The 288358-nt window shown below is 24.1% G+C and overlaps 9 protein-coding genes and 1 long non-coding RNA gene across 14 annotated transcripts; 5 read left to right on the top strand and 5 right to left on the bottom strand.

Annotated features, from left to right (window-relative positions):
• Nucleotides 1–106816: 106816 nt before the first annotated feature.
• Nucleotides 106817–110406, bottom strand: LOC129613419 (uncharacterized). The gene is made up of 4 exons (XM_055527486.1): nt 110393–110406; nt 109897–110285; nt 107552–107699; nt 106817–107483 (listed from the first exon to the last, which is right to left on the bottom strand). Exons 1-4 carry the CDS (start codon nt 110404–110406, stop codon nt 107054–107056), a joined length of 981 nt encoding a protein of 326 aa, XP_055383461.1. The 3' UTR covers nt 106817–107053.
• Nucleotides 110407–121987: 11581 nt separating this feature from the next.
• LOC129611046 (tryptophan--tRNA ligase, cytoplasmic) lies at nt 121988–123895 on the bottom strand. The gene is made up of 5 exons (XM_055523965.1): nt 123611–123895; nt 123322–123550; nt 123064–123246; nt 122552–122936; nt 121988–122480 (listed from the first exon to the last, which is right to left on the bottom strand). The coding sequence occupies exons 1-5, from the start codon at nt 123747–123749 to the stop codon at nt 122181–122183; spliced, it is 1236 nt and encodes a 411-aa protein (XP_055379940.1). The 5' UTR covers nt 123750–123895; the 3' UTR covers nt 121988–122180.
• Nucleotides 123896–124966: 1071 nt separating this feature from the next.
• On the top strand, nt 124967–126268 carry LOC129611896 (uncharacterized). 2 transcript variants are annotated; one of them, XR_008697195.1, is made up of 4 exons: nt 124967–125559; nt 125624–125803; nt 125861–126006; nt 126047–126268. It is a non-coding gene; the product is annotated as an uncharacterized LOC129611896 (long non-coding RNA). The 2 variants fall into 2 exon arrangements; XR_008697194.1 differs by having other exon boundaries at nt 124969–125559; nt 126061–126268.
• A 259-nt stretch (nt 126269–126527) lies between these two features.
• On the top strand, nt 126528–128308 carry LOC129611160 (pinin). Its single transcript, XM_055524134.1, has 3 exons — nt 126528–126723; nt 126801–127717; nt 127786–128308. Exons 1-3 carry the CDS (start codon nt 126590–126592, stop codon nt 128073–128075), a joined length of 1341 nt encoding a protein of 446 aa, XP_055380109.1. The 5' UTR covers nt 126528–126589; the 3' UTR covers nt 128076–128308.
• A 4224-nt stretch (nt 128309–132532) lies between these two features.
• On the bottom strand, nt 132533–133320 carry LOC129610974 (thioredoxin-2-like). The gene is made up of 2 exons (XM_055523841.1): nt 133015–133320; nt 132533–132923 (listed from the first exon to the last, which is right to left on the bottom strand). Exons 1-2 carry the CDS (start codon nt 133168–133170, stop codon nt 132756–132758), a joined length of 324 nt encoding a protein of 107 aa, XP_055379816.1. The 5' UTR covers nt 133171–133320; the 3' UTR covers nt 132533–132755.
• Nucleotides 133321–134692: 1372 nt separating this feature from the next.
• Nucleotides 134693–241579, top strand: LOC129610948 (uncharacterized). Of its 3 annotated transcripts, XM_055523807.1 has the most exons (10): nt 203428–203480; nt 205504–205683; nt 229306–230218; nt 230280–234085; nt 234142–234286; nt 234351–236196; nt 236251–236994; nt 237106–237527; nt 237587–238355; nt 238468–241579. In XM_055523807.1, the coding sequence occupies exons 3-10, from the start codon at nt 229418–229420 to the stop codon at nt 239424–239426; spliced, it is 9492 nt and encodes a 3163-aa protein (XP_055379782.1). In that variant the 5' UTR covers nt 203428–203480; nt 205504–205683; nt 229306–229417; the 3' UTR covers nt 239427–241579. The 3 variants fall into 3 exon arrangements, with proteins under 3 accessions (XP_055379773.1, XP_055379782.1, XP_055379764.1); XM_055523798.1 differs by lacking the exons at nt 203428–203480; nt 205504–205683 and adding an exon at nt 134693–134843 and having other exon boundaries at nt 236251–237015; nt 238468–241578; XM_055523789.1 differs by lacking the exon at nt 203428–203480 and having other exon boundaries at nt 236251–237015; nt 238468–241578.
• LOC129610963 (disheveled-associated activator of morphogenesis 1) lies at nt 134981–139692 on the top strand. Of its 2 annotated transcripts, none has more exons than XM_055523819.1 (2): nt 134981–135910; nt 136021–139692. In XM_055523819.1, the coding sequence occupies exon 2, from the start codon at nt 136100–136102 to the stop codon at nt 139472–139474; it is 3375 nt and encodes a 1124-aa protein (XP_055379794.1). In that variant the 5' UTR covers nt 134981–135910; nt 136021–136099; the 3' UTR covers nt 139475–139692. The 2 variants fall into 2 exon arrangements, with proteins under 2 accessions (XP_055379794.1, XP_055379802.1); XM_055523827.1 differs by having other exon boundaries at nt 134981–135914.
• Nucleotides 241580–245368: 3789 nt separating the features above from the next.
• Nucleotides 245369–257567, bottom strand: LOC129609418 (unconventional myosin-Ib). The gene is made up of 21 exons (XM_055521325.1): nt 257442–257567; nt 255146–255323; nt 254974–255089; nt 254844–254914; nt 254483–254784; nt 253378–254400; nt 253257–253320; nt 252956–253033; nt 252803–252897; nt 252591–252738; nt 252422–252523; nt 252107–252330; nt 251777–252030; nt 251583–251719; nt 251105–251511; nt 250896–251045; nt 250179–250510; nt 249991–250126; nt 249776–249928; nt 249020–249147; nt 245369–248953 (listed from the first exon to the last, which is right to left on the bottom strand). Exons 2-21 carry the CDS (start codon nt 255248–255250, stop codon nt 248830–248832), a joined length of 4149 nt encoding a protein of 1382 aa, XP_055377300.1. The 5' UTR covers nt 255251–255323; nt 257442–257567; the 3' UTR covers nt 245369–248829.
• A 1191-nt stretch (nt 257568–258758) lies between these two features.
• On the top strand, nt 258759–259561 carry LOC129609410 (28S ribosomal protein S24, mitochondrial). Its single transcript, XM_055521313.1, has 4 exons — nt 258759–258870; nt 258927–259042; nt 259095–259159; nt 259219–259561. The coding sequence occupies exons 1-4, from the start codon at nt 258844–258846 to the stop codon at nt 259506–259508; spliced, it is 498 nt and encodes a 165-aa protein (XP_055377288.1). The 5' UTR covers nt 258759–258843; the 3' UTR covers nt 259509–259561.
• A 5328-nt stretch (nt 259562–264889) lies between these two features.
• Nucleotides 264890–266808, bottom strand: LOC129609978 (CCR4-NOT transcription complex subunit 6-like). Its single transcript, XM_055522274.1, has 4 exons — nt 266736–266808; nt 266546–266652; nt 266237–266442; nt 264890–266129 (listed from the first exon to the last, which is right to left on the bottom strand). Exons 2-4 carry the CDS (start codon nt 266636–266638, stop codon nt 265352–265354), a joined length of 1077 nt encoding a protein of 358 aa, XP_055378249.1. The 5' UTR covers nt 266639–266652; nt 266736–266808; the 3' UTR covers nt 264890–265351.
• Between the last annotated feature and the right edge of the window lie 21550 nt (nt 266809–288358).

Below are 288358 nucleotides of genomic sequence, written 5' to 3'. Positions count from 1 at the left end.
GAAGTCGGGACAAATATTATAAAAATTGAACAGTGGAAAATAAAATATTGAAATCCGTATTAGGTTGTGTGGTACATAAGTATATTTTTAGTTTCCCGAGAAATTATAAAGAAAATAAATGTGAAAGATTCTAAGAAGCAGAAGAAAGGAACAAATTTTGACAGCAGTTCTCATTTTTTCTTTTCCTTTATGAAAATTTTCCACGTTCTATATATGGCGTGGAATAAAATCTAAATTCTCCTTGTAGATCATTGTTTTTGAATAGTTAAAAATTTTACTGAAGAACGTTTCTATTTTTTGTACACTCAATTGTTACTACACAATAGGCTATTGGTGGTGCACTCTGTATAATATACTGCATACATAAATTTGTTACATTATTCTTTACTTTTTTCCGTCAATTTCGTAACATATTAACGTCCTAAGATGCAATCTTAAAAAATAATTCGTACTTTTGTAAATTTGCGTGATCGATTTTAACGTTTTCGTATTAAAAAAGTACAAAAGAAAAAATAAGGTGTAAATGTTTTAGAAATTTGAGCGAAACGAAATAAAAAAGTCAGGAAAAAAAAAACGAAACCTACGAACAAAAAAAAATCTATAAATTTTAAGACGTGACATTATTCCGCCTATTAGTAAAGGTTGAGATCATTCTGTATGCATGCATTAGTGTTTTTATGTATATGTGTGTATTCAAAAAATTTACTTATAATTTCACAATCAATTTCGCCATCATCTACAGGTTGTCGGATCTGAGCACGTACAAAAATTTTATTCTCATTCCATTCATTTTTGCAGATTCTTTTTTTTTTGAATGTTCCCTTTTGTTTTCAAATTTTTAAGGATATTAAAAGTTTCTATTTAAATTTTTGTTGTAAAATCCAATTATAAAAAATATTTGAAATATTGTAACAATAGAATTTTTCGACACAAAAATACATACGACATGTTTGTATGTGTTCATAGAAAGCGTATAGAAGATTAATCGAAATTTAGATGGACTTGGCGTATAATTACTTTAAATAATATGATTATTAATGTTAAAATGAAGGACCTTCATGATTAGAAAAACCAAAAAAGGAAGAAAAAATTATTTTCTTCTTTACTTTTTTAAGCTCGTTATAAATTAATTAATCTATGAGATGTCCTCCGTTATATCTAATCACTCACTTCCAATTTAGGAAAATAAAAAAAATAAATGCAAGGAAATAATTAATACGCAGGCGGTTCAACAAATAAGTAAAATGGTGAAATACATTTTAATTTATTTAGAATGATGCACTTTTCGAAAGATGTTCTAAAAATTTTTGATCCAGCAAAAATTTTTGATCACAACATGTAAGAAATCTCTTTTGAGCAAGCCAGCTTTTCTTTAAATTCGAAGTTATAATGGTAACGCGCAAATATACGATTGACAATTGGGTATGATTTTGACTATCTCACAATGATGGGTTTTTACGTGACATCACTGATTTTATGTACACTATCATCGTAATCTTAATTTTACGAAAAAATACGCTACTCTTGTTGCCGTTTATTGAATAAAAGTGACACATATAATAATAAAAATATAACCCGATAGCCCATTTTAAAAAAATTATCACCAGGATGGCAAACAACGCGCCAAGAATTTATTACACGACCCTCGTATGGGTATCCATTTGAGAATGTATTCCTAGATTTAATAAAATCATTGTCTTTTTCAAAAAATCGCAAAGGTTTTCAGTTCATTTCAATAACATTTCAAATAAAATTTTATTTCTTATCACCCTGTGTAACAATATGCGTTACATAATAGAATAACAAAATTCATGTAATAATAGAAAAAACAAAAATTATTTTTAGATTAAGAAACATTTCGATTGACAACTGAAAAAAAAATAATCTCACAATGACAGAAAAACAAAATCTCATTTAAACTTTCAAAATGAAGACTTTTTTTAGATTGTGTAGTATAGAGGCTGTCATTAACTGGTCAAATTTAAACACTTATTTAGAATCAAGAAATTGATACGAAAATAAACAAATTTTGTCCAATTTTATTGTCCAAGCCCATTATTTTAAAATGAGAATAAATTATTCATATATGACCTAAAAAGAAGCACTTATACAGCACTAACCGAAAATATTGGACTACATTTAATACATAAAATCATCACCGTTAATTAAAAATAAGTTGTCAAAAATTTTAGAACTTAATTACTTTTCAAGTTTTTAATGAAAATTTCGTTTTGTCATATAAAATTCCTTGAAAAACTTATTAATTTTTAATCATTTTCCTCATCTACATCTTTCCAATTCATCTACCAGTAAAAATTTATTCCGCATTTCGGATTCATCAATTCATATAATAAGTATGTACAGAAAATTAAAGTCGAGTAAAATTTAATTGAATTCTTGTTCTCACAGCATGTAATTTAAAACAAAACGGAAAAAAAAACAAAAAGAAAATAAAAATTTAATTCAATTTCATGGAATATTTGATTATACAAAATTATAAATCAATATTTTATGATAAAACATGGACAACCCATCGTGGACACATTAATAATCAAAGATGAAAACATAAAGGACATGTGGATACATTTCGAATAAAAAAATATTGTTGTTATTCATATAGATTTTATTCGTTTAGGTTGTACTAAAAATAAATCAAGTTATGCAATCAGGAAAATAAAAAAAAACATAATAAATTAAATCTAAAGGACAATAGGAAATGCATATTCATATATGGTACCATGTCCTTTTTATTACACATGTATTATACATGTGTAATAAAAAAACATACACTCATATAAAATATAATGGTATACTATGCATTTCTATTAGGTAGAGTGTGTGACGTTCTGTTCCGTTATTTACAGAAAACTTAGAGAATGGAAAAATATGTGAACGCAATTTTCATTTTTTCTTTGTTGTCAACATTAATGATAAAATTTAATTTTCTCCTTAATAAGAATACTGAGCACATAATTTACACTGCGTATATAATTGCGTTAATTAATTTAAAAAATCTTGACAAATTATGCATAGCTGGTGTTAATAGACTTTAAAAATAAGTTATTTAATTACGTGGTGTGAACAAGAACTACAAGATTTATGTATATTGTAGAACTATGTTAACCATAATGCAAAATTTTTATTACCAATGGGTTTTGTGTTTAATTCGTAAAAAAATCTAACAAAATTAAAAACAATTGGAAAAATTTTAAGAAATAGTTTTATAATGTCCCGGAATTCTAAAAAAAAATGAACTACTCTTCTCATGTATTATCTGATTTCTCGTATTAGGTAAACGTAAATAAGTCAATTATAATTATATTTCGAAATTTGATAAAATATTTTAAATTTTTTTTAACAATTTTTTGAAATTGTTATTCTTTTTGTTCCCGAAGAATAACAATTTCAATAATGACAATCACTGAACGGAAACTAAATTGAATAAAAGAAATATGAATTTAATTTATTAAAATCAACTAAAATTTCCAAATTCAAAATTCAACATCTTTTGTGCAAGAAATACAATATTTTATATTTCTTGCACAAAAGATGTTGAACCGTCCCATCTAGATTTTCCTACAAAATTTAAGCAAATGTTCCTCTTGTCCACCGAACACAAAATTACACAGCGAAATTTTAAAGTAACCATATAAAGACTTATAGGAAACCGTCGTAGAGCGATAATACGAGATCGAGAAAGAATGACAAACAGAGTTATTTTAAATAAAATTCTTTAAAAATCTTTGGCGAGCAAAATTGATCATATAAGAAGTCATAAGAAATGTAGCTTATTAATTTGTAGTTCTGTATACTATTATCAAAAAAGTTTAGCAATTTCGCTACTCTATTTTGGAAAAGGTTTGATGTCTGTTCAGTTGTGTGAACTTTTACTTTCGCTTTCTTAAATTTTTCGTAATTCGAATTCCTATATAATATGGCGAAAATTGCTCAATATTTATCAATACTGGTGTTAATTATGGAAATTTTGCCTTTAGATTATTTCAGTTATAAAGCTTCAACTGTTCAAAAGTTGTATCAAGTGGTGTATAGAAAACCAGCATATCAATTTGAGCTCATTTGAAAATTCTTCACATTTTTTAGGTTTAAGATGTTTTAGAGCGTTAAGTATAGGAAAAATAACTAGTTTAAACTAGAAGCTAGAAAAATATTTTACGATTTATTAAAACAAATTTTATTTTAAATTAATTCATTAAAAGTTTAATTGATTTCTGGTTAATTGCAAATTCTAAAATTTCTTAATCTCAATTTTTTATTTAAAAATTCCAATAAATTTTTCAATTGATTTTTCGTTCGAATTTATTTAATTATACCTGATTTATTTTTTCCTTTACAACTATAACACTATTTTAAGAAATCTAATCCTTAAAAATGAATTCCAAATTTTTTGCTATAGAAAATAAAATTAATCTTAATAAATTTTAAATTTTTCTCTTGAAATTCAAAAATTCTTAAATTAAAATTAATATTTTATTTTTAAAAAAATGCATGAACGTATGCATGTATTTAAACTACTGTTATTACAAAACTAAGTGCATTAGTTAAATGTGTTTCACCACACCTATTAGCAACAGTTCACCATGGTTGCATGTAATATACTTAATTACTTTATTACATGTTAAAGTCATGATGTGCAGTCATGAAACGTACATGAACATATTTTATATACTATAAATTGTGTGTGAACGAATAACATATGAATTTAAAAAAAAAATTCCTCATTCTGAGAAAATTTCAAGCTGAAAAAAAATATTTAATTAAAATTTATACACATTTTTTTCATTCTAAGCGAAGAAAAGAAGAAAAATTGGAAAGAGCAATTTTTTTTTGTTTGTAAGTTAAGGAAAATACCATTTTTATTTCAAGGATTTCAAGGATAATAATTATGTCACGAACTAGCAATAAAAAAAAAAGTTTTTTCTTTTTTTGGTTAGAAGACTTGCTCCTCTCTAATTGTGATTTATTAAGGAGCATCTGTACATGTTCAAACTATTTTCATTTATACACTGTAAAATTTTCATTTTCTTATAGAACTTTTCTCCTTTACAAGATTTTTTTTTGTTAGATGAGAACAAAATAAATAACTTTTGTGTGAGTAAAGAATATTAGAATAAATGAAATTCCAAATTAAAATTTAAAAACAAAATTTAGTTGTAAATTTACCAGACAAAATTTAACGATTCCCGACACTAAAGCCTATAACGAACAAATCAATGACGAACCCATTAAGCTTTTTGAAGATGTCAGAGGTTTTCTCGACTACAGAGAATATTGCCGTTCGACTAAAATTTGAAATATCTATTGAATTAAAAGGCATTTCCACAATATTGTGTAGCCCATCATTAAAAGGATGAGAAAAAATTCCTTAATGTTATTCAAAAAATTCATGCTGTATTAATATCAGATTTTTTATTAAAGAAATTTTAGTCTACCAAATCAATACCAGTTTGTAGAATAAGGGTCACTCTTCCTGTTAAAATGTTGAAACTAAAACTTACATAGTTTTGTTATTAAGCAAATTAATAAATAATATTAATATGAAGAGTATCGAGTTTTTTTTAATAACTGATTAAGAAAAAGTAAAAAATGTTTAGTAAAAATATTGAAAATGTATTTCAATTCGAATATATAACAATTTTAACATCATATCAAATTGCACATGCCTAGGAGAAACCTTAAAATTATCGTTGTATATAAGATTTCTACCTGATGAAATCTTCAAGCTACTAATTCAAGCTACTAATTCAAGCTACAAAACTACTAATTTAAGATCTACTTGCCCTAAATAAATTTCAATTTCCCTTGCTTGACGGAGAACTTTTTTAACTGATGAACAAACAAAGTGAAAATTAATGTGTATTTTTTTTTTTTTCAAAAATATTTCGAAATTTTCTATTTAAAAGTGCTGAAAAAAGTACATTTTACAATTATTTTCCCTGTATTTAAAATGTTACTTTTATTACCGTGTTGTGCCTCTACTAAAATATCAAAAGAATTTGAATTAAGCATTTGACATTTTTTCTGAATGTTTGAAAAATGTTAATGTTTCTTAACGTTTAAAACATCGTCATGATATGTTTAATAACAGTAATTTTATCAATAATACTTTTAAATTTATTTGCAAAAAATATCGACATCACAAAACAAGAAAAACTCTAATGGGTTCCTAATGGGTTAATAAAATGATTCAACATTGAATTTATTTAGGATAACTTTAAACTACATTTTTTTACACAAACCTCATAAATTAAATACCTTTCTTTATAATATCGGCATAAAAGCGAAATATTTAAACAAAAATTAAATAAACAGAGAAAAAAAAATGATTCATGTTTATCATATGAAATTGAAATCTTTATTAAATTTGTATAAGACTTTTATTTTTAAAATTATACCTTAAAAATGGCAAAAATAATTTTATTCCAACTTTGTTTACAAAAAAACAACAATAAAATTTAAAATGAAAACAATATTATGTATATAGAAGCAGCTGCACCAGCACCATCACCAATAGTTTCTTAGCAAAATAATATTTTATTAAATATTTAGACATACATAAATTTTGAATGTTCCTACAACTTTTTTCTTTTAGGTTTTGTAATTTTTATTTGCTTTTCTTTTCCCATTATAATTCTTTTGTAATTTGTTTTTTTTTTCCTTTTTAAGGGTTTGGCAATTTTCCAAGTAAATTTTCCACCTTATGTTGAGAAGCACAAATAAACCTAAGTAATGACGTTTTTTTTTTTTTTCAATTTTATTTTTGCTTTTTCTGAAAAATAAATGCTGCCCTTTTCATTAGCAAAAAATACAAAAAATTTATTATACACTGAAAACAAAAAAAAATTATAATGCAAACGGCAGCTCTTTAAATATGACTCTCCCTTTTTAAACACTTTTGAGAAGAAAACAGCAAAAATAATAACAACAAAATTAATAAAGAATAATAAGAAAAAAAAAAAGGAAATTAAAATTTATTTTTATAATTTAATGTGCATTTATGCAGGTTGAACACATTCATTTAGTTTTCATGTCCACACACATACATGAATACATATTTGCATGCCTATAACATGTACAATAAATACACACATGTGCCATATGCCTTTATTATTATGCATTTTCTCTTTATGTTTTATAAAGCAATAAATAGAAATAGAAAGAGGGAGAGAGTATGAGAGGGGGGAAAAATGAGTCAAATGAAATTTTTCTCGTTTACAATGGCTCGTTGCTTTTTTTTGCCAAGAAACAAATTTTATAAAATATTTCCGCCTTGATTTTGATATTTTGTTATAAATTTTATTCTTTTTGCTTCTTTTATTGTATTTTTTTCTGTTGTTCTTTTTGAAAAAGGTTAAGTTCACCGTAATAAGTTCGATTTTATTATAGTGGTTTAAGCATATTTTCTGGGTTTTCTCTTATGTTCTTTTCATAATAACAAAAAAAAAAAAAAACAACAAGAAAAAGTTTTACATGAGATTTTATTTTTAAAACAAAAAAAAATATTTTTCTTCAAAGAAATCTGTCTACTTAGGATTCTATTTATGCCATTAAAATTGTATTTACATTTTTGTAGTTCACATCCATAATACATAGGGTATAAATCAAAGCCGTGCATAAAATTTGATGCAATAAATTCATTTTAAAATAGGAGAGTAAACCAATTTTATTGTGCATCTAGAAAAATATATAAAAATTTTTTCCTATCTTTTGAAAGGCGTTCCACCTACACAATATCATATTACATGACAGTTTTATAATATTGGTAAGAAAACTAAAGTGATTTTAATAAAATCAAATTTATAAATTGCATACCATTTTAAATACTTCAAAATACACATATGATTTTGCTCTACTGCAGTCCTATTGCTTCAAGTACAAAGCAAATTTATTGGAAAAATATTTTTCTTATTAGAGTTCAGAATGTTTTCTTTTTCATTTTATTTTCTTGTGATAATTAAATTGCTGTATAATTTATTTAGAAAAATCTTGTTTAAAAATTTATCCGCTGTGAAGGCGCCACAGCCTCTCCCAAATAAAAGCAAAAAAAATTATATAAAAAGCTAAGAGTTATAGATCATCGAAGAGTATTTTTTAAGAAAAATTCAAAAAAGTCACTAAAATATTTTATTCAAAATTGAAACTTAAAATTTTTCACTCTTCCACTTATCACAAAATAGTCAACATTTAAAGACCCTCAAAAATATAAATCAAAAATAAGTTTTTTTTTTCCAAAAAACCGTTCAAAGGACAAATGCTTTTAAAGGAACAAGAGTCTAACCTGTACTTGGTACATACCTGTGGTTGGTAGTCGTTATCATATTATTTTTTTTTTTTTTTTTTTTTTTTTTTTTTTTTTTTTTTTTTTTTCCTTATTCACTCCTAGAAGGAGCATAGGGCTAGTGCATGATTTCTCATGCACTAGTTTCATAGCGTCATAGAGTTTAACTAGGTAGGTGACTAACCTGCCGTAGTTTTATTTATATTAATTATTTGAGGTTATTAATATTTACTGTTTATTTTTCTTAGTTTTTTTTTTTTAATATGGAATATTACGAATATTTGAAAATTACTTGTATAATATTTATTAGTATTGTATATTAAGTTATAATAATATTGAATATAATTTTTATAGTGACCTGACCGGGGTTTGAACCCGAGACCCTTCGGTTAAAGGACCGGTGCCATAACCACTGCACCAATGGTCAGTTATCATATTATAATAATTAAAAAAGCGAAACGCACAAACAAACATACAGCATTAGGTTTTTATTAATCTATATCCAAATTAGATCTTTAATTAAAGAATAATGTGGATGAAGTATGAAAATATGAAAGAACAAACGCATTGTATGTGACAATAAAGTAGAGAAATTTTACAAATATCAAATAAACCTATATAGTCTTCGAATTCAAAGACATTTCAATCAAAAATGCTGTATTGAAGCTTTCTTTATATAACAACTAAAATTTCATATTAGAAATGAAAGAAGAACAAAAATGCATCAAAACAAGATTGAAACAATATCGGCTTTTGTTGCAATAAATTTTACATTTGGATACGTGTCTGTTTTTATAGTTGAATATCTCTTTGAAATATTTCTATATTTTTCCGTCAAATATCACCAAGTTGAAAGGTCTAGAAGAGAAAACAACAAGTGCAGAAAATCTAGCTTAAAATAACGATCAATTTGAAGGACCTATTCAACTCTTTAAAATTCTGCTACATATATAATTTTTTTTAATTATAAAAAATACAAGTGCGTAGTCCGTTTTTAAGTAATGTTATTAGTAGAGAGGAGGAAAAAGTGTATTTTGTTTTAAAATCATAATTTTTCCATTAAGATCAAAATTTTAACTATTTAGAAGGAAAAAGAAATTTTATAAATAGGCGGAATGGACTTCTTTTTTTAAAAATTTACTGAAAATTTAAAAAAAAATTATATTGAAATTGTTATAATATTATAAATTTGTATACTAAAAATCATTGAAAGCAAATTTTCTGTTATCTGAACAAATTTTCTGAGGATAATGTCAATACAACTCCAAAAGAATATTTGGTCACATGAAAATTCAAATAATGATATTAAATTTACTCATACAATTTTTTATTTTATAGAAAAATTTCAAAAAAAAAGGAAAGAACCAGAATAAAATGAGGACGACAAAAATTCCCAAAAATTTTTATTGATTTTCTTTTATTATCCTAGTTTTTTTTTTTATATACACACCAATTTGTATGTATATAGACCTGTATGTTAGTGCATGAGTGCACACACTCGTACATACCCATACCCTGGTTTCCACCATATCCTTAAATAGCATTTTTATAGCATTTTTCCTCTTTAATATTTTTATTTTGTTTCTGTTTGTTGCTTTTTTTTTATTTACTCACTTTTTTAATTCACTTGTTTTTTTGTTTTCCACTCTTTAGACGAATGATTTATTCGATAAAAAAAAATTTTAAAGTTTTCAATAGCATGCAAGAAAATCATAATAATTTTGTTGTTTGTTCTTTTTTTCTTAATTTTGGTCCGTTTCGATTTTTATTTGATGACATAAAAATGTTCTTGTTGATAAAAAAAAAATCTTTTTTTTTTTTCATGATAAAAAATTTTAAGTTTTTTTTTCTTGGTTGGAAAGTAAAACACGGAAACAATAAAATTAAAATTTTATTTCCCAATAATAAATTGTCATTGTGATAAAAGTTTACTTTGAAATATTAAAAAAAAAAAAATAAAAAAAAAAAATTTTTATAAATACTCAAAATCCAAATATATTCAATTAAATTATTATTAAAATAATTTTCTTTTTGTTCCTTTTGAAATATTGTTAAAATGTTGGCGCCATTTTTCCGTGGCTTTACATTTTTATTATTTTGTCTACAATTTTAATATAAAAATGTAAAAAAATATGAGAGTTCTTCGTCTGAACATGACCATTTATTAATAAATCTATTGGAATTTTAAATATAAAAAAATGTACGCAATATAAAATTTTTGAATGAAAATTTGCCTAAAAGTATGTAATTTAATATTGTTGTTATGTCGTCATTTTAGATAGTCACGCTGACTGCCCATGCCTTTTGCACTTAATTTGTTGTAGATCATAGATTGAAGATTTTTAAGGGAATCGAAGACGACCTGAAAATATCGATCAGCGACTTTTATCTATTCGATATCCATTTGCGACTTCTTATAGCCTCTCGATGGGCCTGACTATAATATCCCCGTTTCAAATATAAAACTGGAGATATCCCCATGGGAATTGGACAACAATTCCCGAACGCTTAGAAAACACTGCCTAACAATTCCCAAACAAGTGTGACGGCGGAATAATTATTTAGCGAAACATTTTTTCAAAGAAATTCACTATGCTCAAATTAAGATTTAAATGAATACATTACAGGATTAATGTAATGTATTCAGTTAAATACAGTAATTGCAAGTAGAAATGACTCACTTAATTTAAATAGCTGACATCTAAAATTCTCAAAAAATTAATATACAATATAATTCGTTTTAGCAATTAATTCGCAATTAGAGGTCTGAATTACATGCTTAACGTTCAAATTAATAGAATAAGAAATTAAAGGAGCATTTAAATGGTGATTTTTAATGCTCGAGCTTGTATTTTAGGCTGAATTCATAAAAAAATACACCATAATACTGACGCACTAATTTGCTCAATTAAATTCAAATTCAACGCCATGATGCACTGTAATGTAACCCCAATTTTATAATAGCAAAAAAAAAATCAAATGTTTGAAGTTCTCGCACTATAACACAGGAAATATTTCCTTAAAATTCACAATAAAATATTTTTTCAATTCTATTTCAAAACTTTATAAATAGAAAAACAAAATTTGGACTTGATATAAGAAAATTTTTCTCACTTTCTTCATATTTGATTTGTGAAAACGTACTGAAAAAAAGACGGGAAATTTTATTTTTTTTTTGTTTCTATTTCCTGTTGAAATAAAAGTTCTTGAAGCATTCTTTAAAAAAAAATTTTAAATAAACAAAAACACAGTTAAGAAAAACACAGCTTTTACTTATGCAAAAAATTTTCCAACTTGAAACTTTGAAAATTTTCTTTTTTTTTGCTTGTCTTCATTTAATGTGTGTGTGTTTTTCTTCTTGTTTTCTTCTTATGTTAATATTTAACATTCTTTATTAAAATGAAACAAGAAAAAATTTATTTTTGACATGAGCAGCACATAAACGAATGCATTTTTATTTGTTTTGGGATTTGCAATTCATTTTTTTTCACAATTAAACTAATTTTCCCAATTAGCCTAAAATTTGTCATATTGAAAACGAATTTAGGAGTGCATAGTGCTGAAGTTAAGAAGTCGCAATCGGAGTCGGAGTTATACATAGAAATGGGATTTGTAGCAAAAACCAAACCGGATCCGATATAGAATTTGTAATTGAAAAAAGAACCGAAGAATTGTAGTCAAAGTTGCAAGACAATTTTTAAATTATAGCTCTTACGATTAAGATTCCACTATATGTATACAAATAGTATACAATAAGTAAAAGTAATGTAGATACCACATTTTTTGAGGTACAAATGAAGAATAGACTTCGGGACAAAAAATTCACCCAGTACAAATCTTTCATATAAAATTTCCAAAAAATCTTTCATATAAAATTTGATATGAAAATTATACTTGCTTCAGTTATTAATTGTAATGCACTCGAAAAAAAGGCATGGCAAAATATATAATGAAAAGATCTGAAGAAAATGCATGTACTCGTATGTGCGGATGTAACAAATATTTTCACATGTAAACTGACATTCTGATTTCCGTACTTTGTGAATTCTTTTTAATCCAAAAATTCATATTTTAAGGCAAAACAAAATACGTTTGTACACATTGACTTACATTCATGCATACACACATGTATAATAAAGAAGTTTTAGAGAATATTTTTCAAAAATTTAAACCACTTTGACAACAATTGTAATTTAATCTGTGATAATAAAGCAAAACTGCTTAAGTCATAAAATTAGTAAAAAATTAAATTGTAATGAGCTTTTCAAGTTCAATGACTTGAATTAAATTTTGTGTTAATTTGAAAAATTCTTATATAAAATTTGCATTTATAGAATTTATATTTAAGTTTTAATTTATTAAAGCGGTAAGTGGACAAAGGGGTTAACTTACATTTGCATTGTAACACATTTTTTCATTAACAAATTGTAAAACTATTAATTTTTTTGTTACTCATGTCCTATGTACACTGTCAATCTAGTCTTCTATTAAGTTTCTAACTATAAGAGTAATCATAGTTGAAAATATATGAAATTTAATGATGTTCTATCCGAAAAGCTCGATTTTCATCAAAATATTAGTTAATGCCTCTGTCCACTTACCCCTTTAGCGTTTTTTGGACTAATTCGTACTCTATATAACTTTTTGAAATTTTTTCCAAAAGCAGGGTATAAGAGACGATATTCTCTCTTCCGAAGAGACGAAATTTCCAAATCGAACTGCATCAAATTTTACTAGATACAGATTCACATAATTCAAACAATTATAATGTGGCAACAATTGCAAAAAGTCAAATAAGGTAGTTTGTCTTGTAACCACAGACATATGAAAATAATGTTAATTTTTTTTTGTTGTTATATTCCCAAAAACCCAAAAGCTTATGGTTTATTTTTTTTTTATCTTAGCATAATAATGATGAAAATTTGAAAAAAAAAATGTTTTGCTTTTAAGAACATTAAAAGGATTTTTTTTTATTTTACTTTGATATTATAAAAATCAAGATCAAAATCAATATTTAAACTAACTTTTATGGAATATGTTAAATAGTTAAATAGTTTGAACAGAAGAGTTTAAAATAATTTAATATTTTTTATTTAATTTTTTTTTTTTAAGAGCAAATAATGTGAATGAATAAATATAAAAGTTTAATGTTTAAAAAAATGAGTTTAATTAAAAAATTTTTTTTTTAATGAAAAATTAAATAAACACTCAAAATTACTTTAAAATTTTATTTTGAAAACATTAAAATTCTTAAATAAATTTTAAAAAATATTATGTGAAATACGAAAAGACTGATGCATTTGTAAATTAATAATGTGTATAACTTTGTACATTTTGCTGATGACAGTGCTGTTTCAAAATATTGAAACACATAAAAAAGAAAATTAAATAAAATTTAGTAAGAAAATTTTATTAAGATTTTATTTGAAAATTGTTTGGTCTAAACATTATGAGCTGTACGGCATAATCTGAATGATTTTTTTCATATAGTTTTTTAGTTTTCCATGGTAAAGTTTTACATTTTTTGAACAAAAAAATGCAATATTATTTTTTAGTACATGTGTGAAATATTACATATGATCTACTATATATTTCACTAAAAAATGCATATTTTTAGGCTAATTCATTGTTAGAAAATGTCAAAAATGAAGTTTTGCATTATAACTGGTTTGTTCATAAGATGTCCGCGGCTTATTTTCTTAATTTTCTACAGTTCCTTATAAATTTTAAAAGTATAAACTTATAAATTTTAAAAGTATATACTGTTTACGGCTTAAAACACAAATATTCGATTGAATTTATATTAAGAACTTACTCACAAGCTGTTAAGATATTTAAATTGAAGTTATTTAATGGAAACAACAATTAATTCAAAATGACGCCAGACATTATAACATGTACAAAATATGAAAAAATTATTTTGAGAATTTGGTAAAAGAATTTATTTTTTAATTTAAACAAATACAACTACAATTTTTTATCATTATTTACTGTCGACATCACAGTATTGCCTCCTCAAGTTCAAATGAAAATGCTTGATTTACAAGCGGCGACTTGCAAACTATATTTTCAGAACATGATGATGAAAAAAAACTAAATGAATCCCGAAAAGGTTTATTTTAGATTTTCCAGTGTGGAACCCAAATCCATTTCGATCAAGCATGCATACCATAATATTTAAAAATTTATATGAATAACATATTTTGCAGATTACTTTTGCTTTCGTTTTTACATGTTATTTAGCGTTCATTTATCATTAGGCAAAATTTGAAAATGTATCACGATTTGCATCCTTTGAATGTAAATAAATATGCAGATTTTATAAGATGTAATATACGAATAGGAGAAATTCCTTTACGAAGATATGTGAACAGTTACTTAAGTTTTAATCACATACATGTAACACTTACCTATATAGTTTTAACTCCTTAATTTGCCACAATATAAGCACCTATTACAAAATTGGTTAAATGGTAATAAAAAGACTGAAATACGGAATAATGTCCACAATCGGAAAAATCATTTTCAAATTGGTTGTAAAAATAGGGTAAACTTGAATGGAGTTGGCTACAGTAAAATTAACGATTAACTGAATAAGTTTTGAAATTTTAAATTTTCTCTCAATTCTAGTCAATTGCTTTTGATAATAACTTTTCCCCGCACACACAGTATTTTATGTTCAGAATAAAAATACATTTATTTGCTTTAATAAATTACTTTATTTTTTCCCCATTTCATAAACTCCTTGAACACTAGTTTTCATCAATTTCATTTCGAAAAAGAATCAACAAAATGAATTTAAATATTTTATTCAAGGTTTTAGTTTTCAAAATCACTTTGTAATCATATTCAGAATCTAATAAGAGTCTTATAGTGTTCTTTCTTTATTACATATTTCATTTCCCTTTTCTTTTTAAATATAATTTCCTTGTAGCAATAAAAATCAGAAAGTTCTTCAAATTCAAAGAATAATTCATAGCAAAAAAAAATATATTATGAGCGCATATCCTTTCTAAGTTCCTTTTCCCGTTTACAATAAAAAAAAATAGATTATCTCATAATATACAAATATTATTATAGAAAATGTCAACAAAAATTTCCATATGTACACAAAATTTTCACCAAGAAACTTTAACATTTTCCAATTTTTTTTTTAATATGCAAAATATCGATCAAATCAAACATTTTTTTTTCAATTTTAAACTTTAAAATTAAATTAAATATTTACTTGTGTAGAAATCTTTTTCAATAAATCAAATTCAACTTATGATTTTTAATTTGATTAAATTATACAATAATCTTATATAGATATTTGAAAAATAGGTAAAAGTTACAAGTGCTTGTATATTGTATTTTGTACCCTTATACTTACTTAGTTGAATATTAATGGATTTTTTATTGAAAATAATTAAAAATTTTATACAAAGGAAACTATAAAACTTTAAAATATTTTAATAAATTTTTACTAAAACTTTGAAAGTAAATTTTCTAAAAAGAAAACTTTTTTAACAAAACATTCTTTGGGATACTTGTAAATAGATCCTGATGTTCTCATATAGAATAATAACAATAACAAATTTATAGAATTTGACTTTTAAAATAAAATTATTAATTAAAATTTATGCTATGTATGAAAGTTTCTTTTCGCCATTTTATACTTAATTCTTAAAATTTTAGAAGAGTTCATTTTTATTTTATAATATTGGAAAAATTTCATACATAAATTTCTAGCATTCTCAATCTCTTGCATTAAATAAAATAAGAACATGAAGCAATAGTTTAAAATATAATACAAATATTTAAAAAAATTCCAGAATTAAATTTTCCATATCAGAAATAAGGGTATGAGTGTGGGGTTATTAATAATTATAATGCATAATATACAATATTCCAAGTGAGTCCCGTATCCGATTTTTGAGTATTAGCGAACATCAAGTTTTTCTTTCAAATATTTTGTTATTTTTCAAATTAATTTTAAAATATTGTTGAGGGTTAAATAAAATCATGAAAAACAAATTTAAATAATTTAGTTATTGATTGATTTACTAAAGAAAATATTTTCATTTTAAAACGTAGCGAAGAGTTCTGTAACTTCTGTTCGAGGATGCTATAGATAGATAATCGATTCTCTTAGAATTCAGACCTCAATATTGACCACAAAATTTTTATAATATGGCTGTGTATGAATATTAAACAAAATGTCATAGAAAGCTCTAGAAAATGACCACACCTGACTTTTTTGAAAATTGGTCTCTTAAAAACCTCAACCACCTAGAAATTGTCCCAAAGAAACCTTGATATACAAAACATATCAATCATTGTCTTGCATCATGTTCTAGAAATCTAGAAAATATGCATTATAAACATTATGTAGCTAGTTTGATAGCATCTTAAGGTACATTCCATTTAAACATTCTTTTAGCATTTATTAAAAGATAATAAATATATGACCAATCTGTAAATAGCTGGTGGCTAATTTTATAATTGTAATCAAAATATGTTTGTATGGAGTAAATCTATAAAATCCGCCAAATATTTTTTTTATGCCTTCAGCAAAAATGCTTTCTTTTTTTCATTAAAAGTTTGTAATATTGAATAATTTTTTTTTTTAAGAAACAAATGCGTTTCCCTTCTCTCAATTATTTTAATGTAGACACATATTTCTATATTTACACACAATAATCGTATTTAAATTATAGCTTTTAAATTTAATGTTGCCATCATTAAAAAATAATTTGCCATTTCCGATCAAATTCTAGATCCATTTTGAATACAACCTAAATTCTTTTTTTTTTTGGTTTTATATTAAAATAAAAATCAATAAAATTCAAAGGCATTACGTTTTTAGACATAAATAGTTTATCTTGATTTTCTTTTTTTGTATTTTTTAATTATTTTTGAATTCATAATGTGCATATTAGAATCAACAACAAAAGATCCATAATGTAAAGCGGGCAAATAATGCAAAAATTTCTTGTATGATTGAGAAGTGAGTCATTAGAATCATTAGTAAGTCATCATTGAAACTCGCTATTAACATTACTCTGAAATTATTTCAGATATTAGATTATGCAGTTTTCCATTTTTAACACGTTAACAATTCCAAAACTAATTAGAAATAAAACCTACATCAAAAATAATATTATTTTAAGCTGGTAGTTTAAAGCTAATAGAGGTCAATAATGAACAGTTACAAAATTCAATAAGAGGAAGCATTTAATGTAAAATTAAAGAAAGATAGCAAAAGAAGCTAAATAAACTTATTTTCTTATACAAAAAAATTGCATATTTTTTGGCGAAAACTTTTTTTTATTACAAAATTTGTAATTTAATCAAATGTCTTCTACATACTTCCTATTCCATAAGTCTACAACGTTTTCCATAAATTAAAATTGTTACTATATATGCATATAAATTTTAACTAATTCATTCAAATTCGAAATTTCCTTATTTCGAACTAATTTCGAAAATTTAAATTGAAAATGATTGTAAATTATTAAAATTAGATTCATAGCTGGAACTATTTTTTATAATAGCCATTGTTTTAAATAAAACTAGTTTAGTATAAAAGCGTTGACACGCATAAATTAAAGATTATTAATGATTAACTCAGCCCCAATCTGAGAAATGGCTCAATTTTTGTTGAACAGTATAAAATTCTAACATCTTAATTTAAAAACTCGTTAAGATTAAAGTTTTTCTCTTTCCATTTTTCTATGCTTTTCTATCTATGTTCAATTTTCTTGTATTGTTTCTCTTAGTTTCTGAAATTTAATTACTTAAAGGAACTTTTATTTTTGCCTCATTTTTTATTTTATTAAAATAAAAATATATTTATACTTTCCATTAATGTGCCATTTCATTTTTTCAAGTATGCAGACATAATGTAATTGGGTCGTGAAATTTTTTTGTTGAAACTTTTATTCCTTATACATGGTGGACAGGAAAAAACAATCAAATAAAGAATCAAATTAAAAACAAAAAAAAACGTTTTATAGTATTCTTGGAAATTTGCATTTTTTTCAGTGCAGTCGTTGAATTGAGAATTTGAGAAAATTTTTAATTTTGGAGCCATACCAGAAATATTTTTTGATAAAATATGAAATTTTACATTGTTTACTTGTGCTATGAGTATATAATTTTGAGTAGGTTCGAAATTTTCGAATACTGTTTCGGCTCCCTGTATTCATGATATTCTTGCCAGGATAATGGTTCTCAATTTATGAACTCAATGTCTGAAATTCTGCCACTTCATAAGTTAAATGCAGTGAAAATATTTTTATTGGCATATGAGCTGAAAGGCAATACTAGTTATTAAATCTGAGCAATAATAGCAAAAAATAACAGAATCAAAAAAACGCTCGAAAAGAAAATTATGTAAGCATTAAACAAGAAATTTATTTAAGCATAATATTTGACTTTTTTACAAGGATGCTAAAAATATTTTTTGGGTAAGCCCATTAAATAAGAAACTAGCAGGTTCTCACAAATATTATTCAAAATTTTCTTTCACATACATATTTTCTAGATATAGATATATATATACATATAAAAATGCAATTTTTACCCCTAATAAAAATTTTTTTTTATTTTTCTTCATGTCAGCATTAATGTATTTGCATTTATTGAATTCTTATAACATTTTTATGACCAATTATAGTTAAAAATATCAACTATTTATAGTACACCTTATATAACAGTGTGCATGATTTACAATGATTCATAACTAGTTTTGTGTGGGGAAGTCTAATATGCAAATTATACGTGTAAGTATGCATTTATATAGTTTTATGAATGAAAGTAAACTTGATTATGAATCAATAAATTTGCATGTTCTAAATAAATATTTTATTAACATTCACATACACAATACACTTATTGATTTCTCATTTACTCTATACGTATTTATAGATCATATGCATACTAAAAGACACATTTTTTTTTTATTAATAAAAATTTTTTATTCTTAATAAAAATGTGTATATATTTGTATATATAAAATTATAAATTTGAATTTTTTCACAATAAAAATGTGGTTTTAATTTTCTTTATATTCTATTTGTGAATTACATGTTTGTACTTTGATGTTCGAGGATTTATTGTTCATCATTAAAAAGCACTTACAATGATTAAGTAATTCTTAAGAATTATCATTGTTTTAATGGGAACCAATAATATAATATTTGCATATAATATGTTACATAGTGGTTAAGAAAATTTACTATGTGGGTAACTTAAAAATTTATATGAAATTGAAATACTATAGGGCGAAATTTCCAATTTAAAAAAAAATAAGCAATTTAATATTAAAAAATATATCTTTGAACATGCTCGAATACGTCAAAAACACATTTCAAAAAATATTTAAATGATTTCGAAAGCAAAATGTTGTTAATGATTTTATTTATATTAAAAAACGCTTTGCTCTTTTAGCATTAAGCCTTATAAAAATTGCAAAATTTAATGACAGTCAAGGAAAGTTTCACTTGTCACAATTTCTTAAAATGATTTTTAAGGTGTAAATCATTTTTACACCACCATGTAGCAATAATAAAATAAAATTTCAAATAAGTAAATGGCGAAAGGAAAAACTCAGTAAAAAAATCAAAATGCAATTAATGTTATGAAACATATGATTCATACAAAAACTAAAAAGAAAATTAGGCTTAAAATTAACGACTCATCTAGAACCACAATTATTATCAGGAAATTAAAATTTTTAATATACATATATACTTATTAAGTATTCAAAATTTTTTTAAGACTGAAAAGTCGTTTTATAATTTATCTTAATTCTAAATTCGACAATATTGTAATACTCAGTTTCCATTAATTCAACTTGATGGAGTTACTTTCAAAGTTGCTTTATAAGACGAAATATGACAGGTTTTTGCTTGTCACATTTCGTCTTATAAAGCTTTAAGTCGAATTTAGTATTTCTTAATTTTATTAAAATTCGAATATTTCACAGTTTAGTATACATTTCGCCAAAATTTGGTAAATACCTCAATTAGTTCAAATTAAGCGGGAATTTTTCTAATTTCTTCAAAATTTTGTAAACTTCAACTATATTTCTAAATTCGATAATATAAAAAAGAATCTTACTCAATCAAGGAAATAAAGAACTTGTATTTGCAGTAATAAAATAAAAGGTAAAAATAAATACCAAGTTGTTATCATGTTTTGTTTGGTCGACATATACTTTATATTTTGGCAGAAATTCTCGTGAACGTACCTGAAACGAATAAAAAAAAAATTATAAAATATTAAAATGTTCTTTTTTTATTTATTAATTTTTTACATTCTAATTTAATATTTAAAAATAATTTATTTGTTTTGACGATTATAAAAATTTAATTAAAATTTGATTCACTAATTTATTACTTAAATATAAAAGCGCAACATAAGCGGTGCTCTAGAAGTCTTTGATTCTAGAATAGTGTGCAAATAAACAATAATTTAATATGTTGTGTTAAAAAAATAGCCTGTTTAAAAATTTTGAAAAAATTAAATGACATCAAGTCCTTATTTTACCAATTATTTGAATCTAATACCAATGTCGAATACCCCGATGTCTCATAAAGTATCGTGCTTTTGAGATTGATAATATTTTTTGTAAAAATTTTTTGAGATTTTCCTCACAATATTTATTTGATGTTTTAATATTTTATTTAAATTTTATTATCGAATCTAGTTGACATGATCCAAAAATATATAGTCACTTTCGTATTGTAAAAATTGCGTTAACTTAAGCGAAATATCTCTGTCCATATCGTTTATGATGAAGCATTCAGTCAAAGTTCACAAGTTTTCAAATGGTAAAATTATAACTAATGTGACAATATAATTTCAAATTGCAGCACTTAAGCAATGATAACAAATTTTGGGGGCTATTTAAAGGCGATTAAAGAACTGATTTTCTTACAATTTGAAAGCCGGGGATGTTCATATTTTTAATTATTTCCAAATGGACAAAACTGAATTCACTGCAATGCAACGAATATTTGAGTAAGCACTAATTAATATTCCCCAAAAATTGTCGAATACTTGACTTCTGTAATAGCATCTTGCTTAAAAAAGTTCATATGAATTTCAATTTAAATTCAAAAACAAAAATTTTATTTTCTAAATAAAAATGACAATGAAATCAAATACAATTATTATATTAGTAAAATGCTTGTTTTTATAATTATTTTTATATATAATTTTTTTGTACATAATAACAATAATAATAATAAGAAGAAGAAGATATTGATACTATTTGACGTCAATGGATTCAAAAATGATTTTTCTTAAATAACTATATGAGCCAAAAAAAAATTAAATAAAATTAAATAGTAGTATTAAAGGCCCTGACAAATATATACAGCTGCACAAATATACAAACATATAAATGTACACAAGTTCTTACGTTTTCAGTTATAAATTATTTGAAAAACATTTGTAATAAACTAAGTGATTAAGTTATAAAAAAAATATTTAGTTGAATATAAAATTGTCAAAAATAATTTTAAATACAATTGTGTTTGTGTGCTTGTTGTTTTTTCTAAATTAATTTTGTGTGTATACAAACAATATCTAATAAATTAAATCCCCTTAAAAAATTACCTAGGTAAAGAAATATTTTAAAAATTTATATAATAAATAAAATAACAAAAAAACACAAAAAAAATGTTTTGTTTTCATTTGTTGTCGATTTAAGATCACCTGTCACCGAAAATACATCTCACTTGTATAATGACATGTATGTACAGTGTTGTCGGCTACCGTCATCACAGTGTCATTACTAAGATACATTGTTTATAAATAATTTCAAATTATTTAACAGTAAAATTCAAAATTATTTGTGTACATTTAATATTTTTGTTTTTGATAAGCGTTAGAGGAAAATGAAAAAATTACAAATGATTAAGGGCCTTTCTTTACTTTATATATAAAATAATTTTCATGATAAAAGTACTTTAATTTGAAAATTTGACATGACTGAATGTAAAGCTCCATATGTTTTAATTGCAGACTCGAAGAGCTCTGGTGTTCAATAAATTTCATTACAAAGTTTTTCCAGAAAATTGCAAGAAAAAAAAAAAGTAGAAAATGTATAGGAGCAAAAAACAAAGATGCTTTCCTGATAAAATTATATGGAAATTTTACATACTTTAATCCTAAATTTTCTAAGGGTCGTTGAGGTACATATAATATTTATATTTATATACTTATTTAATTTAATTTAAAATCATTTTTTATAAGCAATTAATTCGGTCCAAACAAATTATATGTAAACAAAGACATTTCCAATAATAAAATGCACGAAATTTGATAATCTTGCCAAAAATTTGTTTATTTTGTGATCCAATAACTTGGAAGAGGAAAGTGGTAGAAAAAATTTTATTTTAATAAAATAAATTATCAAGATATTACTAAAACTACTTACTAGCATAGGACATTTTATTTTATTTTTATTTCGATATAACAACATGAAATAAACTACCTATTTTTGTATTTCCGGAACATTAGAATAATGTAAATAAATAGCCATAAAACATATATAAAGTTCTAAAATTTTAGGATAGAAAAAGAAGGTGGGTAAATTGTATTCTAAATATGAATTCGTATACAAAATTTTACCTTTCTACCCTAAAGGATAAGTTTTGTAAACAGAAGTATGGATCACTTGGGTTCACAGAGAGAGTGAAATCCGTCGGAAATGGTGTTAAATATTTTTAGCTTCGTTTATTTGTTTCAAAATGAAATTCTTTTATATGCAAGTTTTGATTTTATAAATTTGTTTAATGATTGCCTTCCGTTTCGATTCTGCTCTTCAAATTTTCATAAATACATAAATAATGTTGCCGTTTACTGTTTTATTCAAAATAATTTTTTTTTGGGAAAAAGAAAATTTAATAAAATATTTTTGTTTTCTTCTTTTTTTTATAAATTAGTTGAAAAACAAAATAAAATAAGAATATTTATGTTTTTATTTTATTTTTATTTCAAATTTGACCTTTGTTGTGGTGCACAGACATATGTATATCTTTTATATTGTGTACAAACATATTCACATATGTATATATGTATATATTAATATATTTTATCTATAATGTTGTACAACAAATATTAAAAAAACACGATTTTTCATTACGTTTAAATCCTCTTCTATTTGAACTTGTAGGAAAAAAAAAATAAAAGTAAAAAATTCACGGGCATCAACATTTTATCAGTGCGCATAAAAACAAAAACAACAATATTGAAAATCTTAGAATTCTCCCCTAAAAAAGAAACCACATGTTTCAACTTCTTTATATTTATTTATTTATAAATATAAAACAACATGTTCAAATTAAAATAAAATTATTTTTATAAAAATAAATTAAAGAAAGCATAAAATATGAAAGAGAATAAAGAAAAGGAAAAATTAGAAGACGAAAAATTCTCTTTTTTTTTTCAGTTTATTTTTGATATCAAAACAAACGCAATAAAATCGACAACGTTTCTTCCAGCGCCTATATAAAAACATTTATTATATAAAGTACATAACATAGAAATTACGAATATTAGAAAATACATTTATGTATGTAACATGTATAGCATTATTATAGTATATTTCACTTATACATACACATATATGTATGCATAATTGAAAATATTGTATAAATTAGAATTAGTTGTGTCATGTATGTTTGAGCTTTAATTTTAGCACATTTACGACAATATTTTGCATAACATAACGAAAATATAACACAACAGAATTTCTTTTTATAAATGAGTGTAAACGTGGGTTTGTTATATTTATGCAATATTTATGTATTATATTTATGTAAAATTGGTAATATTTCGTTTTGTCAAAAACAAAGTTAAACCGTAAACAAATCCAAAACTTAATATCGCAAATGTATTATCAAAAAAATTCGAATTTTCGGAGATGAGAATTCCCTTTAGTGAAAGATATTTTTAATAACATTTTTTATCGTAATTCTCTTTGAAATTAGAAGTCTATTTCCAATTTTTTACGTCAAAAAATCAATGCAAAAATTAGTGTTATGCGAACGTGCATATTAAAGAACGAATACTGGTAATACTTATTGGCAAAATTTTATAACAAGCATTCAGAATTTTTTGAATGCAGAATTTGCTTTTAATAGTGCAAATCAATTGAGGCGCTTACCACATTAGTGGTCTACTTGCAAAAATGACATTTCGAGTCAATTGCAGTTGAAATATATTTAATTTTTAAGGAAATTTTGAAAAGACAGAAACGAACTTATGTCAAAATAGAGTGCAAAAAGGAGTAAATTAAGTATTTTGAAAATATAGAACAATTCTTTAGGTCATTACAGATTTATTGAACATAATAACACATTTTTCCAAAAACGTGATATAGGCCACTAATGTGCTGAGCGCGATATAATTTTTTTTAATTACAATACTCGCTAGCATTATTGTGCTAGCATAGCAGTATTTTAATTAAATTCTGTGTCAAAAAATTCTTTTAAGTTAAATACCATTTCACCGGTACCAGTACACTTTATATGAGATTTGAAACTTTTTGTTTTAGATTATTTTTTCTCGCAACAAATTATTTAATGTTTTTCTATTTTTCCACTTTATTTATATTTGCATTATATATACATATGTACACTTCATATTTATGGTATGTATACATTCTTACACATATACTTTCATATAAACACTGTGCTTATTCGAAAAATAATATAGGAAATTAATAATATTTGTATAGAATTTTTACTCTAAATTTATACACAATATACGTAAATATATTCATTTTTTGGTTTTGCATAAAAAGGATAAAAATATAATGATTTTGTTATGGAAATTTACAATTGAAATAAAAATATAAATATAAATAATTGAAAGAAAACAGTATGTGATTTTATTAATAAAAATATAAAGCTAAAATCATAATATTATGAAAGATTGAAATTATATAAAATACTCAATATTATTGCGCACATGTATGTGTGTGTGTACAATAATAAGAAAACTAATTTTAAAAGTAAAATTGTAATCGTAATTGTAGAAAATAACAAAACTTTTCAATTAACGTATTGATATTTAAGTATGCCTAATTTTTTAATACTTATTGAAACAAGTTTCTACCAGGAACAAGCTTCTATCAAATTCTAAACGGAAGAAGTTTAGCTATTAAACTTCGAATAATTGTGTTCTAACTTAAATCTAATTATGAAGTAGGTTTGAATTATCTCTGCAAAAAAAAAGGAATTTGAAAACAACTGCGGTAACAACCTCAATTTCAACTTAATCAGTGACATTTGATTTTAAAATATTTAAGATATGAGAAAGTAAAATAAAGAGTGTCTGCGAATTTATAAACAAAAATAGTTATTAAAAGGTAGTTAAATTTAATTTGTAATTGCCAGCACGTAATATGGGCAAAATATCGAAGATCTGATGAACAAACAAGACGCACCATCATCCTTATTTCATAGAATTTGATTTTTTTATTTTAAGAAATTCTTTATAATTTTAGCTGCAAGTAAAATCATTTTGTTTCATTTTTTAAGAAGGCCAATTTAATACTTCAGTTTTATTAAAAAGTTAAATAATTTTAAGAGTCAAAATTATTTTCTTATCAGTTTATTAAGATTGTAAAAATTTTATTTAAAAAAATTAAATATAAAATTGTTGTGTAGCAAAGCTAATCAACAGATAGAGAACGATAGCAAAAAATTTTATGTGTGGCACAAATTTTTTCTTAGTCGTCATTGGAACAAAATACTTAAAAATTTTTATTATTTCAACATGATTATCAAATAGAAATAATAAATAAAGCAAAAAAAACTGATGAGGCCAGCACATAGCCAAACACAATGTTGCATACAAGATGCTGATAAAAGTTAAGTTTAGAAAAATTTCAAGCAAATTGTTTGACTATTTTCTATTAAATTATATGAATAAAAATGAGATTTCGATTGCTGGCATTTGGTTTCTTCAGTAAGAAAGATGAATTGGAAAATTTATTTAATATTTATATAAAAATTATCAAAACTATGAAGGTGTAGTTGTACATACTTATAATGTGTCCCGAAAGTTGAGACTTTTTCAAGGCCAAAATAAACTCAAATCTCATCAAAATCCGTAAAGCTTAAATTGAGAAACCCAAGTACTCAGATAGACTCGCCGGCAGCCTGACATCTCTATAAAAATAGTTTATTTATGTTCCTACTGTGGAGACCGTTTCGGTTGAAAATTCGAAATATGAAATATGATGGAATCACTTTCCGTATTAAATGCAATGTGGTCGTTAAAAATGAGCATTTTTATAAATTTCGCAAATTTAATTTAATTGGAAGGAAAATTTCATGATGAGATTTTTCACAAAAAAAAAAAATTAGAATGAAAGAAAACAAATTCATAAGTATCAAATTTTATTTTCTTTTCTTTTTTATTAGATTAGATCACAATTTAAATAAAGCAAAAGTAACCACTTGAAAAAATGGAAAAAAGTTCGTGTCTGCCTTTTAAATTTTACAATAATAAAAATTATAAAAGAAAATTTTATTATGGTTGTAAGGTTGGGCATAATTGTAATAAATAAAAATCGTAACAAGCAGTAATCATTTTTTTAAGGAAATCTTTATTTAAGTAGCATTTTAATTATACGGAAAATTGGAACGAAATTTAGAAAATAACAATAAATTGATTTAATTAAATTAAAATGATTATTAATTGAAATTATAACAAACGTGTTTAAAAAACATATTAAAACTTTGTGTTCGCACATGCCACTCCTTTTCGTAAAATAATTTGTAATTTGCATTTTTTTAAAGAAAAACTAATAAAATATTTTAAAACGTTCAGAAAGCAGGGACCCAAAAAAGGCACAATGGGAAAAAAATGAATTAAACTGAAGTATTTGTGATTTGAATTTAAATTTTGAAGGTTGAAGATGTCTTTATATTTTAGTATAACTACGAAAATATTTCGATCACATGGATATAATTCGATCCTTGGATATAATTTGGCCCTACGAATATATTTCGGTCCTATGCATATATTTCGCTCCTATGTATATATTTGGGTCTTATCAATATAATTCTGTTCTGTGGATATATTTCGATCCCATGAATATATTTTGGTTCTACGGATATAATTCGATCTTTGGATATATTTCGATATTATTTATATATAATTCGTTTCAGCTTTAACTGTTTAATTTTTGCAATTTTGCTACCCAACATTGTAATCTGTAGTTCTAACACTATGAAATATTAAAGGTTGGTTGTTATCAAACATTCAAAGCATTTAGCACTTATTTTTAACTGAGTTACACACAAATTTATGCCGCATTGTTATAATAAAACTCACCCTTGTTCCTGAACCTGATTGTTCAAATATTCCAGCTAAATATTTCGTATCACTTTGAATTTCAATTAAAAATTACAATGTTTTTTTTGTTGCCTTGAATGAATTTTCAAAATCAAACCAAAACGTTAATTCGTTTTCGATTGATTTCACTTCATGAACATTTTTATTATAATCTTGAATAACTCATTTTGTTACCACATTAAAATAAATAGAAAAGAAATCAATATAATTATTAACGGCACGGAACCTCCCACACAAGAAATAAAAAATTTCAGTCACAAGATTAAAATCATGTTGCTAAATTGAAAATATTGGGATCATGTCTGTATCTTAACAAAAACGAAATAAAAAAAAAACTTTCATTCGCTAATAAAACAGCAATAGAAATGCTAATTTTTAGAAAAGATTGAAACACCTTCAAAAACCGCATTAAAGTAATTTTAAAAATAAGAAATTAAAAAAAAAACGGAGAAAAAAGTAATCATTTAATCCGAAAGTGATTTACTAAAATCTTTGTTCCTTCGTTTTTTCTTCATGATTTTTTTTCCTACTTTCAGTAATTTTTCAGTACACGACTTGGGTTTTAATCCGAAAATCAATATAATGAATATCTGTACTGGCTGCTGTTTGTGAGGAAATGAAAGAAAATAATTTAAAATAGATTGCAAATTTTATTTTTAGTTTTTGCGATAATAGTTAAAAATTTAACGGTAAAAATGCTTTTAGAATAAAATTAATGAATTATTCCATTTCACCTAACTATGAAATGGAATAATTCATTTATTATTGTAGCATTAGGACTGACTAAATCAAGACATGATACAACTTGTATCATTTCTTGATTTTAACAGATGAAAATGATTAAAATTATGAAAGAATATTTGTTAAATTGAAAATAATTTCTTGATTCTATTAACCAATATAAGAACTGTTTGGTTAAAACTTACTGGCCTTTCCTAGTACTTATTTAAAACAGTTATAAAGTTAAAAGCAGCGTAAATCTACTCATTTCAAATTCTTGTGTTCAGATAATGCATACTTAAATTCCAATTAACTTGTTACGTTAAATTAGGAACAGCTTTTAAGTACTTTTAGGTACTATATAAAATTAATTCAAATACTACCAGATTCCTTCTTCATTTACATTCCTCCTTCAATAGAACGTGAATTTAAATTGAATATTTTTATTAAGATGTAGAATTTGCAGAGTTGGGACTTGTAGATTTTCGGCGTGAAAGAGTGAAAAATTCAAAAGTTCCTATATAAGTATATTAGAAAATAATCTGGTATATAGAAGATAACTTTTTCCCACCATTATGTAAACACAGGGCAGTTTCATCAGCTAAACAAAAAATAGCTTATCTCATTATGAAACTCAAGATTTCTTAAATCTTACAAAATTTAAGGTTTAGTCTTAATTTCTAATTTTAATAAAATATCAAATAACTCTAATTAAATAAATTTTTATTATTTTATTTTCAATTGAAAATTAGTATTTCAAAAACACAAGATACCATAACTATAACAAAATAGAATCAAGCACATGAAAGCTTTAATGCCACATTTAAATATTACAACACTATGTTTTGACTATATGCTGAAAAAGAGGAGATTACAAATTAATTCGCGTTTAGGTAGGTGAACGTCTAAAATTTTTTTACAGAAATTTTAAAACTTCAAATTTATTTCAGTTAATTTCATGATACCACATCCAAAGCAATCAAAAATACCAAAATTTCAAAGTTACAGTAACACAATATTAAATAACACCATTTCAGCTTTTCAGAGTTTTAATTGCTGAATTGTGTATTAATACCATACCACTGATATAGTAAGGAACATCTATCTATAATCGGTCAAATAAATCCATGGAAAAGATTCAATTGTAAATTAAGTTTTCGTATGAGAAAGTCTGTCACATATGCATACACAGATTACCCGTCAAATAAGAAAAAGAAGGCAATATTCAGCAACTAAAGACACGTCTTCTCATTCAAGAAATCTACAAGTTTTCACCTAATTGTATTTCATTTTTTTACTGACGGAACTTTGCAACATTCATTAAAATTCGAAGGTCAAATTTTCATTTCCCTATAGTGAAAATGACTTTATTTTCAAAATTATTTTTAATTTTGTTTCGTTTTTTTGTTTATTTTTAGCTTTTTAAGCTACTTGTTAATTGTTTAAACACAAAAAAAAAGTATCGTGCATTTAACCAATTAATCACAAAAACGAAATCTGAAACTGAAATAGAAAAACAAAAAAAAAAACGTTGAAGTAAATTTTTAGGAAGTTCTTTATTGTTTTTTTCATGTCTTTTGTTGTATTGTTTGATTGTTCGTCTCTTTATACTTCACCGACGGCGGGTCTTAAATTTCTTCAATCAAAATTCAAAACGCAAAGTTAAAAAAAGCTTTAAATATTTTATGATATTTTGTTATAATGAAAGTAAAAGAACAGAAAACAAAAAATCTGGAACAAAAGCATGTCTTGATTATTAAATATTTTATAGTGGTTTAATTAAAACTGTAAACTAAACAAATTATTCAAACAAAAAAAAATATTGTGGAACTGGAAACTGAGATTTTTTTCATTTAAATCTCCGCTCATTTTAATGAAGCAATAAATTAAATTGGATCTTATATGGGATTTGTAAATGATAGTTAAACATTACAAGAAAAAAGATATTGATTATGTCCAATACTCGTATGAGGATAAGAATTGCTGTTAAAAATTGAAAGTCATTTGTTGTTTAAAACAGGGGTGTATTAAGAATACACGAATAAGATTTGCCAGAATAAGCAATTTTTCAATTAAGAGTACAGGTACACAATTGTAAAATTCAATTTTGTTTTTACATTGCATATGCTCAGGCGCAACATTGTTTATATGCATAATTTAAGCATCAATTTTTGTTTTTACATTTATCAAGGTGTTTTTTTTTTATATTTATGACAACAGAAGCTGCGGAGTTAGTGTCGGAATCAAGGAACATCAATCGAAAGATGGGAACTAAATCTAATTTATTAAAATTCGATTGTAAATTTAAATAATTATAAAATTTAAAAATGATGCTGAAGTTACCAAATTTTTTAATCTAACAGTTCTACTTACGCAATAAGAAACTCATGGTCATTCCTAGTGTATACACATTGATTTTGAAATTTAATTGTGTTATAACACAACTTTATGTACAGGGTCCTTAATGCACTAATCACTTTGTACTTTTAAAAAAGTACTTTTTTTATTAATAATAAAACAGTACTGTTGCAAGATATTATTTGTTAATAAGTAATTTGCCTCTTATGATGCAAGAGAAAGATTTCATATTCTTTTTTAAAACTGTAAAAAGTACTTGGTGCAACAGAGTTTAGAACAAAAAGAATTAATAATACCAGACACTTACTGTTTTAATATAATGTTGAAATAAAAATATAGGAAGTTTTAGCATTGTGACCTATTACAAAAATGACAAAAAATGTTATCATGTCATTAACTTTTTTTTTCTATTCTATCATTAACTTCCGGCATTACATGAAATGCTTATGAGAAATGAATGAACGTTATCAAAAAAAAAAATAATTATTAAGACAAATATTGAAAATGAATATTTTTCCTTTCCTTGTGGTATAACAAAATCATTTTAAAAATAAATTTAAATTAGAAAATTAAATTGTCATCAGTTTGTTATCTGATTTAAATTAATATACAAGTCCAGAATGTATATAATTATTAGAATTTCAGATTTCTCAATTAATTCTAAATTAAACATTTATGAAATATTACAAAATTATTTTATATTCACAACTATTATTATAAAATAGTGTTGAATATTGTTATGATATTCGATTGCATGACAATAATAATTAATTAAGATTAATAAACTGTCTTCTATTTCACTATATTATGATGGTAAGTTCAATAAACTAATTTCAATAGAATCAATAAATTTATTTAATAATGTGAATATAATTTTATTTCATATTGGTTCAGATTTATGTACATATGCACATGTACTTATATTTATCAATAATTTAATAATTTTCTACAATATTATGTATTGTACGTATATATAGATACGATCAACAACATCTTATAATTTTGATATGCACGTCGAATATTAAATCTCATACTTGTTTATACAAATTATTATTATAAATATTCAATTATATTTCCTAGAATTATCTAAATTTTATGATACTCCATTGGAAAAAAAACTATTAAAATACTACACGGAATACGTTCACACTGTTATACTTACGTGCGTGTGTATATAATAGCATTTATAATAAAATTTTCGACTATATAACTTGATAAAAGTAATAATATTATGTGTATGCACATAAAAAAAAAAAATTCTAACGATAAAAGAATAGATGGCTTGAATCATAAAATTTCTATAGTTGAAAAAAAAATAATGTTGTACTTAAGGTCATTAACCAGAATGACTCATTACTTTCACTATATAAAAAAGATTAGGATTTTTTTTTTATTTTATGTTTTACATTTATCGGATTTATAAAAGAAACAATAATTATAATTTTGTGACTTTTAGGACTTCAATGCGTGCAGTTTACATAATAAATAGAGTAAGCAATATGAATGTGTAAATTAAGAATTAAATCAGTCAGATTTAGGGCCTGATTTCAAGATAATGACTCTTGGGAAATATTGAATGGTTAAGAAATGACATTTTACGCCATAATTTCTCTTAAATTGTAACAACAACAATTTAACAGGAAAAATACATTTAAATAATTATTTCCAAAATTAATGATAAAACACTTTATGGAAATTCAGGAAAAATTTGAAATAAACGATCCTCGCACAAACCAAGAGTGCACAAATTCACTTTTCATTTTAGAAAAATAATAATATTTTAGTCAAAAAGCACAGTATTTTTTAATTCCAACTGAGGTTATTTCAACGATTTACTGGGTTGAGCTCATCTGCAGATGAACTAGTGGAGTACATCTTATAGACAACGTAACCAAATTTACAAATACCTACACATTACAAATACAATTTCAAATACTTCTTTAAAACTGCAAATATTATTCTAAAGTCTCATGTTTTATTAAAAAAAGATTATATTATTTCCTGCACTCCAACTTAAAGTATATACGAATATGCAGATGTATGGGTATAAAAGCTGCTTGATTTAATCCCAATATGTCTGTAGAAATAAAGCTCTGTATAAATCAGACCAAACATTTTCAGTCGAAATTGATTTGAGTTTACAGAAAGCATCGGCAAATCTTTGAGAGTTATGGGCAAATTTTTAATATGTGAGTATGAGTATAAGCTACTCAAGTTTCTTACATTACCTACTTATAAGAATAAATGACATTTTCAACTGATTTTATTAATTGTTTTGTTTTGACTAATAATAAATTTGTATGCAATATCTATGTTTAATCTATGATTGAGTTCTTAAAATTATTTTGAAAAAGATTTTTGAATTGTTAATAGTCACAATTGAATATTTGCAAGCAGAAAGATGGGCCGAATTTTGAAGTTGAATAAGCCGCACAGTATCGGCGGCTGTCTTACCATATTTAAAATCTTCTGGAACTTAATTTGATTAATTTGAATACGGAAGCTAGTTTTTTACTTTAAAAAATAAAGAAATGATTTTGTTTGAACAAAATTATTGCAAACGAAATTTAAAATTTCCCTCTGAACTCATTTTTTTCAGTTGTATAGTTAATAATTTTATAAATACTTTTCTGATACTAGTTAAAATATACAATAGCACACAATAATATACTCGTAAATACAACCGAAATATTAATGAGAAGGTTTAATATGTGCAGAAAAACCTTGAAATTTTACAAATGAATCCGTAAATAAGTGGAAAGATGAACTCATAATAAAATTTTAAATTATTTATAGATTTTCACATACTTATTTTATATTAAATTGTCAAAATCAATATTTTACTTTGTTCATATTTCAAAAATTGTAATGTAATATTTCAATCCCAATTGAAATGGGTAAATTTCCTTTGAAAATCTATTATTTTTCTATTTTTAACATTCTTTTATTTTTTTATAAAATTAACTATGGCATAATTTCCAAATATTCATATGAATTTATTTAAAAAGGTTTACATCCAAAATACGGTTTGTTTATGAGTTTGAACGTGTTAATATTAAAAATAAAAAAAAAATTTTTATATTACTAAGCATAAAATTCTAAAAGTTATTTGAAAATATTCAAATTTAGAAAAATTATCATCCTATACTGGAATAAATTTTAAACTTCAATAAATTTGTTCAATTTCCAATAATAAAAATGCACAGCCTCTTACCAATTATTTTGGATCCCAAATATATTACGCGCTTACCATTTTGACATCATTTACTCCGACTCAAATTGTGTCTCAAAATATTTTGTAAAAATTTAATTCACATTTAAAAAATAACTTTGAGTTAGTAAATACAGAACCGAGAGAATCGCTTAAGTTCTTAAACAACCACACATTTTTAAAATTAAAAAAAAATTTGCTTAGTTCTTTCATTTCTAACTTCATTCTACACTTTGTCCCCTATTTATACTTACAGGTGTTAATTATTGTTTTAGAAATATGATAAATTAATGCATTCAATTTTCAATTATTGAAAAGAAAACGGTTCAGAAAACTAAAATATCACGATGAGGAATATGTTAACATGTTAACAGGAGGAGGTACAAGCAAATCAAGGCACGACATCGCTCAAAATAAACTAGAACTTTTTACAATAGGAATAACTACATGTACTTCTTAATACAATCTAATTGGAAAATAAACAGTGAAATCTGGTAAAGAAAGCCGTTAACTTGATGATGATGACATATAATTGACATCTTTTAAACCAATGAAGATGGTTTGACAGATGTCAATTATATGTCATTTTTGTTACTTTTTTTGCCAGTAAAATTTTAGAATTTTTTCTTCTGTTATCATTTACTTTAACCTTTCATTGTAAAACTTTTATGGCAGTAGTATAAACTATTATACAAATGCTATTTAATGCAATAACAAGAATACCTTTTTATTGTTTATTAACAGGCATTCTTCACTTGTAAAAACGTCGCATACAGAATATTTTCAAATTTCACAGTTCATACAAGACAGTGTTATATAAAGGTATTGGACTGTGTGACTGTTTAAAATCAATTGCACATTAAAAGTATTGCAAAATTGGAACTTATTTCTTTTCAATTTCTATTCAATCTGGAATTCACTGTAATATTTATAATTAAATAATTTTTATGAGTACATTGACAAATTTATCCGTATAATATTACAATTCTATAATTACATTATATGGGTTGTATAAATAGTATGTAGGTGCCTATATGTAAAAATAATTTTGATTACATTGGGTACATATCGTATTTAATATTGTTACAGCACATTAATTGACACATTATACTTGCATAAATGGATTACATACATATACTTTTGTATATTTAGTATACATACATGTTATACACATTATTATAACTTTCTAACGCTCATAAACATTTTATAGAAATAGAAAGGTAAGGAAAAAAAGTGACTTAAGTAAATTTTATTATTGACTTTCATATTCTTCTTAATTCCGAGATTGAGGTTGTACGTAATGTATAATAACAGTAACTTTTAATAATAAATTTTTATGGAATGATAAAATTAAATTGGATATTATAGGAGGGTTATTTTTCTCATTTTTATTCCTTTTATTTTTAGATCTGTTGTACATTTTATTATATACCTACAAAGTATAAGACAGTATGAAATAAATACAATTTCCATTAACACAATTGAAAGAAACTATATGGAATTACTTGGAAAACATAATCAAAAATAGCGAATCAGCAATCATTAAGACAACATTTAATATTGAACATATTAAATGAAATGGGATTATTCAAGAAAAAAAGAAAGAAAAAAATATAAAATTAAAATTGAAAACAAAATCTGTAATTGAAAACGTGATATTTTTATATAGAATGGTGTAGATACAACAATTACAAGTTTATTTTAAGCAATATACAAATATTTATTTGTTATACAAATACATTTATACAATATAATAAAAACCTAATTAAAATTAAATGCTTTATAAAAATAGAAAATTATTGAAAACGAAATGGAATTGTTCCCCTAACTAAAATAATAAGGTATGAATTGAATTTTATTCTGCTCTTCTAAAACTTAAAAACTTTTTCCGAAAAATTCATCAGTTAGTTTTGGTAACAACCAAAAATTAATTTCACATTTTCAGTTCAATTTTCGAATCCGATATTTCCAAAAAATTTATGGGTTCCTTGTTTAAACAGCCTGAATTTGAATATTAAATTTCAAGAAAATCGGTTGATTATTTCTCTTTGCATGCGCAAAAATCGACCCGGGATTTATTAGTCGTTCATTAAGCTCATTGAAATGAACCAATGCCTACTGCATTAGATTCAATTAGAATAAAATACAAATGCCAATGACGGTCACAATATTTATTAATTTTTCATGCAATATTAATTAATTCTATATATATACACTTTCGAGAATCGAATGTTTTACCATACTACTTACTATTATTTTTAATAAAAGAAAATGTGAAAATTAAAAAAAGAAAAATAAAGAAATTTGACTCAAACCAATGGTTTGTAAAGTAGCACATTTCTGATTGAACACCTATAAATAAAAACGAATTCACTTAAATAATATTTATTAATATTTCATTAATATGTACAATACAAAACAATTGCATACTTTTCGGAGAAAGAACAAAAAATAAAAAAAACATTATTAGTAGAAACGTTAATATTTTTTTTTGGTAAGACATTTTTTTTTTATAGAAATTTGGAAAAGCTGTAGTTTCGGAAATTGTTATTGTATTTATTTCGTGAAGCGGCAGCTTAAAGAGAGAGAGACAAATAAATTGTTTATCAATGCCTAAAAACAATTATACGTATTAAAGACTTTTACAGTTCACAGTCTAAGAGAAAAAATATTTCAAATATTTGAAAAAACTAGCTGGGATAACGGTTGTTTTCAACAGCCATTCCAATGTTTAACTATGGTACTTCACGGTAAAATCATTAGAATTTCACGGTAATCATGTCACTATTTTCCAGCGTTTGCGGAATTATAAAAATGTTTCTGGTTTCGAAATGATTGTCAGAACAATATAAAAATAATATAAAAATGTTGAAAAAGGATTTTTTTGAGATTTTTAACGATTAAAGAGGGGAAGATAAGAATAAAATTTTCTTCTAGTGAAATAATTCTCTAGTAAAGATCTACATATTGGTGTATAAAATTTCACTTTTCCATTTTAAAAGGGGTAGAAGTTTTTTTAAATAGGCGTACGGACGGATGGGCCGAAAAATAATAATGAGCATATTTTTTTTCAATTTTCTTGCAAAAAACCTAAATAGATCAAACTTATGTAGAAGAAAAGAAAAATTTATTAAGAGATTTAAAAAAAAAATAAGAAACAAAAAGCAAAACAATAAAAAGAAAAAAAAGTTTTTGTCAGATGAAAATTGATTTTTCTGTTTCTATCATACTTTCTTAGTGAATAATGAATAAAAAGATACAAAAAAATTGATGAACAAAAGATAACAAATGATAAAATATGTAAATATGAAATTGAAAAATTGTGACTAAATTGTGATGTACGAACAAAGGTTTCTTTTATTTTTCAATAAAATTTAAGTATTTTTTATGAAAGACTGAAAGTATAGTAGAAAAAAAATCGAGACAATAAACTTCAAAATTACTTTTTATTCAAAGAATTCAAGAAAAATTTATAGAATGTATAGTTGAATATGAAATTATTATAATAAATAAATAATTGTTTATATGTATGAATGTGTATAACAAGTGAATAATAACATTATTTTTGTACCTTCTTCAACACACTTATTAAAAACTTTAAGTTTCCTTGAAAATTATAGGATACTGTCTGTGAATCATTAAAAGAGAATTGAATTAATAGAGATTTTGAAGATTTAAAATAAATTTTAGTACAAAATATTGTATTTAAACAGAATAATCGAAATTTCTACTGAAATTCAAATGATAATTTTAATTTATAACTCACAAAAATCATTGCATTCTGTCAACATACAAAAAAGTTAAAAAATAAGTTAAAACATAGTTTAATATATAAAAAAGTTAAAAAATAACTTTAAATTGGGATTCAGAATTTAGTTAATTAATGTTTTTGCAAAATTTTCAAAATATTTATGGTGTAATTTTTCCGGAACAAAAAATATTTTTTAATGCTGCCATAATAATGTAAATAAAAAATACACTATAATACCCTTAAAGTCATGATTCCCACAGTAATTTTACTGCAATGTGTTATTGATTAGAAACTAGAGCAGTTTTAAAGCGAAGAATATAAACTCTCAAAAAATGTGGCATTATAATTCAAATTTCAAATTTATAATAAATTTGGAAAATTTTCTATAAAATAATTTATATAAAATAGTTGAATATTAAGAAAATAATACAAAAAAACACACAGAAAAACTTATTGAAATGACAATTAAACAGAAATTTTATAAATAAAAAATACTTGATAATTAAATGAATTCAAAAATGTTAAAGAATATTGAACCGAAAAGAATAATAATTAAATAATATAGAAAATTATGTGCTTATTATATGGAATTGTGTTTATTTTAATATTATGTAATTATTATAAAATAAATAAATTGTCATAAACTATTTTTATTTATATTGAATTTAGAAAATTTATTCTATAGAACAATTAATTGAATGTTTTTGAAATAAAAATTATTATTTGGAATGGTTTGTATGGTAGTATGGCTTTAATTTTGAGTATTAAAGTATTATTTATATTTATTATTATCGGCAAATAGATTTTCTTAAAATTTTCTCAATATTTTCCCGGAATTCTTTATAAAGATGAAAAAATTTTGACTTGTTTCGTTCTCAATAAAAAATTTTTAATAAATATAAAGAAATTAATGAAATTCAACTCAAACAATCTTCAAAACTCTAAAAGACTCAAATTCGAAAGATTTTTGATAATCTATAAACATTTTAAATAAATTTGCAATAATTATAAAATACGCCGTTAAGAATATTTAAAATACTTGCAAATTTCATTTGTCAGTTGATGGCCTATGTCAAAATTTAAATTATTTTTCCATTTCCGTCTTAAAAAAGGAATCCCATTTATTTATTGTAATTTTTTTCTTTTTCCAAAAAAAAAAAAAAAATATAAAATAATTAATTGATTCATTATTTTTTTGGTTCTCGCGAATTTTCATTTTAAAAATAATTTGGGATCATAAAGTATTCACTTCAATCTCATACTAGTTGAAATTTTGAGAGGAAAAGTTAAAAAAAATTGAAATAATTAAATTGATTTTTAGAAAATTTTCTTTTCTCTATTTTAATACCAATGCATTGTAAAAATAATATTATTAATTGAAAGTATTTCAGAAAGAGAGCAGAACAAACAAAAATCATTTTAATTTAAATATTAAGAAATATATAAGGAGGCTATCGAAATTTTCGCCAATCACTTAATTTTGTCAAAGAAAAAGGAAAGAAAATAATGAGGAGAACAAAACAAAAAAAATAAACCAATTGAAATTCTCTCGTAAATGTGAGTGAAAATGAAAATATTACAAATATCTACTCTTTAAATGAGTAATTGGTTTTTTTTTCCAGTGACGCATCAAAACTTTTTTTTATATTAAAATTGTTTCAAGGGAGAGAAATCAATTCTTTTTATGTTGAGGGAATATGAAAGCATTTGGCAACTTATAAATACACATCTATGTATGTGTGTACATTTGAATATGCAACCAGAATAGGTTTGTAATCACTAATCAATCACAAATTTCGATTTTTTGGAAAAAGTATTTATATATTCTAGTACCCCTTAAATAAATAATTTTCGAATAATTTTTTATACAAAAGCAGCAAAAAATTCAATATGTGTGTATTTGTAAAAAAAAATTGATTTAAACTCAAAATTTTTATTCATAACTATCAAAAAAAAATAAAAAGTGCAAAAAATTTTGATTTTTTTATGTTGCAAGAGAATTCTTTTATTTGTAAATATTAATTGAATATTAGATCGAATATTGTTTAGAATAAAAGTTTCCATGTCTCCGATCTGAAAATTTTGAAGCTTTGGCATATCTGCGAGCTTGTGCAAACTTTGCATCGGAAATATTCCGATATCGGTAAGTATTCATTACTAAAAAGTTAATGAGTCTAATGATCCGGTGATAGCAAGATGAACCTTACAAATATGTTCATTTGTCTATAAACATGCGAATGTATTTCGACAATACTAAGTTAAAAATTAATTTCATTCTTGATAAAACCAAAAAACATTAAATTTAAATTTCAGAATCTCGACAAAATTGACACGAATCGTTTAAAATTTTAAATAATATAAACTCACTACATGACATCAAGGATCACAATCACACATCACTTTGTGAAATTAAGAATCATGACTTTTAGGGTGACTTTTGTTACAATTCTATTTATCGTTTTTTTTGTATCGTTAAATTCCAAATCAAATTTGAAACATAATTTGCAACAATTTCTTGAAATATGGTCGTTCTCTTTATAGTAATTTGATTGAGCTACGCTTAAAATTATGCTAGGCCTGAATTAAAATTCTTGATATTAAAAATGTTCTCAAATCCTTTTTAATTTAAACATTTTTTTTGGCTTATCATTTTTAGTGTTGTTTATTTTTACATTTTCTATGTGTCCACTTCAGAATATATTACAGAATGTCTTACACTATTTCTCCATTACATATTAATTTTAATCAACTATAGAAAAGGTCAAGGACTCTACTTAGAGTTTATTTTTATCAAGGACTACAGTTTCTTGACTTTTACCATAAATACGCTACTGTATAATTTTTGAAAACCCCATAAGTGTATGTGTACATATACACATACCACGATGCTTATATATTATAATACAATAGATATGCATAATAATAGTAACAAACAACAAAAAAAACCGAATTCCTTAAATGATTGAAATGAACCCTAAAAGGTTTTTTTCTGCTATTTTATTTATTTACTCATTTCTTTTTTTCTTTTTTGGTTTTGTGCTGCTCCAAAAATAAAGGAAACAAAAAAAAAAACAAATTTTAATAAAAAGAGATGGAAAAAAGTCATTAAGAATCTTTGAAGCAGAAATGTACCTTAAAATATTTCAAATTGATTAATGACGGTCGTTAGGATACGAGAAAAAAAATAATAAAGGAATCAAGTAAGCATTTTTTACTCACTTATCTTACAAGATGAAATTATACTGTGTATACTTATTTGTTTTCCACCTATTCACTCATTCAACCAGCACAGATTCGTTCCATCAGTTACGTATACCTATATACACATATACATGCACAAATATTCAATTTTAAGTGAAAAAAGAAGAAAGTTATAAAGTGGCCATTATTTCAAAGTTAAATTGTAATAATTTATTAAAACTTTTGTAATAATCTTTTATTAAAAAGAAATTCATAAACAATTCGACATAAGTCAGTCATACTTGAATTCAAAAGAAAGTTGAATTCAAAAGAAAAATTTCTATATAGAGAAAATATTTATTGAGAAAAGGATATTTTGCAGAATTATTGAGGACGAACGAAATGAGGTTTTTCTAATTAAAATTTCAAAGTTATGGAGCCCTAACCAGTTAAAATAATATTAAACAGCAAAAGGTCTGTTCAGGACTGCCATACAATTGTAATGTAAATGCAATTTCTTTGCGTTTTAACTCCAGATTCATTCCAGATATTGGTACATGCTTTAAGATTTATTTCCAATTTGTTTACCCCATAGTAAACATCACGGTTTTCAAAAAATTAAATTTTGAAAGACGTATTTGGTATTTTTGGAATTATAAACTTGTTGTTGTGTTGGAATTATTTTTGTTTTGGATTTATCAAAATTTTTCTATTAAAATCATATTCTGCTCAAAGTCAACCGTAAATTTCACCAAAATCTTAAATGAGTTCTTTTTAATTATCGTATTAGGCAATAAATATTTTTTTGAAAATGAAATGTTTAAGTCTAAAAATTTAAAGTCAAAAATGTATAGTAAGTCTTGCATATGCAATTTTAAAACTGATTTTATTTTTGTTTTTAACTGAGATGGTAAATAGCAATAAGATTCGTCTCACGAGGAATACATTTCTTATGAACTTACAATTTCTTTTAAAATTTCTAAATTTCAATAAATTTAATCCTTTCGAGCCGGTTGGTATATAGGTTTACCAATAAAGTTCAAACCTCTCTAAAAGTTAAAAATGGTATTGCATTTGGTTTCTCTATTATACCATATCGTTTTCACATGATTCGGCATACTAAATTCTAACGCGAATTTTTTTTATCAAAGCGGTTTGCTTTATATGACGGTGGCTAGATCCTACATGTGAAAAATGTGCTATATACAATACTAGAAGGCCGGATCGAAAGGGTTGACCTATGTTATGGTAGTATACCAAAAAATCTTTATAAATCTATATAAAGATATTAATTTTGTATACTTATTAATTATTAATTAATAAATTAATATTATTAAATTAAATGTAATTAAAGCCAAATTACAAGTTGAAACAAAAATTAAGCGTGTGCCTCCAAAATTTTAACTAATATAACTAACTTAATACTCGTATAACTAATATTTTAACTTAACCTAAATAAATAGTGACAAATTTAAGAAATTTCTTCAATTCTGCTTAAATATGCTTACATACTGAATTTTATGTTTTGCAAAGAAAATTATATAAACATGATTGAAAAGGTATGTAGGGTGTGTAAATAAAATTTCATACTCGCGTCTAATATAAAATAATCACCAGTTAAATAAAACGAAAAGCAAATAAAAAATGCTTAGTATTTTTAAAAAAAATGTCACATTTTGGAACACGTGCCGTACATTTATTAAAATAATTTCAAACTATAAGGGTTTATCCTAACAAGCAATAGCTATAGTCAAAAATCGAAGACCTTTTTTCATAAAGAGGGTCTAAATACAATTTTCCAAGTATGGTCTATTATTCAAATTTCAATGTGATGATGGTTATCTTTGAGAAAATTTTTCTTTATTTTAAAAACAAATCAATTTTTCCTTTATTTTTCTTTTTATTTATTTACCCAATACCTTACTCTTTATAGGTATATTATCTTTAATAATTGTATTACATAATTAGATTACTTTATTGAAAATATCTTGCCAAATATGTCAATAATTTGAATATAAAATTTAATTCTATTTGTGCTTAAATATTAAAAATAACAGCTTTAATATTGTGCACGTTTTACTCTTAAAACTAAGGACTTGAGATAGTTTCATAAAAATTAACTCAAGATTTAAGATGGCGAAATTTGAATATTAGTAAAATTATAAATTAAATTAGAAATTATGCATTATATTTGATTAATAAAATTATGAATTTAAATAATTAGAATTTCAATTGTATAATAATTAAATTCTGAGGATTCAGCTTCAGCAATCTTCAAATTCTAGCTAATATTCAATTGTATAACAAGTTAGTTGATGTATTTTCCAATATTCGTGTTAATCTAATTTGAAATTTGCTTCAATGTTTACATAGTTCTCGAATAAAAATATATTTCGATGATCATAACGGTTTTAATCAAAAAATAAGAAAAACGACTTTATGTTTGGAATATTTTGGCAATACTTTGCCCATGAGACATCCTTATTGCACAAATTTTTTTAAAATTTAATTTTCTAATTGTGAGGACTTTAATAAGCGTTAATTTATATTTTGTTTATTTTCTTATACTTTTTTCATAATTATCATAATTTTTTAGGTCATTTAATAAAAGGCCATAAAATTACACGTTAAACTTTTTACTTTTTATACCTTTAAACGTTACTGTTTAATCCAGGTGTTTCTAATTATGATTTTTTTTTGTTTAACAAAAAAAAATCAAAGTATAGGATTAAGTTAATTAGGCGCTTTAATAAAGGGAAATATTGTACAACAGAATTTAAAAATTTAAAAATATATTAAAATATTTAAAAAAAATACAAAGTGTTTCTTGATATTAGAAATTCAATAAGTTACAAATTTTACCAATTTTTTATGAAAATCAACAAATAGCTGTAGAGTTTTCTTATAATTATTAAATAATACGCAAATCGTACATATATGAATATAAGGGCGGGTTTCCGTATCTCGCTAGTTATTCACCTTCTACTCGCCGAGTGAGAAGAAGGTGAATAACTATCATATATTTGTATAATGTAATTTTCGTTTTAAAAATTCAGTGCTAAATTAGATAGTTCCTTAATTGCACAAGAAATTACTAGTCAAATTAGAAATTCAATCAAAATTGCAGACGATGTTGTAGTCAACTAATTGCTGTCGAACTTTTATTAAATTCCCATTTTAGGCGTTCAAATAAAGAACTGTCAATACACAACACATGTTACCTATAATATAGAAAGTATAACATGTCGTGTATAAAGAAAGAAATTATTAATAAAATTATATTAAACTATAACAAGTGACGTTAATTCCAGCTTTGAACTTGTTATCATTCTTTTCCAAATTAATGCTATGAAATCCAAACTTTCAAATTTTAATTTTAAATATTACAAAAGAAAATATATTTTTTCTTATCCATTTTTTTTATTTTTTTTATTAAAATAAATAAAAAATTATGGACTGTGTACTTTTCAGTAGACCGGAATTACACACAAACAAACATATTGTAGTAGGCATTAAATGAGTTAAAAATAGATTTAATTATAACTTTTACTTTTTCAAACTTTCTTTTTGATAATTTTTATTTTTATTTGTAATTTAAAATTAAACTAAAAATAGAAAGTTCGTAAAATATAGAAATTACGTTGTCTCCAAAATAATTAATAATTTAAAGGCAAAGGACATTTTTATCTATTTTTATAAAAAAATAAAAAACAAACAATTTTTGAACAAACAAACCACAATGAAAGACAACCTTCATTTTTATGTAATTTGTCAATTATATTTTATTTCTGTTCCTATACAGTAAATTAAAATTTCTATGGGGTCTTATCATATGATCGGTGAACTGAATGGCTACGCAAATCAAATGGATTTGGCAAATGTAACATAATTCCGAAAGGAGGTTTTGCAAATTTTTATTTGTAGATTCTTGGCAAGTACACATACTTCAGGTTTTGAAATATATGCAACTTTATACACCATTGAATATACCTTAGTGAAAAGGTAAACTTTTGTATGGGGGAAATGCTGATCAGGTTCCGATATATGAGTCTACATTTAATTTTTACCGTCGTTTTGCCCTTTACCGTTTCTGTATTGACGCTTTTTAAAGACCTTACAATTATAAAATTAAATACTAAATAAAAATTGTGAAATGAGGATGACACTTATGAGAATGACACTCTGCATTAGCTCTATATGTTCCGATTCTCGATCCATATGACTTTAAAAAATTTTTGTTCCATTTTTAAAAGACGTTAAATTTTTAAGCTTTTTCTAATTTTCTAGTTTGGCATCTGCAATCCTCATAAATTAGTTTGAAAAAAATTACAACAACCGTTCAAAATGGTTTCTCCATTCTGCTATGCAAACATTTAAGCTATCACCTTCACCCATAACATTGACTTTCTTTGCTACAGAAAATATGCCACATATGTATGTATGTACATAATTATATGACAACCTTATTCGTATCGTATAAAATATACATTCAATCGCATGCTGTTACTGTCCACTGTTACCGAATTATTATGTATAGTTCTCCTGTTAGTAAATGGTCTTTCACTTATTATATACCACATAACAAGTGAACTCGATTCTTTAAGATTCTTCTCCTCTACCGTAACGTATTTCGGTAAAATATAATTCTTTGCATATTAAAAATTCGAATTGTCCAACCATCAGGAAATACAAGAATAAGGTTAGAAAGGCTAAGGCAAACAACTTTATACTGAAAAGTACCGTATATATCTACATACAATATCTACGGAAACGTTATGCAAGCATGCAAGCAATGAGTAATTCTTCTAACAATTTAAAAGAAAAATTTTGTAATGTAGGTCGTGTCAAATACAATTTGCTCGTAACTTTATAATATTACATTAGAATATTTTATTTTCGACCCTGACCACAATTTTAAATTGGGTGTGCATGTATGTATTTTCATATGTACATGTATCAATACAAAAAATTGGGTTTTCATAATTTTTAAGTAGATTACTTAAAATATTTCTACACATTCTCTTTTTTCCATTATCTCACTTTCCTTCTCTTTCTCTTTATCTCCGGCTCTTGTTATTTTTATGAGTATTTTTATCTATATAGTGTATAGGTATGCACATATGTACATATTATGCATAATGTATTTTATATTTTAAATATTTTCCATTTTTAATAAAAAGTCAAAATCCCAATAAATAATTTACAAAATCAAAAAGAAAAGAAAATTAATTCCTTATCTCTGACAACAGAGAAATTATGAAATAAAATAAAATTCTACAATTTACAACATCCATAACCTATAAAAAAAATATTATTAAAAAGAAAAAACAAATATTATGCGGCTTTTGTAATTCTTTTTATTTACAAGAGAAGAAAACTATACAAAAATTGTTGTTTTCCAATTTATTTCCAATCTAAAAATAAAAAAAAAAATTCTCTCTTTTTAGCACTTTTCCAAAAAAATTTTGAAAAAAAGTGCTTATTAGTTTCACTCTGTCCGTCCGTCAGTCTGTCCGTGTGTCTATTTACAAAACTTCTACACCCTTGAAGATAAAAAGCTGAAACTTTATTTGTACATAGATCTTTACTAGAAACTTATTTTCGTAGAACAAAATTTTTACCTATCTCCCCTCCTCTAGAAGTTATACCCCCCCAAAAACCCTAAAAATGGCCTTTTTTAACTATTTGTTGCAATGAAACCATAAGCATTTTGAAAATTTCGAAAACGCAGAAAGGCAGTTGGTTGCTTCCCCTAGCGCGGTATACTATAGTTAAACTTTAGAAAAACAAAATGGCCGTTCAAATTTACCGTTATCTAAAGTCCTTTTTTTCCAAATTTTTAATTTCGTTTTTCTTCTAAATCCCAGCCTCTAGAAGCTTGAAATTTTACGAGCTTTTAGACATTAATAAATAGTTTAATTCGTTAGAAGAAAATTTTTTTCCATATCAACCCCCTCTCAAGTTATCTCCTCTTGAAATTTGTAAAATTTGAATTTTTGACACCTTATATTTCCGAAACCCTAAGCTTTTTCAAATTTCTATAAACACAAAAGCTAACGGTAAATTCCATGACATTAAAAAATATAATTATTTTTCTTAACTCACACAATTAACTGTTAAAATCGAACATTATGTAAATCCCGCTTTATATTAATTAAATCCTAAATACTTATATGTAATCTAACACAATAATTTTAATAGTGTGATAGGTATACATAGACTGTATTTAAAAGCAGAATTTTCACTTTTGAAGAGAAAAGTGCTACAATACAAACCATTGGTTTGACCCAACTTTATTTATTTTAGTATTATTTAATTTTTTTTTTGTTAGTAAATAAATTGTGGGTGGACCTGATTTATTCAGATTTCAGATCAGTTCTTTTGTTATGCGATTCTCAATATTTAAAATTGTCTTCCTGGTTTACAATACAAAAAAATTTTTCATTATCAGTGGACAATGTTCGGTCTGTTCCTAGCCCACTATATTTAAGTATTACACACTAGTTGAACGCATATAATAAAGTACAAACAGTTATTTTGTTGCAATGTTAAGTTTTTTTTTGTTATTTTTTTTTCAAAATGACAAAATATTTTTATACACAAGTAGCGAGCGAGAAGAGGAATAAAAGAGAACCAATCAATTTTGACATATTTTCTGTCACTTTTATATTTTTACAGTTTTTTTTTGTGTAGGTATAAAAATAAGTAAGCATTTTCTTTATATTTTTTTATATTTTTGCATGCATTGAATTTTTTATTTAAATTTTTTTTGTATTTTTCATTTCATTAGAAAACTTTTACTTTTTTTCTTATTTACTTAAACTTTATATAAAAGGCATTGTTTTTTTTTAATAAAGTCTAGAGGTTTAGTTATGTATTTGGTGAATGTAAGTTTTTTTTTGCCATAACAATAGAATTATAAAATTGCATTTATTATTTTTCAGGTTGGGCCAAACGTACCATAATTGAAATATTTCAAATTGATTTTTTTGTTTTGCATTGGTTTCAAGTACCTGGTGTACACAAACAAAATGATATGAAAATTACATTTTATTAAGTAGATTTTGCAAAAATATAAGGTGTAGAAGCTTAGAGCGATTGAGCAACAATTAACAATTTGGTTATAAAAACTATGATTATGTTATGAAAATTTTTGCCCATAAACTTTTTAAATTAATAATTCGGCATTCGTAAACTGTCAAAGGCGAAATGGATACCGTCCAAGTAACTTAAGTTATCAAATACATAGCTATCTGATTATTGAACAAATTGCGAAATTTTCTATGTTTGGACTATAATTTCGGAACTAAATGAAGAACATTGATCACATTTTTACAGTATTCGAATTTGTAATAAAAATAAAGAACTACAAAAGCCGCACTTCCAAATTTTTGCTTGTAGTCATAGTATTAATAAATAATATTTTTTATTATAATCGAAAAATAAGTATTAATTACTAATTACTAATAGGAGCTATTATATTATAGTTATATTTTATGAATGAATATTGAAAATCCTATACTTACTTAATTCTATAACATAAATTTGATAAATTTTCCTATATAATGTTAATTATGGAAAATAAGAACAATGGAAAAAACACAGATAAAATTTGATATTAAAAGGTGAATTCCCATTTAATGGGAATTTCCCCTTTTTTAATTTTTATCAAAGTAGATGTATAAAATTTCTTCCTAAATTAAATGAAAAACAGTATTGCCAGAATTACATAGAAATCGCTTTTTCAAACATAATCGCATTTCAAACACATCGAAAGTCAATATCAGTCGTTCTTCAGATTATTTCTGTTAAAAGTAAAATACTATTTAATATACTGTGTAGATACGAAAAAATATAAAACGAATAGTAGAGTGTAAGAAAGAGCAAAAGTATATGCCACAATTTTCTAGTTATTATGTGGCAACAGTAAATAATTTCAAATTGTTCTCTTACTCTTATTTCTTTTCTTACTATTAAATTTAATTTTCCTTTACTCCAATTCTCTGTAACTTTAAAAGTTGTGTTTGAATTTCAATCATTTCGATGGATTTGAATTTTTTCGATACTCAACAAAAGAAGGTACCCAATTAGCGGACTGAATGACAATTTATTGTATTTTTACCCTAAAAAAATTGTCAGCTTACAAATTTCGATTTTTTTCAAAATTAAGTATTTAAAAATTATGAAGTTATGATTTCAATTCAACATTTATTTTTATTTGGGCTTCGGCGTGTATATTCCATGCTCATACAAAATATTCAAGCAAAAATTCATGTTTTCCTCTTTCGTACATTTCTATAATAAACCTATAAAATTAGCTAATATTAAAAAGAGAATAGAAAACAGACAAAAAGAGTAAAAAACACAAAAACTAAAAACCGGGAAATGAGTAATTGAAGCAAAGTACGGTTAGGCATGAGACGCGATTTTCTTTTTTTTTTGTTTAGTATTTTTATGTATGTAGGTGGTATACATGTTTTTTTTTTTGTATTTCTTCTTCTGCTCTTTCATTCCCTATATTTTTATATTTGATTTTTATATTCACACACAGAAATTATAGTTGGTACTTTGGTTTCACTTTATTACCAGTTGATTTTAATGACTCATTCAGTGTATTATACCACAATGCACACAATATTGAGTAAAGCTTAAGTTACTATTTTAGACTATTACAGTAGTTATCATAATCGGTTAGTGACTGGTCATTAAAATGGGTATAAAGCAACAAAAAAAAACAAACAAAGATTAATTTATTTTAATGTCCGCAAGGAAAGAAACCTTATTTTTTTTCTTCTATACGCTAACCACAGGTTTTTCAGCTGTTTCTCTTTTTTTTTTTTTGAACCAAGTACATCACATTTTTAGTTGTATTGACTTTATTTAAGCATCTAAATGCTGTGGTAAGCATTAAAATTCATATGAATTAACGTTATTCATAAAAAAAATTATCTATAAAAAGAAATTTGTAAAATAAGAAAAGCAAGAAAATTGTGATTTGCTACATATCGTAAAAAAATTGGAGTTGCCGTTAGCTATAAAAAAAGTTTATTATTATTTTTTTTCTTTTTAATAAATTTTGATTAATTTCGTTATAAATGAGATTTATTGGTTCAAAAAAACTAGTTATTAAATTGAGTAATAGAATTTTGTACAAACGAAAATGAAAATTATTTTTTTTTTGTTTTTATTTCTAAGAAATAGCCCTCTGATGTACTAAATATGAACTGAAATGTGATATATGAGTTGTCAAACTATAAAGCGAATTGTATTGAATAAAAATTTATTTTTGCTTTGTTACCAAAAGCATTTTCAATAAAATTGCAAGTATAACTTTGGTGTTAGGAGACAATATTATTCTTTGGCACTTATTCTTACAGTGCAAAAAGTTTAATTTTAAATACCAAATTCATAAAAAGGAATCTTAAAAAGTTCGCAGCCTAATATGAAAATTGAACAGCTTAAAACCACGCATGTGTTCTTAATTTCTAAGTACAATAAATCAAGAGTCACGTGGTTCAAAATGAAAAATTGAAACAAATTTGCCGAACCACCAAGGTTTCGATTTTATTAACTAAAATGAGCTTCATGCATTTAATTTTTTTGTTAAGAATATATGATTAAATTCGTATTTCAAAATTTTCCTATATAATTATTTATTAATTATTTCAATATTCGTTCGAACTATTTCAATATTCGCACGAACGTTGACGAAATATTACTAGTATAATTACATTTAAAACCTTACAACTAATTTTTCTAAGGTTAAAAAAAAAGACCCGGATCTTGTCGGGGCATCTCATTAGAAATGAGAAATGGGGACATTTGCAGATTCCGTAAAAAGAATGTGGAGATATCAGTACACCTTCTGGGAGATTCTGATGCTTTCGATCATAGTAGAAGGAAAATATTTGGAGTTGCAGTATTCCGGCTCTCATAATGTGCTCGAGTTCATCAGGAGAGTGGTTTTCGAGCGAGTACTATACGTAGTCGCCGTGCACTGTTAACTCAATTGTACAAATCTACAAGGTTTTATTATAATTAATAAAGAATACTTAATTGATAAATTTTTTTTGCGGTTATACTACAGATTCCAGTTCTCTTAAACATTCTATTAAAAAACGTTTATAAACCTCTTTTAGTGTACGTAGATGTGTAAGAGCTTTTTAATAAACCGACAACATTAAAACTCGTTTTCAATATAAAATAAAATAAATAAAATCACTTAAAACAGAGAAAAATACAGAGAAAAAAAAATATTCGAATAAATTTGAGTTTTTTTTTTCTAATTTTAAATGAAATTACTAAGAGTCATGCGATAATTGTGCGAATTTATTATATAATTACGAAGCGCCTAAATGTCTAATTATCAAGGAAATACCAAATAACAAAAATTTCCAAGTTAATTTTACTACAATTACTGTTAGCGTTCAATTGATATAAAAAAAAACTATAAATACTTTTCACATTCAATCAATACAAGGTAAAACAAAAGTTTTAATATTTTACTAAAAATAGATTTTTTTTTTTAAATATGTAATCAAAATATTTTAAAAATGTAATCTAATTGTTATTCAAAATATGTAATTATAGAACAAATTTAGTATGACACGCAAATCAAATTACGAGTATAAACCAGCCATTCTAACTTATAAAATGAAATAAGGTGCTTGAATGCATTTTATATGCAACCTGAGATTTTTTTTCTATATTAAAATATTCATAGTAATTTTTTCTTTGTAAAATTTTTAATTAAATGACATTTTATATACATTGCTACCCTTATCGTATTGATGTTTGCGAATGTGTATTATTATTTTTATTAAATAAATCAATTTGTATCGAATATCTTTTTTGTATATATAACAAATATTTGTTGTACTATTTGATAAGATTGTTGTAGCGCAAGTTGCAATTTTAATTTAATAATAAATTAAAAATATTCATACTTTTGTAGGAAAATTGAAAATTTAGTAGGGAATGAATTTATTGACTTAAAAAAATGGAATAGTTATGTAGCCGAATCATTAGGCATTAAAAAATTAAAACTATATTGCATGGATCTCAGAATTTGCTGGGGCAAAATATCTAAATATATAAGTAAATATATAATTAGGACGAATGTGTTTGATAAAAGGCGTTAAAATTACTTGGTTCATTATGGTAGCTGCCATACAACTTCAAAAGTTATTTGGCTACATCTCAGAAGCTATAAAAGCTGTGATATTGAAATTTCACACAAGCGAATATACTCGTATTAGCCATTGTGCTTGATAAAATTCGTTGAAATTGCTTGGCTCTTTCTGGTAGTTGCCATACAACTTCAGTAGTAGTTTAGATACACTTTGGAAGTAGCATATCTTGCATAATTTAATTTTGCATAAATTAATATGGTAGCTTAAAGTTATAGTCTGTCTCATAGTCAGCTATGACATATTTATTCGTACATAGGATAGCAAATTCGTTGGTAGCAAAGAGTTGACACGGTCAACTCTATTTTTTAATAGAATTAAATTCTAAATGTAAATTTTTATTCAATTTTAAAATTTAATAGTCAAATAAATTCGTTTAGTAAATTTAATTAATTCAAATGAATATTAATTTTTCAATTTAATTCAAAATTACAAACTTAATAAAAATTAATCAAAATATGAATAAATAAAAGTTTTATGAAAATTTTTTATTGTGTACATTTGTAAAAGTTCAATGACTATTATTATTAAAAATAATTTTACAAATTAGTTACAAATTGCTTTCTAATAAATTTGAGCTCTAGACCTTAAAAAATATTCTTCAGATTCATTAATTAATGAAATTCAAAATTTAATTAAAGCAAAAAAACATAAACTTGCTTGCAATGGAATTGAAGAGGTTTTCTTTTTTATTTTTATTGGAAAAAACTTTTTGTTATGACGCGAATAAATAAAAATTAATGAATAATTTTTATAGCGTTCGTTATCAGTAAATTGAGAATTCACTTCATTACTCATTAATAATTTCATTAATTTTTCAAAAAAATTAGAGTTTGATTGTAAAATTTGAGTTTGATGAATACGCAACCTTGACTGTGTATACATATATTTTTTATACTAGTTTGAAGGATCTATTTAGAGAAATGAAATTTTCAAAAAATTGTAAACTGAAAATATTTGACTGTAAATGAATCATGCTAAACAAAAGAATTTAACACAATGTGCAACTAATGAATAAGTATTTAACATTCATGAAATTCAAATGTATAATTAAACATACCACATACTTAAACACCCTTTAACAATGTGCTGTACCACGTGTTTACACATTGTAAATTGCATGACGTGGTTTATTATTGTATATGATGTTTGTCAGTGTATGATATGTGGTAGTGTAAATTAATAATAATACTAATTAGGTTTTATTGTTGACAATGTATACAATTTCAATGCACACTTCATCAGAATTTAATTAATTTTTGAAAAATTGTAAAATAATTAAAGTAAATAATTAATTAAAGATTTTGCAGTTAATCTTACAATTATTTGTGAATAAGTTTTTGGTTTTGTTTAAAAGTATGAACACTAAAAAATAACTGTATTTTTGTGCCAAGAATAACCTTGCCTACTTTTTACTAGTTCTCTATGTATACCTTTGGCAATTATTACTATTGAATGGGCATATTACTATAATTTTTTCCAATATCGTAATTAATGAGCAACGTTATCTTAAAAAGAAGATATTTTATGAAATTAAGAGCAGATAAGAGTTAAATACAGAGCATTTAGTTATTATAATAAAAGGATAAATGAAGTAAGAATAAGTTTTTTAATAAATTGTTAAGAACTCAAACTTACCTTTATAAAATAAAAATAACAATAAATGCGTGAATTTTAAAAGCTATTTAAAGACGGAGCTGACCTATCCTATAGGAAAATGACTAGGTGGGTAGCAATATTAAAATCTAAGTTTTTCTGCTGCTCATTCCATATTGAGTCAATTTAATTTTGCCGTATTACTAATTATACCAGTAAAAAATGAAATTATTAAAAAAGGCACACAACGCGGTTACCTCAATTCTCATTAGTTCTCAATTAATCACATAGGTTCTCATTGCTTTAAGACGCTTTTTAGGTTTTTTGCCAAAATTCAACATACAACTACTATACATAAGTATAATAATTTACTGAATTACTTCAACAAAAATTTCAGTTGCCTTTCTCGCTATTAATTAGCAACCATTTTAAAAGAAAAACTCTCAATTTTTTATATTATCCGCTTTTAATAATGAAAATTTTTATAAGCTTATAATAAAACGAAATTAATAACAAACTAAGTACATAATTTGAATCTAAAAATATGAGGATTATTGCTGTTAATCACTACCAAGAAATAACAGAAAATTTTCATCTTATAAAATATTTTAAAAGAACACTCTGAAAAGTTTATTGAATTATTTTCATTATTAATCTCATTTTCTTAAGAAAATTAATTAGTAAGTCACAAAACTTATTGCACAATTATAAAAATTAAAGTTGCCTAGAAGCCTGCCAAAAATAAGTATACAAAAATTTGCAACAAAGTGTACTACAAAACCAATCAAACTTCATAATGCTTTATTAATATGCTCATTTATTTTCATTAACAAATTAAAATTCACAATTAAAACACAATTTTTTATTAAAAATTTTACCGTAATTTTCCATTACTCATACACTGTATGTGATCCTAATTAATTAGCTATAAAATTTTTAGATAAGTAGATTTAATTCAAATATTCCTTAATTAAATTTTTAATATAAACTTTGAAATTTATATTCCAATTTTATTGGCCTATACTTTTCTTTTTCTAAATAATTACCTTAAGATTTATTTTATAACGAGAATTTTCATTCATTATTCATACTTATTAATTTATTTAATGGTTTTATCCTTGTTTTATCTTTTTATCCTTATAATATATAGTCAAGTGTATACCTTTTTTTAATTTACGATTAAGCATTAAACGAACTTTTTGGCAATAAATGAAAGATAATCCAATTCAAATTATTGATAATTAGTGTATGATTTTATGAGGATGTTTTATGGAAACTGTGTAGATAGTAGAAGAATTTTATTTATCATTTTTCATTTAACTTATTATAAAGACCGGTATTGAAAAGAAAGTTAAAATTGTACCCATTTTCTGAAATGGAAACAACCGAGTAGTTGAAATTTTGCAATTATAAAATTAGAAAATAAACATAGTCTGGAAAAAATAATTTTGCATAATTGTAGGTTAATTCAAGTTTCATGGAAAAATTTTCAAATATACTGGGTTTATTTCTATTTAACTACTGAGGAAAATTATTAAGCGCATATTATTTCTCAGCGTACCCTGTAATGGAACAACTTTTAATTTACAACTAATTTATTTCATTTTGAATGGATTTCTCGAATTATTTCATTGCAATCTTGAAATTTGTGTTAATAATGGTAAACACCTGAAAAGAATTTGTTAAACAACAACATTCTTATTATATGTGCTATCAATAAACCTCTAAATTTAATGGCTCCTTTTCTCCAAATTATAGAAATCGAAGAAACAAATTTACCACTATTAACATTCATAAATTCACAAGAAAATTTTATTTTTTTGCAAATAATGAAATAAAATCTTCTTAATTTTTTTTTATTTCAATATAAGAGGAACGTTATTTTTAATTTATATAGTATTTAACGGTGTTCAGCTTTTTCATTGAAATGCAATTAAGGCCACGTAGAAATTTTTTATTCATTTGAGTATTGAAAATGAGCCACTTACTCAATTTTTTCGTTTCTTTTTTATGAAAATAAAGATGAATGTTTTTTTAAAAAAGGTCTCTAGTATACCTAATTAAAAATTATGAACGAAAACAAAAAATTATAAAAGAAAAGAGATTTGAATGGCTTATTTAAAACAAAAATAAAATTTCATAATGAATTATTGATAAGATTATGGGGGTAAATATAGGTCAAATTGAATATTATTAATATTGGATGCGTTTTTTTAATAAAAAAACACTTATAGAGTGTATAGTGTTCATAGTTCTTAACTATACAATGTTTTATATGAAAATGGGTAGTTGAAATAAATAATTAAACACATTAATTCCGGTAGATGGTTTTATATGACTAATTTATGAAAAAAAAAGATTTAAATCCTTGACATTTTTATGGGTATTTAAAAGTTTGTAACAAAAATGTTAACTGAATTTTGAAAGAATTTACAGCACTTACACTTCGCAAACGTGGCAATCCTCGAAATTAATTTTCAAAAGGAATAAAATGACTTGATTTCTCATATTTATTAATTGAAATATACAATTTCCCGGCAGAATTTTGTTATTTCCATACTAATTGCAAAACACATTTAATGTCTTCTAATTAAGATATAAGAACTCAGCACTCCCTATTATATATTAAACCCACATTCATAATTTAATTACGAAAATAATAAATAATATTTATTCTTCTATTTATGAATTCAATAATAATTTTCTTAAATTAAACAACTTAATTTTAAAATTTTTCTTAAATATTCATAATTTAATTTTCTAAACATTTTATTTAATTTGAAACGAATTTTTTCTAAAACCATATATAAAAATTTATTTATTTAAATTATTGGCTTCTTTCCCATTTATGTAGCTGAATGAATTTTCCCATTATAATAATTAGTAAACATCATTATCTACTCAGGTCTTTTTAAATAATAAAAACTCGGAACAAATTACAAAAAAAAAAAATATTTTTCTCTTTATTTATCTTATACCGTTAATTGTTTAAAATTATGACGTTGCCTTTTTATAACAAAAAATATGATTTTAAGGAAATTTGGTGAAGAAAAAAAAATTTTTCTACTTAGATTTTTCTTTTAGGTTGAAATTTTTATTCAAGAAAATTTTTATACGAAAAACTTTCAATTTATTGCAAAAATTTTTCGAAAAAAAAAAGAAATTTACACAATAAACTAAAACTTTTCACATTTCAAAAAAAAAAAAATTTTTTTTTAAACAATGTTAAAAAAGAAAAAAAAAGGAAACTGAAAAATAAACAGGACTCAAGAAAAAATTAATATTTTATTTTCTTTACTTTTCGGTTTTTGTTCTCGATTTTTTTCTTTGGTGAAAGTTAATAAAATTTTTGCACAAAACGCAAACAATAAAAAAATTGAATCATAAAATTCTTAAAAGCAAACAGAATGCTACAAAAGAATAAACGGGAAGTATTGTGTTTTTTTTTTCTTTTCCTTTTTTCTAATTCTTTTTTCGTATAGTCGCAGTTTTTCCTCTTTGGAAATTTCAAAGCAATTTTCATTTTTAAAATTTTCAATTTTTAACAAAAACAAAATTATTTTTATTGTTTGTATAACAGAAACTCTACTTTAGATTGAAAAGTTCTTAAGATTAAAAATTAAAATTTATTTATCGCACACTTTTGCATTCATTAACCTAAAATTAATTAATTAAATCGCTCTTTCTTACATATTTCGACATAACGTAACAATTTCTAATCGAGTCTTAGTACCATGACCCAGTATTATCTACCCAGTAATTATCTTTTTTACATAAAAGCCAAATCAATGTCACTATTTTTCGATTTTTATATTTTAGTAATGTTACTTCTCGTTGTCGTTATTTCCACTGCTAACATCTTAAATATTGTTACTGGAACGCACTTGATATAGATTGTAATGTACGTTACTTATAAACGAGTCAACACTTAACTGAATAATTTATTAAATGAATAATGGCATAATAAAAGACTTAAGATTAAATTTATGTAAAATGCTAGAATAAACATTGTACACAAACTTTATATTAATGTTTCTTATACTACATTATATAAAAATACAAAAAAAAATATTCTTACTGCGTAATTCTATAAAATACGCATATCTTCTTAGATTATTCGAATATTTCATCCCAACCCTTTTTGTTTTTTTTTTTGTAATAGACTTTGCAATCTATTTCAATTGCCTAATTTTTTCTAAAAAACTTTTTTTTTTTCGAAATATTCTGAAAGGTTCACATATGAAGGATGTTATTGATTTCTTCCTTCGTTTGAAATTTTGTGGAAAGAATATTTGGGAAGTAATATTATCCATAACTGGACAATAGTTTAAAATTAGAACATGATTGAATAGTTTAATTGATTAGCTTTTCTAAAATCAAATAATCAAATGCGCTTATTCTTACCTGATGATCTATTTAGATCATCATGCTTACAGTATAAATTTATTAATGGTGCACAATATGGTTCAGAGGACCTATGACAGTAATGCCTTTAGTTTCGATGCAATAAATTTGATTTTATTTTATACAATTAAAATGTCATTCACAATTAAAATTAAAATTAAAAAAAAAGATTCCAGCTTTCAAATAGGATTTTTGATTTGGCTGATTTTTTAATACGAGTACAATAATTAATCCTAAATAACAAATAATAATTCTAATTTGAACAACTTATTAAATAATTTTTTGAAACTTCACTTCTCTATTAAAATATACATTCATACAACAATAACTTTTGACAGATCTCATAAAACAATAATTTTGAAGTTGAAAAAATTATAGTGTAGCCATACCAAATTCTTAATCATCTATGGATGAATCCGGTATTGCACAGTATTTCATGAAAGTTAAATATTTTACAAACTAAAGAAAATAAGGGAAAAAATTCATGATAAATGAATGTATCACTTTGAAAATTTCAAACATGGTGCCAACCCATCTTCATTAGCAAAAGAGTTATAACCACTTTATCTCTATAAAAACTCCAGTATTATTTTAGTTCCTAGAATTTCCAAAATAATATCCTATAGTTTTCAAATTTAATTCCATTTATCATCATTTCATATACATGTATATATGTACATCTTTTTTTTTTATTTCCTAAATTCTTGTTTGTACCCTTGTTTTTTCTATATTTTCAAAGAGCAAAACAGATGAAGTATTAATGGCCTTCAAAAGAAGTATGTTTAATACCTTAGAAATGTAAAAACATATGTCGCCTAAAATTATTAGTAACACTTAAAGAACTTTGAAAGAAAAAAAAATTATTTGAAAATATGAGTAGAAAAAAAATACAAAGAAATGAAAATCACATTAGGTATAGAAAAATTTTTTGTAACTTCGAAAAATATTGTCCAAATTAGAAAAGAAACATTTTTCATACATACATACATAGAAGAAAGGACTAAAAACACGCAAAGGGATCGAATCAAGAAAGTTATTTTCTTCAGATTATACATGTGTATGTGTGGATGAAATTTATATTTACACATATGAAATGAAAACGCAAAAATCACTGTTTTATAATAGAAATTTACAATCATAACAAACCAAATAATAAAAATAAAAAAATCAGAAATAAAAATAAAAACTCAAAAAGAAAATTTGATGCACAATAAATGGTAGTATGTTGGCAACATTCATTAAAAAGCAAAATAGAAATAAAATTAAAGCGAGAAATGTTTATGAGAGAAAAAAAATTCTAATAGAGAATCAAAACGGAGAAAGAGTAAGAGAATGAATAAAATAGATTTTCTCATATAATCTGTAAAAGTTATTCATAAAAATGTCAAATGAATAAAGCAACAAAAAATGTAAAAGGATGAATAATGGATTTAGGTTTATTCTTGCTTTCTCTTATTTTTTCTATTTTGTTTCTTTTGAACCTTTAAATATACATGTACGTTCCTATGTGTATATGTACCTATATAACAACACATATGGAGAATAAGAGACCTTGATTATGAAAATTAGACCAACCTTACTATTATTATAACACCAACACTTTATAATCACAACATTTATCATATTTCATACACGTTTATTTATAAACATACATACATATATAAAGTATTCGTTCTTATGAGGATTTTCTTACAATTACAAAATTACAATAAAAATATAATAATCAAAAATATAAAGTAAAAAAAAAATATAAGTATAATAATAAAATAAAATAAAATCATAAATAATAACGCAATAATCTGGGACACAAAACATAAAAAAAAGAAAACAATAAATGAGCAACAATAAACAGTGTGATTATAACAGCGTACAGAGCAAAGCTTCATATGTGGCAAGGCAAAGAACAAAATATTAAATGTACTATTGAATGTATATAATAATATGTGAGTAATGATTATGGTAACTGTTATAAAAGATAAGGTAAGGAAATACAAATTGCGCAATATTTATAAATATGTACAATGTATATACACACATTCATACCTAATATTTGTTTGACAATATGTGTAAATGTATATGTACTAAATAAAAAATACTATTCTTCATCTCGTCCTTTATCATTTCTCTTATACTTTTTCGACATTGTAAACGCAAGAAAAAAATGAGTAGAATACTAAATTTCCCATTTCATTTGTAATACATACTCATTATATAAGAGTATATTTGCATAATGAGTATGTATAATTATAATATAAATTTTATTTTCATAGTAAACCTGCCTACGAATAAAATTATAAAAATCTCATTTAATATTTTGTGCAATTTAATATTAATTTTTGTTTTTTACTTAAAATTTTTAGGCAATCACAAATACTTATATAAGTATGTGCAATTTAAAATGGATTTAATACACGAAATATTCGTGGTTAAGTAAGGAGAGACGGAGCGAATATTTAATTAAATATCTGCTTTATATGTTCATTGTCCTTTAATTTGATTTCATTAAAAAATTAGAACCTTAATCTTATACAATTACATAATTTTTCTTAAAAAATATTAATTTTAAAGAATGCTAAAATTTTGCGAAACATTCAATTTAAAATACTGAAATTAATACTTTTAAAGAATGAATTTAGAAAAAAAATTTGAAAGACGATCGCAGGAATCGGTTTAATACTTAAAAGAAAAATCATTTTAAATTTAATTTATTCCAAATCCTCATCTTTCTTTCAGTTTCAAAGAAAAAATACAAGTAAATATAATTGATTTAAAGACACGCACCAGAAGATAGAAGGAGACAAGTGCTTGTGGGTATACCACAAGAAATATGATAAGATAATCGAAGATAATAACAAAAATAATTTTTATATTTAAACTTAAAATGCCTACGACCTTAGACATGACAATATCTACCCTTTGTTTTTTCTTTACACTAATACTTCATTTATTTCTCTTGCTTCTGATACCTTTTTAATCATAATACGACAATTGAAAACAGTTCAGGTGATCCAAAGTAAAAAAAAGAAAAGAGTATAACATGTTGTTCGTTAATGTTAAATTTTTTTCCCTCTTCTGATAAACAAAAAACCTTAACATGTTTTTGGTTAGCCCTTTCAGCAAAAAATAAAAAAAAACGAAAAATTTTTTTTAGGATGGAATAAAAAAGGATGGATTTGTTCCTTTTTTTCTATATTCTTCCTGTTGTTATTAATCAAGTTCTATTCTATAACAGATTAGTGCAAATCACACCTTGATTACACCTTTTTCTTGGAAATATTTTCATTTTGATTTAAATTTTTTTTGCTTATATTTTGCTCGTTATTTCTGTAATTTTAAACAGAATAATATTTCAAGAATACAGTAACGAAATTCTGTAAATTAATCAGATTTAAATGAAATTTTTAAAATATAGAATGATAAATTTTATTATTGATTAAAAAAAAAATATTTAAATCGGTACATAGACTTCGAAATTTCATAAAATTTTAAATATTACAGAAACCATCATTAATTTAATTTAATTTTAAAGGGACTTATTTCATTTAGATACTCAGAATTATCCTTAAGGGATAATTCTGACTATCTAAATGAAATTTAAAATTTGGAATTGAAAATTATACAAAAAATTTTAATGTGATTATTTGAACTCAAAAAACTTTTAAAAAATTTATTTCTGCTTATATAATAAATTTTTAATAAACTTGTATGAATGATGCAATGGATATAGCTTTTAAACCGAATGTAGCCCATTTAAGTATTACAGTTTTTGAACGAATATTTGAATTTTCTATTTGATAAACATCTTGGATAACTTGCGAATTCAACTATATTTTTAAGCTACATATTTATATTCCTTTTGCAGAATAATGAATAGATTTCTATTTTTCAACAAGCAATCAATGTAATTCCTACCATATTTTCGAAGAAGCAATCAACTAATTAATTTAGTGGAAATGTAAAAATTTGTTATACTAAAAATTACTAAAAGATTTGAATCTTGTAGTCCTCTTAGAGCAAATGTTTTACTTATACAAATTTTGATATTTTTTTTTTAAGGACTGTGTAAAATCATAATCGGAACAAAAAATAAAATTAAGAAAATTAGCAAAAAATTCAAAAATTGGGCCCTTTAGCGAACACTTTAATTTTGTATACTTAACTTTTCCATTCGCCCACATCGTTGTATATGTTTCTTTTTCTTTGTTCCCTCTCAGTCTATTTATGTATGTATGATTACATGAACTTCCCAAAATATACTTATCTTTTTATTTTACTTAAAATTAACTTATTGAAAATTTCTATATTAAAAAAACCTAACCTATAAAAATTTTTCCTAACATCAAATTGTATCAGTAGACATACTCCACCCTATATAAATGAACACCACACACCTATATATATGTATAATAATAATATGAAAATTATTTTATTTTTATGCAACAAATACACGCTTATGAATAACTTAGGGGAATATTAAAAAAATCTCAAGTATATAATAATATGTTGATAATGATGATGATGATGATGATGATGGTATTGATTGTAATATTATATATTATAAGAATTTATACAAATATATTAATCTAAGTAACGAAACAACAAAGACAGACGAATATAAAAGAAAAATAGTATCAGAATAAAAAGAAGGAATAACAACTATAAAAAAAAATTCTTCTAAAAATATATCGTTAAAAGGATAATGAAAAAAAGAAGAACGATTTTTCATTTTTTCTATTCAAAATAAATAAGTATATAATAAGTAAATATGTATGTACATATATTCTATTTATTATGTAAAATATGCTTAGTAAAAAACCAAAGTAATCATAGTAGATACAGAGTACAAATTTTCATCATCTTTTTTGAGTACAACAATCAACAATAATTAAAATCAAAGTATTTTTTGCTCTTCTGTCATTATTTTCTTCATTCTCTATTCCCATATTTTTTCTCCTTCTCAAAAGAACATTAGACAAGAGAGAAAAACAGAAAGATTTTTTTTATATTGAGTAAGGACAACACACCACTAAAAAACTTTTACTATGTATTTCTTAAATATTTCTTAAATAGAACAAAAATGTAGCGTTAAATGAGAAAATCGGAACCCTATACGCAAACTGCTCTAAAATTCGGTCCCATGAATTAATTGATTCGATTTTTTCTAATTATTTAAAAATACTGATACAAAAAAAGGTATTATTTCAGAAAATATAAAATTTCCTAATTTTTACTCTTAAATTTCGTATTATTTATTAAGTTACACAAAAAAAATTGCCTACTTTTAGGATACTTTTTAGATAAGTGTGTTCATCTTACTCAAACGAATACTAAATTTGGTAATTATCCTATCTAATAACTACAATTTCAATATCCTTAAGTAATTGTAATTTATTTTTCGTCTTTTGAGTTCTTCGATAACTTTAAGAATAAAGTATTGAGAAAACGACAATTGCAATGAGTATGTATGCATATGGACAAACAAAATCCAAATATATATTTATGTATGCATATTTCTTAATATTCCTTGTATATATTATACTAAATAAAAAACAAAAAAAAATATATAAAAATACATTGAGAGTAAATAAAAGAGACAAAACCAAATGAGAGAAATAATGAAAAACAAAAATAATAACAAAGCATTCAAAATAATTAAACAATATTATATATGGGTAGCGGTGAATATACCGTTACATACACTATTGTCTGTTGCGCTTATTTTGACATTAAATGCGCATGTAGTGTAAAAGAAAAACCTATATACCACAAAACACATATAGATAATAATGTCGTTTTTTCTTCTTGCAGCTCTCAGCATCAAATCAATTTAAACACAACTGAACCGAAAAAAATTCTCTTTTTGTTTATATTTGATTCTTACAATTGATGTGTGCGTATATAGTTTGTATTTGTATAAGTTTTTTTGTTATTTATAAAAGAAAATTTCATTAAGCATTGCTACTAAAGAGGGCGTTTTTTTCGTTTTCTTTTTATTTTTTTATCGCTATTACTCTATTTTTAATATGTCTTTAAGGAAAACATTAGCTGAGATTTTTCTTAATTCTGAGAAAATGAAAAATTATCATTATTTTTATATATGTATGTAAATTTATAGACAAATATGTGAATTTTCTTTAAATATAGAAGGATATTTTGTTTCTACACATTAATTTCCGCTCAAAAAACAAAAAGGACTCTTTTGTTTTGGTTTCTTTTTTTTTTTAAATTATTTTGTGCTATTTATATTTCTGGTGTGCTATTATATTTTATTTAATGAAACTCAACTCTATTTATCAGTAAAGGCGTATAAGAAAGATATATACACAAAATTTGTTATACTTAATATGTATATGTATATAATGTATGTATTTTCGTATTAAGTAATAAATTACTTAAATAAATTGAATAAATGTTATTCACCGTAATAAATTTAAAAAATTGTATAATGTGTGCAAGTACTTGTTTTTACATATTATTGATGTAGCATAAAGCTACACATTGTATCTTTATATTTAATTTTAAAAATATATGTATATTTACAAAATTTCTATACATATACATATATTTACATTTAAGCAAACATACAAACCCAAATATAACATTTTATGTCTAAAAATAAAATATATGTGGGCTCAGATAAGGATAAGTCAAATATGAAAGAAAAAAATTATTTAATACTTATAAAGGCTGAAGGATTTCAAAATACGTCTATGTAGTCGTTTATTTTCTAGGATATATATGAAAGTTAAATGATATACTGTACGAAGAAAGTTAAGAAACCGTCTATCACTCAATTTCAATTCATTAACATATTTTAGTAACAAGAAATATTGAAGGAAAAGTATTTTTTCTTGGAAAATTAAAAAAAAAAATAAAATGTACAGAGAAAATTTTGAAATGCTTTTTAGTCTATATGGATGGATATACTTAGTTATACGAAAATGATTTATTAAATATTTTAATATTTAATAATAAAAACTTTTTACTTAAATTGCATGTAAGCAATTTTGGCATTTGAAGGAAACAGTAAATCACGGCCTTAGTTTCAATAAAAACAAAATTTATGGGGTGGTTAATGTAAAAATCGTTATACTATTCATTTTCTTTTATTAGTACTATGGTTCAATTTAAGACGAACTATTATAAATTTTATTTCTCATGAACAAACATCGCTTTCCTTGCGTCATCTACTGAAATTGAATACATAATCATTGCAGAATTTGTGAAAGATTTTTTATATATTAAAGTCGAGTTTGGTCGAGTTTAATTTCGAAAATTTTGTGTGTAAAAATTATACTGCAATAATGGTTCCTCCATCAGTGATTCTATTCATCACTTCAAGGCCAAAGCACATGAGAAACATATAAATTACTACTTTATGCGAAATTTTATGATTATTCGGTCGACTTGCACAATTTTTGTTTTCCGCAAATATTTTAATTAATTTTTTTATTTACAAAGAAGCTACTCAAATTTTCGCAATTTAATAAATTCTGTAGATTCAATCGTCACGAATATTGGAGGAAGGTGTTAGCTTTTTTCTTTTCATAACCATGTTGAATGAGGATAACAGGTACAATAATAAAAAAGTACGTTGTTTTAAATAACGATAATTAAAAGACAGAAAACTTAAATAAAACTTACATAACAATATTTTCAATAAGAAAGAATAATCTGCATAATCTTATAGTCTGCCCCGACGATTTGAATCCTATTCATATAGATTTGTTATACGTTTATTATAAACACACTTTCTGTATATATACAATTTTAATTAGATTAAGTTGGACTTACCTGAAAAGATAAAAAAGAAAAAAATGTATTAAATCTGCAGATATTTATTTATAAAATAAATTTAATAAATAAAAGCTCAATGACATTTACATATTGCATACTTTTAGGGAATATCAAGTGAAAATAAATAGTTTTTTTTAAACAATTAAATCGACGTGTCGAATGTTGACCAAGCTGATCAGTTCGGTTTTAAGAAAGACGCTTTCACATTATTAATTTTTAACAGTTTTACGTCTCTACATTATTTTGTTCGAAGATACGTGAAATTGCTTGTTTATATCGATCGTCCTTAATCGACATAGAAAACAATTTTGAACGTGTTTATTGAAACGTATATTGAACGTATATATTGAAAATTGATAAGATTGCAAACGAAATATCTGAAAAAGTTGCTTCGTCAACTTGACTACCGAAAAGCAAGTCATGGCCCCCATTAACGTTGATTATCTAAAGTTAAATAAAAAATTATTCCAAGAGTTATATCACTAAAAACCAAGTGAAATTGTTCAAGTTGACACAAATACTGTCACTTTTTATTTTGCAATGAAGAAAGATTAATTTTTCGATTTATACTCACTCATTTCAACTTTAAAAATTGCATTAAATTTTAAACATAAAAAAATTAATACTAAATCTCGTCACATGACAATCAAATCACACGACTTTAGGAATAAAGTGGCCGAAGTCATATGACATTCAAGTGATTCAAGCGATTTATCATATTTTAAGTGACTCTCAAAATTAACCACAAAAATGTTAACAATTGAGTTGTCGATTAAAATGAGAATTTCATGAGAATTTGCAATTTCCCCTTAGTTTTCTTTATTTCGAATTAAATGCATAATTTTAGAAATCAAAACACTTAAAAATTTAGCTTTTCAACAGTAAAAATCAAAGTTTCTTTTCTATAGAACAAGTGTTCGATCATCTACAATGCGAATATGATTTATTAAATAAAAAGTTTTGTAGCAAATTGCCATTATTTTAAAATATTTCTGTAATAAAATAATTTTAATAATCTCTACACATTTGAAAATTCATTTTCGCATAAGATTAATTTTAAATTAAATTATGTTATACTAATAAAACGATTCAATGAACTCAATTATATTAAAAAAAATCATTATTTTTCTTCAAAAAATAATTTGTGTTAATTATTGATTAATAAATATTTTTTAATTATAATGACAAATTATTTTGTATCATATTATAGAAGTAGTCATAATTTTCATATTTTATGATTCGTAAAATTTTTAATAGTTGTGTGCTTCATCTAAAAATTAAATGTGAAACCATATTAAATATTAAAAAAAAAACAAACGCAAAAAGGTGAGTGATTTTAACACATCAAATTTTCATCATGTATGTATGTATATATGTATGTACATATATAAACATATTATGTGAAAAAATAATAATTTAATGAATTTTTTTTAATACCTCATTAAATTCTTAAAATCTCATAAATTTAAAATCTTTTCAAGTATCGTAAAATATTGTTGGAATTTGTGTTGAAAAATAGTGAAACGAGATTTATATATAAATTTTATGATTTATATAGTTGCTAATATTGAGTGACTCATTCACAAGATACCTCAAACGTCAAACTCATTTTCATTAAATATCACAACATCTCAAAAACAATATTTTTGGTACATTATTGGCACCACTACAAAATATGTACCATCACAAAATTTGTGGTAGTACAAAGATTAAAAGTTTATGAGTAAAAATCTGTGTAAAAGAGAAAATAAGTAATTCATAATAGTAACAAGAGTTTCATTTCATTTGTAATAAAATTCCTGATTTAAGAGGAACTCTAATTGAAAATGTTTAATGTTTATGAAAATGGGAATAGCAAAACAATTCTGTTTCTTTACTTTTACAGCAATGACTAAGAGCTACAAATATTTGTTTTATTTCAAATAAAATATCAAAGCGGTGTTGGTGTCTTGGCTTGAATTAAAATGATTAATGAAAACTTATATATGTATTTTTTTTATTGATAATTTAAAATAACAAATTTGATAATTTTTAAATAACTCATTCAAAATTGTAGTATTTTATTACTCACCACTATGCACACTCTTAACAGAAGGCAGTAGTTTAACTTAATTAAGTGAATTGTGTCTTTAGATTTTTTTAATTTTTTTTGGAATAATTTTCATTAAATAATTTTTAAAATTGGAATAATTACTTGTATTATAAAAATTCAGAAGTCTATTAATATTGCTGACCAAAATTGACTTTAAAATTTAGTTGTAAGAGATTCACTTTCGAATGTTAGAATTTACATACCTGGACGTTGGTAGGCTTTCTGCACAATACGAAAAGTAGTTTAATTTTATTTCTATACAAAAAATTTGAGATAATATGAAAAAATGTGTTGCCCCGTACGGTATGCAATTTTCAATAAATTGTGTCACATATAAATAGCATTACGTGTTCAATTATTGATACTTTGAAAATTCAAGGTAATATCATATTCGGTGATTGCTATATTATTTTCCAAGTATTTATAATTATTAATCACCAAAATTAATAACGGATGTTGAGTAATTAATATTTTCTTCATTCTAATTTTGTTATATAATAAATTTGAATTAATTGGTAGGTCGACAATTTTAGAACTTGTTACAGAACGTATTACAGAACTTGTAATAAATGAATTACATATACAAAACAGTTTCAATTAAAGTTGCATACATTTAGGGGTATATAATCTTTTTCATTTACATAATATTATGCACGTAAATGTTAACGCTATTTGTTAAAAATTACCAATCAATATTGTTACTAAACTGATTCAAAATTGTCAATTTTATTTTTAATGTCACCATACAAAATTCGGTCTGGAAGAATATTTAATTTCAGGAATTTTAATCAAAACCAAAACAATTAGAAGATTCTACACACTAACTAAAATTAATAAATTATTTTTAAAACAATCTCTTTTAAAATATCTTAACAATTTTAATTTTTTTTAATTAATTTATCTATAAATTTTGTTATTTAAACAAGAATTTTTTACAATTACAACATAAGGGAAAATTAATTTTCAAACATTAAAAATTAAAGACCAGAAATAATTCTTAAAAGAACTTCTATTTTTGAATTGAAATTCAAATGAAAGAAAAGAAAAAAAAGTAAAAAAAATATTTGATTTTAAAAGATATTTGATATTTTTTTCCACATAAAAAACATAAAAAATTTGAGGCTATCAAAAAAATCAATTTAGTTAATTTTCATATCATTTTTCTCTTTCTACATAAAATCGTCATAAGTCTGTTTAAATAAAAATGAAAAATGGAAGAAAAAAATAAAAATTTTCTTTCCTTGATTACCTTAATTTATTTGAAAACAAAAAAAAATTCTTTGTTTTTGCCTCTACTTTTTTTTTTAGATTATTAGACCGATTCAATTTTCTGATGTTAACCTTCACACCTCTATAAATGCAGATTAAAAAAACATTTACTTTTATTTTCTAAAATATCAAAACAACGAGAACGGCTCCTTTGTATCTTGTTTTTACCTCTTTTCTGTTTCGTTTTTCTTACATTGCTTTGATTTATAGGTTAAATTTTTATCTACGTATGTGTGTGAATGAAACAAAATATGTTTGTAACAATTTAACATAAAAACCTTAATACATATATCATCGAAAGCATTTTAAGACCATAAAGACATTAATTTTTTTTTATTTCTTATTTTTTTGTACGAGTATTTCTTTTAATTTGTGTGTATTTAAAGTAAAGATTTATTATTTGTTATTTGTGCATACATACACGTATGCACATATCAGCATTTTTTATGAGAACATTACTTATTAATAACATTGTAAACATTAGTTATTCTTGTGCGAAATTTCAATACCATATAGCTTCTATAATTTCTGGGATATAGCCAAATAAATTTTTGAGTTGTATGACAGCCACTCACACCAGTACTTCGATCATATCCAATTTAAATAAGGTTCTGGTATTTCCTATAATAAATCATTTATAAACATAAGAAAACCTAGCTCAATTAGTTTCTGAAGTATCGCTGGGACGGACGGACTCAGAATCCGAGAATTCAAAGCTGATCAAAAATATATACTTGAGTGTATATCTCAGAAAATTATTTCTTAGCGTTACAAACGATAAAGCAAACTTATTTTACCCTTCAAATATACCTTAATCTTAGAAAACCACTTAATTAATGAAAAGTAATCCGCAACGCTGCAGTTGGAAAAGTGTGAAAGCTATATTTGTTTAAATTACGAGAAAATAATTTTTTTAAAAATTGGACTTATATCAATTAAAAATAAACAGCCATTTTAAAATTATAACTTTGCAATTCTAGTTTAAATAAAAGCATTTTCAGAAAACTTATTTTGAAATTTTTAGGATAATTAAAAATTAAGTCAAACGTATACATGTAAGAATTCTTACATTTCTTAATAACTTCTTAGCGACCCATATTAGAAATGGAAATTTAAGAAGCAATCTATTATTTTTTTTATTTTCTTTCCGATATTAAGAGAATAATTTGCATTTTCTTCAAAATTAAATAACAAAAGTGCGTTCGAATTTCTTAAATTGAATTTTACTTCATATATGCATTTTGCAATATAAAGGCCATTAATTAAATTTTTTCTAAAAAAATTTTATATTTTTTTCGGTATTTATTCTTTCGTTTCGCAATTCTTCACTTGAAAAGAACACGAAATTAAATTTTAAGTGTAAAAATTATCACATTACGATTAAAACGCTACTCAAATTCGATACTCGATGCACTCATTTTTTTTCTCATTGCCTTAATAATTTTATTCCGTTCTAAATTTTTATTTTCTTGTGTCTGTAAATAAAATGTGTAAATAATCGAATGTTTGTTGAGATGGTTGTTGCTTCTGTAAAAAAATTTCTATACATTGTCCGGTTATTTTTAAAATTGTATCAATTTTTGCGTAAAAATATTTTTCTCTTTGCAATACGTGTTCTAAAAAAATAATCTGATTATTTTTTTTCTCATATTTTTTTCAACCAATTCAACAAAAACGGTATTGCAAAGTCAAAAACACTAGAGAAAAAAAATTTAAAAAGAAATCAATTTTAAATATAGAAAATAAAATCTGATGTGGTCTTTGAATTCACATAATATGCTTAGAATTAGAGAGTCGAGAAATATCAGAGAAAAAAAATAAAAAACAAAACAAAAAGGGGGTTCAACAATAACAACAACATAATGAACGGCGAATGACCTGATTATCTACAAGTTTCAATAATGTGTAACAAATTTAAACCAAAAAAAAAACAACAAAACAAAGATGAAAAGTAGAAAAAAATTTTCAAATTTATATTTTTAAAATATTAGAAATTATGTATGTAATTTGCTTCAAATGAAAATTATTGAGGAGACGTAAATGAAGAGAATAGAGTAAAATAACTGATGATTGACAGTCTAAAATTAGTTACGCGTATCCGTTCATAACAAAACTACATATATAATTGATAATTAGAAAAGTATAAGAGGAAATTGTAAAAAACAAATTAGAGCTTTTAAGGTTATGAACGGTTATACTAGAAAAATTTGTAAACATGTTCTAAATTCCAGCGTTAAAAAAAACGAAATGCCAGTCTACATCATAGAATGACCTAAATTCAACCAACGTTTCTTATAATCGTGTAATTTTGTTTATGAAAAATGTATTTATAAAAATATTTATTGAAATCAATTGAAAAGTTTGTGATTATTTTAAAAGAAAACTTAGAGTAAGGTAAGAGTGAAGTACTACAATGGGAACTCTAAACTACAGTTTCTATATAATAAACACATACTAAATACACACACAAATAATTGATATTGTTGATAACAATAAAACGTTTTTCAATCGTTGCAGATTTTGATATTTACGGGATACAAAACTCGTAATTAACAATACTTAGACCTCATATGAGAATATGGTATTGTTATTTATAAAATTATGAATAGAGATTAGAAAAATTCAAAATAATGTCACAAATTCCAGAGCAGATAGAGAGCATATTCCCTTTAACAGTATTTCGTACTATTATGCGATAGTACTAAATGATTACAATAAAGAGTAATTCTTGCGATGTTTGGTTTTGCGTATTTTTATTTTTAGTAAAATATTTCCAATGTTAATTGCCATTTCAATATGACTACAAGTCAACTATACAAATAATTGATATTTATAACGAATATTAATTAAAAACATATTGAATGAGCGAGTGATTTCAAATTATATGTACTTGTTAATTGAATTCCGAATTCGTGTGAATTGACAACTTTATATTCTTTTCTCCATTATTTACTTTTAAAAGAAAATAGCATCCATACTCAAAAAAACTAATAAATATGTCTTAAACTATGAATAGGTTAATATATTTACCATTTTTCCCAAAAAATTGATATTAAAATATTTCAATATTTCAACACCGTAAGAGCTATACCGTAATAAATATGCAATCCAACCCTTTGGCATTCGAATCAAATTCTTTTACTCTTATCGCTATTGACAAAATAATTTCTTACTAGTATTGTACACAAAATTACGAACATATTTAAATACAAAGCTGTGCAGAGAAAATTCGCAAAAATAAATTTAAAGTAACTAAAAAATTTTCACCTTGACATTCTTTAGAAAAAAAGCAAAAACTTTTGTGAACTTTATTTAACCTTTTTATGACTCGTTCAAAATTTAAACTACGTTTGCAAAAAAAAAAAACACAATAAAAATAATAAAAATTATATTGCGAAAATAATTTTTGAATTTTTGAAATTTATATTTTGGAAATTCTCTTTTTAACATTTTATTGTATTTCAATCAATAATGACATCAAAACCAATCTTTAATATATATGGTAGTACTTAATAATAGTGATCCAAAATGCTTGAATGAGCATATGTAAAGTACTTAACCATGTTTTCTAAAAAAAAAACGAATAGTTTTATATCGCAAGTGGTTTTATAACAATTATTAGCAAAATTTTTGTTAAAATATTCACATTTCACTAATATTATTCAAAGGTCTATTACGTATGAGTGGCATAATTACGACAATTGTACAAAATCACAATACTCTTCTAATTATTTCATAATATTTTTCAAAATTTTACCCAAATTGTAAATTTGTAATTGTATTACTACAATAACATTAATTAAAATTCAAGTTTCACAATTTTTTTCTAGAAACTTAAATTTTTTTTGACCAATTCCTAAAATCTTTTATTAAAAAAAGTAACCTAAATTATGGTTTAAATTTAAGGTTAGTCCTCACAAGAAAACTAAGTGAAGCTGAAATAATCAAAATTGACACTTTCAGACGCTCAGATATCAAAGGATCGAAAATGACTATAGTTGCTATTAAAAGTTTTTTACTGCACTTGACCTAGAACACAAAAACCTAATTCAAAACTAAATCTCAAAAAAATAATAATGAAATATTAAATTTTTTTTAAAAGATATTAATTCTTTTTTACCGATTTTACTGGAATCTTTTACCGATTATTTAGTTTTCAGCATACTTAAATTTTTTTCCATTTAATGCGGAAACTTTCTTTTGCAAAAAAAAGTCGCTTAAGTTGTCTGGATGGCATGGTTACGAGCGCCCACTCATTGATGTTTTGTTCAAGACTAATTTGTATAGGTGAATGCAAATCAGTTGGCAACCATATATTTTTTTTTCAATTTGAAATTGAACTGACCTCATATGCTTTATAAAGTTTGAAGAAACGCAAAACTTCGTTTATTTTAAAATAAAAAAACAAAAAAAGGACAACTTTGTTTTAAATTTTTATTCCAATTGCAATAAATTGAAATTGGCCCCAGCCTATTTTTGGAAAACATTTTATTTTTCGCTTATTTATTGTTATTCGATATTCATTCTTGTATTCTAATATTTTATGAATGCATTTCTTACTGTATTGATAATGAATTACAAATTTTAGTTTCAAAAATAATTTTATATGGCAAGTATAAACTCAATAAAAATTGACTTTTTTTTATCTAATTCGAATTACTAAAGTATTTTCTTTGAAAATAAAAATAAACTTTTATTGCTATGTATTTAAAAAGTTAAAAAAAAAATAATGTATGTAATTTCTGTGAATATCCTTCAAATCGTTTTTAAAGGACATTCATTCTCTTTAACATAAAAAATTTTTTTTTTAATTTTTTTGAAGGTATTTTAAAATGTAAAATATACCGTTATTACCTTAATACCTTTAAACACAATATGTGAATACATACATTATGTATGTATATATATATATATATATATATATATATGTATATTTTGTTGAACATTTATACATACACTAATCAGAAATAATTTCATATTATTTTTTGCGTTTTAATTCAAAAATTTCACCATAAATATGCGTTTATACTATAAAAACATTTTTATTACCATCTTAAATTTTAAATATACTTTTTAAAAAAGTAATTTTATATACATGTGTACTCGTACATGTACATATGTATTTATAATTCTATACTTTTATAAAGGACAAGGACAACCATAAATATTTATAATTTTAGAAATTAAAAAAAAAAAATTAAATGGTATGTAAAATATTATGAATTTTTAGCACAGAGTTATAAAAATTTTCGAATTGTTAGCTCCACCATTTTATGTTAAGAGATCTAAGATATCTATTTGGAAAAAAATGAACCAATGCCAAGTACAAAATTTTGAAAATAAATTGTTTAAATTTTTTTCTGTGTTTCATAAAAAATTTTGTTACTATACACACATACAGACATGTGTATACTTAAAAGATCTAAAAAAAAAAGATTCCCTGTCTTCAAAATTACATTAATATGGAATTACGAGTAATATACAAGTCAGCTTATAAATATCACTGAAATCTTGATAATAGGTTTTTAATGCATAAAATTTTTCAAGTCTAATTTCCATTTCCATACTAAAATTCGATAATTGAGTCAGGTTTCTGCTCAACAAATATTTGGCTAATACAGTTCTTTAATTTATTGATTCAGAAAATAATTAAGTAACGCAGTCTAAATCCAAATTCATTACAGTGAAATCTCTACAAAATGTATACTTAAAATCTCATAAACTTTATTCGCAATACAAAAATTTTACCAGTGGGTTAACCATAAAAATATAAAAATAAAAAACGAATAAATATTGTTGTCAATTATTCGTTAAACAAAGATTTTTCTAATATGAATCATTCATTATTATTTTTATAGGAATTCCACCACATTCGAGTACAAAAAAATTTAGGTTAATACGAGTAAGTACATTATTAATTTACACGATGGAGCATTTATTGTATGAGTTCGAGGCAGTTTCTCGCACTCACCTGAGATGCTTTGTGACCCCGGAAAAGGTCGAGACTTGATGCGGCTGCTGTATACTGCGGTTTGTTAGTGCAGCAGATGGGGTTGGGAATCACATGATGTAAATGGGAGAAGGGTTTAGAGGCCTCTTGCAGAAAGATATTTCTTTAACAAATTTCTTGTAATTTGTATCATCGAGATCTCAACATAATTGATGTAAGTACGGTATATATATTTGAAAAAACCAAAATCTAATTCTAATTTCTTAATGGAAAACCATGAAAAAATGGAATTTCTTTATTTTTCCAGCATATAATTTTCTTTTTAACATCAAAATGTATAAAAGGATATTAATATTTAATGTGAATAGGTCAAGGTTTAATACACAAAAGAAAATTTCTTTTCTCATATTTTTTTCTTTTTTTGAATTATGTCTACTTTTAAAAAATTAAAATTAAAGTACAAGTAAGTACTGTAAAATGAAACAATATCTAATTTCGAGTCTCTAAATATTTATAAGGAAAGTATTTACAAAAGACGAGAATTATATTTACTTTTACTTAATTCTCAAGCTCATTTTTTATGAATAAACCTTACTCATATCCAATACTGAATATTTAATACATTTATTATGATTACAAAAAAAAATTTCTTTGCCTTTATTTTCATAAATGAAGGTTAAGGATTGTTTTTTTTCTTTCTGGTGTTCTTTTAGAGAAATCAAGAAAAAAAATATTTTTTTAAGGTCGGTCGCCTATAACATTTATTAAAAGCTCATTTTTTATTTATTCTATTCAATAATAAGTGATTACCGATTACGGTTTTTTTCTGATTCCAAGTTTTGTTAATTTTATTTTTCTTTTTGTGATTCTATTATTAATTATTATTAATGTTTACCATATTTTCTTCATAATGTGTAAGTATAACAATTTTATTGACTAATTTTAAGTGGCGTAAATAAATCTCGTAGTGGCATAAAATTACTTACCTATAGGTGAGAGTAAAAAGATAATATTGAAACAAAGAATCAACTAGATTAGTTAATATTAGAAATCGCCGAGTATTATGACAATAAAAAGAAATACTTGTTAATGTAATCAAGATTTTCTCGAGAAAATATTGAAATTGCTTGAAATAATTTAAATTATGAAGAAAAATTAATGAAATTTTGAGTCCGAAGAAACGATTTCTTGTACCGCACAAAGTTCGGTTAATAGAACTGAAAGTATTAAATTGCGAAACCTTTGTTTTATAAATTTAAATGTTTTTGATTTTCGTGCTATAAATGTTTTTGATTCTCAAACAGGCTATAAACTTTATTGAAGACTGAGTTCAATTAATATTTTTCCGTAATTAACCCAATTTTGAACTTATTAGCATTGAATTTTTTGGAACTTTGTTACACTTTCTGGTTTTACATTTTGATTATTTATAATTATTTGCATTTAATAGCTCAAATTATTTTAAGATATTGTGAATTTGAAAAAAAAAAATTAGTCTGTGCAAAATTTATTCGTACTTTATGGCAACAAAGCCTATAAGAAGGGCAAAAAATTTCTATTTAAGTGATTTTATGGTTATGAGTACTCTCTAAGTACGAAAAGAGTTTAAAAAAGATGAAATTTTATACAATATAATTGAATAAACGCATAGATTCGTTTAACATTATCTTAAAGTTAAATAACATTGTCTTAAGTTCAAATTTAAATTTACTTATAAGTATATGAAAAAATGGTTATGCAGATAATGTAAAATATTTCTGTTTTAAAAATATTGAATTTTAATTTATTGAGAAATAACATTTTTTTTCAGCAGAATCAAAATTATTTAGCCAATTGTGCAGTTGTATTTTTTCTCTTGAATTAGTTTAATAATACAATTAAACACGCTTATCTCTTAAGAATTTTCGTGTTGTTACATCAATGTTTGATATTTAAATGTTGACTAAAAATTAATTTATTTGACTATACTTGTAATTATACACATTATATAAGTATTTGGTGCATATATTAATTATACTTATACGCAACAATTTAATGAATATATACTTCTCTAAAATCTTACAAAACCTCCTTTTATTTAAAATGCAATTTGTTTCATATTCATTAATATCAAAAGACAATTAAAATCTAATTTATAAATTATAATTTTTAAATAATTAGTATGTGTAATAAATATTCGAGTATACACAAATACTATTTAATTGTACTTCAACTAAATTGAGCCCCTACATACATACTATACGTATATATACTTTATAATTAATTAATTATTAACATCGTAAAATATTTATTTTATAATCAACTTTCATCTTTTTAATCTATGAACACCTATCCTTAAAAAAAGCAAAATAAAAATTTTCTTTATTAATTAAAAAAAATATTAAAAAGAAAGAGTCTCACAATTTTTTCTAAAACAAAGAAGAACAATATAAAAACAAAGCGTAAGTATTATAATTTACTTTCGTACGTACGTACATTAATTAGCAGCAACAACAAACAACAATTGGTCAATTATTGCAATAATACACACCTTTGTAATAAAGGTGTAAATTTATATTATGAACTTTCGTCGACGTACATACATATACATACATATATGTATTTTGTGAGTATACATACATATTTTACAACTAGGTAATGAATAGAGGTAAGTAAAGGTGAAAAACCGATCAATTGAAGAAAAATTATTTATTTTTATTTTTTTCGTTTAGTTTCTCGTTGTTTTTTTCCTTTTATTTTAACCCATTATGACCTGAACTAAAATAATAATAATAAAAAACAAAAACAAAATAAAAAGCAAAAAATAAAAATTAAAAGCTTTTGCAATTTACACTCGTCAATCAATATTTTTACACGTTGCTGTATGAATGTATGCATAGAAATATAACAAAACAAATATTATACACAATATTACATATCTATAGTACAAACCTGTATGAAATATTATTCTACACCTGAGTGTATACATAAATATGTATAACATCGACACCGACTCATTATACTTTTGTACACACGTACAATGTGAATACAGGTATGAAAATGCTTACCTTAACGAAAATTATAAAAACAAATAAACAAACAAAATAGAACGAACACCTTTGTAAACTGGGTTTTTATTTTTTCTTTTAATTTTTTTTCATGTTTTTTAAAAAAAATTATTTTTTTTAGCAGAATATCAAAAAAGAAAGATAAGAAACACTAAAGACGATTAGTCATCTTCACGAGACTCTTGAAAATAAAAAAAAATAAGAATAAGAATAATGGAAAAAGTATGCATATAAAAAAACAACATGTAGAAAAAAAAACTTAAGTCGCAGAATTGAAACTGGACATTTTTAGATAATTAAAAATTAAAAAAAGAAAACAAATTTCAATGGAATTACGTTGGAAAAAAAACTCAATATGGAAAAGAGTTCGCATAAAGAATCGAAATAAAATTGATCGTAAAGTCAAATTACTTATCAAAGAAATAAGGTCCAATAGACTTCAAATTGTAAGAGATACTTAACACAAATAAATTAAATTTCACTAAAATTTGTTTTTATTTGCTGAACAATTGAAGTTTGGGACATAATGTTAATCTCGGGCATATAGAGACAATTTTTAAAATGTTCTTGTGAATCGAAGACAGATTTTCAAAATAAATTCTGACAATTTACATAATGTTATAAATAGTTCTTAACTCATTTGACAAGTAATTCTTTCCTAAGCTTATTCTTAAAACATAGTACACAACATTTGTTAATAAGTATATATTTAAGCACATAAATGTGGTGACACTTGTGACTACGTACATATAGATACTATTTATGTAGTTACAAGGTGCCATCACATTTGTTAATTAATATATTATTTTACGCATTTAATATTTATTTTTCTTTTTATATTCCATTTCGTATGCAACTTAATTTTCAATGCACAATTTATTTAACAATGCAACAAAAATTTACAATATTGACTAGAATGCAAATTAATGGCATGTGTCAAGAACCTTTCAAAAATTATATTATTATATATAGATATCTACAAATGTAACATCATGCATAAACTTAGGTAATTCGATTTACAATATTAATTTTTAAATTCCGTTCTGGTATTAAATATGAAATACTTTCCCGCACGGGGCGAAATAATGTTACACAAACAACATTAATTTAATAAAAAAGCTAAATTTATCAGCTACTACTATTTCTTAAAAAAAAGTTTGAAATTTATAAATATACTTTAATTTTGTATACAAAGATAAGATAAGCTTCAAAAATTTTAGAGATGATTCAAACACTACTTCACATTGCAATTTTGTTTCTTCAATATAATTTCGTCTAAACTATAAGACTAAACAAATTTAAATTATTCATCGGATCATTACTCTTTGTTTTTCAAAAAAAATAATTTTTATTAATCATTCTTTATTATGTCATAATAGTTAGAGAAAAGCTTATATTCAAATTATAAGTTCGTATTTCGAATAATTATGAAATTTTTGAAAATTTTATAGAATATAGTAAACTATATTAAATTAATTTATTATACACTCTGTCAATCTGTATATAGTTAAAGAGTAAATGTTACACAACTGGTTTTGTATAAAAAATGGAAATTCATTCTTAGTGCAATCAATATTCAATAGATCAATAGAGTAAAATTTTCATTTATCCCTACACTACACTACTTGTAACTAATAGTACGAGTACTACCTAGTAACTACTTGCAAATCTACGCAATTTAAAGCGCTTAATTTCACCTTTATTTCATTAGAAGGTGATATTTAAAGTTTTAAAACATGGAAAGCAGTCTAAATTAAGGGCAGATTAAACAACAAATAAACGAGGAAATATTCTTCAATCTTGTTAGATTTTCTATTCATTTTTCTTCAAAAACATTTGGTCCTTTTTTGGCATTTTATGTTCAAAAATTGTATGACAACGAATTTTAACGATCACTGAACTAAAAAAATATGAAAAAAACTTAATTTTATTCACCACTATAAACTTCTTAATTAAAAAATATTGGTAATAAAATTAATATTTATTCATTTTTTGTGACAAAATAAGTTGGAGCGCAAATGCATTAATAATTAATAATAAAGTAACAATTCTCAATAAATGAAACTATAAATAAAAAATTAAGAAGCATTCATTTCCTTTATTTTTTTATTATTTGAATTTACTTGAAAATTTATACTTGAACAGAAATACCAGCAAAAACATCTTGATTTATTTATCATAAAATCGATCTTACTATCTATACATATTAATGAAGACAACATTTCTAAGGTAAAACAAAAATAAAATAAAAAAAAACTTTATCTGAAGATAAAAATCAATTTATCACTTATTCTTTGTTAAATAAAAAATAATTTAACATAAAATTTCATCAAAACTACTTTCAGCTAAGTCAAATATTGCATCGTTTAGTATATCGTGTGTACCAAAACAATGAAAGTGTAAATTTTTTATTTTTGAAAAAAAATTAATGTTTAGATTGCATAATAAATTTTTTTACTAATACAATTGACAAAAACCATTTTTTCAACCGGAATACGGAAAAGGCAACTGAATCAACAACAAACAAAAATTACAGCAAATTTAATCAAACATGTTAGAATACGATCAAACTTCATTGCGCAACAATTAATATTGAATGATAAAGTTTTATTTTTCGATTCAACAAAAAGTGTGCTTGTGTAAATATACCTTCATATTTTATAGAAAGTGAAAAGTTTCGACTAGATTGAACAATAATTATAGGTTTTTATTTATTGATTATCAAACAACAATTTCCAAAATCGATTTTTGCACTTAAAACATTTTTATTATGAATTACAAATTTTATGTTGAATTCCATCCAATTTCAAATTTCTTATGTATTCTCGTTTGATTATGTTAAATTTTTTTTTCTGTGAATTTGTTTTAAACACTTGTCCATAATATTAATTGCTTGAACATATTAAAATATTGTGATTCATCATACGAATATTTTTATGAAATTCGAAACTTTAACAATACTAAATGTATAAGAGCAAACAAAGGAGAAAGAGTTTGTGCGCGTATATTCTTGGCGGAAAAACGGTATGTGTAACCATATGTTAGCAATTTAAAAAAAAGCAAGCATACACACATAAATTGATTCAAATTAATTATGGAATTTTGGAATTTCTGTTTTATTAAATTCATTAATAAAAAAAATAAATATTTATACTTTAAATTAAGAACATTATTTTCTTCAATAGTGGCGTTTCAAGATTCTAATTTAGTGAGTAAGTAGTTTTATACTTAAGATATTTATATGTATGATGAATATCTACATAAAGTTATTAATTTGACCTTGATTAATAAATGTGTAAAATGAAATTAGTATTTAAAATTCCAATTCAGTTACTTGTTAAAGTAAATATATTTACACTTAGTACATGCTTATATTCTTATGTACACTATGAAAAAACAGAAATATTTCAAATATTTCAGATATTTTAGATATTTGGAATTTAATTTAACGCATTTTTAATTCTAAGTGTTGAGTTCATAGTTGTAAATTTTGAAGAATGCTATAAGCAATTAAAAAATATTACGAATAAGATTTTATTTTAAATACACATATTGTTACATACATATATTGTATATACTACATGCATCTATTATTTATTAAGTATTTTACACACAACATAGAAATTTATTAGGTGATTAAATTCAAATCACCTAATAATCTACTGAAGTGGTGGAAAATTAAAAGGCGTGACGAATAAAAAAAGGGGAATTCAAACCACTTTAATGACGGAAACATTTTCGTCTCTACAACATTTAAAGTCGTTCTATTATATTTTATGAAAACAACCATTTTCCAATTTGTTAGCATATTTAAATTGTTAAAGAGTCCTTTTATATCAAAAGTTAACAGTTGGCTGTTGCCCAGACACTAAATATCATTTTTGTGAAGTTACATATTCAAAGTCGCTGGTCTATACGAGTATAAATAAGTAAGCACTATTGCCAATTTGGAACTAATATCGAACGACGTGCCGAATCAAATTATTGAAATCGAATTCACTTCTGTTAGCAAAATAGAAGTGGCAATTTGCTCGATTTTTTATTGAATTACGAACATAATCGGAATACAATTAAATTGATATTGATAGCATTAATATTATTGAAAAACCCTTTAGTTATTCATAAAAATTGAATTAATCAGGTAAAAAAAATTAAGTAGTAGAAAAAATAATCAGGCATCCTATATACTTTATAAACGAGCACGAAATATACATTTTGTAATTAATTATGTAATAAAATTGGTGGAAATTGTTTTGTAATATGAGGAACATCAAAATATCATTCGTTACGTTACGCGTTAACAAAATATTTATTTAAAAATTATATTTTATTATTGAAACACAAGCAAACCCGAATAAGAATAAAAATTAAATAATTAGTTTATTGTTACCAAACGTAATCGAATTTAATAAAAATTAAAAATTACTTACAAACTTCAAAACAATATTCTAGACTTGTATTCATCACAATTTTTTATATATATAGAATAAGGTTAAGTAACCTTAATCTTATCGCATATTAACGTATTTAAATTTTTGTTTTTATAGAACAAAAACAAAATATTCTTTATTTTAAAAATTTTGCGCTATAGCTCAATATATTGAATTATCGCAAGTTGCGGGAACTATATTATGTATGTATAGCAAATAATAAAGAATATTTAAGTAAATTATGTACAGCTAATTATTTTTCCAATCATCGAATTAATTTTATTGATTATACAAATAAATAATTACAAAATGTTATCAGTTTTTTATTTTCCATTCATAATTTCAATTGTATTTTTATACATACATACATATTCCATGTATGTAAGTATGTACGTTTAGGTGTGCTGTGTTAACACCAATCCAATTTGTTGAATATTGTGTTAAGTCGCAATTATTTATTTTTATTTAAAATTTTTAAAATAAATGCGTACTTACTTTTTTTGTATTTTCTTGATAATAACTAGTGATGCTTATTGAAAACGTTATTTGATTTAGAATTTTATTTTTATAAGTACTTTTAAATTGGCAATTGAAAATATAAAAAAAAAATTAGCAAATTATTTTGAAATAAGTAATTTTGTTTTTTTGAAAAAAATGTCAGTTCATGCAGCTATATAACACAAAAGCTGTAAATCCGATAGGATAGAATAATTTTGTAGGCCTATTAATTGAGAAAAAGGTTGCGAACAATACTCTGTACTAATTTTAACAGTTTTGAAACTGTTATGTATGGACAAATCCACAGAATGTTTTCGAGGTGATTTTCTTTAATCCTTAAAAACTACGCACTTAGACTTCGGAGTTCACCCAAAATACAACACCAAAAAAAAAATTCAAATTTTTAAAAATGAAGTGCCACACAGTGAATGAAGTGTCGTAAAGCAAATTTATTTCAAACGTAAACTACCGCAAGAGGAAATGATAGTAGCTGTTTTTCTTATGTTATTATTTGTAGTACTGCCTTAAAATTAAAATACTGTTTAATATTAAATTTTGGATCAAGTTTTAACATTAATTTTTAACTACTTGAAATTTTCATATGCGGCGCAGTTTTACTTTAACGTTGCGATATGAATATAATTAACAATCTTTGCTAAATCCTATGATATACCTTCATACAAGAAGTACCTAAAATTAATTCTAACATTTTGTTGAACTAAATATGTATAAATCTACAGATAAAACATGTTCATAATAATATTTTTAAATTGCTGATTCCAGCATTAGCTTTTTTTTTTTAAATAGTATATATGAAATTTTACTCCTATAATTAATTTTCATATAATTTAAGTACACCATTATTTTCTATAACTATCAACGTATGTTTATAAATTAAATATAATTATAATTAAATCTGATACTGATGTCTTACATTATCTTAACATTTTATTATTTAAATCTTCATTTTAATACATTTAATTACTTATATACAAAATCAGAAAATAGATTTAACATCTATAAAAATTAAATTCCCATTGTTTTAAATTTTTAAAGTAAAAATATGAATAAAAAAAATTATGATTACCTATTAATTATAATTACAAAGACTAGACATCATAACTATGATTAAATTCAAAAGCAACAACGAAAAAATAATTAGTAATTAACATTTTCTCAGATGAAATAGACGTTATCAAAAATAATAGAAATAAAAATTTTTACGACAAAAAACGAAAATAAAAAATAGTTAGTAAATATTAATGTAGCAGCTTCATTCAAGGCTACCCTTGAAATATAAAATGTAAAAAAAAAAATTTTCATTTTTTTTTTCGTATATTGTTTTGTACTCGCTAAGTCGCGTGAATCAATTTTTTTGAACTTTTTTGAATGAAATCACAAAATGTTGTAAAACAAAAAACAGAAATGTTGAATGAACTTAACCAAGCAAGTAGAAAATTCTTGATTTGTAACATATGTACATACATATCATAATAGTCATGTATTACAGGGTGTTACATTTAAATTTATCAAAAATATCAAAAAAAAAATACCCTAGCAAATAAGTATGGAATTTTTAGTTTTGCAACTGTTTGATAACTTATTTGTATTGCATAGGTTTATATTCAAGCGCGCACACATGCAACTGTATGATCGCATGCGAATTAACAATTTTTAATTTGTTACAAACTAATTGCAATTTAGTAATTTCAAATAGTTTAGTAGCTTAAGTGTGCGCGCAAATAAATTGCAATTCAAAACTGTAATTGCAAAACTAAAAATTCTTTACCTTCCAGAGCCCTTAAACCGATCATAAACTAGTAACTTAAAATATATTTTATGCTTATTTTTTTTTACATATCAACAAATATGAATCCGAAAGAATGAACTGGAATCTTAAGGGCCATTTAACTTAAAGAGCTTTTTGAAAAAAAAAATATAAAACATTTTCAATTGCAATCCCATCATTTTGTTCCATATTTTTAAGAATGGAGTTTAGATAAAGAAAAATTTCATACTACCATTCATTAAAGTTCGAAAACGAAACTATAAGATAATTTTGTTTACAACATATTGTAAGTTCTAAATATAATAATACAACATTTACAATAAAACATATTGTAATTTACAATACAACATATTGTAAATTTTTTTCTTTTCAAAAAATACTCTCGGTACCTAGGGACTTTAAATCAAAAAGTTTCAGTTGACAAAAGAGATTTAAACATCAATGAGTTATGTCTATTGTTTGTATTATTTCTGTCTATAAGTTATATAAAAACGGTATCTGTTATACTAAACACTTTTATAGTTTTTCAATTGAAAAACAAAAAGCTAACAAAGAGTTGAACTAATTTTTTCTTGAAAGTTCATTGGTTCATTTGAAGTAGAATGGACTTTTTTTTCTAATTATACTTAAGTAAATGGATAATTTTTTTTACAATTATACATAGTATGTAATTATAATAGTGCAGTATATAAACTAATATTAATACTGTAATCTTTTAAAAAATTTGCATTTAGGTTGAATTGAAAGAGAAAACAAAATATGCGCTTAAAATAAAAGAATGTCAAAAATTTTAATTTTCATACAAAACACATTGGCTCGTGCGAAAGTTGCGATTCAATGAATCCATCTTAATAGATCTTAATCTGTAAGTTCTTAAATTTTTATAAAAATTTTCTTCGAAATATTTTTGCTAATAAGGTATTTGAAATTTAAGTGATTTATTAGAAATTAATAAAGTGATTTAATTGAAAATTTCGCAATTTTTTTTTTGATACAAGAATTTTCACAATTTATAAATCGCTAATAATAAACTTGTCATTTCTCATTCTTGTAACTATCTAAACCTAAAGCTCACAATTTCCCATTTAAGTAAAATAATTAACACCCTGTATATTTTAACAATTTTAATAAATTAATTTTTTGTATTTTTCTTTTCTTTTTCTAACCAATTATAATTAACATACTATCGAAATTAATTTTTTTCAAGTCAGTCTGAATGAAATATTTTCTGTTCTTCTTCATAACATTTATACATAGGTACTTATTTTTTTTTATGCTTACGTACTTCCCTTTTTTACATTTATGGGTATATAGGTAAGTAAAATGTTACGGATTCTTGAATTTAATGAATTTTCTACACGTTTTCTTGAATTAAATTTTGTATTTAATTTAAATTTTTAATTTTTAATTTTTTTTTGTCGTTTTATTTATCTTTTTTTTTTTTTAAAATTATTACTCAGTTTTTTATATTATTTGTTTTAATGCTCTTTGACTTAGTAAATAAAATATAAATTGAAAAGTTTTTACGAATAAATTGAAAACTAATTTGTTAAAAAGAGATAAAAAATTTTTATCATTAATTTACATAAGGTAGATATTAAAAAGAAATAGAATGATTTTTAGAATAGATTGAATCATCTTGTGTTTAGTGTTAGTGAATTTTAAACGATATTTTCCTTCATTCAATGAAAATTATTTTAATATTTATTTAAATTATTTTTTTTAATTGGTATGCAATGAATTTTATTGACTTTAATACTAGATACATAGGTATACAGGTAAGTACTTAAAACGCATTAAATAATTTGTAATTATACACACACACTTATATAGTCAATATATATATATACATATGTATGAATTGTATAATACAGAATTGTTTAGGAAATTATTTGAATATTTTAATTTAATGATAAAAATAAATTAAATAAAATGTGCTGAAAGGAAATAATTTAAATTTTTTTGTGTTTTATTTAATAAATTGCAAATATTTTTAATATGAGTAAGTAATTCATTAAAAATTAACGTTTACAAAGAATTTATAAGTGCATGTGAACGTGAACGTGTATTTAATTAAAAACTGTGGAAATTACACAAATGTGCGTCAATATAGAAAGGATTTTGGTCGAATTTTTAATATTAATTTAAAAATAAATAAACATAAGCCATTTTTGGCATTACAAAGCTGGAATTCTACAATTAAATCATTATATTTAATATTTAATTTAGACAAATATTTAATCTTATTTGTCCCATATAGAATATTATAGCTATTATTGTTAATGACATTAAAGTGTGTAGCATAAACCTATATATACTCATATTTTTAAAAATAATGTTGTTCAATTATTATTCAATTCAAAGCCGCAGTTAAAAATAACAATACAATTCAATAATCCCTTAAAGGGCACATCCCTAAGTATTATTGATTCTTTTCTTAGTATTATAGTTTATAACTATTCGTAATTCTTTGTTAATTACAACTGGTACAAAAATAACCTTATTGAATGAAAATAAAAACAACCCAGCCTTGAATTCTCTGGTCGTTGCACTGCAAAACTATTTAATAAAATTCGTATTTTGATTTAAAAATTACAATTTCCGAAAATATTTGAAACAAGTTATTTAATTATTAATTATTTTATTGAATTTAAGTATTGTAAGTTTTTTTAAATAAAATTACCCATATTTATTAAAAATATTATTAAAAAAATTTCTATGAAATCATGAGTAAGCACAAGCATTTTTTCTCACTAACTATTTACACATTTGCCATAAAATAGTTTTGAATCACAGGTACAAAAAAAACTTTAATTCTAAAAGCGTTGCTTTTCTTTTGTTATGCATAAAAATTTGTTATACGAAAAACTATTTTTATTTAAAATAATTATTTTCTCATTTGAATTTAATAGGTGTTCCCTAATTATTAAAACTTGAGTTAATAAAAAAGAATAATTTAAAAAATAATTTAAATCATTTAAGTAAGTACTTCAAAATTTTTAATTAATTTTTAGTTTTATGAATAAACAAACAACTTTATTTAAAAACTTATTATTCATTCCAACGAAAAATTATATTGTAATAAATATGATAATAAGTACTTACATAAGTTATTACTAAATTTACATTTTAAGGCGCCAATTTCAATCAATCGATTATCGACTTATCGGGTTATATAACAAAAATTGATTGTTCAATATTTTTTGCGTTCAATAATTATAATATATGTAGATGGTTGACTTTGAATGGAAATTTAAAACTTATTTATGATTCAAAATATTTCACGGTCACTCATTTTTTTAACACGTTATTCTAATTCGGTAAATAACATGCTAAACTGACAAAGTCTAGAATTAGCATAAGAAATTTTTATGAAAATTCAGTCATTCTTTTATTTTCATGATTGAATAAATCATAAAATTTTGAAACGCGATTTTCTATAGCGCAGAATATTCAAGTACGCTGCAGTTATTTATTATACAGCGTAGAGTTTTAATAATTAATTTAAATTTTCATTTACTTCTAGATTGTAGATTTGTACAACGGGGGCAACAGCGCACCACGACCACGCATGAGGATCTATTGTGCGCCCCCTCTCCTAGTACACGTTCGGGCCCCACCCTCCTGATGAACTCAAGCAACTTGTGAGGACCGGAAGACGGTAACTCCGCCACCGTTAGAGCAAAGCCCCACAGCACCTCTCCCCTCCTATAAGCAAGAGCATCACATTCCCCCGAAGGTGTACCAAGGCCTCCCCATCCTCCCCACAAAATCTGCAATTATCCTCATTTTTCAGGCCCAACCGACTGAGGTGACCCTAAGTCTCCAGTGACTCGTAAAAATTCCGGTGAGGATTCTCACCTCATTCTTGCCCATCCCTATATTTTTCTTAAATCATTTCTGGTCATAATCTCCCAGGAGCTGCTTGGCTTGCCGAAGCCCCGCAAGACTTCTCCAGCGCACCGACCGCCTTCTTTCTGATTCTTTCCTTAATTCCCAACGGATAGTATGTGGTAACCAATTCCGCAGAACGGCTCCGGCCCAAGAAGAGGTGTGTTTGCCCCCTCTTTGCAAGCGCATCAGCAGCCCCATTTCCTTCCACGTGGCCAGGCACCCAATACAGTGTGACCCGGTTTTTACCTATATATACATCAGAAGCTAATTTTCGTAAAAATACCTATAATTTTAAGAATAATATGGGGTTCGTTTTCTATATAAGTTTTCATTTTCCTTTCTTAATATAAAAATTTTCTTTTAGTTTTCCTGCAATATACATAGATAGATTACAGGTTGGCAGAAATTAATTTGAAAGGAAAGTCACTGTAGCAGTAAGGACTTATTGTGACATCCCGTTTTCCATAGAACACACGTTTAGCATATCAGGTAGTTATAAATTCGTCCATGCCCATTTGTAGCTTGTTACATAATATTAAATTTGCAATTCTTGTAACTCTAGTACAATCTCTGAATTTAATATGAAAAAACAACAAATTATTTATTTATGAATTCATTATACAAGTATGTAATAGTTAATCATTCTTGAGATCTTCCATAATTTCAAAGAAAAATAAGGCTGTAAGAAAAAATTTCTTGGAAAATTTTTAATCGAAAAATATTTTTTATAAAACCCTTTGCTCAATCACTTAATTCAATATTGAATTAAAAGTGAAGACATACAGACAAATACTTATTATTGTAAATAAAATTAAAGAAAACAACAAAAAATAATAAATTCCGATAATATTTTGTATCATCTTTCACACCCAAAACGATTTCATAACAATTTTATGTAATTTATATCAATAAAATTAAATTTGTTACTATTCTCATCAGCGCACATACTATTTTTAAGTAAGTATATTAAAACATTTCAGTAAAAAGTAAGTCACTCAAATTAGTATGAGAACATAGAATAAAATTCTTATACTCTTATAACATAAATTAACCCCTTTCTTATCTCCACCATTGCAAAACCAATCTTTCCCAATTCTAAATTAGTTCAATATAGTAAAGTAATATGGTAATATTATAATGAACAGAACAGGTTCAGAATATCAAAAGTTTCAAAGAAAAATAAAAAATAATAAGCGTAAATATTGAAATACGAGTATCGGTGCATAACAAATAAAATGGTAAAATACGTACTACGATAAAACTATTGCAAAACAAAACTATGAAAAAACGCGAAAAATATAATTATGCGTCTGACATACGCATTTCCTTTGTAAATATAAATATGAATTTTACAGCAAAATTATAAAGAGAGAGAGAGAGAGAGATAAAAGAAAATAAACTGATCAACCCATATATTCTGATGTTATAAAGGAAATCGACGATGAAAAAATGAAAATGAAATATAAAATAATATGAAAATATTTTCAAGTTCTAAAACTATGAGCAGATATACATAGATACATAAATAGAGGTGACAATGTACAGTAATACGTTGTATAAAGAAACCTCCATATAAAAAATTTCGATATAAGCTCTTAAGTTCCTGAAATTTTAAATATCATTGCTTTACTTCAAGTCTTTACAACCTTCTGTAAATTCTCTTATGCTCAGTAAATTAAAATTCTACTTAAGTAATTTGGTTAACGTAGAACTTAATGTGCTTAACCCAAACTCGATAATAGAAACAATGGCAATTTATAGCAAGTGACATTAGACTAATTTTTTGGTATACACTAGTAAACTTCTCAAAAAATTTTAGTTAGCAGTCGATTAAAACACTGAAATAATGATAATAAAAAATTTTTGTAGTCAACAACTTTCGTTTGGCTCTCTTACCGCGAAAAATGCTCGATTATTCAAACATGTTAAATGCTTGCAAATCAACGTTAAGTTGTAATGATTATATTCAAAAGTTCATCTTCATTTTTAAGTGATTCTACTGTACTTCTTCTAATTTATTCTACTGTACTTAAGTCTTTCTATTTATAATATTCTTTAATTTTAATCAAAGAAATCTCCAAATGTCTACAAAGTAAAATTCTAAAAAAATTTTTTTTTTTAAATATAAATCTTGGTAGAGTTTAGTGTTTGTATATTGTAAGCCGGAAGCCGGTAATTGATAAAAATAAACTACAACTAAATTAAGTAAGTAAACCAGTTTCAAAAATTTCATTCGCCTATTTCTCCCATACAAATGTAAATATGTATTTACTTTATATACATAACATATACTTATATACATACGCTCATGCTTATTTATTAAATATGCACACAAATTGGATGGAAATGTTTTAATATACAAATTTTGTATTCTAAGATATAATGTGGAAGATTTTGAAATCTATTACTTACTTTTATATAATATAGATTATATTTATTTTATATAAAAAGTAAATGGAATGTGATCAGCACGTAACCGACTTCTCATAAGGCGCGTACTTCCTAATTTTCTAATATGCTTCCAAAAAAAAATTTAATTTGGCTCTTAGTTGAATTGATTTTCTGGGGCTTTCTAAGATCCACCAGCTGACATGTGATTTTTTTTAACAGTTTTTATTGCTAGACTGAACTTCTGTACATATAATACTCAAAATTTTAAAAACATTTTCTTATAAAAAATTATCAAAATTGTAAAATTCACCCTTATTAAAGGTCTAGTTTGTTACATCCAAAAAGTTATCTATCATATTCCAAAAGCTGACGAAAGCACAGAAGAACAGAAATTTTTGTACCACAAAGTAAAAAAGCTTTTTCTCATCTTATTTTTCAGTAGTTACAAATACACACAATATGTCGAATTTTATCAAAATACATAAAAAACAATGGGGCTACAGAGCCCTGTAGTATTCTACACCATCCAGCTCTGTTTATAAAAAATCCTTAACCGCATGGAATCAAGAAGTGTAAACGATTCCTTCGTGAATAACTTTCTCATTTTTTAACGTATCTTTCCTTAATAAGGTTTTAGATTTTAATCCTCTTTCAGTTTATAGTTAAGAGGATCCTCCAAAAGAGGAGTTATATAATTTAACTGCCTTATGAAAGTACATACACATATATATATATACGTATATAATTTACCATAGATTTTTCTACTTAATAAATGCTAATTGAAAAAGAATTCTCTAAAAATAAAAAATGAACGGAATGATATCACTTATCACTTATCAGGGCTTCTTGTAATTCTCAAGAACAAAACAAAAAATTTTAAAATTATCATTCTATCATAGTAGTGTTAACAAGTAACAAAAAAAAAATTTTACTTTTTTTTTCTGTTTCTTTATTATTTGTTCCATTTTTTATCTAACTCTACCCTATTGCTTAAATATATTATGTATATCGATTTTACTTGTATGTCAATAAATTCTAAAACGAAAAAAAACTCAAATACACCAACTACATATACACACACATACATATATATAAAATATAAATTAGAAAATGACAAGTCAATTAAGAATTATTTCGAAGTCAAGCTAATTGATTTCGAAAAAAAAAATTATAGATATAAAAAATACTTAATAACAAAAATGAATTCGACGATCAAATTATACTTACGTACATACATATACACATGTGTACATACATGAATATGTATATGAATTAATTTACAAGATCACACCTTAATATTAATAAATTTAAAAATATTGTATACATTTTTTTCTGAATAAGTGTACGATAATTTTCTTCGGAATTTAAACACTGAAGTAGTTTAAAAATATTGTATTTTCATACATGAGTATATTTACATGTATAATATATATATGTACTTATAATTCTAATTAACTTAAAGATATATTGGTAACCCTAAATATCTACTTATTTTAAAAATTTCAATTTATTTTTTTAGGCGTAATAGAAAAAATTAAGTTTTTCATCTTTAAGTAAAAGAAAATTTGTAATGGCCTATTAAATAAATACATACATATCAAAATTAATGATCAAGAAAATACGAGTATTGATATTATGTAGCGCCAGGTCAAATTATTGAATAAAAATGGTGCACTTATAAACTTCCCGTTTATTCAAGGAGCCCAGAAATTCCATGCAAAACATTTGGCAAAAATATGTACATAAGTATTTTTCTTATAATAAATATAAGTAATTAGTATAGAGATATAAGCATAAAAGCTTTCAAGCAATTAGTTTTCTGACACTTAACACCACAATGGTAAGGAGATCTTTGAAAAAAAATTTACCTAAAACAGATTTGTAAAAACACTTTGAAATAGCCTTAAAATTCTACAAACCTAAAGCTTGGAAATTCTTAATCCGACTCTGTATACATAAACATGTATCCGCGTATTTCTCTTTTAAAAATAAAATAGTAAAAAATTATTTTAGTAGAAACTTATTATATCATAGGTTTTGAGTATAACAGTTTTACTTTTTATTGATTATATTAATAAACTTTTACTTTTATTTTTGGTTGTTATTAATATAAAATTTGAATATTAAAATGCTTCAGCCTTTACATTTTTAATAATCGATAATAATAATCGATAAGTCGAAATGAACACAATGGACTTACAGTCGTGTATCGTCGAAGCAAAAAAATAAATAAAAAATTTTAAAACAGTGGGGTCTCTTTAACTCGAAATCGCAAGACAAGAACACTAAAATAATTGTACTTATGGAGATTTCCAGTTGAAGAGAAAAATAAAGACTTCCAGTTGAGAGGTTCGAATTGTCGAAGCTCCACTGTATTACGAAGTACACTGAACGAAATTATATCATAATTATAGGTACCTACTTACTCAAATAAAAGTTGACTACTCCGAAAAAATATTGTAGTACACATTTCAATTCGTTCTATTTACAGTATTTTTTTAAATTTATTATTAATTTGATTTTTAAAGGTGTCAATATCAGAAAATAATGTTAAAGGAGTTTCGATTTGTTATACTGTACTCTGCCTATAAAATTCTGTTTGAACCAACTAAGTATTTGGTTACGAAAACATCATTATTCAATATCAAATATAATATGAAATTTTTATATTTTAAACAAAGTGATTTGATCAAAGAACTTTGTCCAAAGAGATTACAAATGATTTTTTTGGAATGTCTTCAATCTTCGAAATTTTTACTTATAGGGCATGTATGATATACATACATATGTACGTTTCTAAAGTTTCAAATATTTAATCAACAAAAATCCTTTAAAAATTTTTTGTATAATTTTTTGCAAAAACTCTACTACTAAGTACTATGATACAAAATGATAAATTACGCAACTTAATATTTTCCCCATTTGTTTCTTTTTTTTTTTGTTTTGTTGTGAAAATATTTAAATTGTTTTAAAATTAAGTGTTTTCCAAAACTATAAATTGTCTCTCTCTCTACTGTAACCTTTTTGTTTCCTGCTTCTTAATTTTTGTTTTTTTTTTTTTTTTCTTTTTCTTCAAACTTAAAACTTTTTTTTTGTGTATACTAAATTGACGTAAAACAAAAAAAAAATGGTTAAAATTAAAAGTCAATGACTTTGAAGAGTTCAATAAAAATGAACCCGTTTTCTAAATATTTATGTATCGAGTTATTTTGATTTTTTCTTGTGTCTTTCTTGTATTTCTTTTTTTTTGTACATTGCTTATAATGTTTTCTTTTAAACTTACATAATTTACAAAAATTTGGTTTTATGTGCTCAAATACATGCTTACATACATTTTATGTCTTTTATCATAGTTTTCTTTTAGCATATTCAAACAATTTAATTTTTATAATGAAATGTGCTTACAAAAGATTGTTCTCGGCTAGTTCAGTGTTAGAAAAAATTACGAGTATTTTTAAGTGGTTAATTATTATTGCATATGTTGCTGAATTAAATATTAAAAGTTTAGCAGCAATTAATTTTTAATAGTTTTAAATTGCATGAAGAATTTAGAATTAAAGTTTAAAGAACATTATATTTTTGATTAAAATCAGTTCCAATTCTATATTATATGCACTATTAGGATCAGAAATAAAAACTTAACTACATAATATATAACTTCTGTTTTGCTTAAAAAAATTGAGGCTTACTTACAACAATTTCAATTAAATTTGGCAAAGATTCATAGTTCGTATTTTATGAATCTTTTCAATTAAAATGTTCTTAAATTATTTTGCCCCATAACGCCGTTAAAACAAAATTATTTCAATAAATTTTTTGGTTATTTTCAGCATAAGGCCAAAATCAATAACTCTGGGTATTGGAAAACTGCGCTTAAAACAAGACCATATTTTTTTTTTATTTATCTAGCAATAAACCATTAAAATTTTATCTATTTATTTATTTTCCTTTTTTTGTGCCCTTTTTATTAATGAAATTTTCATAAATCATAATACTTTGTATAAAATTAAACGAGCTCTTCAAATATGTCTGCTACAATTCACTTCAAGTCAATTTAACTTTCATATTGTGTTGAATTGTAAAATACTTATACGTACAATAAAAAGGATAGATTGTAATACTTATACATAAAAAATAAATAAAAAATTAAAGTAAAATTTGAAATTTAAATATTCAAAACACGTACAAAAGACATGCTTTAAAAGGTCGTCATATAAAATTGGTTATTATAAAAGTGGAAATAATTTCGTAAGCACACGTTCAAGTATTCGTAAACATTAACCCTTTAAGTTAAATTAACCAATAATTTTCGAATCTTTAATTATAGTTTTAGTAGGAACAATTGTCAAAATAAGACTACTTTAATATCTTTTTCTTTTTGGATTCGAAATTCGTTTTTGTAATTTTCTTTAAAGAAATTGCAAATAATTAAATTAATTTCATTTAAGTTCTTATTTTAGGTACTTTTAGGTACTTTTGGTACTTCTTATTTAGTTACATTTTATTATAGCAATTGCATTTAAGTAATATAAAATACATAAGTTGTAATGTACGTTTTCGATAGAAACTTTATTACGTAAAACCTTTATACTACTTCTAATTTCATTCACCATCTTGTAACAACATATTTCGACAGCATCCTAATCATTTAATTTAAAATAAATATTGTTTTTTTGTAAAATGCTGAATTTTATAACCAGATTTAATCAATTAACTTATTTCTAGTTTTTTTTTCCTTCTTGAATTAAAGTTCAAATTCTTAAAATTATTATTTAGCAAAAAAAAAATATATGTAGTATGTAATAAAAAAAAGAAATAATAAATAAAAAGTAATCCAGTTGCTGAATGCTGATATGTATCATTAAGGCGAACGACCGGCCGATGTAAAAATAAATAAATATGCAAAATAAAAATTACACAAAATTTATAAGAAATTTATTACTTTATTTCGCAGTAGACATCATAATATAACACATTTACATACGTATATGTGCAAAATATAAATATAAAAGTCCATATTTATTTATATAAAACATAAAACTTTTCACTACTTACATATATATGAATGGCTCGTAAAAAGTTGTTTGATTAAAAGAAAAATAATACTTGTATAGAAACCCAGAAAATATAAAAGCAAAAAAAATATCATAAATAAATATAGGAGCCGGAAGAAATGGAAAGTGGAATTATTAATAGTCATCCGCTCAATGGAATATCACCAACTTTCAAAGTAAAATATGAATAAACAAAAAAAGAAACGTTAAAATACAACGCACACACACGCAAAAAAAAAGTTATCATTTATCATAATATTATAGAAAAAAAATTGATAGAAATGAGAAAAAAATTTACTTCTACTATGATAGTAAATTGATTTTTGATTTTTTTTTCATTTTAATTTGCTTATGTTAATAATATGAATAAAAATAACTGTTAGGTAAGTAAATATATAGTAAGATTAACTTTCAAAACAGGAGAGATGGTCATGGATTTGAATAAAAATTCATTTATAATATGACAGAATAGCTAGTGTGCATATAAATTAACAATAAAACCGGTATTTTGACATTCGGCAATATTAAGCAAAAGAGAAAATTTGAAAATAAAAGAAAAAAATGTTTAGTTTTATTTGTTTTTTTCTTACTCTTGTACACCGCGCTTTTCATAAACCATCTGCTATTAATTTGACTTTGAAAAATTTTAATTACATACTTCATTTTGATCCCTACTTAAGCGTAACCCTAAATGCGAGAAATATTTGTAATTATTTGGAATATATTTAAAATATGTTGTTCATATTTCAATTCAAAATCAATGTTGTATTTTAAGATGTATGCAAATAAGTTAAAAGAAAATATATATATATATACATATGTGTGTGTATACGTACACTAATTGTCACAGGGGATTAAAAAAAAGCAAAACTGGTTGCTTGTTAAGTAAAATCAGTAAGTTTCAGAATTGGTTGCTTATAAGTAAATCAAATAACGCAGATGGCAAAGTTATTGATCAGAAGATTGTATAGTTAGCACTCGCAAAGAAAAATTTAAATTTAAAAATTATAAATAACTTATATACATATATGTACTCATTTAAATAATAATTTTAAATAATGATCTTTAAAATGATTTTTAGAAGTAATAAAAACGAGACTGATTTGAAAATATTTTTATTTTTCCGAGCAAATATTCAACAATATTCCATTTGCAATACTACACGCAGGTTTCTTTGAAGTGTGGGATTTAAAAATGAAAAATTAAGAATTGGTTTCGATTTGGAGTTCTAAAAATTTCTCAACATTTTATGATATCGATTCAGTAAACTAACTGTATAGATGCTAAATTACATCCAAATTACTTATACTTAGTTATTTTTTAAAATAATCACCTTATTTAATTGTTTTTATTTATAAATATATAAGAGAATAATTACAAAGCATCAATTATATTAAAATTTGATAAGTACTTATTCACATATTTATTAAAAATAGTAATCTTGAATCGAAATTGTTAAACATATCGGCTTATAATATAATCAATTCTCAAATTGTAAGTCTCAAGTAATTACAAAAGCCTTACTTGTAAAAGACGATAAATAAAAATTTTAAATTCAATTTTTATAAATTACTTAGTACTCATGCATTTTTTTTATAATTCTTATACAATCTGGAGTAAGTAAACATGTGCAATTTTCTAATTGTGGGTATACTTACATTAAAATCTATATTAAAATACATTTAATAAATTTGAAATTTCAAAAGAATATTTTATCTTGAAAAAAAAAAATATACTTAATGTTATACTATGTAGATTTTATTAACAAAATAGAAAACAAACAAAATCAACGAATTTTCAGTACTTTATAAGTACACGTATAACAAATACCTGAATACTTGTATAAGATTTTAAAATGTTCAAAAATCAAACTTGACATTAATTTCATAAGACATCAACAATCAATTTATATAATTTAAAATTATACTTACATATATATTTTAATATGAATTCATAATGTACTTTTAATAGTTAAGTATCCTACTTAAAAAAAACTACATATTATAGTAAAAATCTTATTCTTTGCACTTTTTCCGTATCCAAGAATAAAACTGTATGTAAATGTATCCAAATTCTTATATATGTTTATATATAATAAGTAAATAATTGCATAAGTATATGCTTTATAATTTTAATATACTTATATATAGCTCAGGTTGATTTCTATGTAAATATTCTTATTTATGTGTACTCGAATTTATATTTGCCTACTTAGTTGATACTTATATACAAAAAAATATTTAGAATATTATAACTTAATGATGTAATCTTAAAAAATGAGAGATTTATTATTCAATAAAGAAAATTCTAAATTAAATATTTCATTTTGAAAGAAAAAAGTCAGCATAACTAAGAAGTAAGTAATTGGGTTAAGAGGCTAATATAATACACTTGCATAGTTAGTTTTGTAGGCAAGTAATTTTATAAAAAACAAATTGCTTTATTTACTTTATAAGACGATGATAAAACCAGTTTTAGAAAATTAGTCGAAAAAATAGAAACGGGATTTAAGAAATATAACCGTTCCATTTCAATATATTTTATAAATATCCGGTTGCAGTGAAACACTACGAGTAAATGTAATTAAAATCCTGCATGATTCTTTACTAATGTTAAAGTTCTTGATTTTATTAGAAATAGCTCCAACATGCTGTCAAAATTCCAATGCAGTCAAAAGAACAATAATTCAATTTTAATTAGAGCTTAAGTAACTTATATTTAAAGTATGTATGCTTAATTTTCAATAATAATTTCTTAATTTCTGTTTTTTGCAACAGAATGAAATAATATTAATGTTTTTTGAATATGTTTCTAATTTCAAATTTAATTAATAGAAATAACATTGAAACAGGTAATGTTATTACTTATAAGTACTACCAAACGTTTCAAATTGAAACAACATCTAATTTGTTTACTTTAGGAAAATATTTATTTTAAGAATTGAATAGTCAAATAAATGTTTTTTTTTTCTTTTAAATTCTTTTTTATAAGAAAAAATGATTAATTAAATTTTCATTTTCATTTTAAATTTCATAAATGTAAGTAAATATACACTTGAATACTTATTTTAATTTTCTTTCAAAATTTTCAATAACACTTTTGTTTCAAATATTAAAAATTTTAAAATAAAATACCTAAATAGGTATACATACTACATAAATTTCCACAAAAAATATATTTAAAGTAAATATTTACTATTTGTTTATCTAATAAGTAAGTATAACCTTCATAATTTTATCAATTTCTTCTTTGTATGTTCTTAATATTTATGATTTTTTATATAGAAATATCAAATTATAATGGTATAAAATTAAAAGGAGATAAATAAGAAGTTATGTAAGTCGTTATGTATAATCGCTTAATAAATTTAAGAGAAAGTACTTAAATTAAATTAATATAAGCAAGTATAATTTTAACACAATTTACAATTGCACAATATAAAACAAATATAATTAGTGTAATAAGTATTCTTTTAACAATTAAATATTTAAATGATTCTCAATTTAAATGTTAAAGAAAATATTTTTAGTTACTTATAGCTATAAGTATGCAGGTACTCATTTAATAACTATTTTATCAATAATTAACTAATACATACGTACATAATTTAATATGTATATAATTATTTTAATAAAAACAAATTATTTTGAGATTAAATAATTATATTACATTAATATTATTAATGATTTTCCAATAAAGTTTTCTCTATCTGGAAGGAATCCCAAAAATTCTAATTCAAAATTACGATAATAGTAATACACTCAATAATAAAACTTAGTAGGTACTTAAAAAATTATTATTTTATTAAATTGTTATAATATATAATATTTTATTTTATCAATTAAATATTAATTTCTTTATTTATTTTTAGTTATTCATTATACTTATTTCTATTTAGCATAAGTACTTATTTACATATTAAAGTAATTATAAGTTCAAGTACAATATATTCAGTTATTTTACTCCCAGTAAGTATTTTGTAAGTTTATATTTAAGGTAAGTGTAGCTAATACTGACAGTGGCGGTAATACTGACATATATGAGGTTTTTTATAATTATTAAGAGATTTTCTCTATACAACATATATATATTTTTTTATTTCTAGATTAATTCAAATTATCGCAATACTTCCTTTTATTTAGTTTTGAAATAACTCCAAAATATTGAACATAAATCAGTTTTGTTTCCATAGACATAGCAAAAGTGGGTTGCATTGGAGAATTTCTTATACTTTTTGCTTAATTTTTCCGATTTTGTTTTTATTGTTTTTTGACTTATTTGAGGGTTAAAAATATATGTATTTATATTAAATTAAATATTTTGATTATTTTTTATCTTATTTTATAAGTAATTCGAAGTAAAAACGTTAAATAAGTAAGAATTTTAACAAATAATTTCTATCAGTATTAGGAACATCTAAAATTCGACCCTGCTTCTATTATTGACATATGTGTCAGTAATACGTCAAAAATCCGTATTTTTATAAATGCCGTCATTTTTAAAATATTTAAATTTTTATTTTCGTATTTATTTAATTAAAATCAAATTTGAATTTTCTTTCTTATGTCCGAATTCTGACACTAAGAATTTACTACAGGTTCGGAGTATTTTAGCTTTAAAAACTGGTGTCAGTAATACGATGTAAAGAGGGTCAATATTATGAACAAAATTATGTCAGTATAAAGTTTTAATTTTGATATTCATTTTAATTAATTAAAATAATTTCTTTATACTTTAAAATTGTTTAAACTATTTCTGTCGAATGAAAATCGATTACATTTGTGAAAACTTATATCTGACTACGACCTTTTTACCTTTTTAATAGTGATATTCGTCTAACAAATTGTGTGTCAATATTGTATACAATACTGTCAATAAAACAGTACAATTCGCTTTCTAAAAAAATGTTTTGAAATTACTGTAAACGTTAACGTCATAACAAATATCACAACGGAAATGGTTCTCTTTAAATAAGAAAAGGAGTCCTTTTTAATAACCCGAAATGTTGTTCCAAAAATTAAGAATGGGTTGCTCTCGTTACGTACTTAATACATAAATAGTCTTTGTTAAAGCAAAAAGCAGCTTTAGAATAGGCTTATTAGCAGCTTTAGAATATATTGATATGATTTCTTATAATTTCGTGTGATTGGTACATCATATTTTAGGTATTATTTATAAGAATACATCTGTAGCAAATATTACTTATAATACTTTATAAAAAATTATGTAATTTCGAATTAGATTTTCATAAATATCTTTTAAAAATTTTTATTTATTCATTGTTGCATATTAAGACTACTAGCAAAAGTACATTCTACAGTAATAATAAATTCAAATCAGCTGAATTTTACATATTTTTACCTTTAATTCAATAAAAAATATGTTTTTTATTTTTGTTTGAATTATAATATGATAAATTTTTAATTTTTTTTTTAAATAAAATGAAATATCCGTAGAAATCCAAATTATTATTCCATTTTTATTGAATATTATCATTTTAACCATTTTAAACCATTATTCATATATAGAATATGGATTACAGCATATAAAATTACATTGTCAGTATTAAGAACACAAACTGTCAGTAATAGACACAAACATTTGCGGTTATGTCAATATTAGGAACATTTTTTCTTTTCGTCTATAATCGAAAAATTATGAATTAAAAAATATTTTGATTAAATAATTTTATAAAAAACATTATTCTCAATTATCCAAATTATTCAAAAAATTGGAAACACGATCATTTATTGTGTCCCACATATAAAATATGTCACGCCAAAGTTGAATTTGTTGCGAAATATGTCAGTAATAGGGACACTTACCTTATTTTCTTATTTCATTTGCAAATGTCAAAAATTTAAATTTCATAAATCTTAATAATAAATTTTTGTCTAAATTTTTAATCAAAAATGTTTGATTTTTTTAAATTTGGCACAAATTACTTATGCATTTATCTATTATATGTATATTAATTATCAAGAAATAGAATCCCAACCCAAATATACTAATAATATTGTTCAATATGAAAACATGAAGAGACATTTTAAATTTATTTCCCAAAGTATACGCATATTATAATGAAATCGTTTAATTTCTAAATTACATAATGTTGCAATAATAAATTTAAATTTAAACAACAAGTACCTATCTACCTACTTAGATACTTTTAGTTATTACTACGAATTACTTGATATTAAATTAAATATTTTAATAAATTATTATTAATAGTTTTAATAAATTTATTGTATTTTATTAATATTTCAAAATTTCTTAGTAGGTAGGTAATTATAATTGTCTACTCGTATGAAAAAATTCAGTTTGATATTTGCATAAAAGGATTACTTACTTACCTTGGTATACAATTAGGCGGTGTTCTATCGACTTCCCATGCTGCAAAAAGCCGCATCGGTACAGGTTTTGTACCACCACCTGAGCCACCGCTGCCCATTTTATCCATTTTGGTGGATTTTTCAGTCATTTCGCTAGACAGTGGTTTAACCATTCATGCGATTTAAAATTTAACACTTTTCCTTTTAAAAGTTGATTTATTTTTTTTTTTATTAATCACTTTTCACAATTAAATGAGAATATGTTTAAATCTTAATTTAATTTTATACTTAATTTTATTTATATTATGTATTTAAATTTATATTATAATAATATGAATAGCTATTTGTTCACCATATATGTAGGTATAGGTAGATATTTCATACAATTAATGTAGAAAAGAAATTGCTTTAATAAAAACAAATGTCAAAAATATTAAAATTTAAAAAAAAAATAAGTTTGTATTATTGGTTACATTTTTAGTTTTTTTGTTGTTTTTTTCAAAAAAGCTCAACATTTTTCAAAATTGTTCAGACACTTCTTTTAGATGAGGGATAGGTTGCGAATTAATTGAGTATGTACAACTTCTACTTATAAGTGGGTAGCTAGGTATGTATTATATATTTAAGAATGCACAATTATTTTTTTCTTCATTTAATTTAAAGAATATTTTTTTTACCACAAAATACACACAATTTTTGAAGACATTTTTTTACTTATTTTTTTCTTCTTAATTCAAATCGGGATACAAATACATACATACATATATATATGCAACAATGAATGTTAAAGAAAAATTATATTGCTATGTAGGATTAACAAAATAAATTTATAAAAGCTATTAGCAACTCTTATATTCATTTTTGAAACCTTGTATAATAAAACCTTGTTTAATATTTAAGTGATAATATTCTATTAGATTAGAAATTACAAAAAAAAAAAAAAAATAAACAAAAAAAATAAAAAAATATTTTTTCGGCTTTGGGCGCCACCGCCCAGTAGCCAATAAACTTTAATTTTTTTTTCCACAATAATTAAATTTTAATTTTACACTTTTTACTTTTTAAAATTTTGGTATTCTTATTATTTCAATTAATTTAATAAATCTTTAATTATAATTTTCTTTTATAATAAATAAAAAATTTCTTTGTTACAAATTTTATACATTTTATTTTTTTCCTCTTCCTACTTGACTTATCTGTCAAATGGAGAATTTATTCTTTTGCCACAAACATGTATACGCGACACGAGTGATGTTAACTCAACTAAATTCTCTGGGAGAATGAAAAAATTTTAAATTTGAAAAGTTGCTTTCTGCTAAAACAACAATAATCACTAACCAGTCTCTACTCTACCATTTATTCCACTTTCATTTCATTTGGATGTACATAGGAGATATTTTATCAAACAAATTATATTGTATTTATTTTATTCTCTTTTTTTATAGGTAGATAGGTAATTGTACTTGTAAAATTTTCATATAAAAAATGTGGATTAGATCTCTTTTAATTCATATAAAAATTTTTTTTTTAAATTGATGATGAGAGAGTTCACAAGCGCAATCAAATTTCTTATAAAATATGTAAGTATTTATTCTCATTCTTCTTCTTTTCATTTTATATTTATATTAACTAGTTGGTATGTTTAATATGACGGTAGGTATGTACATACATACAGAATTATGTATTAAATGAAAAAATTCCAGCAATTATCAAATCTAAAACAAAAAAAAAAATTAAACGTTTTTAAATTTTGATAAATTTCATAGTATAAAATTCAAAAATTAAATCCACTTAAAATATGCTTTTTTTTGGCACAAGATCTCTTTTCATTGCAAAAACGTCACCATTAAAAAAATCGGTATTCGGTAGTCAAACACTAGACCCCTATACATTTCCTTTTTTGTTTGTTTTTCAATGAACTTGTTAATAAATTTGCACAATAACTTGAAAAAATAATTTAATAACTATGACTGCTTTTAATTTTTAGTTTTTTTATTCATCACTAAAACATGCTTTGTCTAAAAGATGTTTTAAACTTCAGTCAATAAATTTTTTCTTATTAAAATTTTATTTCAATCCAAAATTATGAATGAATAAAATTCTCCTATTACACAAAAACAAAATTTTTTATAGCTGTCAATTATAGTTGCATTTAATAATCGATTCGTTTGAATATCGAGACTCGAATTTTATTCGATCAGGGTTGAAGTTTTATAACGTCAATTAGACCCAATTTACATCATTGAATAATTTCAATTAACAATGATGTCATTTCAAACTTATCCTCCTCAATATAATTAATTCTTTTACAACACTGATGTTGGATAAAATGTGTTTTTTTGTGCTAAAAAGGGGCAAATGATTTGTTTTCACCATAAAAAAATGTAAATTTTGAGAAAATTGAAAACTTACCTCATGCGTATACCTCATTTTTTTTTATGAAATAGAAAATAATAAAAATTGTAAATTATAGTGTTTTTGCTAATGTGTGGAAATGTGTTATATTTATAATAAATTACTTACCATCAAGTTTATTTGCCAAAAAAACTCAAATTCCGTCACAAAATTGCGGTTCAAAACGTAGCAGAAATTAATGGAAAAATTTTTGAAAAGAAATATTAATCTTGTGATTAAGTTAAACTGATTTCAATTAACCACTGGAAGAACCATATCTTCATTCTGAAATTTAGTCCTTATTGAAAATATGCAATATTATCTTTTGAAAAAATTATTACGAGTTTGGGCATTTTCGTTTTTTAGCTGAAATATTGAATTTCATTGAATTCAAAGTTATCAGACCTGAATTTGTTTAATTCAAAAAAAAATCCAAAAAAAATTCTTACAATTACAAGATCTTACATGTTTTATGTCAAAATTAATTTCTGTTTTTCCTTAATTGAAAATGACACACTCACTTTTTTTATAAGTGGTTAGTGACAGTTTTTCCAAATTTGTATTTCTTATAAAAAGTTGAAAGTTTGTAATATTCAACGATAGATGGAAATTTCAATATTTGAAATACATACATGCATGGTTTTAAAATTGAAAAGAAAGTAAAAAGTATCGTTAAAAATAACGTTTTAATAAATAAAATTTATTAAAAAAATAAGAATAAAATGGAAATTCAAGTAAATTAATATGTATAAATAATATGTATATATCTATGTATATAAATTAACATTCGTAAGTGATTTATTAAATCGTCGCTAGGTACACTTTTTTAAAATTACATTATGTACATAGATTTTTTTAATTATTCACATTAAACAAGGTGAAATTTTAATAACACCACTTTACAAATGTTTTACGAATGCATAATTTTACGTTACACAAACCATTGCAATAACAAGATCACATAATAAAATATGATAATAAAATATATGACCGGATCATATATAAGAAATTCAAGATTTAAATGAAAATTGTTTAATTTGGGCAACACTGCTTTTATGGTGACAATTTTTCACAGTTTCCTAGAAGTATAACAAACCAATGTCAATTAGTACTTACCGATTTTCAGCAGGAAAGCTTAAATATTATCCCTACTTAAACTAAAGTAATTCTAAATAATTAATCTATCAAATAAATAACGCCAAGATTAACTGGTTTAGTTTTAGGTATATGAAAGATTTTGCGTACAAAAAGGAAATTGTTTCAGCAATTATTACATAAAATATAATAGTATACATATAGGTAAGCTGAACTCGTTTAAAAATTTTGCTGATTTTCTTAAGCTGACGTTAAAAATTTTAAACTTTGGTTGACAGCAAAAACGTTACGAAACTATTCGTTTCGTAAACTCAAACAATTCAGATTTCGTATAATGTAACGTGTAATATGTAGTCTATACCTACATAGTCGTACAGGCATCCGACTTCTCGCTTCATACTTAAATTAATAATTCACTTAATCAAATAGTTACACAATAAAAGTTATGAATATATTTTTAAATATTTTTTAAATGTATTTTTAATTATAAGTTTTTAAATATATATGTAAATATTAAGGTATATACATTTATACAAATATAAACCGAATTTTAATATAATAACATGTATGTATATTAAATGAAATATGAATTTTTAGAAAAATTTGCAAAATAATTATAGCTAGAATAATGAAATACAAAATTTAAAAGAAATCCTTTGGAATTGCTTTATTTTATATTTACATATTTGAATGTGCGTAAATTTATAAGATTATATCTTTGGTTGGAAGCCGAATATTCCTTGCATATATTTACATTTTAGAGTTATTTACAAAATGTACCAATTCCAACACATTTTGCAAATGACATTCCTTTTTTTTTTGTTTAATGCAAGGCTACTTATCTATTAAAATGTGTTTTATTTTCACTATTAGATTTAATGAAATTTAACATTAATACAATATATATGTCAACTCATATGAATAACATATATATATATATACATTTGTAATTTATGGATAATAATAATAATTATTAAAACTATTATGATATGTTGACCATATACCACTCGTAGAAGGATCGCCAATGCTACTAACAGCTCCACCACTTATACAACTTGAAGTAACTGATGTTAATGTTGTTAAATTTGTTGGAGAAGATGTTGGTACAGTAGTAGGTGTTAATGGTGCAGGATGAACTATTACAGGTTCTAAAACTGAATACGAAGGACTTTGTTTGTTATAGTAAGTACATGGTGTTGTAATATAAGAAGATTCTGCTGATTGACAATGCATTTCTTCACAAGTTTCATTTTCACATATTGTTGTATCATTTAAGGATGCAGTTGTAGAATTTGTACATGTACCATTCTGACAACATTCTGGTTCATTTATTGGGCAATCTAATGTTCTTTGAAGATGTTGAATATAATGTATAGCAATTCTAATAATAAAAATTTCAATTAAATATTTAAAAAAATTAATTAACAAATTTATTTCTTTTTTTTTTACCTTAAACATTCAATTTTTGAATATTTCTTTCCAGATGGTTTTTTCATTGGTAGTCTAGCACGGAGTGCATCAAATGCTTTATTCATATCACGCATTCTTGTTCTCTCTCTGTCACAGGCGGATTTTTTCAAATCTGGATTGATGAAATCTTTCAATTAAATTTCAATTAAAAGCTAATAATATAAAAAAATTCTAGTAATATTTTTTTTTAAGCCCGTTAACCTTTTCAAAATATTTATCTGTTTTTTACCATTATACTTTTTGTAAATTGTTTGCGTAAAATTCGTATAAATTGGAAGGTTTTAATATATGGATTCAGTTTTTGATGAGGCTATATTTTTCGTAATTTAATTTGATTTTTTAACAGAATTATTGTTGAGAAAGGATGGAAGTACTTGTACTTATGAATTATTGCTAAATGCTTATTATTGCACGCACATAAAGTAAGCATATACAAGTAAGTAAAAAACAAAATTCATGATAATTTAAAAAATTTGGTCAAGAATTCAACAATGACTCAATACAATGCATACATAAGTTAGTTTGAGTTTGAAGATTTCCTTTTATTTTTATTATGAAACACTCAAACCAGGAGCAGAAAAAATATGTTCCTTTTCTTAAAAATACTTTATTTTCCTTAAATAACCTTATTTATTTATTAAACTCAGATTATTTTATTAAAAAATTCTTCATAATAATTATTCAATTCATATTTGTTCTTATTAATAATGTACGAAATTTATCAGAAAAATTCGGTATAGTGTCAAACTATAGATTAAAGTCAACACACACTTTTATATAATACAAAGTATTGGATATTTTTTTTGTACTACAAAACTTAACGTATATGTTTAAGACATACAATTTTTTCAAAAGGGTGGTAAAGGGTTTCCAATAAATGAATAGTGTACAATAAATAATATTGTATTAAGAAACTTTTTAAGTGATACAAGCACCATTATATTACTTTTTCTAGCATTACTCTTCAATTTAGTGGTCATTTTTGTATAAGAATTTAAATTTTGAATAGAAGTTATTAAAAACAAATTCAATTGGAATGAAAAATAATGCAAATTTCTAATATAAAATATTTTAGTTACTTTAATTTATAACAATAATAATCTTAAAAATACTTAAATTTTCCTTGATTTATAATCTGAAAAAAATGTGATATTCAAGATTGTTCAAAAATATTTTCAACACTTACGAGTATTTAGAAATCAAACATTTTGTTGAATACACCGTCGGCAAGACATAGAATTTATAAGGAAAAATTTTTCCGAATATTCAAACTTTGCATTGAATTCTTTTAAAACTTCATAATTTTCCTTTTAAATATAGTTAAAATTACTTGTAGTTAAAATTTTAGGTAATTTGAACAGTTATATTTACTAAATTACGTATTCCAACTGCGACAATAGATTATTGAATTCAAACACGTCCTGAATTCAATAATCTATTAATATTCTGACATGGCAAATGAAGTGTGAAATTAAACTTCTTGGGAATATACAACGCAAATCTCATTAAGAAGAATAGATTTCTAAACTCCTACTTTGTATTATTTAAAATGTAAGTGCAAGGACTCAATTAAAACTATAATTAAAATTAATTAATTAGAAATTATAATAAAGATCTAAAGAATATTTTTATGGCATTGCCGTAATTTCCATTTGCGTATTATTGTTTTATTAAATATTTAGAAAAAAAAACTATAATTAGGTTTTATTTTATATGAAATCATAAATCTTTACTTAATATTTTCTTCTATATACTCGTATAAATTACGTAGATGATTGTCAAATAACTTTCTAATATTTAGTAAATCTGGAATAATTAAAAAAGAAACGCAGCACTTGTATAAAGATAAATAAAGAATAGAAACACAATAGTAAATGGCAATAATTTAAAAATAATCTTTTGCCTATACTAAAAATATATCCAAAATTTGTTATTATAAGTGTGGTAAGAATTTGGCATTTAAAAATTGTTTTCCTTTCTGGATCAAATCTATACAAAAGATCTGTTGAACATCAATAACACAATAATGTGAAACATAAGTTTTTAAACTTTCAAAAAATTTGTTTTGATAATACGATATTGGAATTATGTTTTTTATTCCGCATGTTGTACCGATATGTCTGTCTACCAGATGTATTAAGTAATAATTTCCTTTATTTTTAAATTCATTGATTATTTAAAATGATCAACCATTCATTATTATTAAGAGTTATGAACAATAAGAGTCATAACAGATAATAAACATTTGTTATAAGGAAAGGAAAAAGAATGGAAAAGAGTGAATTAGGGTACTCTTAAATAAATCAAAATGTTTAGGTAAATACCTTTTTCTGTTTTTAAAATTTTGTCACGCCACTGATTAACTGTATTATTTGGTATACGAATTATTCTATGCTCTGGAACATCACGATAATAAGCTGTAACTGGTGGTGCTGTTAACAAAGATTGATGCCAATATGATTGTGGATTTGTTTGTGTAGATAATGGTATATGTTGAGATAGATGATGATTAGTTGAAGATTGATTTAATGTTGCAGATGCTAAGGTAAATGCTGGAAGTGGTTGTGGTCTTGACGGTGGAGTACGAAATATATTTTCAGATAAACCATTTGCATTAGTAACATGACCAGCAGTACTATCATTTTGAGAATTTGGTGATGAAGATGATGGTGAACTTATTGATTCAGTTTCTGGTCTAGAATTTCCGCATACACTATTTGAATTATTATTTGTTCCAATATCTAATATTATTTTACTTTCATCACTATTTTCATCATTTTCATCTTGTTGTTGTTGTTGCTGTGATTCTTTATCAAATACTTCTCTTGCTTCATATGGTGAATTCAATAAATAGTAAGATGAATTTTGCATATCTTTTTTAATTTATAAAAAAGAGTTTAATTATTTAAATTAATATAGTTTTTGCATATACTTTTACGCTAATTCAATAAAATAGGAATAAAAAAAATATAAATTCTTATATGTATGAAGGAAAATATGTTGTTGTGTTTGTACTATAGTAATTGGATTTGGAACAAGTGATATACAGCACAAGATTACCATAATTTTTGAAATATTAAAAATGTAAAAATTCATTCAATAATTATTCTACCATTAAAATTTCTACTCCATTTTCTTCGACAATGTTTAACTGCTCTGCACAAAATCTTATATAGTTTTAATATCAAAGAATTACTCCTTGAGTATGCCTAAACTGGATTTCTTATCAAAACCGCACTGATTTTTGAAATTGCCATTTCGCTCTTTCCTTAATTTAAATACACTTGACAAAAAAAATTTTAATAATTTCTCTGATTTAAATGTAGGCTTTCAGTTTTTGTTAAACAAATTATTAAAAAAAATAAATAATTTTGTTTTTTGATTAAGATGTAAGAATACATGAAAGTTAGCATACATTAAGGGTTTTTTTTAACTAAAATAAATATAAGAAATATTGTTCACTTTGAAAATTATTTAAATATTAAAAATTGCTTAAATACAGAAAAACCCTTTAATTTTTTTTTGCTTTTTTTTACATAAATTATCACTTTGACTGATAAATGGTTCATTTGACATGTCAATTAAGTAAATGACCAAATTGTACAGGATTGATGCAGCCTATCCAAAAAACAAAAAAAAATGACGATTTTTTTTGAGACAATTAATATTGGCAGCTTCGAAAAGGGCAATTCTGACATCAGCAATTTACATTTTCGCCATATAGGTCTAATTAACTGAGAGGGAGAGAGAGACGAGCACCATATATTCTGCTCGAGCAGTTCTGCCCAAGACAGATAATTCATTTTAATAACCTTATAATGAATTATAATAAAAATTGTTCAAAATAAAAATTTAACAGCATAAAATTGAGAGAAATATGTGAATAATTAATAATTTTTTTACAGGAGAAAAATCTACCTTGTGAAACATTTACAGGAGAATTTTATCTTGGACAGACCTATTATTAATAGTATTTGTATAAGACAATATTTTTTGTAGACGTCCTAGGTTACCCTACCAGCCCCCAAGAGCTTTAAAACCAGCTTCTAACGACTCTAATTCAATAGAAAACCAGGACCTATCGATCAATAAAAAGTTCAATTCCGGACTTTGAAGAAGCAAGAAAAGTGAACTATAAAGACAAATTCCACTGTAAATATACAAGATACTTAATTATTCAACTATTCGAGTAAATTTTTGTAGATTGAAAAGAAAAAAATTGACTAAAAATCGTTTTTATCCTGTTTTCGGTAATATTTGTATTTCCTTAAACGAAACAGCTGAAACAGTGACAAGTTAGCACTATTTTATCGTAAATAAATTGATTCACGTGATTTAAATTGCACTTAAAAAAACATTATGTACAACAATGTACTTTCGAAAAGTGGAAAACTTTCAAACGTGGCATACACGTATAAAAATGTTTCAATTTTGAAGTTCTTTTTGACAACCTAACATTAATACATCCCAAAAGCGGACAAAAATTTCTTGCTGATCTAAATTATTTTGTCCCATTTATTAATTAAATAATAAACACATTACATTTTGAGTAACATTTTGAGTAATATATATATATATAATTTGTATATATATATATGTATATATATGTAGTTTTTCCTAATTGAAATTTCAACTTAAGGACCCATGCACAAGTTTCAGCTTATAAGTATAGTCGCGGCACTGAGTATTGTGTGTGTTGTTTTTCGAATATCATAACAAGATCTGCTACATAAATCAATTGTATTCACCAGTTAAACCAATTAATTTTTATTATAAGCCCATTAATTATTAGTGAATATATTTAAAAATTATTAAAACTCGACTTGTATTCAAATTTTACATCATGATTTCACATTTTTTAAAAATCAAGTAATTAAAAATATCCTGGTTATAAGTTATAAGCTAAAAATTTTAAATAGCATTCAACAATCTATCATCTAATTTAAAAAAAATTGTTTTCCAATTACTTGAGCCTGATAGGATACTAGATAAAGTTACGGGAATATCCTTAATTTAAATAATCCTTTAATAAAACCTTCATATCAATAGGAAATTTTCGATAATTCTGCAGACATACACTAAATGATAGGGGGTTTTTGGTTATGCACGCTCAAAGTTCTACATTAGAATTAAAATTTCTAAGTTGCAGCGTTAAACAGTATGCAAAAATTTTAGCTAAGCTGTTTTTTTTTGTTTATGCAGTCTACAAATTCTGAAACTTCTAAATAATAAATCGTTCGAAAATAACAGAAATTATGTTGTTTATGAAATTGTACCACAATATTTTTCGAATTCCAATCAATTTTATCTTAGCAAAAGTCAATTAGCAAAATCAGGAAATTTTAACAAAATTTAAAGGAATTTAATGCGGCAGACAAAAAATTTAAACTATAGGTCTGCGCTAGATTTCTAACATTTCTTTGTTACAGATTGAATTTCTGAACGAACTTTATTACAGCCAGTAATTTCCGAACGATCTATATATTTTCAGTGTATGTAGCGTAAATTTTCGAACGTACTACAAGCTAAAACTATTCTAGAACTGAAAACCCTCATAAATCTGCAGACACTGAATATTTTATTTTGCAGAAATGTAATACACTCGAGTAATTCTTCAATATTCAACATTATTACAATAGAAAACTATTATACTCTTTTTGTAATTTTAAGATTTTTGCAGTAGTTACAAGTAATTATAAAAAAAAATCTTAAAAATTCCAATAGAACTTTAATCAAAATTGCAATTTTTTTAAATTTTTTGTCTTGCAGATTTGCAGTTTGGATTTATCGAACGTGCTTTATATAAAGGTCAAACTTAGAAGTTGAATTATCGAAAATCCCCGCATATCACAAATAAAGTTAATCAATTTAATTAAAATTTAAAAACCCTTAATTAAATTTGAATATTAAACTTTAAAATTATTTTACTAAATTAATAGGTCACAATTTTTTTTATAAAATATTTAAATTTTGCAAAATACAAGACCAATTTTTTTAAAAGTGTTCCGTCGGAATTTTAATAGATAAAAAAATTCAAAAAAATTTTCATTACAAAATTCAATTTTACAAAATTTTTTAACCACTCACTTAAAAATTATTGTTCTACTTTATTAATTTTCGCAATTGTTCCTTATTGGATTTGGTATACTTTTTAAAAAACAAAAACTTAAATCCTTTGCACAGCTTTAAAAAACCTTTTCTATGTATTTTTCCCGAAAAGAAACCAATTACTTTAAAACCCTTATTTTTTTATTATTATTTTACTAAAGTCAGAAATATTTTAATGCTTTCAAGTTGAAATCGCGTTCAAAACTGGGACGATCGTTTTATTATTAATTATTATTTTTTTTTTTTTTTATTTTTCTTTTTTTGTTCTTATTATTTTAAATATTGTTCATCGTATACACATATTTGTACATTTTTTTTTACCTGTACTTTACTGTTATTAATGGATCACTTTTATATGTATATATATGTATAATGTAAATGTAGATCATTCCGTTAGAATACAAAGATGATGGAGATGATGGTGATATGGTAGCGGTGGTGGATGGTGCTAATGATTATTGTTATAATAATTGTACTCCACAATAGTACGATGAGTCGCGGCGCGGTGGTGAATATTGCAGCGAAAAAATGAATATTAACATTTAATTAATTAATAAAAATATTATTAATTTTCATATTATATGTATATGTGGATCTATAATATTTGTATGTATGTATATATGATCCCTTAAATATATATGTTATCGTCACCAATATTATCTCAAATTCAATTCATTGGATTGGCTCTTATTATTAGTGTAAAAAAAACAAAAAATAAAAAGAAAAGAAAATTTTTTAAAGGGAATGAAACTTTTTATTTTTTTTTTCTCCATATATTTTCAGAAAACCAATTGCAAACACAAGTGTTAAAACAGACGTTTATTTTTTCGAAATAATTAAATAAAAAAAAAAAAATTATAATTTTAATATCCTCCCTTAGAACAACATAGTCGTCATATTTATGGTTGAAATTATTCTCTTTAGTAGTTGATTTGTTGTCGTCTGTTACGGCTTAAAAAATTTATAGAGTTTTAAAGTCAATTTATCGTCTTATTATTGTTACTGTTATTGTTATTATTTTTTATTTTCAAAATTCTTCATTGGTTTTTATTAATTTTGTTATTTTCTTTAAATTATAGACGGTATAAAGAAGGCAATTACGTTATGATTCTGATTTTTCGTTTTTGCAATTCATAATATCTTAAGAAATATTGTATATGCATAATTATATAAAATGAAGTTGAATTTATAGGATAAATTTGAATAAAATATGAGTTCAATTAAATTTAAAATATTAATTTTGAAAATTAAATGTTTTGTATTAAAACTGAAAAAAAATCATAAATTAACCCTGTTTTATTTCTTACATTTTTATATGAAGCCTAGCTAATAAGAGCAGATAAAATTTTTATAATTCTTAAAAACCAACAAAATTATTGCATACCAGTAGGCTCGCGTTTTAAAATACCTATTAAAATTTTACATGCACCTTTATAATAATACAAAATATGAGAAAATTTCTAATTAAACTGAAATTTCATTGGTTTATTATTTAAATTCTATAATTATTATTTATTTATTTTAACGGTTTTCAAAGAATATGAGCTCAAAAGATAATTATAAACACGATATAATCTTATAAATTCCAAATAATCGGTTTTTTTTAATAACTTACAAAAAAAAACAGGATCATGTGGATTCGGTAATGTTCTAGTGCCTAAGTGCTACAAGTGTAGAACAAAAATCAACTTATTCACAGAAAATTTTATTGGAATTCAGTAGGATTATATTATGGGTCCTGTTTTGAACGTTATTATTTTGTATGGAAATTTGCATATGTTTTTGTACATTGTTTGTTTATATGTAAATTATTTTTGATATCAGTAAAAATTTTAGATACTTTTTATTTATTTTACACATAAAAATTAAAAATATAGCAGTTTTTGCAAAATTTGTAAAACTCTAAAATATATGCGAATTTATAATAACTTATAAGAACAATATTCAAGTCGAGTTTCAGTGAAAATTATTAGAAATGAGAGTTGAATTACAAATGAAAATTGAAATAAACAAATAAATACTTATACCTTTCTTTCTAAAATAAGGAAATTTTATTAGAATAACTAATGAAAATTACTTCATACAACAGCAGAACAGATGGATGACGTTCTGGAATCAAAGAGACGAGTTAAATGAAGAAAAATTAAGAAAAATTTCTTCTCGAACTGGACTCGAGCAGTGACCTACCGTTTTCTAGGCCGACGCTCTACCAAAGCGGTAGAGCTATAGCGCCTAGCTACAGAGGTATGAAGAAATTGCCGACAAATTATTCTTCACGTTAGTTTTTACTGTAATCCACATAAAATTTCATTATTTTGACCTTCAGTTTAATATACAATAAATTTCTATGTATATATATAATATTTCTCACTCCTAGGGAGGATAATGGGCGGTTGCACACCCTCAAATCATTCCCCTATTTTAAAAAGTTGTTATAGGTTTTACTATAAGAAGGTGACTAATCTGTCTAAGCTTTTATCATATAATAAATATTTAAGATAATTGATATTTTATTACTTTGACTTTTGTTGGTGTTCAATATCGAATATTATATGAATTTATCGTAATTACTTTTATATTAATATTTTATTATACAGTATTGTATACACCATTTGCACTCGATATCCTTTAATTGAAGGACCGGTACCATAACCATACTACTCAAAAAATACCATTGATCAGAAAATATATTTATTTAGTGTGATATTATAAAATAAGCTGTAATTTGTTATACGGTCAATATAACTCTCTCTCTCTCTGTTATTATGAATTTCCTATGATAAAATTCTTATAAAACAAATAGAGAAATTTTCAAAGTAATCATTTTATTTACCCTATAGTTTTCAAATATACATTCATTAATTTCATCTTTGTACACCTATTTTTAATCATCTTGTGAGTCCTACCAAATAAAATATGTAATATAAAACGTCGTTATTTTAAAGTCAATTTACTTTCGAATTTGTTTTGTTTTCTTATTTGTAACTATTTTTATTTTCTTTCTTATTATTTTCTTATATAGAATTCATAATTTCTACGGTAAAAATGCGCTACTGTTACAATATTTATTGATTGTTACACATTTGCTATAGTTTACTTTTTTTTACCATTTATTATAAAAATTTATTTTATATGTTTAAGAAAAATGAGTAAATAAAATTTTATACTTAAATATAGTTTGTATATGGAAGGTTTGTAGGTGCATCGACACACATTCACATACACTCATATGTGTGGTACGGGATATTAAAATATTTAATTATATAAATGTTTATTTTAATTTTACTGGAATGAAATTTGATGAATTTCTTCTTAAAAGTCTACAAAGAAAATATTTTTCTCTGTTCTTACATTTTTATTATTCAATTTTAAATTTTATTTAATTTTTAATATAATGAGTAATTTACGACTAAAAAAAAGAAGAGTTGAAAAATATCGGTTGCACGCTCTTGAAATTGCGAATAATATTCTAATATTTTTAAAGTTTTGATTTAATAATTCTTAAATATTTATGAGATTATAACTTGCAAAATATAGAATATAGTTACTATGCTGAGACATTAGTTCTTTTGTATCCTGTGTAACATTTTGCTTTTTGAAATTTTATTTTGTTTGTTATAAAAATTTTCCGAATAAATTTGGGAATTTACAATAATGGATAATTTTATAAAATTTTTCTATACATTCAATGTAACGTGTATAACTTTTAAGGAACCACATTTTATTGAGCATCAATACCCTTGCAGAATTGATCTTGCAGAAAACAGAGCAGAAAAAAGAAATTCTTTCAAAATTATTTATGTATTTACAACTTAATAAAGCTATTATTAATAATTGATGACAAATATTAAGAAAAATATAAAAAAATTTGAAAGAATTTGATATTAAAAGTATTTTAGCTGCGTTAAACAAGATTAAGACGCACTGAGGAACTGCGCACTGAGTTTAGTTTAAGAACTGTAATCTTAAATTTTAATATTAAAAAAATATTTTTGGTTGCTTTTTCTCCTCAATTACTTAATTATTACACTATTATATAATTGAAAAAAAAAAAGAATTAGCTGAAAAACGGAATTTTGTTAATTTTAGATGCGCTGCTAATTCATAATAAAAAAAAATAAAATTGGGTCAAACCAATGGTTTTTAAAGTAGCACTTTTTCCTTTAATAAGTAAAAATACTGCTTTTAAAAATAATCTGTGCACTACATTATTAAAATTACATACTTTCATTCATATATGAATATGAATATATTAAAAAGAATTCATACATTTAGCATAAGATATGTATAAAATTTTTGAAAAAATACAAAAGAAAATTTAAAGAGACGTTAACATAATGCTCAAATTTAGGAGTTAATTGCGTGAGTTAATAAAAATGATTATTTTTTTAATCACATGGCATGAATTGAGATGGGGTAGAGGTGGCAAAAATTTTCTTCTAACAAAATTAATAATTTATAAGTATCTATAACAACTGCCAATCTCAGACTCCAACAACTTGAGGTCTAGAAGAAAAACGATATCAAAAATTTGACAAAAAAACGTGGTTACCATTACCCATTTACGAGTAATGGTAAATTTGTTTTTTTAAAGTTCAAATATGGTAAGCCGCTGTAAAAGAAGCCACCCATTACTTTTTTGGGTTTGCAGAATTTAATTTTTTTTTCTAGTTTTTCTACAATAATTACTTAAAAAATAACTTTTTTAGGACTTTTAGGAGCAATAACTTTTAGAGGGAGGGGAGAGGGGAAATAAATTTTTAGTAAAGATCTATATGTATGTTTCAGCTTTCTATCTTCAAAGGTGTAGATGTTTTGTAAACATCTCCACGGACGGACGTACAGAATGAAACTAATAAGAACTTTTTTTCAAAATTATTTTGGAAAAGTGTTAAAAAGGAGGTAGAAAAAATGTTTATTCTAATAAAAATGAGAAAGTCTTCACTGGTATAACCAATTAACATTTTAAATACTACGGGGCGGGACGGTGCGTTTAGTACTAGTAAAATTATTTGAAAAATTTAACACAACGATTAAGAATAAGAGTTAATTTAAGAAGACTACTTTAATTGGACTAGATTTTTTGAATTTGAGTTTGAAAACAAGGTAGTTAGGTACGTGAATTTAAAGTTCGATTATATATATGTATCAAAATGACAATTTATACTTGATTATATGTGCAAAAGCTTGTATGGTTTTTGGTTCGATCTGCTAAGAACTTAGTTTTGCTTGAATTGGGTTCGGAACTTATTTTTGCTTGGATAAATGATAACAAAACAAAGTTCAATTTTCAATTTCAAAATAGATGGTAACACAACAAAGTTTTTGGTAATATAAAAATTTATTAGATCACAATAATTATTTATCGTAAAATTGTTTCATGGGATAATTTTTAAGTTATAAGATCCATATGAAAAAATTTAATTTTACTTTTCAATTTTTATAAAATAAAAATAATTATGACTAACTATATATTATGTAGCTATGTAATTGATGTTTCATCAGGAAACATAAAATTAAAACAAAAAAATAAACAAAAATTAATAAAATTAAACAAAAGTCCAGACCAGGGATGGGGAACCTTTTCTCTATATAAGGCCAAATTTTAGTCAATGCAAAGTCAATCAGGCCGCAAAGTTTAAAAAAAGTCCAAAGGTTATAAATTTTTGCTTTGTGTAGGTTGATGAAAACAAAATTATGTCAGAATATAAAAAATAACATAAAACAGTTTATTTCATAAATAAAAATAGATAAGTAAGTATGTACATTATTAATAAAATAATATGGTTCATTATTTCAATGACTTTTCTGTGATTGTTTGTTGCTCGATAACAATTTTATATTTGGTTCCAGCCTCGTTTGGCAGCAAAATTTTAACTTTTAAGAAATATAAGAAATAAATTTTTTTAAGGACAAAGGCCACTAAAAAACAGTTAAAAGGCCGCATGCGGCCTTAAGGCCGCAGGTTCCCCATGCCTGGTCCAGACGGATCTTAAACATAATTTTCATCTATTATACATAAACATACAACGCATACAATATACTACACAAACACGCATGCAAATATTACTTTTAATCATCATATTCATCTCTTCAAAACTCTTATTTTCTACTCCACATTTTTGCTTTTGTCCAATCAATCTATCATTTATTAAACAACACTCAACTATTTAACCTTAAAATCTTACCTATTCCATTATTCATTTGTATTGCACATACAAAAAACAAAATAATATAATTTATTTATATAGGTTAGATATGTTTCTACATACATGCTTATGTACATACGTAATAATAATGATAATACTGCACATCTTATATGCTTAAGATATTTCGAATCTAATATAAAAATTATTTAAGAAACTTAAGGAAATTACAATACATTGGTTACATACTTTTGTATGTTGGTTATTTATTTTATGTACTCACGTGTGTATATATGTAAGTATTTAAAATATAAATTTATTTCATATGTACATACCCACTTCATTTATAACAGATACATATATCATACAGTAGCCTATAATAATGATGTTAAACTAATGTTTTAACAAAGCATATAAAATTCATTTATTTCACCTGTAATGAGGAACCTATTATAAAAGGACAACAAAACAGAATCGTTTTAACTACCTAAATAAAAATTTTACAAAAGAAAACAAATAAAAACCGAAGCACAATGCCATCGCGTCGTACCGTAAGGCCAATAATTAATATGTTTATTGAAAAAGAAAAATATAAAATAGAAAAAATAAAAAAGAAAAAAATGAATTTCATACAAATTGTTACCATTTCAGAAAATAGTTTATTGTCGCACATCTTCAACATTAACATTGCTTCCAATGGTTTATTAAAAGTTTACAATTTAATTTTTTAATTTGAAATGATTTTTACGAGAATGTTTTGACCGTCAATATTCCAAAAACGAATGAATTCTCTGTGGGTTTTCTTTGAATTTTCTTCTGTTTACTTCAGTGATTCCCAAAATGGTCTATATAGACCCCCAAGGGTCCATGAAGGTCTATCCAGGGGTCTATCAAATGAAAATGGGAGTCTTCGAAAAGCAAGATTGAATTTATTTTTTGTTTAGTTTTGTTTTTTAAATAAATTTTTTATTTAACTTTCTCATATCATAGGTGTAACTTGCTACAGTTAGAAATTTAAGTCTATCATAGAAAGTAGCAAGGGGTTTATCAAAAATTGAAAAACACGACAAGGGGTCTACGGGAGAGAAAAGTTTGGAGAACTCTGGTTTAATTGAAATTTATAATAAAGCATAAGTGTCCATAGAATGGAAATTTTAAGAATTCGACAAATAAGTATGCCAAATTTTGTTCGATACAAACAAAATTTTTCATCTTCATTTTTTGTTTTCCATCTCAAGTGTTTTCTAAGCTCAAAAATCATATCAATTTGGATTAGAATTAATTTCTGAAACATATTTTGATGACTGCTTATTTAAATTTTGCAATGGAATGCAAAAATAAAGAAAAAAATGTGTCAATCGGTAAGGTGATCAATTTATTTTACTCTTTCTATTTTTCTTTTGCACAAAAATTTATAAAACAAAAATTTTTGCATCTGCGATGGCTTAAATGATAACAAGATATTAAGAAAAAAAGTTTTGAATTCGCCTACAACATTATTAGAAAGGAAAAGTAATGAAATTCATAACCCCAAGAGTTCATAAAAAATATAAGGCGTTTATAACATACATACGTAAATATGTGCATACAAGCTTATACATCTAGAAACACAATTATACTAAACATTTAAAGGTTTCTTTTCATTAAATTTTTTACCTACATACATACAATACATAATGTACTATTTATTGTGTAAGTTATAAGAATTCATTCACATGTTTGCTTTGTAATTTTTTTACGCAACTTATTGGCAAAGAAGTTCAAATTTCCTATTTTTTATAAACCTACATTGAACTATGGTTTTCAAAATAATGTCAGAACAAATGTATGAATGTGTACATACTAATGTGAAAGTTGTGTTATGAAATGATTTCTCAAAAATAAGTTCTCCCAACCTTTAATTTCATAAGTTTTAGAGATATAAGCTTTTAAAAAAATTTCAATTTTCTCTTTGGAGGTCCTTATCGTCATAAATGTCCCTCAAGGTCTTTGTACATATGTCCATCAAGCACTTTTCGACCAGAGGTGATGGAAAAAAAATTTCTTGTCTTTTTGAAGGATATTGCTTTATTAAGTATGAAGGCATTATCTGGAATTAAGTTCAAATTTAAATTATAGATTTTCTTTAGCTTCGCAATTAAAGAAAATAAAAATAACTGAATATTGTTTATTGGATTTTATTATTGCTCATGTTTGTAATAAATTAAATGCCATAATAAATAAGAAACTTTTAGCGTAGCAGTGAAATACTTTGTGTCTTAAGTATATATAAAAAAAATCAATTCAGAGTAAAGGATTTACCAATTAGGAAACTTTTGTCGTTTTTTTTTTCTAAATATTTCAATATTTATGTATTAAGCAGCAAATTGTAATTTTCTTAACACCATGAATTGATCTAGTACATCATCTGTAACTTCTTTTCTACGTTTTTGATGCTCTTCCACGACAGGCGTTAAAATTTCAATGGCTAATTTTTTTATTTCACCAGTTAACATTTCACCTTTTGAATATGCTAATCTCGTTTGTTCTAATTTTTCGTCATCTTCTAAGAAAAATTTTAAAAGTTGATAAGCTACATCAACATCAGGATTTCCTCCTTGAGATCTATGTTCTTCTACTGTAGCTTTACCTCCAGAAAATGCATATTTATTGATCTTAAAGATTTAAAAGAAATTGAAATAATCATTAAAATTACAATCAATTAATAAGTAGTAAAATTACCTACCTTATTTTTTATTTGTTTTGGAGTATCAGTCAGGAATATTGCTGAATTTTGATCACTAGCAGACATTTTTGATTTTGCTCCTTGCAAAGCCGGAAAAAAGGCTGAATGGATTAAAGCTGGTTTTGGGAAGCCTAAACGTGGTGCACAATCTCTAGTCATTCTAAAATACGGATCCTGGTCTATAGCGCATGGAATGAGAACATGAACCTTCTTATTCCCAAAAATGAAAGGGAATGTAGTAGAAAATGCGGGCGCGGCTTGAGCAGCAGGAAAACCAATTTTTCCTATAACATCTGAATCTCCAAAACCAAAAATACCTTTAACTTGATTAAAGGTTACACATTTTTGAATTCGTATTATGTTTTGATACATTTCCGGACATTTTCTAGTTATAAATAAATGTTTAATCACTTTTTTGAATATTTCATAAAAACAAAAATGTATGAATCCTATCTTATACATGAATATGTGTTTCTTATCATATTTAAACAATTTGCTAATTAGAAACGTACCCCATGAAGTCCAAATTAGAAAAAATGAAAGTTTTGTTTAAATCAAATCCCATTGCAATTATATCTTTAGCATTTTCACGAGCTAATTTCATAGCAGCTTCTATTTTCAAATCTTTCCACAAAACTTTTTCATCATCCGTTAACTGGATAACAAGAGGAACGTCGAATGTTTCTTGTAACCATCTAAGATATTACATAAACATAAATACATTAAAATAAAATAAACATAAAATGTCTTTTATAAAAAAAATTACATACTTTGTCATAATGAAAGGAATTAAATGACCCAAATGCAAAGAATCTGATGAGGGACCACGTCCAGTGTATAAGTAAAATGGTTTACCTTGTTCCTTCAATGTGAGAATTGTGTGCATATCTCGATGAGAAAAAAATATGCCACGTCTGATCAGATAATGGGCTTTCTTTCCCGTAATTTTTTCAAAACGCTCTATTAGTTCATTATCAATTTTAGACGACCCAAAGCGCTCTTAAAGTTTCAAAAATTTCAATAAGATTAATGAGATTACACAATAATATCAAATTTTACTTATCAATTTGTCATAATCTACACCAGTATCATTTTGGCTTGTTACATTCCACGGATCTACAAAATCGTCATCCTTTTCATTGTCATTTAAAGTCATGGCATCAACACCTTCAACCACTATATTATCTACCTCAGCCATTTAAGAATATACTTTTTTTATTATGATCTATTCTAAGAAGTAATCTGTGTAAATGAGGCAAAAGCACGTTACACTATTTACTTGCACTTTTATTGTACCTATCACAAGTAAATACCTATGCTACCGTCATTGTAAACACAGGTAGGTAGATATACATATCAAGGTTCTGGCTGTCAAAATTGTTTTCAAAATCGATTCTAATTTAATGCATTTACTTTTTGTAAATAAATAGAGTGCGGCCAAAATGAGTAAATATCGATTTATAAATTCCTTTATAAGAGTAAATTTAAATTGTCCTCTACATATGGTTGTGGATTAATTCTAATATTTTTTATGTGCAACAAGTCTTTCCACGAAATAAAAATATCGCGAAAAAATCAAAAAATATCGTTCAAAAACACGAAAACGTCAGCACTTAACCTAATGAATCTTATCCTGTAACTATTAGAATATTTAGTAAATTATCTTGTGAAACAAAAAATTTAGCAAACGCGACATTATTTAATAACGAAGCTATGGAATATATATAAAAATAAACAATATCGAATCTTTTACATTGTTTACATAATATATATAACACGTTATTAAAAATCCCCCAAAATTTAACCAAACAATTAGCAAGGGTCCCAAAACAAAAATTAAAACAAATGTTTCGCAGAGTAATCATCAGGCATTAAGCCGCATGACTAAACTTCTGTATAAATAAACTTTTGTAAATCAAAAGTTTGTTTATCTATCTTTTTAATTTTCTTCTCAGAATAGTACTTATGCAATAACATTCTATATTGCTACAATATTTACTCCGTTCCATTTCCCTATGCAATATTTTCAGTAATTAATGCTATTATTTAATTTTATTTTGTTAATTATAACTATTTATGAGAATCAATAATATGATTGCCACTTATTCCATTACTTTCTCACGAGTTTTGAACAAATAACCATGGTGGTGACATATTTTCTTTTTGAAAAGTAAACGATGTTAATAGAAAATTTGTTGAACCAAAAAATATTTTTTTTCAATCAGAGACAATCGATCAGAGAAATTAGTTGAATGAATCTTTTATTTATTTTCCATTTTGTTTTTGTTTATTGATTTTGACACTTATGTCAATTATTTGAAATTTATTTAAAATATCCTAAATTTTTTTCTCTTCTTTTATAAATGAAAAGTGATTTGTAATCGTAAAAATGAATTTTAATTATAATATTTGAATTTATTTTATACATAAAAACCAAAAAAATTTATTTATTTACCTACCTTCAATGAGAAAAATAGTTTTAGAAGCCGTAATAAGTGAAAACCAAGAAAAAGAATTCAAAATGTTTAAAAATTCACATATAAGAAATTAAACAATTTTATTAATTACAGCTTTATAATATGAAACCGTTATGCCCAAGTACATATTTAAGAGTACAAATTATTAATTTGTAATGAGCAGCAATAATTCTTCCGAAAGTGAGCCCTGTAATCGAGATAGGTCTACCTACAGAAAAAGATTCTAATAAAAAAATGAAAGTTATAATTTACAATCCACAACAAGTAAAAAGGAGAATTAGAAGAACAGTTCTTCTATTAAAAGAGAAGAAAAATGAGCACTTCTTGAATTAATGAAAGGACAACTAAATTTGGAGAAAACTTAACGAAATACAAAATTAGAAAAATCGAAATATGATAAAAATAGGCGTAAGTTGGTTTTGCTCGTAAAAAAAAAAGACCCAATTTGCCATAAAAATAATAAATCCCATTATAATCACATAGCTATAAAAGCTGTTTCAAAAAGAATTGCAAATGAAATGAAGCTTTAAGGTAAAAGCACTTTTATAATTAATGTTTAAATCATTAGTTTTTTTAAATACTATAATTTTTTAAGGAATTCAATGTAAGATAATTTGAGAGATCATTAAAGATTCTTTTGCTAAAGGAAAAGGATTGCAACAAGAAACATATCTGAGAATTTCAATAATTTTTTCAATGGTGAAAATAACGAATAGCCAATTAAAAAATTTAAAAAATGGAGTGACACCATGCCAGCTTTATTTCAAATAATCTTGTTTGTATTTTCTTGTTATCTAAACTGTTTTTTTTATTTATTAGCTTATTTTGGCAGGATAATGAAGGTGAAGATATTGAAATAGTTGAGTCACTTTTAGAGAATTAGTTAAGTCTGAATGTCAGTAATTGCTGAAATAGTTAATATACCAACAAATAACATTACAAGCAAATATATTAAATATTTACGTAGCAGAATAAATGGTATTTATAATTTAATTTACATATTTAATGACTCATTTAGGTTTGAATTTTAAGAAAGATTTAACTGAGATGAGATCAATATTGCGAAATTGAAAGTAAAGTTACTTTACAATAGTATGCATATAGGCCAATTGATTAAGCTGACCTTAAGTATCCAGTAGACACCAGAGTTGTGTACCCCTTTAGGCTGGGAGGAAACTTGCACATTTTTCATAAAATCAAATAAAAATTTCTGAAAATGTTAATTTCAAAATAAATAACAAAAATCTCAACTTCGGTCTTTAATTTTTTTTTAACAGTAAATGCACTCATTTAATCACTAGGATTTAGATAGGCATATAATTAATACAATAATTTCTGTTTTGAAGTACAATTACAAATTATGTGTATATGTAATTATAAGACACCAAACAAGAAAAAAATAATCATATCCCACTCGAAGGTTACGTATGTATATCGTTTGTCAAATAGCGAGAATCGAATGCGAATAATTTTGACATTTATATGACAAGTATTAAGTTTACAAGTTTGGTTGAAGAATAATCAATTTAAAATATCCTGAAATTGAAATATTAACCAAAGAATGGCTACTGATGTTTTGATTAAATCTTTCGACTCTTTGCAAGAAGATTTAAATAGGGCTAAAAGTAATCTGAAAGGTTTAAACGAGAATATTCGCAGGATAATAGGACGGGAACCTGCAGAAGAAAATTCTAGGTTAGATAATTGAGGCTTTAATCCATAGTAGGAATAGTTTGGGCATCAAGCTTATAATTTTTGATTTTTGTTTTTAGAAATGAACGTAATACGGTGAGGAAACGCAATTTCCCTGAAGTTAATAGAAGAATTGGTAATGTGGAAGTAGAGAGGCCAAGAAATAGAGATTTAAGTCCTCCTGTCAAAATTCGAAGGTCCATAGATGGGAAATCAGTGTTCAGTCGTTTGTCTGGTCATGCATTTCACGATGAAGATAATAACACATTTAAGCCAAGACTATATTCACGTGTCATTAAAGAACTTCCAACTCGCGAAGAAATCGTTGAAGCACAATGTATGGATGAAGAATCACGAGCGAGAAATCGTCGCATGTTTGGTTGTTTATTAGGAACATTGCAAAAATTTTGCCAGGAAGAATCCCGTTTAAAACCAAAAGAAGAAAAGAAAGCAATGGTTGAAAAAAAACTAGAGGAACAAGAAAGAAAAGAGCGTGAAGTTTTGCGAAAAGAACGCCAAATTTTATTTATAGATAGAAAACGGCAACAGCTCGAAATTCGTAAATTAGAATCGAAAATGATTTTAGTTGAAGAATTTCAAATATGGGAAAAAGCAAAACGAAGTTTAATGAGTCACATTAGAACGAAAACAAAACCACCAATATATTTCAAACCTAAAATACTAAATGATAAATCAAAGAAACTATTAAATGAATGCCAATCTGATTTAGAAAAGGAAATTGAAAAGAAAAAAGCGAAATTGAATGAAGAAATTTTACTACTAGATGATCGTTATAGACTAAGAGACGATGAAATTCAATTTATGAAGAGTACTGAAGAAGGTAAGAAGTTACTGGATGGTACAGAAACAAGGTACTATCAGAGATCAGGAGATAAAACTGACTCAAGTGATGAAGATGAATATGATAGTACTTACGAAAGCGATGGGCGCGAAATTGGTTTTGTTAGCAGTGATAGGAAATATTCTAGAAGCGTTGGTAAGTGAAAAGAAAACTAGCAAAAAAATATTCTTATTAATCGATTAAATTTTTATAATTAATTTTAGTTGTTGTTCAAAATAATTATAACAAAAAAAACAATAATTCATATTCAAATAATGAACATCACTATAATAATAATTGTTCAATGGGCAGTGAAAGATCTGAAAATGATGGTCATCTTGAAAATATAGTTAAGGAAGAAAAAGATAATGATACTGATGATGTAAAAATAGAAAATAATACATCAAAAGAAGGCAATATAGGTTACAAAAAAAATGATATTGGATTTAACAATAAAAATAATACTTCTAATTCAATTAAAATAAAAAGGGAGAAAGATCAAAAAAGTGATTGATGAAAACCGTTTAGCTTGAAAGGAGAATATAAATTTAATATTTAAACTTTGATATCGGATTATAAGCTTATCATTTTTCTTTTTTGTTTGTTTTATCTCGTTTTATAAAAAGTTATAAAAATTGGAACTATTATTTCTGCAACGAAGAATTATTTGACCTTGTGATTGATTCCTGAATATAAAATTTGTACTACTTCTCTTCTTTTTAGTTTTGAAACAAATTCCAATATTAATATAATATTATTTCTTTGTATCAAAAAATCGAAATACAAATTCATTATAAAATAAAAGTTATAACTTTATTTAAATTTTAATACATAAACCATTATCCGATAGAAAAACTATGTTTTCTAGATTTACTTTTTAAAAAAAATCATACAAATCCGTATTTTTTGTATATTTTATATTTAAATAACTGTAAATGATGATTATTAGACAATACTGAACAAATTCTTTAGACAACATGCTATATAATACGTAATATTTAGACAACTTAATATTTAGACAACATGCTATATAATACGTACCCACTATTACTCTGTTCATATTCCTCAACGCCATTTACCTCTAGTTAATTACTAATTATATAATTTTACTAATTATATAATTAATTATTTATTTTAATAATCCTCTAGACAATTTTAACTATTAATTGTTTGGTAAAAAACAAAAATATTTTGTTGCGAAATAAAAGATTTTTATTTATTGCAAAATTTTATATAAATTTATTATATATTTTAATACAAGTACATATTTTATTGCATACTTATTTAAAAAAAAAACTTATGTATGTGAAAGATATAGCAAAAGATTTTTGTCATAGCCATAGTCTTTATATTTTTTAATGAAGTCTTTATTATGTAGTTGTTAAGCCCCAGCTTTTCTTAAATTAGAAAGAAACTAAATTAAAAAATTTTTATTAAGGTACTTTTTCTAATTAGAAAAATCAAAAATTGTTTAATCAATTTATTTTACTAATTTTATTTTAGTGATTGGGCCATAATAATTTTTACAATGAATTTGTTAAGCTATTTCATAATATGATCTCTGTTGCAATTTATTTTCCCAGTTATTGAAGCAACTTGTACTTTATAAGCTACATAGGTATTTAATTAAATCTGCTTACGTTTATAAAATTCTTATACACAAATAGAAAAATTTTACATTATAATCTTGTTAAATCAAGTATCAGGTACAGTACTATATACATATTTAAAATTTATTAAATCTTGGAAAAGCTTTACTTACTTATATCGACTTGAAGCTGGTTAATTAGTTAGAATCGTTTTTCAAATTAAAGAGCGATTCTGAACATTCAGGGTCATATAATGGCAATTGTTTTATGGGCATAAAAAATTTTATTTATTTTTATAGAATCATAATAATTAAAACTCTAATTACATATCTACCTAGTAGAATAAGTAAGAAATGTGTTTTCGTTGTTAATTTAATATAACTAGTTTAAAACACTATTCTAAAAAACAAATCTTTGGTAAACTTTTGTGATAATGACGAAATGACTAAATTGAAGGAATCTATTTTTCCGTTAACATGTTAAAATTTTACACGGTATGTAGGCTATTTTAGATCTTACTTTTTCATAATTTCACAAATTTAACATTTACTTAAAATTACACATACTTACCCATCCTAAATACAAAGTAAATGCGAAAAAAATAAAGGATACAGATTTATATTATTAATTGCTTTAAAATACTTATCGTACCTATATCATTCCTAATTAGTAATATTAATTTTGTGTCTTGTGGTCAATATTTATAATTATAAGAATTTTCTTTCCTTTCGTATAGCTATTTTCGTGCCCCCAAGAATAGTAGAATATTAATTTTTCTTTGAATTTAACTACAATCTTGACCTACTTTTTTGATTACAGAAGTTTAACAGGACAAGCCCTTGAATATGTACACATGCATTTGTATATGTACATATATACATAATGTATGCATAATATTATTCATGTTTTAAAAATAATTCAAAAATAAATAGTACACTATTCTATAAAGTCGGATAATTAAAAAATGTTCCTGTACTTAGCTTTTATTTACCAAAGGTTTATTATATAGTCAGGTGCTATACAACCTAACTACTATATAGTCAACTGTATTAGTAATTACAATTCTAACTACTTGCTGGTATTTAGATACACACTCATAATGTGTGTATATATTAAAGTATATAATATTTTAATTTCGATTAATTTTATAATTAAAAAAAAATTATTATTTCTTTGCTACCGCATAAAAGTATCAGTTTTCATTTTTTTTTTTTTATTCTTTACAAATAATAGTGTCTATATTATGATATGTAATATCGGTAGGTACATATATATTATTTTTATTACTATACATTCATAGATTATATTATTATAAACTACCAAAGTTAATGTGCATTAGATAAATAACTGTGTTTGTGTGTAGTTCGGAAAAACAAAACGTTTGAAATATCAAACCAAGTGTTTTGTATATTCGAAAATATACATGTATGTATGTATGTACTTAATTATGGATATTATGACTGCAGTGTAAATATTTAACAAAATCTCAATCATCATTTTAATTGTGGAAAAGCATAAAAAATTTATTTTATTTTACTTTTCTTATCTAATTTTTTTTTGTTTATTCTATTAAATAATTTTCTAAGATAACAGGCATTCTTTAGATGTATGCATATCTAGTAACCATATATGAAATGGGTATGTATAATTAATATCAAATATAAAATTATTATTTTTTATAAAATTATAGGAACTTTATTGCAATTAACAAAATTCCTCAATTATTTTCAATATTAGATAAATAAAAAATTCGCATGTGTACAAATATGTATTTATGTTTTTAATATGAATACCGACTAATTAATATTATGATAACTGTTTACTGTTATAAGGACAAATTATGTACATACATTGGTTCATCCCCTCATAACCTAAAGTACTGTATGTATGTATATATAAATTGTATGTATTATTTCAATGTAAAATAAATACATACGTACATATAACACAATAGTTGACACATCCATACCTATTATGAAATAATTTTGTATCGTCCTTCCTCTTTATAATTATAATAAACGCTTTTAATAAAATTATTTGAATAAAGGTGAAAAATTCATCCAGAATATAGGTAGGGAGCTACATAAGTATATAATTACAAAATAAACATATTTGAATTAATTGCAAAAATTATAAGTAATAAATAAATGAAACTTTTCAAATTTAAGGTGTATTTTTTTTTCTCAAATCAAAAATCTAATTTGAGCTTTTCAATTGATTATTTCAAGAACCGAAAAAAATAACTTCATACATATTTGTATGTATGTATGTATATATTTATATCTTTAAATAAAGTACCTACTTCTTTAATAGGTTCCTACCTACTTGTATACCTACATACATTAAAAGAACCAAACAGGTATTTGATTTTATTAATCAAATTTGTTTACACTTATTGTTACGAGTGCTATCTTAAAATAAATAGTGTATTTATGTGTATTTAGAATAGGTAGGCATATGTCCAGCTGCATGTAGGTAGAGAGAGCTATTTTATTGGTTTTTCATTTGTTTTCACCCCCAAATAATTAAATATTTGGATTTTGATAATATTTGATGTTTTAATATTAACTATTAATAAAATAATAGTTTATTTAAAGTAAACTAGATGATTGTGAAATTTACAAAATGACTGATTATCGAAATTTTTCTAAATTCTTTGAAATTTTCTTACAAAAACAAAGTACTTAGATGATAATGGAATATGTACCTATAATGATGTAATATTACTTTTATTAATTGAATACCAAATAAATATTATGAATGTGGACACATAATTATTGATTCTTATATTGTATTTAAAAACAATATGCTCCCTATGTAATTTGTATATGAGTAAGTAAACAATGACCAGCACATTGTTGAATGATTATGTCATAATAAAAGAACTAAAACAAAAAAAATGAAAAAGAAAAAACATGTTTTTCCCTTAATAATCATTGGCATATTCTGGCAATCATTCTTTCTTTACTTAAATGACCTCCAAATATTTTCTTATAGCATTTGATTCCATTATGCTTTATGCTTCTACATAAAACTAATTAATACATCAAAAAATCCTATATTTAAAAAAAAACCGCCATAAATGCGTCATCAAATGTTAGTAATTTACTTACCTATACCGTGATGAATTTATTAAAACGGGTTTTATTTTTTAAAATAGATACTTACATATTAAATGTAGTTGTAGTGCTTTTCATATTAAATGGATTGCTATTTTTAATAAAATCGATGACTAATATCCCTACCACAAGTAATACAAACAATAATCAAAATATTATACTGTAGTATTTCATGTATTATAAAAATTCGAAATTCGTCACGATATTAAAAAAACCTTTTTGCATTTGCCCCATTTTTCTATGTGTATTAATTAAAAAAACACTTATTTTCGAGGAATAGAAATATTCTCTTTTTTTTATTAATATTTAGCTTTAAACATTTAACTTTTTACTCTATAATCAGCAAAATAATCTTTAAAAAAATTTATAAACTAAAATATTTTTTTTAACTTTACTTTAGGATTCTTTTTCCTTATTCACTTTAAAAGCGACACAGTTAACAAAAAAAAAAAAAAATGGTTATTTACGTGCGATATTGTTTAAAAATTATGCTGTGTGTTTTTCGAAATGCTGTTTAAGATTTTCAGCATTAGCACCAGAAAATCTATCAATTTCTTTTGAATCTTTGAAGAACACAAATGTTGGCATGCTGGAAATTTGATTATCAGCAGCAACTTCTTCACATTCATCAACATCAACTTTTAATACAACGGCCTGCAATTTAGATTACATAATATTTAGTATTTTTCTTTTATAAAAAAACTTGTTTCGTATATTCAATATTAAAAATTTAAATTATTCTTACCTTGCCAGCAAAACTTGTAGCTAATTCTTCAAGAACAGGGGCAATGATTTTACACGGCCCACACCATGTTGCAAAGAAATCTACAACTACTAGTTTATCACCTGCATTTTTAAGTTGTTCGGTAAAATCGTTAGCATCTTTTACGTGGATTGACATATTGAAATTTATTTAGTATATCCTTTTCGAATTTTCAAAAAAAAATATGATTTTTCTCGATTAGCGCAATAGCGATAACTGTAGTTGGAATGTTAAGTGAATCTACTTTATAGTTCAACAATCAAAAGAAAAATGGCGTTTTTATGAAATCATTTCTCGATTAAATAGCAGTATTGCCAAACAATAAACGAATGAGATTCTGATTGGATAATTAATTGATGAGTCAAATATTTTCTAAATAAACGAGCTAATACGTGAAAACATTACACATAACTATGACTCTTTTTTTAATGATGAACTCATGATGACCAACCTGAGATAAATTTTAACTTATGAAAATCAGATGATAAAAGCTGTGTTTATGCTTGTGATATTAGCTTTGTAAAATGGATTATACCATTGCTAAAAAGATAGAAGAAGTGCCACATAATATGTATAAGCAATCACTATTTAAATCACAGATTAGAGATTACATCAAATAAATTTGGTGAAGCTTATAATGTGAAGAGGACTAATACCAATATTAATTCTTGTATCGAAACGTTTTTATGAAATGTGGTTTAATTTAACGTCTAAACGTCTCTGAATTTTTAAAAATAAAAGTGGTGCACCCATACTATATTGTTGTGTGTCTTATTGTAACACTGGAACTGTCAACATGTACACTGTAGTTCATTTCATTGGCCACATTCAGATTTAGTTCTACCATTAATTACAAGTTTTCATTTTCTTGCTAACTTCAACAATTCTTCTTCAAAATGATTTCAGTCAAAAAAGCATTGAAAAAACGGATGTAAAATTTTCAACAAAATTTTAATTGCCAAACGCCCTAACGGATTGTGACTTACAACATAACCGTACATAATAATGAAAAAATATTTTACTCTGAAATATTTTTGTTGTATACATGAAATCATTCTTTGTAACTGACAACCTAATGTGGAAACGAAAAAGTTTAACAATTTGATACAATTAGTATTATAACTAGATGTAAAAAAATATTTAATATTTTTAAAAAATATTTGTTTTTAAATTTTTGTATATAATTGTGTTTTTTAGTTCATTATTTTTTATACTTAAGTAATTAAATTAATATGTGGAAGAAAAAGTTTTTAATATTCATTACACCATTAGAATATAAAAAATAATTATACTCCTCCCTATATTAAAATTTTTAATATGTAAAAAATGTGTCAGTTGAGATTTTGTGCAAACGATGAGCGTAAATTTATATTAAAAATGTGTTAAAGCTTTTTTCAAAGTTGGTAGAAGTGATTAGATTTTTTGTTCTCGAAAAAATTTCGAAAGTCATTTAGAATCATAGTTTTATGACATTACAAATTATGCATTTTGTATTCAATTTTGAATACATAAATTTCGAGGCTCGATTGTGAAAGTCAAAATGATATGAAAAACAAAATATATATTCGAAAAAAATATGTACACAACACGGCAGCCGCACTTGTGCAGTAAAATGATAAAAAATTTCCCATATAATTAGTGTATTTTTGTTCCCCGGGTTGTTTGATAAAGTGTAAAGATTAAGTCGCGAAAATGTAATTCTAAAAGGATTTATTTGTGTTTCTGTAAAAGAATAGAACTCAAAAGAATACAATTGAAAATATTAAATAAATCATTTTTTGAGATTTAAAATACAGTGTTAAAATGACAAGGTATGTTAAATAATTTTTTTCTAAATAAATATGAATGTGATATATGTAAATAAATTCCATTAAAATTGTTTATAAGTACCAAATCTAAAATTCTGTATACATACACAATAATTTCGTAGAGAAAAATCGATCAATTTTCAACCAATCCCAAAAATACCATAAGCATGGCTAGTAGTCTTTCGTTTCTGTTCTGGTGAAAAAATTCAAAAAATAAAAAAAAAATGTTTTTAAAAATGAATATAACAATAAAAGTTTTTGTAAACAAAGTATTTCTATATATAAAATTTTAAAGTTGAAAAAAAAAATAATTATGAGTTAAGAATAAAAAAAGTGATGCAAAAAGTTTTTTATACAAAAACTAGAAACAAAATAAAAAGGTGGTAATTTGTTGAAAAATCGATAACCGGAGACATTTTTCTTTCGAAGAACATATTGACATTTTTGTCTAAGTTCTGTCTAAGTTTTTTGTTAAATTTTTATTTTACTTTTGCATACTTCAACAATTTGTGTGTAAAACTTCACAACGAATAAATATTAAAATAATAAAAATAAACAAAAATTTCCATTTCATTAAATTTTTAATACAAAATCTTCCAAACATACGTGCTGTGAATAAATTACATAAAAATACAGTTTGACCTAGCTGAATTAATCGCTATTAAAGCTATTTTACTGAACTTACTATCAGCAGTAGAGAATCATCAACTTTTTCCATTAGTTGCCCATTCAGTTTAGCCTGAGACTTCAAAGAAGATTGTTAACGAAAATATAAGCGAAGTGCAATTACGGAAGAAATTTTAAAAGAGACGGGGAAATTTTTTTTTATACATAATTTGCTTTTTTTTTTTTTTTTTTTGTTAACATTTTAAATATTCAATGTGGAGACCAAAAGAAATAAAAAATAAATTTACAAGTGAAAAAAAAAAATTAACAGAAAGTCATCAAGTATTCAAGTTTTCTACACTTTCTACAACTATTATTTTCATTTCGTTTATTATTCAGATTCCTGATTAAATGTGCATAACAGACGTTTTGTATATTGCATCTAATACGGATTGACAAAGAAAGTAGGTAATTAAATTGATAAAAATTAAATTAAAAATTTAATGAAAAAAGTGAAAAAACATTTGCTGTTATTTGCTAAGAAGTGTTTTCTTTTATTAATTTTTTTTCTTAGATTTAAACAAAAAATTAAATAAAATTACAAAACAATAAAATATAAAACAGAATAAATAAAAATATATAAAAATAACAAAATGCCTGCATTTCGGGGGAAGCGTGGTTGGTGTGGGTGCTTTCCAAATGACGAACCACTAGAAATATGTGTGGTTGAAGGGGCGTTCACTCTTCAAACATTTACTCCAACCCAACCAATGCCACCTCTTGAAGAATTAGATGCCAAATTTTCTGAATTAGTTGAAGAATTAGATTTAACAGCACCAAATAAAGCGGCAATGCTAAATTTACCACCGCAAAAAAAATGGCAAATATATTGTTCAAGAAAACAGCCAGTCGACACAGTTGATGGTAATTCCCATCCTATAACTGTACCACCAACACCAGAACAATATCTTGAACGTTTGAATGAAATAACAGAACATTTGAGTACAAATCCAGAGGATTCACCGTCACACGATTATAATGTTAAATTAGAAAATTATACCACATTTTTAGATGCACTTAAAACGGCATTACGTACATCAGCTCATAGTTTTGTTTTACGATTCATTGAGATTAAAGGATTACCAGCTTTATTAGAAATGTTAGAAAATATGAATATTCGTGTTATAAATACTTCATTACATACTAGTCTAATTGGCTGCATTAAAGCTCTTATGAATAATTCGACAGGCCGTGCTCATGTTTTATCACATCCTACCGGTATTGACATAATTGCACAATCATTAGCTGCCGATAATATAAAAACAAAAATAGCTGCATTAGAAATTCTTGGGGCTGTATGCTTAGTGCCTGGCGGTCATAAAAAAGTTTTAATAGCGATGCTAAATTTTCAAAAATTTGCTGCTGAAAGAGCAAGATTTCAAGGTATAATAAACGACCTAGATCGTTCAACAGGAGCATACCGCGATGACGTTAATTTAAAAACAGCAATAATGTCATTTATAAACGCAGTATTGAATTACGGACCAGGACAAGAAAATTTAGAATTTCGTTTACATTTACGTTACGAATTTTTAATGCTCGGAATACAGCCAGTTATAGATAAGTTACGTAAACATGAAAATGAGACCTTAGATCGCCATTTGGATTTTTTTGAAATGGTACGCAATGAAGATGAAAGAGAACTTGCAAGAAAATTCGACCAAGAACATGTTGACACCAAAAGTGCTACTGCAATGTTCGACTTATTGCGAAAAAAATTGAGTCATTCGCCAGCATACCCACATTTATTATCATTGTTTCAACATATGCTACTGTTACCATATACAGGTAGATGTAATCAATACTGGCTATTGTTTGATAGAGTTGTACAACAAATAGTTCTTCAAACTGAAACGGAATCACAAAAAAGCTTTAATAACGAAGATAAAGATACAAATAGTAGCAAAGGAAGTAATGATCGTATTCATGATAATGATGTTGAACCTTTACAAATAAATGTTTCTGAGATTGTTAAACTTTTAGTAAAGGAGGAAGAACTTACAGCTGCAAGGGATCGGGCTGAAGAACTTGAACGTGAAAACTCTGAAATATATACAAAATTAACTAAAAAAGAACAGGAACTTGATTTACGTCTGCAAGAAAAGGAAGATTTAGAAACTAGTCTAGCTAGAATGCGTGAACGTTTGGAAAAAGAAAGTAATAACCATTCTCAAACCGCGCAACGTGTTGTAAATGCCGAAATGAAGATTGAAGAACTGCAACATCGCTTAGCAAATGAGCAGCAAGAACGTACTCGTCTTGAGCGCATGGTCACAGAAGGAAATATACCAGATGATCAAAAAGTTGCAGGACTCAAAGGTAACACAATCAATAATACTGAAGTCAAGTCTCCACCGATCCCTCCTCCACCAGCACCAGGCTTGACTTCTTCATTTATAGCTGTTCCTCCACCGCCACCACCATGCCCCAAGGCTCCGCCACCACCAATGTTCACAATGGCTCCGCCAGCAGCTCCCAAAACTGACGCGAAACTAAAAAATGTTCCACAGCCAACTAATCCACTAAAAAGCTTTAATTGGTCAAAATTACCTGACGCTAAAGTACAGGGCACAGTGTGGAGTGAGCTCGACGAATCAAAGTGGTACAATACCATGGAATTAGAGTCGATTGACAAGTTATTTTGTGCTTATCAAAAAAATGTAGTAAACGACGGGTCCGTTGAAGATTTACCATTAGTTGGTAAACAAAGATCTAAAATTCTATCAATAATCGATGGCAGAAGAGCTCAAAATTGTACAATCCTATTGAGTAAATTGAAAATGAGTGATGAAGAAATATGTCGGGCTATATTATCAATGGATGCTGATGAGAAATTACCAATTGATATGGTTGAACAGTTATTAAAATTTACACCTTCGCCAGAAGAAAGAACGCTTCTTGATGAGCATAGCGAAGAAATTGAATCATTAGCACGGGCAGATCGCTTTTTATATGAAATATCAAAAATTCCACATTATGAGCAGCGCTTAAAAAATCTTCATTACAAAAAGAAGTTTATGATAACTGTAAACGACTTAATTCCACGCATTAATTCAGTAATGGAGGCCTCACGTGAAATTGCTAGATCACGAAAATTACGTAAATTGCTGGAACTTGTGTTAGCACTTGGAAATTATATGAATCGTGGTTCACGTGGTAATGCTTCTGGTTTCCGTTTAGCATCTTTAAATCGGTTAGCTGATACCAAATCAAATTTAATTAAAGGAACGACGTTATTACATTATTTAGTTCAAGTAATTGAAAAGAAATTCACAGATTTACTAAAATTAGAAGAAGATTTACCGCATGTTCGTGAAGCATCTAAAGTATCTTTAGGAGAAATGGAAAAAGATATTTCAGTTCTACGTACCGGTTTAGCAGATGTATCACGTGAAATTGAATTCCATAGAAGTGCCGGACCAGCACAACCAGGTGATCGATTTTTACCAGTTATGAGAGAATTTCATGCTCAAGCGTCAGTACGATTTTCTGAATTGGAAGATCAATTTCAAGATATGAAAACACGATTTGACCGAGCTGTACGATTATTTGGAGAAGACGGTTCAGTTGTTCAACCTGAAGAATTCTTTGGTATTTTTGATTCCTTTTTAGTAGCTTTTTATGAAGCAAAACATGATAATGATGCAATAAGAAAACGTCAGGAGGAAGAAGAAAAACGCGCTAAACAAGAAGCTGAACTCAAAAAACGTACAATAGAAAGAAAAAATAAAGAAGGATTAATGTCATCTGTTGCACGAAATTTAGGTTTAAAGAAAGATTCATCCGATAATCATCATAACGAGCGTCATGATGGTAATAAAGGTGAATTCGATGATTTAATATCAGCACTAAGAACTGGTGATGTTTTTGGTGAAGATATGGCTAAATTCAAAAGATCAAGAAAAACTCATGGTAATATACAAAATTCAAATCGTGATGAAAGCAGAGAAAGAACTTCCAGAAAATAAAATATGTATATGTACTTATAATGGAATAATAATTTTAAATTTTAACGCTAGGATAAATTTATTTTAATTTTTTTTATATGCATATTAGTAGTCTAAACAAGAATTTTTTATAATAGAAAACGCCAAGTATTTACCAATAAGATTATTTTTTCAAATCATGTTGTACATCGATAATTCTTAATTTATCATGGTAATCATTTTGTTTTATAGAATTAAAACTGTGCTCGCATTTTTTAAGAATTAAAGTTGTTTTTGAAATTGACTTATGTAATAGAAAACAACACTTTTTTTGTCTTAATAATTTTAATTGAAAGTTTAATTTTTACTTAAATATAATTAAAAAAAAAAGTGCACTGCAAACAAGATACAAGTTTTGTTTTTTATCCAACTTGGAATATTTATCAAAGTTTTTGTTACCATGATATTATTTTGAAAAGAAAAGTGATTGATTTGTGTCGATTATTTAGCAATTTTAAAAAAATTTATAAATTATTGTTCAAAAAGTTTACATTTAAGAAATAAAGTGTTCCATTTATAAATATTATATAAAATATAAATATATAATTTTATATATGCATGTATTTCAAATAGAAAAATAACAAGAAAATAAAATTTAAAATATTTTTTTAAATTGCTAATATCAATGTAGGCATGAAAATAGCCATGGAAAAAATTGCAATTGTGCTATAAAAAGTATCAAATGATTTTAAGAATCAATTAAGTGTTTGAGCTTTACAAAATTTATATTAAAATTATATTATGCAAGTTTATTTTCTAAGTATTGTACTAATTTACATTTTATTAAGAATTTCAATTACCGAGAATATTTTTCAATTGAAAAATTTTTGTATGATTCATTAATTAATGGTAGAAAAAATAATAGACTATTTAATTTTAATTAATAAAGATATTGCATTACCATTTCAAAAATGAATCTACATTCATTTGAATTAAATTAATAAAATTTGTAATAGAGTACTAAGTGCTGCTTAGTAATTCCTTTCATATTTTGATAAGAACTTTTTTTTTAAATTCAATTAATTATTATATTAATTATTTTAAACTAAGGAATTTTGGATTTTAATATTTTACATAGCTAAATATCGAAATTTTGATCACTTTTCTTTTAATTTCTAATTGAAAACAACAAAAAAAAAAAATAATAATTTAAGAAAAAAAATATTCACTAGTCTCTTGAAAATGAAATTTCAAATATTTATATGAAAAACAGAAGCAAATGCATCAAATTTAATTTGAAAAATGTAATAAATATAAAATTATTATTAAGAAAATATTTAACATTTAAAATGAATTTGTTCATTGTTAATTATTTGTTCTGATTTTAAAAAAGAATTTAAATTGCATTTATTAAATATTTTTTATAGTTGTAAGTATATTTTAATATTTTTCATAAATTTTTTTTTTTAAAAGTTCAATAATTTAATAATTTTAATATAAAAAATTGAATATAGTAAAAATTTATTTTAAATAAGTACATGTAAGTACTAATAATCTCAAATTTTTTATTAAATTCATCAATTTTCAAAATCAGATTTCATTGCATATTCAGTATAATTTTAATTATTCATTTAAAGTTTTTTGTGTGTAATTAAATTAAATAAATAAACTGTTTTCAATATATTTTGGATATAATTATTGTCATTTAAATTTCATTTTTAAAATATTTACATTCTGATACATGCATATATATAAGTAATGTTCAAAGCAAAATTCTACAATCATTTTATTAGAAAAAGAAAAGAACAATTTGTATTTTTTGAATAGTATTTTTATATTAAGTATAATTAATTGTAACATTTTTTATAATAGATCGTGATGAACATTATTTAATAAATTTTATTTTTAATATTTTTCTTACCAATTTTTCTTAAACATAGTAAAATAATTAATTTTTATTAATTAAATTTCTATCTTACTATAATTTCAATAACAATTTTCTGTTATTAAAATTTTTTTTTCAATAATTCATGTTTAAATATCCTATGCTTGTATGGGATTATAATAGATCATAGTTATGAATAAATTTTCTAGGAAATTACATAGTAAAAATATTATTAAATGTGAGCTTATATGATAAAATTACAATTTGATACAAAAGAAAAAAAAAAATTAATACAAAAAAAAAAATAATTGTATGAATTTTATAGAAAATTTTCGGAAAAAAACAAATACATATAGAAAAAATTTACATTTTAGGAATTTACATTAGTAATACAAAAAAAAAAAAACAAAAACGAATAGCTATTCAAATAAAAATTTATTTTAATTTTTTGGATATCTCTTACATTTTCTCAATTTAGGTATTAATTAACATTTTCAAAAAAATAGATTTTGTTTGCTTTTTATTATTTTACAATCTTAATGAACTATTCAAAATAATATTTAAAAATTTGTGCTCAATTACATACCTTAATTTCTAATATTTGGTTATTACCAGTAAAATTGCATTTTTAATTGAAAGTTTGACTAAAAATTTTATTTTTAAACTTTTGTTTTCCTATTAAAGAAATTTCTTTTTATGAAATGATGTTTGCTATCAACGACAATGAAAATAAAAGTAAAGTAACAAAAATAATAAAAGACTGTTCAGAAGCTACGATTTTTTCCTTTTTAACTTTATAAACAATTTTTTGATGTGAAATAGATATTAGACGGTTTGATAAAAAAATTACAAATTTTTTGACCAATTTAAATTAAATATTTAATGAAAGTAAATTCAGAAAAATTTTGAAAGACTAAAAAAAAAAAAACAAAAGAGAAACAACAATGAAAAGTAAGAAAATGTTCAAAATTTTTTTTACAATCAACAAAAAATTAATAATTTTAAAAATTGAAAAATAATTATAATAAACGTGTATTTAAAACATAATTTTATAATTTAATACAATATAATTTTAAAATATAAATTTATAATTTAATGAAAATAAAAAATTGTATGCATTTTAAACATATGTGGTAAAAATAAAAAATTACATAATATTTTTTAAGAAAAACGAATGAAACAATTAATTTAGTGGCCATATAATTTTTTGTGTTAAAAATTTAACAATATTGTACAATTTATTTTATAAAAACTTATAATATGCTATAAAAGTATAAAATATATAAGTATAATGTGTTAGTAATTTAATGTACAAAAAGAGAGAACAAGTATATACCAAGAAATTTTTATAACATCTTATTTAAATCCTGTAAATTTTTGTTAAATGAGAAAGTTTTACTTTTTGTTTAATAAAAATTTCTATTTCTATCATAATTTTTTTTTTACTTATTGGTTGATATTAAAAGAAAATCAAATTTAAATTTTCTTAATTTGAATTTATTAGTTTTTAATAATAATAATATTTCCCGGAAATTATTTTTTCTACATAATTGCAGCGTATTAAATGTTACGCTGTGAAAACAACATTTATTTTATTTTTTATTTCTCATTTTTTATAATTATTTCAAATGTAAGAATTTGTTATATTATGTCTTAAGTTGTACTTTATAATTTTTTGTACTATTTTTAATATAGATTCAGATTCACATTATATCTAAATTTCTATTCGTAATATTTAAAATATTTTTTCAAATTGATTTCAGTCATTTCAATATTCTTAAAAAATTTAATAAGTTAAGTGGTGAGAGTTGGATATAATTTCAAAATATTAAATAATCAAATTAAAAATTAAACTTGTTATGTTTTAGATTTGTTGATTCTTCAATACGAAAACTGTTAGGTATAAAATTTGACAACATTTTGCATATCAACTTATTTGTTTTTTTTTTTCTTTAAATTTAAATTATTGTAAATTGATACTTATAGAAAATAATATAGTCTTCACAAGTGAAAATTTGATGAATATTTCACTCTTATAGATATTCTTATATATTCAAAAAAAGAATCTTTTTTGTTTCAAGTATTCAATATTTGTAAATTTATTAATTTGGTTTTCATTTTACTTTTTCGTCTATAATCTCTTATTAATTAAAATTATTTATGAGTGTGCATTTAGTATTTAACAAAAATTCTTATAAAATTTAAGTTAACTTAAAAAAAAATTTTATTCTATTTATAAGCAATATAATTAATTTTAATTAAATTAAAAAAAATTTATAAGAATGTACATGAATTTGTCTGCTTATTTATAATTATATAGCAATGCAAAGCAAAATACAATAAAACAGCATTTAACCATATTTAAAAAAAAACAATTTGTTTATAATATTTTATTTAATATTTATTTATACGAGTATATAGCTGCTTTTAAAATTATAAATTTAAGTATTAAATTATTTAATTTATTTATTTCTCTTATAAAATATATTTATAAAACAATAAATTATTATATAAGAAACTTTCCGTTTTATTTCGAACAATAAATTAAAATAAACAGGGAATAAGAAAAATTGAAGTATAAAACAGATATTTAAATAAAATATTTTAAAAAAAAAAAACAAAAACGTAAAACAAAATAAAAAATGTATTGAGAAAAAATCTGTTAAGTTTAATAATAAATAAAAAAATAATAAAATAAATGATTAAAAGTTTTAAAAAAGAAAAAAATTTTATTAATTGTATTAACAAAACAAACAAAATACAAAAAAATTATATAAAATTTTTTATAATTTTCTTATTTTTTACTAAATTTTATTCAATTGTATTCACTTAACCTATATTCTTTCTTTTTAATTATCATAAATTTAATTATGTATTTTAAACAAAGTTAAACAAAAAAAAAAAAACAAAAGAAAAATTTGAAAAAACAAGAACCTTATATTATACAAATAAATATAATACGTGAAAATAAAAATAAAAAAATAATATTTAAAGTTTGTTTCATTAAATTTTTTGGGTAAGAAAAAAAAAAATTGTAGAATTTATTTGGTCGATTATTTCACTCATGTTTGCAGGCTAAAACTCTGGGTTTTTCGTTTATGCACCCTGTGCTGAAAGTTCTATATTAGAACTAAAATTTCTAAGTCGCAGCGTTAAACGGTATGCCAAAACTTTATCTAAGTTTTTTTTTTGTTTACGCAGTCTACAAATTCTGAAATTTCTAAATAATCAGTCGTTGAAAAATAACAGAAATGACATTGTTTATAAAATTGTATGCCTTCCAATTTGCTGCAAAACAAGTAAATTTTAACAAGAATTGAAGACTTTAAGAAAACTTACATTAATAATCCTTCAATATCTGAATCTGCCATTTTGAAATTTAAAGTTCTTTTTTTTTGAATTTTAAATTTAATTAAAACGATCTATATTTTTAGTGCATGTAGCATGAATTTTCGAACGTACTAAAACTGAATAAACGAAAACCTCCTCCCTTTTTGTTTTCTTTAAACACGTTCTTGTAATTTGGAAGGAAGCATTACAATTTTTAAATTTTGGCATTTTTAATTATTAGTAGTTTTGAAAATGGAGTAGGATTTTCGATAGTTGGTTAGTTGATTATACATAAAGTACGTAAATAAAGGGTATAATCGGAAAGTAATCAAAAAAAAGTTACTGATGCTATGCCGATGTGATGAATTTACCTTACATGATTAAAAATTATTTTGAAATTTTTGAACATTTTATAAATCATATGTTTTTTGGCGTTTATTTTGACAAGGTTTTTATGTAAAAGTATTAAAATTTTTAACAATTGAAAATTCTATCAAAAATTTTTTTTTTTTAATTTCGATTAAGTTTTGGAAATTTTAATAAAATCAAACATTTGGTTTTCATATTTTTTTTTATTCAATTCATTATTTGAAACTAATATTATCAAAAAATAATTAACTTTATTAGATATTGATTTAAAATAATATATTATTTCTCAGTTTCTATATAAAGAACTCTGCATCAATATAAAATTACAAAAAAAATTGATGCACTGCTTCACGTATTGATGTTTTAAGGTGTTGCCGTATATTGATGCATTTTCATACATGATTTCTAGATGATTTTGAATCGATTCTGCATCGTACTTTATTGTTATACTATTATATAAGCAGCTGTACTCCGTAAAATTTATTCTTTATTTTATGTGTATATCGGTGTGATGTAATTTAATTGATGTGACTTGTGTCCATACTTACTTGTCCATATGACTTGTATTTATACCATCCGTCATGCTTCAATTATAAAAATTCAATATTGTAATAGTTCGGTTTTGAATTCTAAATAAACTAAAAATTAAATTACTGAATGGAATTTATATCCCGTGTTACTAGATTATAGAACCTAAGGAATATTTTTAAAATTATATTCAGCATGTTTTCTATTTGTTTCAGCGCTGAAAATATTTCTAAATTTTTGAAATGAAAATATTTAATAAATTAAAATTTTTAAAAATTTCATTAAATTGAACAAAAAAAACCATTTGAGTTCATGTAGAAAATTTAATTTCAAAATGTTATTACTCCACAAAGGACAATTAATAATGCACACCTCAAAAAAAAAAAAAGACAAAAAGAAAAAAAATTCGCGAATTAATTCTGGCAAAATGCCAATTTAAGTATCAGGAGAATAAAATAGAAAACTAAGTAAATTTTAATTTTGAATTTTATTTTGTTGTTAAAAAAATATTGTATTTTAAGGATATTATTTTGTGAGATATAAATTTTAAATATATTATACATATGTATGTATACCGTTAGTACAGATATGTATTACTTGTATATTCATTGAAGAGTATTTAAGAGTAAAAAAAAATAAAAAACAGCAATTAAAAACTTATTTTGTTTTAGAATGAGGTATGCTTTTAGATAAATAGAATGACTTATTTAAGTCATAATTATAAATCACGTACAAATTGTATCAGAATTTTAGATTTGGGTTTATAATAAATTTATAAGTTTGTAAATTTGGGATTTAACAATCAATATAAACCAAATTTTAATTTTATTAAAACAATATTAAATAAAACAATTTCCAAAATTTTATTCAAACTTTTAAGGATTTTTGAATTTTAATGTTAAAATAACAATTTTAAGATGTCATTAATTTTATTATTGCAACCAATTATTTAAATATATAAAAATCATAATAATACTCTTACTCTTCATACTCTTGATATGAAAACTCTTACTCTTCATATGGAAATCTAAAAATAAACAATTCACGTATGTTATCTACATTATCTTGAAATAATTTAAATAATTTTTTTAAAGATCAATTGGTAAAAATATTTCTCATAGAAAACTCAAAATATTTTATACAAGCATACCACCACTTTGAAATTATAATTTAAGGATCAATTTTACCTAAAAGTAGGTATTTTGTTTAAATAGGATCATTATTTTGTCTATGTTTTTATTAGACTTGGCCATAAGCCAACAATAATTTTTAACCTTATTATTTTGAAAGTTTGTTCGTATTTTACAATTTTAAATTTTTTTAAATTGCTTAACTTTTGGGACAATCAATAGTTTTGGTCGCATTTCTGGAAATTCTAATTTCAAACGCTTTTCAAATATTAAAAACGAATATGAAATTAAAAATTCAAAGTAATAAAATTCATAAATCTGTTATACTCGTAACAGGTTACCGAAATTTAATCAAGTAAGGAAAAATGTTTCAGAAATTTTGTTGATAAAAATTTAATTTTCCTTAACTAATAAGAGAAATTTTTGCGGTTTAGAAAAATTTTTAATAAAAACATTGTGTTAAAAAATGTACGTTTTAATATTCTTGTATATTATTTTAAAATATTTGAAATGTTTTATAAATAACTTTACATAATTATTGAAAAAATAAATTATTTTTATGTGTAGCTCAATAATTTGATCCATAATTTTTGGTCCAATCACTCAATATTTTCTAATTTTATAAATTATTGAAAATATTAGCATTGCATATAGAACTACTTATGTTGTTAACTAAGAATATTTTTTCTTAATAACAAAAACACTTGAAAGATTTCTATAAAAAATTTGTTATTCAACAAAAAAAAAAAAAAAAAAATAATAGAAGAAACTGTTAGAAGCAAAATGTTAACCTTAATTTTTCATAAAGTTCATTTGTACCTTATAATAGGATTACCCCAGATTTTTTTTTCTCGATTTCTTTTCTATATACCTTAAAATTTTCATATAGATTTCCACAATTTTTGTTTTTGGTTTATAGCAATCAATATTTGGTAGGTACTCGTATTTCATTTTTTTTTTTGGCAATTTCATAAATAGATAATTAAGGACTAATTTTAATAGGAGTTGTAAGCACGAATGCATATATGTTCTTTACGTGCCAAAAACTTTAAATATAAAAATAAAAATTTTCTACAATATTAAATTTTTATTTATTTAATTTTTATTTATCCCCTTAATTTATGCTAAGAGATAAAATGTTATGTTAGATGCAAACTGCTTAGTTTCGTAAGTGTTGCTTTGCTACACGAATAGTTATTATCTTTGAGGTGTTTAAATTCTAAAAGAAAAAAATAAAACATACTATTAAACAAGTACATTGAAATAAAATTTAAAAAAAAAATATATATGTATGTATATTTAGAATGCATTTGATATTCAAATATAAAAATTCAGAATAAGGACATGGAAAAAATTTAATTTGAATTGTGATTTTTTGATAAAACTTTTCATGTTTTTGCGATTATGGAAATATTTTAAATTTTATAAAATTTCCTTTTTGCATATTTAAGAGATATCGCTTAATAATTTTCCATAATAAATATCTAAAACTTTTAACATATATATAAATACATACAAATATTGATAAATAATTTAAAAAGAAACGAGGTTATAAGGTCAGAATTTTTAATTTGGAAACATTAATGAGAATTTTTATCAGATTTTAAGGTAAAAAATTCTTATTAGATTAAATTATCAATTTTTATGAAATTTTTATGAAATTTTTGTAAAATTTTATTTTTATAAGATAAATTTAGTTTGTCTTACTTATTAGTACTTATTATTAGACAAGTACTTACTTATAGTACTAGTAGACAAGGAGACAAAGAGTCTATGCATAACCTATCGATTTTATTTGTTTATATTGGATTTAACTTACAAGGATAATATGTTGATCATTTTACACGGAATAATAATTGAAATATTAGAAGACTATAATGGTTAGTGCTTAAGATGTAGTTTTGAAAGAACACTAGAAATTATAAATAATGATAAAAAAAAGGTTTTAAAATATTGCAGTTTAAATTGAAATTTCAATAAATGAACATAACTTTAATTTTTTATCCTTATAATTCTGTGCGAAACCATAATTTAATTTTTTTTTTACTTTTTTACTAGAGAATTACTTATGTCCGTTGCGCTTAAAAGTTGTACATTAAATTCCAAAATTAAAATCGCTGCGTTAAACAGTATATAGAAAATTTCGCTATAGGTTTTTTATGTTTAAATACGCATTCTAAAACTTCTGAATAATCAGGAAAAATTTTTAAATTAAAAAAAAAAAGAAAATTTCATGCTGCAGTGAAAAATTTAAAGCAGATGTTTGCGCTACATTTCTAATATTTCTTTATTATAGCAAGTAATTTCCGAACGATCTATATAATTTTATAAGATTTTATAAGTTAGAACTCTTCTAGAACTGAATTGTGGCAAATCCACTTATACTAACAATTGTACTTGTACTAACTTACTTATTTAATAGTATCAAATTAATTACAGCATTATTAAAGATTTAAGACAGATTATTGGGTAGCATTACATACTTATATGAACATAGTATATGCTGTCGAATTCGCTATAAAGCCTATCGAAAATTGCCACATTTTTCTTGCTTCGGTCATGATTTTACGAATATTCAAATAAAAAAAGGCTGTCTGAAGCTGAAGACAGTATTTTGTTTTCTATTACGAAAAAATATTTCTCCATGTATTAGTCCGAATTTATTCCTCTTTAAGCCCATAAAAAATGCAAATAGTTGGAATTTTCTAGTGGAATAAAAATTATATTTCTTGAATTATTGAAATGGAATAATATTTTTAAAAAATATTTCAAGTGTGAAATTTCGATTTGAACCATTTAAAATTATAATTGAATACATTATTAATTTCAATTAAATTTAATAAAATAAAAGAAAACAAAAAAAATATTTTTAATCAACTTCTATTTAATTGAAATTATCACAATATTGATTTGTCCTACATTTTTTTTATTTTAATATGTAAACAACGTAATTATTAATTAAATTTTTTTTTTTAATTTTTAGTTTACACGAGTAGATGTAGTCGATAGAATTTAACTAACCAGCTAAAAATAAGCAAAACCATAAAAATATTAAACGATTTATTTTTTTTTTATAACACATTCGTACATTCATGAATATGTAGTTGTTTTATGATCGGACATCAATTTAAAAAATTTTGTTTTAAACGAAAACTTAGCAAATTATAATTTATTAGCGATACAATTTTTATAAATTTTTGTGCAAGTTTTTTTTCTACTTTTGTAAATTTTTCAAATTTCTTGACATGGTCAAAAAATATTTAACATAATGTTTTGTTTTTTCCTATATCTTAATTTTTTGATTGAATATTAAAGAAATCGAAGTATGGTTATACCATATACCATACTTGATCAAAAAAATTGTGTATGTCCAAAATTAAAATTCAGCTAGAGATTCTGCTGAAAATATAGTTAAATATTAAAAAAAAAAACAAAATTGAAAGAAAGTATTTCTTTGGATATTTTTGACGCCTGTAAGTCTAAAAAACTCATTTAATAATGACTAATGGAATAACATTTTATTAATGAAATCAATATGGAATGGATTGACTATAAAGGAATTAAATTTTATTAGAGTAATTCACGATTTTTTTGTTAAGAAAAAAGTAAAATTTCAGGGGACTTAAAATCAATTGCTCTTTTTGGTTTTCTTTTTTTGGTTTATAGATTTTTGTGTTTATCACGTTTAACAAGTGAAATTTGATTAATAATTATAGATGTTTATGCGTGTATACATACAAGTAAAAGATGTACGTTAAAATGTGAAATTTTTTCATTTCAATTTTTTATTTTTCTAATAATTTGGATTTACGTTATTTAATTTGGAATTTAGTATAAGAATAAAATTAACTATGTACTTTCTAATTACAATGTAAATTGAATTTTTGATTTTGCAAACAAAATACCAAGATTAAAGAGAAAAAAAATGTTGTAAAAAATTTTCGTTTTTCATTTAATTGCAAAAACAGAACCAAACCAAGCTGCTAAGAGAAAACAATAGCGGAACGGAAAAATCATCAATATTTTGCATATAATGTCACACGCCCATGGAAACAGAGGAAGTCAAAAAAAAAAATCACCAATGGCAACATAGGATTTTGGGCTATTTAATCGCCACTCAGTTAAATTCTCGACTGCAATTTCAATTCATTCTATCCCATATCTATATAACAGCCCCATATTTGTATGTATATGTGTGCATTCTATATGAAGTTTCCAAATTAAGAGAGAAATAACTGTTATTCATTAAGTTTAGATTTTTGAGAGAGGAAAATAATTTACAATTTATTTAACACTTTTTGTAACCGTTATACAAATTTATGACAATTTTTTTTGTTAGTCAAATCGATGTTCTGCACTATCAACCATTTGTTCAAAAACGCCATTTGATTTGATTTAAATTTGATTTGTAAAACGGTTGTGAATTTCTTTTGGTGGAAAAAATTGAACACCATTCAATTCTCATTTAATAATAAATCCATAAAGGCAATTTAATGTTTAAACGCTGCTTTATGAAAAGCCATATCTTGTCAATATTCTGTCATTTATGGAAATTATCAAATTTACACAGAAACGGGTAAATAAACTGAAGTTGATTAAAAGTGAAGTTAATGCGACATTTTCATGTTAAATGATTTAGTATTAAATTAAAAAGAAAGTAAATATTTATTATATGTTCCATAATAATTAGAAAACTGTGTTATTTTTTCTATATATGCATAAACCAATATTTTAAAAGTCACTCATAAATATAAGAACAGTCAATGTCATATTACATTAAACGTGTTTATTGTGCTTAAAATAATGAAGAATTAAAAAATATTCTAAATATTTATTCTCTTTTTGATTATTCCAGATAAAAATGATTTAAAAAAAAAATGTAGCTGTAGACTTAATAAATATGTTACTAGAATTTCCGCTTGTAACAATTAAAATAAGTAAAACAATGTTTACCATAGAAGAATAATAAGAAGAAAAGAAATAAGAAGACAAAGAGTTACAGTAATTATTTTCCATTCTCGTGTCTCTTTGCTATATAGAAAGTATTTTCTTCCTTTAATCATTTCTTTGTTTGTTTTGTTGCAGTATGTCATGTGATTTATATAACGACGTACAATCAATCATTGACGAAATTACATGATAGGCCACATACAAATATGTGGTTTTATTTAATTATAAAATGCTACTCATTGAATTCAAGCTAAAAAGTTTTTAATTTAATTATTAAATGAGAAAAATTAATTATATTTTATTTATTTTTTTCATGCAATAAAATTTCATAATTTAGATTTTAAATAACATAGTACACTTGTCTGATAATATTAATTTAATATTATTAGTGGAACTTTTAAGACCCTTTAATCATACAAATTCGTAATTGAGTAAAATTTACTGTTATTCAAATATAAATAATTGATAAATTATTCAGTATACGAATAAAAAATGTTTGCCAATTTTTTGATTGAAATTCAATTAAAATATGCATGTGCACTAGTATGCACATTGATGAATCTAATCAAAACACATAATAATTAATTTTCCGCAATTCTACAGCACTTTTAATGACTAAAATATTAAATATGTAAGTAGAAAATTTGTATTAATTAGTAATTTAATTGAATGATTCAGAAATTTAATTAAAATATATTTAATAGCCAATTTTTTATATGAATGATTTTTAATATTAAACTAAAAAAAAAAATATGGTTTCAGTTTTCAAGAGCACCAATTTTGAATATTAATTTCTGGAAAAATAATGCCATCAATTAAACTGTCATTGATTATACAATAATATGTGTTTGATTGTTGGTTATGAATTAATTGTTAGAGCATTATGTCATTTCTTGGCATCAAAGATGAATTGATTTTTTTCCACATAATGTTCAATAAACCAATGTTTTATTGAACTTTTAATATTATTGAATGAAATTTTGCCAATTTTTCTTTTTTTAGTGAAACATCAATTAATTTAATTATACAATGATTATGTGTAGTTTGTTATGGCTGCATACATAATACAATATTTGTAAAAATTTTGCATATTTTATGGCTCATCTAATTATTTTTTAAAAATTCTAATATTTAATTCCTTAATATTCATCTCAATCATCAAGTTAAACAATATTTTATAAAATTATGTTTTTTATCGAAAAGGTCAAAATATTTCTACAACTTTCTATATGAAATTTTGTAATTATGTACAATATTATTTAAATTAAAAAAATGTTTTATTTTCCAAATAATTTTTAATAACCTTCATTTTAAGGTTTTGGGTATATGAGTTGATAACATATTGAAATCCAAATTCTAAACAAAAAAAAATCTTATTCTAAGAAATTCTGCTCTTAACATGTTAAAAAAAAATTTGGTATCTCATCTTTAATTTCAACCTACACCGCTCTTGTCGTATGTAACAACTTCATACACAATTGCATTTTTCTTTTAAAAATCAACCTGTGTGCAAATTAAAAATACAAAACGAAAACAGAAAAAAAATTTAGGTGAACAAGTTTTTATCTTTATTAACATAACATGTAACAGAACATTATTATAACATTTTTATATAATGTAATACTTTGCATTTGATTTCCTTTCATTACTGATCACAAGTTTTTCTTTATTGGTGGGAATTTCATAAAGAAGAAAAAGAAAATAACTCAATTAACAAGTTTTCCAGCAATTGAAAGTGAAAATATTAAAAAAATTTAAAAAATACAGTAATTTCTCGATCACCAAAACAGTATGAATTGAATTTTTGTAATTTTTTATTTTAGGAACTATTAATTTTTGCAAAAATTACTGTTATCCTATATTCTGTAAAAGAAAATTGTCAAAATTTGCCAAATTAAATATCCAAGATAATTATACGAAAATAGCCGATTTTTAAGTTCATTAAGAGTTTTAAACATTAATTTGAGATTTCGTTTAAAGTATTTGTTACGAGTTTTTTTCAAAGATCCGAATTAGAAGTTTGGGTTTCGTATATGCATATATGTATGTAGATTGGTAGTTTTAAATACACTCTGGTAATTAAAATTCTCATAAAATACTCAAAATTCATGTATGTCATTTTGAGTTTTTATTTTTGTCTCATTACTCGAAATTTTGTAATTTTTATTTTTGTCTCATTACTCGAAGTAAGTCTGTTTTAGAAAGAATTAAGAAATATTATAAAATATTTTACGTCTGTGTCTTAAAAAATTTAATTTTTTTAATTTTTCCTTTTTTGGAATTTTCAAGGACATTCCCATCACATTAACGCACTTTCGGGTATAATGTAATGATAAGAATCTGCTATTTTCTCCTTTTATATTTCATACTTGTTGCAGTACCTTAATTTATTTATATCATGAGTTATAGGAGAAAAATACGAAATTAAGTAAGATCTGATTATATAAGTACATAATATGTAACAGAAAATACATACATATATACGTAGGCATACCTGTTTTAATAAAAATCGAATAAATTGTCGATACAGGTTTTTTTTACATGCGTTATTCAGAAAATTTCCTACATTCAGAGCACATGAACATTGTATAAATTTTTATTTTTTAATTTATTTTTTAGATTTTTTTTTTTCTTTATTATCTAAATATTTATTTTCGTTTTTTTCAAAAACAAAATCGTTTTAGTATCCTTGTAATTATTAATGTACAATGCACTCACCTAAATTATTATATGAAAACTGCCTACGGTTTTATGTTTTTTTTTTTTAAATTTGAAATTTTTAATGTAAATTTCTGCATAAATTTTCATGTATAGGTACTTAATTAAAAATACGTCATAGTTATATAAAAGTTCAACCATATTTCGGCAAATTTGAAATTGAGAATTTTAAGGATTTAATATGTATTATTAAAAATTTTTGGATTTAGCTTATAATAAAAAATTTGTTAAGTTACTTTAATACCTTGTGCTTCCCTTAACATTTTTGATCTTACCTATGCTCTTAGTTAATGTTTACATAACAAAATATACGGTTTATTCTATATCTGATGACAATCGTATACATATGTAAACCTTGTTTGATATCAGGCTTTGTCTAACGGCACGTAATAGAAATTACTCTATTATCATAAGATTTATTGTCAGATTTTTTAAAAGCAATATTGCGATAATTAATTTTGAGCAACGACTAGCTGATTTTCATTATGAGTATAATTTTCATAGCAATTATTGTTAAATTTTGAGGTAAAGTCTTATACAGTTTCATTAGTTATCAGACTTCAACTTATATACTATAGGTCCTCGATTTATGACCACATATGTGTATGAAACATATATAAAAACATATGTACGTATGTATATGACAGATAACTTATTTTATGTCAAATAATTAAAAATATTGTGACAACAAGTTTTGTCTCATAAGATTATTATTTTTTATTTTTCAATATTTTGTTGCATATTGTCAAAACCAATGTACCAAATTGCTTACTCTTTTTATTTCTTTGGTAAAAAGCGTCGTAACAGCAAATAAACGTCGTTGTGCGAATTAATAAATTTTGAAACATAGACGTCGTAACTTCCAAATCGTCGTATATCAGGTACGTCGTAAATTGAGGACCTGGTGTATTAAATATTAGACACATATAAACAGTATCTTATACGTACATTTATATAAAATTTTTTCACAATAAATAAGAAATTTTTAAATATTACTTAATCGGTTTGATTTATTCTGTTCTTATGCTATTAAATTTTAATTACTTGAACAAGATTTTAAATATACTTTCAAATTAGAATCAAATTATTAGCATTTTATTTGAAGGGATTGCACAAATGATTGGAGTTTTACAATAGTATACCTTTGACCGTAGTTTATTAATTATAACAGTAATTAGGTGTGACCAGCCTTCATTGGTTTATTCTACTTCTAACAAAACTACTTTTGTATAAAATTATCTAAAAAGGCTTCAATAATTTACAGTATCTTTGTAATATAGTTGTGCAAATAAATCAGTGAGATAAGATTTTTTCTATTTACTTAACGTTCATCAAATTTTGTATTTATAGTTCTTTTTTTTACATTTCGCTATAAAGTATACGTTATATAGAATATCGAACATTTTTATATTATGCCCATATATACTTAGTTTATCATGAACTCTGATGATAATCCTTTTAATAACTTATTTTGAATAAGTCATTCCATTTTATATGAAAAAAAAGATAAGTTTTATTATTAGTTTTCTGTTATTTTAAGAGTTTTGATTTATTGCTAAATAATTTTATTATTTACATACTCATATTATTCTTTTATAATATATCGCACAGTTAGGAATAGATTGCTATATTTGTTATTGTTTAAAAATTACGAAAAATTTGTAAGAGTTGAATTATTTGCGATACTAATTGAGGAAAGCACATATATCGTTCCGTGTTTTGCGAAACTGAAAATTACCAAGTGTAGTAATGAGAAGGTAGACACCAACCCATATGTGAACATTCGTTCGATTTTTGAATATTCGTATTTGCAACATTTTATTTACATGGGTGTGATTGGTGCAAATAAAAATAAGGGGAAAAATTTTAATGCAGATATTTTATGAATAAAATTTATGAAAAAAAAAAACAAAATGATAATAAGCAATCATAAAACAAATAATTTATTATTAAAAAAAAATATTTTGAGGACACAAAAAAATGTGAAAGGAAAAAGTTGCAATCTAATTTTATGATAAGCATGAATATAAAAAGAGTGAAACTGTGCACAAAATATCGTCAGAATTCAACTGAAAATTCAAAAATAAATTTAAATTTATAAAAATAAATTATGCAATTTAAAAATTTCAAAATGTTATACAAATAATTTTAGAAATTTTTTTAGATATTAAGGTTTTTTGATAGGTAAGAAATTTAAATTATAAATTTAAGTACTTCAGTAATTTCTTTTACACATAAATGCAGTGGCGCCTTCTCGAAACCTTTGTGGCACCTAAAGCAACGCGCAATTTTACAATCGCAGCTCTAAAAAGTAATTTTTTTTTATAGAATAATGGAGATTAAGTGAAAGTTTCAAAAGTTTTTGAAACGAGTTTATATAGGTCTGAAAATATTAATAATTTGAAATATTTTATAAATTTTTAGAAAGGGCTGAAGTTATTTATTTTGTCGGATAATTCTGTTAGAAAATGTACTTTTTGGACTATTTTAGTTAAAATATTTTTAATTTAAATTTATTCCACCACAAATTAATATGACCTAAATATATTGTAGGTATTTGTCTAGTCTGTATTTTAATTTTTAATTTAACATTTAACATAAAAAAAAGTATTGTTAAAGAAAGTACATAATCAAACCTGTACGCTGATGAAATATGAGTGATAAATTTCAATACACACATATATTTGAAAAATTAAGATAAAAATTAAAATTTTTTTGCAGGGAAAAATATACATACACTCAAGGAAAATTTTAATATAAAATTGCAATAACTGAAAGAATAAGTGGAAAACTCTTCAATCTAGTTATTAATTATAAAATTATATAAAAGATTTTTTATTAAAAATGATGTTTGTCAACAAAAACTGTTATCTAAAAAGAATAATGCGTAGGTAAATAATTATTATAATATAAACGAGTATGCTTTACGTGCTAATATTCGTTTCGGAACCTATTAGACTAGTATTTGAAACTGCTTTATACAATATAATTTATGACATTAAACAAAAATTAAAGAGTAAAAGATTCGGAAACAGACTTAATTACATTTAACTTGAATATCTTATATTAGTATATTACAATTTTTAGTTATCAAAGTAATTTATAGGTTGTTTTCTAAAATAATACTGAAAATATTACTTGTACTTTAAATGTACATATTCCATATTGTGTTCAGTTTATTTTTTTACAGTGTATTATTAAAATAAATTAAAAACATGTTCATTTTACTATATGAGATAACAAAAAGATATTTATTTTATGTGAGTACTACTCGTATGTAGTCATTGTTGTATGTATACATATATTTATATACACCCTTGTCTTAATTGAAATTTATATTCTAGAATCTATTTCTATTTCAATATGGAAAATTAAGTGACCTGTACAGTGTACATTTCCCACATTCATATTTAAATGGAAGTACATATACGTATTTGCAAGAATAGTATGCAATTTCAATAATTAAGAATGCAATCTCTTTCCACTAAGGAAATATTATAAGAAAATGTTCTTTCACATACGAGTGAATCTTTAAATTTTTATTGTTGTTGGAAACTTTTTTTTTAATTAAAATATTTTTTTAGTTTTTTAATCATTCTACTATTTTTATATTACATATTTTTAATATTTATTGATTAGAGTTATTATTTGCATAAATTTCTAATATAAATTTGTTTTCAATCATAAAATTTAAGAAATTAATAATATTTTAAATATGAATCCAAAAAATTATGCTTGTAAAAATTCATAAAATTCGAAAATTTGTATGTCATTTGTGAATGATGGTGTATAAATTTTGATTTATACTATTGTAAATTCTCTGATCTGTCATAAAAAAAATTAAATTTGAATAAATTTTATTTTTTATATTTATTAATTTTTTTGCATATAAAAAGTATAATAATATTTAATATTATGTATTTTATATCATAAAAATACGAAATAAAATTTTTTCCAAGAAATGATAGCATATACAGAGTTAGTTACACATATGAGATTAGATTATTAAGTGTTAGGTGATAAAAATTTTCTAAATAATAAAGTATACCACATTACAAATAATGAATCTCTTAATAGTCATTTATTGGTCTTGAATAAATCTTTCTTATAAATTATGACAAAGATTTATTATAAATTTAACACACCTTTTCACATTATTATAATTTGTAAATAATAAAAAGTTTGAATTTATATAAAAAAATTATAAGATTTTTATATCCAATTTGGAAAAGAATAATTATATTTGTTGCAATGGTATAATGAAAGTGTTCCTTCATTTGTAATATTGACGATAGTCTGGCCTTAAAAAAGTATATGGGTATATTAGGAAATTAATTTGACTGTTAACTTAATATTATTTTTAAGCCTTAATTTAATCAAATTGAAGCCTTTTTTTAAGAATTGTTAAAAATAATTACATATGACCGCCTACATATTTTATTTATGACCAACATAGTTTAATCTACAGTAGTTCAATATGGCATATACCGATTTTATTTAATTGTTTTTGATTTTCAGGTCTGTTATGGATATCATATCTCAGCGTAGCGTTGAAATAAATTTTGTTCATTCTTATTGTAAACCATTAATTTTCAATTGATAAATGCCGTATTTTAGCACTTAAAATTACAACTCTAAACGTATTTAAATACACACATATATAAGTACATATATGGAAAGTGGTTTTAATTAACATTAAAATTTTAATTAAAATTTCATTTAATTTTCATATTATTATGACAAAAAATATAAAAAAAAGTGAAATTCTGATTTTTTCTATATAGAAAGAGATTTTATTATGTAAGGTCAATAAAATTTTTAATTTGTACTATTAAATTTGCATATATGTAAGTTTGTATTATGCGAAAAAGAAGGTAAGAACAAAAATAAAAAATTATTCCGTAAGGGAAAATTGTAAATTAAGTAAAACGTATTGCAAAATAAATCTCGTATAGAACTTGATTAATCATTGTTTAGGTTCTAAAATTTTCAAGTGATGACGTTCTAATGTTGATTTCCAAATCCAACACTAGATTTAAGTGTACTTTTATTTTCGATCATATTATTGTCTAAAAAAAGAATTAATTAGAGGCACTAGTATTCTTTAGTCGCGTCACATTCAAAAATAAACCACATTACATTCAGGGTCCATTAAATAATGTTGTGTAAGGAAATTATATAAATTTATATAAGGAAATGCATACATATGTATGTACATTAATTATATTGCCTATAAGACTTAAAAAATAATTTAAATTAATTATGCATTTTAAATTCTTTTTTAAAATTTTCGCTCTTTGAAAGTACCATATACGTCATATTTAACAGTTCGTAGCATCATGTTATTTGTTTAAGGAGTTGTTGCTGGCTGTGTAAGAACTGGCTGTTTCTGTGATTAATTCATTTTAATCAATTTAAAATAAATTTTGCATGTCTTTTTTAAATAATATAACGTCGTTGTTTTCCACGGCCGATTCGGGCTAGCAGCAATTCACAACAAAAAAAATGGGTTAACTCTTTTTAAATTTTTTTATTGTTATAAATAAAAAAAAGTTTTTTAATTGATCGATTTTATTGTTTTTATGAAAAACTCACTAAATTTATCAGCCAAATCTTGCCGTTTTCAGAAAGAAGAAGCAAAAATTTTTTGTTCTGTTTCAATTCCATTCAAGAATGGAACATCTAATACCTGTTGCAACACAAATACTCTCCAACTACGTTAACAAGTTATTAGAGAGTTTTTTCAATGTCAATAATTGCATTATAGAAATATTTTTTATTTTAAATTTTTAAGCCAAGTTTTAGCGACCTACAGACGGGCAAATTAATTAATATCAAAAAAAAAGTTCTTGAAATATAATGAGATAAAAATAATTACTTCATTAAAATGTTTAATGTCATTAAAACTAATAAATTTGTAAACAAATTGCTTTGTGGGTTTTGTGTGTACAAATGATTTAATTTGGTAACAAATAAAAAGTAAACAATTAAAGTTATTTACAATAACATATTTGACCCGATCTACATAGTAATCATTGTATGTATAATTACAATATCAGTTAACAACAATAATATTTGATATTTGTACAAAATATTTATAGTTTATCGGGTGGGTTGAAAAGTAAACAATTAATGTAGGTATACATACAAAAAAAATAAATTTACTTTTGGCGCCAAATAATTTTTTTCCAATCACATTTTACTACAACACAACCGAATATTCACCTTTATATTTTTTTTTATTATTACGATTTATTTTAATTGTTTATTTGTGAATTGTATATTTATATACCTATTTTATAAAATATACTAATTATCAAATTTATTATTAAGTTATTTGATTTTTTTATCGAAAAAAAAGAAATATATACATATATGCTTATATATACATTGAGACGTAACAAACATTGGATGCGTTTTGGGAACGAGGTAATCATTACAAATTTACGTTAACTTTGGAACGGAAATCAAAATTACTTTATGTATTTATATCTACCTATATTATTTATACATATACATAAATTAAATATTAATTTCACTCAGCCCACTAGCCGGATGATATTTGATAAAATTTATAATAATTTTCTTTTAATTTTTCATTTTTTTTAATATAAATATTTTTAGGAAATTAAAAGTTACATAAAATCTTAGTAATCTGTTCAAGTTTATGTTTAAGATTAGATTGATTTATTTCCCTTTGTATTAAAGAACATATTCTTATATTGAACCTAAAAGGGTTTTAATACAGAAAATAAATACCATTTTTTTGAATACCTTCTTTTTGAACAAATGTGTGCCTAGCTAATGCACTTAATCAACTCTCGAAATAAATGAAAAGTATATAAAAGTGAAAAATACAATTTAAGTCTTTCAAAATTTTTAACATTTTTGCTTATTAGGTTTCACTTTGTCTGTCCGTGTACATGTTTACAAAACTTCTACATCTTTGAAGATAGAATCTGAAATTTCATATGCAGATAGATCTTTTTTAGAAAACTTTTTGCGTAGAGAAAAGTTTTACCTATCTCGCCCCCTCTAAAAGTTATAATTCTCCAAAAGCTCAAAAAAACATTTTTTAACTATTTATTTCAGCGAGTTATAAGCACTTTTCAAATTTCAATGGTAGAAAAGTCGTGACTGACTTCTTTTACCATATTTGAACCTTAAAACAAACAACTTACCGCCATTTGTTTTTAAATTTTTTTTTTGTTTTATTTCAAAGGATGCATATATTGCTCATCCTAAAAATATGCAATCGTTGAAATATAAATGAAAGACCCACAGGTATTAAAGTAATTTTAATAATGTTACATATTTTAATTTTAATAAGAAGGGAAAAGTGCTACATTAAAAACCATTAGTTTGACCCAACTTTATTTATTTATCGAAAAATTTTTAATTTTTTAATTTTTATTGTTTTAGATCATTAACTATTCAATATCAAGATATTATTGTAAAAAATGTTATTGAACTTAAAAAGTGTGAGAAAGTAAAGTTTTTTATTTTATATTTTAATGAATTAATTGTCAAGGTGCTTTCAAAATCTACTTATGATAGATTGAATTTTCACATATTTTAATATAAGTTTTAGTTGCTTTTGATCAAATTGTTACTTTCGCTCATAATTACAATTTATTCTGTCCCATATATTTCGCTAACATAATTGAATATTTTGCTAAATTAATAAAACCTTCACTTTTCTTTGGAATAATAATCATAACATATTGCATGCCTGTATGTATGTATACATATACTTAAATGTAAATGTACTTAAATTTTCATTAAAATTTGTGATTTTATTTTTAAACTAAAATTGTAAGGTGACAATTTATTTCTTATATTTTTGAATTAATTAACAATATATGCATTTTTTCAAATTTTCCGACTTGTTTCACATCTGTATAAACTTGAATGTAAAATAAAGGTAGATAGTTATAGGTTGGCCAAGCCTAATAGTGAAATTATTTTCTTAGTTAATTAAATTATTTATATACATACTGTTATATTTTTTATAACAGTAGTACTAACATTAAAATTATAATCGAAAAAGTTGCATTGTTATTTAATTAATAATTAAAGTCATTTTTCAATTAATTTCTAACTAAAATTAATTTGGAAAAATGCTGTGTTCCATGAAAATCATAATACTTAGTCCAAATTTAATTTTTCTTCATTTTTAAAAGTTTTCTATACTTTAAAGATAAAAGTTTAAGAAATCTTGTGTTCAAAACCTTCATTAGTTGGAAATTATAAAAATCAAATCTTTTACGAACTCCGAACGATATTCGTTGTACATAATTATTCTTAGTTTTGTTCAATTTTTTTCTACACAGTGAAAAAAATTGCTTTAAATTCCGCTTCAAATTTTTCTTGTATTTGAGTTTATTTTTTTTATAACTGCATTTTTTGAAAGAATCAGAATGAGCATTTACATTTTTCGAGGCTACAATAATGAGGTTAAAATGTCATACAACATACTTTACTTTAGTATGTTGATTTGTATATTGATTTTTTCCAATCACAGTATTCTTTATAACAAAAGAAATCATTGTCCAAATATAAAAGAAAACAATGAGATTTTTTTTCAATTTCCAAAATCAGGACTAAAACAAGAAATTAAAAAATTTTTATAAAATTTACCCTTGAAAGTTTTGATGCTAATTATTCTCTTGAATGAACTAACAATGCACTGCAAACTACAAAAATCAATACTGAAAGAAAAACCTTCACTTATTTCCAAAAAGTAACTTTTTTTTTATTATATTTTATATTTTTCTTTCTTTTATAACATTTATGACTATGAGGCAAAATATTATAAACTTCTGTAATTATACACAGAAGTCAAATGAATTATGATGATTTTCAATATCAATTAACTATATGAGTTACGAGTTTTATTCAAGCAAATATATCTATATATTTGTATGTATGTATGTATGTACAGTTTATACAACAGATTATATGTATGTATGATATGTGGAATGCATTCATACTTAAAATATTGAAAGTCTTTAAAAATCGATGAGGTTATTAAATGAAATGTTATATCTCACGAGTACACACACATATGCAATATTAAGGAAGAACATTTTATCCTTTGAAATGAAATAACTCTGAATTAATTTCATTTCATACTGTAAATATTTATTTATGTTGTATATGCAATTGCAAATTGTACTATGATGTATGCCGTAAAGTTTTTATTTTTTTAATATACAACATGCATTTATGAAAATAGGTGTGTATGCTTCGCGTACATGCTCTTATACTCTTAGTGATTTGTGTTATGATTGTTTTAATATTTAATTATAAAAGTTTATTTACTTCATTTTACATATATATTTTTTGATACATAAGGACATGTATCAAGAGAATTGAATAACTTTATCATGATTTGAAAAACAGAAATTTTTTCATTAAATTGAGCGAAAAGATGTACTTATGCTATTAGTGTTAATTGGATCAATTAAATAAGGAATTTAAATTAAGAAACAAAGTACTTCAAACTTTAAGATTTGATTTAAATAAATTTTATAGTGCATAAGAAATTGTAGTTTATCTTATGTGCTACATTTCATGTATTTTAAATAAAAGAAAAAATTAAATTGCCGTCCTATAAAACTTTTTAACTCTTTGACGATCAAATGGGAACGATAATTATCATGTCTGAAAGAAATATTGCACATATTGCGCGTGTGAATATTTTTCTGACATATTTAATATGAAATTCAAGAAAATTAATTAATAACTTTAAAAAGATTTGTTAAATCATTTTGATAAATATTTTATTATAGAAGAAAGGAGTTTTAAAAACTTATCGTTTAGAGTCTTTGAATTTTTGCGAAAAATTTATCGTTTTCTTTTAATAGGCACTTTATAAAACTTTTAAATAAAACTGCACTAAAACTACAATGAAAACTTTTATTTAATATTCTCACTTTTCGAACAATTCGCATACATGAGTCGCACATTTCTCTTTAAATAACAAAAAGTAAAAGTTTTCAAATGGATTGAACAAAATATTTATTTTTGAAAGTTCTCCATTTTTAAATTGAAATGTAAAGTTTTTTAATTTCATGTTATTTAGTGTGAAAAAACATAATCTTTTGAAAAATTTTTAAATTCAATTTTTTATTATTGAAAAGCTACTGTATTCGTATATACGGAATTTTCCTTATAAATAATAATTCTTAACAAATATAAATTTAAAACCTTCTCCTCATTATTTTGTAAAGAGTTTTTATATTTATGGATTCGTTTAAATAAAAAGCGTATACTTAAAAATTTATAATAAGTTTAATTTGTTTCGTTTCCTTTTTTTCAATGATGACATAATAAGTCTTAATGAAATGTGTACTTAAATAAATGCAAATGTAATTTTTTTATTTATTATTTTCATTAAAATGATAATAATAAATTTTGTTGAGGTTTGATTTGAATAAGCTGTTTCCTACTTTAAATATAATTTATAATTATATTTAAAGTAGGAAATTTACGAAATAATATAGATTTGTATAAAAAGTATCGTATTGTATAAAATGGAGTCGTGTTTGGAGTGCAATATAAATTAATACCTTTGAGATAATGCACGTAAATGATCGTGCGCGTATATTTATGTGTGATAATTTACTTATTCTTTCGTAATTTGAAATAACATTCTGATTTTTGAACATTCCATTATATTGCTAAATTGAATTATAATATGAATGAACAGGACTATTTTTTGGAATCAAAGATTTTGTATAATTTTTAACATATTTTCAATAAATTCGTGGTAAAGATGGTAAATTCGTAGAAGTCTGAATATTGTAATAGTATACAATATTGTATAAAGAAGTATATTGTATTAAGAATTGTCCAAGATTTCGCATTAAATTGATATGGATAATTTGACTACTTCTATGAAACGATGACTCTGGGCTGCTTCAAATCTACGGGCACATGGTAGCCCAGAATTAAAATGGTGGTAAATATTCAATTAAACAATTGTAGCTGCATTTTATGTTTTTGCGCAATATTAGGTTAAAAAAACTAATTTTGAAAAGACTTAATTTACATTGTAATTTGTCGAACTTCTTCGGTTTTGTCCCTTTTCTTTTGTGGTTCCTCATTAGAAAAATTATTTTAACGCAATTATGTTCTATAAAGGATTAATAAACTGAAAAAAAAAAATCAAAATCAATGCATGCCATGCAACTTATTAAAGACTGAAAGTAAATTTTTTAAAATTTTTTCATTTTGAAAAGACTTTCTTTACATTTTGTATTTTTTTTACCTTTCCGAAATATCAATTGTGGGCAAATCGCATTCATAAATTTTAAATCACAAGTTTTTATAAAATTTTCACAACGCCAAAATTTTTCAGTTTAATTTTTGTATTTCCCCCTAAAAGTATGCAATGATGTTAATGATTTTAGAAGAATAATGTAAATTAACAGAAAATCAATTTCGTTTATTTTAGAAGAGTTTGCTTCTATTCCAATTTATTGGTTTTGATTTTCGTTAAGCATAAACCCATAAATTATATGAATTATGCAAGTTTATTACTAAACAATAACTTTTAAAGAAATAGATTGATATTGTTAATTTCTTTTAATTTTCAAGGTTTCTTAAATTGCATTTTTGCAAATAATTCTTAAATTTTATTTTAATTAGATTATTATATTATAAATGCAATTTAGTAGATCCAAAAGGTTTAGTTTTTAAAGTTATGTGATGCTTAAGTTAAAAGAAAATTCCAAATTAAATTGTAAAAGTAAAAATAGAAAAATGACAAATTTGTTAGTGTTTATTTTATTTTACAAAATGTTAACGAATTTTTATTTGTTTCGTTATATAATCATAATTAAACTTTAGTTACTACTAAATTACATATAAAAATTTTTATTTTATTATTTTGTAATGTATGTAAGTTTTGTACGACACAAAAATCTGGTTTACATTGAACCTGTGTGATTCTAAGACTAGGTAATAAAACCAAATAATTATATTTTTTATTTAAACCAAAAATATTTTAAGAATGTATATATGTACTAATGTATGTGTATATATATAAATATGTATGTTATTTAAATAATAAATGAACAATTATTTAGGTGAAGGTTAACTAGTTGCGCCCAAACACAATAAAAATTACGTTGACAATGTGATTTTTTGGCTCTTTTTTGATACTTACACCGATCCAGCCTTTTAACTTGTTTTTTGAACATATTGGTTTTTTCAGAAACTATTGCATAATTATATAGAATGAGTTTTTGTTAATTCACTTATAAACATACTTCAAAGTTTACTTCAAAGTGTTGATCTTATAGTTGAAATCTTGATTTGAAATTTACATTTAATCCTTAAATTCTTCATCAAAATTAAAGGCTCTCCGGTGCCCAAGCTGAAATTGTTTTCCAAAGTATTTCGAAGTGGAAAAAATTACAAAAGCTGTACTCAAAACAGTGTTTTATATTCCGCAATTCCGCAATATTCCGATTGAAATATTTTTGTTAAATATTTGAGTAGATATTTTCAACTCTCATTTCATTTATAGCAAGTTTTCAAAAGCCTCCTATAGAATATTATAATTATTTTTTTTTATTTTTTTCAATCAGAAAAAAGAGATTTTAATTTTTTGTTTTGAATGTTAAAATATATTAAAAATTTTTCTTTGAGTAATTCGGTACGGGTTTGTAACATTCCACTTGGCAGGCAAGTCGAATGCGTTCGAATTTGCAATCAATTTTTTTTTTCAGATGCATTTTCTTAGCAATTTTAATAACGAATTCTTTTGAAATTTTAACGATAAAATTCGAATAATGCGTAAAATCGACATGCTTAAAAATATTAGTAAAATTTCTTCACAAAAAGAATTTTCCAATACCACTTATGATGTTCATACAAATCTGGAATTTATTTTTGATTTACTCTCTGAGCTTGATTTATTTGGTATCATTCAAAATTATAAATTATATTTGCACATGAATATGTACGTATGTGTTTGTAAAAAGAATTAATCAAGAGAAGTGGGAGAAATTTACATCCCCTTTATTGTCAATTTTACTTGACAAATGTCATAATATTATTTTCTTTTAAATCCTTTTCACAATAATGTTCTAAATTTTAAAAATTAAAAACAAAAATCAATCAACTTGAACTTAATATTTATGAAGTTTTATATGTTTTTCAATAATAAAAAGAAAATATTTATTTAAATATGGTACATATGCATGTACATATGTAAAAGAACATGAAAATTATTATAAAAACACATTTCAAAAGTAAGTTCAGCTGTCCAAATATGCAGACATACATGTGCATGTACAAAACCTACCCACAACTATAACAACATGAAATAAACTTAATAGCTGCCTCAAATACACAAAAAAATTTATTTATTTTATTAAATGTTACTTCAGTAAATGATTGTAATTTTACTTTGCCAGAAAATTTTCTTTCATCAAATTGTTTTGTTTAGGACTTGATATTACGAAATGTTTTCCAGACTGCTTATTTCTTTTCTTTCTCATACCTACTTATGTACATACATAATGCTTCATATTTGAACGTCATTGTAAAAGAAAAAAAAATTCAACCTAGAATTAAAATGTAAATGTATTGAAATTTTTTTGATGTTTTCTGTCATATCTTAAACGACTTGAACTACCAACAACACCTGCTTATATTCGCTTATTACATGTATGAATATTAAATTCTTATGGAATTTCTGTTAGATGATTAGAAACATTCTTATGGGTATTTCAGACTACATATATGAAAGCAAAGATAATAAAAAGTAAAGTAAATTTAATAAAAGTCCATTTACGTTCACATACATTCATTCTTACATATATTACAATAATAATGGCATTTCATATTTTCTCCTCAACTGAACTAAAACGGCAAAAAATGTAGAAATAAAAATTAATATTGAAAATTTTGTTGAACTTAATAACATAAAAAAAACTTCATCTTAATAATTTTTTTTAAGTTAAATATAACAATGAAAATGAAAAATATTGTAATATCGTTCTGTGAATTACCTTTATTAAAAAAAAAATTAAAATGTCATCATTATGGAAATAATCTACGGTTAAAGTTGTAATTATTACCGCCGCCGGTTATAATGTTTGACTTCGGCAGTATTCCGTATTGTAACCAAAACCGACAACTCTGACTATGCAACTAATTCTGACTATGTATCGGGTTCCGTATTATATCTTAAAAAAATTTTGCAATGTTACACGTTCCGAATTGTATAAAATGCGTTTTAAAATGCAGAGAAACACAAATCGGGCATTAACAAGGGTCTAGAAGTTTTTATATAAATTTTGATGATATTACCAGCATGCATTGATATTACCAGCATGCATTGATTTCAAGTTAACTTAACGCTGATTTTTGAACTTTTGAGTTGCATTTTAGCGTAAAAAATTACCCATAAGCTGCTAATTTCGAGTAGGACGACAGTAATATTTATAATTCAATTGAATTGAATTTTCAATTTTAACAGACATGCCAATGTCAAAAAGTCAAAGTCCAACATAAAAAAAATCATAATTTTTAAAATAGACTTTGAGGCTTAAAATAGACATGTTTGATTCTGTATTTTATGTATCTTCGGAATACTAAGCATTCGAAGTTTAGGGAAAACCAAATTTTTCCCTTGTTTTATTTTTCAGTTTTTTTCAGTTAGTTAATTTCTACTTAAAACTTAAACGTTAATTTAGGTTCTCAAACTTTAAAAAAATTTTTATGTTACAAAAGGTATTGTACAAAAACCACAAATATTGTGAGCCATAAATTCAATTAAAACCAAACCAGATGTTGATAAAACTAAAATTAAGTTTATTCTTTAATCAAAAAATTTGAAAAAATACGAATTTCTTAACCAAAAATTTTACAAGTTTCACAAAAGGAACATCAAATTATCTTATGAAATTCACCTAGTTTGTCAAAAATTTATTTATAAATTTTCTTCTTTCAAATCTATGTATAGCATATTTCAAATTAATTGCTTTATTGGATCATCTCTTTAGTTGCATCAACCGTATACTAACTTTAGTTAGTTAGAAATATGTTTAAAATTTATCAATCCCATTAAATTATTTATTAATTAATCATAATATTAATACCATATCATTTATATACTCCATTTTGTTAAAAAAAAAATTTAATTTTCCTATTAAAAAAATTTTTTTTTCTATTAAAATAAATGTAAAAATTTATATGGCTCGCCTTTAAAAATTCGTTTCAGCTGGATAATTTGAATAATTTCAGATGCTAAATGGTGCCTAGATTTCGAAAATATTTTTTTCAAATTTTTAAATTGCACCCAATGTGAGAAAAATGCATTTAAAAATTTCAAACCATATACATAGGTACCTTTTCTTATAAAAACTGGCAAAAATTAAAAACCTATCAAATTCTTTACCAAGAAAAGTTTCGAAAAAAATTTTTGGATTACTAGATTTTTTTTTTGTTTTTCGTAATACAAAATTCTAGTTTTTGTTTTTAAAAATTTCAAATTTTTTAAATTCAATTTTTGTTTTTCAATTAAAAACTTTGTATAAAATTTCGTTTCAATTTTGTTATTTTTTGTTACATTTCAATAAAAACATTAAAATTCAGATTTTTTATCAAAATAACGGTTCTTAAAAATGTCAACTGTTTTTTCGAGTGACTGTTGTCACCAAAAATTAGTGATAGTTGATAATCATAACGCTGAAAATCCTTACCTTCAAGGGTCTTTAAAATCTTGACAAAGAAATAGTTTTTGTGCTACATCTTCTGTAATTTAAAAAAAGTTTTAATGTTTGGAGACATAAATTAAAGCTTAAGCAGCATTCTGTAAAATAAATTTCAAGGTTTTAAAAAATTTCTCACGAAATTATCTAGTTTGAAAAAAATAAAAAAATAAGGGAAAATTTTTATTTTCTTTAAAGTTCAAATGCTTAGTATTCCGAAGGTATACAAAATATAGAATTAAGCAGCATTTCTATTGTACGTCCTTTACTAAGCCTTTCTGAAACTGTTAATTGTTTGAAGATCCTATCTTTTTCAGCATCGAAGTTATAATCAAAAAAACCTGGATAAGTAAAAATTTCGGGAAAATTTGCTAAAATTCCTGGAACTCGGAAACCCTTGAAATTTGGCACATTTGTTGTATAACTTTCAGAATCACTCTGTATATGCTTCTTGTTATCGATTTAGTCAAATTTCCGAAGCAATCTTAATACCAAATATGCAAAACATTTTAATCGACACTTGAACGTACAGTTGGTGTATACAATTTCATTTCTATTTTTTTTTCCTTAGTATCAACTTTTAAATTTTTTTTTCCACATAAATAATTTTTTCTATTCAATTTTCTTAAAAAAAAAATTCATGCATACGTGCATATTATAAAAAATTTATTGATTTCGAATTATGCTTTTCTTTATTACCGACCGTATTGTGTAAACAATAGGTAGGTTATGTGATGGCAACAAATTTTGCATATCGAGTTTTCGGTGGGAACGTACTTCTCCATAGTAGGGAAGTGTAAATAAACTATTTTTAGCAACCTGTCGGTCTGTCGGTCTGTCGGTCTGTCGGTCTGTCCGTCTGTCGGTCTGTGTGTGCACGCGTGTATCTCAAGTTCGGCTGAACCGATTTTGATGAAATTTTATATGTAAGTTTGTTTCCACCATGGCACGGATCGATCAACTTTTGGTATATATCAGGCCTCGGGAACTGCACTTTTTAGCGGGTCTGTTTTACATTTTTGAACATTTTGAAGAAAATATTCAACCGATTTCATTGAAATTTAATATATGAATTCCCCGTATTAAAACAATGAACTTGTAAATTTTTTGGAAAGATCAGGGCTCGAGAACTGATTTGCGGGCCGATTTTACATTTTTCACCATATCCACAGAACAAATTGATGAAATTTCTTGAAATTTGATATTTGAGTTCTGGTTGTTATCGAAACTAACTGGCGAGCATTTCAGGGAATTCGGATAGCACAAAGCGAAACTCTACTAAGAGCCAAATTTACATTTTTCTAAGTATGTTAACTATAAGCTTACTAATGTCCTAAAAATTGGAAAGAATTATTTAACGGACATTTTGATAATATTCTGTAACCCTTTCACTTAACTAGACAGTATACAATGCGGTCGGTTATGTGCTGACCACATCAGATTTTTTTTTTTTTGTGTCTTTTACGAATTTCATAAGAAAAAAAAATAAAAGGAAGGTAAAAGAAGGGAAAATCGCGTTTTATTGATTACAACAACAAATTCCAATGTAATAACTAATTATCATTATTTTGTTTTTCTTTGAATTTTCTTAAAATTTTCCTTCTTGCGGTCGAATGCTTTTCATAGTTACTAAAGATTTTTTGTACTTACAATTTTCATTTGATAAAACTTTATGACTTTTTTTAACAGTTTTATTGTAAATTTTAAAAGAAATGAAAAAGAAATTATATGCTTCAATAACTGCTTTTATAAAGTAGTAAAAACGAACGAAAAAAAAAGTTATAATTTGTCATATAGAAGCATAACTAACTTTTTCGATAATTTTAATGTTGCAATGCTATGGACTTTTTTTTATTTTTTCAACAGTGTCATAAATTTGCTATAAAGGGGGCACATTCGTTTTGATCTTTATCTTTTCCTTATTTAAGAAAAAATCAAATTATTGAAAAATTAAATTAGATAAGTAAATTGCATGCTAACAGACCCAAAACCAAAAGAGTTGATTAATTTTATTTTTTAATATAGGTTAGTTTTACATAAGTTAAAGTCAGCACATATGTAGCTATTTGTTTTCTGCTTTTAAATCGATATAATGGTAGTGTTGATGTTACTTTTCTGTCTTCGTGAAATTTAAAGCTGATCATAGTGTCCATATTGAAAATAAATAGTCAAAAAATAGCAATGTTAAACCATATATCGATGGTAAAGCTATTCTAAGTAGCAAATTTAAAATTTTTGCAGAATTAGGGTTATTAATAATTGCAGTTTTAAAGAAGCGAGTTAGTCAGAATAACGCTACATAATTTGATTTTTATTCTTTGTTTTGTTTTCCAATTAAACTATTTAAATTAATTTTTAACTTGAAATAATTTTTTTTTTCCATAAAATTCGAGTTTTTGCATAAAAGGTCGTGCAATTAGTAGAAAATGGCTAATAGTGTTAAAATTGTTAATACTAACTGATGTCCTTAGCATCTGATGTCCTTTGATCGCTATATCAGCTTTTGTAATGTAAGAAATTCTAAGAAAGCACTTAGCATTATTTTGCTACTTCGACCTAACACTTATAGACACTATTTCGAACACGCCGATCTCGCGAGCTATTACACGTACGGCACTATACAAATCTATACAACACAAAGAGGACCCTTCGAAATTAATATTGGTATAAAAAAACGTATTTTGAATAATTTGTTACTTATTACGTTATTCGTACCTCAGATTCGATATGTACCCATTATGCTTACTTAACGAGTAATTAAATAAATAGATGGTGCTGGGTAATCGTATATAATTTTTTTTTTTTCCTTTTCCACTCCTAAGTAGGAGCATAGACCTAGTGCGTGATATCATAGATTCATGTTCTAGTTTCATTACGTCATAGAGTTTTAACTAGGTAGGTGACTAGCCTGCCGTAGTTCATATTCCCGAATATTTTACTAAATCAAAATTTAAAAAAAATTTGCTTAATAATGGTCCTTTTATGCATTTTATGTTAAAACGATAGATTTAGTATAGAAGTACTTAAACATTTTTACAGTTTTTGAGATTTAATTAAATTGTATTTATTATATCAATTAAACTATTCAGCTATTTATCAAAAAAATCAATAAAATCATAGTTTCATAACCTAATTTTCACCTTTATTTTTAACATCTTCCGGAATATTTGAAAATTAAAATCATAATTACTCTACAATTATTTTTTATAAACCGGGCCATAACTTTGTATGTTATTTTCATACTATACATAAGTATGTCTGCATATATGTATTCACATAAATTATACATGTATTATGTGAATGTGTTAATAATTTTTATAATTAAAAGTAAACCAACACAAAATTGGTTGCGGATAGCGTAAACATATATTTTAATTGCGCTATTTAAAGCAGTGGAATTTTAATTAATGCTAAAGTTTGCACGAATTTCAAAAAAATTAAAAAAAAAGGAAAAACTAAATTATTTTATTAAAAAAAATCCTTTTGCAATTTCTATGAAATCTAATTCCACTAAATTTCAAAGTGTGCATTTCAAATGCATCATGCAATGTAACACTTTTTTTTGTTAAACAAAAATTAAAATTAAAAGTTGAAAATTTTCCGGTTTCAAATGAAAATATTTTTTCATTTAAGTAAACAACAACAAAAAAACCAAAAATAACTTCTTAAGATTATTTTTAAACATTTTTTTTAAATTTTTTGTTTCTATTTTTTTTTTGTTGTTTTTGGGTTCACAAACCGTGATTTAAACTAAAAACAAAAAAATTCAAAAAGTGAGAAGAAAAAAAAACCTGTCGTCATTGTGACGTCACAGCGATCGTTTTACACTTATTTTTTTGTTTCTGTTTTTTTTTTTTTTACATTTCTGTTACAGGTTACGGTGTTATATGTTTACGTTTTTGTTTAGTTTTTGTTTTTGTATTTTATTGTATGTTTTCTACCCATATATACCAGTAATACATTAAACTTAACCATTTGAGATCTTCATAAAAAAAAAGAAAAACTAAAAAACAAAATCAATTTTTATAAATAAAATTTAAAATGAAAGTGTGGTTAATACTTAAGTCAAAAAAGAAAACAAAAAACAAAAAAACTGGTAGGTAACAAAACTTTTTTTCGCATTTTAATTTTTTTTTGTTTTCTTGGTCTTTATTTCATTTTCATCTTATGGACAACAAGTTGGGGGAAAGCAAAAGTCGAAATATTTGAAGACGAATAAAACAAAATTAATATGAATAAAATTAAAAGAAATAAAAATGAAATTAAGAGAGAGAAAAAAATCATTTTAAAAAAAAAATATGAAAAAAATTTTTTTTTTTAATAGAAATCAAAAGTGAAGATAATTTTGTTTTTTCTACTACTGCTGTAGATTTAAGTAATTTCAATATTTTTAATAGATGAATTTAAAATATATAGGGTAAATGTATTACGATTGGACTTCAATTTGAATATATATGATACAATTGCTACATGACTCATATAATTTTCTGGAATATTTCTTCCATTAGTTTTCTAAAGTAATTCTTGAAAGCTGTTCTTTGATGGCCAAGTCAATTTACGTGGCATTAAAAAATATTTAAGAAATTTTTTAAGAGCTCTCTATCATTTTATAATGTCGAGTACAATATTAGATTATGTTATACGGTAAACCTAAAGTGATAATTAAGGCCCTTAATATTATCGGCGAAGCGAATGAAATTTTTGGCGAATATGATTTTTTGGTATTATGATTAGCAAATTATTATGGTATTATGATTGGATTGGTATTATAGTTGTCATTATATTTGGTATTATAATTAGCAAATCACTATAATTATGATTAGCATTTATAGTGATATAATGGAAAAATCTAAACTATCTGTAAAGTAAGTTCATAAAATTCTACAAATTATTGTAAGAAACAATTGACTGTATAATTTTAATTTAAGCGAACCAAAAGCAATTCGAACATTCAAATAAGTTAATGGATAACAATCCCGTAATTGCTAAAGAATTGAAAAATTCAATCCAAACAATGTGTACATATGTGTGATGTTAACCTAATTATTTTCGTTTGGTGATCCAATGTCTTGTGGTAGCAACATTTTGGATCTGACAAATGAAAGCATTCGCCTATCATACTTTAAAATATCATTCGATTCGTTATAGTCCATTCGATTCGCCCAGCCATTCGTTTCGTCGATCATAATAAGGGTATAAAATGAACACGTCAGGACGTGAATTAAAAATTCCAATATAAAAAAATAAGTTTTTAGAACAAAAATGAAAAATAATTAAAAAAAAGTTTCAGCTTATAAAAAATTTTAAACGATATGAACGCGTCTATTTGGTCAGTGTGAAAATTTGTTAAAACTTACGTTTACGGTAAGTTTGGATGTGTTCTGAACATGTTCATTTTTAACATGTAAAGAACACGTCCAAACTTATCGGCAGTGAAGGAATTCTTATTTCTAAAAATTTCTTCAGGTTTATTTTGACCACAATGCACTTATCCATAGATAAATCAATAAATAGGACTTACTTTGTATATTAGATTTCTTCGAAAATCCTTAATTTTCTCTCTTATGTAGTAAGTTTTGAATAAAATTGAAATTATTTACGCTGACTTTAATTGCATACCTTCGTACATATGGATGTGTTGGTATACTTATTTTGAAAGGAATTTAAGAAAATGGTTTGCGCTGTTTATGATCTCAATCCATATTAATTTCGATTAAGAAAATTCGATATTATTTTTAAAATTTACAATTAAATTTTGTGACAAACAAAATATGAAAAGTTCTCATTTTAAAATTACAATGGTCTTAAAAATATTTACATATGTATATTTGGATATGTATATCTATTACTTTTTTTTTCAAAAATGTTTATTAAATTAAAAATATTAATATAATTGTGTTTTAATTTTAGGTAAGCAGTTTTAAATATGAAACAGACCATGAGAAATTACAATGCATATCTTATGATTGAAACGAAGGTAAATACTAAGTTTAAATTTTAGAATTTGGTTTGGGATCTTTGCCCATTTTTTTCAAAATTCAAAAAATATTCGACCGTCAAACATTTGAACTCGTATTGCTAGTTGAAAATCTAGAATTTAAGGTATTCATTTGGGCAACATTTTGCAGTTAAGTTGTCCGAATTTTGAACATTGTCCATTTTTGTATCCAGTTTCCCAGTGAATCAATATAATAGATTAAAATATACGGTTGAATATCGTATAAGCATCTAAAATGATAATTTGAAAAAAAAATTTAAAGCACAAAAAAGTTCAACAACTACAGAAACTTAAAATAAAAATGGAAAGTGAGGGTAACAAAAAATCAAGTGTAAAAAAAAAAAACAAAGCTAAGAATACATTTTCTATCTCTCTCTTATTCCTTCCTTCTTTTTCTTTTATTATTAACAATTTATTAATTTATGTTATTTTTTTCCACTTATTCTCTTTATTTAATCAAAAAAATAAAAATAAAAGAAGGAAAAATATAGGTTCATTTGGTGTATTTAATTTTAATGATTGGTACAAAGAGAAAATTAAAATTTGCGGCTTATTTTAATAGATTATACACTTAAAATCGAGAAAAAGAAAAAAAAAAGAGAAGAAAATTGAAAATAAAAAATACAACTTATTTAAATTTAATTCAATTATATTTTTGGATTATTATGTTTTTGTATTTATTTCTCTTTTCATTTTAACTATATTATTACTGCAGTTCTTTTGTGTAGATAAGTAGAGAAAATTCAAAGGAGTCATACGTACCTATACGTATAATTTTTATTGTTAACAGCTTACCATGGATTAAAATATAAATTTATTTTAGAAAATTTTACATTAAATTTCATGTAACAGTGGACATATACACATGTATTTGAATTTAACGAAATAGTTAAACTCAACTATGGTATAATTAAGTACGGTGAGTTATTAAATATGTAGGTGAAAAGAGGGTTTTGGGTAAGACGAAAGGTCATTTATCTCATCTTATACATAAATTATGTTTATCAATTTAATTATAACCTATAGTATTTGAATAAGAAAGTATGTTTGAAAACTATTAAAAAATTAATAAATTTTATGAAATGTGATTAAAAAAAATTGTTTTTGTGTATTAGGTTGGTTTAAATATAAAAAATTCAAATTGTATAATTATTTTCTTAGTATGTATGTATAGGAAAATGAAAATAATCCGTTACCAAAACCTTTTCTTTTCTCTTTTACTTATGATTCAGGAGAAAACTTCTGATTCATCATGTAGTATTTTTGATTAAAACATTTGATTAGTCGATTTAAAATTGACGTCACGCACGACATTTGTCATTTCCTTTTTGCATTAACTTCAAATAATTTACGATATATGAAGGTATTGCATTACAGTTTAAACTGAACTTTAATTATAAATGTTTCTATATGAAAAAAAAAATCTATTTAATCATGAATTTCTGTTCAAGTGCAAAAATGAACGTTTTACATTACAAAATTAGTTTATTTTTTAGTAAAATTTAGGGTGCTTAAAGATTTTTTTGTTTTTAATATTTTTTTTTACTTGTAGATTTTATTTTTTGTGGTTTTATTCGAAAAATTATATTTTCATTTTTTTTTTTTTATTAAATTTTTTTTTTATACCCGTACGAAAGTGTATTCGAACGGTATTATAAATTTGACTTACCGTTTGCAAGATTCAGAAATATATGTAGACTTAAGTACATATATGATTTTGATCAGCGTCACATTCTAAATCGATTTAAAAATGTCTGTCTGTCTCTCCGTTCGGCCGTCCGTTCTAACGATAACTTCGAAACTAATTGAGCTATGCTCATCAAATTTTCGCAAATGATTTATAATAATAAATGTTGCATTTGAATTGAATGTGACCGAATGTTGCAAAAGTCAATTTTAATAGTAGTTTTGTTATCTTAGAAATTATTGAAATTATGAATAGTATGGAAATTTTGCATACGGTATAATACGGTATAATACGGTTTTTAATGCGAATATATGCACGAAGGGTATTATAAATTCACAACTCCACTTGTAGCGCTTAAAAATAACAGTCTGTAACGCTATAAACATTCTGAATGTAGATACATATATTACCTTACTCAGTGCCGAATTCTGAAACGGTTTAATCATGTCGGTTCGTTTTTAGTGGTAATTACTTAAAAGGCGATAGAGCTAAGATCTATACCAAATTTTGCAAAGAGTTTTTAATGGTAAATACCAGAAACCTATTAAATACGAACTATGTATCTTAAAGTTGATCTAATTAACTCTATTTTTTTTCGTTTTCATTTAATCTATTTTTTTACGTAGATTTTTATCAAAACTTTTTGATTTACTGCTTGTGCACTATTAAAAATTATTTGTTTTTTTATGGTTAAAAAACAAATTTAGTTCGTATTTACTTTAATATTAAAGGGTTTTCGTTATATTTCCAAGAAATTAAAAAAAAGTTGAAACTCTGACTTAATAAATTTCAAATTGTAACATAACATAGTATTCACGTATTTTGAGATTTTTAATGTTGGTACATGTGTACATACATATTATAAATTCAAACTTATGAATAGTAAAATAATTTTTTTTTACTTTCTAATCAATTTTCATTAAATCTTTGTCTTACTTAGTAAAAGGGAAAATGGTTTTTTATTATTTATTAGAAAAATTTTATTTTAAATTACATGTGTGATTAAAATACGATCAACAACTAGTTGGTTATACTATTAAAATTATGAAAGTTGTAAATATTTGTTTCTGTAAAGAAATTGAAAAAACTTAAAGTAATTACAACAACGATTTATAATTTGCAATATTGTAAAAATTGGCCATGATTTTTTCAGTTTAGCTTAAGTCTTTTTATTAAATGCAATGAAAGTAAAATTATAAATAATATATGCATTGGGAATAACAGAAGGATTTTAATTACTATTTTAGTTTATTTAATTTAATCAGTTTAAACATTTAAATTTAAAGAAATTTTTATGTGCCATACTGTACACTCATATTAAGTTTGAAACAAAGTTAAGTTTGCTTTTTTTATTGAAGTTATTGCAAATATAGAATGAAAGTAAAAAATTTGTTTATATAAAACTTGATTATTTTCCTAAGAAAACGCAGTTTTTAACATTAGAACTGTAAGTATTAAGGAGATTCATATATGAAAATAAATGCAAGATTTTTTTTTAGGTGTATGAAAAAAAAACTCTTCTCCGAAGAGAAGAAAATCAGCTTTGATAAAGTGCGTATGTAGCTCACAAAATATATTAGCAAAAATAAAAGTATTTTATTCCGAATAAGAGGGAGTTTTCTTTTCATACCCCTAAAAAAAACAATTTATATTTCGGAAAGATTATCAAACATTGAAGAAATTTTTTCTTCGACTAACAGCAAGACTTCTAAATCTTTGCTGTTCTGTCGTAAAGAACAACATTTTTAAAAAAATTCTATTCAAGTTGTAATTTATTTTTAAACCTTTCCTAAGCTTGACTTGCTATAAACTAAGCTTAAACTGTATTTTAAGAAAATTACCAAAGAATACGAGTATTTAAAAATAGCAAATTAGTGCATTAAAAATTGACAGCACGTAATGTAAAAATGTTAATCCTCTTGTAATTTTAGCTCTATTCAATTTGTTCTTGGTTTCTTAAAAACGATTGCTCATGTAAAACTGATTTTATAATTATGACTAATACGAGTATAGAGTAACGAGTAAATAACGTAAAATGAAGAAAAAATTATTTTCAGAATATTCACATCACTATTAAAATTCTAATTTTTTCTTTCTTAATTTTAATATTTCCTATAATTCCTAAAATAAAAAATTGAATCATTTATTTTTGTTGGAACCCTAATACTCGTAATACTCATTTTTTTGTTTTTAATTAATTTGGCCTCGAGCAGCAGATTATTACTTTCCAAAGAATGTGTGCATAACGAAAATGTATGGTTAAAATAAAAAATCTCAATAACATGTGCTTGTCGACAATATTAATATTTCTCTAAATATAAGAAATGTTTTATGGAGAGACGCTTTTAGCATATAGTTTTTAATTTATTGCCATTTTTTTTTGCAAATGACAAAAAAAAAATTATCAAAAATTACGAGAATCGGATTTTTGTAAGAAATTTCGGAATTTACATTCTTCAGTTCAAATTCAGTTCTGTTATTGAAACATTAATGTACTATTGTGATTTTCTAAAATGAGGTCCATTATTTTAAGAACTACAGTTTTCTTCGCTTAAGTAAAACAATTAAGCATAACATCATTTACCAAATTTATTACAGTTTCACAACAGCAATATTTAATAACCAATTTAGCAATCAATTCTATAATTTATTGGCGCTTATTCTGCGTGTGAATACATGTGTTTGCTATGATTTTTTTAATACGTATAATATGTACTATTTAATATAATTTTGTACAATATACATTCATGTACGTAAAATAATTTTAAGAAAAGGATACGGAAATATTGGAGTTTATTCTGAGAACCGAATAACGAAGAGATGAAAGTTGATATTGTACTAAAGGTTTGGATATTAGAATTATGAAGGCAAATCAATGTTTACAAAAGATTGGTGTCTACTCGTATAATAAAAGTTAAAATAAATATCACTGTTGCTTAGAGATTCTTTCAGAGAAAACTCTATTACCCTGGTTTGCTTCCCTTATTTCGTTTCCTAAAATAAGCCCCGTTCGGCATGAAATTTAAATCCAATGGTTTTTAACATTTAACATTTTCTGTAGAAGCATTCATACTACAAAAATTTATAAACCTGAGGCTTGTTTTTTAGAAAAATAAAATTCGACCCATGACGGAAACATAGCCAAATCATAATAGCTAAGTTATTTACATATATACCTATTAGGTAATTTTGATCGCTCATATAAAGAAGTACAAATAAAATTTCATTGTCGTGTTAGTTCTACCAAGACAAACTGTTGTGATGTTATGGGAAAAAAACAAGACTTTTGAATGTTGAAAATATTGATAAAAAAAACTCAATAATTATGATTCCGAAAAACATTTCACACTAAATAAAAACAAAATCAATTTAAATTTGAAATTTGAACGATATTTAAAAATTTTGTATAACTATATAACAAAAAAATGAACTCTAATTATTTTTATTATTATGAAGTCATAAAATGGTTTTTTTTGATGGTTTTAACTTTTTTGTTTTGTAAATTTATCCTGTTAAGTGGCTTGGCAATATACTGGATTATAATCTTAACATGTACTTGCATAATTATTCATACATACGAGTTTATGAATATTAAACGCTTTTGTGTATAACATAAAGTTTAAATGTATACTACATGTATAACATATAAAATTGAGTTGAAATTATAATAACAAAGGTTATTGTTAAATTTTTTCCCATTTGAAGTAAAGTTCTTTTACAGTTCTTTAAGAAAATAATGGACTCATTTTTACATTAATATATTTTTGAAAACTATCATTATAAATACAATTAAAATTTTTCTACAGCGATTATTTAAAAGAAAAACACATAAAAACTTTATTACTAATTATTAATACAACAAACAGTTGTTTATATTTATTACCAATTCTTATAAGAATTATAACTAATGAAATTTCTTCATACAACTGCAGAACAGATGGATTACGTAATCAAAGGAACGAGTCAAGGAAGAAAAATTTTATTAAAAAATTTTTGCTCCTCGATTTGGACTCGAACGTACCGCTTTCTAGGCCGATACTCTATCAACTCAACTACGGAGGTATGAAGAAATTGCCAGAAAGTGTTTTTCACATTGCTTTGCACTGTAATCTACATAAAAACTAGATAAAAGCAGAAAAATTATCGCCAAACAACTTAAAAATATATTCATATATAGGATTAGAAAAGTTTCCTTGGATTCATTTACGAGAGTTTTTAATTATTGAAATTGTATTAAAAGAGTTTTTCGTACATTTTTTTTATAAGTTTAAATTGATCCTTTAAGACCTCTTGCACGGCTTCCCAAAGGGTACACCTAGTCCACAAAGGCGCATTGTGGTAAGATCCCTTTGTAGCTCAAATTAAATTAATAGAATTTTGTTTAGTCACGAAAGTTAATTCTTAAGAAATTTTATTTATGTATGTACGAAATAGGGTTTTAGGTCTACACCATGCTTTATATTAGAAGTATTTATCAAGTGTATTTTCACCGATAAAAGAAATACCAATGAAATAAGTGTTTATAAGAAAATGACCGATGAATAATAAATTGCATTGTTTTAATATATCGGAAAATTACTGTTTTTAATTTTTCTTCTTGTACCTTTTAAAAGAAAGCCAATAACTTTAACTTATAGTTTGCAGCTCCTTTTAAAATTCAGCATATTGTATGGATAAATTTGAATTAACTATGAGGGTTGAACTCAAACTCAAATAATTTGTCTATATGTTGAATGGTCTCTTAAAATACATTATTCACACACATGTTGACATGTACATATGTATATATGTATGTGTATTATATTACACAATATATAATGTATATATATAATGCATATTGTTCAAAAAATATGCATTTTCCAATAAAGTAATTCATTTTCTTGAATAAAGTTCTTATATACATACATACTCGTATGCAGGGATCTTGAAATTTTTTTTTTCTTTTAATGTGTACGTACAGTCAGCGACATAATTAATCGTACGAATGAAAAAACCTTAATAAAAAACGAAATTAAATAAACTAACCCAATTTTCAAATAGAAACAAAATTAAAACAAATAAATTTATTAATTCAATTGAAATTTTTGCAAAAATTATAAAAAAAATTTAAATTATAACAAAAAACATAAAAAATTCATTTAAAAACGCGACATATTTAATCGTACACATAATTTTAACCAAATTATTTATAATGACTTTCAATTCTAATTCCTTGTTTAGTATTTAGTGTTGCCACCACGTCATTTTTGAACCTCTTGCAATCTATTTGGCTTTGATTCAATTAAAGTTTGTAAATATTTAATTGGTATATTCTCCCATTCTCGTTTAATGGCAGTTTTGAGGGTATCCTTGGAAGTTATCTTGTGTTTGCCAAGTTGATTTTCTAAAAAATTTTAAATGTGCTCTATAGCGTTGTGGTACGGTGATTCTGGAGGGGAATGAAGTTGCTTTGGTACATTAAAGAGAAGCCACTCCTTTACAATACCTGAGGTTCGTTTAGGATCATTCTCCTGTTGAAAAATCCATTCATTTTTATAACACATTTTTCGAGCCGATTCTTTTAAATTACCCTTAAGAATATTTAAATAATGAAATTTATCCATTTTGCAATCAATAAATTCAAGACTTCCAACTCCGTATCAAGATATACATCCTCAAACCATAACATTGCCTCCACCATGTTTTACAGTGGATACTAAATTTTTTGTATTGAGTGCCTCCTCTTGCTTTCTCTAAATTTTAGATGGCCCATCATGTCCAAAAATATTAAATTTACTCTCGTCAGAAAAAATTACCCTTTTCCAATGAGATAAATCTGAATTAATATGACTTTTAGCAAATTCCATTCGCTTTTTCTTATTAGTATCTGATATAAACGGTTTTTTTTTCTTGGAATATTCTTAGGCACGAAAACCACTTCTGTTTAATACTCGTATTCTTTGAATTGTACGACTATAAACATCTTTCTTATAGGTTTCTGAAATTGATTTAGCTATTTTGATACCAGTTAACTTAGGATTTTGCCTTATTTTTTTTTTAAAACTTGTCTTTCTTCACGTTTGTCCAATTTTCTAGGCCTCCCAGTTTTTTTCCTGTATCGAACAGAACCAGTTTTCTTAAAATTTTTAACAGTTGATTTACTCCCTTTTCGAATTTTAGCTATTTCACCCAAAGAAAACCCTTTCCGAGTGGTATTTTATTGCGAGTTCTCTGAACTCAATACTGGATTCTTTATCGTTAACCACATCGAACTAATATTAAATACTGACCATTAAAATTTCTACAAAAATAAACGCATTGCATTCAAAATTGCCTCTAAGAATGATAACAACTCAAAATTTTTATAAAATTCTAAAATTTTCATCAGAAAAATAACCTTAAATTTATCGTACGATTAAATATGTCGCAAAAATAAGTAGGAAAAAAACTAATGTGCAAATTTGAGGATTACTCATTCGCATTTCTCACAATTTTTTGTAGCTGAACACAAACATATATTCAATCAAGTGTTCCTACAAAATTTCTTTTTCGTATACGTTTTAGAAATACAAAATCGGGCGCTTTTATCATGCGTACGATTAATTATGTCGCTCACTGTATGTATGTAAATGATGAAATCATGTGGTAAAGTCATTGTCCTTTATTTTTCTTTTTCATTAAAATGTAATAAAGTATCTAAAGTACTGTACATACTTATATGTATGTGAAAGGAAAGAAAATGACGCAAATATTTTATGTATGTAGTTTTAGTTTAAGCTAGAACAAAAAGAAATATTATTGAACGGTTTATTGACGTTTTCTTATTGAATTTTTCTTCTCTTTTTCATTTTTTATGACTAAAGAAACATAAAAAATTTTCATAAAATCAAAAGAAAAAATATAAACAAATTGTTTTATAGTTTGACATTGCAGAGCAAAACAGTGTAAAATTTTGTATATGAAAATTTTTTTTTTCCATGTTTGTGTTTTTGTAAATTGTTAAATGTTTTTATAATATTCAATGTTTATTCGCTTTTATTGCATAAAAGGTCTTTTAAATTAAAAATCCAATTCTATATTTTATATTTTGCTTTAGTTTTACAGGAGATTTTTGTTTTTGTAGTCATTGCATTTATCATGTAAATATTCATTCAAAATTTATTATGCTCCTAATATTAAAATTTCATTTTAAAATGAATTTCATGTTAAACAAGACAAATTATAAATATTTAAAATATATTTTGCAAATTTAATCAATATTAAATTTAGATGTTATAAGAACAAAAAGCTCCTTAAAAAATTTACCTTCATCCCTTAAATTCAAATATTCTAATATGACGTTTTCTCGAAATGATACATTTACTTTTCTAGAGAGTAGACAATTTTTGTGGCATTGCCATTCATTTTAGTTTCAGCTGTAAGTTAAATTAAAAAATGCGAGTTTAATAATGTATTCCGTGTTTTCGTAAGCTATGGGTCTAGTCCGTAAAATATTAAACGAATTTGTTTCTAATGAAAAAAACCTTAGGTTATCTGAAGTTTTTGCCATAGACTTGTCCTATTGGGTTTATACTTTAACATGTATATTGACATACATTACAAAAAAAGAACACATGTTTTACAAAACAATCAGATAATTGGAAAAATTTTCAAAATAATTAGTTTAATTTTACAAATTTCAAATAATCTCTTTTATTTTTTTTTGTCTTGTAATAAGCGTAAAAACATGCGTTTTATCGGTTTTTGTTGTTCATATACACATGTAAGTATGTATGTATATATACATTTGTTTTCTATAACATAACCTTATTTTTTAAAAAAAAATTTTTAAATTAAGCATAGGTTCAACATAACCCCAATTAATATATCAAATATATAAATGGATTTCTTATGGTCTTTAAGAAGAGAAAGTAAATGTATGATGAAAATAAATGAAAATAAAAACCTAAACAAAAATATATTCAACCTTTAAATTATTAAAAAGTAACACTAAAGTAAAATGAAATGTTAGGTTGTTTCGGGCAACTTTAAGTTTAATATGTTTTTATTTTTTGTGTACACAAGAATTTTTTTTCAATTTTCTGAAAATTATTGATCTATATTTTGATAATTCATTATTTTCTGCGTATGTACGAATACAAAGTTATTTTAATTTAATTTGTTTGATTTTGTGAGAAAATTTCTTTGCCGGCAACAAGTTTGCTGAAAACAATAGTGTCAAATTCATAATTAGGTTGGAAAACAACCTAATTAGTTGAGCGTTTTTGGTACGCTATGCAATGAAGAAATTTGTATATTGTTTCTTGATAGGAATAAAATTAAGTAATGGGAATAGGAATTATTCGTACAAGAAATTGTAACAGTTTGTGCATTAACCATAAATTTACTACTATTTACTAAATTTTGTAATTACTGAGTTTTTTCTGCCACAGTTATTTCTAGTAACACCAAGTAGCTTTTCAAACTTTTTTATTTCCGTGCATAATAAAATATTGTACAGACAAATTTTTAATATCTATGATTTCGGATGTCTATAAATTTACTAAAATAAATGAGAAATAATATTATTAATAAAGTAAATTAATTTTAATATAAAATTTTTCAATTTGTAATTTAAATTTTTGATAATTTTTACCTTGTAGAATTATCAAATGTATAATGCGCATAGGTTGCGTTTCAAGATTTTTTCAAAAATTTCTTAAAATTTATTGAAATTTTAACTCAAATCTACCTAATTATCACTATATACAGTCGAAAAAAATAGTATAGAATAAAAAACTTACATAGAGCAATTTTCACATTATAAACTTTTTATGAAAATACGTCAGTTTTTTTTTCAGATTTTATTATTATAGACGTTGAAATATTCATTTTAATAAATGATATGTAAATTGAAAGCAGCATAAAATGCAATTTAGGTCATCAAACTAAAGGTATATGTACCATATATAAGTATAACAAATACGCATATGAACACAAATGCCACAACAAAAATATACCTATGCATATCATAATATGCATACAAAATTTGTAAACATTAGCACGCTGACGGAATATCTAATGTTTTGACATTCACTTGTTTTATGACTTATTATGAATATCATTTGTAAATGACAAAGAGAAAAACAAAAAGAATATAGAAATTTTACACATAACGAAATTCTTAGCAATGTTATTTGTTTTTATCATATGACAATTGAAATAAAAAGAAAAAACCCAAAACACTTGGTATAGTACCCGTATTGTGTTTTTGTTTTCTAAATATAGGTGACAGTAGTGCGGTGAATAAAGTCTTCATTGAAAGTGATTTGACCAATTAGGATAAAAAAAAAATTTACATTCAATTTGTAATATCCGGATCTTGATTTTATGTTATAGAATATTTATACATTTAGTCAGAATTAAGAATAGCTTTTAACTGATTTAGGAAAAAAAATTATAGTCATAATTATTATTGAATTACAATTAATGAAGTTATGTAATAGATGAAAAATAATGCGAGTTGTTGTATTTTCATTAGATGTAGTGTAAGATGAAAATATGTAACAAATTTTTCTATATGAAAATAATTGAATTATGCAACGAATATTTAGTTAACGGCTAAACAACACGTGAGGCACATCACAATTCCCCTGAAAGTATGCAAATATTTATAAAATATTCTTAGCATTAGTAGCCTTCAAATCGAAATTTATTTCAATTTGTTTTTAATAAAATTTTGTTAACAATTTTTATTTAAATTTCGTTAATCACTACACTTTAAACATTAACAGTTTATTTGCCACGAAATGCTCTTTCTTCTGTTTTAGTTTTCAAATTTCAAATCAATTGCTTTGACATTTTGAAGCTTTGTAAAAGTTTAAAACAGTTATGTCTCGGACCAATATATTTTACAAACAATTAATATGTAAATTTTTAGAAACCAACACTTTATATAGAAAGAAAATGTCAATTTTCAACAGATTAAAACACTATAAATCTAAATTGAAAACCCAGTTTGCTTCAGATTTATTATTTTGAAACAAAAGTGATGAGATGTCGATTCTGCTCTCTATTAACCCACGTTGAAATTATTTATGTTTTTAGAATTAATAACATGGAAAACGAAATTACCAAGAAATTTATCACTGTCCCAACTCACTGAGTAAGGTTATCCATTCTTTTATAAATACAATTTAAGAAATTAATCTTACTTTTAATTATTCAATTTGCCTTGAATTTTACATGTATATGTATTAGAATTTTAACAAATAGACTGTACGTTTTCCCTTTAACAAAATAAAAATATTTAACCCCATTTTCTCGTTTCCCCATAAAACAAAAGTAAAAATATTGCATAATTTTTTTTATATATAGGAAATGAACGCAATCAATTATCTGATGAAACTAATCAATATCTGTGTTTTATGTCAGACAAAAGTAATTGCACTTTTTCTTTGTTTTTCCTCATATACTTAGGGTGTAAAATTGAACTTAAAAACTCCTTCTGGAATTGTTGTTCACAATATAATAATGTGTAAATTTGTGTATATAATATTTTTGGGGTATAATATCCTTTTGAGACATAAAACAAGATTAAGAAATATTTTGAAATATGAACCACAAGAATTCCAGACATTTGAGGTTTGTCATATCGAATGTATATTGTGTGCTAGTCTATACATGATTTAAATCGTAAACTGTTTTATGTGTTATAGAATTTCGAAAATTGGGGGAATAATAATCAATTCACATTTTTATAATATATTTCTTTAAATTAACATGCGTTTTCTTTTAATATGATATATTCCAAAAATATATAGATATATAAAAATGTTAGAATAAAATGAATATAAAAGTTAGAGGCGAAACAGAACATAATTAAGTCTTTTTTTTTTTTGTCATAATATTGATAAATTTACATGTTTTTTATATTATAGTTCAATAGTTTCTGCCAAACTTAATTTTTGTAAACAGATTCAATAAGAAGAACTTTAAAGAGCTTTTCAAAAAATTTTTAACTTAATAACAAAATTATCTGAAAATTTGTCTGAAAAAAATATTTATTTTCAGACAATTCGGAAGAATATTGAGAGCATTGACTTGAGATCCTCACCAGTGCTATAATATGTAGTACGTACTGCATTTAAATTTAACTTAGATTAAGCTTGAATTGTTACATTTAAAAATGAAATTGAACTGATTTATTAAATGTTTCAAGGCAAATATTTAGAATTTATTTAATGTATTACTGAAACTTCCAGCGCAGTAGTCTACGCACAGTTAACACTTACATGATTAGAAAGCTTTAACCGCTAAAAGTATGCAAACATTTTTATAAAATATTGACACGCATAATTCACATTATAATTTAAAAACTGATCTTTAAATTAAAATGCGAATTTCTGTGCCTTCCTCATTTTACTTGATACAGTCGGTAATCATTTACAAGTACGCATGTATGTATATATGTATGCATATATATTTCAGAAAAGTAATTGTACAAATTTACAGTATCTTAAGAGAAAAAACAAAAGAAACAATGAAAAAAACACACAACATTGCAACATATAATGCAGATTAAGTTTTCTTTAATTAATAAAATCACCTGTTTCAAATAATTGATTACCATATAAATTAATCGTGTGTATATGGTTGATAATCAAAGTCAATGTAATCAAAAAAATTCAATTAAAATTGAATAAAATTAAAAATATTTAATCACCTACAGTTCAAAAGCCTCATAAAAACGATATTCTTCTATACATATACATACATATATACATATTTAACAAACATACGATATATACATAGAATATACAGATATAATCCGACAACAGCTCAAGATAATAACGAATTATATCTTAATGATGTGTCTACCTTTCATATATTTACAAATAATGTGAAAAGATCTTATGATTTTTTCGTCAAAGGAAAAAATAATTCAATCATAAATTATTAGTGTTTCACATGTATGGAGTTTACCTATTTTTCATTTTTCTTTGCTTCTTATTTTCCACCTTGATCAGAAATAAAGTAATAAATAAATCATGAAACATGAATTCCAAAAAATTAACATTGTAAAATTTTGAAATAATGAAAATAAAAATATTCATTGTCTATGCCACATACGAGTACAAATGTCAATATACAGGGTGTACAAGTCTCAATGCTAATCCCGAAGTAGGGTGTTAAAATGGGTGACAAAACGAACAAAAAACACTTAGTGATATTATTATTTATGGTCCCTTCATCTCGAGGTATAAGATTTCTAATTTGATTTTTCTCAAAGACATTTGATTTTTACATCATCACTTATAGCTCGGCCAGAACTTTTAGGGTTTATCTCGGGAAGCTTAAAAAATTTTGTTTTTGATCTGAAAATACTTTATTTTAGTTATTTTTTGAATACTTCAACTTCTGGTTTTTCGCCTGAAAGACATGTTATTCCAAAGTTTTTTGCAATACTAGACATCACTTCCACTAAAAAAAAGCGGCATCAACTTATTTTTATGAATAAATGACAATTGAAAATTTATTGGGAACAATTCTTAAGAATTTTGACCTTGGACTTTTATAAATATCTAATAATATCCGAGCCATAAATAAAAATGTAAATATTGTACGGTTTTCAAAAAACCAACTTAGAAAACACAAAAATGTCATTTTGTATTTTCTGTTCATCTTGATCCATTCTATAATTTTGCTTCCAAAATATCATTAAGTCTCAAACACTCTGTACTCATATGCATATATAATTTTAAGACATTAAACGTAAATATTCACATACCGCCATATACTGTGGTGTACGGGTACATGTGCACATGGTAAATAAGTAACATACAGAAAAAAAAATTGATGTTGTGGGTGAGGTTTTTAAAGGTCTTCTTCATATAATTGGAAATGTTATTTTAATAAAGTCTTTTTTTTTCTCTCTCTTTTTTTTTTGATTTTCTGTTAGAAAATGCATCATTATTTTGATTAATTTCCGTAATTAATACATTAACTGCTATTGCGCATGCAATTTTAACTTGATTTTCTCTTTTAAATTATTTTAAATTTAAAACTATTATAAATTTTATTTTACTCAGATGAAGTTATAAAGAAAAATTAATAAAATTTACTTATTGCATAATAATGAAAAATACTACAGATTAACGTATATACATATTATGATATGCAAAATAAATTAAGAAACGAATTCGGAAGTTGTGATTTATAATTGTATGGAAATAATAAAAAAAAAAACAATTAAATTTAAATATGAACCAAAATTTATATTAAGGGTTTAATTATAACATCAAGTGCATTTGCAAATAAAAAAGAGAATCGGTGAAGTGTTACCATTGGTAATGTTATTTTTATATTATTTTTGATTTTAAAGAAATTTGTGCAAAATTAATGTGAAGTTTAATAATTGGTTGTAGTACAACACAATCAACATGTTGTCTCTAAATAAGAATTTTGATTAATAAAAAACAAAATATGTAAATGTAATAAATAAACGAAATGAAACGAGAAATAATTTTAAACATTTACAAAATTATAACACAAGTGATTTGTGATAATTCAGGAATTCGTTTTAGATCTAAATTTCAACTGAATTGTCGAAAATGTCGACACCCAAATATGTATATTGCATAAACAATTAGTCCTAAGGGTATGCAATCACAAATCTTAAATTATTAAGCCTCAATTTGTAATTTGTTTTTCATAAATCTTAAATTATTAAGCTTTAATTTGTAATTAAAACTCACTTAAAATTTAAAATTGTTATGGTTCTGCATATAAAATGTTATGTTAATTTTACAAAAGAATAATAAATTAAAAGCCACACGGATGAATTTATAGCAAAATTGTCTAGTTAACTAAAAACACAAAACTAACTAAAAAATATTGCAATTGAATATAATTGGTAAATTTTAATTATTTGTAAGTTTAGTTTCTCGAATCTTTGTTTTTGACAATTTAAATGAATGCTCTAATAGCTACCAAGGTAAAATCGAATAAATGGTTTGCTATCTCTTCATCGAAAGACTGATGCCTGAACATCCCTTCCAAATTAACATATAATTTGTTTGACATATAATTTGTTTGACCTGGCAGTTATTTGATTTTAGAATGCGATTTGACGTCATTTATTTTTTTGTGTTGACGGATATTTGAAATCTCTTGTTTGGTTCGTCCATCAGGAAGTGAAAGAAGTTTTTGAAAACAATATTGTAAGTACAATTAATAATATTCAGTGTGAAAGGCGCAAAAATTCTTTGAATTTGTCACTGAAACGTAAATAAATTTTAATAACATTTAAAAGAGATTATGTAAAAAATTATTAACATTGGTAAATTTTTTTAATTTACAATTTGTCTATAAGTTTTACATATATAAATTTAAAAATCTGATATTTTAAGATCATCCCTTACTTTAAGAATTTTTCATCTAAGCGTTAACAATAATTTATCTCTGAATATATGTGATAATTTATCAATTTTATTATTTTATGTAGTATTAAAAGTGTAAAGGAGTTGTCATTGTAATTCAATATTACAATTATCGTATAATACACTGATATGTACACATATTGCAATATATTATAAAATTGAATTACATATATAGTACAATTGCAAAAGTAAAGTACTGTTGTATATTAAATTCTAACCGTGTAGTTAATTAAATTTGTTGAAAACATTTCATTAAATCTAATGTTAATTTTTAATATTTATTTCTCATAAATTTTATCAGGTTATTTGTTGAATTTTTTTAATTAAAATATTTAAAAATAAGCATAATAAAATAAATAAAAATAATTTATTTTTCATAAATTTTATCAGGTTATTTGTTGAATTTTTTTAATTAAAATATTTAAAAATAAGCTGAATTAAAAAAAATGCTTCATGTTCAAGGGCCATTAACATATAATACTTTGGGAAATTTTAGCCATAAACTTGAATTTTTTACTTTTCAATATAACATACTTAACTTCTTTTAACTCATTTTAATGATTTTACTATTAATATTTATAGTTCTCCTTGAAATAAACTTATGTAACAACGATAGTTAATTATAGAGTTTTTTTTTAAAGTATGATCGTAAATGTCATGATGGTAAGAAAATGTAATCGTAACTATACGTAAGATTTTACTAAAAATATTAATTTAAACTGCTGTGCGCATTATTTCGTACTTGTTGTTCAATGAAAAATCTATTATCTATGCAATTCATTTGCTTAATTATATACCTGTACATCGCAACAGTTACTAGTATGTATAAATACTCAGTTAGGTTTAATGATAATTTTACTATTGTAATTTTGCCTTTCTCCATTTAAAAATTATTACATTGTTTACTTAACAGATATTTTTCTGTATACAAATAAATAGCAAAAAAAAATTTAAATAGTTATTTTGACTTGATTGATTTGTAAATTACACAGGTCCATTGAGAAAAAAAAAAACGTAAAAAATAAAAATAAAATAAAAAGTAAATAAAAAATTTTGCAATTGAAATTTAACAGCCAAAAACGATATGGCGATAGATTTTAATTTGCACACAGCTATGATGAATGCTTATTGAATTTATTTTTATTTAGACGCCAAACAATTTAGTTTTACTTGCAATACAAACAAACATTTATTCTTTCTTTTTATAGTTATTGGTCATTCAACCGAATTGAAAGACTTTGAAATATTTGCGATTTTTTCTTTTCGATTTTTTTTGTATCTGTCTATGCTCTTTTCGTTGAATTTTACGTAATCAAATACTTTAGTTTTTATTTTTTTTTTTAAATATAATTAAACACATTAAAGAAATAAATGAAAAGTGATGAAAATTGTTTTAAATCAAAAGTATTGGTCCAATTATTTTGCTAGACCAATTGAACAAATAATTTGGTAGTTCAACAATTATACGGCTATGAGATAAAAATTAATTTAGGGCATCGAAATTTTTTAAATATTTCACTGATTACACTATAAATAAATATTCAATTGTCTACTATAGGCGATCGATTTTTATAATCTTAATTGTTTTCTATTTTATTTTTGGAAATCTTCATCATCAAAATCAAGAATTACGTAGAAACATTAACATTTCGTTTTTTTTTTTCTTGTTAAAAATAAAGTCTTAGCACAAATTAATTACATTTGAAATGAAAAAGAAGAAAATCAGCAGTATGAAAAACTCAAGAAAAAAAATATTTTTTTTATCAATTCATGATAAAATTTTTACGATAAACTCTTAATGATATAAAATTAAAATTTTAGTTGAATTACTTTACAATTTCAAATATACATTTGTAGCGGTGAGCTTGATCATTTAAATTTTTAACTTTAAAAAATGGTCATTTAATTTTTTGCAATGCATAGTTTTTATTGATTGTAGAAACATATATGTATGTAAATTATTTTCCAAAAAGAATGTGTGTAATACGCTTTAGACGACATACAACGCTAAGCTTTTAACACTTCCAACTACGATATAGAAGGCTATTTGCGGTACCGGTTGGGAAGAAAACTTGCGCACATTTTAATACAGGATCGCCTTCCATTTGAATACAGGGTGGTTCAAAGAGATATACAGCAAAATATACCATTAGTTAGAGGATCGAAAATGGGTAAAATTTTTAAAATATGTATGAAGTAATTTGAAATCCTTAATATTTAAATACGTAGGTTAGTTTTAATTCTTACATAGCAGAAAATCTAACACAGAAAGAGGATCAGTCTACAAACTACTTCAAATTTCTCACGGAGAAATAATTTGCAATGATGTATATTTACTTTCGAAAAGTACATACAAGCAATGTAAATTGAATTTTTTTGTATATTGGTCGAAACACCTTCGAAATTCTAAATCGAAATTCTAAATTGTTTTCCAATTATTTACTTGGCTCGCTTATCTTTTGGGATTTCTTATGATTTTCTCATTTTATTTGGATAAAAAATACTGACATCTTAAAACTTTCTTTTACACTTTGTGTTTTGATCGCAAGAAAATTTACTTACACGTAAATTATACCATATTATTTTTCGTATATAGTGCACATGTCATTAACCGTTAAGATAACATTAACCGTGCAATTTGTATATTTATTTTTTATTTTTAACTTTGCTTTTATAATATTTTAGATCCTAAGATTTTAAACATACTACCTGACTTCATCTGGTTGGAAAAAAATAATGCAGGAAAAAACTTCAAATTTGACCCTTTGATATCCTTTGCAAATTGAATCTATATTTCCAGTGTTTTTAATTATTTTTCGAAGTCTTACTCTTCATTTTTTGTATTCCACATAATTTGTTAATTTCGCATGGTACTCTCTCTTAGTATACTTTATTTCCCATTTACTCAATTAAAACATTTCATACGACAAACTTTATTAAGGCTAAGGTTTATAAGATTTATATAAAATGTATTCCCAACAATCATTATTAGAATTGTATTAGCCCTGTTAATTCAATCGTTACTTGTTCCAACTGGTTATTTTGATTCTACTTTTCTCTTTTAGAAAAAATTGGTATTTTAGGTTTAAGATTATACTGAATTTGTTTGTGTTAAAAATATGAAGTTTTTATAAAAAGAAATAAATAAAAAATAAATTTATTTTTAAACAAAATTTTCGAAGGTGATTAATAACTGTTATCACGGAAATTAAACTGTTATCACTGTTTTCACGGAATTATTTTAAATGCTTTATAATAATAGAAATTTAAAAATTTGTAAATTTATTGTGTTTAAAGTAAAATGAAAACAATCATTTGTACACGTTTATCTGAAAATATGGCACAATTATGACGTAATCATAAGGAAATCTAGTTTAAAATCTATATACAAGTACATACATATAACTTTTATACAAAAACCCTTTATGCAGCCCATAAAAATTATTTGTCAGAAAAAAAAATTGGTGTTAAGAAATGTAATTAATGTAAACGTTATGAATATTGTAAAGTGTATTACATGTAAGTTTGTATAATTGAAGAATTTCTACGTCAGAGAATTAAAATGGGTCTACAGCTACTCATAACATTTATTTTATTATTTAAAATAAAACAATAAATTTAATTATATTTTATGACTTGTAGGCATCATAATGAAATAAAATGGAAACTAAATTAACAAGAATATTTCGTGCAAACTTTTTACAAAAGTACAAAAGAAGAAAAAGAAAAAGTCATAAAAAAGAAATGTAACAAGTTACATAAATTGAAATCTAACGTAAAATGAGTTTTGTAAAATTTTCGCTCTGTTAAATTTTAAATTTAATTTCTTTTTGGAGAGAGAATGTTTAATAATGTTAGTTGAAAGGTTTTTATATACGTTTGAAAACAAAATAGAAATACAAAGCGTTTTTCATACATTTGGTTATTTATAGAAAATGTTATGTGTAATATATTGTAGCTCAAATATTATGTAAATTCAAAAAAGTTTATCGTAAACTTTACAAATATTTAAATATGCATTCAAAATGATTTAGCAGATATACGTCATTTTGATATACGTATTATGACATTTTTCATCAATAATTCGCTATTATAGCACTTTGACTTTCGCATTGAAAGATGTAGACTGAAATCATTTTGAAATCAAATTTTATTTTAGTGGCGATTTGTTTATTTCTGTAATTATTTTAAGTTTAAATTTTGCTTATTTCAAGGTTTCAAATTTTTTGACCCCTAGAATTTTTTTTTTTAGAATTTTGTCCAGCTGCTTAAATTTTAATTTAAGTCATCAAATATTAAAATATTTTTATGGTAAGGAAGATATAGCACAAAAAGCGTGTCCATGTCAAGATTTTAAAGGCCCTATTTTTCACTATTTTTGATTTTTATTCATTTTAAGCGTTGTAATTATCAACTATCGTTAATTTTGGATAACATCAGTTACTCGAAAAAACAACTGTTGACATTTTTAAGAGCCGTTATTTTGATGAAAATTCTGAATTTTAATATTTTTATTGAAATGTAACAAAAAATAACAAAATTGAAACGAAATTTTATACAAACATTTTAATTGAAAAACAAAAATTGAATTTAAAAAATTTGAAATTTTTGAAAAGAAAAGCTAGAATTTTGTATTACGAAAAACAAAAAAAAATCTAGTAATCAAAAAATTTTTTTCGAAACTTTTCTTGGTAAAGAATTTGATTGGTTTTTAATTTTTGCCAGTTTGTATAAGAAAAGGTACCTATATGGTTTGAAATTTTTAAATGCATTTTTCTCACATTGGGTACAATCTAAAAATTTGAAAAAAATATTTCCGAAATCTAGACGTCATTTAGCACCTGAAATTATTAAAATTATCCAACTGGAGCGAATTTTTAAAGACATGCCATACAAATTTTGACATTTAATTTAATAGAAAAAAATTTTTTTAATAGGAAAATTTAATTTTTTTTTTAACAAAATGGAGTTTGTAAATTATATGGTGCTAACATTACTAAGCTAATAAGAGCTGGTTTTTTGAAAGTGGTATAAGTCCATTTTTTTATTTATCGAGATATTTAAAGTTTTGCATTTGAATCAATTTATAAATATTGACCATAATATCAAATTTTGTTTGTTTTATGTTTAAGCAGAACTCTATTGAAATTGTGGTTGTACCTGTGGAGATAAGGTGTCTATAGCTCATCAAAATCGCCATTAACTTAGTCTTCTAAGTGGACTTAACCACTTTCAAAAAAACCAGCTCAATTATTCAATAAATAATTCAAGGGAATTAATAAATTTTCAACAAATTTTTAAAAAACTAAAATTGATATACGTCTGATGCAACTAAAGGGGTGTTCCAGTAAAGCAATCAATTTGAAATATGCGATTAAATAGAAAAACATCTGAAAGAAGAAAAGCATAAATTTTTTCCCGAATTATGTGAATTTCATAGGAAAATTTGGAGTTTGTTTTGAGAAGTTTGTAAAATTTTAAGATAAAGTAATATTAAATTAAATTTAATTTTAGTTTTATCAACATCTGGTTTGATTTTAATTGAATTGATGGCTCACAATATTTGTGGTTTTTGTGTTATATCTTCTGTACCATAAAAAATTTCCTGGAATTCAGAAACCCTTGAGACTTAGCATCCAATAAGAGTTTTTCAAGAGTTGTAAAATTTTTTTATAATCTTAACGGGGCCCAACTTTTATATTTTCAAAAGGATATGCTGATATAAGTTATATTCAAATATATTTACATAATATTATAAAAAACAATCTTTAAAGTATGAAAAAAAATATTATAGGTTCCCGTTGTTTTTCATATAAAAAATTCATATAAAAAATTAGGCTTAAATTTATTTAATAAAATAACTTCTTTATAAATCAACTCAATTTTAATTATAAACACATCGCATATACTTATAACAGATCGCCACCTTTAAAAATATCTATATGATTTAGATAATCTAGATTTAGAAGAATTTCATTACTTAAAAAGAAAACTTACAAAATTTTTAATAAAAAATCAAATTGAATTATAGAACATATATGAATTTTCTAGAAAATTCCGTTCACATTCATATATTTTTCTTTTATTTAGTTTTTTTCTATAATAAAATAAATTTTCACTTTAAAAATAATCACGTTTAAAGTTTTCCATGTAATATATGTATGTACATATATATATGTGTATGTAACATTGTAGGTGATGTGATGCTTGATGCTATGTAATATGATATGACAAAAACAAAAAAAAAAAAAACAAAAAATACATCAAGTTTACTTAAGAAATCCACTAGAACACGTTCATCACAATGTATTTACATATATATATATACACTTAATGAATATTATGAGTATAATATTTTATCATAAAGGTTATTGTACTCATCTAAACATATATACAAGTATTACATACATAGATTCTTATGTACATACCATATATTATGTAATGAAAGCATTAAATTTATGTAAAATAAAAATAAGAAAAAATTCACAGCTTTCATATTGTATAGTAAAAGGATTTTTTCTATGTATAGAAAGTATGGAAATAAAATATCCTTGATGACATGATGATTTTAGTTTAAGAAATTTAAAAAAATTAAAAAAAGTTTAAGGTTTTACCTAAGATTTTATGATGATTTCGGGTAGAACAAATTTATTTACTTATAAACACCAATTTCCATAATTAAAATATTTTCACGTTTTAAATATACAGTTACATATGTATCTATACGTGTATATTATGTAATAATCAACCTTAAATATCCACAACATTTAAGAATTTCAAATAGAAAAATTCAAATTTAAGTGAAATACACAATTTATTTTTTCAACGCAAATCAAATGAACTTCCTTTGAAAGCGATGTTGACAGATTTTCTTATTAGCTTTTTAACAAGAGATCATAAAAAGCTAATAAGAAAATCTGCTAATAAGAAAAGATCAAAAAAAATAGAAAAGAATAAAATAAAAATAAATCTTGTATGTTTGCAAGTGTTGGTTAAAAAATAATAAAAGAAAAATGCAGGAAGGCATTAAAATTTTATCCTTTCTTTTTTATTTACGTATGTATGTATGTATGTATGTGCAATGTTCCTATGAAAGATTTTCATTTATGCGTTATTTTGAATGAAATTTTTAATTTAGGAGGAAAGAATGAAAGAAAAAATCTTTTCACACTAATTTTGGTACTCAAGTCATTTTTTATGAGGACTTTGTTTTTTAATGATGAAAATTTAACATTTTTGAATAAGAAAAACTAAAATAAAAAAATTGCTTTTTTTATATATATAAAAGCATCCATTGTGCATGCGATGAAAAAACTATCTATAAGGATTTTTTATTACAACGTACACTATTATTATATTTATGTATATATATTTTACATTGTTTGTTGTGTAAAGGATCAACAAATTGAATTTTCAATTTATACATATATGTATAAAAATTTTCCGCCATTATAAAATAATATAAATTTTTTTTTTATAATGAGAAAAAGAATTGCAATACGTGATTTCAAAAATAAAGATACAAAGATAGTTTTGAAAAATTATAGGTTATATGGGTGTGATTATGATGTAGCAATGATTAAATTATGTAATATGCAAATTGTAGGTATATAAAATACAATTACGTAATTTATGAAGATTAAATAATTTATATTTAACAAGGAAATAACATTTTCAATCAAAAAGGTTATGCATAGATGCAGAAAAATTCATTAATTAATTAAAGTAATTGTGTGCATTGTTGTTAGTTACAAAATAAATTTGGCTAGCATTAATTTTAAAATTTATTTAATTCTTCATGCAATTCTTTGTAAAATATTTTGTTTTGTTTATTTTTGAAAAAAGCTGATATAATAAAAATTTGATTTTGTTTTTGAATGAATTCAAAATTTTAGTCGCGGTACATTTAAATTGAGATTTAAATTTGTACCTAAAATGAAATTCAATATAAAATTTTATTTTATTACAATTTCTTTAAATTGAATATAAATTATTATAATATGTAATATATTAATTGATTATAATATAATCAATTAATCAAATTTTTGATAATGCAAAAATTTGTTAACCCAAATAAAATTTTAGTATTTAAACAATTTTCAATGAAAAACGAAATCTTTTAGTTAACTACGAGTACTTAATTGTAATATGTTTATATAGCTCCAAAATGTAATTACACAGTTTCTATTTCCAAAAGAGTCGCTTATATTTCTAAAAATTTCTCAAAAATCGCAAAGCGACTTAAATATTCAAAATATTTTATGTTAATTTTAATTAGAGAAATTAATGTATGTAATTATGCATGGTAATAGTCTGACGACAGACCCCAAAAAGTATGCAATACGTAAAGTATACTATGAATTTCTAACGCTATTTCATAAAATGAGAAAAAAAATTAATTAAGCATCTTGAATAAAGAATTTCAATTCACACAAAATTGCCTAATTTATTCAATCTCTCTTTAGTAAAGACTAAAACTAAAATTTTTAAGAGTTATTTGCTCAAGATTTCTACATGACATTTATATATTCTTCTTTAATTAAGCATATACTCGTATAACAATAACTTAAATAAATATTTTAAAAAATTTATATCGAAAAAACATTTTTAATTTTTCTTAAAAAAAGCTTTTGTTTTTTTTACTAATTTACAAAGCATTGAATGCTATTGATAATTCCGTTCTGAATATTCGTTATTATATCATTGATTAATAAAAGCCGCTCAAATTTTCCAGTCATAACAATAATTTATCACAATCAATTTTAATTCGAGTATTATATGTACAAATGTATATACGCAAATATGTATGTTAACATAATATTTGCACGACAAATTTCTTCTCTACTCATTTAAAAAAAAAATAAATTCTGAAATTTACATAATTTTTCTCAAACATAGTCAACTTCTCTAGTATTTTTGTATTTTTATCACCTTGTGCCTAGCAAGCAATAGCATAGTATTTTTTGTGCAAAGTTTCAAAAATAACAATAAAAAGACAAAAAAAAGAAAACCAATGAAGAATATGAACAAAATGAAGAGACAAAAATCTAAAAAGCATGACAGAAACTAGAGAAGTAACAAAAATGAAAAAAGATACACGGTGAAAGAACGAAAAAAATTTCTTCTCATTTATTTTATGTAAAATGAAAATCACAAAGTAAAGGGGAAGAAGATTGTGCAAAAAAAAATTTTCGAAAAATATTCATTTATGTGTAGAAAACAAAACGAAAAAAAAGAGAAAAAAAATTGCAAAAGCACTTCGATTTTCGAGTCTTGCAAAAAATATAAAGAAGAAAGCTGAAACGAAAAAGAAAAGATAAAAAGCAAACGTACTTACATGTTTTTGATTTCGTATGAGTATTTTTTATATACATACATACGCAATACACATTAAGTATATTGTTGGAAAATATACCGGCTAGAGAAAAAGAGACTCTTTTATATTTGATTTTTTGAGTTACCTTATCTTTTCCTTATGCAATACAAAAATTAACTCAAATTGTCGTAAACGTTTTGTATATTTGTTTGAATATAATCTATGGTCTTATCACAATGAAAAAACTTGTGCTGTCTCAATATAGTGTTGGGAAGCTGGGAAGATAATGAATATAAAATTGTTTTAATGTTATTATTAAAATTGTTGTTATTGTTGAGATTGCCTAATAAAAGTTTTTATAATTTTTTACTAAAATTAAGCATTCTATCATCAACCGAATTTTATTTGAATATTTTCTCATTCCCTTACCAGTTATCACCTAAATAAGTAAAACTTCAATTTGTGACGCCCTTTAGTTGTATAAACTACGACCTTTTCCAAATTTTTATAAAAGCAATAAACTAACGACAAAGACAATACGATCAAAATAATATTATTATCTATTCTAACTAACTTAACCGTCCAAATTAAATGATATATTAACGCATCTCTTAATTTTTTTTTTTGCCTAAATATATGCAATATTTCGATATATTTTTGTATAGTATTGAAATTAGTATTCTACAAATGTTTTTTGTTTAAGGATGTATTCTTTAAATGACCAATTATATTACTTTACAGACCGCTAAAATTTTTTAACATGGTGACTTTTGCATCCAAGCAAATCTTTATATTATTGCTTCAAATTATATCTATGTATGCATATGTCTAAATTCTAATTTAACTTGAAACACTAGTAAATTTTGCAATTGTTTCATTTCTTAATTTTCTAAAAAAAAAATAAATTTTATATGTTATGACAACAATGTTATAATTTATAAAAACTGCATAATTGAATAGGTACAACATTATAATATCTCAAATAAACTCGAACAATGGAGTAAATACTGTGATACTCGAAATAAATTTAAGTAATTTGATACAATATAGTACAAAAAATACGAAAAATTTATGTATGTACTCTTAGTGCTACAATGAACTACATATAACATTTATGATATACATATAATATTATGAACATACAAGTACATATGGCTGTGTGTACGTAATATATACATATGTATGTTTATTCTGAGTAGATAGCAATGAGTGAGTACTTTATATTGTACTTTAACTGTACCATATAATTTTGTATAGTACACGCAATTTATATAATAGTACATACATTCACATTGTATATAAATAAATTTAGTATATAATAGCTGAGTAAAAAATTATTGGAATGGAATTTTAAAAATTGGAATTGAAAAAGAGAGAAAAATAAACAAAAATGAAAAAGATAGGAAAAAATAAAGAAGAAAAAAGTCAACAAAACAACCACTGAGCATTTTTATGATGATTTTTTATAAATAAAGGGGAGCATCGAACATTAAAATGAAAAAAAAAAATTTTTTGTTTTATTATTATTAACTTGAAAAAGGAGAGTTTAACCGTATCCAGCTAAAAAAATAGTAGAATCACTGATTATTATTTTCAGTCAAGTGAGATACAAAACAGTTAAACGCCACGCTCGAATTGGGTCAGACGCGTTCACGTATATCGCGTGCTCTCGACATGCGATTTAAACAATAAGAAAAATTACAAAAACAAAACAAAAAAAAAAATTTTCTTTTTTATATTTTTTCTTTTATGATTTAGAAGACAAATGTGAAAGAAAAAAAAATAAATAAAATTGTAATATTTTCCTTATTATAAAAAATTTAATTTTTTCAGTTTTGTTATATTTTTTCGCGAGTAAAGATGTAAAAAATTCCAAATTTTTGTTTTGTTTTATAGAGGAATCAATCGCATTCGCAATTTGAATTTTCATCAAAAAAAAAGAGGAATATATGAGAAAAATTTTCATTTGTGGAAAAAAAAATCAATACACAAATTTTTGTTATAAAAGTAATTTTTTCATTTAATAATTTTCATTTATAAAAAATTAATATTGTGTTTTAATTTTTTATTAAAATATACGAAAAGTTTGGAAAAAAAAAATTGTTTCATTCTCTAGTTAGAATAATGGTGGATAGTGGTGTAAAAGTGAAATAATTTCTCTATAACAATAACGAGCAACAATAATAATAAAAAAATTGAAGAGAATTAAAATTAATGATCCAAAATTTTCTTAAAAAAAAATTAATTAAATCTCTTAGATATGTACATATATGAAATGTGTGTACACACATTTGAAAATTCTTTGAATTAATTGAATGGTTTTTTTCATATAAATTGAGAAATTCTTTTATTGTTTTAATTTGAATTAAAAAGTGATTCATCCAAACAAGTGTACAATTTATTTTATATTTTTTTTTTCGCTATCTTTGAGTATTAAAAAACATTTTTTAAAAATTCATTTTAAAAGTTCTTTTTACAAATTAAGTAAAAGAGGAAATAAGAATAATAAAAATAATAATATGCAAATTTTATAATGATTGTATTTCTTACACTTTATATTATACACATACGAAGTGTGTCTTAACTCTGTATACATGTGGAATGTTAAATTTTTTTTTTTTAATGAAATTAGAGACAGAAAATATGATAACATTTTATTTTTTTTTATAATATTAAAATAATAAGCATAAGTCAGAAAGGGATTAAATGTGTGTTCTTCTCTTCTTCTTCTTCTTTGATAAAAATTATTATATAAAATAAGAATAGAAGAAGTAAGGTTATTGACTTGTGGGATGGATGATATTTAATAAAAGAATGTGGGCAATAAAATTGACAAAATATTTAATATAAATAAGTTTTTATGAAAATATAAGTATATCGTAAATTTCTACTTATATAAATTTAAAATAATTCAACTATTATATCGACGTTATAATAAAAATTTTAGCCGAAATTATAGTTAGGAAGTTTTTCGTTCTTAAAATTTTTATTAAAATTCATACTTAAGCTCCAATATTAAAGAATTTCTAATTCTAAAGGGTTTCTTCAATAAAATATTAATACGTATGAATGAAAGCATTTATTAAAAATCTGTTTAATATCGATACGTATAACTTTAACCTTCATTCGTTTTTAGAACAAATTATGAATTTGTTTTCAAAATTAAATGTTAATCTCTTTAATAAATCAAATTGTTTATTGGTCAAGGTGGAAGTTTAGATTTTTTTTTTATAAATAAAGAAAACTGTTGTTTTTAAACTGGACGTTCCGGACTATAAGGTCAAAATTTATAATATCTGTCTGATTATATAATATAGTTTAACATTAATAATAACTATAATAACGATATTTACTAGTATATAACAAAGTTATATAATATATTATTAGTTATTACATTACAAGATTTAACAGTTGTAAAGTATTTAATAACCGTACGTTACTGCATTGATTCAACATTTATATACAACGAAAGAATAATAAAATTTTGAAATATTTTATAAATTTTTTGATCGATAAAATCAATTGAAATTTTTGATTTGCATAATTTACAATTAAATAAGATTAAATTTTGTAATTTTATTAATACAATTATGTTATATAGAATTTCAGATTGACTATAGCTATACATAATGCAAATAAAAAAAAATTCAATATATTAAATTCAACTCTATTTCAATCTCTATTCGATTTTACCATATGTATACAGAAAAAAACACATAACATTTACGGTAGTACAAATAATATATGTATATCAATTTAAAAATTTTCAATGTATATAGATTTTATAAAGCATTTTTATATTTTTTTATTTCTTTTAATTTTTTGTTTTTTTTGCTTTATTATAAATATTGTTCTCGTATATAAGATTGTACAAAAAAGGGCAGTGAGTGCGTTTATTGAATATAATATAATAAATTTTTATTATTTATTATTAAGTAATAATATAATGGAAAAAAAATATATATAAATAAATTAATTAATTGTTTATAAGTATATGTTTAATAAAGAAATTGTGATTATATTTTTATAGAAAGAAATCATTTGAAATGGTGAAACAAGTTAAGAATTTGAATTGAAATTATTAAGAAAAAAAAAAACGAATATAATATTTTATATAATAAAAAAGATTAAATATATCGAATATCATCTAGATTCTAAACGAAAAATGAATGGATTAAAATAATATTTTGTATACTGAAAAATTATTAAGGTAAAAATTATTTTTTCTAAATTATTTAAATCTCATAAATTGGGAAGGAAATAAAACTCAATAACCATTGTATAAAAAAAAATTATTCTAAATTTTTAATATGAGGGGGAAAAAAAAGGAAGTTTTTTTTTTGCTTCTGGTTTGACGTTCTATAAAGAATTCTGGAATATGCGCAGAATTCATACATTTCAGTATATTTTTTTTTTTTTCATTATTATTATTGAATAATGTTAACATACATAAGTAATTTCTATAAAAGATATTATTATATTGTATATATGGATAAAAGGTCCATAAGGTTTTTGTTAATGTGGGAGTAAAATTTTGTTTGTATATGTACATACATATAATAAATACACATATGTAATTTAGTATACTTACATATTATTATAATCGGATTCAAAGTTATTATAAAAGGATTTTCAATAGTTTATAATAATCTTTAATAGTGAAAAGTAGTTATTTTGGATAATTTTCTACATAACGTTATATATGTTATATGAAACAAAATTAAAAAAAAAAAGAAAAATTTAATTGCAAATTGTATATATAACTAAAACATTTAAATATTGATCCAAAAACTTTTTTCAATATTACACTTTTTTTTTTTGCAAATTGTTTTTTGTATAAATGCACAATATTATCAGTCAAATTATTATTGAGATTTTTATGTGAATTGCTTCTAATTGCCATAAATATTTTTATGAAAAGGTAACTCTGAACTCTATAGTTAAATATTAATTAAAATTTTAATATAATTATGTAAAAAACAATTCTATACTTGCTTCAAAAAAAAAATATATATTCTAAATTACATACAAAATTTTAAATATGACTATTTTGTTTTTAAAATTAGTGGTAATTGAACGTAATTAATTTATTAAATTTAAATATTTTTAAGAAAAATAATCGAAATTCATAATCAAAATAAAATATAGTTTTTTTTAATATTTAAATATGAAGGTACACTGCAGGTTTATATTTTTCTCCCATTATTTTACCTTCCGTTGATGGATGATGCTCTAATAATATTGATTAAAATCTCTCTAAATACATGCATGTATTATTTATGTGAAAAATATCAATATTAGTATATACCTTCTATGAATATTTATTAATATTAAAATATTTGCTAAATAATCTAATATGAATTAAAATTTATCATATTATTGCACTACTAATTACAACTTGCGTTATAGTAGAGTTAAAATTGAAATGTGAGAATAAAATTGAATAAAAATAATACGAGTCAAAGTAATAGTTTATAAAACAGCACTTTTCCTTTAAACAAGTGAAAATATTTTTAAAAAAAATTTTCTTAAATTACTTTCATTTAAATATCAAATATTTCAAATTATTGCATATATTTAGGATGAGAAAACAAAAATTGAAAGAAAAATTTCGAGAAGCGATTACTTGCTAGAGGATCGAGGTGGGAAAAAATTTCTTAGTGTTTTTTATGAGTGTCTAAAGTTTTAGGCACTAACCGCTTGAAAGAAAAACCGTAATAAAAATTAAAACAAAATTGATTTTTAAGTAACTGTAATTTTAGAGTTAATTTTTTCATTAAAAAAATATACTTTAAAAAATGTTTGGGGCTTCGATATAGAAATACTCAAAAATGGAATGTTTAGGACTTTGAGGGAAAATCTTCTCCTGCAAAAATAAGTTTCTAGTAAAATTGTGTATAAAATTTCACCTTCTTATCTTAAGGGGTGTAGAAGTTTTGCAAAAATACACAGGGACGGACAGAGTGAAACTAATAAATAATTGGTATCGGTATTAAGGGTATATTAAAAAAATGGTTCAAGTACGTAGAGATAGTTTAAATTTTGATAAATTTTTATTAATACTTAGGATACAGATTGTCAATAGTAATATATTTATTGTAAACATACGTATGTATGCTAAGTACCCAGAAAATTATCAAACTAAATATATTTTAATCTTATATCTCTAACGTACTTAAAAATTTTAAGGACATTGAGCTGTGAATTTTTTATATATATTAGGAATACACCTATATATATGTATGCAAATGCATTATATTGAGTTTTGTTATTAAAGTCATAAAATGATTGTACATGGATTTTATGAAAAACTCTGAAATGTAGAATTTCAGTTGAATAAATTTACTAATTTAAGAGAAAATTAATACTTAAGCATATTAGGGTGTTTAGTATTCATATTTCATATATAATGATCATCCTTTTATAGGGGTACGTAATGATCATCATAATGGTATTCATTAAGAGTACTAACTTCATATATGTATTTTGTGTCAAAATTAAAATTTAGGGTTAAAATATAATTTACCAAAAATGTATGCCCTCAACAAGTTGATAAATTCTTATTCATCAAGTATAAACTAATAGATAATACCCTTTATTTGTGTGTAAAATAAAAATCGTTTATCTATAAATAATAATTAATTACGATATTATTTTCAATTTCAAAATATAAAATTATTGTTATACATATATATATTAAACAGGTAATTAAAATTCATTATGATTGAAATTTAGAAAAGCATTATAAGTTTTTTTTATTATCATAGAGTTTGGTGAACATTATTTAAAATTGCTCAGCGTTAGAGAACCTTAAAAATACGTTCCTAATTTTTATGAAGTAAGCACACCCATTGTAATTAATATCATGACCATATTTTAATAATTTGTTTTATTCATTAAAAAAAAATATGTGGATGAAAACAAATATTTGACTGATTATTTTATACCTCGAATAAATTAACCAATGACAGTTTTTCCATTAAGAAATTTGGCACATGATAAAAAAAACTAAAATATAAATTTAAAGTGGTTTTAAAAATTTACGATGTTATCAAATTTCAAGCTGATAACAATTTTTGATAAAATGAAAATTATTGGATTATGTAAATATAAAAAGTAAATAATAAAAATAAATACAAATGAAATGATTCAGTTATAAAATCATTTAAAGTTTTGATTAAACTGACTGATCCGGAAATGACGTGTTCATCATACTTATACTGCAAAAATGTAAAAGAATTTTAAAAAAATTAATTATCATCTTTAAAAAAATTCTGGTAAAATGTGTTAAGTACGTGCAAATAAAATAAGTATGTTCACTTAATTAAATTAGCAATTCGCATAAGGCATAAATGAATTTTTACCCAAAGAAATTTGTTGTAAATATTCAATAATCTTTACTGTGTTCTCTGCGCTTCACCCCTCACAGTAATAAATTATACATATTTCATCATTAATTTAAAATTTCAAAAAAAAAATAAATAAAGGGCTAAATTTTTTCCTTCATACACAGTCTAGCTGTTAATCGTTATCGTAAAAATAAAACAGATCGCTTTATCATTTAACAATTATTTCACTTACATCAGGAAGTGCTTTACTAGTTAATATTTAACGAAATATTTAAAATCAGTTTAAATTCAGTCTGCAGGAAAATTCTTAAGACGAATAATGAGAATTCAAGTTATAGAATACTAATAAGAAAATATTTGCAAAATGCCATTAAATAAATACATGTTAAGTACCACTTCCTCTTGCATTAGTTTGTGTTACGTGTTTGGTCCATCAGAGAATTGCCAAGATTATGCTATATTTGATGCCTCTACTTTATTTTCTTAATTATGGTATGAGAAAAATTCTTGCATGCCGGCCACTTGGAAGCAACCTAAATTTTGAAAGACATAGTTGAGCGTGTAATTGATATTATTCAGATCGAAATTTGCGAAGAATTCTGGTTTACCAATTTGATAAAGATAAGTTTCCAAAGTAATTTACAATATTTTCAATTTCAAGCTAAAGACGATTAATAGTATATTCTTTCTTAAAAGTGTAATCAGACGCCATTGAGAAACATTATTTTCATTATCTCAAAATTCAGTTAAACAATATTTAACTGGTTAAAAATGTAACAAATTTTAAGAGATATTTATTGAAAAATTTCAATAAATTTTAAAAATAATAAAAATACGAAATTAAAAATATTTTTGATTTGCAAATTTATTTTTAACACATGCCAAGAAAACTATATAAATTTAATATGACGCAAAATTTTATTTTTAAAGTAGCGATTTTTAAATAAGCGATAAAGTACTTGTCTTTTCATATAAATTTTTTAATCAAATATTTGAAACACTTTTTATAAGACCTTGACACTGACGAAAATTGAAATTCGCAATAATAAATAATAAAATAAAGTAAAAACATATTAAGTATATAAATAAAAACATATATTATTATTGACGAATTTTGTATATTATTATAAAACATAAAGTGAATTCCTATCAGCCGGCCCCCTCTTCATTAATTCACTAGTATTATTTTCAATAATAAAATTACACGGAAAAAAAGGTTTGTGAGTAATAGAATAAGAGAAAATGTAGTCGTTCTACATAATACTTGTCAAGCTTTAAATATAAATTTAAAAGACTATAAAACAAATTAATTCATTACTTAGTACCTATTAGGAGATAACGTTGTCCTAAAAGTAAAAGTGGTTATATGCAAAAACTAATTTTTTCAGGAATCATAATTAAATATCAGTTGTCAAAAATATTTACACTAATAAAGTTTTCAGGGAAATCTGTCAGCATATTTAGCTTTTGTATCTAGAAGAAATATGTATTTCCATTTTTTTTTTAAATTTCAATATAATCTATTTTATTTTTAAGCCCCCGATATAATAAAAAACAATTATTATTGTTTGGATTATAATAGAAAATATTAGCTACCATGGGTGATCTTTAAAACTTCTAATCAAATAAATATAAGTGATACTCGTATTAATAGATTTATAAATATTCTTAATATTTTTTTCCTAATTTTGTTAAGTATGTTTTATAAACAAATTCTAGTAATAGTTTTCCTCCTATCACATGTGCTCTCATAAAATTCAGTTTCTTCGGATTTGTCTAAAATGTTGAACATTTTTGAGAAAAAAGTATAATAATTATACATCCTTTTTATATTAGAAAAAAATAAAGAAGAAATAAAAATCAACAAAATGGTGTATTTTTGATACTAATTTTAAAATAGATGACCGCATTTTAAAATTTCAATGTTTCATTTGGTAAATTAATTCCGGTATATTCATAAAATAATTTTTTTTTTTTTTTTACTTTCTTTTACAATATTTTATGAATGTTTATATGTATGCATGTATGTATAAATATATGATCAATAAACCTGTTGTGAAAATAAATTTTTATGAAGCAAACAGAAATTACAGTTTAATTGAAATAAAATTTTTATAGCTACATACATAAATACGTACATAATGTATATGAGTTTTAAATTGGCTAAATAATCATTTATTTTTTATACTTAATATACCGTATAGAATATTTTTAATTTAAGCATTTGATAATATTGCATAAGAATATCTTCTATATGCAAATATACTTCAAATAATTTTTTGTGATAATTTTATAATTCAAAATTAAAATGTTTAATAAAAGTACAGTGTTTTTAATGTAATGATTATATGATGCTTTTTAAATTGACAGTAATTAACTGAAAATTTCGGACAGCAATAGAATCAATTGGAAAATTATAAGAATCGAACTTTGACTTACAATTTATCGCAAATTTTATTTTCCTTGGACATTCGACAACATGTTAAATTACTATTGGTTTGCTACTGATGTCAATTACAAATTAGAAAAGTACAATTGAAAAAATGCACCACTTAACACTGTTAACATATGAATTGTACAGTATAATTCAAAAGAGTCTTTCATATCTGAAGATTATACTAAATTTAGTTGTATCCAACTTTAAACTTGGATTATAAATTTCTTGTTTTTTATTACAAAATTAATATTATGTCTTTATTTTAAGCCGAAAAAAAAAATAAAATTTCAATAAAATTCATAATTTTTATCAAAAATTTTAAATAAAAAAAAATTCATATCTGTATACTTAATGAATGTCATAAAATTCCATATAGTTTTTAATTTAAATGCTACATAAACGGTTGTATATAACCCTCTTTATATTATGTATATAATTATATTTTACTGGTTAAAGTATTTTATAACCGTGTGCCATAATAATTGTATACATCCATCTATAAAATAATAAATTTTCAAATTCATCCTCAAATTAAAATATACAATTTCTAATTCAAAACACACATATATAATTATATGTACTATATATACATATGTGTTGAACATATATACACAAATGCAAATTAAATATAAATGAGCTAAAAATGTTCAAAATTACTTTAGATAAGATAACGTTATTTTATTTTAAAATCAAAATGCTCTTAATTGAGATATTGATGTATGCATTTAAAATTTTTTTATGGTTTGACACATTTTATACATACGTATACATACATATATAAATTTCTTTCTATAATATTTTAACACTTGATTAAGATTTTAAAATTAAAAAAGTGTATATAATTCAAAATTTATTCAAAATTTATAATATAATAATATTTTTATTTCTTCTTCTTTCTTCTAATATTTTTATTTCTTCTTAATATTTTTATTTTAATTTTTCTTCTTACTTTGATTCTATCACAGACTAAGCGGACATTTTGTTATAAACAAAATTCTTCTCGGCTTTTGATAATTTTAAATTGAAATTTGAAAAGTTTTACTATTAAATCTATGTAGTGCTTTCAGTCCAGTTTCTATGTACCATATATATAGGTTTCCCTTCTTGTATAATAGTTGCACTGATTATGAATTATTTGGGCTATAAAGATCTATTAAATATTAAATTTGAGTTAGTGAAAATTTGGGAAATTTAAAGTTGTAATGCACACATAATGTGCAAAATGAAATTTTTCTTAAAATCAAATCAATTCGTATGTGTATTTTTAGAAAAATTAAAAAACTTCTTAACAACAATAAAAACTTTGTTTTTAAATTAAATTTTGTTATATGCAATCTATCGCGATTCGGACCTTTAAAACTGTTCCCTTACAAAATTTAATTTAATTTACGCACTTTACTAAAAAAAAAGATGCAAAATCACCCTGTACATATATGTACTAACAATATATTTTAATTTCAATTTAAGTTTTATAATTTTAAACATTATTAAGTATTTCAATATTTCAATCGAAATATTGTTCTCATTTTTATTCTATTTTATAAAGATTTCATAGCATAAACATTTTAAATATAATAGTGTGTAAATATTTCAATAAAAAAAATTACTCATAGCAATAAAATTAAAATAAAAATAAAAAAAGTATCGAAAGAGTGAAATGAGTAGATCGAAAATGCGTTGTTTCTTGTATTTTACGTTAATATAATAAGTGAAAATTAGCCGCCCTGTGGGGGCTATTTTTAAATAAAAAAAAAACACTTACACATTTTGTTTTCTTTAAAAAATGTAAAAGTATTTCCTAAACATTAATTTAATTTTTTATTTATTTAACAAATATGTGTACACATTTAATTTTTTTGTAGACAATAAACATTAATGACATCATGCATTACAGATTTTTCCTATTTTAATTTTTCTTACATTCAATTTATGAAAAATAGAAGAAAATCATTTAATAGGGAATCTTTTAAATAAAAAAATTGCAAAATTTTCTTTTTTAGATTGTCATCACACGTGTTTTTACGATCACTTTTTTTTTTTTTTTTTTAATAAATTTTCCACCAAAAAACAGCACTATATTTTGTGCCTATTTTAAACTTATATAAAAATTTAATATATAGAAAAATAATCTTTAAAGAAAATACTGTGTTATTATAGTGACAAAATATAAATTATTACTTGGAGCATAAATTTCAATTTGAAAATAAATTTTCAAAAATTATTTGATAAAAAAAAATTAGAACATTTCTAATTTAAAATTAAGAAGAAAGAGAAAACATAATTTATAACGCACGTTCATATAAAATGTCTCTATATATACACTTATACATAGCGTTGTATATATAAAAGAATTGTATCTGTCTAGCTGTCTATGTTTTTGACTTCCTTAATTTTTCTTTTATTTCTTTTTTTAATTTGAGAAGGAAAAATAGACAATTTCTTTTTTTTTGTTATAAATATAGAAAAAGTGCCAAAAAAGTTGTAGAGTTGGTATAATAATAAAAAATATTTATATGTATTTATGTATAATCAAATACATAATAATATGTAGGTATATGCCTAGAGAATGACTGTCTTTCGGAATAAATTCTGGGTTCGAATAATTTGAATATATTTTTTCCTTGTAAATATTGTGAATGAAAAATAAATCATAGATCCAACAATTTTCATGTTGTTTAATAAAATTATACAAATTTAAAATAATATTTTTAAAATCATTTGAATTTTGAAATTGAATTTTAAAAAAATTTCATTTATTTTGTAAAGAATAAGGAACAGTAAATTGTAACATACATATTTCAAATAAAACAAACTACAAGTTTAAATAAAACAAGTTCACTAAATTTTAGGTAACCGCTAATTATTTTCTTATTGATACCATCTTGAAGTCACTTACCCTTTTGGAAACAAAAATCCTTAATAATTTTGAGTTATTATTTTTGTTTCCATCTCTTCATACAATTTAACAATATTATAACAATATAATTTAAATATACAAGATACAAGTTCTAAAAGAAAATTTCTCCGCTAATTTTAATTTTTTCTTCTTTCTAATATTTTACACTTACTTATCTTAAATTTTTCATATCTAATCATATTTTATAAAATAGATTACACAGTTTATTGCAAATAAATTGGGAATAACTCATAATAACAAAACATTTCTATTTCTATTAGAAAATATTCTCAGTTTTAAAAAAAAAAATGGGTCAAAACTTATCAAGTATGAAAATTACTGTACTATACATATATTTAGTATGCATTAACATAATGTTACAATACATACTTACACATTATGTAAATATGTATTTCATGTTATATTTATACTAAAATTTTCATAAATTAATGCATACAATTTAATATTGTGTTAAAAATTTTATGAATCTCATTGTACATGAAAAGCAGTACAATTAAATCTTAGAGAAAAGAATTGATCAGATTTATAAATATATTATATACATACATACATACATATAAATAAAACTCATATTTACAATAAGTTTTTTTTTTATTATAAATTACATTAAACCTGTCAGTTTTTAATCTGTAACGGAAATTAAATTAAGAAATTTTTTAATTTTACCATTAACACTTTGACTTTTAAATCATAATTAAGTTCATAGCTTTATAATTACTTTGCATAGAGTAGACAGATAGTTGAGTTAGATAGTTGTATAAAAGTACTTTTTGTACAATAATGCATAACGAGTGAAATTCAAAATGTAAATTAAAAGAGTAAATAATAGTTTTCATTAGAGAACGAACATATTTTGATTATATAAAATGTGAAACTGTTTTTATTACAAGAAATGTAAAATTTTTTTTTTTAATACTTGCCAATTTTCATTTATGAACTGTGTGTTTTTCAACATACATACATATATTAATATTTAATCTACGGTATTGGATACGTTTATATGTACATTTGTTTGATCAGAAACTGTACTGTATAGCTCTTTTAAGTAATAATAATGAGCATATTCTAAAAAAAATAATAATAAATTTTTAATCTTGATTTTTCTGTTCTTTAAAGAGATACGAGTAGAAACGATTTTGTCTTGTTTATAATGAAGAAAAATTTTTTCACATTATGAAAGTAAATGTTCAAAGCAAATAAAGTTGGATTGATGTCAATAGTTTGTAAAGCAGCGCTTTTCCCTTGAAAAAGTGAAAAAATTCTTCTGTTACAAGCAGTTCTGTTCTGTATTTATTTATTGCATATATTTAGGGTGAGACAAAAAAGGGAAAATTTGAAAGAAGCGTTAACATAATGGTTTGATTGGAAATTTAAATTAGTGAATTAAGATAAATAATTATAGTGTTGGTTGACATGGCATTTACCGTTATCTTTTCGCTTTTATAGGTCTTTGGCAAAGTTAACAGTTCCGAAAATATAAAACACCAAAAATTCAAATTTTAAATATTTAGAAAAATAATAAATTGAGAGGAGATCGGGATAGGAAAAAATTTTCTTTTAAAATTTTTTAGAATAGATTATATATTTCACTACAAGAACTACAATTAACCGTTAAAAATAAAAACGATAAAACGTTTTGGATAACCGTAAATTTGTCTTTTTAACATTCAACTATAATATCCCGCTGTAGCGGAGCTGGACAAGACACCGAAAATTGGCATCTGGGATTTAGATAGATTTCTCAGAAGACCTAGGGGCTTAGATAAACCACAAATAATCGTATGCTCAATTATGTACATGTTAAATGGGCTGCGGTGGAGCTGCTGCACCTGCAACGTCAATCAACCAATAAACCATGGCTGTTTTAGGAATTTGAGATCAAGTTTTTACTTAAGATCTATTTGTGTATAAAATTTTAACTTTCTATTTGAAAGCGTGAAGCAGTTCTGTAAACAGACCGGACGGACGGACGAACGGAAAATAATAAACACATTTTTTCAAATTTGGTTTTCTTTAATTTTTTTGTTCATTGTTTAAAACAGTGATTACGATTGTAACGGTAAATTTCCATTTTTATGGTAGATGCATACTTCATTATGATGATATTAGGAAATTATATACAGTACATTCTAATTGCCAAGATCTAAAACTAAAAATGGAATTATAAGTAATTTGTAACCAAATTAAAACACTCTTTATTGTTATTCATTTAATTAATTAATTAATTTTTTTAATTATGAAATTTATTGCCTCAAAAATTTTATTTTTAATTTAAGTAATTTTCCGATAAATATCATTAATTTTTCTTAAATTCTTCATGCACGTGGTTTGACGTTGAAACATTTTATACATATTAGCTAAGTATATAATATATTTTCGTTACATAACACAGCTGAAAAATATTATGCTCTATCATTTAAATTACATAAAATTAAATAATGACCGAAAACAAAGTAAAAAAAAAAGCATTAATCACAATTTGTTGTGTAAAATTTCGTAAATGGGTAGTCAAAGGTCCAATGTAGTAAAATTACAATATTTTAAGTATTGATGAATTTCAATTTTCTTTTTTTCTTGTAATTTTTATTAAATTTAAATATGTATAGATTATTAGCACTTGACATAGTTTTACATGTGCTAAAAACAATACATATACGTACTCGTACATTTATATACTTATGTATATTAAGTTTACATACATTTTATTTTTATATTTTGGTAGATAGCCTAATACTGTCTAAAATATTATATATGGGATACTACCAATCAAAATTGATGATCAACCTGTCAAAACGTCAGTCATTTTACATTAACTAATTTAAATAATAATGCTTTCATCGATGTGTTTGTAATACTACGTAATATCAGTGTGTTGGCATAACGTAAACAAAATTTTGTTTTATTTAATTACCATTATATTTTGGGATTTTCTTATATCGCTACATTTAATACTACACTTGCGTTCGTACAGTATGGGAAAATTGATTTTTTTTCACCATTGTTTTTCAATTTCTTTTTGTACTTTTCATCATGAAAATTTTTAATGTTGGTGTTACAAATTATTACTTTTCATTTTGAAAATGAGTATGGTATATGATTAAATTAAAAATAAGTAATAACTTAGCAGAAAAAATAGAAAATAAATCGAATATTTTAAATGTTGTTTTTAAAAAATTTATGGCTAAACACTTATGTATAAATTTATGGTGCTTTTTTCTGGTAATAAAAATTTCTAATTTTAATTTTCATAAATAAGCTTGAAATTAAATTACAAAATATTAAAACAATTACAATTTATTATAGAGAATATTAAATACTAATTACGAACTGAATTTTCAACCTACGTTACCTGTACATATATAAGTACAAATATTTGCACCCTCAAATATATATACAAACGCTCATCCCAAAATAAGAAAAATTTTAAAATATTTTGCAATTATTAGAAAAAAACCTTAACTAAATTCATATTGCTAGTAATTTTACTGCAATACTTTGAAAAATATCTGTTTTTTTTTTTAATTTACATAATCTACATATTTGTAGTGAGTAGTAATGAAATAGAATTTTCGGATAATTCCCAATAATTTCAAGATTTTTGGTGGAAGATCAAAAGTGGGAATATGGCATAGAGGTTTTCCCTCAATTATACTTCGAATTATTATAATGTTTTTGACGCAAATTTTGTGTTTATATTTTTAACGAAAGCAATTTAATTGTAAACTGCTCATATCTTAATCTATTTTAAATATTAAGCAATTCTAAAAATATTAAAATAAAAATTGACCAAGAATACTTGCAAATCTCAAAAAATTATTAATAAACCAATATTATAAATTTAAAGGAATTAAAAAAACTTCAACATGAGCCCAAAAATCATCAAGTTTTAAAATCTTTATGATTAAGTGAAAAGCATAATTGATGAATTTTTGAAAAAACACAACAGAATTTTTCAAATTTTTAACGATCGTCTTACATACAATAAAGAAGGTTATGTGAGGGCACAAAATTTCATAATAAATTATTTTCAGAGAAATCTCTGTTTATGCAGAAGATTTGTATTTTAAGTTCAACGTTACCGATTTTGAGGAAAATTTTTAGCTTTATAAATATTCTAGTTTACTTTGAAGATGAGACGGTGTTGATCAGTTTTTTGGATATGTGAGGCATCTGGAACTAGATCATTAGTATAGGCCGACTTTTTGCATTTTTTATGTTTCAGTAATTTTTTGAAATTAAGTATGTATTATTAACAAAATTAACATGGAAACATGGCGGAAAATCGGATCATGGAAAATGAACCTTTACTAAGAACCAAAATCACATTTTTCTAGGTACATTAACTATTCTTTCATCTTTTTTCTTTCTATCTTTTTTCTTTCTATCTCTTATAGAATATGAAATAAATATTAATTTTTTAATTTTCATATTTTCATGCAACAATTTAACATAGCGGTCGATTATGTGCTGCTCACATCAGATTTTCTTTCAATAATGTTTAAATTTGTTTTAGCATTGAAAATGAATTACTTGAAAACATTTCTCATTGTCATTTAATTGAAATATTCCATTTTTTTTATAATTAAACATTTAAGATATGTTGGCACAATTTTTGTAGAAAATGCTATTAAAATTATGTTTTGAAAATTTTTAACAAATTTTTAACAATAAGTTTTTTCTTTTTTTAATTTCAATGATTTTTATCTTAATTTCTTTTGTTTCATTATTTTTTGTCTCCTTTACAATTGTAGAACATTCATTGACCTGAATGTTTTCAAATTAAAAATAATAAATATTTTAGACAATAGGAAATGTTTGCACTTTAAAGAATGCAAAATGTCTCGAAGAAAACAATTTCATTTGCACATACATACATATAGGTAATTAATTTACTTGAAAACAAAATTAATATGAATATTTTATATATGTATGTAGTTACGTGCATAATATGTGCTCTAATTGTTTAGTTACATTGACGCATGACGTAAACTTAACGTTAATTATTTTGTCAACTTGTGATGGAATATGGCGTGCATTATGTAGTCACACGTGATGATATTTGTAAAAATGTTATTTTTTATTATGTATATAAAAATGTTAAAAAAAAAAATAAAGTAATCTATGTAAGTAAAAGTCTAATCGAATTGTAAAATTCTAATTTAAAATAATCTGTTATAACAATTATGTACATTTAGGGCCTGTTTATAATTTTAAATATTTTTAACTTCAATAAAATTGAATCGCGACAATATAGAGAAATTCTAAATATGTTCCCTTAAATACATATTAAGGCATTAGCGAAAAACTGCTTCAATGCGGAATCAACATTAAAGGAATTAATTTTTACCAAAGTTGTTGATAACTTTGTAAAAGCATAATAATAATTTACCCTGTAATTTGAAACCGATTCTACACTTACTCTATAGAAGGATTTGAAAACACTACCCCAAACAGTTTCGAACAAATGACAACATAGAGAAAAATAAAGTAGTTGCTTTCAATGCTTTATAAATTGCGTGTAGTGTTTCTAAGATTCGTACGCTTTCTGATCTTCTGGAAATAGTACTGATGGATTCTAAAACTCGTATGCTTTCGAGAATACAAAAAATAGAACCGAAATCGATTATTAATCTTCAATATACTATTAATTTTTCGTGAGAAATTCTAAATGAAAGTTGAAAAAGAAAAATTTGAGAAGCAAAGAGTTTATTCCCAAGAATACATAAATAATATAAAATATTTTATAACACAAACAACATCACCATACAATTAGTAATTAAAGTAGTTTTACTTTGTGATTTCAGCTGTCATTCTTAAGTATACAACTGTATTTGTTACTGTCACTCATTGAAGTTTTGTGTATATGAGTTGAATCTTAAACAAAAAAAATTTAATAATTTGGAAAGAAAATGGTGAAAATGACTCATTGATGTACTCGGAAATGTTAAAAATTATTTAATATACATAAATATTTTTATTTGCTTAAATTGTTTTAAGTACATTTGTATATTTAATATAAATATCTTTGCATGAATTATATACACATACATGTACTGATATTATATATAATAGTATAAGCATTATAAAACTGGCAACATATATTAAATTTAAATTCAATATTAATATAAAGCAGAACTTAAAAAACTGAATGAAAAAAAAAATTACAATTTAATTTTTTGTTTAATATTTTAGTCTCCTAAAATGCTTGAGTCGCCTAGAAATAATAATATCATCATTTATAGTCAATTCAATATGTAATTGCTTATTTATAGATGTAATTTAATATTAAGTTTATATATATATATATATTTTTAATGATAATATTATTATAACCATATTGAATTTTATTCCTCAAAAAGTTATGAATAATTATGGCCAATAATTATTATGCAGAATATTATTGTGTACATATGTATGAATGTATAAGGTCAGAACTCAAAAATGGATTAATATAATTTTTAAGACATATTTGCCATGACTATAATTTTTTTATAACAGAAGACAACTCGTTATCTCCAAATTTTTGTGAAATTTGAATTTCATATACATATATATTTCTTAATGACTGACTTTTATTAAACCTATTTATTTAAATAGTAAAATAACTTATTGCTGTTATTTTCATCATGTAAAATTAATTTTTTCGCTTATAGCGGGTTGCTCGCTTTTCAGCGGCAATATACTCAACACTAATCTTAGTCTTTATACTTAATTCTAGTAGAGTTATATAATAATCGAAATTAATTTAAATAAATTTTGAATTTATAAAAGGAAATCCTATTTCAGTAAATAAATTGAGAAATAATAGAAAAGTTTTAAAATTATTAAAAGTTATGAATCAGACGTCTAGGTATATAAATTTTAAGTATATTTTTCTAAAAATTTTACAAATTCTATATATAAAATCTTAATTTGTATACTAAAATTATAATTGCTTCTATTTCATATTTTTGAAGGCGAGATAAAAATTACCTCCCCTATGATTAAGAATAAAGAAAAAAATTTGAAAATTTTAGATCTTAAATTTGGATAAGAAAACAAAAGACCCAAAAAAAGAACATAACAAAGTCACATTAACAAAATACAAATGCCATAATGCCAAATTTAGAATTTTTAGAATTTGTGAAAAGAAGTTTTTTTTTTTATAGAACATTTTATCTTTCCTAATATGTTATGGATTTTAACATTTTTATAATTTGTCGTTCTTAAGAAATTCTTAAATATTTAAAATTTTCACTTCATTGAAGAATTTTTGTAATGTTTCCTTTATTCTTCTTCTCATACAATTGTTATGTTTCTGAAAAAAAAAAATTGAGTCAAGTACCCCAAAGTTTATAAATGAAAGTATAGAGCTACTTGCACAATATTTTTTACGATACAATGCGACATTATTTTTTATAATTATTCGAAATAAATACTATTATATAAAATTTTAAAGTACTGTAACCCCTCACTTAAAGTAATTTTTTGAACAGTAAATATTAAAAGTTTACAAGAAATGACTCTAATTAAAACCTTACTTTTATGATTTTTAATTTTCTTTTATGATGATGTCTAATTTTCATACGCACGCTTGTTTTGCATACTAATACTTATTTGGTACATTAATGTTTGTGTGATAGTATATTATGAAGTTGAGTTTTTCGTACATAAAATTACGCAATAATATTTATTACATAATAATGTTGTAGGTACTGTACCAATAAAAAAACCCGTACCTACTAGACTAACCTACTAAAAGTAAGGAAGCGTGGCATTAAAAATTTTATATCAAATTTTTTTATATACCAAGGTTAATTATTGGGAATTACTGAACCCTAGACCCCCGAGATACGACCTTTCTGTTACCACAAAATTAAGGTACGAAGCCGAATTGTCGCAAGAGAAGGAAATATGATATATGATAAAAATAATGCTGTTTCCCAATCTACATCTGTTAATTGAAAAATCAAATATAAAATATAAAACCAAATATAAAATCGATAATATAAAAACTATTAATAATGTATAAAGTCTTTTCAAATTGCATTTACAAAGTATTTCTAAAGGCACCTAGGAATTTGTTCATTAAAAATTGTTTCACTTAATATATATTAAATGACTTCTTTAATAGGTTGGGTTTTATTTCGAATAGTCTTATATAAAGAGGTTTCTTAAAAATAGATTTATGTTCTAATGTTCAATAAAAAATAAAAAAAAAATGGAAAATTTTTCAATGTCGTACAAACAAAATTTATGTTGCAAATCGAAAAATTTAAAATTAAAAACTTTAAATTATAATGTGTCGTAACTGAAAATGTTACCTTATATATATAAATGTTATAGTTACTGGTATATTTGTATAGCGTAGTTATTTGAAGGATTACTGTATTTGATTTTTTGTAGAATGGAGTTATTATTGTTACACTTACTATTATAATAATAACTTCTTAGTTATGCATACTTATGTATACATAATTTTATAAAATGGAAAAAAAATTAATGATATAATTTTGAATGTTTCATTCAAATGTTTTTTTGTATAAAATTAAAATAAGTATGTATTAATCTTTTTTTTTTAAATAGAAGAACAAAATAAAGAAAAGAAAAGATCCAATTAGTTTCGATCTAAATAATAATAACAAGAAATTACACAAGTTTTATTATGTTCTCTTTGAAATTGAAATTTTGTATCGTAATTACAACAAGGACTAATACTTAGAATGTTCCACAAAGTGACATTATTGTCTATAGTATTATTATATTAGTTGATTGGGATCGATGATTTTTTACTGAAATTATACAATATCTTGTGTATGATATAAAATTGAGTAGGTACTATAGAACGTATACAATATACAATATAATAGTTAAATGAATCTTTCAAGTTATTTTAATAATAAATAAATATTCAAAAAAGAGTAAACAAAGGAAAAATTATAAAAATTATGTAAAATAAGTATTTGGCAAAATTATAACATTATAATGCTATAATAATTTCTCAATATCCTCTCATGACAATGAAGTGCTTTTTATTCGTTTATAATTATTAAAATGGAGTTCTTTGTAGCAGCATTGTAATTTGTTTTAATTCAAATGAAACGCTCACTAGGTGTCGCTACCATACAACTCTATTGTAAAACTCTAATTTAACGAATTGTTAGGCTTTGAAATCTAAAAAATTTGATTTCGAAATTTTTAAGAATTAGTTACGTGGTTCTAGTTACATTTAGTTATTGAATATAGGAAGAGTCTTGTTTTCTGGAATTAGTGCTCAACTCTAATTTTATAAAAGTGAGATATTAGATAACAAAATTTATTCTACAATTACTAAATTTTCATTAGATTTTCAGAATTTCAGTCGTCTATAGAACAACTTCACATCCCAAAATTTAATCTGTTTTTTTTTTTTATTTATTTTTAATACTTATTTCTTAGTTCTTTAAATAGAAAATTTATATTTAAAGAAAAACACTAAACTTATGTCATGACCCTTCCTACAAAGTTTTTTTAAGAATTAAAATTTTTAATATTTTTCCATTTTTTTATATTTTTTTTTTTAATTTGTTTATTTGAAGTTTATTTTTATAACACACATTTTACGCTAATCTTTAAAAATGTTACGCAGATGTCTTTATAAAAAATGAGAATCAATATTAATTTATATTTATGTTTGTATCTTTGTAATGTATGCGTAGCGTATATGTAAGTAAATTTGTAAAAGAAAAATGTTGAAATTTTTGTTTGTTTTTTTCTATTATGGTTTTTCTTTTGTTTAATCTTTTTTTAAAATATTTGATGCCACTTCTAATTTTACAATCAACAAGATTTAATGGCAGTCTAATCCATTAATACATAATAGAAGGATAAAGAAATTATTATTAAATTCAGGGTCATCTAATTCTAAAATGATTTTTTTAACATGACAAATTAGTGTTTATGCGCCTATAAGCAAAATGATTTTCATATTACAAAATATTTTCTAGTTAGTCAGATGGATTTTTTGGGACCACTTTATTTAGAAAACTTAAAATATTGAGTTTTTTTCTAATTAAAATATCTAGATTTTGATTAAAGGTAAAAAATTAAGAGAAGTAATTTAAATATTTTTTAAATTTTCGTAAAATTATTTTTGATTTTTAAATTGTCGTCATTTTTGTTTGTAATTTACCAAAATCATATACTAAAATGAATTTTATTGTTTTTAAAATTTTAAATTTTATTGCTAAATGTTTAGTTTAATTGTGTTTGGAGAAATATTTAAATAAAACCGAGGGATTATGCGAGCACTAATCAACAAATTAAAAAATTTATGTACGTTATAGCATTAGTATAATTCTAATTCAATTTTATTTGAGTGAATGAAAATGTAAATATAAAACCAACTGTGGTACTTTCACACATTACCATTGTATTACATTGCAGTCTCTAAAGCAAATTTCACAAATTTTAACTCTATATACACATGGTGGACGTTTAAAGCTCATTTTGTGCAGTAACTTGTGTTATAATTGACAAATAGAAAGTAAAACTGGTGTTTCTTCTTCTGTAAAAATATAAAAATTTAATGATTCTGTTTATAATCCGTTAAAAAAACAAATTGCTCAAAAGAGTAGCAGTTAAACCTCAATTCTTTAAGTAAGGCGCTCAAAAAAGTCTTATATATACTGTTTTTAAAACATTTATGCATGGTTATGTCTGAATTTTGCTTTTATGATCAATATAGAGCTAGTCGTAATTGCTATTTGTATTTCGATTGCTCCTCATTTAATTATGAACTTGTTTACTAAATCATAATGACGATAAGTCTTTGAGTTAAGTGGTGATATTTTTTCCTTATTTTTTTTAAATTTCTAAAATCTAAAAACTTGGATTTTTTTTATTATAATTTAATTATAATTTTGATATAAAATTTTATTTAGGTTTTTCTTCTTCCTTAAAAGTTTACTTTTTGGACTTACACTCCTTTGAACGCCCACCATTAAATTAATCACATTTGCACGTACCTTACTTCGTACATATTATAATATATTCTATATGCTATACAAAAAAAAACTATTTTCTATTATGCTATAGAAAACATTTTTTTTTTAAATTATTCGTTTCGTCGTATTTAAGTAAGGTAATCTTTTTTATAATATTATTTTTTTCTTACATTTTAATTTTTATCATACTACAATTTTATTTTGAGATGAAGTTAAAATCTCAATTTTTTTTCAAATAGAATATAGATGGCACTCGTGTATGCACATAAATTTATATGCATCTGTGTGTATGTTTGTATGAAAATACATTTCATATTGTATTAAAATTAAGATGCGTAGGCATAATAAATCAATGAAAACATGTTTAGTTCTACAACATTATATGCTAAAGGCTATATTATTATACTAAATACATACGTATATCTGCATATGTATGTATATAATATAAAATATAATATAAAATAACTAATAAGGCAAAATTATTTATGTATTTTCATGATAATCTAGTTTTCTAAAAACAACATTATATTTTAATTCGCTTATAAAGTGAAATTATGTCAAACTCTTTATTATTACATTCCTTTATTTTTCCCTTCTTTCTACAATATTTATGTAAATGTTGTACTGTGTTCATATACATTCATATACACAAAATCAAATAATACCGATTTTAGATGATAATATTTAAAAGTAATTTTGTTTTATACCGTAGTTTATACATTTACGTACCATAAATCAAAAGAATTTATCTCATGGCATAAATACAAATAAAGAAGAAAATATTTTGATTTTATTTTAAACCAGACAGAACAAAATGATTGAGCGCTTCAAGGTTAGGATTTATTATAATTGTTATACTTACATACTTATAAATAATAAATATAAGCATTAAAAGATGTTTTAATTCTTCTTTTACAAATATGAACGTAGGGTACCTACTTATTTAGATTTAAGTAATTTTTAATAAGAATAAAAATATTCTTTTTAATCTCATTTCGTTTGTTCGTCGATCGCATCATCTTAAAACTTTTATACTCTTTAATTTAGAAAGCTAAAATTGAATACATACATGTATGATAAATTAATCTCATACTTTTTGTAGACCAAAATTTTAATTTACATGCCTGTTCCTCTTTATTTATTTTTTGTTTTTTAATTATATGTCGACCACGTTTTAAAAGTCTCATATTTTAACAACGTATATAATATCGATATCAAATTTTCCTTAAATAATTGGCAAACACAGCAAAATATGCAGCTTATTCCCCTTTACTTAAAAGGCATAAAAGTAACAAATTAATTTATGTGTATTTTTAATGAGCTAATTAGCATTTTAACCCTTATATTATTAGAACCTTTTTTATTTAAATTAAATAATTTAATTTTTAATTTCCTCCAAGTGAAAGGAAAAAAGTTTTTTTTAAATAAATATGCTTGTAAAGTATAGCACATCTTTTAAGGGAAATGTGCTACTTAATAAACCACTCAGTTTATCCGATATTATTTCGTTTGCATTTTGTTATACTGAAATTTATGATATTGATACGATGTAATGTGATCGTTTTATAAGTAAGGATTTTATACAAAATGTTTTGTGACTTATAAAGTCTTAAAACCTTACTAAAAATATACTTTTTTATTCTTGCTTGAGCAAGTAAATTTTATATACTTAAAAGAGTTTCTGTTATGTTTTCTTTATTATTCATATGAATTTATCTTATAAGTATAGATTTCTCTTCTACATTGATCTGTCATCTTAAATGTAAGGGCATCAATAATATTGTTATTATAAACTTTAATTAAAAGGTTTTAAATATGTAGGCCAAAAGAATATTATACAATAAGCATATAGTTGTTTAGTTCGCAATATACATATGTATATATTTATAAGTGTATTTATTTATAGAATTCATAATTAAGATTTTACGCAGGCCTACGTTCATACATTCACTTTGATATTCTTTAATAAAAAAAAATTTTAACCTATAACTAGACAGCACTAATTTTGTTCTTCAATTGAATTGTATTAGTTGTTCTAGTGAGATATAACAAGTGACCTTAATTGCTCATTTCTTATACAATCTATGTATTTCTTAATTATATTTTTTTAATGCATCAATTAAGATGAAGTGGAAACTAAATAAAACAACTTTGGCTTATAAGCTTGGCTCATTGGGAATTTTAAAATAAGTAATAATTTGAAGTGAGGAGAAAAATTTTTGTGATTTCGCCAGAAGTATCCCAATTTCTTTTAATTAAATTAAATGATGATTAATTTTAACAATGCGAATGAGAAAAAATTCTTTTCAATTCAATTCATTCAATTTTTTTTTTTTTTCAAAATTTAAAAATTTTATTTTCTTAATATCGGATAAGTTTTATTCCAATATGAATTGGAACTCTTAATTATTAAGTATTATACACTCGATGTAAAATATGAAAATATTGAAGTGTAAAGTGTACGATATTATAAACCTAAATATCTCCTATATTCTGTAAGGCGTATTTAATACGTGCTTAGAAAAATTGATATACATTTATGTGGTATCACTCTATTAATTTTGGTCCTAAATTATACGAAATAATTATAAGAGTGCAGAGTGTAATTGTGCCGCTAAGGTTTATGGAAAATTTATGAGTTTGAAACTGGTTTATATTTCAAAATATTATAACATTTCTATATATTTAAACTTTGGTTTGCAATAATAGCAATTCTTCATAAAGTATTTTGCAATCTTACAGATTATTTAGTTCATATAATTGTTATATTAATTGGTTTTAGAATTCTAGAGTTTTATATTGAAATAATATCGAAGATTTTTTGGTCAAATCAATTATATTTGTTATTATTTTGCACATTTATATATATTAATTCCAACTGTTCAGATTACTTTTTAAAACTTTTCCTCAATTTCTTTAAACGAACATTTTTTTTTTTATTTTAAATTTCTATTATTCATTTTTGTTTTTATAATTAAACGAAGCGGTAAATATTAATTACATTTATGTGCAAGTATTTACTTATCATGTGATACAAAATGTCTAATTTTCTACATGTTGTTTTTATTTTTTTTAACTGTGTAAGTATTAAATTTTGTTTTGAACTCGCATTTCACAAAAATAAGTTTCGTTATGATTACCAGAGCATAGAGAGAATGCATTGATTTAGCTTGCTTATAAAGATTAACTGCTTTCTTTTTTCTTTGCCCTTTAAAAAACCTTTAATATCGAGTTTATAAAATTAAAGAAAATTGTTAATGTTTTTTGTTCAAACCAAATTATATCTAAGTTCAAGACTAAATAGCTAATTATATAAGTTTTATTAAAAAAAGAAATTTTTCTAACATTTTAATTTTAATAATTTATTAAAAACAAATATATATTACTACCGTTCATTCACAATTGCTCGTTAAAACTGACACTAGTTTGACACAAAACTTAGAGTTGCATGAATGTGTTATTTGCAGTAAACTGTATTGTAATAAAATTTTGCATTAAACACTGTACATCAACTTTAAAAAGAATTGACAATTTTCCGAATCTTTAATTTCCCAAAAATATTTCGTATGTAACTTACGTATTTTACGAGTATCTAAGCAGGTTTTTCGTATAACTACATACACCAATAATATTGTTAGTTTAGACTTTAGATAAAAGCAATTGGAATTAAAAATCGAAATTAAAGTGGAAATTGCATATTTTAAATAAAACTTTTGAATTAAATTTAGGAAATTATTTGTTTTTTTTTTGTAAAACAACACAGTTTGTAAAATTACTTTATGTATTTATTTTATTTAACCATATTTAACATACATATGTAGGTAATTTTTACATAAATTCTAAATATTTTTAAGGAAAACTTCCAAGTGTTTGAGTAAATTTGAAAATTAAGGTTAATAAAGAGAACAAAATCAAGGCAATCAGCTTTGACAAAGTGCGTATGTTACGTTCTCGAATTATATACATAAGCATTACCAAAAATAAAGTGCTCTTTTTCGAATTAAAAAAAAATCTTTTTAAAAAGTCTTTTTTGACAATTCTGACTTAATGTGTAGTAAAATGTGTCGTAATTTGAACCAATTATAAAAATACATATTTATTAATATATTATTATGTTTATATGTATATACGCATTATTTAAAAAAATATTATTTTTTATTTTCAGAATAAATGACCGAGAGACTGTGCAAAAAGTTAAAATAACTTCCAAAAACTAAAATTAAAAATATTAAAATTAAATAAGGCTAGTTTTAAAATACAATTTTTGCTCCTATATTATGGACGTGAGTAGAACAAATTCTGAGAATTTGAATATACAACAAACAGTACGTAGTAGAACTACGAATATCAGTGATATTCGTAGACAATCATCTGATTCACACCATTCAGTTAATTCATCATCAAGTGAAGATCTTGACGATTTATGTATTGACCATGAATTAGTAGATATTGATGAAGTTGTTGCACCAAAAAAACCTCATTTTCTTGATTATGATGCTGTGCCGCCACCAGGTTTTGAAAATGACATAGACTTATCAGTACCTGTTAATAATTTAACACAACAATCTGGAAAAATTAATATAACAACAACAGTCACAGCCACTGGTCGTGTACCATTATTAAAACAAAAATCACATGAATCAAGGGGAGTACAAAATTTTAAGCACCAGAAACAAATGAATTCAAATAATCAAAATGCGATTCCTACAACATCAACCGTTGGAAATATCGAAAACAATGAATCTCAAAACGAAATCGATTATCCAGGTGAATCAGTAAAAGTTGACAAAAAATTTGAAAAAGATGGTGAAATTAGCGATTATGAATTAGCTGCTAGCGGTTATACTAAACGTGATTTGACAACATCTGCAATAACATCTCATCAAAATGTTGATACAGATAAAAATAGCATTAGAGTAACACAAGAAAATAAACCGAAGAAAAAACATTTTCTGGATGAAAATCCAATACCCCCGGATTATATGTTGCCATTTGACAGGGATTTTCAACGCGAGCATAGGAGTTTGGATAGAAATTTTGAAAGACAGAATGAGTATGAAAATATTCAACACATACAGGTATCTGTTATTAACTTAATGCTTTTGTTATATTCATATATAATAATTATTTTTCTTGCAGAGCACATGTGCCCGTTACGAACGAAAGCATTCCTTGGAAAGGGAATCAAATTCAACATCTGGTCGAAGGATTAAAGAGCCTAGTTATTCACTTTCAAGATTTATTGAAAGTGATTTGATACTAGATCAACAAGTAAATCACAGCACTTGGCCTACAATGGACTTAAAAAATACAGTGGAATCATTTAACTATTCTAGTATGCCAAATGACAGCATCCAAAAAAGTTTAGGACCCAAAGTAGAATGTGTTTATTCATTATTATCTATGCTTGGTAATCACGATTCCGTAGAAATGTCTAAAAAGTTTTTTGATTTATCTCGTACACCAGAAACAAGTGCCACATTAAGAAGATCAGGTTGCATACCTTTATTAGTTCAAATGATGCACTCAGATTCTGATGAAGGAGTACGCAAACGTTCAGCAATGGCACTACATAATGTTGTTCATTGTCATCCAGATGATAAGGCTGGACGACGAGAAGCTAAAGTTTTGCGTTTAATTGAACAAATAATGGATTACTGTGCTTTCCTAAAAACATTATTGCAAAGTGGCGGAGAAACTATCGCCGATGACTCTGATCGTCATCCATTGGCGGCTATATCAAGTTTAATGAAAGTTAGTTTTGATGAAGAGCACCGCCACGCCATGTGCCAATTGGGTGCATTACAAGCGATTGCTAGTTTGGTACATTTAGATCATGCTGCACATGGACCCAAACCCGAAGATCAGTGCTGTAATTCTTTGCGCCGTTATGCTTTGATGGCCTTAACAAATTTAACCTTTGGAGATGGTAATAATAAAGCGTTATTGTGTGCAAACAAAGATTTTATGGAAGCGTTGGTGGCGCAATTGGATACCGCCCCAGACGATTTATTACAAGTTACAGCCAGTGTTCTTAGAAATTTATCCTGGCGTGCAGATAATAATATGAAATCAGTTTTAAATGAAATTGGAACTGTTACAGCTTTAGCTAAAGCTGCAATGAAAAATAAAAACGAAAATACTTTAAAAGCTATATTATCAGCTTTATGGAATTTGTCTGCCCATTGCAGCAATAACAAAGCTGAATTTTGTTCAGTTGATGGAGCTTTAGCTTTTTTGGTTGATATGTTAACTTACGAAGGGCCAAGTAAAACTTTGAAAATAATAGAAAATGCGGGTGGAATTTTGAGAAATGTTTCTAGTCATATAGCCGTGCGTGAAGACTATCGTCGAATTTTAAGGCAAAGAAATTGTCTAGGAATCCTTCTGCAACAACTGAAGTCAGAAAGTTTGACAGTCGTAAGTAATGCGTGTGGAACTTTGTGGAATTTATCGGCAAGATGTCCTGAAGATCAGAAATTTTTATGGGATAACGGAGCAGTTCCAATGTTGAGGTCGTTAATTAACTCAAAACACAAAATGATAGCAGAGGGAAGCTCTGCTGCTTTAAAAAATCTATTAAATTTCAGACCAGGAATTTTAAACCATAATTCTTTAGATCCAATAGCTAAATCCATGGGATTAAAGGAATTGCCTACATTAAATGTTAGAAAACAAAAAGCTTTGGAAAGCGAATTAAATCCAAATTTAGCGGAAACGTGTGAAAATATTGATGTTGTAACCCCTCCAAAAGAGAAAAAAGATTTTTTGGATGATCAATCTGTAACAGGAAAACATCCAGTTGTAAGATTAACACGATCTGCGGTGGTTTCAAAAAGTGAATCTAGAGATTCGCTTATGTCTGCTAAGTCTGATTCAATATATGAAAAATTGCGCCGAGGTAGCTCAGCTCCACCACAAAGCACAAATACAAACAGTTTACGGTCTCAAGCTGAATATAATACGGCGGTGAATGCAAAGTCATTAAATGCTTTTAACATGCCAAGACCAGTAAAAAACTCAGTATTTGTGGATGAAGCGCCTATTGACTATAGTGCTAAGTATAATGAAAATATTAGTCATAATAGTTCAAATTCAGACGTACCCGAAAATTCAGAAAATCTTCAGAAGGTTCAAAAAAATGAAACCAATTATTCTACTTATCAAGAAACTGATTTGGATCAACCAACAGATTTTAGTTTAAGATATGCTGAAAACCAGGCAGAATCTGATGAAGAAATAAATAATAAACCTCAAGCAAATCCTGTAAACAGTAATGAAATTATTTTAATACTAGAAGATTCTGTGAAATGTTATCAGACTGAAGACACTCCTTATGTAATTTCGAATGCAGCTTCGATTACCGATTTAAGAAATACTAAACCAGATGAAAATGTTCCAGTCTCCTCAACGAGATCCAAGAAAATTTCGGTTCAAGCGCCAAAAGAACACAATGCAAATCCAACAGTTTATGGATCTGGTTCTTACACACCAGAAAAACCTATCAACTACTGCGAAGAAGGAACTCCTGGGTATTTTAGTAGGTACGAATCTTCCAGCAGTTTGGAAGAATCACCTGCACAGACTAACGGCCCAACAAATACAACAACTCAATATGATAAATCAAAAACAGAACAAGACGAATCTATTCTTGTTAAAAATATGAAAAAACTTGATACAAATCATCCTTCCACACCCCCTAAATTTACTAAACCAAAGCCCACATCTGTGCCTGTATCTAATACTCAATCACCAAAGGCTACACAGGTACAAATCTTAGATGCGCCAGGAAATGTCTCTAAGGCGAACAATTTAATTAATTCTGCTCAAGAAACTCCTTTAATGTTTAGTCGCCGTAGTTCCATGGATTCACTGGTAGAAGAAGAAACTGAACCAATGATTCCAGACGACAAGAGCTCTGTAGTTAGTGACTTTAGTCGTTTAGCAAGCGGTGTGATTTCTCCTTCGGATTTACCAGATTCCCCAACTCAAAGTATGCCACAATCTCCAAGACGGCTTAGCAATCCTGTTCAATTTCCTTCTAACAAACCCGATGCAAATGATGAAAATGAACGTCAAAATGTGCCAAGACAAGATTCTTTACAACCGTTGAGAAGCGTTTTTGAGGATGGTCTTAGCACATTTCAAGTTGAAAATACTCCTGCTCAATTTTCATGTGCAACTAGTTTGAGTAATTTAAGTTTAGATGATGAACCAAAAATTACTACTGATAGTTTAAATAAAGAATTATTATTAATGGTGAATTCTCCAAAAGAAAATACCCCCAGTTCGGAAAATCCTGAAATAATCAAATCATCGCCAAAGTCTTATGGAAGTAAAAGAGAAAGCATTAATATTTCTGAAAATGAGGATGAAGCCGCTAACGATGACGACTTGCTTGCTGCAGCCATTAACAGCGGCATGAATAGAAGTATGACAGCTTCAAAGTCAAAGGTTCAAAATGAGATTTCATCTGCCGTACCAATCAAAGATGTAATTCGATCTTCGTCCATTGAAAATATTTTATCCACGGCATCGAAAGCTGATAACAGCTCAAGTACTTCGGTACGATCGTTGCAGAACAATAAAGATGAAATAGTGCATATGTCAGATATAAGTTCTAATGCTTCTGATGACTGTATGGATCTATTTCAACAATGTATTCGGGAAGGTATGCAAAAATCAAATGCACCCGCTATCGATAAGAATAATAAAATTATGAAACCTGAGCAAAACGTAAATATTTCACCATCAGTTATCGCAAGAATTAATTCTGGTGACCCTATTGGAATGTTACGACGTGGCGGCTTACCTCCGTATATACCGTCAAAGGATGAAATGAATAAATTTCTTGTCGAAGATAGTCCTTGTAATTTCTCTGTTATTTCTGGTTTATCAAATTTAACAGTTGGAAGTGGAAAAGCCGGACCTGCTAATGCTGCAAAGTATTACTATTTTAAAATAATTTGAAATAATTTGTAATTCCAATATTATTATTTAGACTTGATGCTCCTAACCCAAACTTCAAAAAAGAAGTTACTTCTACAGAGCCAGGCAGAGTTACCAACGACAAAAAAAGCATCGCCGACGACTCTTTAAGTTCGATATCTATTGAATCAGAGGATGATTCTAACTTACTAAGTCAGGTAAACAAAATTCTCATTTATTAATAGTTATAGAGGAATTAATTTCTTTTTGTTTTCGCCATAGGCAATCGCTGCTGGATACAACCGGCCAAAATCTAATTTGGGGCAACATAAGCAATCAGGAAATGTAACTCAACCACAACCTATACCTAGAAGCGTAATTAGTAACCAAACTGCTCATTTTGAGCCAACGGATTCATTAAGTTCAGTAGATTCAAGTGATTCAAACGACAATCAAGCAAAGTCGTTATTTGAACAATGTATTCAATCTGGAATGAATAAATCGATTAAAAATAAAAAAGAACGCTCAAAAATAAATCAAACTTTAGCTATTAATACTGTGCCAACTTCACCTAAACGATCTCAATTGCCCACCCTATCGAATATTCAAAAAACACCTTTGCAGATGGATAGAGAAAGACAGCGAGAGAGAGAAAGAAAAGATGAACAGCTTTTGAAAGAATGTATTACGACAGGAATGACAAGCAAAGCTTCAGTAGCACCACAATCAAAACCTAACCAAAACATGCATGGCGTAATTAAGCTCCCAACACGTCATGTTCGTCAAATTATCAATCCTATCGAGCTTAGCCAACGTTTAGTTACTGGTAGTAGTGCAAATAATTTAAGTTCTCAACCACCAGGAAGGCAGCACCAGAGTGCAATAGACGTCCTATTAACTGCTGCAGTTCAGCAGCAATTATTAACACAACAACACCAGCAAAATCAACAATCAAAAAACGGGGAGACTACGTCTGTGGTTGTGTTGGAACAACATCAGAATCACCAACAACTGGACAAAAACAATACTATATTCAAAAGTGCCACCTCCACAGCTCCAGACGTAGTAGCACATCAGCATCCACAATTACTCAACAGCTATCAGCTTCAGTATCACGAAGTGAGAGAATCTCCCGAAGGCACAAGCACAGAAGTAAGAAGTCCAGCCTCAACTCCTGCAGCAATGTCAACTCCACAGGGCCTTCAAACAGTAACTCCAATTGTAACAACAGCAGCAACATCACCAACACCACACAATCGATCACTGTCACCAACAATACCACACATATCACAATTCATCCAGCAGCAAGATCAGTATCAGCTAACAGACTACAACAACATTTCCAACGACAATCATCAGAAAAATACTCACATCGTGGAAAGCACAATAACTGGGTTTAATAACTTTGATCAAAAAATTCAAGGTTTCAACAAAAGTATGATATCTTCCACTGATATTAATATTCTGGAACAGTCAAACGAATTTCCAGCTTTAAAATTGAGCATTGTTGATTCAGTTGAAAACTCTGTTAACGTGGGTGAACCATTTGATATGGAAATTTCAAATGAATTTTTAATTGATAAAATTAATGAAAGTCCAAATAATTCTATATATGATGAATCTGTTTCAACAAACAATATAATTCAAGATAAGCACAAGGATCCTGATCTTATGTTGAAATCTGTTGAGAGATTGACGCAAGAGCTAGTAGCTACTGCGGAGTACTTAAGAAATAACCCAGATTGTGTAGATTTTGATAGTGTTCCTATAAGTCTCTTAGATGATAAGAAAACAAAATCTGAAAGTAATTCCAATTCCAATAATAATACGTGGAACGAGAACACATGCCCCAATGACGTTTCATTTCCTAGTGTAAGTATTACAGCACCTATAATATCTTCTATGAACGAGGATGAAACTACGGTTAGTGATGGCAACATATTGATAAAACCTGTTGAAGAAATTAACGAAATTTTTGAAAAAACACCAACGAATGAGTTTGCACCGCATAATGATTTTAATTCACTCAATTATTACGAGCATAACAATCAAAAACTGCTTCAAGATAACTCACAACCTAATTCTATTGATGCGGAGACATACACCTTAGTTGCTGAATCTGATGAAGGTACTTAATAAAATAAATTATAAAATTTTTCACTATAATACAAATATACTCTAGGTAATAAAACTATTCAAATAAACGACAATGATAGCATTTCAAATGGCATTCAATTTATCGTTGGGGGTGAAGTGAAATTACCTCAAATGACCTTTTCGCGAATGAATCACCTTAGTGTTTCAGGCCCCATGTCCTTGGATACATCATCAACGATGACAAATTCGACAATTATTGCTATGGAGGCAACAAAATTAGCAAATAACCTAATGAGAAATATGATGACTGACAGCGCAACAAGTTTAGATCTAGAAAACATAAGACCGCCGTCATGTATGGAATCTTTAAGTATGTCTGGTTGCTATGAAGTGACTGCCCAAAATGGGAATACTCAACAACTTCAAATTCCACAAAGTCCTCAGTTATCAAGATTGCGGAAAAAATCATTACCTGCTGGTTTAATGGCTCGGCGGGCTTTGGGTTGCAGTACTCACCTTAGTAATGGACATAGCGGAAGTTTAGAAAGTGTAAACTCCAGTTATAATTTGGACAATGTAAAACCACCATCGTTGATGGATGAACTTTTGGATTCAATGATCAGCGTAGCTAGTATCACTTCCGAAATTGTTGATAATAGTCTTGGTACGAATATTACAAATTATGAAACAGCGGTTAGTGATGGAGATGAACAAACAACAACTTTACAAAGCTGTATGGACGGTTTGCCTACGGATTCAAATGATGACTCTACTTTGGGGACACCCATTCCGTCAGATTTTAGTTCAGTGGAATCTACTCCAAGAAAAGGTTTGCGAAATCACCAAAACAGTGAGTTTTAATTAATATCATACCTATGAATGAATTTTCCATTCTGTATATTATTGAATGAATTTTTTTAATTTTAACATTTGTTCGCAGATAGTGGTGTAAAGCGAATGCTTACCCCAAAGCAAAAACGTAAAATGGTAAAAGATAGATTCAAAACATATACCGTTGCCGCAGATTTCGTTCTTAAGGAAAACTTTCAAGAAGATCCCGATACAAAAAAAGAAGCCTTTCACAATGAATTGGCTACAGAAGAAATACTTCAAATAGAGATTGAAGATGGGCAAGATCATAAAATTTCCTCAGTCGATAAAAACGGTCAATTAGTGAAAGATAGCATATTACCACAAAATATTAGAAGAGAAGAAGGGTTCAATAATAGTGTGTCATCTCCAGAACAATCGCCTGCCGAAAGGAGTCCATCCATTAATAAAAAACGTAGAAATTTAGATCCAGATAGATTTAAAACCCGGACGATAACGTATACAACAAGTATTGTCGCCAGTAATGAAGTAGTAAGTTTAACTTTTGGTTCAGCAACTTTCTTCAAATTAAATGATTCATAAAATTTTAGGTGGGAAGAACAAATGAATTTGAGAGTCTTACGTCAACAGAAGATGATTCTGAAGAAATGTCTTCAATAAGAGCTTTAACGAAACAATTCAAATTTATTACTCAACCTGAAAGTATTGATACTAATTTTACAACTTTAAGTCAACGATCTGCAATACCAATTAAGAATGCATATTTACGAATGCGAATGTTGGAAGATGAAACTCGTACGATAACACCTTCTACGATAGGGACATTAACTGCCGAAAGTGATTATAACAGTATGGAATTCGATCAAAACTCTGAAACAGAATCATGTTGCGATCAAAAGAAAAATGGAAATCCAAACCAAACAACAGATGAGGAGGATGAATTATCTCCCAAACGCAAGTCACAAGTTTCAAATCCAACCCTTATTAAAGCGCACATAGTTAAACCAGGAGATAAAGATTCTGGTACAGATTTAAATTTTAGTGAAGATCCATCTACCCCACCTGAGACAGCATCTCAACCTAAAGCAATCAGAGGTAGAAAAAAACCTGCCTATGTCTCCCCTTACAAAAAATCAGTTTTGTCAGCTGCAAATAGTACATCTAGCACAAGAACTACTTCTCCAAAATCTCAAATTGGAAACACTATTGTTCGCGCTAACTTAGCATCAAAAATTCCTGACATTAAAAAAAATATTGCGGTAGCAAAACACAATCCAAAAACAACAACAATCGTAGCGAAAACTCACATATTGTTGAATAAAGCTAACCTAACAAACAAAATAAATGCAATAAAAACAGGTAGGTATTATAAATATTAGGAGAACTGCTTGAAATATTTGAATTTTAAAAACTTTTAACGTTTTATTAAAACAAAAACTTTAATTTTGTAACCTTTTTATTTTAACTATAGGCTTAACGAAACCAGGTTTTACAAGTTCTGGACAAGTTAATAAAAAAATGGTGGCGGAAAAAAATATTTTTAACAAGAAGTTGAATCTTACCAAACAAATAAAAAATGCGGCAACAAAAGAAGCTTCCAATATAGGCGAAAGTGGGTCAGCCACCTCCATGCCTTTGGAACGCCAAGGTACTTTTGTAAAAGATGAACCTTGCAACGAAACGGTCCCGATTGTAGGCTCTTTGCCTACATCTCCAATAAAAACTAGATCGACACTAAATGATTCAAAAACTATTACGAATTGTTCTAATACTAAGCCATCCAATATTCCTAAATCACCAAACAAAGTTGTTTCAACGACAAATAAGGCTCGTCCAATGGTACAGAAGAGCTCTAGCACAACATCCGCAAATATTTTAATAAACGCAAAATCAAATAAAATTGGAGCTGCTTCTTCAAGTCGATTATCTATCACAACATCCAAAGAAGCGACAACAACACAACAACGCAAAAATAGTCTAATAGGGGTTCGAAAATGTCCAAGTGTGCCAACAGTACCGCAACGTTCTAATAGCAATGCATCTTTGCGACCAGCTCCGTCTGTCAGTGGCTTGCGAACAGATATTCCAGCAACACAACCACCATCTAGGTCAAATTCAAATTTAACACCTGGAACCAATAAAATTAGTCAAATTGGTAGCCGTATAGCTGGTATTTGGAAACGAGTTGAAGAAAGTAAAAAAAACAGTGCTCAAGCAAAACAAAATGTTAACTCTAGCACTAAGGCATCTACTCAAGATTTACAACATAAAGCACAAAATAGTACTGGTGTTAGGAAACCACCATCAGGCTCCATTCAACAACCAGGAAAATTAATACGGAGTTCAACATTTGATAATTCTCCTTCTATTGGAACTGGTAGTGGAGCTAATAAAAAATTAGTTGCAACAAAAATTTCACATAAAGTTTAAACAAAAATTTTAATTTAAAAGTAAAAGATATATTATAATATAGCATTTGTAAAATATAGAAAAAAATATAAAATCTCTTAACTTATATTAAATTAGGTACTAGATTTTAGAAAATTCATTTTAGAAGAATAATAAATACTAAATATAGAATCCATTACCATTATTTGGGTAAGCTTTTCGAATGTGTACTTGGTATATGCGAATGATCCTTAAATAATATTCAGATGAATTTTAGAACGAAGGCAATTGGTTGATGTCTTCTATTATATGGAAATAAAAAAAAAAAAAAAAAGATTTTCTAAGACAGTTTTGATATGGATTTTTAAATTATCTCTTAATTCAAAGTTAAAATGTAATACGAAAAATGTTTAATTTTCCACTGAAATATTATTTTAAATAATAAGTGCATTTACAACTTGTTTGATTAAGCAAAATGGCTTGAATATGCTTTTAAATGATTAATAAATCATAAAAATAATTAATTAATATTTTAAAAGCATATGAAAGCAAATTTAAATTTCATTCTAAAATCTTTTGTGTCCTTTTTAACATTTACTCATTCATTTATTCTATTATGTGCCCGTAAATCTTTTTAAGAGAATTTTTTTCAGAACTGTTATTGGTTTCAACAAACTAAATAACATTGTTCTAGCCTAGTGAACACAGTCTATCCGTACTTTAAAAAAAAAAAAAAATTGAAAAGAAAAATTAGAAATAGTAAAACGAAATTAATACCACAATTTACTTATACTAAAATTGAATAAGTCTATTTTGCCTAGTTGCAAAATAGATTATTTATTTAATTAGAAGAAAAATTTCTCTCAAAAATTTAAAAAAATTCAAATTTAAAATACTTTTATTAAATATATTTAAAATTTTTGCATGAAAAAAAAAACAAAGGATTATATTTTAACACACATGCATACATAATATGTATGTAAATTTGAAATTTCAACAAATTTTGATTTAGTTTTTTATTTTTAATGTAATACAAATTCATTAAAATGATTTACTTTTGTTACTTTTTAATTAACATTGAATTTCTTACTAAATCATTCATTATTTCAGATTTTCGGGCACTTAATAAAATAACAAGATAAATTTAAATTTTTCTTTTTTAAAATAAATTTTATTTAAATATCCATATTCAATAAATGTAATGTTTGATTTAAAATTCAAATTATAGAAATATGTAGAAATGAAAAGGTTACCACAATATTTTAAGCTTCCAAAATCGTACTTCATAATTTAAGTTTTTCAATAAAACAAATGATATCACAGGAATGTATGAAATATTAAAATAATTAATTATTCAATGATTAAGTTTATTTAGTATAATGAACAATATTATTAATAGATCATAATTAGTTAGTAAATAATTTTTTTTTTTTTTTTGGTCAAACAATAATATTAATCTTATTAAAAAATTCTTTAATTATATTTACTCTCAAAATATAAATATACTATCTAGTCTTCTCTGCATACAATTCATAAATGAAGAAACGAGAAATTACTAAAAAATAAAAAAAAAAATTGTTTATTATTAAAATTAACAATTAAAGTAAATAAAGTATTTAACCTTTATGGATTTAAAAAATTTTTGGGAAGAATATTAAAATGCATTAGGTATAGTTTCAATTTCATAATCTACAAATATAAATGAATTAAATAAAAATGAAAAAAAAAAAAAAATCAATTAAATTATATTGAATGATTATTACTGTTAAAAAAATATTTTGCGCAAATACACTAAATTGCAAATTTTAAATATTTTTTTTTTCTTGTTTTGTTTTTTTATAGTTTATGAAAATCGCTTTCAAAAAAATTCAGTAAAGCAATAGTTACCATTACACAAACACCAGATATTTAAGCATAATTTAAGATTAATAAATGACTTATGACTGATTTAATTATTATAATTTTGTATTTATGGATTATATTTTGATTTGATCGTGTTAACAATAAGCATAATAAATTAAAATAAATATTAATTAATAAAATACTGTTAATATAATTTGATTTTCCCTTTGAAATTTGAATTGAATTTAATAAAATTTATATTTGAAAATCTTTTAACATAATTATAATTAGTTTGTTGTAATTAATTTAATATGTAATTTTACGTGAATATTTCTTTTTGTGCATAATTTTTTTATTACGTTTAAAAGAAACAAATAAAATTTAAAATAAACGAAGAAAAGTTTTGATTTTTTTGTTTTTTATTAAATTCAATTTGTGAAAATTTTTATTTAACATTGTATTTGTGATATATATCTCAATAAAATGATTATGTAAAAATTAGATTTCTGTTTTTTTTTTTCTTAAATATTAATGATTTCCAGTTTTATTCCTATTAACTATGCAAAAACTTGAAAAATCGATTGATATTTAAATGTATGAATATATTCATTCGTTTTATTATGGAAAGATTTAATAATTCCACAGGATTGACTATAAACCAAAGACTGAGATATAGAAATTTTCTATTTATTCTAGATTATAGAAATTTTCTATTTATTTTTCATAATGACTTTATGATTCAGGATACCAATTACTTATATTTTTTATTAAAAATAATATATTAAAAATTTTACTCTACAGAAATATTATACATAAGTCTTTTCCATCCTGGCCCACGACAAGAAGTACATAACATATAATTTCTAAAGTAATAGTATGAATTAAAAATAGAAATAAAATTATAGTTAAATTTATGAATAAATTAATATTGCATAAAATCCAAATATGTAATTTGTTCTTCTTGTGAACTTTGCACTTATGCTTATGCTTCAATTATTACTGAAAATAATAATATTTTTAATGAAAAAAATCATTTTTTTTTTTAATTCTTTTATTTATTTTTAAAAATACGAATTACTAATTCCATTCATATGTGTATACATATATATATTTCTATTTATGGAATATGTATATAGTACTAATAAATATATAATTATATACAATACATAATATACATATTTATAATTTATGATTCTTTCAATTTAGTTAAATATATTTTATATAATTTTATACTTAACTTTATCAAATTTTTCGAAATTTTTGAAAAATCTCATTAGGTTTCTAAAAATATTTTTTTTTTAATTCATTTTTAAATGTGTTGTTTCTATTTTGTTTTTTTGTTTTTCTTTATTCTATCTTTTATTATGAATGAATTATAACGAAAACTTATATCAATTGCTTCTTTTATATATATATATATTACATTTAAATAAATAAATTTTTCAATATTCTTATATAATTTTTCTTAACATGTAAATCTTCTACCAACTTTAATCATTAGTATTTTGAATTTTGTATATGTGAATTTTTAACAAAATAGAATATTATGTAATTGAGGTTTGCATGATGTGCGAAGGTTATAAACACTTTATTTTAATGAAGTATAAAGCCTAAATAAGTCCATTTTCAATACCAATGTTATTAAGCCATTTATCAGTTTGTAATCAACTTGCTTTTTTTGTTAAATTTTTAAATTTTTTTTTTTTTTGAAACCATTTAATGTGAATGTCATGAATACATGAAAGATTCATTTATTGTTTAAGACATGACATATATAAACATCAAATGTTTTAAATTAAAGTTTCTAAATATATTTTCTCAAGTTCATTACTTGGAGTGATAAGAAATCATTTAAAAATTTTCAAAATAAAATCTATTTTAAATTCGAGATTCTATATTTAAAACACTAATATTGTTTTGAATAAAATTCCAATATTCTGAGTAATTCATCGGTTAGAATATTGATTTTTAATATTTATGGCAGATAAATTCTAATTTATAATTAAATTATCTAATTTTAATTAGACTATTTTCTAAAAAAGAAAAAATAATAAAAAAAAAAAATGATGAATCGTGTTGGTTCTAATTATCTAATTTTTATTAATACGGCCCTATAGATTTAAAAAAAAGAAATTTGAACATCTTTTGTTAGATTTTCCTAACAAATTTTGGATGATTTCTGATTTAAAATCTCAAATTTTTTGGATATTTTGATTTTGATATCAAAATCAAAATTTAAGCTTGCATACAAATAATTTTAATATTGTCGGAAGTACTCAAATTCGTAACAATTTGGTAAATTAAAGAATTAGTGAATTTTTTAGGATTTAAAACGATAATTTATTGAGGCAAGGGAACTGATTTCAATATTTGAACTATACGTATAAATTTCACATATACTTTTATATAGCACTATTAAAATATTTTTTTCTTGATTATTATTTCTATTATTTTTATAATCTCTACAAATATTGACTTTTTTTTTTCAATAAATGCTTTACAACGAATTTTTTGGTCTATATAATTGTTTTTTTTTTTTTTCTCTTCTTTTACGGGTTTTATTTCTAAACAAATACTTTCTTTTTATGTTTTATTTATTTATTTATTTTTCTTTTGCATTTATGTATTTACTAAATATATATATATATATATTTGTTTTAAAGTACCATTATTTTTCATTGAAAATTTTCATAAAATTTATCTAAATATTGTACATTACTCATTAATGTTGTATACATAGATTTCTTTATATTTTAATTTATTATTTTATTTATAATAACATATATATATATATATTTTATATAATTATTTAATATTGTATGTATAAATATAATAATATAATTTTATTTTAAAAATAATGATCATATGCATATTTTATAACATTTTTAAATTTTTTTTTTCATTTTCATTTGATCTGTACTAACAATAATAAATATTTTTTTTATCTTAAAATTTTTCAAATTAAAAATTTTACTAAATTTTTTTTTTCCATATTATAAATATTGAATGCCTATATTGTTTTATATATATTTTTTTTTGTCTTTTTTTAATTCAATTACAATTATTCAATAATTTTATTCTCTTTTCATATTTTATAAGTTTTCTTTTTTCTGATGGCAGTGTGTTACTTTAAATAAAAATTTATTAAATTGTATTTAAGATATTTTGTTAATTAAATTACTTTTTTTTTTTTTTATAAATATATAATTTTACTAATTGAAATTTAGAGTGTAACTTTCTTATTAAAATTTATTGTTTCGTTTTTTTTTTTTTGTTTTGTGAAGTTTTGAATAAACCAAAGCTTTTAATATGGTATAAATATTAATAAGTAATTAAATATTACTTATGTTACGGTATAAATATTTAAGGCCCTTTGTGCTTAATTTTTCCATGTCCATTTAAAAATTTTTCATTTCTGATTTCAATTTGAAAAATTTAAGTATAAATAATTTCTTTCTGCAATATCTCTAAAATTAACTCTAAAATTACTTACTAAAAAAAAATTTAATAACTAAAATTTTTCTGATTCCAAGATATTAAAATTCCTCAAAATTTAGATTTTTAATTTAAAAAAATTATTTTCATTAGTAACCTTCTTAATTAAATCCCATTCAATCGTTTAGATTTAATTACTTAATTAAAGAGAAAACCTTATGTAGACATAAATATTTTTTCAAAAACCTCTAATAAAACTCATATTATTCTAGAACAATCTACATCTTTTAAAAATCGTAAAAATTAAAAAGAAAATAATTTTTTATATAAAAATCTTCAAAAAAAAAAAATTAGTCATATGAAAAATCATGATTTTGAATAACACAGATGACCCTCTTACGCTTATTATATTTAAGTGTTTTTATAAATAAAAAGATATTTCAATTAAAAAATATTAATTTTAAATAAAACTCGATTATATTTAAAAATTATACAATTCGTTGTACCTATAGCACAAAATATATTTAGCTAAATATAAATAGATCAAATTTATTAGATAAATGGACATAGAAACTGAAAAGGCTCCAACTATATTTTTTTTAATAATTTTTTGTACTACTTTTTTTTTTATTATTATTTAACTCCAAGTTTTGGTTAATTAAGACCTTATTCTTAGAACAATTTAATTTATTTGTTTAGGAGTTAAAAGAATATGAAAATTGTTTTTGAGTTTAAATAAATATTTCTTAATTTTCTGATATATATTTATATAATATATATATGTACATAAATTGATTTTATTGAATTATATGCATATATATGTATATATGTATATAAAATTTTTATATCAGCATAATTATACATATATGATATATATAATATATTTTATAAGATCTTATAGCTATTTTAAAAATTCTTTAAAGTGCAACGATATATTTTTTTTTTTTTTAATTTTAATTTTACTTATTATCTAAGAGTTAATAGCATTGCAATAGAATATTTTGCCTTATCAGGAAGGGAATATTTATTAATAGTTTCCTTTTTTTTTTGTACAGGCCACTGTTTTTTTTTTTTAAGTGCAAAACTTTTCAAATAACAAAATACTAATTACAATGACAAAACATAATTTCATTTGATTTTAGAATACTAATTTTAATAAATAAATTAATACTGGTGGAATATTTTGTTGGTAAAAATTTTATTTAAAATTCTCAGTAGTATAGTATAGTATATATTTGCGGCTTCCAAATGTTCAAAAACTTTCAATTTAAAACTTGTATTGTAACAATAAAAACAATAAAAATTAAACAATTATTTGATTTTAATTATTAATTGAGGATAAAAAAATCTAAACCATATTCAAATTAATATTATTTAATGTTGCACACTATACTCAATTTAAAATTTCAAGAACAATATATTATTTTAGTGAAAAAAAAAACATTTTTTAGTAGGGCTTCCGCTTAAAAATTTGTAATATGAAATTCTTAAAAGTAGTTTAGATTGTAGCAGTTTAGATGAAAATTTAAAGTCAACTTTTGAAATGGTATTTTGTGGATGATATGCTATAATAATTAATAATTTTAATAAATGCGGCGCCTGAATATTAAAAACACATTGCAAATACCATTTACATTTTATGTATGTACTTATGTTAAAGACAAGTTTCAAACGAAAACAAAAGAATTTTCAATATTGTGCAAAATGAAATAGAAATTTAATGTAATAATTTTTTTGTTTTACTTAGTGCTAAAAAATGTTATCTAATTTATATATTATGAATGTTCTTATTAACGTATATATGAATGTTAACTTACACGCTATTCTGAACAATGGCACATAAGATATTAATATTAGCTTTGAAACCACTAACGTTATTTCTTTAAAATTATAAAAAAATTTTTAAGAATAAAAATTGAAATATTTTGTTTCAATTCCCTGAAATAATTAAGACTTTTTATTGATGTACAATTAAAAAAAAAGAAGATTAACACTTCTAAAATTATAATGGAAGAACCGACAACATTATGAGTATTTTATTTAAATATGAAAATTTGAAAACATAAACTCTTTATTTGCATAAATATAAAATTATTTTTTTGTTTTTAGTTTTTATTTTCAGTATTTGTTGTCATTAAGAAATGTTAAAAAGTTGGCTAATATTAATTTGGTAAGAAAACTCTAGATAACAATAAATTAAATCATAAAAATTTAATTTAAAAAGTAAATATAAAATTCACAATGAAGTTGTTTACCGAAAATTAGGAATTTAAAAAAAAAATTTAACATTAAAATATTATGGATATGGTTGCCCGTAAACAATTTTTAAAAAGCAAACGAATTAGTCCAACAATTTCTTAACATCTCGAATATTTTTGATTTCAACAACCAAGTTAATCTAACCCAACTCTAGCTTAATTCTATAAAATGAAATATTATAAATAATCAATTAAGTTTCGTTATTAAAAACTAATTTTCTTTAATTATATTTAATTTTTTTTGCTTAATTTTATTCTTAGCTTACAAATCATTTTTAGTTTTTCGTATATAATATAATATTATCATAGTTAACTACATTACAAAATATTTTTGATTTGCACATATTAATATTTTCTTATTAAAAAGGAAAACATCTTCTTTAGTACCGATATGTTATAAAACTTTTTTTTTCGATTCTTCCAAAAATATTTGTCTTTTTTTTTCATTTAATTAAAAACAATTAAAACAATTTAATTTTCATTATTTTCCTAAATTTCGGTTATTGATTTAAAAAAAAACTTCTCTTATTATTTTTGATTAAAATAAATGATTTAAGCTTTTCATGAAAAAAATGCTTCTTCATGAACTTTCAATATTTTTTTTCTTAACATTCATTTTTAGTTTAAATGCCAACAGATAAGATTCAATTAAAATAAAAATTAATTTTTTATTTAATAAAAAAAAAAGCATTATATAAATGACCAATAAATTTTTTATTCAAATTTGTATTTTTACTAAATAAGTTTTCTATATAACTTTCCTTTCCAAGATGATTTAATCTTAGTGCAAGATTTTTTTCATAAATCGATTGGAGTTAGTTCAATTACTCTAGGAGCAGTTTATTATCGCAATCGGTTCTGATCTTGCAACTGTGGTAATTTCAGTTATCACATAGAAATCTCACTTACATAATTAATAAAAGATCTTTGACAGCCTTTTTTAACATTTTGTTAAGATGTATTTATAATAGTTTTCTAAAATACTGTGTTTTAATAGTATGAGATTTTTTCGCCATTTTATAACTGGCGTACTAACACTGTTGAAATGCTTTGCATAGAATTAATATATGTATGTATCTATTTTTAATATTTTATTTTCAGTAGAACAATTTCTTCGATTAACAATTTTATTTTTATATTATATGCATGCCTATAAATATATAAGTATATATGTATTATACTAGTTCATAAAAATATTTCATACGATATACGTTGAGCAGTTTTTATTTTACAAAGTATTTTATCTATTAAGGGGGAAATGATTGTCAAATATTGGGAAAGAAACAACAGTAAAAACTATATTGCAAATAAAAATGGGTAATTCTATTAAGGATAAATAGAAGGAATATAGTGCCAACAATTTTGACTACACTCTTTCTTCATTAATTGCCAAATTTGAGACTTTATTTCTTATTTTATAATAAATATTTAATTATTGATTTTGATTAATTGTGATATGAATAATGCCTCTTTATTATTGTCAATTTAAATTTTTTTATAGAATTTTAATTTTTAATTGATAATTATCCAAATTTATTCGGCCATATGATCATATGATCATTTAAAAAAATGTGAATTAAAATATTTGTGTAGTAAAATTCTTTTGCTTGTGTTATTAAATTAGAGTTTTAAATATTATGTTATTTTACATTTGCATTATTTTAAAATTTTTTATCAAAAAATTAATTTTCAGATAAGTAATTCTTTTTAATTTTGTATTATAATTTTGGCATTTACAGTTCATTCATTTATAATTGGCCAATTAACTTTAGGTACATTTGTTTTTTTTTTTTTCATTATTTGTTTTTTTTTTATTTTCTTCTATATATAAATTTCCTAAGTTGTATTTTTTTTAACTAAAGTTATATTGAAAATTAGCGCTTATGACATGAAAAATAATCAAATGAAGATCAAACAACAATTTCCATTCGGTTCCCACGCCTCGTAACTTTTGGTTGTCCTTGGGGTAATTCAGAAATGCCGCCATATTTAAATGTAAATATGACAGTTTGTTGTCCAAAATTTGCTTCAAATCTTCAATTGAAAAAAAAAAACAAAAGTTTTAAAAAATTTCTCAAATGTTTTTTTTTTGTTATTTACTCTGTACTAATGTGTACATCAGGGGGTTTCCCTGTTGCATTTTGAATAACTAAAAACATTTTTGTGACAATTTCAATTACATGACCAGTTTGAAATACAAAATCTCCTTTTTTTCGGCCAAGTTCCGACTGAAATAAAATTTCATCATTAAAAATCTAAAGGAGTTTATTTTAAATTTATAAAAATTTAAAAATTTTAAACTAGTTTACTTATGTATTTTGAAACTAAATTACTTTACACTACAAGGTAATTAAATTCCATTTAAAATTAAAAGGTATGTAGTTTTTCTTTCAGAATCAATTAAAAACGAGACATTGCTACAATCTACAGTTTCATTTTTTGGATTACCTGAAAAAGGCAACCTGATGGTGAATCAGACGAACATTGATGATCACTAGCACAATAATGATCCTAGTTTATTTTATTTAAATGTTGTTTTGGTGATTTAGTTACAGAATAGGGAAAATATAGAAATCAATACGAATGTTTTATTTATATAAAAAATTAACACTTATTAGAATAGAATGTGATTTGTAAAAAATTGCTTTATTTATTAATATGATATGCAAAATGATTTAAAGAGAATAGTTTTGTAACAATAATTTTTATTTGTTTAAGATTCGAAAGTTTAGGATTACAAAAAAAAAGCCTAAAATTTGCTTACCAATACATTAAAAACAATAAAATTTTAACAATTTAAATAAATTTATCAAAGCGATATATGATTGTGCCATAATATTGTTTTGAAATACTTACAGCTTTGACATGAAAAACAGCAATATCATCCAAATATGGACTTAAAGACATCCGATAAATTTCAGCAGCAGGCACTCGATATTTGACTTGCAGCGTTCTTTGATCTAATAACAACATTGACGAAGTTGACAATACTAATAATATAGGAACAAACTAAAAATATGCAAAAGAAACGAAACTAAATATTTGCTTAAAAAATTAAAAAAATTTTATACTTTGCCATTTGATCGTGTGATTTTATTTACAATATCTGCAAACACGACATATTGGTCATTGGTTTCCATACAATATTTTTTCCATTGCAAATTATGTCTTAGCCGGACATAATCACCAACAAACGGGTGACCAACACTGTAAAATAATGTTTTGTTATTGAGCAAAAATACGAGTTTCAAAAATTAACCTTCTTGGATATGATGCTTTTCTATCTTTAAATATAATGCTAGCTGTGACTTTCTCCCTCATTCGATTTCTTGATGTCTGATCAAATGATCTACGATATATATAACAGCGCCATCTGTGATATATGCTCCGCAACAAGCGACTAGTTTCTAATAAAAATTTTGGTGCAGATGGCCATTCTAATGATAATGGACTTAATGTATTAGGTGGAAGACGTAACGGTAATGTTAAAAAATAATTTCGTATTCTCCATTTACGATAGTAGTCAAAAATTATTTTAACGGCCCATTCCAACTGTTTCTGATACTTCATTGTTCGATATTCGTCACGAGCCTATAATAAATACAAAAAAAATTAAAACATAAAGGACACATACTTTTGAAATTATATAAGAACATTAAACATTACAAGCTTTTACAACAACTACTATTAACTTTAAACTAGCAAACCCAAATTTTTGTTTTCTGTTAAGACTCACAATTTTGTATAGGCTCCATAAGTGTCTTCTGCCTGTAAATGGTATACCAAATCGACATTCCTATACGATAATTTTATAAATTAAAATAAAATAACAAAAAAAAAAGAAAACAGTGATAAAATAAAAACATGCTTAGAAAAGGTGCATCAAAAACACACGAAATTCTAATTGAAATTCTAACGCCTTATACAAGAAATATGAAAACTCATAAATCACAAAAATTAAAAACCGCATATTTACCCTCCACGTTCTCCAGGCACTTGAAATAATTATTTGACTTTCACGTAATTTCTTGAAACTTTTCCTTCTCACGTACATTCTAAATGTCTTTTGTATGAGAGTAGCTAAATCGTCTAACCTTGTTTTACGGAACTCTTCCAATTCGTAAATCTAGTTACAAACATGTTATGAGGCAAATTTACTTAATAATCAATAAAAGTTGCACTTACTGTTCTAGGACTGCGGACAAAAACATGCTTCGACCCAATCGTAAATTCAGCTGATGGCAATGGTACGCTTCGTATTATCAGCGCTATACCTTCAATGGTACTCCCATGAATAAAATGCGGCCATGTTAAGTTATTTAATAGTTTATAACGATTAAAAAATTTAGCGTGGGTTAAATGAAAGCAATGTCCATTACGACATAAGTTAACTAGAGGCATCAAGCTCATATAACGAACTTGGTGTTGTACCAAAGCCATATCGAAAACTCGTGGTTGCTTGGTTTCATTTGGTTTTATACAAAAGACGTAATGGTTACGCCGATTTTTAACGATAGACAGTAAAGTTTGTAACTGAGTTCGTAAGTTTGAACTTAAACTGGTTGGCTTTTTGGATGAACGTTTGGGATTGCCTAAAAATCAAATAAAATTAACGAAAACGAAAATATTAAAATATATAAGAGACCAATTGAAAAACAATTACCTTCTGGAAAAAGACTTTGTACTAAGGACAATTTACTTTGGTATAATCCGCCACTAATATTTTTTGGTAGAGTATCAGAATTTTTTTCCAAAAATCCTTGAATTGAATAAGTTACAACATTTCCAAAATGACGAATTCTAAAAAATCATTGAAAGCGTTTTTATTTAGTTAAAAATATTTCTCAAATATCTCACTTGAATGACATTGATGTTTTTGTTGGACCACATGTTAAAAAATTTGGGTGCCCGGCACAACATTGTTGTATTCTTACAAGTAACGCTTCATCATTGTTTATGTGCGATTCATTTAACAAGCTCAAAATACCATAATTAGGTTTATCAATTAATTCACATATTGTTTCATTGTCAAAGAAATCAATTCTGTTCCATTCTAAACCCTCTCTAATATAGAGCTCTTGCTCCAATTTTAATACATTTTGAACAAAATGCTAAAATTATTTATATAAAGTTAAGAAGGAAATAAAGAATATGATAAATATAAAAATAAGGGATATGATAAATCACCTGATGTATTTTTTCCATACAATAGTTTATTGTAAATTGTTCAAAAGAATTTAATTCTAAAATTTCAAAACCATAAAAATCTAATAAAGCTAAGTTTTTTTCTCTCTGATTAGATTTTAAAGTCTCATTAATACGATTAACTAGCCAAGTAAATAATCGGCTATACAATGATCTGCATAACGTATTACGTATTGATGACGCCTGTCTGGCATCCAATTCTGAACCTAAAATAATAAGGAAAAACAAAAAACAATAGGTGTTTATTTGTTAGAAACAAGCATACGATTTTGCATTAAAAAGTTACTGATCATTTACCGTTATCTTCATGTCCTCTAGCACATGGAGTATTAGCTCTAGTAAGGCAATGTAATAATATATTTTCATCCAAACCCAAAAGCTGGGCTGTTTCTTCTAATTCTGTATTGAGAATTTTTTATTCATTCTATTAATATATTTTTAGGTACGAATTTCATTTTTATATTACCATAATCATTTGAAACCTGACATCCTTCCGTTCCATCAATATTCGTAATAGGGACAAATATGAAATTCCCTAATTTCAACACCACAGCTAAAACTCGGAATATTGAAATAATTTCTTCCGATGCTAGGCCGATAATTTCCAATGATTTCTGCAACGATATTGGGCCATTTAGTAAATAAAATTTCGGTTAAGAATTTTTAACATTTAATTACTTTAGAAAATAAAAAACAGGCTTTATCATCTTCGGTTGCTGAAGTATTTTTCAAAAGTTCATACTTTTCTATGTTCCGATACAATTTTAAAGATTCTTGAAAAAGAAATTATGTTATTTTTTTATCAATTTTATAAATTTATGTTAGTCTTACTCAAAAATTGTATATCAGCACCATGTAGTAACTGATAGAATATATGAAAATTCCTTTCCCCATTATTAATATTTGTTACTCGAGTCTTAAACAAGAAAAAATTTTAAAAGTTAGTTTGATATTATATACTTTCGAAATAAAGTCAAAAACAAAATATTATAGCGTTTATGAAAAATTCATCACCAAAACTTGATACCTTTTCTAATAAATCTGGCAGCATTAAAATAAAATTGAAAATGTTGTATTAATCAAGTAAAAAAATATTGGATTGATATAAATTTTTCATCTGTCTATTACTTACAGTGTGTTATATGGATTCCAATTGGATCTCCTCTAAAATCAATTTCTATATCCAAAAACTTTCCCTTTAAAATAATTTAATGTTAAATAAAAAGCTACTTTTATTACTATCATTAACTCACATATCGACTTGAATTGGAATTTTTTGATGTTGTTGCATTTCCCATAGCTTCTAAAAATACCGTTGCGTTTATTACACGATCTCGTAGTTTTTGTACTTTGCTCGTTTCCAGCCAATCTTTATGTAAATAAATATAACTTGGATTTCCTGATACCTTTGTTTTAGACGTTGCTTGTTCGCGCTCTACAAATTTCAATCCCAATTTGTGAGCATCAATCAAAGATATTCTTGACGATAGTCTGTATGGGTCCCCATGTACAAACGGAGAATTACTACAGGCACTTCTAATATTACTACCATCCCGACTACCATCACCCATTGATCCATGTCCAGAAGAAGATAACTGTTGCTGTTGCTGCCGGCATAAATTAACACAACTTCCACGGTGCACAATATTATGAGAATCAGTTATTGTATTGCGCATTGTTGACTTCAATACAGTAATCGGTATTGAAGTTGTACTACAATGTATACTTGCTGTTGTTGTATTTGTATTTGAAGATAAAATTGAGCTTTGACCGTCATCATTTATTTCTAAACTCTTTTGACGTAAGCACTTTACGTGATGAACAACATTTCCGCTATCTTTTGAGCAATTGTGTTGGTGAGGTAAAGATTTTGAACGAATTTCTTGCCCTAATAATGATTTAGCGCAACACGCATTCATACTAGTTACAGATTTGTTTGGAACAATAATGACATTTTCATTGTACTTGCTCACAGGCGTGGCTGTGACTGCTAATAATGATGAATTTTTCGATAAATCACAACTTGATTTCCTCAAACAATAATCAACGGTAGTTAAAGTTTTTGAGCGGCCCATTGAATCAATATGATTATGCTTGAAGCAAGATTTTGGCACTATGGCGTTCGTGGTTGTTGGAGTTGTCATGGTAGCTATTGATGTTGTAGATGGATGATGATATTGCTTTGATAAACCAATTGATCCACATTGTGTAGATATATTTTCCGAACTCTTGTGATGTGAAAAATCGAAATCTACCATTTTTTCTCTGGAGTATCTCTACAAAAAAATTTGGTATTCAGCAATTAAAACGAAAAAGTTATTGTATTGATGTTTCTAATTTATTGTATTAATTACTTACCTTGCTTGAAGAACGATCTGAACTTTCTGACCTAGCTTTTAACAAAACATTTACAGATTTGTCACTTAAAACTGGTGATTGATTGGGTTTTGGTGTCGAAGGCCTTGAATTCGATCGGGAATTTGGTCTTGAATTAGATCTTGAAGTTTGCCCACTATGACCACTATTTGCTGGACACGAACTTGAACCCCGTCTTCTACCACAATTTTGGTGTTTTATTTTCAATCTATTAGTTTCTTGAATTTGTGTCAAGAACTGCAATATCATTTTGAATGACTCAGTCTTGCCTGAACCACTCTCACCTATTTAAATGAATGTTTTGAATAATTATTTTGAACTTTTGGTTTGAATAAAAGCTTGCCTGTCAAAACGACACATTGATCTTCGCTTTGATTTGTCAATGATTGATAAGCTAAGTTTGCTATTCCGAATCTAAAAAAAAAAATTTTTTTAAATAAAATACAATTTATCTATTCAATACTTTTATTTACATGTGCGGTGAAAGTTGAAAAATCCCTTTATTTCCATAAGCATGAACAATATCAGGAGAGTAATGTGATAACTGTCGATAAGGATTAATTGCTACCAGGGATGTTCCAATATATGTCTTAAAATTTTGTTTAATACTTAATAATTTTAAAAATAAATTCCATCAAGGCTTACATATATATGATCCCGTTTGTAGCGTTGATGTAAATTACTTATGAAATTGTCTTCAGATATATTTTCAAGTAAAACGGAATCCCAAGTACCAATTTCTTGTTCCATTTTAATTTTTTATGATGATATAACTGATGATGATCCTTTTTGAAAACTCGAATATTAAAGGAAGACACCATTCCTGAAATAAAAATTTCCTATAAATAAAAATTTATTTCATATAGCAGTAAATCATTTTAAATAACACTGCATTTTTTAACATACATATATGTGTGCATTCGAGTGCAAGGGTATTATTTACCATTAATTTATAATAAGCAATCTCAGAACATGTACAATTACCCTACCCTCCCTGTATACATAAAATTCAATTGAATTTTATGTATATAATTATATCAAATGCAGGAGCAATCAAACAAGTGTGTTTTTAGTGATAGATACTTCACATAAATAGAAACGATTTTTTTTCGTTTTCAACCCTAGGTAAGTGAAGCTATTTTTTTGTTTTTTTCTCTCAATTCTTTAAAGCTATGTATTCCAGGCCCTTTGAAAGATAATAAAAAAAATACTCTATTCAAAAGACTACCTTTTGAATTAAATATTTCCTATTTACACCGCATTCTGAGTCATCTCAAATTTTCAAAACAAAATAAGAGAAAAAAAATTGGGTAGATACCTGATGGAAATTTATTATTTTTTCAAATCTATTAAACTACAAAAAGTTTGGATTCAATGAACTAGACAGAATGTATTTTAACATTTTCATGTGACACGAAAGTCTTTTGTTTGAGGTCAATCCTTGTTTACATCAATAAAATTTGCATGAAAAGGTACGTTCCTATTAATTTCTTTAGAAATTGAATATAATACTGCATCATTTTTAATGCTGTATTATGCACTAATGGTTTATTTTATTGAAATCTGCTGCACCATTGAAAATTGAAAAATTTAGATATCTTAACGAAACTAAAAGAAAAGGCAATTTGATTCAAAACAAGGAAGAATAAAATTACATTAAAGCACCAAAAGTAAATTGAAATTCAGCTAAGATAAGTTGATGAAGTTTTTTGATTATTGTATAAAGTAAATTAAATATTTTAAATATCTAAGTATAGGTACATAAGTAGACAAATGCCTGTTTAACAAATCACATTCCAGAATTCATTTCACATTCAAGAATTCAAAATCACATTTCAGAAGTTTAAGAAGTTACAAGTTACATCACAGAAGTTTAAACTATTACAAGTTGTTTTTTAACTCTTAGTGAAATATTTAATAATATTATGTTTACTGATTATAAAATTGCGCAAATTGGAAATAATTGGTTCAATAAAAATCTGTTAAATAGGAAGAAATAATTGCCTCCATTAATTATATTTTATTGCCTCCTTTATTAAGAATTTATTTAAAATTTACATAAAAGATTTGAAATTTTTTTTCTGATTTTTTTTTCTGCTTTGTGCATCAAATTTTAAGTAAAAGAATTTTTATCTTTCTTTTTCTTTCCAATTCACTAACACAAACAAAAATTTCTATAGCGAAAAGTTAAAGAATTTTATTTTCTTTATTATGGAGTATACTGCCTCAAGTATTAGATAATTACCACGTTTCTCCCTCGTCTTTTAAAAAGTAAATGATTATATTCTCAATAAGTGTTCTTCATATTGTATAATGTATATTATATGTGTGTACACTTTTTCAAAAACATAAAAATGTATGTGCATTTAAATATGGATAACAACAAAATAACCATTAGGCTAGGCATATATTAAGTGCTTTAGTATTAACACATTATTTAAGGTCATTATAATCTCGGAATCACATCTAACTTGAGACTAACAGAAAAATTATTAAAATACAAAAGAAAAACAAGGGGGTAATCACCACCTCTTTTATTAAGTATCCTTCACCGTGATTTTAGATAACGAAAATTCTTTTAAAAATTTTATCTATTTCAGTTTATATTCTATCAAACCACACATACATTATATCACAAATCTTCATGTTTATATTACTTTTAGCTTTGCAAAAATAAAAAAATTATTTAAAATATTTCCCTAAGTTATAAAATTTCATTAGTAAATTATCGATTAGCACTTCCTAGTAAAATTTTGTCAGTGTTTCATTCCTTTCTAGCCTTCATATACTGCATCGTTTTTTAAGAATTAACTTATGCACTATTTTAAAACATTTTTACTATTTTAATTAAGATTTTAATAATTTTTTTTATATAAATTAAATTTTAAATAAAAATATTGCGCAAGTATCACTTATGGAAAATTATTTTTTCTTTACCCACCAAAATTAACTGATTAATCAAAGGATTTAAATTTTACTCATTATAAAATTATCTACATATGAAATATAATTAAATAATGTTTCCCACAAAATTTCAACGCTAATTTAGCCATGAATATTATTTAAATTATGAAAGTTTTTAACTATATTTCTATTACTTCTTTTCACTTATGACTGACAGGCCATATTGAAAAAAATGTATTGGTAAATGTCAAAATGAAATAAGATTTTGAAACTTTTTAAGTCAAATTAAAATTTTAATAGGGATGCCCAAAATAATATATATCGAAATTCTTGTTTAATCGTAAAAATTTCTTTGTGTTGACATTGTATTATAATTGCAGTTGCAATTTTATATAACGAAAATGCGCAAATATTGATTTATAATTTCTTAATCGTCTTGCTTAAATTTTAGTTGAATGATAATTTGTAAGCATAAAATAGTTGTAGTAGATATCCAGAATAAGTTGGTTATTTCAAAAATATAATTCTTAATGCTAGTTTTTAAAAGGCTCTATTAAAAATTAGCGAATTTATCATGCGGTTTTCCTGTCGAAGGGCATTTTTGTTTTGTAGGAAAAGGTTTTAAATCATAAAATTTTTATTGCATATTTATAAATCTTATTTTTGATCATCAAAATACATTATTATAAGTGCCATGTATTATATTTTTTGTATATGTACTGAACTTTTTTTATGGTATGTCATATTTAGTATATTACTTCAAAGCACGACTAACAGAGCGCACACGTTGCACTTTTGTCTAGAAATATTTTAAAAATGAGATTGTTTGTAAATTATCTAATTAATTTACTTTCAATTATCAGGAGCGGATGCAAAAGATATTTGGGAATATAGAAACTTGTACGTATTTTTATTACAAAATATATTAAAAAATCAAAAATTTAGGCAAATTTAGGGATAAGAGACAAAAGTGATACATGTGTGCACTCAACGTTCTAAAAAATAAGTGTGCACTCAAAAGGTTAAATTTCCTTCTTTTCTTTATTTAAACAAACACTGCAATTTCCTACAATATGTACAATATTTGTTTATGTTAGTTATTAGATTTCAGGAGAAGTATTGTTATAAAACTTAATATGAATTTAATATAATTTCGTTTGTACTCTATCCATCGAATTTAATAAATACATCTTTAAATAATAAGAACTCCATTGATTACAAAATTTATATATAGAGTATCAAATTCACTATACCAGCGTAAAGGCTGGCCACTAAAAAGTAAATATCTAAATCGAGAATCGATAAAAAATAGTTGTCAGGACTGACAGCAATTTTTGGTATGTTAATGTTGTCAATTGTGAAGTTTAGTTTGTTTATTTTTGGTTATGCTATTATGAAAAGAAAATTCGTGTAGTTGAAAAGGAATTAATAAATCTAAAATGACTATGATAGGAAGTGTAACAAAAGTTGTATTCAGAAATAATTTTTGCTATTAGATATAATATCTTAAACTTTTATTTAGATAATGCCGGAGATTCGAGCTATTTTCACAAAAAGATGGATTCATATAACCCCTGTTTTAGAGAGGGTTCAATCTGGAAGATACAGAATTACTCCGAAGAAAGATCGACCACTTACGTATATATTTCACAAAAATTAAAAAAAAAAACTAGGAAACTATTTTTTTCAGATATGAAATGGCCAATCCTCCTGATACTATAGCTCATGTAAAGTCGTGGAACTCTTGGAATACCTGTAAGTTTAAAATTCATTATGAAAAATTTATAGCGTTATTAAATTTGATACTTTTTCAGCAACGCTTGAGGGCGGTTTACGTCCTTCAGAAACTGCTATTGAAGATATATTTATACGAAAATTCATAACTGGAACTTTTCATGCTTTAGTTTGCTCAGAAATTATAATTAAAAGGCAACACAATCATATAAGAATAGCAGCTCTATTAAAAAGATCTATTACTCCACGGAAAATGTATTTTTTAATTGGTTACACAGAAGAACTTCTTTCATATTGGCTGCAGTGTCCAATAACCTTAGAACTTCAAACTGTTGCAGATAGAAAAGATGTCATATTTAAATATATATAAATTAGTTATTATGTATTTGATTAATTATTAATAATAATTTTGAATAATTTAAAACACAACTTTGTTGAAAACATTATTTTCTCACTTAATGTTTCCCTTTAGGAATTTTTAGGGAAAGAAATTCATCAGATAATTTATTTGTTGGGTAACCCTTAAGTAATCAATATCAAGAGTCTAGGTAAATAGTGTGATCAAAATGCACATTTCAGAAAAGTTTATTTTACTTATTACAAAAAGCCTTCTCATATCGGAAACGTAAACCGGAAGAATTATAAAATTAATCAATTTCTTTAATTAAAACAATCATTTTATTATTATTTGTTTTTATTTCAAATGAATTACTTTTTTCTGGTTTTTACAATGAGATGAATATTTTTTTTTTTGAAAATTCTAATAAGTCTTAGAATTTAAAAACTTAAATTTTAAATTTTTTTATTAAAAAAAAGAGTAAAGCAATTTGTTTAAATAATATTTTAAAGCTGAAAATATTGGATTGAGTTTATAGTTTGTTCTATTAATATTAAGATAATTTATAAATGCAATATAGTTTTCAAAGAAAACTAAATTTATTTTAAATATTTAGCACTAAATTATTAATAATAATATTATTGAAATGATATGCAAAATTTAAAATTATTATATTTTATATTAATTTATTCATTATGCCTTTATTTGTTGAAAGTTTTTTAAGTAATTATTTTCATTTTCATTATTTTTTATTGTTATTATTATTATTATACTACTATAATTATTTTTCATAATTTAACCTTTCTCATAATTTTGTTTTTATTAATTTTTATTTTCTGAATGGAAAATTTTGTACTTTTTTTAAGATTAGAAAATAGATTTTTCTTTTGGTGTTTATCGTAAGAATAAATGATTTTTTTTTTCTTTTTATTTTCAAATATTTATTACTTAAATTATTTATAATTTAAAGTAAATAAAATTTCATCCATGCTTAAACCATAAATAATAAAATATAAAAAAAATAGATGATCAACCTATGAAAATGTATTAAATTATTAAAGTATTAAAGTAGTATTGGAATTATTAAAGTATATTATAAAAATTGTTTTTTTCATCGAGTCCAAATGATTTAGAAAGCTTAAATTAGTTTCTGATTATATGAAAATGAAGATTTGAATTCAAGTTATTAAAATAACTTTTCCAATTAAAATACGAGATAAAGAGATTGATTATATACCAAATTTCTATTAAAAATATATTTTTAAAATTGTTTTTTTTATTTCATGTTTGTTTAAGTGCATTAATGATGGCTGTACTCTAAAATAAGAAAGGACTGTTTCAATATATTCAACTTTTAACAAAAATCTTTAATTACAAAAGAAAATCGGACCTATTCACATTTCTAGTATTTTTTTTGCTTAAAACAAGGTGCTTTTTTTATAATCGGGTTCTAAGATTGTTAAAGTTTTTAATTCTTTGCAAACTGTAAGAAATTATAAATTCTTTAAATTAATAAATTTTCTACAGGTCTGAAATATAATCTCGATATAATTTTGCAGAATGGCAAAAATTTTAAAAAATTGGTTTGTTTGAATTTATAAAAATTGTACTAAAACAATTTTATTATTTATGGTTATTTTACATGTTTTCATTTTTTTCATTTTTTTTTATGTAATAAAACATAAAGAGGATATTTACGAAATATTTATGTATGGTTTTTTAAAGTATTAAAATTCTTGTTTGTATAAGAATATATTTTCCAAAATATAAATATTCCTGCATTTATTCAATAAAAATTAAAAACAAAAAATGAGTTAGTTGGGATCATTTATTAAGTAAATGCACATTTCGATATTTAATTTAAGAAAATACACCAATAATTCAATTAATGTCACAACAAAAATAGAAAATTAATTTAATTAAATTTTTTTGTTTTTTAAATAGAGAACTACAAAGTATTATTAGTCGTTCAAACTTTACTATTTAGTTCCACTAACTTTAAGACCGTTATATATTTAAGCTAAGGGCAGACATTTTTTTTTGTCTTTAAATATGACAACATGAAAACCAATGCAATTCATTTTTAATAATAAAATTTTGATTTTTCATTTAATTAACTAAATTTCCGATTGGTACTGTGCGTTTTATTGGGGAATGTAAACAAATATTAGCTTCATATTCTGTGAGACGTATTACTTAACGTAATATAATATTATTAATTTAGATACATATATTAAGGTTTTCACTATAGAATTTCAAATTTTGAAAATGATTTTATTTAAAAAAAAAAAAAAAAAGTAAAAGTAGATAGACTTAGTTTAAACATATAACGGTTATTGTCTATAATAAATAATTTGTAGTTTTACTCACTACATTATACTAAATATTGAAATTTTAATACTGAAATAGTTCACAAACAATAATATTATTATATTTAGTTTATTAAGTACTTCCACCAATTAAGAATTTAGTTCTTTTCTTATAATTATTATATAAATCTCTATTATGTTAGAAATAATTTAAAATTTCACATTTACAATTTTTACATTTAATTTTTTTAGTTCATTTTCATATATGGGTAATTTTTAGGGTTTTAAAACTTATTTATTTTTATTTTTTTACTAATTTTCTAGCAAGTTAACTATTTACTCTTTAATTTTGATTAACTAGTTTTGTTTTTGCCAAAATATTTAATACAAATTTATAAAAAATAAAATGTTACAAAGAAATTTCGAATTAAAAGAAAGTAATTTAAAAGTGCTTTTAATAGATAAAAAATTTTATTATTTAATTTTTACAAATTATTGGTGAAATTAATTTCTGTGTATTCGATCTACATATTTATTAGTATGAGGTAATTTAATATTTTCTTTTTTAAATATGATTTTTATTAGATTCTGATTTTATTGTGATTTGAAAAATTTCATGTCTTATGACCTTCTAGTCATATTTAGTTGTTTTTTTTTTGTATAAAAAGTATTGCGCTATTATTTGTCCAATTAATCAAATTGAATAGCTTTTCTTAACAATTTGATAATTATTCGGATACCTTTATTTTCAAACTTGAAAATGCAAAACAAATAAAGTAAAAAACATTAGGAATTTTCACTTATCGATGTATTAATGCAAAAAAAAAAATTATGAATTTCCTCTAACTAGTGAAGGACGTAAAAAAAATTATTTTTTATATTTATTTACAAATTCACATAAATAAACAACACACAATAAAAAAGATTTGAACTATTTTTTAAAAGAAAATAAATTTTTTTTTTCAAATGTCATTTTTAAAATTTTGCTCCCAAAACAAATATTATACATTACGTTTTTGTGGAGCACCTATGCACTAGTGAGCGATTTTTTTTACATACAAAGAGTTATTGTAGCAGTGCAAATCTTTTCTCTGATACATCAATACATCGAACACGGTAATTGCTACCACTAATCAGTGAATACCCATAATGTTTTTTAAAATTAAATTATACAAAAAAAAATTTTTTTTCTTGTTTTATAAAAATTAATTTTTGTGTTTTATTAAATTATTTTATATAAAATCTACACAAATGAGAATTACAAATTTTCAAATAGAAGCTTAAAAAAACATACACAAACCTAAAAGAATATCTTTTAATAAAAGATACATTTTTAGAAAACAAATTAATTTTTATTTTCTGGTAAAACGAGTTTTATACCTAAGATTTTAGAGTTTTCTTAAAATATTTGTTTAAAATTATAAAATGAATTTGAATTTAAAAAAAAAAGAATATGGTTTGAGTCAACCAAAAGTGTAATTTAATGAAATTTATTTGAATTTCAAAAAAAGTGCAATCTTATAGCTTTCTCGAAGTTAAGAAGCAACTTGTCAAAATAAGGTAAGTATTAAGAAAAAATTGCACAAAAAAGTTTAAATAAATTTGTTTTTTTTTGTTTTCCGAATATATTTTTACAATTCTCGTGTTTTTATAATCTTTTTATGTTTCAATTTTGTCGTATTTTATAACGTAGTACAATTTAAACTTTGAACATTGCAAATATTGGAGATTTTCGATAATTCAGTTCCAATTTAGTTCTTAATATAAAGCCAAAATTTTCAAAAATAACAATTGTGTTTATTAAAGTTCTAAAAGAATTTTTAATTTTTCTTTTTATAATTAATGCAAAAATATTATAAATTAGAAGAAGAGCATCAGATCATAATGATCAGATCAATTAAAAATTACTCAAGTAAGTATGTATATTTCAAATTAGCAAAAGATTTGTACGCGTATGTGTGAAAAGGCTTTTAAGATTTAATTAAGAACTTTCAGTACATGTCTGAATTATTAAAAATTCCCATACTTTTATGTAAAATAATTTTTTAATATTTTTTCAAGTTAAATCAGATTGTTATTAATTTTGTAAGTTCAAAATTACTAAATGCAATTTTTTTAAATCAGTAATAGAAAATTTATTGCCATAATTAATTTTTAAATACGCAAATTTGTTTTTTTGTTAATAGAAAAATCAAATGGGAAAAAAGGGGATATTTAAATTCGAATTGTTTAATTAATTTCTCGTTCTTATTTAGTTAATTTATAAATCATTTAAATCATCATGATAATCGGCTAGGATGTGGTCTCTACTCTTATTCTAACCGTATAGACTGTATATCATAAGTAGCCAGTTTAATTAAAAAATCAAATGGAAACTATTTTGAATTTAATTTTTTTCATATTAATCAATGATTTTGAATCTAAGTAAAGGTTTTCATTCAATTTTATAAATACAAACTATCTTCTTTTTTCTATATTTTTTTTTTTGCAGAAATTTCTATAATGAAAAAAGTACAATACCTATATTAAATTTTCAAAATAAATAATATTTAGCAAGAAATTATGTGAATATCATTTTCCGGAATACTATTCTAAGTAGTTTTCACAAAATATCAATAAACAATTCAATCAGTAAATCAATTTCAATAAACAATTATTGATCAGTATAATGAAAAGTGGCGATTTTATTATTAATATTTTAATTCAAGAGAGGCGCATTAAAGACTAATCAAATACTTAATCAAGAAAAAAAAAATGTGCTGAATTTGAGATGTGGATACTTCCAAATAAAATGCGATGATTGGTCACCATAAGTATCTATATATAGTATTTTTTTTTTTAGTAAAATTAGAGCGTATTCAGCGCCAAGCAGTCTTGTAAAGATGATAACTGTAAATTAAATGCACACTGAACAGAAAAACTTAAATGTATAAAAAAAAATAAGAGATTTTTTTTTTCATAATTATTTTTATTATAAATTTTTGTTTTATTTTTCTTTTTTTTCCTATCAAACGTCTCTTAAGATGAAATAATTATTATATTTAAAATAAAAGAAATGAAAAAAATTATTCAAGAAATATTTAAAAAATTTAAAATAAAATGAAAGCTAAATTTATTCTTAATCTGTAAATTATTATTTTTTATTACATAATGAAAGATTTTTGTTTTTCTTTTTTTTTAATTTTTGCTTTTTAATTACTTAAACTTTAAATTTTACTTATTTAGTTTAATGTTGATTTTTTTCTCTCTATATAATTTCGTCGTTATTTTCTTTTTTAAATTTTATTATTTTTTGTAATGATTTTTTTTTTTTGGACTTACGTATTAAAAAAAATGTTTGTGTTTATGCGTGTGTTAATTTTTATTTTTTCTATTTTTTTTTCTACTCTATTGTTTTCATTCTATTTTTTATTTCTTAATTAAATCGTATTTTTTTTTTATAATAATTTTTTTTTTTAGCATTTTTTATAAATCTCAATTTTTTTTTTTCATTTTTTTTTTATGTTTCATATTATTTATTATATAATTTTGTTTCAGAGGTGAGAATTTGTCCTAAAATTTTTAATGCTACCGTCTATTTATTAAACCATTTGGTGTTTGTTGGCTAGCTGTATGCATTAATTCTAATTCCACTAATAATGGAAAATGATCGGATGGTATATGAGGATGTGGGCAGCCAACAATTTTATTTTCACGTAACCAGTCATTTGATATTGGGCCTAATAAGCCTAATGGTACCATACCAGTTTTTGTATAAAATATATAATCGATAATTCCTTTAAAATCGAATGTATAATTTGTATATGGCATTATATCTTCACTATAGGCTGATGCTAATTTAAAGGAATGCGTAAACTCATTTGTATCATTTGATAGTAAACGCTGTAAGCATACTTTATAACCAAGTTCTTTAAAATCACCATGATCCATATTAACACGTCCGGAACTTAAAAATTCAATAACACCAGAATCTGGTAATGAATTAAAATCACCACATAATAATAATTGAACACTATTTGGATCTGATTTATGACCAGGACGAAAGCTATGTGATGCTTCATCAACAATTGTTTTTAATTCATTTGATAGCATCATGGTTTGTATCAATTTAACATCACAAAATTCTGGATCCCAATGTATATGTGCTGTACAAACTAATAATGGTTGAGAATTTTGTGTTACTTCCGGTGTCATTGGTTCCCATGCATTTTCTTTAACTTTTAATAATGCAGCCAAACCAATATTATCTTTTGGCATAACGCGATTTAACATATTGTCGGAGCCTTCTGCATTTGCCATAGCTAACTGATTAAATTCAATTAAATGTTCTTTCATTAATGTAAACCTAAAAATAATTGAAAAAAAAAATAAAAATATGAGAAATAAATAATTTTTTAGTTCAAAAATTTTGAAAAAATTTTTAACTGACTAGTAATATTCAAAATAACTTACTTAGAAGCTCTATAAAATATCGCACAGCCGTCTACATATTTTCTTTCATTTTCAGACATTGTTTTAGCTCTAGATTTCGGTGAGAATATGCCTTCATAACCATCATTTTTAAGTTCGGGTTTGAAAAAATTATAAAATTGGTCAGTTTCAATTTCTTGAAGGCTTATTATATCCGCTGAATAGTGGCGAATTTCGTCCAAGATTGCCTATTGTATTAAAAAAATTATTATAAAATTTTCAATAAATAATTAATTAATTTTCAATATAATTAAATTTTTTATAATGAAAAATAAAAAAAAATTGATTTACTTTTTTTCTATACTCCCATCCTAGAGCCCAACTAGGGCAATAACCGTACATTTGCCTTGTTGCATATTTGTCACATAAAACGTTATAACACATTACAGTGAAAATACCTGAAAATAAAAATATATTTACAGGTTTACAATTTAAATTAATAAAACGTTCCTAATGAATTTTATAATATTTTTCAACTTACATGCAGGTCTATTTTTATTTGGTCTAGCCAATGGTATCCATGGTCTCTGAGGTGGTGGGACAGCTGTTACTGTAAAAGTAAAATTAAAATAACAAAAATTATTCAAAATGAATTTTTTAGAAAGTTTTTAAAATTAAGTTTTTTATTTTTATTAATATTGAAAATTGAAATTACATAACAATAAACAGTTTATAAAATTCAATATCCTTATAATGATGATAATTTTTGTAAAATAAAAAAAAATTACAAAAAAAATCTTTTGTTATAGCAAATTGTTCCTTCTCCCTTATTAAGAACTTAAGAAAAGGAATTCCGGATTTAATTTTAATTCAATACAAAAATTTTTTATAAAATCTTTAACAATAAAGAAAAAAGGTAAAAAAAAAAGAAGAGATTTAGGAAGGAAGAGATAATTTTTGGGATGTCACTGTGATTTTTATTATTAAAAAAAATCTTGATTTGAGGTAATCAATTTCTTGACGGTATAGGAATTTAATTTTCAAAGATAAAAATAGAATCCTTTTATTAATATAGTTAAAGCTTCTTTTATTGAAAATATTTTTAAATATCGTGCACCAATTATATACAATTTTGCGTGTCATTAAGATTTTTTTTAAATTAGTTTTAAAAACTATGAGACTTTAAATTTAAGTACAATCCTTTTTATATTTTAAAAATCGCTTACCATTTCTATATTTTGTCAAATATAGGTGGAATTATTCAAGAAATGCCTTGTATTTCAATATGAATTAATAATGAATAAGATTTCTTTAATAGTTAAAATAGATTTTTTTTGTTTTAAACAAGCAAATATTTAAAAATAAACACCATGACAGAGCCATGGTGTTGCCCACAAATGATTTGCAAGTAATTTTAATTATGAATTTTATTTATTATAACATAAAATTTTGCTTTTGCACACTGCCTAAGAAAATTGAGTGTAAAATTTTTCTTTTACCTAAAAAATAACGAAAATTTTGAAAAATAGCTAAATGCATTTTTTTATCAAACCCCCGCTATGTGAACATTTATATGAGGCGCTCAGTTGGATACATTAGTGGCGTATCCAACAATTTGGCAAAAATGAGTTATTATGTTCAATAGACCTGTAATGGTATATAAAGAATTGTTCTACATTTTAAAAATAATTCGTTTACTGTTTTTGTTCACTTTATTTTGACATAAGTTCGTTTTTATTACTTACATAACTTCGTTTTGGCCTTTTAAAAATTTTCTTAAAAATTAAATACATATTTAAATATTTCAATTGCAGCTTACTCAAAATGTCATTTTTGCAAGTAGGCCATTAATGTACTGAGCGCTGAAAATGGACTTTCATGGCAATAGTTAGAGTATACATTTTTTAAAAGAAATATAATATATAAGTACTGAAGTAATTGATAACAAATAGAAGCTGTTTTGGAAATTAATTCAGAATTTGTACCAAAATTAACTAAGATTTGTACAAAAATTAAATTCTTAATTAACTAAGAAAAATAATTTGCCAACATTAAATACATCCATGAGGCATCCGCAACATTCATAATTAACATAACTAACTTTAAAATCATTTCCTATTCTGTTTAATTGGTTTTTAAACCAATTGCAAGAATTAAAATTTCATATTTTATTACAATATAACACATAAAAATTTGCTCATTTCACTTTAGATAGGAAAGGAAGAGTATCTTGGTGTATAAAAAAAACACCTTTTCCAGTATTCTTTACGATTTTCGATGTTTTACTTAAAATAATATTGGAATGAATTTTTACGATAAGCATAGAAATATTTAAGAAATTAAAACTTATACGAATTTAATTGCTTTTTTATTTCATTTTATATTAAATTTTTTTTTCATATTTTTTAATCTCGAATTTAATACTTTCAATACCAGAGCCAATATACCTTTTCTTTAACTACCTACATTTATAACATGTTATAAGAGTTTAATTAAATTTTATTTGATTTCACATAGTGAAAAGTTAAGGAATTTTGTATTTTAATGTGAAATCCAAAATAAATTTTTAATTATCGAAGAATATTTTTTAAATACACGGTGTTTCGCATAAAATTTCAAATAACTTGAGGGACGATTACATACAATGTATGAATACACATGCATTCTTCTTATGCTTTTCAAAAGGCATTTAACATGTTTTACTGGCAAAACTTCAAAGAAGAATTTTGATTGAAGAGTTATTTTTTGCTGGAAATTAATCAAAGAATTATCTCTGAAATTATTTGGCACCTTATGTGAAACACCCTGTATATGTGCATATATTTAAAATACTTATTGAATCTTATATAATGAATTTAATGGATGTATTTTGAAGAGTATAAAAGAAATTATTGAAATAACTAGAAAATTGAAAAATAATAAAAAAATTATTAAGAATAACTTAAATTATGCTTTTGAATCTTAAAATTAATATGTATATAAACGACACCATATTGTTACGGAATTTAATAATATTTATTACCGAGTAATATTAATTTGCAATTTAAAATTATAGTTTCTATAAAATGTTAAAAAATTATTAATATTAAACATAAAAATGTCAATATTTTAAAATAAATTTTCAATTGTTTTGATTAAGAACCTGAAACTTGAAAGTCATACAGAGCGATAAATTATTACGTGTATGTTTGTTTATATGTAAGCAGAGTCTACATATGTATATGTATATAAGAAACTATTAATATTCTATTCTTTTTAATTCTCATTCCCTCGCATACAAATGTAAATTTATATGAGAAATACATACAACCTTTAAAAAAATTAGGTGGAAATTCACACATAAATATTATATTGACATTTTGGGTTATGCTTTATTCGCCAAATATTTAGCAAATTTGAAAATAGTAATATTTTTAATTTACCATGATACCATGATATTACCATTTTACCATGATTTTGTTTTGGTGGACTCATAAACTTTTATAATTTTCGACAAAATAAAATTTATTTATTAAATATGTATGTAGTTTAAAAAAAGTAATAATTTTTTCAGAATTATGGTTTCATTTTGAAAATATGCGTTTGGGTGTATTCCAAAAAACAGTCATAAAAAGCTATAAAAAAAAACAATTGGGCACTGAAATTTTAATGTCACAAATTAATTTCTCCACAGTTAGTATTGTCACATGAAGAAAACTAGAATTGTAAAATTTTTAGTAAAAATTTATTCTTATAACTAACTTTTACATATAATGGCAAAGCAGTATCGATTTTTTGGTTTTACATACTACTTTTATTTTGCGCAGTAATTACTTGATTATATCCATTTCGGAATAGGATACTACTTAGAGGTATAGCTTAAATACCTTGACCTCAAAATTGCAGTAATACAGCATTAATATACAAAATTCAGCTTATCACTTGTAATTATTGAATAGGGTACCAATAGAGTATTACTGCAATTCTCAAATTATGGTTACTGTATAGACATTGTATTGAGTTTAATATGGTACTTTTGGAACATATTAAACTCAATACAATCTAAAGTTACTATGCTCAAATTAATTGAATTTTTACAAAATATTATTTTAAAATATAGACGATTCGAATTTTACGAAACTACCAAATATAAATTGAATATTTCACTTATAATCGCTATTTATCAAATTAAAATTTATTTTATTAAATATTTATTAAATTAAACAATGAGACTTAATTAATTATTTAGTTTTTAATTAAAAAATTCTATATTAATTTATTTCAAATGTCAATTAAAATTTGTATATGCATGTGTTTGAATTGTCAGATTCAATAATAAATTAAATAATTGCAAAAAACAAAAAACTCAATATTTCCTGTATTTTTTGTTTTTGCTTTTATATGAACATTTTGTATTGCCGATTCAATTGCCGGTCAATAAATCAAAATTTCGACTTAATAATAATTATGTGCCATAATTTTTTAACACTTTACCTGTAACGTATAAACCTTATAATATGCACTCGTTTATTTAGTGCACAAATTTAATGTGACTATGTGTGTAAAAACGTCAAAGTCAATTATTTTTATATTTTTTTAATTTACTTTTTTTTTGTATATTTTACAAGTAATCAAAATCATCATCAATAAAAAATATAAAGAAGCCCTGGCAATAAAATGTATTTCTTTTTTTTAAGCAGGAAAAAAAAATCTGTTTTATTTCTTTGAGGAAAAAGGAACAAATAAGAATCTTTTGAATGAAGGTGATATGCACAAGTGCATGTAAATTATTTCCATATAACAATAAGAAAAAAAAATAACAACAAAAATAAAACTAAAGGAAGGGAAAGAAAAAAGAGTTATATAAATTTTATGGATGAAAAAAACTAGAAAAATTAAAAAAAAAATTTTTTACTTCAATTGAATAGTAAAAAAAAAGTATAGAAAAATTATTGCCAAAGGATTTGATTCAATTGGATCGTATGTAGTTTTGTTACATAAGCCAAAAAAAACGAAAAAAAAATGCAAGTGAAATAAAAGTTAAAGAAAATCATTGAGCACATGGATTCCTTTTTTTTTTTTGTAATTTTTTGCAATTCACAATTCATACACAAGTACAACAAGGTGAACGTTTTTATTGTTCTTTGCATATATTACAAGGGGTGACCAAACTTTAGCTTTGTGTGTCAAATATGAATTTTTCGTGGCTCTCAATAAATAAATGTGAGTTCCCACTTCATATTTGTGCCATTCTATTTTAGAAAATTGTCAATATTCCGTATGACTTTGAAATTACTAAAAACTAATATGAAAGAGTAAACGTATATGTAGCAACAAATTTCATTTCTGCCCGAGTTAAGAGTGCGATATGACTAGTCGAAAACTACACGTACTCATCCTTAATTAATCTGATAATTTAGCTTTTTATAACTCTTATTACGGATATACAATAATTTATAGTTTATGGAATTTCAGTTAAGTTTTCATTACAGTATTAATTGTGGCGCTCTAAAAATTTCAAATTTAGAAAGAATGGCTCAGTCTATTAAGGAGCTTAACCGCCCCTGATACATTACATACAAGTACATTTTAAGTGAATCCATACTTAAATCTACTTTAAAGGATTAAACTTGTTCACTTTCAACTATAATGCTAGTGATGTAAAACGATAAATTTTTTATACCTTATGCTTTAAGAAAATAAGAAAAGGGAAAAAAAAATAATTTTTAATATTTTTTTCTCTTCATTGCGGTCGGTCGGCCGGCCGGCTTCTTACAAACAAATAGAGACCGCCTGCCTAGTATATACACTAAAAATTCTAATTTAGATTTTATAGAAGAAAGAAACAGAATTGTGCAACAGTGTTTAAGCAATTGCAATTATATTTTGTCTTATTTTTTTCTTATTTTTCTTTTTTCGTATAATTTATGGACTCCCTGCAATTACTAAATCATAAATTTATATTTTATATTACATTTAACACTTATTTGAACTTTTGAAATTGTGTTGAATCGTCGTAGTTTTTACGTTTTTTTTTCTATGTTTTTAGTTTTCATTTAGTTTTCGCGCTCAGATTTTTGGATTTTTTGCTTTATGAGAAAAAGAAAATGCAAAAACTAAATTTGAGATTTTAATTCTTGATTTGATTTAAAAAAAATTTTTTTTTTCTTTGCAGTGTTCTTATAAATTAAATGTGTCCGATGTGGCGATTAAAGATTTAAATGAAAAAATTATCAAAATTGATTTTTTTATGTAAAAAGTTTGTGTTTTCGATATTTTTACATAAAAAATATAGTTTTTCCGATAGTAAACAGCCCAATTTAAAGCTGCATACAATATAAAATCTTATTGGAATTAATGAGCTTCTATCGCAAAATTTGTAAATTTATGTTATATAACAAAAAAGAAGCGTTGAGGTCAGAAAGAAGATTTTGTCACAGATCGGTCAAAGGCGAAAAATTGCGGCCGAGAAAATTTTCTAACATTGTTTTGTGATAAAATATTGCAAAAGTGAAGAGAATTTGATTTTCATTTTTGCTAAGTTTCTACTGAAGAAACTTTGTTTTGTAATGAAGGAACATTCGATTGCTTGCCTCACTTATTTTTACAATGTTATTATTGTGTTTGATTGAAATTAAAATACAAGTTAATCTCATAACAATAAAAGCTTATCATAGTGGGTCGAGGGTGCACTGTCAGTCTAATATCGCAAATCTACAATCTTAATCAGTCAGAATTCTTACAAAATCATTTTTTGATAATAAAAAAATAAAAGTCTCAATTGAATTCACAAAAATTTTAAAATAAATTCCCAATTTGGGGCTTAAATTTTTATACTAACTCAAAATTAATAATCTATAACTTCAAGAGTCTGGACAATGGAAATAAAATTTTGGTTTCGCAATTTATATAATAAAGTTGGATTCGCCTATAAGACCATCGAAATTTTTGGTAAATTCTTAAACGTCAAATTTTACAAAATCTGAGTTGTCTGAGTTTACGAATACTCTACTGCGTTTTTACTTTCAGTCAAAGTTTAAATTCTTAAACGTTTAAAAAAAGTCAATTAAGCGTCAAAATTGTAGATTTTTTTTTTACATGCAGACAGTCTGACGTAGTAATTCAGTAAATAAATTTGATGTATTGAAATAGGAAAATGCCACCAATCCGTTTGTGTTTATAATAGGTTTTTGTCTCTGTAATTGGTGTGCTTATGAGCTTGTAAGCCCCGAATAAAAAGCCGAAAAATGTATAAAATCCATTTTGTTTTGCTTCTACGCAAGTAACTTATGTATATATGCTTGTCGGACTGTATATACCTAACAAATCTGGAACATTTTCAAGAATTATTGTCAGTCGAAATAAAGAATAATTGTCATACTTTTAAAATTTTACAAGTTTAAATCGTCAATATTTTACATTTTTATTATTAAAATTAAAAAACAACTAACTTTAAGGCTAAGAATAGGTTCAAAAAATCACTTAAAAATTTCAATTATTTTAATAGTGAATTCAAATATTTTCTTTTTTTTTGTGTGTACAAATACCGAAAAATAAATAATACTACAGTAATAAAAATGTAAGAAAAAAATTAATCGTATATAATTTATTGGACATTATTGTCTGAACAAACTCTAGCACATTAAATGCATTAAAGTAATAAAAAATGAAATTAAAAGTATACGGTTATCATAAACGAATGTAGTAACTGAATGGTTATTAAAAAAATAAAGTTCTCGCACGTACATACGAGATGAATTTTTATAAAGAAACTTTTATTCGAAAAATTTTTATTCAACTAGCATTAAGATGAAACTATCCTAGATAAAGATTTTAATACATAAGTTTTAACATGTTTTATGAATGCATTTAAAATTTTTCTTTATCTTTATTGTATTTTATTCTTCTTCCCAATTCTCAATTGTAGAATTGAATCGTATAAGCAAAAACCTATAAAACAATATTTTTTATCTTAACGAGCAGTCAGGATAAGAGGAAAATAGTAAAGGAAAAAAAATTTAATAATTTTGATTTAATATAAATGATTTTACCATAGTGATATCAGTTGGGTAAATAATATTAACGTGCATAATCTTATTTTATATTAAAAGAAATTATTTGTGAAATTAAGAGGTAAAAATAATAGGGATTTTATTATTTACAAATGTAATTTGCAATTTCATTCATTTTACTTCTAAAATAAAAATTTTAATTTTTAAGACTATAAAATATTAAAATTTTGTTCGCGTTAAGAAAAATTTTCAAAGATAAATTTGTAGAATTTATAATTAAAAGGCTTCCTATAGTGAAGAGAGTATTTTATTGGCTCTTTATTTGTAAAATTACTTGTATTGGCAGCAACATACAATTTTTTATTTTGTAATTAACAATTTTAATTAATGATTTTAATAATTGTAATAAAAATTAATATTATAAAAAAATTTCATGCTGATACCTAAATCTTGAAATATAATATTTGCCTTTCACTTGTATTCAAATTCGATTTAATCTATTTGTTAATATGCGCTTAGCTCAAATATAAAAATGATAGAAGTTTTTCAAAAACATTTTTAGCATTTGAAAAAAGTCAAGTTTTTTCAAAACTTGGGGCTCTCAGGGTTAAATCTCAGAATTGATTTCACACTAAAGTAGTCTAAGCCTCCAAAACAATCGTATTTGAATATTGTTACGGGTAAACTATTTTTCAGGTTTAATAGTTGCCTCTTAATAAATTTGATTTGTAAATTTACTAAGAGGCCTAGCATAAATCTTATCGTAGATTTGAAACTCAATGAATATCAGATTTTTTCTTTGAAAAAAATGCCCATTTATAGAGCTAATTTTCAAATAAACACGGAATCGGTTAGGAAATGGTTATGGAATATGAAATTCTATACACTCAAATTCAAAGAAACTGAATTAAGAAATATGTTTGTAAAATATAATGAAATAATAAATAATTAATTTTTAAATTTAACTAAAAAACAAAGGGCTAAAATCTAAAACAATCTTTTTTAAACTCACTTTTTATTAAATTTACTATAACAATATAAAAACAACGAAAATAATAAAAAAATGTGATGTGATCAGCACATAACCGACAGCGAAGTTTTACTCTGCATTATGAAAGTCTCTTTTAAACACTTCACTCAGATTTTAAGGAAGCTAGTAAGGTTTTAGTTAATATACTTAGAAAATAAATAAGAAAATACTGAAATTTATTCTCAGTAAAAGTTCACTTTATGCTGCATCTATTACTTTCTAAGATATTATAAAAAAAAATTTAAAGTTGGCTTATAATAAAAGCCCAGTTGATTTTTTTAAAAAGTTAAGTGGCCGGACAAGATAGTATTAAAAATGACTTGTCTGTGGCATTGTTAAAGTAAACTTAGATCAAAATCCATTCAACGGAAATTGAGATATACGATAGCATACCTAAAGAAATAGACAGACTAATATCTCGCCAAAAATAAATTATTTTCGTTTCTCTGCTACGGGAAAAAGCATTTGTGTTAAAAACTGAAAGAAATGTTGAAAGAAATGAATAAGAAATAGGAGAGTTCATATACAAAAAATTTTTATTTTACGAGTTGAAATTGCTATCGGTTTAATCTTAATAAAAATTTTTAAATTATTAATATTTTTTCTCATCAAATTTTGGCAAGAAACAATTTCTTGTTTGAAAATTTGTTTTTATTGCTTTCGATCAATTTATTTCTTATTATGCTTGTCAATATAAAATTAAATTTTTGGTTTATAATCTTAAAAATAATTTTGAATTAAGAATAAAGGCAGTAATATCCCTCTAATTAATGTTTCCAAATGTGTGTGATCCCTAAATGAATTTAAGGATCTGTTTTACTTTCACTATATTTGGGGGTTTCAGAAGCAGATTGGCGTAAGCCACAAACAAAAAAAATTTTTTGTTTTTGCTGCAATCGGTTATTTACATCTTCTAAAATCAGTAATATTAGTTTCCAGTTTCGAAATAGCTTTTGTAAAAATTTTCTGATTTTTCAAAAGCAAAGTGGCATAATCCACATTGTGGCTTACGCCACTCTGCTTCTAAGCCCCTCATTTGATTTTCATCCCAACATTCACAATATACATACCATTAATTTTAATTTAATTTGAGAATTTTCTTTCAACTTGAAATGTAATTTATAATACCTGCAATATTATTTATTAAAAATGAATTTCTAATCTAAGATTATAAAAATAAAAAAAAACACTTTTCATTTTTCCACTATTTTAATTTTTAAAGACAGTTGTTTTGTCGGCTTTATGTATAAATATCAAAAAATGGGGGAAAAAAATGACTAAAATGTTCAAACCTATCTTATTTAATCGAATACACAATGCGAATGATACATTTCGCCACTATTTATTAATCCATACACACATATGTGTATGTAAGAATGTATGTACATAAAATATGAAAGAAAGATTTATGCGGTTAACCAGTTGCAGGCTCGAGAGAAGAATTCAAGTTCATTGAGTTTTTTCTCTTTTTTTTTATAATTTCAACTTTTTATTTTTTTTTACGCTTTGGTTTTTATTATTGTTTTTATTATGGTCATCACATTGAATGCAGTTTATTTTTTTTTTTATTTTTTAAATTTCAAGTATAATTTCAAAATAAAATAAAAAATTTCAATTTCTATCCACCACAGACAAAGCAAATGAGTCAAAAACTCAATTCACATGTTGCGATAAATAAAAATTTTCCATTTTTGAAGCGTTATAAATATTTGTACATATGTACATACCATATTATGTAGTGTATATAGATACAAAACTTGATACGTATGTAAATATACATGAGTAGAATAAACGTCTAGTAAAATATTAAATTATGTGAATATGAGTGGGTGGGTTAGAGCGGTGAACAAATAAAAGTGAAAAGAAAACATAAAATATTGTTCACATTTAAATTTGTTAAAAAAATATTGTTATTACCTTCTTTTAATAGGAATAGCTATGCATATATAAAATAAAAATGTTGAGGAGAAGGAAAATGAATTTGGTACTGATATTTGGAATCAAATTCAAAATTTCTCTCAAACAATAGGGTTCGATGTAAATTCACAGCGAGAATTTTACATTTAGTCTATATTTTTTCTTGTTGCAATAAATCAACAACGAAATAAAACAAACTCTGAACTCTTGTCAAATCACAATTTTAAAGCAGTAGTTTGCAAGAAATTTTGATGAATTTTATTAAATTGCAATTTAGCTATTATACCGTTTTAGTTTTTCCATTCATTTCCTTAGACTGTACTGAATAATAAACTTAATTAACCAAGCTTCTAATAATCTAACACAACACATTTGCTTGATTTTAAGTAATATGTGTATTCGTTTAATATCATAAGCTCTTTTAAGAATCGTGCCTCTGTACAGGACATCTGTATAGTGACAGAGATAAAGTTCCAAACAAATAAAGAGATTCGATAAGAATGTTAAATAATTTAATTATGACGATAAAGTACGATTAAGTATGATGAAAAAATTGAGTGTGACAAAATAATCTTAAGGTAAATCGTTTCTGTTCCTTCTGGAAAAATGTTTTTCAAATATATATTAGGGAATTACTAAAAAACATAAATTCATGTTTTACGGTCTCTTATCGAAATTACGGTCTCTTTCGAAACAGTTTGATCTTTTGAATTATTTTTCTAGAATAATTTTAGAATTTTAGAAGTATCGAATTTTATTGTTCGATACTTTTATTCAACAGTTAATTCATGTTGTAATCGCAAGTTCTCTTTATAAATTTTATGAGAATCTAAGAAGAAATTTCGACTCGAATTATATTTTTTGTGAGGGATAGACAAAATAGATAAAGTACAGACAATAATAACGAAATTTATATTTTTCCATTGAGAATAGGGTTAATATTTTGTAAAATTTTTTGTTATTTAATTTCTTATTTTTAAAGGTTAGGTCCGACAGATGTGATAGTTTGACTATTCACGATAGTTTTTAATATTTAATTTACTTTACTAACTCTAATGTAGAAATTCAAGTTAAAAATAATTTCTTAAGATTGTATTATAAATATTTTCTAAATTTCTTAATACACCCAATTAATTTTAACATTTTATGGTGAATAGAATTGAATTTCATTATTATTATTATTTTTGTGATTTATTTATGACCTTATCAAATTGTCATATAGGAAGTCGTTGTACTATTATTTCAATAAATATATGTGAATATTTATGTATACATATATATACATGGAAAAAATAGATTTTTTTTTTATTGCACCTTTAAGGTAAAATATCCAATTAAAGTGAAATTGTCAGACACCACTTGAAATTAATAAAAATGCCCATATATATTTATTTATTTATGTATGTACGTTTATTTGTATGTATATACTCTTACAATCACATACATACAAGTAATATAAAAAAAATTCGTTTTTCATTTTGCTTTCATATTTAATGTGTAATTTGGTTTTTTATGGTTAGCAAGGCACGTGAGTTTCGATTTACGTTAATTTTACTCGTATTTTTTTTTTGTGTTTTTATTATAAAATTTTATTTTTGCTATTTTTTACGACAGCATTTTGTTTTTAAATCATGGACATTGGAATTTACATTTTTAGTAATATAGTCAATGATATTTTTTTTATTTTCTAACTGATCGTATTGCATATGTTAAGGGGGATAAATTATATTTTCGCAACAAATTTCACACGTCCAAATGTTACTTTTTTAATTATGTTAGAGAAACCAGTGTTTTTTTTCGACTGTCAATGGTCTGATACCATTATTTTAATATTAGTTTGGTTTATATGGGTATGATAAGTAGGATAATCTTTTGAGGGTCAGTTTAAATAAATGCAATAAAAATAATAATTAATAAATTTTCTAGAACGACAAATAAATTTTTGGAGAAAATTAAATTTCAAAAATAAGACAAATAAGATTCCATTTTAAATATTTCACCGTGTCCTAGTTTGAGAAATTTTATTGAAATTTTAAATGAACAAAATCTTTGATAAATTCTATTTCAAAAACAACACTAGGCTTGATGCTCAGTGATATTGATTAGGTTTAAAATTTTTTTTTAAAATGCAGCTAGATTCAGAGCTAGATAATTAGACCTATTACGCTAGATAATTAGAGGAAGAGCTAATAAAGAACTTTATGGCAAAGGTGAGCTCATGAAGGAGAAAGATCTCTTATTAATTTCAAAATGTCGGGAATTTGTAAAAATTTAGGGTCATGATGATATGATTTTAAAATTATAAATAAATTTACAGATTATTTCCAGAATCTCCAACATCTTTCTTATTTGTATTGTGTTTAGAAAATAAAGATTCAGCCAGCTCTTTGTTATTCACATCAGAGTATCGTTATTTTTAATTTACTTTTTTATATAAAGATTGTGAGATTTATTTCAATTAAAAAATTTATTGGAAAATTAAATTTGAAATATAAAGAAAACATTGTTTTTGTATTTGTGAAATCAAATAAATATTTTAAAGATTAAATGAAAAATATGTTCAAAAAAAAAATTAATATTCGCAATCTCTTAGAACATTTAGAATTGTATTGTATAAAACGCTTTCTCTCTCGCATTAAAAACCTTTTTAAACGACAACTTAATAGTTTTAAAGAGCTCCATATAAGAAGATAAGAACAGGTCGAAGTCAATTAGAAACTATAAAATATTTTAAATTTCGGAGGTAAAACTAAAATTTCGTTACAAGTATAGTGATCTAATAAGTCCCACTTTATTTCTAAAGATTATTTCATGGGAAACAAACTTTAAATTCAAAAATTCTAAATTATTTGAAAATAATTTCAATATAGCTATTTATGCTCATATATTGCAAATTATACGGCTTTGTATTTTGTAACTATATTTAAATTTAGTTTTTAAAAGAATTAAAAGAATTTCGAAAAAATTTGAATACAATGCTTTTGTATATTTTCTACGTGCAGTGAAAATAATTAAAAAAATTTTTTTTTTAAAATCGACGCCAAAAAACGTAATTCATTAAGCCGTTAATTATAAATTCTGTGACCATTGCATAAAAAGAATAAGTTATAATCGAAAAGAATTAAAAATTAGAACAAAATATTTTCTATAGAATACTCACATGCTAAATCTTCCAATATGTTAAACAATCCAAATACGAGGTTCTTTATATACAAAATTGTTAAATCAAAATTTTTACAACAAAATACCTTACCTTTTATGTAGCAAATTATGAAAGTAAAATTTAATTAAATTTCTACTACAAAACAATTGAATCAATGCGAAAATATTCTTAAGTACATACATAATTAGTGTCTGCTGCCAAAAATATTAACAATAATTATTAATAATCGTCAATAAGTTTAAATAGTTTTTCAGGTCACTTTTGATATACAATTTCAGCACTATATGGAACTTTAGGAAAATTAGAAAAATTCTGCATGTTTAAAATTAAATTTTATAAATTTTATGCAACTTTAAAATTTTGGCTTTGTAAACGCAAGTTTAAATTTTATGAAAGTAAATTTTGTAAAGGAAATGGCAAGATTAGTGTAAAATTTATTTTTTTTTCTTCATTTTTTAAAAAATTCAATTTTAAAGTAAAAAGAATTTTTAGTTTTTAACTTGAAAACTACAAACTTTTGTAAAGGAAAAACTTTTCTTCTTCATTACACAATCATAAATTACAACAAAAAAAAGGCGAGTTCTAGTTGCCGTATCAAGAAAAAATTTATTTCTATACTCTTGCCAAAAAAATAAAGGAAATTGGTAACTATTGATAGAAAAATAGCGAAAAATAAGAAGAAATTAAAAAGTTTTGGGTTAAATTTCAAGTTTTTAAAAGTTTAGAGTAATTGAAATTATTTTTTTACTACGGCTTAAACATTTATTTTCAATCATTTCGGATCCTTATTGATTATTCAATATTACAGTACTATGTCCGACCCCTTCTTTAAAACTCATTCCATTTTTTTGTCTAACTCATTAAAAAATCTTAGAGCAAATGATAGAATGACCATTAGGCCAATAAATTTAACAATTTTATTAAAATTTTCGTAGTTTTCTATGTATATGAAATAAAATTAAATTTTTCTTCACTCTCACGTCACACTCAATAAAAATTACTTCATATTTGCAACATTATGGAGCTAAAATAAAAACCAGGGAAAAAACTCTATTATTTGCGAATCTATAAAACATCAATTTACCACATATACTCTAGTTCATGTGCGCAGAAATTTCAAAAGAAAAAAAAAAATTAAAACTATAAAGAAAACAGTTGGCTCTTATTCTATACAATATTAAAGAACAACGTGAAATGAAAATTTATTGCAAAAAGAAAGAGAACTTGTTCTAATCTCACTTTTTATTAAAAGATTTATGTCGGTGATTTCTTGAGCTCACATTTTATTTTCAAATAAAATAAGAAGAAAAAACTTAAGTTATTTTTCATCGGTACACACAATAATAAAATTGCACAAATTCGGTTTACATATATTTTTGTGGCGGACAATGATTTCATGTTGTGTATGTAGTTTGATGATAAAATCAAAGTTAGTGACTTCCATAAAAACTAGTTAATTTCTATATGTTCTATTCTATTCTACGATATACATATACTATGGCTAGAATATTATTATAAAATTTTTAATTCAATTTTTATTTTTATTTTTCAATTCTTATACACACATGCTTCGAATATATATGGAAAAAGAGAACACATTCTTTGTGTTTAGCGAGAATCTCAATGATCGCGAAAATTTCATGTTTTCTATGCAATAAATATTCACAATGCACATGCTGTTAAATGTACTTATGTACAAGACTTGTATACATGTAAATATGTATGTAGCTGTGTGCTTACTATTAGTATATACTTATTTAGAAAATTATTTTTCAGTTTTTTATTTATAGTTTATTTAGAACAAATTAGGAATCACATGAACTATTTTAAATGACGGTGTGTTTCTATAAAGAATAGAAAATAATTAAAAAAATTTTTAAGATCCTTGTAATTTTTATTTTTTGCATTTTATTCATTTTTTTTACATTATATTTTTTTCAAAATATTTCCTAATTAATTTAATTGATATTGCGTTTTAGTTTTTGTTTTTTAGCTATAAAATATTTTTACTTTGATAAAATTTTTCTTTGAAAAAATTTTCATTTTAAAACGATATCAGAATTTAAAATGGAAATTTTTTAAGGTTTTTTTTTGTATAAGATTAAGATGATAATGAGCTTAAATATTTAAGAGAAAAAATTACTTTGAAATATGATGTGATAAAAGTGGTTTACTTTCATTTTATTATTTCCGATCGAAGAACAATTATTACATTGTCGGAATAGAATATAGAATTTAAGTTTTATGAATTTATCATTAATGGAATTGTGATTTGTTAAATTTAGCACAACTTTTTTTTATTAATTTCATTATAAATCATCTAAAATTCGATTGGAATTAAAATTTTAATAGCATGAAATAGTGTGGCTAAATAAAAATGTTAAATTTTACTGACTAAACTTTTAATCTAACAAAAAGTCTGATTTGGACACGTTATGGCTGACAACATTGCATATTTTCTGAACTCATATATATCGTTATGACCTTGAACAAGCAATTACTCGTAATAATTCCAATGGCCATCGTTAATTTTGAAAAAAAATGAATTTGATCCAAGGGTGGAAAAAGTGGTACGGTGATATATGAACAAAAATGTGATACTTTCTACTTGTGTATAGTCATTATATACAAATGTTTCTTTTATAAGAAATAAAATTCAAAATCTCTCTTGTTTATTGTGTTACCTTACCTATAACTTAAGTGTTTCATTTCTTGTTTCTTATAGTTATAAAAACGTTAGTCTCTCTAAAATTTTTTGAATTTCTATCATTGATTCTTTCTATCTAAAATATTCCTCTTCAGAAAATTTTTTTTTTCTTATTTGTGAACTAAATCCGCACCTGAAAAATTGTTTAATGCTCTGGTTTTGAGTTTCCCTAATTATGACGCTCGTGTAGCTCAGGAACCAGCAGACTTGGTTTGTAAATACAATAACAGCAGAGTGAAGCGGGCTTTATTTGTAAATACAATAACTTATTAAAAAGAATTAAATTGCATTTGAATATTTAACAGAAATCCATTTTACGTAACAAAATCGAAAAAAGGAAAACAAAAAAAGTAAAATTTTTTTTCTTCTTCCTTAAAAATCTCTGGCGACACTTTCTTTAAATGAGCAAAGTTAATTTTTTTATTAAGTTAAAAATTAAGTTTTAGTACCTTAATTATACAGGGAAAAATTTATAATTTAAAAATTTGACAAAAAAAATTTTAAGGAACTCCAATTACTTCTAATTACTAGGAGGCTTTTGAAAATATATTAAATAAAATGGGAATCCTCAAAAATTAAACAAAAATATTTCAATCGGAACATTTCGGAAATTTCACGCATAGAACGATTTGCTTTGTTTTGCTAAATTTTGCTATTTCGCGGTACTTCGGGAAATATTCTCAGCCTCGTCGCCGAAATTGTTTTCAGGTAACTTTTTGTTCAGTTAGTACTAAAAACGTTTTCAGTTAGTACTAAAAATTTTAATAAGGCTTGCAATAAAATTTAGTCACAATTTGTTAAACGTAAACCAAATTAATAAATTCAGAATAATTTTAAAATGATTTTTTCAAAAACCTCAGTAACTGTTATAAAAATGGTTAGTAACTGTTATAAAGATAATAATTTGTTGTTTGTTATTTTTTGATAACTGTTATAAAGATAATAATTTGAGAAAATTTCAATTGAGCAAAAATTTTTTTATATACCTATATACATATGTATATGAAATTATTAACGTAATTGCTAATTGATTTTTTCATTATTAACAATTGTAATTAACAATTACTTTTCTTATTTAATAAGTAAATAAAATCTAGTTGAACTTTTACTTCCACATAAAGAGAAAAAATAAATAAAAATAAAAATTTTTCATTTTGTAATTAATTTAGTTCCTAACTACACATTTATACATACGAGCCTACGCAAGCTTTGACTCTCAGAATCTTACAAAAGAAATTACAAGTCATTCGAATCAATCAAAGTTCAAAAGTTTATTGATTGCTCAATATATTGTTTGTCTTTTTTTTATAATATCGAATTAGAAAGTCATTTCATTCCAAAACTAATAAGTTTATGTAATAAAATATTCATTTATTTGTTACTTAATAAATTCTAAGAATTATAGAAAAAGAATATTATTGTAATTATGAAGATTTGTGAAGAGTGTACAATTGACTCTTTAACAAGTAGGTGTACCAAAAAGGCGAGGAAACTAATATGGACGTTTCTATAGGCGTCAAGATAGGTAATTATTATGGATTTAAAAACAATCATTTGTTTAAAAAACTAAAAAAAAATTGAAAAATTTATCTTTTGGGGATTTTAACACTCTTACATTTTGTAAGATGTTAACGTATTTGTGCACCGCTGTTCTACATACATAGAAAATTGTATATTTATATAATTCATAATACATAAATACATATACAATAAAATATGTTAGAGCCGAAACCTGTGAATGGCGAATAGTTATCATTACTGGAAAAAATACAAAGTTCCCTGCTGCAAAACTGTAAATGTACTGAATAGAACCAAAAAGTATTGCACGCGGAAGCCGTAGTAATACTTTGTAGAAAATTTCGAATTATTTAGACATTTCTCAACATTTTGAACGTGGCGAAGCCAGAATTTATTTTTTTCCTTCAAATTACTAGCTAACGCATAAAAAAATATGAATACTGATAAGATCGGAAAATTAAGATAAATTTTTGGTTTTAATTTAATAAAAACCTGTTTAAGTTCTAAAAAAAACTTTGTTCCTTTGCGATTTCTCTTCCAGATTTTAAGCTATATAATTTTCCGTAACTTAATAAAATTTATCTGTAGCATTTTCAGTAAAAAAAAATAATTTTGCTTTTTTTTCGAAACACTTAACTTAATTCAATTAATGACAGTTACAAGTATTGTCAAATGTCATTAAAATAGCTAAAATGTGATTATAATTTAATAGACGTAAGGTACAAGAAACAATTAATTTTTTGAATTCAATGTCAATTTTTAATCCATAGATAACAAAGTTCTCAATTATTGTCTACCCAATTCATTGGTTTAACTGACAAGCATTACCATTTGGAAGTTAAATGACATTTTAAATTCTATTTTTTTATCTGAACACAAGAAACTAATACTTTTAAGGTCAATTATATTTTAATAGAATATTTATTTTTTCTAAAATTAAAAATATTCATTCTTTCAATTTTAAATGCATGTACATAAATATATGCGCGAATATAAGACATTTAGGTTCAGATAATTATATTTAATTGTATTCTCCTTTGAAAACCTTCCATCTTTATTTCCTGAAATTCAAGTAAAATTTTAAAAACCCATGCATACATATATATCTGTGTATATTATAAGATCCAAAATATAATCTTTTATAATGACTTTAAATTTTCAATATAGTATAACAATAAATTATGTCCCAACAGCTTTTTATATAATAAATTTCCTATTACATCATTCCTCCTACTTACATATTACATAATATTCATTATATTAATCACGTGTGACCAAATACTATAAAGGGAATATACGGATAAAATATTTATTATACAAAAAGAATAAAAAGAATCACATAAAAAAAAATGTTAAAGAAATGAAATTGAAATTTTCAATTTCCCATTTCCGAGATGAAGACGTTCATAATATTTTTATCTTATCAGTATTTATTATATATTAAGAATAATATGTAAGCAAGATAGGATTACAATAAGGGAACTGGATTTTATATATTAGAAAGATCGTTTCCTAATTCTTTAGTTATAAAGAAATGTAGCAAATTAAACGCGATTTAAGGTGAATTTGAATTATTTGCTAAAACATGCTTGAAACTAAAATAATTGTATGTACTTTAAAAAAAACTGTTGTAAATAGTTAAGTGTAAATAGAAAATCCATTTAAAATGAAATTTTTTTTTCTATTTCGTTTAACCGCAAGATCACTTTCTATAACAATAAAAACAAAACCCTTAGAAAAAATTTAAGACCAGGTTTCACTAATTTTTTATTTTCCTTCATTTTTTAATTTATTACCAGGAAAACACGGCAAAAAACAAAAAAAAAAAAAAAGAAATGAAAGAACAGATAAGATCAAAGCCATAGAGAGGATAGAATTTCAAAACCCTAAAGTGGTCGTTTATATACAACCGATTAAAGTGATTAAATTTCAAATAAATTAATGGTGGGCTCAATAATAGTTGCGTCGTATGTGGTTTCTCTCTGTTTTCATTCAAAGAATTTTTTTTACTTTATACGATTAGCTATATAGTAAGTATAATTTATTTAATTTTAAAATATTTTTTTTCCAATTTAAACATAACAATGTAGAGAAGCTAATCTTATATAATATTGTATATAGAATAATCATGTAAAATGTATTGAAATAAATGATCGCCAAATGAATTTTTTTTCTAATAGCAAATGGTATAAAAACCAAAAAAAAAAATTTATTTATTATTAAAAGCGGTTAAATTTTTCTTTTGAGTTCAGTCACAATATGTTCTATAAACATAATATTTTTCTTCTTTTCAGAACTATCTTGTATTACTCGTATATTTATGCATGTGCTTCATACCTATGTGTGTATATAATATATCTGCTCAAGTAAGTATGTTATAAGTGCATATTTTGATATTTATCACTATATTTCTTAAACACATTGTACATTTGCAAGGAAATAAGGCATTTATAATTCTGAAGTTATTTTGAAATTATGCCGACAACGAATGAATTCAATCGAGAAATTAGAAATTCCGAAAGGAAATATTTAATTTATAATCAGTTTTTGGTTTTTATCTTTATTTTTAATATTCAAATATAAATTAAATTATATAAGGAATAAAAGTAAAATTAAATGTATTGCATATTTTCCTTTACTCTTTTACCCTACCTTATCAAGAAGTTTGGTTTGAAAATTGTAAAACTAAATTAATATTTGATAAATAGTAGAACGTATGTAATATGTAGATCGAAAATTGGATAATTACGAGCCACTTCATTAAAAATATTTTAAAATGTTCAAAGATTTGGAAATAAAGTTGAAAAAAGGGTCTACGTTTAAGGACTCAATTAAGAATTGGAAAATATTCAAATAGGAGAATTTAATTTGTATATTATAGTATAATAAATAAAAAATTTTTCTTTGTTCCTTACAATCCTGATAAAAGGCTTTTAAAACGTAATGGAGAATAAGTCGTAATTAAATTAGAATGACTTGTTTATTCCAAAAAGACCCTATTCTACAAAACACTTTTACTATTGCTTTTACTTTTAAGAATTGTGCAATTGAAATTCTTAAGAATTATTTTATTTAAAATATTACGATAATTCTTTAGTGACTTGACTATTGGTGCAATAGAAAATTCAAATTTGAAAATTGATTAAACAAAGTAAATGTGATTGGTGCTTAGGACCCTGGTTTTATAGTGAATACTTACCCAGAATCATAGTGAATACTGAGTTTATTTACCTTCATATTTATATTATAAGTTTTGCTTACTTATAGGTAAATGAACAACTATGCACAAAATCATTCTTAAAATTACCAAAAAAATATTTAATTGAAATCAAATATTGTTTACACTACAATTGAATGTTAATTGAAATTTAAGAAATTATGTTTGGTGTGTGCTTAAATAACAATATAATAGTTGTTTCTGTCAACTCTATAGTTAAATATCTTAGCTTTGCTAATCTTATTTCTTTGAAAAATCTTATTAAATATGTAATGTATAAGCGATCCCGAGAGACTTAACATATTTTATTTTATAAGAACATCGAAAATAGATAAAAGTGATACCACAGCAGCAAGTTGAAAATTGTAAATTTAAAAGATATGGGAATTGTATAAACAATATGGGAATTCGTAACTTAAAAATCAGTTAAGAGATCCTTAAGAAATATTTCTCTTGCACATATTAAAATAAAATATTTGAATCTGCACGTGTTTAACGGGGAGAATCCCTATATATATACTATCGATAACATTCAAAATCGACATTTAAGTAGTTTCTGAAACAAATTCAAAATAAAATTAAAATTCTAAAAATAAAAAAAAATATTTTACCCACAACGAA

This window comes from Condylostylus longicornis, unplaced genomic scaffold (assembly GCF_029603195.1).
Source record: "Condylostylus longicornis isolate FDR11 unplaced genomic scaffold, ASM2960319v2 ptg000004l, whole genome shotgun sequence".
Classification (NCBI taxonomy): Eukaryota; Metazoa; Arthropoda; class Insecta; order Diptera; family Dolichopodidae; genus Condylostylus; species Condylostylus longicornis.
Note: the sequence above shows the minus strand (reverse complement) of the source record. Positions and strands in the feature narration are given on the sequence as shown.

Coding starts and splice junctions, on each gene's coding strand:
- LOC129613419 (XM_055527486.1), bottom strand. Junction 107,700..109,896: donor AATTTTAAAAACAGAAAAAG/GTATTTACCTAA, acceptor TTTAATTGAAAG/ATTTCATCAATCCAGATTTG. Junction 107,484..107,551: donor TCAAAAATTGAATGTTTAAG/GTAAAAAAAAAA, acceptor TTTTATTATTAG/AATTGCTATACATTATATTC.
- LOC129609978 (XM_055522274.1), bottom strand. CDS start 266,638: ATGTGTTATAACGTTTTATGTGACAAATATGCAACAAGGCAAATGTAC. Junction 266,443..266,545: donor GATGGGAGTATAGAAAAAAA/GTAAATCAATTT, acceptor TTAATACAATAG/GCAATCTTGGACGAAATTCG. Junction 266,130..266,236: donor ATATTTTATAGAGCTTCTAA/GTAAGTTATTTT, acceptor AATTATTTTTAG/GTTTACATTAATGAAAGAAC.
- LOC129609410 (XM_055521313.1), top strand. CDS start 258,844: ATGACTATGATAGGAAGTGTAACAAAA. Junction 259,043..259,094: donor AAGAAAGATCGACCACTTAC/GTATATATTTCA, acceptor TATTTTTTTCAG/ATATGAAATGGCCAATCCTC. Junction 259,160..259,218: donor GTGGAACTCTTGGAATACCT/GTAAGTTTAAAA, acceptor ATACTTTTTCAG/CAACGCTTGAGGGCGGTTTA.
- LOC129611160 (XM_055524134.1), top strand. CDS start 126,590: ATGGCTACTGATGTTTTGATTAAATCTTTCGACTCTTTGCAAGAAGAT. Junction 126,724..126,800: donor CCTGCAGAAGAAAATTCTAG/GTTAGATAATTG, acceptor TTTTGTTTTTAG/AAATGAACGTAATACGGTGA. Junction 127,718..127,785: donor GAAATATTCTAGAAGCGTTG/GTAAGTGAAAAG, acceptor AATTAATTTTAG/TTGTTGTTCAAAATAATTAT.
- LOC129610963 (XM_055523819.1), top strand. CDS start 136,100: ATGCCTGCATTTCGGGGGAAGCGTGGTTGGTGTGGGTGCTTTCCAAAT.
- LOC129610974 (XM_055523841.1), bottom strand. CDS start 133,170: ATGTCAATCCACGTAAAAGATGCTAACGATTTTACCGAACAACTTAAA. Junction 132,924..133,014: donor CTACAAGTTTTGCTGGCAAG/GTAAGAATAATT, acceptor TCTAAATTGCAG/GCCGTTGTATTAAAAGTTGA.
- LOC129611046 (XM_055523965.1), bottom strand. CDS start 123,749: ATGGCTGAGGTAGATAATATAGTGGTTGAAGGTGTTGATGCCATGACT. Junction 123,247..123,321: donor ATTCCTTTCATTATGACAAA/GTATGTAATTTT, acceptor GTAATATCTTAG/ATGGTTACAAGAAACATTCG. Junction 122,481..122,551: donor CAAAACAAATAAAAAATAAG/GTAGGTAATTTT, acceptor TAAATCTTTAAG/ATCAATAAATATGCATTTTC.
- LOC129610948 (XM_055523798.1), top strand. CDS start 229,418: ATGGACGTGAGTAGAACAAATTCTGAGAATTTGAATATACAACAAACA. Junction 234,287..234,350: donor ATTCTAACTTACTAAGTCAG/GTAAACAAAATT, acceptor TTTTCGCCATAG/GCAATCGCTGCTGGATACAA. Junction 237,528..237,586: donor TTGTCGCCAGTAATGAAGTA/GTAAGTTTAACT, acceptor ATAAAATTTTAG/GTGGGAAGAACAAATGAATT.
- LOC129609418 (XM_055521325.1), bottom strand. CDS start 255,250: ATGGAACAAGAAATTGGTACTTGGGATTCCGTTTTACTTGAAAATATA. Junction 253,321..253,377: donor ATTCCAATTCAAGTCGATAT/GTGAGTTAATGA, acceptor ATTATTTTAAAG/GGAAAGTTTTTGGATATAGA. Junction 252,331..252,421: donor TAGAGGACATGAAGATAACG/GTAAATGATCAG, acceptor TTATTATTTTAG/GTTCAGAATTGGATGCCAGA.